The 239324-nt window shown below is 45.3% G+C and overlaps 3 protein-coding genes across 3 annotated transcripts; all 3 read left to right on the top strand.

The window, feature by feature from the left end:
- The first annotated feature begins 3115 nt into the window (after positions 1–3115).
- ACTG2 (actin gamma 2, smooth muscle) lies at positions 3116–28081 on the top strand. The gene is made up of 10 exons (XM_036752951.1): positions 3116–3138; positions 4030–4137; positions 13496–13658; positions 15782–15910; positions 17312–17422; positions 19552–19636; positions 21422–21583; positions 24420–24611; positions 26438–26619; positions 27845–28081. Exons 3-10 carry the CDS (start codon positions 13533–13535, stop codon positions 27986–27988), a joined length of 1131 nt encoding a protein of 376 aa, XP_036608846.1. The 5' UTR covers positions 3116–3138; positions 4030–4137; positions 13496–13532; the 3' UTR covers positions 27989–28081.
- Positions 28082–44299: 16218 nt separating this feature from the next.
- DGUOK (deoxyguanosine kinase) lies at positions 44300–86846 on the top strand. The gene is made up of 7 exons (XM_036751179.1): positions 44300–44469; positions 53430–53542; positions 65910–66097; positions 78557–78704; positions 81960–82075; positions 83860–83959; positions 85158–86846. Exons 1-7 carry the CDS (start codon positions 44331–44333, stop codon positions 85185–85187), a joined length of 834 nt encoding a protein of 277 aa, XP_036607074.1. The 5' UTR covers positions 44300–44330; the 3' UTR covers positions 85188–86846.
- An 18631-nt stretch (positions 86847–105477) lies between these two features.
- TET3 (tet methylcytosine dioxygenase 3) lies at positions 105478–238177 on the top strand. The gene is made up of 12 exons (XM_036751442.1): positions 105478–105789; positions 136264–136326; positions 187397–187991; positions 188376–189896; positions 209192–209282; positions 223173–223266; positions 227939–228147; positions 228994–229144; positions 230548–230637; positions 232701–232838; positions 235181–235503; positions 236338–238177. Exons 1-12 carry the CDS (start codon positions 105478–105480, stop codon positions 238175–238177), a joined length of 5427 nt encoding a protein of 1808 aa, XP_036607337.1.
- The last annotated feature ends 1147 nt before the right edge of the window (positions 238178–239324 follow it).

Raw genomic sequence — 239324 nt, 5'->3', positions numbered from 1 at the left:
CTTAAGATCTGACAGTATCTTGATTTACAGAATCTTAGGCATTTGTCCTAGATAGGATCATTCTTCTATAAGGGGAAGCAAGGATCAGATAGATAAGTGACTTGCCTAAGATTATTCAGATGTTCTGACACCAAATCCAGTGCCCTTTCTATATCACCACCCTAACCTTCTCCTAGAGATAACCTTCCCTTCCTGGGTTATATAACCTAGGAAACCAGGAGGCATCTTCCTACTACTGTTCCTGACCCTGTTCTATCCCTTCCCAAATTCCATGAAGTCACAGCTGATTCAATGCGACACACATTTATTAAGCACCTACTATGTGCTAGGTGATAGGAAAACAGAGACAAAAATTAAACAGCCCCTGAGTTTGAGATTGTATTATCTTCTCCCATTAGACTGTAAGTTTCTTGAGGGCAGGGGTCATAGTTCTTTTTAGTTTTTGTATGCATAATGCTTAGCACAATAGCTAGCACATAGTAGGTCCTTACCAAATGTTCATTGACTGAAGAGCTTACATACTACTGTGTCATACCACATACACCCGGATAAGTACAAAAATAAAATAATTGAGAGAATGGATTGGAATGGAAAGAGACTTGGGGCAGGGACACCAAGCAGGGGTGTATTTATGGCAATAACCCCAGGGGAAGGTGACACCAGGGTAGTTACAGTGTTGGATGGATGACAGTGTCATAGATTTAAGATGTTACAGAGGAAGAATCAACAGGACGAGGTGACAGATTGGATATGGATGGTGACAATGAGGAGTCAAAGGTGGTTCCTGGGTGGGGGGAGCCTGGGTGACTGGGAGCATGGTGGTACCTTCAACAGGGATAGGGAAGTTTAGAAGGGGAGAGGGTTTGAAAGGAAAGATAATTAGTCCAGTTTGGGGAACGTTGACTTTCAGATATCTACAGAATATCTAATTTGAGATGTCCAACGGTCTGTGGAGATGTATAACTGGAGGTTAGGGCTGGATAAGTAGATCTAAGAGTCATATGTGTAGAGACGAAAACTGAAATCATTAAGCTCATAATAAAAATAACATTGGTGTGGAAATAAAAGGCAGCTACGTGGTTCAGTGGATAGAGTGCAGGACCTGGAGTCAGAAAGACCTGAATTCAAATCCTGCCTCAGATATTTACTAGCTGTGTGACCCTAAGCAAGTCACTCAACCTCTGTTTGCCTTAATCTACTGCAGAAGGAAATGACAAGCCCTTCCAGCATCTTTGCCAAGAAAATCCCATGGGCAGTATGGTCCACAGGGTTATAAAGGGTAGGACATTACTGAACAACTGAACAACAACAAAAGAAATGAAAAATTGTAACTTGGGGTCATTGAAAGAGCTGCCCGAGCTCCCCAAAGCATCTGAGCCCCATTTCTTCCCCTTCTTCACTTCTTGGACCTACTTATTGACTCTCTGCTGTGCTTGTTTCAGACTGCACTGGTGGAGTAACTCGCTAGGCTGTCCTTCCAACTTCGTGTCATCATTGGAACAAATGGCATTCTTTATCCACTTGGGTTTTCCCATGTAAATAGTTAGGCTGAACTGATTTCAGTCCCATAAATCTCATGGAGGAGACTCATGGTATTCTGGAGCCTAATAGAATTGGTACAACAATACCTACAAACAGGAGCATCTAGTGAGCCTACCCAGCCAAAGAGAATCCACCATCCATCAGTACTCTGAACAGGACACAGCAGCTGTCTTCACTGAGTTGTTTCAATCATGTCAGACTCTTGTGGATCCAATTTGGGGTTTTCTTGACAAAGATACTGGAATGGTTTGCCATTTCCTTCTCCAGCTCATTTTTCAGGTGAGGAAACTGAGGCAAACAGGGTTGAGTGACTTGCCCAGGGTGACACAGCTGGTAAGCATCTGAGGCCAGATTTGAACCCACAAAGATGGGTCTTCCTGATTTCAGGCCTGACACTCTACCCACTGCGCCATGTAGCACAACTCATAATCCACTATAACATACCTGACAAGTGCTTCTCCTGCCTCTGTCTGACCTCCAGAAAGGGGGAACTGACCACTTTCCAACAAAGCCCATCCCAGTTTGGGATTGCTCTCATTGTCAGGAAATTTCTCCTAAAATTAAGCCTAAATCAGTGTTTATGCAACTTCTAACCATTGCTTCATTCTCAGAGATGAAACAGAACAAGTATAACCTCTCCCACGTGTGATAGTGCTTCAGATGCTTGACATCTATCATAACCCTCTGGGTTCAATGGGCTTAGTTCCTCCAACTGATCTTCATATGACAATAACTCAAGGTCCTTCACCCGCTGGTTGCCCTCTTACTGTAGCCTAAGATTCTACTCTCTTTTTTGACAGCTACATCCCACTGCTGCCTCATAGTGAGCGTAAAGTCCACTAAGACCCCCTGATTGTTTTCAGAATACTTGCAGCCTAAGCAAGCTTACCTCATCTTAAATCTGAGAACTGAAAATAAAATAAAATCAAATTTAAAATAAATAGATTCACTCACTGAAAAAATAAAAGAACAAATTTATTATTTTATCAAAATCACTAAATTTATTCTTTTGAAACTAGAAATAAAAATGAAAGTCCATCAAGTCAAATCCCCTCCTTCTGCATATGAGGAAACAGACTCAAGGAGATTGTAACTTGTCCAATCTCATGCAAGTGGTAAATTTGGCTCAAGTAATATAAAGGAAAATCAAAATCCTTCCCTCAAGGAGCTTTTATTCTAGTAGGAAGGTCAACCTTCCTCAGAATACGGGCAAGCCCAACCAGCTAAGGGGATAAGGGAAGGCTTCCTGTAGGAGGTGGCACTTTGGCTGAGCTCTGAAGGAAGTGAGCGCCTCGAACAGTGCAGAGCCAGAACTAGGATTTTTGTGTGTCTAGGACAAAGGGAGCTCCTCAGACTCCTTCGTTGGCATTCTCTATGTTCCATTACCTAAGAAGAAGTCCTGGCCTCCCTGTCTTAGTTATAAAGCTGGACCCAGATGCTACTGCTCTCAAAGACCTTACTATCTAATCTCACAATGAAGATTCCTCTTGTACAGCTAGGACTGGATGGCCACTGAGGTCCTTTCCAACCACCTCTCCAGTTCTGTGATTCTGTATTGGAGCAAAAGACAAGTCCACAGATAACTTTCATGCAATGGTAAGAGACATGGGGTTTGAATCTGGGCCGTGCCACTTGCTGCTAGTGTGACCTTAGACAACTCATTTCCTTTCTCTGGCTGTGGTTGGGCTGGATGATCCTTTCCTTGCCTCAAGACCTATGGATGAAGGGCACAGGAAGGCTCAGCATGGCACAGTCACTGACTCTCATATTTGCTACTTATATGTCCTTGAGCAAGTCTCTTAACTTCACTAGGTCTCAATTTCCTCAGCTGTAAAATGAGGGGTATGGCCCTGAAGCTCCCCTCCAGCGCTCCATCTGTGATCCTCTGGTCCCTTGTCTTAAGGCCACTGCCATTTACTAACACTAATGACTGACCGGAGGTCTGTATCAAGTGGGGAAGTATGGGTGAGGGCTCTGTGAATATCTCTCCCAGGGCTGCACTCCCCCTCCTCTGTGCTTGTAGCTGGCTGGTCCCTGGGGATCGTGTCAATGGAGGCCTGCATTCCTTCTCCTCCCTCTTTAGGGAAGCCTCTTTTCTTTCCCCATCCTCTAGCTCCAAGCTCCCACTGGGGCAGGCCCAGACTGGGGAGGGGGGTGCTACAGGTACTGAGCCCTGAGGGCTGTGGAATGGAGGCTCTAGCAGACTGCCATTCTTGGTAGCTTTTTCTTACAGTAACTTGGAGACACTTCTGGGTCCTTGCATAAGGCAGCTTATAAGGACTTGTGCTCTGCTTGTTTATGAAAGCAGGGCTGGAAAGGAACAAAGCTAGCAGCACCAGGGGCTTGCCCCACCCCCCAGTCCTTTTGCATACATTTTTAAAGGAATAATTCACTCAACTCCCCTGCGTCCCCTCCCCAGGTCAATATATTGAACTAAAACACCTTATATGGCAATCCTGCCAACGCACCCTACGTTATCCCTTTTAGGGGATCTGCTCGGAGAAGGTCCGCCTCTGAAGTTTTCTATTGCTCTGGTATTTATAGCAAAGACACACCAGACCCAGGGCCCTGAAGCCAGGAATTCCTGCAACCTCGGTGAGTAGCCTTCTCTGCGTCCGCCTGTCCAGTCCCCTCTGGGACTGAGGGAGGGAGGGAAAGAGGGAGGAGGAGGGTGTAGGAGTTTGTTGGGCTATTTGACTTGGTGACACTAAACCTTTAATGACAGGATCAGGACTCCAAAGTCAGAAGGGACCTCCAAGGCCAAGTGAGTCTAACTAACCCCAAGGGGTGGGGACTTGTCCAAGGTCCTGCAGCTGGTAACCAAGATTTGAATCCAGGTCCTTGGACTTCAAGTCCAGCACTTTTCCCCACTGCATTATGCATTTAGAATGGGGGAAGGGAAGAGAAAACTCGGAGGTCATCTAGGCCAGTCTCCTCACTTTATAGATGAGGAAACTGAGGCCCCAAGAAGTGAAGTGTTTTCCCCAAGGGACAGAGATGAGATTTGAACCCAGATAGCTCTTTCCCCAACACCAGTCCCTCCTCATGACTTGGGCTCAGTCATTCGGTCAATTATCATTATTAAGTGCCTGCATTCTGACAGGTACATTTAAGGGTGCTGTGGACAGCTACCTTTTTAAGGCCTTACTCACTTCTATAACTTCTGAGGTCTCAGTGCTGGCCACTCACACAGCAGCTCCAGGATGGAAACCTGCTGCTGGGAACAGTGTTAGACAAGTGAGACAGAGCCAGGCCATCCCAGAGGATGTGGGGTCCAGTCCTGGCTCTGCTCCCACCTGGCTGGGGAACCTTTGCCAGGTACTTCTCAGTGCCTATCACACAAGGGGTTGAACTCCTCCAAGGTCTCCCTTTGGGAGATGGTGGGCTCCCCCTCCCTAGGCATCATGAACTGAAGGCTTGCTGCCCTTTATTGGACAAGGAACTCTCCACCAATTCACCACCTAGCCTGAGATGGTGTGATTCTGTGATGCCCTCATGTCCCATCATTCTGGAGGAAAACATGATATGTACCAGATATAGGAAGAAGGGCTTGCCCATTTGGAAGATGCTAAAATCTTTTTTCTGTGGAAAAAACACTGGATTTAGTCATGGGACTTGGGTTCAAATCCTAGCTCTGAAATTGACATCTCTCTGTACTGCCATTTCTCCATCCATAAAATGAGAGTTGGGCTAGTTGAGGCACATTGGTATATTGACTAGAACTCTGGCCTTGGAGTCATTAAGACCTGAGTTTGAATCCCACCTTGGATACTTATTAGCTGTATAATCCCAGGCTAGTCACCACCACCCCCCACCCTGGTAAATGAGGAGGCTAGAGTCAATGACCTCTGGGGTCCCATGAGCTAACTATTTTGTACTGGACCTGTGACTTCCTTGGTGAAAGGAAGTCCTTGTGGGAAAGCTTCCCCCCACAGAGCACAGCTTTCAGTCTTAAAGAGTTGGTCCAGTGACTTGCCCAGAGGTCAGAGGTGACACTGGAGCTGAGATCTTAGAGCTGCTGAGCCAGCTCTCTCTTTACTGCTGCCTCTGACAGTGACAAGAACAAGGAGGCTAGAAGGAAATGCCAGCTGATGCTCACAGAGCATGTCAAGGTTGGCAAATCAATGGGCAGATGTGATTTCCCTTGAGCCTTGCAATGATCCTGTGAGATAGATGGTACTATATTCTCCATTTTGGAGATGAGGAAACTGAGGCTTGGGTGTTAAGGTCTCAGGGTCAGATGGCTAGCAAGAAACAGAGGCAGGATCCAAACGTAGGTCTGACTGATCCCATGGAGCAGAAGGTTTTCAGCTTCAAGACCACCATTCTCATTAGCTGAGGGATAGTAGAGAAAGCAAAGGGCCTGGGTCAGGAAGTCCTGAATTCAAACCTGGCCTCAGACGCTTGCTAGCTGTGTGACCCTGGGCAAGTTGCTTAACCCTGTTTGCCTCAGTTTCCTCATCTGTAAAATGAACTGGAGAAGGAAGTGGCAAACCAGTCCAGTATCTCTGCCAAGAAAACCCCAAAATGGGTCACTAAAAGTCAGACAGGACAACTAAACAACAAGAACAAAGCTCATTGGTGGGTGTGATGGCACGGGGAAGGCTAGTGCTGCCATGGGTCTTGCTGCCACTGGACGTTCCAAGGCCACCTCGTAGAGTGGGGCCACAGGGTGATGTGGAGAGCTCCCTTTTGTTCCTCCTGCCCATGGCTTGGCAGGCCTCTCGGCTTTCTGGGAATACGACGAAGGTCATAAGACACAGTAGAAAGAGCACTGTCTGGAATCAGCAGAGATGGGTTCAAATCCTGGCACATCTACTATGGGTGTGACCTTGAACAAGTCACTTCCCTTCTCTGGCCTCTCTGGGCCTGTTTCCTCTTCTGAAAAATGAAGAGGTCAGACTAGAATCAGGACTTCTTAATCAGGTCTGTGAACTTTCTAAAAAAATTATTTTGACAAATGGCTTTCAATGTAATTTATTTCCTTTTGTAATCCCATGAATTTTATTTTATACTTTTAAAGACATTCTTCTGAGAAGAGGTCCATAGTTTCAGCAGACTCTTGGCTTCAATAAACCCCATAGTTCATCTCTATGCATGTCTGACATGAAAGTTGTTCTGAATGAGTTCATAGCTGGTGGTATGTGGGACTTCAGAGGAAATGTCCTGTCTAGATAATCTCTTGGATGAGCAAGATTTCCATGTTTGGGAAAGACTGGGCTTCTGTTACCCTCCCAGAAGCTGGATTTCTGTTTGCCTCAGGCTTGGCTGCTGGACTGACAGACCCTCTGCCTTTGGATTTCCTCTTGGCTGAGGGTGAATAGATTAATATAACTGGTCCCCATGTATCTGAAGACCATCAGGGGGGCAGGGCAAGAGGAGAAAAGTCCAGATCCTTTCCTTTAATTGTAGTATTTTAGAACTAGGAGAGGCAACATAACATAGAGGACTGCCCAAATCTAGGTCTGTCCTCAAAGCTAGGAAGACCTGGCTGGGTTCAAGCCCCACCCCCAGCATATACTGACAGTGACTCTGATCAAGCTATTTCCCTTCTCAATAATCTAGGCAACTCTCTAAAATGGTATTTTGCAAAGAAAATGCCAACTTGCATTGGTGGGAGTTTCCTTGCCTGGGAATTCCTTATACCAATTAAATTAAAAATCCAGTCTCCCCACCCAACCTGTACTCCACCACCTAGATCTGCAGAGTACCCTTCAGACCTACAAAACTGGCAAGTTGTTTGGACTAGAAGGAACCTTGAGATAATAATGACAACCACCAACATTGCTAGGATAGCCGGGAAACTTAGAAAGCCCTTTGCATTCATTATCTCATTTGATGCCCACCATTACCCTGGGAAAAAGGGATTGTGGGGAGAACTGCCCCCTCTTTACACATGAGAAAACTAAGAATGAGAGGGGCTGAGAAACTTGCCCATTGTCACACAGCTGGTAAATACTAGTAATTGGATCTGAACCCAGGTTTCCCCAGCTCTAGGACTGGCAGTCTGGCCATTGTCCAGGACTCCCTTGGCTCTGAGCCTAGGGCTCTTTCCACCAAAGTACCATCAGGGCACTCCCTGGCTAGGAGAGCTTGAAAGGCATCTAACCTTGCAGTTTGTAGATGATGCAAGGTTCAGAAATGAAAAGACTTCTAGGATCACCAGCTCTTGAGCTGAACAGAGATGATGCAAGGTTCAGAAATGAAAAGACTTCTAGGATCACCAGCTCTTGAGCTGAACAGAGATTACTTGGTCCAACTCCTAAGGCCCAAAGAGAGTGTGTTGCGCAGCCAGATGGGGAGAGAGGTTACTTGGCTCTCAGTCACCAAGTCACAGAAACTTAGAATTGGAAGGAACCTCAGCAGCCAGGATCTAATGCAATCCATGCCTTTAAAAAAAATAAGTCATACACAGGCAGCCAGCAAACCATCACTCAGCCTTGGCCTGAAGGCTTCCACAAGAGGAGGAGTTCCTAACAGCCGAGGTAACCCAGGCCACTTTTGGACAGCTCCTGATCCTCCCTCTGCCTGTCTACAATATCTCTCCCTTGATCCTGGTGTTGCTCTCTGGAGCCAATCAAAACAAGACTATTCCATATTCCTCACTACAGCCCTTTATAAAAGAGCTTGTGTGACCCTGGGGAAGTCCTTTCCTTCAATTTCCCAACCAATGAGAAGAGGGGGTTGGCTAGATGGTCTCAGAGGTCCTTTCTAGGAACATAGGAGAGTCATTATTTCTGCAAAGTAATCATAGAGTCTGAGAGCTACAAGGGGCACAGAATATCTCAGGGTGACTACGAAGAAAGTACTTTGTAGTCCTACAGTATGGTGAGTAGAAGACAACCTGAAGTGTAGTTTGAGCCGATCTCAGATTCAGGGAGACCTAGATGGGTTCAAATCCTCCTTCAGACATGTACTGGCTGTGTGACATTGGGCAAGTCACTTAACATCTGTCTGCCTCAGTTTCCTCATATGTGAAATGCGGATAAGTAGCCCCTACCTCCCAGGACTGCTCATAAGGAAAAGGCAGTGGAAAGAGCATGGCTTAGAAACAGAAGACCTGGGTTCAGATTTTGCCTCTAATGCTCCCATGTGACATTACGCAAATTATGTGTCTCTATTTTCTCATCCATAAAATTGGTCTTCAACTCTAACTCAACGAACACATTTCAAAAGGCTGGAGAGTTAACCATGTAGCAATGCAAAAATGGCCCCTCGAGCTACATGAGGGTTTCTAGCACCCCTTTGGGTCCATCAGCTACTTAAAACCACTGCTTCTGAGCCCCCATTTCCTTTTGAATCTCTCCTCCACCTGCTCCCAGACAGCCCAATTTAAGCAGATAATATCACAATACAGGAACACAGACATTTACTTTAAAGGAGAAGTAAACAACAAAGGGTTAAATCAGACAAGGAATCATCCAGGCACCATGCCCCAAATCAGCTGCCAGCACCTGAGTGTCTCTTGGGAACATTAGTGAGCTCCAAGTTAAACACTGTGTTTCTCCAATGCAATGAATGGGAGGTTCATTGGTTTCATTCACTCATAGGTGTTTTGAAGAGGTTGGTATCTTGCCAGGATCTCCCTTGCCCTGCCTCCCCTTGGTCCACCACTTTTGGTCAGAATTACAGAACTTTTCAGGGAGAAGGAACCTCAGATTGTCATCTAGTCCAAATCTTTCCATTGGCTGGTTTATTTTAGTTTTTCTGTTCTAAATTGATTCACCATCAATAAAAACAAAACATTTTTTAAAAGAGCTTATGTAATAATAATAATAATAATAATAATAATAAACTAGCATTTGTATAACACTGTAATGTTTGCAAAGTGCTTTATAGGCATCATTTTATTTGATCTTCACAATAAGCCTGGGAGGTAGGTGCTGTTATTATCCACATTTTGCAGACAAGGAAACTGAGGCTGGGAGAGATTGTCACTTGCCCAGAATCAGAGAGTGAATAAGTATCTGAAGCAGGATTTGAACTCACATCTTGCTGACTCCAAGTCAACTGGGATAACACATACAACTCTTTGAAAACCTTAAAGCTCCGTATAAAATGCTTACTGTTGTTATCCACTGTGCTACCTAGCTGTGAATAAATTCCAAGTTATTTACAATTTATTAAATGAGTATTCAATTTTTAACAGAACAACAAAGCATCCTCTTCTCTTCCTCGTCCCTTTCTGATGACTCTTTCTGCTTTCATTTAAAAATATCATTATCATCATCACTGTTATTATCATAGCCCAGGTTAACCCTACCTGCCTATGTGCCTCTGAAAGGACCCCAAAATGGCTCTTAAGGAAGGAAAGTCAGGAAGGAAATTAACTCCAAGACTAGACAGTATATGACTAATTTCTCCAACTAAAAATATCTTTTCCCTGCTCACTTCTCAGAGTTATTTGGTCTGATTTCTTCTTGTATTCTTTACATTTTAACTTAACTCATAGGATTTAAAGGTGAAAGGGATCTTAAAGACCCTTCATTTTACAGAGGAGGAAACTGAGGAAGGGAAACTAAGTGATTTGCCCAAGGTCACAATCAAATAACCACAAAGATCACCATCAAACCCAAATCCTCCGACTTTAGGTTAGACAGTTCAATTAAATCCAACAAGCATTTAGTAAGCAACTACCGTACGAGAGGCACCAGAGATTACGACAACCCAGCAAAATATCGACTATGGGAAATATGTTTAATGTTCAAAGATGAACATAGAATCAAGAAGATAGCACATAAACCAATATTTGCCATGTCACAGCTAGCTCAAGAAAGTATGGAGTTGAATTGATGATATATGTGACAAAATTGAATTCAAGCTCAAAAGTATCAAGAGATGAAAAAGGAACTTATGTAATACTGAAAGTTACCATTGATAATGAGAAAACATAGCTATTGAGCTTTTACACACTCAGAAATGTAGCAACTATATTTATAAAGGCAAAGTTGAATAATTTACCAAAAAAAGAATTATAAAATCAATGAGAGTGAGAGATTCCAATAACCCACTAACGGAGTATGATAAATCAAATGACAAGAATGATAGAAAAGTTACTTAGCTCTTTTTGTTGCACTGTCCAATCTCCAATATGTACCTATCTTATCTCTGCTGTCACTTCCCTAATAGGCCCTATGCTTCTTGAGGGTAGGCATTGTTGTTGTTGTTTTTTTAATCTTTATCCTTACTCTCTAAAACAGGCCTGTCCAACCTTAGGTTTTTATTGAAACAGTAGGCAATATATTTTGATTTGCCATTTTAGTGAGAGCTCTGTGGTTGTAGCTTGGCTTCATTTACTAAAGCATTTATGTAAATTTCTATGCTTGTAGTGTAATACAGGGAAAATTAGGAACCCCTGAGAAACCCCTAGCTACTGACAAGCACCCCCAGAAAGAATGGACTCAGATATCTTCAGCATTTAGAAAACCCCCTGGGACTCCATGACTCCACCAAGGAATGTAAATGAGATTATCCCACTAGTACGATAACCTGACTGAATCTTTTGATCAGCCAGGACCTTTGTTCCTGTTCCACTGCCCTGTACCCCCACGTATCCTACATAAGCCAAGCTGTCACCCCAACACGGGGCCATTGATTTGTGGTTCCAGTACCCCAGTGGCCGCCAGCTAATAAATTCTCCACTTAAAACTTATACTCTGTGGTGTCTCGCTCGCTTCTGGTACAACAGTAAGCAGGCCTCAACATCGCACTGTGGGGCCACATGTGGCCCACGGACCACATTTTGGACAGCCCTTCTATAAAACAATGCCTCGTGCAAAGTAGATGTTTAGCAAATTGGAGTACTAATCTACGTCTTGTCACTGGAGCCAGATGGCTCTGGAGGAGAGTGAGGCTAGTGACTTTGAACAGCCCTGCCTCATTTAAATCCAATTCACTTGCAAGTCAAGACATCACCTCCCTGATGTCATTGGTCCTCCTTGAGGATGGAGGACAAACAACAACAAGAATCCAAACAAAATGTTCTTTGGTCCCTGATATAACAATAATGATAAACACAAATTTGCATTAACCACATAGCTTTTTTTTCCAAAGGAGGAAACAATGGCATTAACCTTTGCTCTTCAACCTGCACAAAACAGCTTTGTGCAGGAGTGAGTATTAGTATATCCATTTTACAGATGAGGAAACTGAGGCCCAGAGAGATAATAGGATCTGCTCTTACATCTAGTAAGAATCTAAAAGCAGACTTTGAATGTAAATCTCCCTGACTCCATTCCAGTGTGCTGTCCACTATGCTGCAATACTTTGCTAAATATGTCAGTCCTACTTCTCAAAAATGGGTCTCCTGTTTCTCACATGGTCCCTAAGGTGCGTTACAGCTCTAGACTCATGATGCTGTGATCTCCCATTGCCATGGCTTTGCATGAGCTGCCCCCATGCCTGGAATTTCTCCTCACCTCTGCCTCTTAGAACCCCAAGCTACTTTCAAGGTTCAATTCAAGAGACATTTTTTCCTTATCTGATTCCACTGGTTGTTTGTTACTGCCTCCCCCAGACCTAGCCCCAGCCCCAATCATGTGTATTTCTTTTGTGTATGTATTGGACTGTAAAAATATCATAGCTGCCTAGGAGAGTGTAAGCTTCTCAAAGACGGAATGTTTCCCTTTTGCATTTGTATCTCTACTGCCTTGCTAAATTCCTAGAACACAGTAGGTGCTTAATACCTGGCTTCTGAATTAAATTGACTTCAATAGACAGTGACAACTGAGGACCAGCCCAGCTTAGTTCAGACAACTCATCACCATCTCGAGGTTGTCTCCAAGATGAATTTGGGGTCCATGGGGTCCAAATCAACTGCTGAGTATTAGGGGGGAGGGGTGTAACTTTTATTAGTTGGAGAGATCATTAAGGTCAATTCCATTTAACAACTACTCATTACACAACTTCTCTATATAAGGCAGTGTGTATAGTTGGGAAGATGAAGATGACAGACCATGTCCTCGAGGGGTTTATATTCTTCTGGGGGAGGGGTTTGTTTCAGTCCACATACCTGGAGGAACATTGACACTCAGGAATAAGCTGGGAGGAGAGTGACTAGAATAGTGAGGAGGCTGGAGAACATGCCGTATGAAATTGGTTGAGATATCCTCTTTCTGTTCCACCCTCCTTCCCCCTCTCCTTTCTTTCCTGTACCTTATAATGGCCAGGATCCTGTCTTCAGTGGGCATTTGTTAAGCCCTTTCTATATGCCAGGCACTGTGCTAGACACTGGAGATTCAAAAACAGACAAAATTACAATGGCTACCATTTATATAGCACTTTAAGGTCTGCAAAGCACTTCACCTGTGTTGTCTTATTTGATACTCTAAACTCTTCCAGAGAAGTGCTATTATAATCCCCCATTTTATAGATGAGGAAACTGAGGCTGAGAGAAGTTATTTACCCAGAGTGGTACAACTGGTAAGTGTCTGAGGCAGGATTTGAACTCAGATCTTCCTGAGTTCAAGTCCAGCTCTCTGACAACTAACCACCCACCTGCCTCAAAAAAAAAAAAAAGAATGAATGAATGAAAAAGAAGGAAAGAAAGAAAGAAAGGGAGGGAGGGAGAAAGAATGAAAAGAGAGAAAGAAGAAAAGAAAGAAAGAAGGAAAGAAGGAAGGAAGGACAGAAGGAAGGAAGGAAGAAAACTATCCCTATTCCCAAAGAACTTACATTCTGTTGGGAGATAAGGTGGAATGGGTATAATATTTGTATCTTACCATGTTTTTGTGGAAGAGAAAAGTTGAATGCCCTAAGGTCTCAGAAACCTGACTCTGGGCCTATTCTCCTCTAGCATGGCCCTTTTCCTCTGAACACTAGACAGAGTTCCTGACCATAGGGAAACTGATCTTAGGGTGGGTGGGGACAAGAGGCCAAGACTTCTTGCTCTGTCTGAAACCCTGGGTTTGGATTTGAGGATTTCTGACCACAGATCTCCCTGGCGTTCTCCTAGGTGCTGCTGTCCTCTAACCTGCTCATCCAGTCCCATCATGTGTGAAGAGGAGACCACTGCGCTCGTGTGTGACAATGGCTCTGGCCTCTGCAAGGCGGGCTTTGCTGGGGACGATGCACCCCGGGCAGTTTTCCCTTCCATCGTGGGTCGCCCAAGACATCAGGTCAGTGTCCAAATATTTGTCTGTCACCGCTTTGGAGGGGTTGAATATTAAATGTGGAGGGATGAGGGAAGATCCTATAACTCCCTCCTCCCATTAACTAATACTAGGCAACTAGTTTGGAGTAGTGGATAGAGAGCCAGCCTTGGAGTCAGGAAAACCTGGGTTCAAATCCCACCTCTGCTCTATACAGGCTGTGGAACCCTTGGCAAATCACTCAACCTCTCCATGATCTGGGCAACTCAATGACTACTAAGCTGTAGAAGATGCCAGCCTGAATTGGTAGAGGGAGTTCCCTGTGCTATGGGCAGCTAGGGGCACAGACCAAGCCTGGGGTCAGGAAGACTCATCTGAGTTCAAATGTGGTCTCAGACACTCACTAGCTGTGTGACCCTGGGCAAGTCACTTAACCCTTCAGGGCTATGTGGTCCAACTCTTTCATTTTACTGAAGCTCAGAGATAAGTTACTTGCCCAAGATCAGAGCAATGTTCATGCCAAGCTGGGATTGGAGGCCTTGCTTCCGATTCTTGGTTGGGTAAAACACCATCAGGTTTGAGAAGACATGAATTAAACAGCATAAAGAACTGAAGAAATGTTGGGTTCTATTATGATGATTATATCTGTGACAGATGAGACTTCATGTCAAAATGAGCCAAGCATGGTAAGGAGGAGGAGGAGGAGGAGAGATCCCAATCATTGGACTCATATGGGATTAGGGGTTCTGAACCTTTTTTATTTGGTAGTTTGATAGGCAATGAAGAATAGCTAATGCTTTTTTTTTAAGTTGTATTGATGACCTTTATTCTTCTATCACAGTCATTGCTGGTTCTACCCCTCTCAATTAAATAAACCCAACCTACACAATGACTTCATCCAACAGCATATGCAGCACTCCACATCCATAGCCCCTCACCTCTCCAATGAAAAAGAAAAGGAGTGTTTCCTAATCTCTTCTCCAGGACTAAGATCGTCATTGCATAGATTGGGTTTGTTTTAACCATTGAAGCCTTCTTGGTTTTGAGCAGAGGATAGCCATGATCAAGGATGATGATGACGATGCTGCTGATGCTGATGATGACAGTAATGGCTGACATTTATATGCCAGGCACTGTGCTAAGCACTTTAGAATTATCTCATTTGATCTTTACAGCAACCCTGGGAGGTACAGCTATTATTATCCCCATTTTAAAGATAATGAAACAGAGAAAAACAGAGGTTAAGTGACTTGCCCAGGTTCACACAGCTAGTAAGAGTCTCAGGCCAACTTTGAACTCAGGTCTTCCTGACTCCAGGCATGGTGTTCGATAGAACATGCTGTGCTACCTAGCTGGAAGGAACTAGAGAACACAGAGCTGGAAGAGAACCTAGAACCTAGAATGTAAGAGGCATATATGAGTATAAAATTCAACTACCAGAGATTGCTTCAATTCTCTGGAACCAAATTACTGCCTAATTATTTTAGGAAGGATATTGACAAGCTGGACAACGTCCAGAGAAGGGCAGCTCAGATGGTGCCATAGAAAAATCAAATGAAAGAACTGGGGAGCTTTAACATCAAGAAGAGAAAACTAGAGGAGACAAGATAACTGTCTTCAAGTATTCTTGGGGCTGCCATGTGGAAGAGAGATCCAGTTTGTTCTTTTTGTCCCCAGGGAGCAGAGCCAGGAGCTCTGTGGGGAAGCTGCAGGGGGAGATTTCAGCTAATGCCTGAGGGACACAGCCAGAGACTGAGAACTGTTTGAAAACAGACTGGTCTGCTTTGGGTGGGGAGGGGATCCTAGAAGAGCCTGGATGACCCATCACTTGGCAGAGTGCAGAGAAGATCCTCCTTCCTCTCCCTTCCTCCTTGTATTAACCAATGAGCTGCCAAAGCTCCTTCAACTCAGAGATCTGGGATTCAGGGACTGTGGAAGCTCTCATGCCCTTGAGGAATTAATAGTGCTGCTAGTTGGATCTGAATAAAACAAATGAACAATTAGAGAAGAATGCAAAGCATGAAAGGGCTTGGTCTTAACTTCTAGACTGAGTGCTGCTGTAGGTCTGCTTGGAAGGAAGCCTATTGTCTTTATGAGGAGGCTTCATTTTCCATCTTTGTCTAACTCTTTCTCTCTTCTTTGGGTTACAGGGTGTGATGGTAGGAATGGGCCAAAAAGACAGCTACGTGGGGGATGAGGCCCAGAGCAAGAGGGGTATCCTGACCCTCAAGTACCCCATTGAGCACGGGATCATCACCAACTGGGATGACATGGAGAAGGTACTGGGGCCACTTCTCCTGAAGGCAGTGGTGGTTTTTTAAATAAGTTGATTTATTTACTTTTAATTTTCAACATTCATTTCCATAAATTTTAAATTTTCTTCCCCTCCCTCCCCTTCCCCCACCCCAAGAGGGCATGCAATCCGATATAGCCTCTCTATATACATTCCTACCAAGCATATTTTCACATTAGTTGTGAAGGCATGTTGTCCTGACCCTGTGTCTGCTTCTGAATAGTTCAGAGCTCTCTGGCCCCAGATCTCTTCATCAGGCTCCACTCTCCCCATTTTGTAGAAGAAGAAACTCGTACACAGAAAGAAGAGAGGATTTAGTTCAAGCCAAGGATCTATTTAACTATAAGAATAGACCCCAGAAATCATGGTCCCAGGTCACCTAATTTTTTAAATGTCAGAACTGGATGACACTTTGGAACCTAGAATGTTAGAATTGAGAGAACCTTGGACAGAGAACATAAAATGTCAGACCTGATAAGAATCTTAGAATATAGACTATCAGACCATGCAAGCACTTTAGAACATCAAATATAAAACATAATAGCTGGATGGGACCTTAGAACATAGAATAAGAATGGGAAGAAACAGAACACTAAATATAATGACAAACAACAACAATAATGTCTAACACTTATATGGAGCTTACTGTGTGCCAGACACTGTGCCAAGGGCTTCATAATTATTACCTCATTTGATTCTCACAGCCTTCAGAAATAGGTGCTATTATTATCCCCACTTTACAGACGGGGAAACTGAGGCAAACAAAGGCAAAGTGACTTGCCTAGGGTCAGTCAACTAGGAGGTGTCTTCAGCCAGATTTGAATTCAGGTATTCCTGACTCCAGGTCCAGATCTCTATGCACTGCGCTACCTGGATGAAAGGAACTAGGAAATAGAGACAAAGCTGGAAGAGAACTCACTATATAGAATGTGAGAGCTGGGAGGAATCTTAAACTATAGAACATCATTACTGAACTGTATCTTCGAGCGTGGAACACAGAATGGCAGAGCTGAAAGGAGCCTTAGAACTTAGAACAGAGAATATCAGGGCCGGAAGAGACCTTAAGACATAAAACATAAAATGTCAGAGGTGGTAGTGACCTTAGGACTTAAAACACAGAAACTCAGAGCTGACAGAGACCTTTGGACCTAGAACATAGAAGAGCAGAGTTCAAAATGACCATAAAACAAAGAATATCATAGATAGGAGGGTCTTAGAACATAGAACAGGGGATGTCAGAGCTGGGAGAAGCAGGTCCCAGGGTCTCAGCTCTGTTCTGGGCTTCATCTTTGCATGGACTGCAGCATTGTCACTGCATTTCTGCCCTGAATCCTCTGATTTAGTTGGAGCCTGCTTGCTTGTTGAAAGTGACTTCTGTCTCTCCTAGATCTGGCACCACTCTTTCTACAATGAACTGCGGGTAGCACCAGAGGAACACCCCACCCTGCTGACTGAGGCCCCTCTAAACCCTAAGGCAAACCGGGAGAAGATGACCCAAGTAAGAGGGGGAGGGAGAGCAAAAATGGGGAATGCTTAGGTGCCATCATGAATACTCATCTAAGTCATATCTGTCTCTGTGTCTCTGTGTCTCTGTCTGTCTCTGTCTCTCTCCCCTTCTCTCTCTCTGTCCCTCTTTCTCTCTCCTCCCTCTCTGACACAACACACACACACACACACACACACACACACACACACACACATTTACACATTTTTTTCAGAAGGCTTTATCAGTGGACTGTAAGGTGTGGCAGGTCCTGTTAAGGTGGGAATGGAGAAGACCTGAGCCCGGTGATACTGGGTGTCCATATTAGAGTTGGTCACCAACTGATGGCCAAAGAACTCATGAAACCACCTGCTAAGATGGGGGTTTGATCTTCATTGGTAATTGGAGAACCCACCCACATCCTTCATCTCTATGCAGATTACATTCAGATCCATACACCCATCTCTAAACTTTCTTCCTGGCTGCCAACATCTGTCATGAAATGTCTGCTTAACATCTGCTCCTGGATGTCCCATAAACATTTCAAACTCAGTATGACCCAAACAAAGCTCATTTGCTTTCCCCCTAAACCTGTCCCTCTTCCAACCTTCCCTACTTCGTTTGTGGGCACCCCCATCTGCCTGTCACCCAGATTCTCAACTTTGGAATCAGCCTCCATCTTCCCTCTCCCTCACTCCCCAGAGCCAATCAATCAGGTCTCGTCCATTCTAACTCCATGTGCCTCTTGCACTGCCCCCTTCTCTGCACTCCTATACTCATCACCCTCGGTAAGGCTTTCATCCCCTCTTACCTCAATGGTGACTCCTAACTGATCTTTCTTCTTCCATTCTATTCCTCTCCAATCCCACCCAATCTTCTGCACAACTTCCAGAATGATCTTTCTGAGGCATAAATGTGGCCAAATCCCTACCATTCTCAAAAACTGTTAGCAGTGAACAAGACAAAAGATAACCAAGGTTGTCATTTAAGGCTCTCTACTGTCTGGCTTCCACTTGCCTTATTTGATAGAAACTTCTCACACTCTCCACTTCAGCCAAACTGGTTTATTAGCTATGCTCCCCAGTCAGGGTTCCATCTCTAACCTCCATGCATTCATTCAAGCTTTCCCCCATACCTAGAAAGCCTTTCCTCCTCTCGAAGTCCTTGCCTTCCTTCAAGGCTCAGCTCAAGTGCCACATCTTAAAAGAAACCTCCCTTGGTCCCTTCTGTTATTATTGCCCCTTTCCCCTCTTTCTCCTTCTCCTTTTCTTCCTCCTCTTCTGCCCCTTCTCTTCCTCTTCTCCTTACCTCTCCTCTCCTTTTCCTCTCCTTCCCCTCCTCCTCTTCTTCCTTTCCTGCCCTTTCTCTTCCTCTTCTCCTCACCTCTCCTCTCCTCCTTTTCCTCTCCTTCCCCTCCTCCTCTTCTTCCTCGTCTTCCCTTTCTCTTCTTCTTCTCCTCACCTCTCCTCTCCTTCTTTTCCTTTCTTTCCCTTCCTCCTCTTCTTCCTCTTCTGCCCCTTCTCTTCCTCTTCCCCTTACCTCTCCTCTCCTTTCCCTCTCCTTCCCCTCCTCCTCTTCTTCCTCTTCTTCCCTTTCTCTTCTTCTTCTCCTCACCTCTCCTCTCCTTTCCCTCTCCTTCCCCTCCTCCTCTTCTTCCTCTTCTTCCCTTTCTCTTCTTCTTCTCCTCACCTCTCCTCTCCTTCTTTTCCTTTCTTTCCCTTCCTCCTCTTCTTCCTCTTCTGCCCCTTCTCTTCCTCTTCTCCTTACCTCTCCTCTCCTTTTCCTCTCCTTCCCCTCCTCCTCTTCTTCCTTTCCTGCCCTTTCTCTTCCTCTTCTCCTCACCTCTCCTCTCCTCCTTTTCCTCTCCTTCCTCTCCACCTCTTCTTCCTCTTCTGCCCCTTCTCTTCCTCTTCTCTTCTTCTCCTCTTTCCCCTCACCTCCTCTTCTTTGCTTCCTCTTCATTCTCCATCATCCTTGTGGTCTATCTCCATTTTGTATCTGCTCAGGACAACATAAGCTCTTAGACATCAGGGGCAGTTTGGGGCTTTGTCTTTATATCCCAAGAAGAGCACCAGGCACACAGTAGGTGTTTAAGAAATGTATATTGAATTAAATTGACTTTCTGCCTCCTGTCCACATTTCAGATCATGTTTGAAACCTTCAATGTCCCTGCCATGTATGTTGCTATCCAAGCTGTTCTGTCTCTCTATGCCTCTGGCCGTACCACTGGTAAGTTGCATTGACTTCCCTGCCCTTGTGGTGCCATGAACTTGGGGGGTGAGGGAAGAGGGGAAGGAGAAAGAAAAGACAGCAGATAGAGAGGGGAGAGGTAAATCTGAGCTCCTCGAGAGGAGATTCTCCTCACTTGGTTGGAAGACTAGACTTGACAACGAGACTCATGTTGAACTGTTTGCTCCTAATCTATGATGTAGGGACTGGTTTACAATCTAGTAGGAGAGCCAGGCTCTCTTGCTGGTGTTTCAGTTAACTCTGCAATAATAAGGATTAGAGAAAATTTGTGATCCATGTAAGGACACAGAGAAACCCAACCCTCCAAGTTTGACCAAGGCTTTCAGCTCTTCCTCACTCTTGCCTTTCAACAAATGACTGAGAAGGGTCAACCCCTGGGCCTCAGTTTCCTCCTTTGTCATATGCTTTCTAAGTTCCCTTCTAGTTCACTGATTCTCTGAATTCTAAGGAACATGTTTATTCTGGTCTCCTCCCCTTCCCTTAGACCAGCTCACCCTCTGGTGGACATCCTAATGAGCAAGAAGGTAGACACAGTAGAGGAAGTATGGAGGAGGGGGAGACATGTACCTACTGTGTGCCTTACACAAGAGAGATGAGAGACGATTGCAGTATTCCAGGAGCTGCTTCCTTCTCTCTGCAGATTTATACAAATTTGTACAAGGGATAACCAGCCAAAGGGGAAAACTCATCTTTTTACCTCCTGCTCCCCAGGACAGTGCTGAGGAAAGCCCTTTTGGAACCTCAGAGCAGAGCAGAAACGAGAGTTGTTATTATTGTCGTAATATTGGAGCCTCTGAGAATCCTGCTATGATTCTTAATATAAAGTGATGAGAACATTACAATGTGTCCATGGAGTTGTGCTTTGTGGGCACTGGCTCCCTCACTGCAGATGGTTACCCATCTCTTGGCTTCTCAGCCTGGATGATCCTCCTCTATGCTCTTCCTAGAATCTTTCCCAGAACATCAAACTGACATGCTGAAAGCCTTTTCCCATTTGAATCTTTTTACATCCTGGAAGACACCATGGAGCACATCAGCTGTCCATCTGTACAGTAACTATGTGGCATAATAGACAGAGTCCTGGGCTTGGTGTCTCAAATCCCAAGTTCAAATCTCGCCTCAGACGATTAATCAGCTGTGTGATCTTTGGCATGTCATTGAATTTCTCTTAGTCTCAATGTCCTTTTCTGGAAAACGGCTATAATAATTTCACCTACCTCCCAAGGTTGTTGCAGGGATTAAGGGAGTGGATATGTGAAAAGCCCTATACAAACTTTAAAGTGCCATATGTTAGCTGTTATTATTACCCCTCACTCTTATCACATGACTGACCCACCTCCCTTTCTGATCACTTGTCCTTTACACCACAACACGTGTGAGACAAGCAATACCTGTAGCCATAGTCAAAGGTGTAGTTGTCATAGTGTATGAGTGTTTGTGTGTACGTCCTGTGTGTGTGCATATGCTTATGTGAACTCATGAAGATCAGGCTACTTGGGTCATGGGGTGAGGCATCAAAGCTGCTGGAAGGAGAACCCATATCAACTGAATCACTGGTGTTAAAAGGATTCATGTGGACCACAGGTTAGAGCTGGGTGGGACTTCAGATATCATTTCATGTAACCCCTTCATTTTACAGCTGAGGGAACTGGAGATCAGGATGAGAGTCAGGAGTCCAGGAGTCATACAATGATTGATCACAGGGAGATAATTGGGGGAAAGTGCTAAAGAGAGTTTCATGGATCCCATTTCCCTTGTTCACAGGCATTGTCCTGGACTCAGGAGATGGGGTCACCCACAACGTGCCCATCTATGAAGGCTATGCCCTGCCTCACGCCATCATGCGTCTGGATCTGGCTGGCAGGGATCTCACTGACTACCTCATGAAGATCCTCACAGAAAGAGGCTACTCCTTTGTGACTACAGGTATGGGGGATGGGGAGAAGAGGGAGATTCAGTGAAGGCTTTAGGGAGATGATAAATAAGCAGGACTGCTTTTTAAAGTTTATTTTTGCATCATTGTCATTTTCTCTAACCCAACCACAAATTGACCTCTCTCATAACAAAAAAAGCAAATAAGAAAAAAACAACTGATAGTGTTATTATATGATGATGAATGTAACAGTCTTTATCCCAGTCACCTACCTCTTGGCTGAGAAGACAGATATGTCTTTCACTAGCTGATCTCCTGAACTAAGATTGTTCATTAAAATTACTCAGACTCTGGAATCCTTTTAATGTTGTTTTCACTCATGTTCTTAGGATCATTTTGTACATTTTTCTTCTGGCTCTGCTTCCTTGCCTCTGCATTGATTTATACAGGTTTTACAAGGGATAAATATAAAATATTTCACTTAGATATAAAAAACAACTTCACACATGTAAACTGCAAGAGGCATAGATAGACAGTAGTTATTCTGAAAAGGATCTAGGGGTCTTAGAGGACCACAAGCTCAATGGAACTCAGCAGTGGGATGTGGCCAGTACTAAAGCTAATCCAATCTTGGGCTTCACTAGGAGAGGCTGAGCTTCCAGGAATAGTCCTCTGCTCTCATCAGACCTTCTCTGAAGTACTGTATTCATTTATGGGCATCTGGATTTAAGAAAAGCATTGATAAAAGCATCCAGGGGAGGGCAACCAGGCTGCAGAAAGGCCTTGAGTCCATGCCATGTAAGAAATGATTGGAGAAAGTGGGCAGGTTTAGCCAAGAGAAAAGAAGACTAGGGTGGGGATAGGAAATACACCTTCAAGAGGACAAGAACCAAGAGTAAATATAGGGACATTCTGAAGGCACAGACTTTGGTTTGATGTCAGGGAAGACTTCCTAACAATGAGGGCTGTCCCAATGCAGAACGGTGTGCTTCCAGTGAGAGCAGACTCTCCCTCCTTGGAGCCTTCCAAGTAGAGGCTGATCAACCACTTGCTGTCTGTGTTATAGCGGGGATTCTTTCCTGACTACACTAACCTAGATAGATTACCACTAAGGTTCTTTCCACCTCTCAAATTCTATAATTCTTTAATGTCTAACCATGTTCTCTCAAATCTTTTTCATCATTTCTTTCTGAAAAATAACATTCTGATATCATAGTTGGTTCACCCATTCCCTAACTGATGGACACTTTCTTTGTTTCCAGTGAAGAGAAGGATTTTAATAGTCACAGATGGGGTACGTTAGGCCCAAAGGGTTTATAACTGGTGACCTGAGAATTTAAAGGCAATCAGTAAGTAAGAAGATCTTTCCCACCCATTTGAATAGGCTTCAAGTGGGGCTCCAGGTAGGGCCAAGGAAGGGAGGTCTGATTAGATCTTTGCTCCTAAGTAGGCCCCAAACCCCTAATTACTAGGTGCTAAACCAATATGGGAGTGAAGCACTCAGGGCCTTAAGGGGAGTTGCTAAGACCAGAACCAATGGTATGTGCTTAAGTTCTGGTTTATCAGATGACATTCTAGTCAATCAATGATGTCTAAGGACTGCATAAAAAAACAGTAAAAAAAGTCCCACCTGAATTACCAATGCACTGAGTCCTGCAGCCTTTGGGGATGCCTTTGAGGAAGTGGGGAAGGGAAGGAGATCAAAGAGAAATAGGGAAACATTTGGCTCTTAAGAGACCATATTGAAATAGGTGAAGTTCATGATCAGCACCTTGCTCCTCTTCTTCTCCACTTGCCCTGTGACTTCATTTTGTCTTCTCCCTGCCCTCAATGGGCAGTGTCTCATGATCTGGATCCCTTCCCTGTCCCACCCCATCCCCCCAAATTCAAGCTTGTGTTCCTGTGTTAGCTGCAAGGAGAAATCTGATAAACCAACTCACACCAAGATATTAATGCCAGATAAAGACTTAAAGAATCTCTTGAGAAGGGAAGGAGCCATAACCTACAGGTCAAAAACATTAAAGATGATGTTTTAGACATCAGTGCTAGAGATATTTTCCTGCCCTCAAAATTTATTTACTTTTTCATTATTATAAATATCACAAATGTCAACAAATATGAATGTATCCTGACAGGAAAAGTGGGTTTTTTATGATACTAGGAGTCTCTATCATGCACTGATTCATTTTTTTAAGTATATGTGAAATTTCCCATGGCAATACCAGTGATGCCCTACTTCTGTGTGCTCCCTGAGGAGCTTCCTTCTGCTCTTCTATAGAGCTTTTAATGTTTCACTGGTACCATTTTTTTCTCTCCTTTTTTTTGTTATCACTGTCACTGTCACTCCCCCAAATAAAAGCCCTCCCTTGAAAGAGATCGGGGTAGAAGAGCAAAAACAGTTCAGAGACATTGGCCACAGCTAAAATATAGGCCTCATTCTTAGGCAGGGGAGAGTTTTGAGAAGGGCCTTCCTGGCCTCTTTCAAATAATACCATCGAGGCAGCTAGCTACTCAGCATAAATGTAGATTTGACAATGGCTAGCACCCAAGCAGCTCCTACATACCACTAGTGAAAGGAGTCCATCCCCCCAGAGTTTTCTGAGGGAAATTAGGTGATAATTATGAGGGAGAAAGTCTTTGGAATTTTTTTTCTTGGGATCTCAACTTTAATCTTTTGGGATGGCAAAGACAAATGAGATTGGAAATCATTTTGTCCATGATTTCATGATTGACAACGATAATGACATTGACATATTACACAATTTCATTATGACTCTAATGTTAAGTAATTGATGGGATTCATAGTAAGTGTCCCACAGGTCCCAGAATGAACTTGAAGACTAGAAAAAGTGATCCCTCTGTCCCCTCTCATTTTGATTCTCCCATCAGCTGAACGTGAAATCGTAAGAGACATCAAGGAGAAACTGTGCTATGTGGCCCTGGACTTTGAGAATGAGATGGCCACAGCTGCCACCTCTTCCTCCCTGGAGAAGAGCTATGAGCTACCTGATGGTCAGGTCATCACCATTGGCAATGAGCGCTTCCGCTGCCCAGAAACCCTCTTCCAGCCTTCCTTCATTGGTGAGACCCTGCAAGATAGAGAAGTGTGGAAGGGACCACGCAGGGGGTGGGTTGCAGAGAGGAAGACTGAATTATTCACATATGAAAAGGGGAATCTAATCCTATAGCCTAGATAACTTCTACTCTGATAATTATAGGATTTAAAGCCAGAAAGGACCTTATAGGTCCTCTCATCCAACACTCATTTTACCCATGAAGAAATTGAGAACCAGCAAGAGGGAGTGACTTTTTCCACAGAGGTCACCCAGTTCAGTAATTGAAGAAGGTGGTTGTAGACACAAATTTCTCAACTCTTAGTCCAATGCTCCTTCAACTATACATTAACTACTGTGTGGAGAAGCAGATGGTGAACGAAAGAGGAAGAACTTGGAAGGCTAACTTCCTTTTGGGAGACCTTGGAATAAGCTACTTTCTAATATGGCTAAGCCCCAATTATCTTAGAATACTGAAACTATCTCTCAAAGAAGAGTGAGGATAATTCAGAAAACCAACCCCAGGAATAGGAAATGAATATCCAGGAGTTAAGTCAGTTGTATAATACAGAAAGTACTCAAAAATCCATCTCTTGGACTAGCAGCTCTCTGGGCCAATCAATTCATCAATTAACAGACACCAATTGAGTACCTACCATGAGCAAGGTAAAATGGTGAGCACATAAGAAGATAAGACAAAGTCCCTTCCCTCCTAAAGCTTACAATTCAAGGTAGGGAGATAAGATGGAGCTTTGTTAAGAATTAACTAACAATATTTGATTCCATTCAGCAGACATTTATTAAGCAACCGGTCTCTGCAGAGCATTCTGATAGGCCTGGTGGTATAAAAACAAACGGAGAAAGGATCCCTGCCTTCCAAGAACTTACATTTCTTGTGTGGAGTGAGGAAGGAGAGAGCATATGTAATGTCTAAACAGATAAACAAATACAAAATAATTTTAGGAGGGAGAAAACACTAGTGACTGAGGGTATCAGGGAAGGCTTTCTAAAGGCAGAGGAATCTGGGATTAGCCTTGAAGGCAACTCCAGATTCTAAGATAGAGAGATGAAGAGGTAGTGCATTCCAGGCATGGGACTTGGGGACAGGACAGAGGATGACAGAATGTGAAAAGCCATAGAGATGGAAGAAAGAGTGTGGAATTGGTAGAAAAGCGAGCGGGCCAGTGTGGCTAAAACAGAGTGCATAAAGTCAGTCAATAAACATTTATTAAATGCTTACTATGTGCCAGGTACTGTGCTAAGGTCTAGGGAAGCAAAGAAAGGAAAAAGATAGTCCCTGCCCTTGAGGAGCTAACAGTCTAATAATAAATACTAAAGGGAAATTATAAAACTGGAATATATAAACCTGGAAAATTGGCTGGAGTGAGATTGGAAAGGCCTTGAATGCGAAACAAAGGATTTTGTGTTTTATCCTAGAGGTCACTGAGAGCCACTGAAGATTCTTGAGCAGGAAGTGCCATAGGCAGACTTGAGTATTAAGATGATTTTGGTACCTTTGCAAAGGCTGAATTGGAAAGGAGGAAAGACTAGAGGGAGGGAGACTGACTAGGAGCTTGTTATGATCATCAAAAAGAGAAGTGACAACTCTCTGAACTGGACTAGAGAGCAATAGAGAAGAGGAGAAATGTAGGAGATTTTATAGAGATAGGGTTGACAAGACTTTGTAACTGAATGCATATGGGAATTGTGGTAAGATAGAGTCAAGAGTCAGGAAGGAGTCTGAGATTTCAAAACTAGGTGACAGAAAGGATGGGACTACCCTTAATAAAAATAGGAAAATCTTGGTGAATGATGTTATCCAAGGTGCTAACTAAAGGCTATTGTGTGCCATAGGTATGGAGTCTGCAGGCATTCATGAAACAACTTACAATTCCATCATGAAATGTGACATTGACATCCGGAAGGACTTGTATGCCAACAACGTCCTCTCTGGTGGGACCACCATGTACCCTGGAATTGCAGACAGGATGCAGAAGGAGATCACAGCCCTGGCCCCCAGCACCATGAAGATCAAGGTGGGTCTTTTCCCAGCTCCCTTGGTTCCAAGCCCTGAATAGAAAAACTCACTGTATTCTGGTCCCTGGACAGTCCTTCCTATGCCCTCCTCTCACTCCTCAGCTCTGATCCAAATCAATGCTTCAAGAGTGAAGGGTCTTCCCAGTTACTATGGCTACTCCATCAACATTTTGCCAATGCCTAGTGAGAGTGAGGAAGGAGATGTTTAGATTTAGGCAAATATTTGGGGAGGGAGGTTGCTTATTACAAGTAGTAGAGTGTGTTTTATGACGAAAAAGACTTTCTCGATTTCATATTTGTATCTTCAGCACCTTACACAATTCCTTGCACATGGTAAACACTGAATAAATTGCCTAGTGACTGACTGAAATGGTCAGTTGGGGTTCTGTTGTAAGCATGGCCATTGGCATTCTAGGAACATTTATTAACCTATCCAAAGGCCGTTGTGAGGTGCTGAGGGTTTTATGTTTTGGGTTTTGTTCTTTTTTTTTTCCAACAGGCAATGAATGCTCTTTGAATAAAGATTTTGTGAAGAGTATAAATAAGTGTGTGTGTGTGTGTGTGTGTGTGTGTGTGTGTAAAACTGTGGAGAGACAGAGAGAGACAGAAAGAGGAATTATGGCATCATGGCATGGTGGATGTGTAAAACTGTGGAGAGGACAGAGAGAGACAGAAAGAGGAATTATGGCATCATGGCATGGTGGATGGAGTACTGGATTTGGAATCCAGAAGGCATTAACAGAACAGTAAACAGAGTTGCCCAGAGGGTGAGACTGGCATGGCCTAAGCTCAGAAACTAAAGAATCTGGGCCTTGGATGTGCCATCCCATATCTTCAAACACCAGTAGGCAGCTCCTCCCAGTCAGAGCTGTCTACCTCTAAGAGGCCATGGGCTATTCTGGAAAGAACATTGTATTTGGAGCCATAGAACCTGAGTACAAAACCTGACTCTGACACTCACTAACTATGTGACCTTAGGCAAGTGACTTTACTTCCTGGATGCCAGTTCCCTCCTATGTAAAATGAAGGGAGTTTGAATAGATGACCTCTAAGAATCATAGGAAGATTCTTTCAGGCAAGGGCATTCCATGACACCTCTAAGGTTCAGTCTTGACTGTCTTAGCGTGGGATCTCACTCCTTAGGAAGAATTCTGGGAAGCCCAATGAGATATCAGCATATCCTTTCCCACCCCAACCATCACATTTCCCCTTTGTTCTTCACAGATCATTGCTCCCCCTGAGCGCAAGTATTCGGTTTGGATTGGGGGCTCCATCCTTGCCTCTCTCTCTACCTTCCAGCAGATGTGGATCAGCAAACCAGAGTATGATGAGGCTGGGCCTTCCATTGTCCACAGAAAATGTTTCTAAGGATTGGGTCCATTGGGCCTCCTTGGCGCTGCTCTTTCTCCTGCACCCTCTGCTCTGTTGCTGATCCCAATGCATTAAAGTTCGCAAGCCTTATCTCTCTGTATGGGCCTCTTCTTTCCCCGTGTAATGCCTTTGGCTTGAATGTCAGTGGCAATGAAGACCAATTTACTCTGCAGGACATAGAATCATTGGATTTAGAGCTGGAAGGGATCTCAGAGAACATCTGGTTCAACTCAAAGTGGTCCCCTTACTTTACTGAGTACCCGAGAAGAGAAGGGACCTACCTAAGAATACAGCTAGTCAGCCACAGAGCCAAGATTAGAAGACAGGTCTCCTACCTCACAGCTGAATCTAGTGTGTTAATTCAATAAATATTCATTCATTTCGATTCAATGTAATTCTTTGTGGCACACCCCCGCCCCACCCCTGAAGGCGTAACCATGTGAGAGGGATATACAAATCAAGGATAATACATGGATCAATTGGGAAAGGGAACCTCATTCTGACTTAGGGTTAGGAATTCCTGATGGCTCCCTACTTCATGTTTGTTTGCCAAACTCCACTTAACCAGCATCCGTTTATTTTTTTAATTCAATTTTGTTTTTCAGTTCCACATTCTCTGCCCCCCCACTCCTTCCCCTACCCACTGAGAAAGCAAGAATTATGATACGTACATGTACACACATACACATGGGAATATCCACATATAAACATATAACATATATACATATGTATATACATACATGTGAAGCTATGCAAAACATTTCCACATTAGTCATGTTTTGAAAGGAAAAGAAAAAGAAGGAAAAATATGCTTTAATCTGCACTCTGAATCTATCAGTTCTCTGTCTGGAGATGGATAGTATTTTTTTATCATGAGTCCTTCATGATTGTGGATTGTATTGATCAGCGTTAGTAAGTCTGTGAAAAGGTAATTACCTTTACAATATTGCTGTTTCTGTGTAAATTGTTCTCCTGGTTCTGCTTACTTTGCTTTGTACCACTTCATACAAATCTTCCCATCCCATTCATCATTTCTTACAGCAAAATTGTTTTCCATCACATTTATATACCACAATTTATTCAGCCATTCCCCAGCTGATGGGCAGCCCCTTGATTGCCAGTTCTTTACCACTACAAAAGAGCTACTATAAATATTTTTGTACAAATAGATCCTTTCCCTTTTTCTTTCCTCTCTTTGGGACATAGCCCTACTAGTGGTGTAGCTTTAGAGGCATAGCTCCAAATTGTTCTCCAGCATGGTTAGACTAGTTCTCAGCTTTGACAACAGTACGTTGGTGTACCTACTTTACCACATCTCCTACACCATTTGTCATTTTCCTTTTCTGTCATCTTAGCCAATCTGATGGGTATAAGATGGTACTTCAAAGTTGTTTTAACTGGCATTTCTGTAATTATTAGTAACTTAGAGAATTTATTTAACTATTGAAAGCTTTGATTTCTTTCTCTGAAAACTGACTGTTCATATCCCTTAATCATTTATCAAACAGGGAATGACTCCATATTTTTTTTTGTAAATTTGACTCAGTTTTTTTTCTGTATATTTGAGAAATGTGACCTATTCAGAGAAACTTGCTGCAGAATTTTCTCTCAGTTTTCTGCTTCTTTTTTCTAATTTTAGTGGCATTCTTCTTGTTGGCACAAACCTTTTTAATTCCATGTAAACAAAATTATCCATTTTACCTCCCATGAACCTCTCTGTGTCTTATTTGGTCATGAACTCTTCCCTTATCCATAGATCTGACAGGTAATTTCTTCCATGCTCACCTAGTTGTCTCTTGATATCACCTTTTTTGTATAAATTACATACCCACTTTGAACTTATCTTGGTATATGGTATAAGATGTTGATCTTTGCCTAGTTTCTGCCAGATTACTTTCTGATTTTCCCGGCAGTTTTTGTCAAACAGTAAGTTCTTGCTCCAGTGGCTGGGATCTTTGGGTTTATCAAACACTGTTACTGTGATCATTTGCTTCTGCATATTTTTTACCTAATCTATTCCATTGATCAATCACTCTGTTTCTTATCTAGTACTAAGCTGTTTTTAGTGATTATAGCTTTCTAGTATAGTTTGAGATCTAGTATTACTAAGTCTCCTTCCTTCACATTTTTAATTAGTTCCCTTGATTCTTGATCTTTTGATCCTCCAGATGAATTTTATTACTACTTTTTCTAGCTCTGTAAAGTAATTCTTTGGCAGTTTGATTGGCATGGCACTGAATAAGTAAGTTAATTTAGGTAGTATTGTTATTTTGTTATATCAGATCAGCCTACCAATGAGCAATAAATATTTCTCTAATATTTAGATCTGACTTTATTTGTATGAAGAGTGTTTTGCAATTGTGTGTATATAGTATCTTGGCAGGTAAATTCTGAAGATTTTATACTATCTGTGGTTATTTTAAATGGAGTTTCTCTTTCTATTTCTTCCAGCTGGATTTTTTTTGGTAATATATAAAAATGCTGTTGACTTCTGTGAGTTTGTTTTCTATCCTAAGACTCTGCTAAGTGGGTAACTGTTTCAACAAATTTTTTACTTGACTTTCTAGAGTTCTCTAAGTATACTATTTTATCATCTGCAAAAAATGATATTTTTGTTTCCTTATTGCCTATGTTCATTTCTTCAATTTCTTTTTCTTTTCTTATTGTTAGAGCTGGCATTTCTAGTATAATATGGAATAATAATGGTGTAAATATTGAATAACAATGTCAAAATCTTTGCTTTACTCCTGATCTTATTAGAAAGGCTTCTACTTTATCCCTTTATAGATAATGTTTGCTCTTGGTTTTAGATAGATATTGCTTATCACATTTTTATAAGCTCCATTTATTCCTGATTTCTAGTATTTTTTCTAGGAATGGGTGTTAATTTTGTCAAAAGCCTTTTCTCTATCTATTGAAGTATTTATGACTTTTGGTGTTTTGTTATTGATATGGTCAATTTTCCTAATATTGAACCAGTCCTACATTTCTAGTATAAATCCAGCCTGGTCATAGTGTATGACTTTTGTGATATACTGTTGTAATCTCCTTTTTAGTATTTATTTAAAATTTATGCATCAATATTCATTATGGAAATTGGTCTGTAGTTTCCTTTCTCTGTTTTTGCTCTCCTTGACTTCAGTATCAAAACCATATTTGTGTCATACAAGGAATTTGGCAGAGCTCCTTTACCTATTTTTTCAAACAACTTATATTAGAATTAATTATTAAATATTTGATAGAATTTGCTTGTAAACCCATATGGTCTTGGGTCTTTTTTTTCTTTAGGGAGTTTATTTATAGCTTGCTCAATTTCTTTTTCTAAGATAAGGTTATTTAAGTATTCTATTTCATTTTCTGTTAATCAGGACAATTGTTCATCCATTTCATTTGATTGTCAGTTTTATTGTCATAGAGTTAGTCAAAATAGCACCTAATATTGTTTTTATTCCATCTTTATTGATTTTACATTCGCCCTTTTAATTTTTTATACTGGTAATTTGGTTTTCTTTTTTTTTTTAAATCAACTTAGCCAATGATTTATCTATTTTATTGTTGTTGTTGCTTTATGAAACCAGCTCCATGTTTTATTTGTTTGATGATTTCTTTTTTACATTCAATTTTATTCATCTTTCCTTGATTTTCAGAATTTTTATTTTGGTATTTAATTGGTAAGGGATGTTAATTTCTTGTTTTTCTAGTATTTTTTTAATTGCATGTGCAATTAGTTGATCTGATCTTTCTCTCCTTTACTGATGTAAGCATTTAGAGATATAGATTTTCTTCTAAGTACTGCTTAGGCTGCATCCCAAAAATTTTGATATGTTGTTTCATTTTTGTAATTCTTTTTAATGAAATTATGGATTGTTTCTATGATTAGTTCTTTGGCCCATTCATTTTTTAAGTTCTTTAATGAATATAATTTTTATTGCATTATAATCAGAAAATAATGCCTTTAATATTTCTGCTGTTCTGCATTTGTTTGTGTGATTTCTACACCCTACTATATGGACAATTTTTGTGAAAGTGCTATGATATATAAATATACTCACTTTTAATTCCATTCAATATTTCCCAGAGCTCTATCAAATCTAACTTTTAAAAAATTGTATTCATCTCTTTTAACTCTTTCTTGATTATTTTATGATTAGAGTTATCCAGGTCTGAGTGGGGTAAACTGAAGTCCCCTACTAGTATATTTTTACTATTTCCTACTGCAACTCATTTAACTTTTCCTTCAAGAATTTGGATGCTATGCCATTTGGTGCATATATGTTCAATTATGGTATTAATACATTGTTTATAGTACCTTTTAGCAAAATATCATTTCTTTGATTCTCTCTTTTAATTGGGTCTATTTCTGCTTTTGCTTTGACTCAAGATGATTGCTACTCCTGTTTTGTTTTTTTACTTCAGCTGAAGCACAATAGATTGAGCTCCAGCTCTTTATTTTAATTCTGTGTGTATCTTTCTGTTTCAAGTATGTTTCCTGAAAAACAACACATACTATTGGGTTCTGACTTCTAATCCATTCTTCTATCTGCTTCCATTTTATAGATGAGTTCATCCCATTCACATTCACTGCTATATTGTTAACCAGGTATTTCCCTACAACCTACTCCCTTATATTTATCTTTTTTTATTCTATACCCTTTCTCAAGAATTTGTTTTGCTTCTGACCACTACCACCTTCCCTCTTATTGATCCCCCTTTCTCTTAGTCCTTTCCTCTCCTATTTTCCTGTTGGGTGAGATGAATATCTGTGCCCAATTCTGTCTATATGTATATTCTTCTCTCCCTGAACCTGATTAAGCATTGCATACTCCCCACTCCATTTTTCTCTTCATTGTATAAACTCTTCCTTACATACCTCATTTATGTGAGATAATTTTCCCATTCTTATTCTCCATTCTTCCATCTATCAGTGTATTCTTCTTTCATTCCCTCTTCCATTTTTCTTTCAGGATCATGCCAACATACTTGACTCACACCCATTCCCTCCAACTAAGTAGATTCCCACTACCAGTCCTAGTATTGATAATGTTCTTAGGGATTACATGTATCCATTCCCATATAGAAATGTAAACAGTTTAACCTTGTTAAGTTGATTTCTCACTCATGTCTGCCTTTTTAATTCTTTTCTTGAGTCTTGTGTTTGAATGAATGTCAAATTTTCTGTTCACCTCTTGTCTTTTCATCAAGAATGCTTGAAAGTCTCTATTTCGTTAAACATCCATTCCACCCACACACCCCCTGTAGTATTATACTGTTTTTCTGAGTAGCTTATTCTTAATTGTAATTCTAGCTCCTTTGCCTTCTACAAAATCATATTCCAAGCTCTCTTCTCCTTTATGTGGTAGCTGCTAAATCTTATGTGATCCTGAAAGTGGTTCCATGATATTTTAATGTCTTCCCTCTGGCTTCCTGCAGTATTTCTCCTTAATCTGGGAAATCTGGATTTTGGCCATTGTATTCCAGGGAGTTTTCATTTTGATATTTCTTTCAGGAGGTGATCAGTGCAATCTTTAAATTATCTACTCTGGTGATCTGCCCAATTTTCCCTTTGGTTCTAAGATATCCGGGCAGTCTTCCTTTATAATTTCTTGAATAATGATTCTTATATTATTTCTCCTTGATCTATTTTCCAGGTCAGTTGTTTTCCCAGTGAGATATTTCACATTTTCTTCTATTTTTTCATTCTTTTTGTTTTGTCTTTTCTTGAAGTCTCATGGAGTCATTAGCTTCCACTTTTCCAATTCTGATTTTTAAGGAAATACTTTTTTCAATGAGCTTCTGTACCTCTTTCTCCATTTGGCCAATTTTGCTTTTTAAGGAGTTATTTTCTTCAGTGTTTTTGTGCCCTTTTACCAAGCTGTTAATTCTCTTTTCATAATTTTTTTTGCATTGCTCTCATTTATTTTCACAATTTCCCCTCTACCCATCCTATTTGATTTTTGAAATCATTTTTCTTCTTTTTAAAATCTCTTTCCTTAGCTTTTCTAGAAGTTTTTGTTGGGCTTATGTCTAATCTGCATTTTTTTTCTTTGAGATTTTGCTTGTAGATGTTTTCACATTGTTGTCTTCCTCTGAGTTTTGCATTGAGTTTCTTGTTATCATAGTAACTTTTTATATGCTCATTTTTCCAGGCTATTTCTTGCCTTTGGACTTTATGTTAGAGTTGGGCTCTGCTCATTTTGGGGGGTAGGGGGAAGGACATTCTGGCCTGTCTTCTATCTTTTATGTCCTCCTGCAGTTTTCATAACTCAGTCAGAGGGCCTGTAAGTTTTTGGTGTTATGATTCGTGGAGAGGTCTTTTCATTGTCCTTCTGGTTTATGCTCTGGTCTTTACACAAATAGGGCCTCTGCTCCTTCATGACTGTGACCACTCCTCTACACCCTGGAACTGTGACCTAGAACTGTATAATGGGCAATAGAGCTGTAGATGGCACTTGTTCCTGCTTCTAATGCTAGTATGGGGTTCCTAGGATCTTTTTCCAACCAGGTGCTCAGTCACCTTATCATCCCTGGGTGCTGTACTACTTCCCATGGCTGCTGTCACTATCATGGTGCCATTCTTGCCATACTATGTTCATGGCCAGCCACCACTCCAATGTCTGCAGACCTCTCTTTCTGTCTTCCTATGCTGTCTTGAGCTAGAAAAAAATGACTATGTCTTTTTCTTGGTTTTTCTCTTTGGTACATCTTAGGCTGTTATATAAAGGGGATGTATTAAGAGAGTTTGGCAAAAATGTTGGCTTTACTTTACTTTAACTCTGCAAACCCTAGCATCAGTTTAGAAGTTAACCTTCCCAGCAGGAAAATTTATTGTCTTCACCCTCTCTGGCCTCATTTCTACCTTCATTATGTACTCATGGTTTGCAACAAGCTGCTTTATAACCACAAACATTTATAAAGTGCCTACTGTGTGCAAGGGACTGTACTCTCCCTGGAGACCCAATTTAATTTCAGGCAGAGACCATTAACAGTTGGGTGGGATCAGGAAAAGGTTCGTATAAGGTTTAAAGTTTGCACAGCACTTTGAAGGATTCTAGGCTGTGAGGGACAGCTGGCCAGTTCAAAGTACAAAAATGAGAACTGAGATATTGTGCATGGGGAACAGCAAGTGGGATGGTTTGGTAGGAACAAAGACTACATGAAAAAGAGTAATATGAAATAAAGCTAGCAAAGCAGGCTGCAATTAATTTGGGGAATGCTTTGAGAGCCAACTTGAGAAGCTTGTGTTTAATCCTAGAGGGAATCAGAGGATCCCCTGGAGTTTTTGGGAAAGAGCATGACATATTCAACCCTGTGATTTAGGAATACCACTCTGGCAGCTTTGCGGACAATGGTTTGGAGAAGAGAGAGCCTTGAAGCACAGAGACGAATTAGGAGGCTGTTTGCAATTAGGAGGCTGCCGGCAAGATGGGAGGGTCAGTGTGAGTGGAGAGGAGGAGGTGGATATAAGAGACCTCATAAAGATGAATCAACAAGATTTGGCAACTGATGTGATGGGGAGGAGATGAGAATAAAGCTTTTTAAAGCACCTGCTATGTGCCAGGAACTATGCTAAGCATTTTATAAATATCCATTTTGTAGTTGGGGAAACTGAGACTAGGAGAGGTTAAGTAACTTGCCTAGGGTTACAAAGCTAATAACTGTCTCAGGCTTGATTTGAACTCAGGATGAGGTGGGGGAGGGAAGAGTCAAGGATGACATGAAGCTTTCAGATCTGGATAACAGGGTATATGGTGCTGCCCTCAAGCAGAAACAGGAAAGCTCAGAAACTAAGGGTTGAGGAAAGATGATGAGTTCAGTTTTGGACATGTTGAGTCTGAGAAGCCTATAGTATATTGAGTTCAAAATCCCAGATAGGCAGGAGAGAGAACAAGACTGGATAGAGAAATCTGGGAGTCATGTGCATATGGTACCTACAAAGATCACCAAGAAAGAAGATCCATGGAGAGAAAAGAGCCCAGAATAACGACTTGGGGCTTGTCCACACATAGGGACCATGGCATGGGGGATAATTGTAAACTAGAAGAATGTATGAGATAGAGGATTAGACTGTATCTGGCTTCTTTCAAGTCCCAGCTAAAATCCAACATTGGACAGGAAGTCTTTCCCAACATCCCCACCTTAATTCTTGCACCTTCTCTCTGTTGGTTATTTCCAATTTATCCTCTATATAGCCTGTCTGTTCATAGTTGTTTCCACTTTGTCTCCCTCATTATACTGTGAGCTCCTTGAGAGCAGGAAATGTCTTTTACCTTTCTTTGCATCCCCAGTACTTTGCACAGTGCTTGGTATGTCACAGTCAATAAATGTTTTCTGATTGACTGACTGGGTTTTAATACTGTCTAATATATTTTCTAGCTGTGTGATCCTAAGCAACTTATTTAATTTCTCTGGACCTCAGTTTCCTCATCTCTAAAATAAGGGGGCTGGACTGGATGACATCTAAGGTTCCATTGTTAGCTGTAAATCTCTGACCCTGTGATCCAGCAAAGAAGACTGAGAAGAATCAGCCATATAAGTGGGAAGAGAATGAAGTGGAGACAGTATCACAAAAACAAAACAAACAAAAAATCCAGAGTCCTGGGAAGTCAACAGCGTCCAATGCTACAGAAAAATAAAGAAGGATGAGTCATCTCTCATTGGCAATTAAGAGACTGCCGGTAACTTTGTAGAGAACAGTTTCTGTCCAGGGATGAATAGGAATCCAGATTGCAAGGGTCAGAGGAACAGGAAAGGAAGAGAGGGCAACAAGAGCACTAGCTGTTTCTAGGAACGTGGCTTTGTGAGGGAGGAGATTTATAGGCTAGCTTGGGAGCTGAAATGAAAGCTGGCCACTCTTACAAGAATTCAGGGAGATATATCACTATGGACTGAGAATCCCTGACTTAACCCTTTGTCTCCATAGTATCAGAGGGATGTTTTCCCCCATATCAGGTGTGCCTCAGCTCAGCTCAGAAGAAGACAGACCCTACTAAACACCTAGGAATGTCCCCCAGGATGGGGAAGGCATCTTCTTTTTGCCACAACTTCCTCTCCTCAAGTTAATTCATTATTTTTGTTCATTTAAAACTTGTTAAATTCAACAAACTCCCAATAACATGGACATTTCCCTCTAGAAAGAAAAAAATCAGAAGAGGATTGTACATGAAACCATTCATCTCTATTATTGACACTATGGTTTTCTTGTAAATTTAACATGCATGTTCAAAACTTCCCTTCTTTTTTATGATTCTATCCTCTCTATTCTCATCTGTTCATTTTAAAAAATATATTCCTCAATGACCCTCTTTTCTTTCTATTCTTTTTTATTATGTTATGTGTGCTATCAAATGAGATAAAATATATGAAGTGCTTTGCAAAGCTTAAAACGCCATATAAATACAAGCTATTGTTCTTATCATCATTATAGCAGCTCAGGGGTGCAGTGGAGAGAGTGTTGGCCTTGGAGTCAGGAAGACCTGAGTTCAATTCTGGCCTCAAATACTTCCTAGCTGTGTGGCCCTGAGCAAGTCACTTAACCTCTCCTAGCCTCAGTTTCTTCATCTGTAAATTGTGAATAATAACAGCACCTATCTTGTGAGGATCAAATGAGATAATATTTGTAAAGTACTTTGCAAACCTCAGAGAATTCTATAAATGCCAGCTATTGTTATTGTCATGACAACCACTACTAATTTAACCCTTGTCTCCTGTCCCTCCCACTCTACCTCCAGTTAGGGAAAGAAGATTTAAAAGGAAACCCTTGAATCAAATATACATAGTGAAGCAAAATGAATTCCTACATTGGCTATGATTTAAAACATATATCTCATTCTATATCCTTGGTTTATCACCTCTCTATGAGGAGATGGTTATCATGCTTCCACTCTCTAGAATAATGGTCATTGAATTCATCATAGTTTGTGTGTTTTTTAGTCATCAGTTTAGTTCAATAAACTTATTAAGTGCCTACTTCTGTCAAGACACCATCTGTCTTTCTCACTTCTCCTCTTTTTCCCAAGCTTCTTCTACCCCTTCTTCCCCTTCCCCTCCCCACATATTTGTCTCCTTTTCAGTTAAATGAAGCCAATAGTTTATCAAATGTAACTTTAACCCTTGTACCACGGACAAGCAAGAAGTGGTGAGGCACAATGACTAGAAAACTGGCCTTAGGGTCAGGAATACCTGGGTTCAAGTCTTGTCTCTGATACATTCTGGCATAGTGACACTGGGCAATCTTTGGCTTATAATGCATGCTCAGTAAATGCTTGTTGACTCCTTGGTTGATTGATTTCATTCCGTCAATTTTCTTTCAACTTCTGGCTGGACTTAGGCACTTAGTAGAGAATATGAAGACTGAGAAGGAAGGAGAAATACACTAGCTCTGGAATTCAATCCAACTCAAAAAAAAATCTTTAAAGTACCTACTATGTGCAATACAGAGCAGAAGTGTGTAATAGTGAATAAAAAGCTGCCTTCAAGTCAGAAAGACAAGTTCAATTCCTGCCTCTGACACATACTAACTGTATAACCTAGTTATGTGATATACACTCTCAGTGCCCCCAGGAAATTGTTTTAAGCTCTAAAGTTGCTAGCAGAGTAGGCATTGACCTACATAGGTAGAGGGAATGCCTTCACTAAGAGTTCCCTGTACCAAAGAAATAAATCACAGGATTGGTTTTAAAATGCAAGACACTGTCCTAGGTACTGAGCATACAGAGGTGAAAATGAGCTGGTCTTTACTCTCAAGGATCACAGCTTGAGAACTGGAAAGGTCTTCAGAGGTCATCTAATCTAACCTCTCATTTTAAAGATGAGGAAGCAGAAGATTAGAGTAAGGGGAATGACTTGACCAACATCACACAATTAGTAAGTAGCCAAGCTGAGATTTTCTTTTGGGTCATCTGACTTCAAATCTGTTCAGCTAGTGGGGACCCAACACTTTTGTTTGTTGTTGTTCGGCTGTTTCAGTCATATCTGACTCTTTGTGACCCCATTTGGGGTTTTCTTGGCAGAGATATTGGAATCGTTTGCCATTTCTTTCTCTAGCTCATTTTACAAATGAGGAAACTGAGGTAAACAAGGTTAAGTGACTTATCCAGGGTGACACCACTAGTAAATGTCTGAGGCCAGATTGGAACTCAAGTCTTCCTGATTCTAATTCCAGTGCTCCACCTGTTGAGGGTTGAGGGAGACGAGGTCCAGGAACCCCAAGACTGGAGATCCCAGATGGGGTCGTTGAGAGGGAGTGCCCCTCAAAGACCTGAGTACTGGAGAGGGTCGGAGCCATCTGGAATGAATTCATGATCTCAAACATTCTTTAAGTCAAGGTGGCAAAGATTTATTATACTTTACAGTGAGCAAGAGTTCTTAGAGAACCTGCAACCTTACAAGGGCACAAGGAAAGTTAAAATATGAGATTTGAGGTGAAACATGTCAATTAGGTGTTTTGGGGTGGGATTAGGGAGTGGTTAAGGGGTGGTCAGTTCTTAAAGGAATGTGCACTTTTTGTATCTACTGTGCAGGTATCTTACCCAGAGTTCACTGGGAAATAGTCCAAGGGGTGGCTACCTGGGGGTGTGGTTTTGACCATGCAAAGGCACTAAGTCATCTATTGGTCAGGGCTGACTGGAAATATCCAGGTGGCTTCCATCAAATATCTTGTTAGACAAGATGAATGCAAAGGAGTATACATTTGACTACGTCTAGGATACATATCAGTAAGGTCAGTAAGTAGTGAATATCATTATGTCCCAGTGCATAGCCAATTAGCACATACACAAGGAATTCAAACTAATAAATTCTATAGGTAAAGCTGGCTGCAGTATCAGGAAGAGAGGTAAGTGTTTTGCTAAGGCATGCTGCCCTTGAACTGGAGAGAAACTGCTAGGGCCAATGCTTTGAAGCTAGGGAGAGATGTGATTTTAGAACTGGATGTGATTTTGGAGTTGGGGTCCAGGCACAGGCACCCAAGCAGAGACTAAGGAGAAATGTTAGAATTAGGGTCCAAGCACAAGTACTCTAGTACCCCATCATACCCACTGCACTATCTAGCTGCCCAAGAGTAGAACTTGAGAATATGAGAGGGGTAAGAAAGAGACTCAGTTAGTCAATAAACATTTATCAAGTGCCTAATATGTGCCAGGCACTATGCTAAGTGCTGGGGATATAGACAGAGGAAAGTTGGAGGAAAGTTTTCCCCTACTCACTGTGTTGCTCTCTCTTCTCCATGTCAGTCTCATTCAACTCAATTCAACTCAACAAATATTTATAAAATGCCTACCATGTACAAGGTCAGAGACATAGTGTGGCACTGTGGTACAGGCAGGAGAAGATGGCCTCTGGAGTCTTTCCTGACTCAGTGATTCTGTGCCTCTAAATTACTTTTCTTAGGAGGCCAGGGTGAGGGGCCAGCCATCCTCTTAAGCATTTCCATCCCTATTGTCCTGTGGTCTGGGAGCACCTAGATGGCTTTCTGTTCTTTTCCAATAGTTCCCTGGGACCCTGATGTAAAGGATGTGAAATCAATAACCCAGGGTCACATCTCTGTGGGATAGAGCCAGCCCTTTATTCTCCTGGCCTGGATCTGAAGCTCTATTCAGAGAACAGGAGGGAGGAAGGTGGGTGGCCAATCCAGATAAAATAGTTAAGGGGAAACAGTTGTATGCAGACCCAACTGCTTTGTGGCTTCACCCCCAGTATCCCAGCAGGGGGAGAACCTAGTTTAGCATCACAAAGGTGCCTTGTGGAAATCTTCTCCCCAGAATCATTCAGGCTGCTGGGGAGGTCTCCTTTGAGCAAGGAGTTAATTTCCATACTAAAAATTAGGGGCCTGACAATCCTGGGAACAGGGCTTAGAGGCAGGTAACATGAAGGGCAAAGCAGAGCAGGATTGAGCTTGTCTAGGACACTCTGAAAGTATTTCTTTTCAGTACCAGGTCCATCCCATATTAGTTGAGAGACTGGAAAGGCAATGGAGTCACATTGCAAAGAGCACTGTGCCAGGAGACTCAATAGACCTGGCTCTGAGTCTCACCTCTGCCCCAGAACAACTTTTCTGAGGCTAAGCATTGTCATGCACTCGTAGATTGAGAACAGGGAAATAATCTAGTCCAACCACTTTATTTACAGAGGAGGATTTGGACCATATGAAGTTCAATCCAAATCAATAAACAATGATTAAATATCTGCTATGTGCGAGGCACTGGAGATACAAAGACAGAAAAAAAGTCCCTGCCTTCAAGGAGCTTATGTTCTACTAGAAAGATACAGCACCTGTAGACATAAGAAAATAGAAAGTAATTTCAAAAACTGGAAGAAGGGAGGGAAGGAGGAAAAGAGAATGACAGAGAGAGGGAGAGAGAGAGAGAGAGAGAGAGAGAGAGAGCATTAACTGGGGAGATCAGACAAAGCCTTACAAAGGAGCTGGTACCTCAGCTGTGCTTTAAAGGAAGCCAAGGATTATAAAAGCTGGAAATGAGGAGAGTATGAATTCCAGAAATGGAGGCTAGCTTGTGCAAATGCACAGAGACAAGAGATGGACTTCCATCCAGCTTACAGTTAACCAATTGATTAGGATAGAGGGGGTGTGAAGGAAAGTCATGTGAAATAAGGCAGGAAATGTAAGTGGAGCCAAATTGTGGAGGGTTTCAAATGATTAAAGAGTATCCTAGAGGCAGAATGACAGAGTTTGAGGGCATTAGAAGGAAATTCAGCAACTATCCATAAAAGGAACGTCTAGACAAGTGGTCACATCATCTCTGATTGAAGAACTCCAATAAGGGCGATAGGGAGCCAGTGAAGTTTTCTGATGGGGAGTGACATGGTCAGATTTATGTTTTAGGATTATCGTTTTGGCCTGTGAGGATGAATTGGAGATGAGAGGGGAAAGGAAGCAAATTAAGAAATCATTGCAATAGTCCAGGTAAGAGGTGATTAACTGGAGAACACAAACCATCTTCATTTTTTGGTCTGTCTCCTCAGCACTTAGCACTAACAGAAAATTGTCAATACCACATGTAATATTAACTGATCTGTCTGTTAGTCATCCTAGTAACATCAGAATTTCAGTAGTACCTCTTGATTAGGTTGAGCTGAACCACAACCTAACTCCCCCCACCCAGAGATTTTACCTTGTTAAGGAGCCTAGCTTAAGCTGGATCTCAGCTTCTAACGGCCTTCCATTGGGATTCATGGTATGAAGGAAAAAACAACCAGAATGAAATGGTTTTCCTTGTTCACATTGCCAAGGGCCACTGGGGTCTCATAACCAGCTGGGCCTTGCTACCTCACACTGTTTCCTCCTGGGTCTTGGAGCTGGGAAATCTATTGTGCTCTGCACTCAAGGGACATCCCCCAGGATGGCAGGTTTACTACCCTATTATCTCAGTTAAAGACACTTTATTCCTCAACTCATGGCTTTGATTTATTTCAGGATTTGACAGCACAGAGTATGACAAATTGTGAGGGCTTAATAACTAAGTGCTTGTTGGCTGATTGATTCATCTGGGATAGATGCCGTGTGAGTGGAGAGAAGGCGACAGATGTGACAAATACGAAGATAGAATGGACAAGACTTGACAATTGAATACATATGAGAGGTGAAGGAGGAAAGTCAAGAATGCTTCCAAGTTATGAATCTGGTGACTTGAAGAGCCCTCAAAAGAAATAGGGATGTTTGTAGGAGAAATGTTTGGGGAAATTTGTGTTTTATTCTCTTGAATTTAATTCAACAAGTGGTACTTTTGCAAAATGTCATTATCTGTGGTGAGATGAGAGAGAAATCCCTTTCTCTCCCTACCCTTGTTGGACTCCAGAAGAGGCCCAAGGGGGAATGTGAAGAGCATATTCAAGAGCTGAATTCTTCCTCCATAGTTGCCTTTCTTCTTGACTGATGAAGAGAGATTCTGGAACAAAGCTAGCTTGCCCATTTTATATAGTCCACAAAGGGCATGACATACTCCCAACCAATCACTTGAAGTTTGTGAACCATTAGCTGCCTTCATCTGATGGCCAATTCCTCATAACTTCCTCTGACTGGTTGAAGTTCTCCCTACTTTGTTATGAAGTTATTTAGGTAGTTCCTTTTACTCTATTGTAGGCTGCTCAAACACCCCCCAATAACCCCTTTATGCAAGTAAACCTTCGCATAGGGTCTTTATAAGCTATCCCAACCCTGTACTTAACTAGCCTGGCCCTCCTACAAGAGAAATATAATCCATCACCAAATTCTTATTCAAAGATACTCCAGCTTAGTTTATGTGGGTACTATTGTTAACTTGTTCCCAATGAAGCAGAAAATGAATTTCCCAGCTCACCTTCCCAACCCTAGTTAAAGAAAAGTATTCTACCTTTGAGTGCCTAAGAGATACCATGCCACCCCTGCTGGATCTCATTTTATTTATCCAAACCCCTTACATTCTTCCTATTCTTTGTAGTCTTCTTAGGGTCGCCAGAGCTGACTGTAGACTTTACATCCAGTGGCTTTCCAGAATTTCATGCGATGACTATTGCAAATCTAGTTATATTTTCAAGAGGATTTTCAATCCTCTTACATTTGGCAAAGGGGGAAACTGAGGCTCAAGGCAAACCAAGGCAGGTAATCTAATTCATGCAAGGCCATACAGGTTTCAGTTCTACCAACTCAGTAATGGTGAGAATAGAAGGGTAGGGTGAAGGAATGAGACCGATTGCTCCTTGAAGTATTCAACCATAGCCAACACTTAGATTAGCTCTTTAAGGGTTCCAAAGGGCTTTACGATTATTATCTTATTTTTTCCTCACAACAACCCTATCAGATAGGTGCTATTTTTATCCCCATTTTACAAATGAAGAAACTGAGACAAACAAAAGTCAAATGAGTTGCCCAGTTTCACACATCTGGTGTCTGTAGGCATAATCTCGAATTTGTCCAGTTTCTATCTTATTCGTCCGGCTCCGTTAGACTGGGAGCTCCCTGAGAGCAGGGTCTGTCTTTGCCCTTTTTTTGTACAAACAGCACCTAAAGCATATAGTAGTAATAAAGACTCAATAAACTCTAGTTGACTGACTCACTGACGTCCCCGGGAAATCGTGGGTGGTTGGAGGCTTCCAAGCAAAGCCTCGATGCCCAAGTGGGGAAGGCTGGCGCCCGGGTCATTCTTGCTCGGATCCAGGGTGGGCTGGGCTGAAGCAGCTACCCCGAGGCCTAAGCCACCCAGCCACGCCTTGACCTCAGTTTTTTGGAGGGGGGCGGCGCAGGGCGGCAAGCCCCACCTCCACACCCCTGGAGCCGCACGTACTGAGGGCGGAGGGGGGGGGGGCGTCGGAGGCGGCGGAAGGGGGGCGGAGGAAGGAAAGGAAGAGAATGGCTCTGGGACGGCCGGCTCCGCAGCTGCGGCTCCTGCTCCGTGCCTCCCTCGGACCCATGGCTCTGAACCAGCGCGCCGTGTCGGGCCCGGATCCGAGGCGCAGACCCTGGCGCCTCTCGGTGGAAGGGAACATCGGTAAGGCTCCAGAACCGCGGGGCGTGCGCCCGGGCCGTGGGCGGGGCGGCAGAGGTGGGGGCGGAGGAGGCGGGGCCTGATTTTGCTTTGACAGCGGCCCGGAAGGCTTATCGCGATAGGCCCTTGGATGGGATGGGTGGGGTCGGCCGAGGGCCTGGTCCGATCCTGCGCAGTGAGAGGCGCCCAAGGACCTGCCCAGAGGAGAGAGTGCGGGGTACCGGAGGGTGAGGAAAGGCGGAGGGTATTTTGGGAGCCGCTATCCAGCTGCGGCCGTCCAATGACCCCTTAGGGCCGAGAGGGACATACTGGCTCAGGGGGCCAGGAGTCCAGACTGGATTTGACCCGATCTGCATACCCTCTGGAGGATGGAAGGCTTCCACTTGAAGCCCTCCAGTAACGGGGAGCTCACCACTGGTCTTAGGCCCTGGGGAGATCGCCTTCTCTGCACCGAAATCAATCAGGCAGCCTATTGTGTGCCTACTATATGTGCCTACTGTTCGCCAGTCAGTGTTCTAAATTCTGGGGATACGGCCCCCAAGGAGCTCACAATCTAATGGAGGAGACAAGCAAACAGATACAAATATACACAAAAATACTATATACCGGATGAATAGGAAATAATTAGAATCAAGAGGGTTTGGGAAAAATTTCCTGGAGAAGATGGGATTTTAGCAGGGACTTAAAAGAAGCCAGAGAAGCCATTGGGCGGAGATTGAGAGGGGAGAACATTCCAGGTGGGGGACTGAGGGACACCCAGAGACTATTGCTCCCAGTTTTGTGGGCCCACCGCCCCCAAACGAGACGGGTCTGATCCCCCCTCTGATCCTGGGCCCTTCGGAGTCTTAAAGCCAGTTATGATGTGTCTCTTCCCCTGCTGCCCCCGTGTGTTCTCCAGAATAGACACCCCCAGGTCATGCTTTTCTAGGCCCTTCCTACCTTCCCCTCCTCCCCACTTTACCTGTGCCCTTCCTAGAACGTGGAATCTAGACCTGGCCACAGGGCTCTCTGTTGTTCTGTCTCTCTCTCTCTCTCTCTCTCTCTCTCTCTCTCTCTCTCTCTCTCACAGAGAGAGGTGGTCTGAATGGGCTAGAAAACAGCAGACTCTTCTCTCCCTAGTCCTGGACCCTCAGTGGGCCCAAGATTGCATTAGCTTTTACCATTACCTTGTCCCACTTTTGTCTTCATCATACCCTCCAGAGCTCTTTCAGACAAGCTGCCTGTGGCCCTACCCTCCCATCCTGTGGTTGACTTGGTATTTGAATTTAACAAACATCTAGTTGTTTGGAAGGCTTGGTGCTACACCAGGGATACAGACAGAAAGGAAACAATGTCTGTGCTGAACTTTACATTTCTACCTACGGGAGACAGCCGTAGACACAAATGGTTTAATACAAAGTATACATAAGGTAATACAAACTTTTCCCCGGGAGAATGATTGTAATTACTAATTCGACCGCTGGCCGGGGAGGTAAAGCCTCATCTGGCTCCTGGGTGTGGGCTCTTTATAGCAGACCAAGGAAATCGAAGGTTACTAGCCAAGATGCTGATGGACTTTGCCCAGTTCTTCACCTGTTCTAATTATGGATATACTCTTCAGCTTTAGGGAAAAAGTGGACTGGTCTCTAGCCTCTCTACCTGCCCCAATGATTAATCACTGCCAGATCTAATCGCCTTTCCTCAGAACTTGCCCTTCCTGAGCTCTCTGTGACCTGTGACATTATATCCCTTTTCTACTGGATGTCCTGTCTTCTAGATTTTCTTGACATTGCTGTCTCCTACCTGTGTGACTACTCTTCAATCTGTTTGATAGCTCTTCATCTAGATATGCCCCTTCACCATGGGGATTCCCCAAGGCTCTGTCCTGGTTCCCTTCTCTTCTCCCTCTATACTATCTTGCTTGCTGATTTCATCAGCTCCCATGAGTTTAATTACCATCAGGAGGATGATTCCTAGATCAATGAATCCAGCCCTAACCAAGATCATGCCACCAACTGCCTTTTGGTCATCTTGAACTAGACGTCCCATAGACATCTAAAACTGAACATGTCCAAAGTAGATCTCATTATTTTCCCCAACCCAGTCCTCTCCTCTTCCAAACTTCCCAATTCTTTTAAGTTACTTTTTATTTTATTCAATCAGAAAAAACAAAATTCATCTTCTTTTGCTTTCGTAATCCACGAACCCCCTCCCCCAATTGAGGGCAAAAGAAAAGCAAATTCCCTGTTACTGCCATGTGTAGTCAAGCAAAACACATTTCCACATTGGTTGGGTCCAAGTTACACACACATAGACACGCCCCTCATTCTGTACTCTGAGTACATCACCTTTCTGTCAGGAGGTGAGTAGCTTGCTTCATCATTGGTCCTCTCCATTGGCGACTACACTGATCAGCTTTCCCAAGTCTTTCAAAGTTGTCTTGATTATATTGTTGTCATTGTATACATTTTTCTTCTGGTTCTGCTCACTTTACTCTGTGTTAGTTCAGATAAGTTTCCCAAGGTTTCTCCATAGCTGTCTCCATTATTTGTTACATCACAATGGTTTTCCATGACCTTTATATGTCATAATTTGTTCAGCCATTCCACTGTTTATGCCTCCCCTGAGATTCCCACTTTACCATCTTAAAAAGAGCCATAAATAGTTTTGTACATCCTAAGAGTTTGGTTTTCTTAGAACTAATCTTTCCCTTAATCTGTTGTTATTGTTATTCAGTTGTTTCAGTCATGCCTGACTCTTCATGACCGCATTTGGGGTTTTCTTGGCAAAGATACTGGAGTGGTTTGCCATTTCCTTCTCTAGATCATTTTACTGATGAGGAAGTGGAGGCAAACAGGGTTAAAGTGACTTGCCCAGGGTCACACAGCTAGTAAGTGTCTAAGACTGGATTTGAACGCATAAAGATGAGTCTTCCTGATGCCAGGCCCCATGTTCTGTCCACTGCACCACCTGGCTGCCCCTCTAATTTATCTACCTTCTCTCTAATTGCCTTCTCCCCTTTCCCTCCCATTTCCCCATTGAGTGAGATGTAGTTTTTTACTCTACTATTGTGTGTGTGTGTGTATGTGTATGTATGTATGTGTGTATTGTTCCATCCAGATGAGAATGAGATTACACTGTCAGCTGCTTCTTCCCACCCCCTTCTTCTTATTTGTAGAGACGTTTAGTTGCACACTCTGATTATGTGAGATAATTTTCTCTACCATTCCTTCTCCTTCCCCAGTGTATTCTTTCCATTTGTCTCTTAAGATCATTGAGGCATAAGAGAGCCACTCTCAACCCTTTCCTAGGGCAGCTAGCAGGCAGTGGATAGAGTGCTAGCCCTGGAATCAGGAGGACATGAGTTCAAATCCAGTCTCAGTTACTAGCTGTGTGACCCTGGGCAAGTCACTTAACCCTGTTTGCCTCTACTTCCTCATCTGTAAAACGAGCTAGAGAAGGAAATGGCAAACTACTCCAGTATCTTTGCCAAGAAAATCTCAAATAGGGTCATGAAGAGTCAGACATGACTGAAAATGCCTGAACAACAACAAAAAGTATCCTTAATGATGATAGGGTTCACACATGTAGCATCTCTCCATATTAGAATGTAAGCAGTTTATCCTTGTTTATCATTGTTCATGCGTGTGATACTGTGGGCCTCAGTGTCTTCATCTGGAAAAGAAGAAAACAGTAGTACCTACCTCACTGAGTTTGTGAGGATCAAACGAGATAACATATGTAATGTGCTTTGCAAACACTAAAGGGTTATAGAAATGTTAGCTATTTGCATTGACTATTACTGTTACCCAACTGCCCCTAAAATTCCTCTTTTGTAATAAAGTCAGGAAAACCTGCCCCAAAGAGCAATCACATCCACCTGTGTCTGCACCCAGTCAGCCTCCATAATTCCATTCTCTCCACCAAGAAAGAATGAAATCTCAGTCCACTTGGGAAGAAGCAATTTGTGAAAGGCAGCTTGTGTGGATCACATCACTGATTCTGGATGCCAGATGAACCCTGTCTAGGCTTGTTTCTCATTAGAGCATGAAATTAGTGCCAGATCTTGGGAAAAGCTGGGATTCCATATAAACTCATCTTTTTAATCATTGACTCTCTGATTGCCTGAAGTCTGAGACTTCAGCTCTTCCACTGAAGGCCAGAGTAAAGCTTTTTTCAAGCCCTCTTTATTGGGTACCCTATTGCAATTGACTCTGTCCTCAATGTTATGTGGCCATTATTACAATCCAGGGTCTCTTTGTTCCTGGACCTTCTTTGCCCACTTTTGATTCTTGGGAAACAGCTATTCTACTATGGGAGCTCTGGATTATAGAATCATAGCTTTAAAATTGGAAGAGACCTTGGAAGTTATCAAGTCCATATGCCCAAAGGACTATAAAAACTATGCATATCCTTTGACCCAGTAGTGCCACACTAGGTCTGTATCCCAAAGAGATTTTAAAAAGAAAAGGAAAAGGACTTATGTGTACAAAGATATTTATAGCAGCTCTTTTTGTAATGGCAAAGAATTGGAAATTGAGGGAATGCCCATCATTTGAGGAATGGCTGAAGAAGTTGTGGTATATGATTGTGATGGAATGCAGTTGTGCTATAGGTAATGATAGCAGGATGCTCTCAGAAAAACCTGGAAAGACTTACATGAACTGATGCAAAGTGAAGTGAGCAGAAGCAGGAGAACAACAGCAACACTGTATGATGATCAACTGTGAATGACTTAGCTAGTCTCAGCAATACAATGATCCAGAACAGTTCTGAAGGGCGTATGATGAAAAATGCTATCCGTCTCCAAAGACCTGATGGAACCTGAATGCAGATCGAAGCAAACTTTTTTCTTTATTTTGCTTGGGTTTGGGTTGTTTTTTCTGGAGAGGAGGGGTCGGATTTTTCCTTTACAACATGACCAATATAGAAATGTGTTTTGCATGACTGCACATGTATAATCTATATCAAATTGTTTGCCTTCTCAATAATGGGGGAGGGGAGGGAAAAAATTTGGAACTCAAAATTTTTAAAAACATGATAAAAATTGTTTTTAAATGTAATTGGAAAAATAAAATATAAAAATTTAAATTTAATAAAATTTTAAAAAGAATTTATCAAGTCAAACTGCCTCCATTTTATAAGTAAAGAAACTGAGGCCCAGAAGTTGTTTGACTTGCCTAAAGCCGCACAAGTAATAGGTATCAGAGGTGGGATTTGAACCCAGGTTTTATGACTGCAAAGCCACTGTACCAAGCAGATCCCAGAACTTGGCCTTTTTAGCACATATTCATATGTATATCATCCATTAGAGTTTGGCTACAGCTTCGTAAGCCTACTGGTAGGTGCCACTACTTGGCATATGATATATTCTCAACTGAAAAGTTCCCAAGTTGGAATTTCCGGTTTCCGTAAATCTCTTTTGTTTTTTCAGCTCCATGTAGACCCTTTGAGTTCTATATCTCTGCTCCTATAGCTTAGGCATAAGGAAAATATCTTGGGCCCTAGGTTTGGGGGAAGGACTAGGCCCCTATGAAGGGTTTTAAGGGAGAAGGAAACTGTAGAGGTGAGCAGTTGTTAATGACTCACATTTACAAAAGTTTACAAAATCTCATTTAAGTCATATAGCCATACAGTTTATTTGTTTTTTTTTTAAGCACTTCAGGTATTATTAGACTTAGAGAAAGGGAATCTAAAGTTCAGAAGAGTTAAGTGACTTGTCCATGGTCACACAGCTCTTGAGTGTCAGAGGCAGAATTTGAACCCAGGCCTTCCTGAGTCCAATACACTCTCCCTACTCTGCTTACCCCACACCACTCATTCACTCACCATGGCCTTACCTCAATCACTTTCAGCCTGCTTTTATAAAGATTTGCCTTCCCACTCAGTTTCAGGAGGAAACCACCCCACTTTGTATTGTCATCTCTACAGGAGCTTTCCAGTGGCCATTACCCACCAGGACCACAGGGGGTTGCTTTTGAACCTCCTGGACCCTAAGTTAGAAAAAGTCTGAGGTTATCCCCCTGTTAAGACAGTGAGAAGCCCCAACCCTGAAAACTGAAGCTGGGGGGACCAGTGAGCTGTGATAAGGGAAGTTAGAATTGTTTAAGGGTCAATATGTGAAAGCCACTTTCTCAGCTGGGACTCACCAAGTACGTCTGCTGCTTTCTGCACTTAATCTTGCCTCTACGGAAGGGATTATTAAGTTATATCAGGAGGGAGGCAGCTAGGTGGTGCTGCAATGGATAGAACTCTGGGCTGAGATTCACAACTGGCACATAATGCCTTCCTGGATCTGACTGGCTTTCAAGATGCCTCTACTTACCCATCCAGTACAGTCTGGGAGGAAGGGCATCTTCTCAAGTTAGAGGACCTGAATTCAAATCCCATCTAAGATGATTACTACTCATGCAAACTTATGCAAGTCAGTTAACTGTCCTGGGCCTCAATTTCTTCACCTGTACAATGAGGGCAGTGAACCTACCTTTTATAGCTCTAGATCTACAAGCCTATGATTTCTATTCCCCAAAGTTCCCTTTCATTTTGGCCTGACTCCCCATACTCTGGCATTTCCCACCCTGACTCCCCAAATACCAGGCTGTCTTAGAAATTTTCCTTGTGTCCTCTCATCAGTACTACACCCACTTTGTTCAGGTACAGGTTGGTTGACCCCACAGGTTCCTTCCAACTCTGCAATTCTGTAATTCCATGACATTCAATCAAGCAAGCATTTATTGAACACTTACTGTATGCTAGTAGGGGCAACTAGGTGGTGCAGTGGATAGAGTGCCAGGCCTGGAGTTAAGAAAACTCATCTTTCTAAGTTCAAATCTGGCCTCAGATACTCACTGACTGTGTGACCCTGAGCAAGTCACTTAACCCTGATTGCCTTAGTTTCCTAATCTATAAAATGAGCTGGAGAAGGAAATGGCAAACCACTCCAGTATCTTTGCCAAGAAAGCCCCAAATGAGGTCATGAAGACTTGAACATGACTGAAACGAATGAACAACAACTGTATACCAGACACTATGCTTAGCATTGAAGGTACAAAGTAAGAAATAAAATGACTCCCACCATCAAGAAGCTTACATTGTATCAGAACAGATACCATGTATGGGGCCTGAGTATATACTCAATGCTACAAAATACACACACAGTAATTGGAGAACGAGGGGCATCAGGAGAGGTTTCATGGAGAAAGTTGTGGAAATAAAGAACTCTTTTGATGATGGTGATGGTGATAATGATGAGGATGGTGACAATGATGGTGGTGATAATGATGGTGGTGATGATGATGCGACAATGATGATGATGAGATGAGATGATGATGAAATTCACCATCAGCAAACACAAACATTTCCATAGACAGAGAAGGGCAGAAAAAGAGAATTGTTCAGGAAACAGGGAATCTGCTACGTATAGCTTGTGTGTTTTTTAAAGAGCATATGTTAAATGTAACATGGTGATGCCAGCTCTGGCCTGCTTGCCTGTGTTTCCTCAGCTATCTTCTCTCTCATCAATGTTTCATTAATCTCTTTTTGGAACAAGGGATTCTAAAAAACAGTAGTGAGACATAACTGAGTTCCCGGAGCTGTGCAAAGGCAGACATGGGAGGGGGAATTTGGGAGATGTTGAGAAGCAAAAAGGCCAGTCTGGCTGGACCAGAGTGTGTGGGAACTAGTATAAGGAATAAAAAGATGGAAAAGGCAGTTGGGGCCAGACTGTGAAGGACTTGAAAGGTCACACTGAAGAGTTTAGATGTTATCCTAGAAGAAATAGGGAGCCATTGGAGTTTATTGAGTAGGGAAAATCAGCAAGTATCTACTGAACACCTACTGGATGCGAGGCATATGAGACATTAGAGATAGAAAACAAAAATGAAGGTGCCCAACTTACTCAAGCACAACCTTCTCCATGAAACCTCTCCTGAAGCCTCTGGCTCCCCAAATTACCATGCCTGTATTTTGTAGCATTCAGTATATATTCAGGCCTATACGTGGTGTCTCTTCTGATACAATGCAAGCTTCTTGATGGTGGGAGTTATTTTATTTCTTACTTGTACCTTCAGTGCTAAGCATCATGTCTGGTGTACGGTTGTTGTTCAGTCATTTCAGTCATGTCCAACTCTTCATGACCTCATTTGGGGTTTTCTTGGCAAAGATACTGGAGTGGTTTGCCATTTCCTTCTCCAGCTCATTTTATATTTTAGGAAACTAAGGCAATCAGCATTAAGTGACTTACCCAACTCCTTGAGAGTTTACAGCCTAATTGTGGAGTGGGGTATGGCATGTATACATATAAATATATCCACCCCCCCCAAAAAAAAGAAGGTAATTTTTGAGGAGATCCCTAGCAGTTGGGAGATTGGGAAAAGGAAGCAGCATTTGAACTGTTCCTTGAAGGAAGCTAGGAATTCTAAAAGGGGCCAGTAAGTGGGCTCTGCTGGTCAGGAGAAAGTCTGTGTGATATGTGAGAAACAGCAAGGTCAGTTTGGCTGGATTATAAAGTGGTGGGACAAGGAGAGTAATGTATAGTAATGCAAAAGTGTACAGTGGAGTCAGATTGTGGTTGTTGTTCAGTCATTTCAGTTGTGTCCAATTCTCAATAATCCCATTTGAGGTTTTCTTGAAAAAGATACTGGAGTGGTTTGCCATTTCCTTCTCCAGCTCATTTTACTGGTGATGAAACTGAGGCAAACAGGGTTAAGTAACTTGCCCAGGGTCACACCGCTAGGAAATATCTGAGGCCACATTTTAACTTGGGTCTTGGCCTGACTCCAGGCCTGGTTCTCTATCTACCGTGCCACCTAGCTGCCCACATATTTTTGAACATGACCAATGCAGGAATTTGTTTTGTTTAACCATGTATATTATAAAGGTTTTGGTTTTCCTTTTTTTACCCCTGGGTAGGGTGGAGTAGAAGGGAGAGAAATAAATTTTAAGAATGAAAAAAATAATTTTTAAAAGTATCATTTCTTTTGCAGCTGTGGGGAAATCTACCTTTGTAAAGTTACTCCTGAAAACCTTCCCAGAGTGGCACACAACTGCCGAACCAGTAACAACATGGCAGAATATCCAGGCTGTTGGCACACCAACAGTAAGTGCAAAGTGCTGGAGCCCTGACAGCAAAGGTGGTGGTGGTGGGGTAGTATACTGACCTGCTACTATGGTTGAGCTTTCTACAAGTGGGGCAAGAAATACCCTTTGTGTCCTTGGGTCAACCTCATGCCAACTTCACTGGTCCACCAGAGAGGAGGTGAAGCTTGACTGAGAAGCAGTTTGGCTGGTTCAAAGGACCATGGCCTTGGAGTCACAGAGTAACAGAATTTGAGACCTGGAAGGGACAACCTTGTCCACCTTCCAATCCATGCAGGAGAGGAATTTCTCTGAAAGCTTTTGTCTTGCCTCTGCATAGAAACTTCTGAAGAGGGTAAATCCACTGCCTCTCAGTGGAGGCCATTTTGCTTTTGGACAGCTCTCATCATGATCAAGTTTCTCCTAATATGAAACCTAAATTGACATCTTTGCAGCTTTCACTCACTGCTCCTGGTGTGGTTCAGTCCTCTGGAGCCAAATGGAGTAAGTCTAATGCCTCATCCATAAGGCTACTATCATTGCCCCTACCCCCTACCCCTGAGTCTTCTCTCCTTCAGGACAAACAGCCCAGTTCGTCTAACTTCATATGCCATGGAATCCAAGCCACTTACCTCTTCTGGATACTCTGTGGCTTATCAATGTCATTCTGTTTTTTTTTTTTTAATTTATTTATTTTTAGTTTTCAACATTCACTTCCATAAGATTTTGAGTTTTAAATTTTCTCCTCCCTCTCCTCTCATTTCCCCAAGATGGCATGCAATCTTATATAGGCTACATTTATACAGTCATATTAAATATATTTTCACATTAGTCATGATGTAAAGAAAAATTAGAACTAATGGAAGGAACCACAAGAAATAAGAAACAAAACAACGAAAGAAAAGGAGAGCAAATAGTCTACTGCATTCAGACTCCAAAATTCTTTCTCTGGATGTGGATAACATTTTCCATCATGAATCTTTTGGAGCTGCATTGCTGAGAAGACCTAAGTCTATCAAAGTCAGTCATTGAACAGTGTGGCTGTTGCTGTGTACAATGTTCTCCTGGTTCTACTCATTTCACTCAGCATCCGTTCGTAGAAGTCTTTCAGGTTTTTCTGATATCTGCTTATTCATCATTTCTTACAGCACAGCAGTATTCCATTACATTCATATACCATGACTTCTTCAGCCATTCCCCAATAATTGTAATGTTAAGACCTGAAAACAATATGCTAGATGGGGTTTGATGAGGGCAGAGTATAGTGCATATATCTCCCGAGTAAGGAGTATATCTCCTTATTTCTGAAAGCTATTAATTATTTTCAGACAAATAGTTAAATCTACCCCTACTTTTCCCATCCTGTACTTGCTTTTTAAGATTGGGTTGTTGCTTTTTTTTTTCTCATTTTGAACTTGACAAACACCAACGAACATGAACATTTCCAGATATAAAGAACAGAAAAAGAAAACAATTTATGAACCACGAATCTCTATTATATATGCATATGTATATTATATAAGGATATAATCAGCTCAATATATTGGCTTCAAGGCTGGCCAACCTGCCTTTGTCATCCTTTGAACTCTCCTCTGGGTTTTAAAAAAGTACTTTAATGACCCTATTCCCTCCCACCTTTTTTTGTATCATTATCACAACCCCATCCTATCATCCCCCTCTAAAACTGCAAAAAATGGCTGTGTTGTAACAAATAAGCCTAATCAAGCCAAACAAATCCACACATTGGCCATCTCAGGAAATATATGTCGATTGAGACTCTCCTGGTCCATCATTTCTCCCTTATGAGGCAGTTCATCATCCGTCCTATGCAGTTGTAGTTGCTCATTGCGTTGAGTTCTTAAGTCTTTCAAAGCTGTTTTTCTTTATAATTTTTTTGTTATTGTTCAGTCTTTTTAGTTGTATCCAACCCTTCATGACCCCATTTGCGATTTACCTGGCAAAGATACTGAAATAGTTTGCCATGAGGCAAACAGGGTGAAGTGACTTGACCAGAGTCACACAGCTAATAAGTGTCTGAGGCCAGATTTGAACTCAGAGAGAAGAGTCTTCCTGAGTCTAGGCCCAGTGTTCTATCCATTGGCCTACCTAGATACCCCTATAATGTTTTTAGTCATTATGTAAATCACTGTATGTATGAGTACATGTGGTTCTTCCTAGGTTCTCTAATCCATTCCTTTTGTCATTTCTTATGGCACAATAGCATCTAGTTACATTCAGATGCCATCACTGATTTAGCCAATCTATGATTAATGGCCATCCCTTTGGTTTTTAATTCTTTGCTCCAAAAAAAGTACTGCTATGAATATTTTTGTAGCTAGTTGGGTCCTTTCCCTCTATTTTAAATTCAACTTGATTTAACTTTTGATTCCAAATTCTCTCCCTCCCACCTCTACTGAGAAGCATGAAAAACAAAATTCATTACAAATATGTATGGTCAAGCAAAACAAATTCCCACATTGGTCATGTCTAAAAACAGAAGGAGGAGAGGGGAGGAGAGGGAGGGAAAGGAGGGGGGAAGGGGAGGAGGAGGAGGAGGAGAAGAAGAAGATATGCCTTAATCTTTACTCTGGGTCTATCAGTTTTATCTGAGGGTGGATAACGTGTTTTAGCTTGTGGCCTTTGGAATTGTGGTCAGTCATTATGTTAGAGTTCCTAAGTCTTTCAAAGTAGTTTATCTTTACAGTATTGTTCTTACTGTAAATTAATTCATTCAAGTATTACTAGGTTTTTCTGAAACCATCTCCTTCATCATTTCTTGTAGTACAGTAGTATTCCATCACTTTCATATACCATAATTGGTTTCCACTTCTTACAACATACATACACACACACACACACGTGTGCACACACACACATGCACGCACACACACATATGCACACGCAAAAAGCTAACATAAATATTTTTGTGTTTTGATATTTTGGGGGTATATACCCAATAGTACTGTCACTGGGTCAAAGGGTATGTTGTGGAGAGAGAAGAAAAAAAACAGAGAGAGAAAACTATGATAAATATCTCAAATGAAGTGACAAAAAAATTTAAAATGTTAAAAGTATATTAAGATTTGATACTATGACAGCTGGTGTTATACCAGGCTTTGGGGTTCACTAGGCAGGCCATCATATTGTACCTGCAGGAAGCAAGTTTCCTCTTTGCCTGTGTCTATTCCCTCAGTTTCTTTTTTCTTCTCTTATTGCTTTCACTAGCATTTCTAGTGATAACAGATATCCTTGCTTTACCCTTGACTTTATTGGAAAGCCTGTCTTTATTACATATAATACTGACTCATGTGTTTCAATAGATAATACTTCCTAAATTAAAGAAGGGACTATTTATTCCTATATTGCTTTATGTTTTTGTTGTTGTTGAAACAGAAATAGGAACTAGATTTTGTCAAAAAGCCTTCTCAGACTCTATCAACATAGTCATGCACTTTTTATTTTTGGTTTTAATATGGTCTGTTATGTTTAATTTTTCCTTATATTGAACCAACCCTGCATTCTTAGTATAAAACCAACCTGTTCATAGTGTAAAACCTTTTTTTATTATGCTGTTGAAGTCTCTTTATTAATATTTTATTTGATTTTTTGTGTTCATTAGGGATATTAATCTATAATTTTCTTTCTCTGTTTTTTCTCTCTATGACTTAGGTATCAGGATCATATTTGTTTGCAAGGATCTCTCCTTTTTCTATTTTAACCATCTATTGTTAATTGATCTTTGAACATTTGATAGAATTCACCTGTAAATCCATATGGCTGTAGGGATTTTTCTAGGGCTTATTCAGTTTGTCTTTCTGATATGAAATTATTTAAATAATCTATTTCTTATTCTGACAATTGAGGTAGTTTTTATTTTTGTAATCAAATAAGTTATCCACTTTGTTGGCATATAATTGAACAAGATAGTTTCTTTTAATTTCCTTCATTTTATCTTCATTTGTGAATTTTTTTAATTTTTGATACAATTTCATTTTCCTCTCATTTTTTAAATCAAACTTTAAAAAAGTCCGGTACTTGTTTTATTTATCAGTTCAGGTTTTTTTTTTTTGTTTGTTTGGGTTTTTTTTGCTTTTACTTTTGTTAAACTCTTCTTTGATTTTCAGAATTTATACCTGTTATTCAGTTAGGGTTTTTTGATTTGTTGATTTTTTTTTTGTATACCCAATACATTGATTTGTTCTTTTTCTCTTCTCCAAAGATGACTTTAGCTGCATCCCATAAGTTTAGGTATATTGTCTCATTTTTGTAGAAAAGTTAAGTGATGATAGATCTCTGACAATTACTGAACAGGAACAGAAAGGAATTTATCTATGCTAGGCATATCACCTTTACAAAAATTGATGGTGTATTAGGCATTCAAAACCATTAAAAAACAAACAAATAAACAAATGTGGAAAAGCAGAAGTATGGGACTTTCCAAACTGACCATAGTGCTACAAAATTATATTCAATGAAGGGCTTTTTCTTTAAGGTAACCACTTGCAGTTCTTCAATACATTTTATTTATTTATTAATTAATTAATTTTTTGTTTTCAACATTCACTTCTATAAGATTTTAAGTTCTAAATGTTCTCCCCCTCCCTTTGATCTGCATTCTGACTCCATAGTTCTTTTTCTGGATATGGACAGAATTTTCTATCATGCATCTTTTGGAATTATCTTAGATCCTTGCATTCCTGAGAAGAAATTAAGGGATTTTGAAGAAAGAATTAAAAATTAATTTGACTTTCATTTAATCCTAAAGGTGGGTCACCTACTCTGTGCCAGGTACTGTGCTAAATGCTAGGGATATAAGAAAGGCAAAAGACAGTCCTTGGTCTCACTGTCTAATGGGTAAGGGTAGCTAGCATGTCTATAGATGCTTTAAGGTTTGCAAAGCACTTTGCAGATGTTAATTCATCCTCACAACAAGGGAGGATGCTATTATTATACCCCACTTTATACATGAGGAAACTGAGGAAATTAAGTGACTTGCCCAGGCTCAGCCAGTAATAAGTGTCTGAGGTAAGATTTGAACTCAGATTTTTCTGACTCCAAGTCTAGTGGTCTGTCCACTGTGGAACCTAGTTGCCAGGGTGCTAAGAAGCAGTCTGAGTGCTTGTCTGGTTCTGTCTCCTCCTGGACTTTAAATGGAGATGCCTGGGTGCTGCTGCATTGTCTTGATGATGGTCTGTCTCTGGCTTCTGCTAGGCCAAGCACAAGGTTGCTTAGGCTTTTGGCTGACCTCTCTCCTTTTCTTGTCCTGGCTCCTTCCCCCCTGCCACACACACACTTTGTTTTGAGTGTTTGTAGGGGATCCAGGCTCTTCTTAGTGTGTCATAGTGCCATCTCTCCATGATTCTACTCTTACTTCATTTCTTCTGGCCATTCTTAAAGTCCTTGTGACCAGGCCACTTTTTCCCCTCTGGGGCTTTGCTTCAACTTGTTATGAAATTACTAATTATTCTTCTCTTTATTTTTCTCTTGGGCTTCTGACAATACATAGTATTTCTTCATTGTGTTTAGTGTTATGTTTATTCGTGTTTTCCTTGATGTGACCCCTCTTTCAAGGCTGGTAGACTTCAAGATTATTTACCTAGACTTCCCTGTTGTGATGCTTCTTCCCACCTCAATTGGTTTCTGAGTCTCTCTGTGCAACTCTGGACTGGACAAAGTAGCCTACCACTCTTTCTTTCTGGTTTCAGTGGGGGTGTGTGGAGAGCTGGGCATCTCTGCAATGCTGATTCATGGCGTATTAACCATCAGTATATATTCTTTGGTTACCATGGGGTGGTGCTATTGGGTCACCTGAGTGATTCTGTGACCTAGGTCAGGGTTTGGGCATGGGAGGGAGGGAGAAGCCTTATTTCCTCATGGGCTGGGTGGGAGGGGGATCCAGCAATGTCCTTGGCTTTTTCAAAGATTAAAGTATCACCAAGACAAGTCACAACATTACTAACAGCTCTATTTTTGCCGGAGTAAAAGCTCCAGCAGGTGTCTGAATCATTCAAATGCCCTCCTGGCTGCTAGATTAGCTTCTGGGTCAGGCTTGTGACCAGTTTCCCAAATTCCTCATCTCTTTCAGATGACTGTTTTCTGTATGTTAAAACAATGAATTTGTTTTTGTGTGATGTTATTTGGTGCTCTCCATGTTCATCGCCTTCTGATTCTTTTCTCGGAAAAATCTGAATGCCCAGCCTATCACATAGCTTCTCTTACCAGTTGGCCAGTAGGAGTGAGCACCTGCCTGCCTTCTATGAATGAATGAATTAATTAATGAATAAATGAATGACAAAGCATTTGTTGAGCATTTACCATGTGCCAAGCACTATGCTATATGGTGAGGATTCCAAAAAAGGTAAACAAAAAAGTCTCTGCTCTCAAGGAACTTATTATGTTCTAAGAAGAAAATGGACAGTGCTGTGTCCCTAAAAGATCATAAAAATGGAAAAAGGACACATATGTACAAAAATAATTATATAGCAGCTCTTTTTGTGGTGGCAAAGAATTAGAAGTTGAGGGGATGCCCATTAGTTGGGGCATGGCTGAACAAGTTGTGGTGTATGAATATGATAGAATACTCTTATTCCATCAGAAATAATGAGCAGGTGGACTTCAGAAAAACGTGGAAAGACTTAACATGGACTGATACTGAGTGAAGTGAGCAGAACCAAGAGAACATTGCACACAGTAATGGCAATAAAGTGTGATGACCAACTTTGATAGACTTAACTCTTCTCAACAATGGAAGGATCTAAGACAATTCCAAAAGACTCATGATGGAAAATACTATCCACCTCCAGAGAAAGAACTAGGGATTCTGAAAGCAGATTGAAGCAGACTTTTTTGTTTGTTTGTTTCTTCTTTCTTGTGGTTTCTCCTTTTGGTTCTAATCCTTCTTTACAATATGACTAATGTGAAATATGTTTAATAGTCTATATCAAACTGCATGCTGTCTTGGGGAGGGGAAAGCAGAGGGAAAGGGAGAAAATTTAGAACTCACAAGTTTAAAGAAGTGAATGTTGAAAACTAAAAACAAATAAATAAAATTTTAAAAAAAGAAAATGGACAGTGGCCTGAAAGGGCCATGGAGGTGTCTAATTCCAGGTAAGAGAAGGTGAAAAAGCTCACCATCCAAACCTCAGGGAACAGAGGCAGAATTTGAGTTCTAGTTGTGGGAGGTATAAGGCCAGAGTATGGACATATTTGGGATCTTCCTCTTCTACCACTAGATTCCTACAAGATCAACAAGAGGAGGCCTGACTTAATGCTGAATCTTCCTGTATGTGTTAGCCCCATTAAGATGTGAACTCCCTGAGAGTGGGTCCTAGCAACTTTTCTGTATGCGTAGGATCAGAGATTTAGAGGTGAGAGGGACCTTAGATGTCATCAGGCCCAGCTCCCTCATTGTACAGGTGAGGATACTGAGGCATGGAGACATTCAGTGACTTTCTCAGGGTCACACAGGTGAACCCAGACCTTCCTGACTGTAAGTCCCATGCCCTATCCACTCTCATCTGGCCTTTCTCAGCACATTGCTTCCTACATAGTAAGTACTTAGTAAATTCTTTTCTGTTCATTACATTCTCATGGGACCTTGGGGACTAGTCAATTCAGCAGGAGGCAGCCAAAGAGCAAAGCCAGCCCCAGGTAGCCAGAAGAGCCCTTGGAGACCAGAGGTGGAAGAGTGGACTGTAAGGAGTGCCCCAGAGCAGACAAATGGGCAGCTGGTGCCCAGGAAGGCTGAGCTCATCATAGATTTCAGAGAAGGTGTCTGACGATTGGCCAGCAGCCCTGAGCTAGTGGGCAGGGAGCTCAGTACTCCCACCTTAAGGAGTGACTAGAGTGAGCTTGTGGAGGGAGCACAGACTGGGCTGGCTCTGCCCTCTGAGCACCAGACAGTGAGCAGTGGGCATTGTGGGCTGGCAGCTATAGAACAGACAGCATGCATAGCTTGGTGGTGAGAAACGAAATAATGTGGGGTGGTAGTGGTGGTGGCAGCAACAGCAGCAGCAGCTCTGGGGAAGAACTGATACGGAGATAAGCACAACTGGAGGAAAGGATGGAAAGGGAAGAACATCAGATTCCCAGGAGACAAGGAGTCAGGGGAGTCAGGATAGAGGCCCCTGTGCCCTCCAGGCCTGGCATCTACAGCCATCGGGCTGTTATCTCAGTAGAGCAGAGCCAAAGGTCTCCGTAACCACTGAGCCTGGACCAAAACAGCTCTGGTGGCTGGATCATGCTGGGCCATGGACCTTAGCTACAGACTCCAGAGCCTCCCCTCCAAGACACAGCCGAGGACTCCCACAGTAGCTGCCACCTGCAGGAGCTCAGCTGTGTATAAAGAAGACCCCAGAGACCTGGCCAAATGGCTCTTCTTCCCTAGTGCATGAAAGATAACTCAGCCAAAAGGTACTCCATAGCTATCCTGTGGCTAGCTCATTCCCACTGCCTCTTAGAGTGGGAATGCAAAGCTGTGGGCTGCTGATGGGAAGGCTGCCTCTCTCTTGTGACCATTGCTGATCTCTCAAGTCTCCCCAAGGCCCCACCGGCACTACCTTCTTTGATCATTGGATCATTAGCAGTATTTCTCCCTTCTTAGACTGTTTCCTCCTTCACTCCTTCTGTGTTCTGATACTCCTGGAGAACTGGATTCATACCCAGAGGCCAGGTCATCCTCCCCCTCCCCTTCTCTCATCCCTAGTCCCTCTAAGAGAGAGAGAGAGAATCAACAACTCCACCAACCGTGCACTAGTGTCCCAGTTTCCCCAGATCTTCAACAAAATTTGTCATTTTGCTTTTCTGTTATATTAGCCAATCTGATAGGTGTGAGGTGGTGAGAGATGGCCCTTCTTGCCAGGGCTAACATCCTTACTTGGGCCCTCAAGCCTCCCTTCCCATCTCCTGGCAGCCTACCTTTATATTCCTCCTCCTCCAAGTTTTAACATCCCCCTATTAATGGTTCTCTGCCTGATCTTTACAATTATGCCCAAGTTTCTCCCATTCTTAAAAACACACAAACCTCTCACTTGGCCCTCAGGCTATTGTCCTATAACTCTCCTACCCTTTCAATTCCTAGAAAAAAAAATCAATCTATACTCATCTCCTCTACTTCTTTTATTTCTCAAACTGATGCAATCTGGATTCTGACCTCATCAAACTGACCACTCTAAGGTTACCAGTGTTCTAAATTGCCAAGATCACATGGTCTTTCTCTATCCTCCTCCTTCTTGACTTTTCCCACACATTTGACACATGGACCACCCTCCTTTCCTGGATTTTCGCTCTTCTTTGAGTTTTCTTGTCACTTGGTTCTTCTTCTCTGTCTAGACTCTCTTCAGGCTCTTTTTTTTGGTTCATCATCCAAATAGGGCCCCCTTAACCATAGGTATCCCCAAAGTCTCTGCCCTGGGCCCTTCTCTCTCTCTCTCTCTCTCTCTCTCTCTCTCTCTCTCTCTCTCTCTCTCTCTCTCTCTTTCTCTTCTTACTTGATGATCTCATCAGCTTCCATGGTTCAGTCATAACACCACCACAACCAACAACAACAATAACTTTATATAATGCTTTATGATTTGAAAGCTTTTTACATCTATTGCCTCCTTTGCAGAGTTATCATCTTTGCACAGATGGCCCTGAGAGCCATATTTCCAACCATAGTCTCTCTCATGAGCTCACACCACTAACTGCCTATTGGACATTTAGAACTAGATGCCTTATCTCAGACTTACCATCTAATACAGAATAACTTTTCGTTATCCACAGACCCTTTCCTCCTTCTTACTCAGCTGTTTTCATCCATTGAGTCTTGGTGCTCAACTTCAGGGTCATCCTTAATTCTTTGCTCTCCCTCAATGCTGTATCGAATTAGTTGTCCATTTTTTGTCCATTCTGCCTCCATGATATCTCTCCCATCTCTCCCTTTCCTTCTGCTCACATGGCCAACACACTACCATGTTCACACCATTCTCACCTGTCTTGAAGGAGGGGCCTCTTGGCTGGACTCTGTCTCTGCACTCTCACCTCTTCACATTCTACACAGATGCCAAATTACTCCTAAAATACAAAGCTGACTATGTAACTCTCAGTGCGTCTTGAGCACCCCTAAAAACCTATGGTTCCCTAACCTCATCACTGAGTTTAAATCTGGCAGACACATATTAGCACTGAGTCCTGCCAAATGAATTTGACTCAAGCCTTCTCAGCCAAAGAAAAACCAAGTTTATTAAAGATTCCCCATAATCATAATCGGTAGACTCTTAGGGAGCCTGAGCATTTGTGAGGCTAATGCCAGTGGGCCAGATTGAAACTTGAGTCTTTGTAAGCAGACTAGATACAATCTGAGAGCCTTCATGGAGGCACAGTGAGACATATACAGAAATATTGTCGGAGGGATTGAGGGGTGGTCAAGTAGTCTGGGGTGACTAGAGGAGGAGTTAAGGGAGGGTCTTGAGGAGGAGTCTAAAGAGGATCTTGATGGGTCTGGGGTGACTAGAGGTCAAGACTCCAGGAACCCAGATAATGGGATTTTGATGGGATCAAGGGTGGGAAGCAGTTGAACAGTTGAGGGCTAGGCTAGGTAGAGATTTGGGCCTAGAGATAAGGAAAGGCTTATGGCCTCAGGTGAAGGCCAGATCAAGTGGGAAGATTCCAGGGGAGTACAAAGGGGTTCCCAGAGACTGTAATGCCATCATCAGAAAGATGAGTCTTCCTGACTCCAAGCTGGGCACCTACCTAGTGCACCACCTGGCTGCCCCTCGGGCCAAACTGACCTCCTTACTATCTGCCTTGTATCTCCTTGTCTTTGCAGAAACTGTGCCCCATGCCCAGAATGCACTCCTTCCTCATCTCCACCTCACAGGGAAAGTGCTTCCTAAATCACATAGATGTGAATGAAAATTATTGTTAGATGGCTATCAGATCCTGGGAATGCAAAGATAAAAAGCAAAGCTAGGCCTGGCCCCCAAGAAGCTTACATTCTACTGGGGAGGATACAACATTTAAACTGAGGATTAAACACTAGGTAGTTGGAGAAGGGAGAAAAAAAAAACATCCACAAGCAGGAAGATCAGAAAAGAAGCATTTCAGCTCAGCCCCAGTTGCTTCATATGGGACATGGAAGTAATAGTGGTGCCCATCTCCCTGACTTTTGTGAGGGTGCAATGAGACAGTGCAGTCAAAGGGCTTTGCAGACCTTAAAGGAATATTGAAATGTACAGCAGCACCTTCCTCCCCATCTTCATCTTTATTACTGAGGAAAGCTAGGGATTCGAAAGAGGCTGAGAAGTAAGGAGGGAAAACATTGTGAACTAGGGAGGGGAAAGATGGCTAGCCTATGTAGAAGTTGAGGGAAGAGATGGAATTCAAAGGTTCAGCCAGAGAACTGATGTTGCTAAATTGCAGAGTCTGGAAGGGGAGTGCTAGCTCACACTTTACATTTATTGTCTCATTTGAGTCTCCCAATGACTCTATTCTTCTTCCCTATTTTAGATATGAGGAAACTAGCCTAGAAGTGTTAATCAACTTGCCCAGGCTAGATTGGAACTCAGGTCTTCCTGACTCCAAGGCCAGTGCTTTCTCCCAGGTCCCATGTGGTCTCTGGGCAAATCTGGAAAAACAGGTTGGAATCAGTCTGAGGGGATTTTAGTGCCAAAGTGAGCTCTATTCTGAAATTGTTGTGTTTGTCCTTCATTTTTGAAGAAGACTGTGGCATCAGGGGAAGGATAACATCACTTGCAGTTGACTTTGATTTGAGTGAGGGAGGGCTGTGCAAGGTCACCAGCCTCACTTTCTCCTCCAGGGCCATCTGAGTCCAGTGACCAGATATTCATCAGGATGACTGGAGATGGCCCAGGATGCAATGGGAGACCTTGGCCCTTTTAGGCTAAGGTCTTTTCATGTATTCTTTTCATGAGGTAAGGCCCATTCAGTGAATAGGCCTCTTTAAGAAGTGAGTTAAGGGGTGGCCCCTTTAATTAGAAAAAAAGAAGGAAAAAAATCTGGCTGGGAAGGGAAGACCCTCAGGGTTGCTGTTCCAAAGAGAAAGTTACCATTGACATTCACTCTAAACTAAAAGGGCCCAAAATACAGCTATTAAGTGGAACTTGGGCAGGGACCTATTGTGGTCCAATCTATGAGCTTCAGAGTGAATTGGGTTTAAGGTTTTGGGAAGGAAGGAGGGAGGAAGGGAAGGAAGGAAGGAAGGAAGGAAGGAAGGAAGGAAGGAAGGAAGGAAGGAAGGAAGGAAGGAAGGAAGGTTGCAGAATTCCAAGGAGGTGATTTTCTCCTCCTGGGCAAAAAGCTACAGGGTCTCGCCCTATACAAGGACAATTACTGTGATATCAATACATCATGTGATGTTAACTTCCTTCCCCATTTCATTTCTCCCCCAGGCTGGCCCTCCCCAGAGTGTGGGGAACTTGCTGGATATGATGTACCAGCAGCCTGCACGGTGGTCCTACACCTTCCAGACATTTTCCTTCCTGACTCGGCTTCAAACCCAGCTGGCCTCCTACCCAGAGAGCCTATTTCAAGGCCAAGAGCCCGTGCAGGTCTTTGAGCGGTCAGTGTACAGTGACAGGTAAGGTTCTTGAGCCAGCAACCTTGGTCGGCCCCATGCCTAGATGGCCTGCCTCCCTTCTCCTGAAGGGGTCTTCACTCCTCCCACCTTCAAAATACAATTGACTGGGAATAAATCCTTGTATTTGGAAGACACTTTAAGGTTTTCCAATCTGCCTCTCCGACAGAAGAGGAGTAGTATAATTATTATGGGGAAACTGAGGCTCTGCTGGGTTGTGACTTACCCATGCTCACATAGCCTCTGACTCAACAAAGGCAAAAACAACCCTGTATAGATTTGGGGATGGAGAGATGATTCAGCATTTTGAGAAAATCATAGATTTAAAGCTACCCACTCCAAGCCCTTTTACTTTACTGGTGAAGAAACTGAGACCCAGAGACTAACGTGACCTGCCGAAGGTGACAGAGGCTGGTGTTGAACCCTGGACCTCTGACTCTTGAGCAAGTACTAACTTACCCCTTTGTCCCACATTGCTCTATTTAACAAACTCAGATGACTCTTAGGTGACAAATCAGCAATACACTGGCCCTGCTTTTTCTTCTCTGAGCCTGTCTCCTAGGTAATGCCAGATAATCTCAAAAATAATTCCTAGCTAGAATTGTCTAAACAGTGCAGCATTGGTGACAGTTTCTTCTATTTCCCCTAGCCCTGGCCTAAGCCATCTCATTTTCTTTCTTGGCATTGATATAGCCAGGATCCAGGAGGAGGAAGCCTTTGTTTTAGTACTTTTAGTTGTGATCTTTTGTCACTAGAAGGCCAGAAGTTGCTCCCAGAATTCCCAGCCTGGCCCCAGGTGAACCCAGACCATCCCAGTCTGTGGCAATGATGGAGCAGCACCAGAATCAAACATTGTTTTCAACTAAAGACCAAGTTCCTTCTACATTGACTCCAATATTTCACCAACTTCTAGTTTCATCCATGCCAGTTCTCCCTCCACAGATGCAGATTGTAATTCCACTGGCCAAAGAAGTCATTGCCAGACACCAGCCTGGTCCTGGGAAGCTCCCCACACTAACAGAATCTTAGATCCGGGAGATTTGAAGTCAGTGAATCCAAACTCTTCCTTTTATACGTGAACAGACCAAGACCCAATGAATCAGCAAGCATATCTCTAAACCTGTGAACTTAAGTCTCCTTCACCTCTAAATTCTGTAGCAGAAGTAATGATAACTGACATTTATGAAGTTCTTTAAGGTTTGCAAAGCACTTTACATATATTATCTCTTTTAAGCTTTATACCAACCCAGTGAGATAGGTACTATAAGTATTCTCAGGTCCATTTTACAGGTGTGGAAAATCAAGGCTTAGAGACATGAAGCTACTAGCCCAAAGTCACACATCTAGTAAGTGTTAGAGACAGAATTTAAACCCAGGCCTTTCCAGTACCCCAATAGATCTAGTGGACTCTACTCACTGTCCCGTGCTGCCCCTAGCACCACAGCCTCATACATGGGAAGAATCCATGAAGTCAGCAGCCACGCCATGAGCTTCTCTCTCAAGGAAACAGCAAATCTGCTTTAATGACTTTTCAGGGTCTACTTGTAAACTGAGAAGGTTGGGCCCTGTCCCTGTTGGCGCAGCCTTCAGTGCAATGATCTTTTCAAGAGTCTGGCAGTTAGACTCCCTGGCCCATTTGGAGCCCTTTAAACATGATTAATGGTATGGCTGGCCCCCTGCAGGAGACCCCCTGGAAGGGGGAGCCATTGGGCTGAGTCTCCGGTAGCTGCCCTGTAGCCATGGCCTTGGCCTAGCTGGAGGGTGGAGGGAGTGCCCCTTCCTTCCCTGCTGTCCAAGGTTTACAAGAGGAAGTGCTTGCCTAACCATCAACCCAGAGGGAGGCAGGCCAAGGATGATTATCCATATTTGCCAGGCGAGGAAACTGAGGCCCAGAGAACTGATGTGACTTGCCTATCCATCAACAAGTATTTATTATTCAATACCCACTGTATACCAGACACTGTCCTGGATGCTTGCAATTCAAATACAGTGAGTAGTCTAATCCATACCCACAGTGAGCTCCCACTTGAATAGGGAGGGGGGCACAACAAGTACATGTATAAGGGAAGATGTAATAAATAGGATGAGAATAATTTGGAAAAATAGTGAGGTCATTGGGGGAGGGAACACTAGGAGGGGTCTACCCAAAGTCACATAGCTCATGTCATAGCCTGAATTTGAACCTGGGCCACCTGATGATAAACTCTTTCTACTGTGACTTTTTAAAAAATGATGATACTACAATAGAAATGAATTCCAGTTACCAGCAAAGTCATTTTTACTGACCCACAATGCTCTATTCAGGGGATCCCTCACATCGCATCTGAGTGTCAGAAAGGCCATATTATCATTACAGAAATGAGTAGTGGGCCTCAGCTCCCTCAGGGCTGCTAAGGAAACCAAACAAGGCAGTGATTGGAATCTTCTCACCTTCCTGAAGAGAAAGGCAGCCCCAGCTGGGCTCAGACTCCTTGGTTACTTCTCTCAGATTAGTGCTGTCTCCCCTCCCCCCAAACCCATATGCTTTGGAGGAAAGGTCTATAGAATCTGATGATTAGAGAGCTGAAAGGGACCAGATATCCCCTGTTACATATTCATTATGTAATAGAGGGTAGAGATGAAGAAAAAAATATTTTTAAAAATAGAATTTAGTTTCATGACAGGTGTGTAAGGTTTGTATCTTCTTTAGTTTATTATTGAGAGTCCCATTTCTGCCACTGACCACCTCAGTAAGTTATGTCACTTCCCCTGACCTCATTTACCACATCTGTAAAATTAATGGGCAGCTGGTGGTGCAGTGGGTAGAGTGCCAGGTCTGGTATCAGCCTAATTCCTGAGTTCAAATCTAGTCTGTGACCATCACTTAACCTTGTTTGCCTCAGTTTATTTATCTGTAAAAGGAGGTGGGGAAGGAAGACCTTCTTTGCCAAGAAAACACCTAAAGAGAAAAATAAAAAAGAAAGAAAGAAAATTGGGGCAGCTAGGTGGTACAGTGAGTAGAGCACTGGCCCTGGAGTCGGGAGAACCTGAGTTCAAATTCAGCCTCAGACACTTGACATACTTACTAGGTGTGTGACCTTGGGCAAGTCACTTAATCCCAATTGCCCTGCTTTCCCCCCTCAAAAAAAAAAATAAGAAAACACCTAAAGGGGTCATGAAAAGTCAGGCAAAACTGAAAATGACTGAACATCAACAACATTGGTGGGTCTGACTAGGTGGTACCTGAGGCACCTTTATTCCCAGTCTATGATCCTATGATAATAATTTGAGTCAGCTAGTAGAAAGAGTAGTGAAATCAAAGTCAGGTGGCCCAATTTATTTCCTATGTGACCTTGAGCAAGGCCCTTCCTCCTCCCCCCCCCCCACTTCAGGCTCCTCCACAGTAAAATGAGATTAGATTATACAATCTCTAAAGACCCTTTCAGATCTGAATGTATGATCTTCCCTGCCCCCCACCCCCACCCCAGGATTTTTTGCAGAGCTTCCAGGGATCTGCAGTCTGGAATGGCAAGTGAGAGAAAGGGCATGTGACCCTGCCCAAAGGAGAGGGACTTTAAAAAAGCATTTTTACTGCAGATTCACTGCCTGGGAAGTTAGCCCATCTGTTCCCACAGAGCTATTCCTCCCGGGCCCCTGAAGGAGAGCAGTGGAAGATTCATAGCCCTGGCACAGAGGCCAGACTCCAGGATGGTTCCAACATGTGGTTAAACAATTTGGAAAGCATGAGAGGAGAGGAGAGCAGGGGCCGATGTAGCCCATCCAGGGGATGTGCTGGCTGCTCTGATGGGAAACTTATTGGTCAGCCCCGGGCTTCTGTAAGTTATTAGAAAGGAAAATGTGGGGCCTGGCTTTGGCCAGCTCCTCTGTGCTGGTGCCTCATTTCCTCTCCTTCTGATGGTGAGTGCTTGCTCTTCTCTCCAGGCAAGACCCAGATCTCGGTTGTTCACTGCTAGGGCACAGGAAAATGCCTAGGAAAGCTTTGACTTTCTTGGCCTTTGAGGTGCTGCTTGCTTTTTGAAACCTTTCTTGAACTCCATGTACAGACACTGTTTTGTTCTTTTCAACTTTGTTCAGTCACTCCCCTTGCCTCACTGAGACCTACCGGCCAAAAGACAACTGTATAATCTAGGGGAACTAAAGAAAGTCTTCTGCACAGGGAAAGGATTCCCTGACAATCCTTGGAATGACCTAGATAGGAATCGTCACCCGTGCTGGGAGGGCGTTCCCCCCACAGTGGGCTCCTACCCTATTAGCCATACCCTAATGCTGTTGCGGCTATTCTGTTCACGAAGACCATTTGGATGTTGTCTCAGTGTAGATCCTTGGCTAGGAGAGATGCTCGGACACTGTCGCCAGTGTTTCTACTGTGATAGTGTTACTGTTTTAATCTTAGCAGATACAATGGTACAGATACTTTGATAGAGTGTAGCATAGATATCTATGGATACTTTGATGCTACAGCAGAGGATCAAGCCAAGGAGCCATCTGATACTATAGTAGCAACTTTGATAGCCTTGTCAGTGGGATGCCTTAGTATGGATACTTTGATGAAGAGTATCATTGTAGCCAGTAACGAGGATACTTTGCTAGGGAAGGGTAGATTGAGGAATTACCAAGGGCTTGACTGTAGGTTCTGATTGCGGTAGACAGTAGGGCTGGCCACATGTTTGGGGGGGGGGGGGGCAAGTGAGTCTCCCTTTTGGCTCCTCCCCTTTTAGGTTACCTTCTCCCTTCTAGTGTTTCGGTGCAAAAACCTGTGTGGGGAGGGACAACTTGAAAGGACTAAAGGAGAACCCAAAGCGCATTACAATGAGAAACCCCCAGCCCTGGCCACCCAGACTCTTTCAGCCTCCCTTGGCCCTTCCACTCACTGGCTGTCCCCAGCTCCTTTGGCCTTGGCCTGCTCTAAGCATTTGGCAGATTTTAAGCACTTTCTCCACTGGGCCATAATTCCGCCTACAGCCTTCCTCCAAGAAATAGAAAACTTTTCAGATATAAAATCATGGGACGTTAGCCTGGAAGGGATGTTTAGATGTCATCTAGTATCTCCTCTTCCTGGCCACCCCAAGGCTACTGGTCTGGAGAGCTAAATATTTCTGGTGGGGGTAGGGCAAGAGAAGGGCCAGTGGAGACATGGCTTCCTTACTGAATCTTGAATCCTTATAACATTCTGAGAGAAGGTTAGTATGACGCTCCATTCTGATAAGGTCAGGGAATCATATGTTGAGGTTAGGGATGCTCAAGACCCCAAAATACTAACACCCCAGGTCCTGCTCAGATGAATTTGACTCAAACCTTCTTTCAGCCAAAGAAAAACAAAGTTTATGAAAGATTCACCATATTGACTACAATCTTAAAAAATCTCACCTTTTGTGATGCTCATTTTTCATAAGTGGGCCAGATTCTATGAAAGCCACTACATGGAGGGAAGATGAGACTTATATACACAGAAAGATTGTAGGAGGGACCTAAGGGTGGTCCTGGGGTGATGGGAGGAGGGGTTTAGGGAGGGTCTTGAGGAGGAGTATTTTGATGGGACTGGGATGAGGTCAAACTCCAGGAACCCAGGGAATGGTATTAAGGGTGGGAAGTAGCTGAAGGCTACCTGGAGATAACAGACTGTGTAGGGCTAGGCTAGTTTAGGGGTAACAGGGTAACAGATTTGGGCATAAAAATTTTGATAGGATCAAGGGTAGGAAGTAGCCAGACAACGGAGGGCTCAGCTAGTTAAGAGTAACCTAGAGATTTGGACCTGAAAGGCTTAAGGCCTCAGGCAAAAGCCTCATCAACTGGGAAGATTCAAGGAGTTCAAGGGGGCTCCCAGATTCTGTACCCCATCATTTTGACTAATAGGGAAACTGAGGCAAGAATATACAGGCTTCCCACAAAGCACCCTGGGAGTCTTAGATAATTGAAGGCCTGACTGATCTGGGGTTAACCCGAGGTTGACAAATGCAATGGAGTGTTGCCTTAGGAACTAGAGTCTACAAACAAGCCTCATTGTTTAGAATTTGAATTGCATCTTGTGGCTTGGATGGAGGGGAGGAATTAAGCTTGTATGCAGGCCTGATGAGATAACCTGATCCATTCTGAAGCCCTGGTTTCTATTTGCCAAATGTTGTTTGTTTAGCTGGGTTGGGGAACTGGGGGAAAGGGGTGAGTTTTAAATTCAGCCCCAACTTCCTTCAGTTAGGTCTGAAGACTTCTGTAAAGTGTTTGGTGAGGAAGTAAGTACACTGGGAACACACATGGAGGGGGAGGCAGGGCAGAGTCAGTTCCTTGGGCACTGCAGAAACCTTGAGGGTGTGTTTCTCAGCTCCAAGGACAGTTGGGCCTGCACCTTTCCAGCTCCCAGGACTCGGAATGTTATTCAAGATGTGGCAGGTGGCAGTTAAGGAGGGTTCTTTTGCCCCTTGGGGGCTTGAATTTCCTAGAGAAAAAAAAGAGCCCTGAAAACTCCTAGGACAGCTTCTCCCCTCCCATTCTCACTACCCCTCCCCCATCCTCCCTGCTGACACCCAGTATCTGGTTTCCTGCAGACACCTGGGAGGGGCCGAGGGAGGTCTCCAGGATCCTCTTTTTCAGGCTGAGAAGCCCCTCCCACCCAAAGGTTATCTTCCATCTATTCCATAAACTAGGTGTCCCTGCCTATTTAGGTTTATATTAGCTCCCTCATTAGAAAGTAAGCTCCTTGCAAGTAGTAACTGGTTTCACTTTTTCTTTCCATCCCCATTGCTTAGTCTAGTCACTAGCACAAAGTAAGAAATGGAGACTAGACCTGTGATTTCATTAGAATAGAAAATTTCCTGATGAGGAAAATCTTTCTACCAATGCAAGTTGCCACCCTCCATATAACTTATAGTTATAAAGAATAGAGGAAGCCCTTAATGGATGATTGTTGATTGACCAGTCATAGTTGGAGACATTTGACTGGTATCCAGCTTCCAACCACAGTTCCACATGATGTTTTATAGGATCAGAGATTTAAAGCTAAATTGACCTGAAAAATCATTGAGGCAAATTCCCTTATTTTGCAGATTTGGGAACTGAGGTTTAGGGAGACTGAGTGATTTGTCCGGGAAAGTAGGTATCACAGTTAATACAGTGCCTTACCTGGAATCTGGAAGACTCTTTTTCCTGAGTTCAAATCTGGTCTCAGATACTTCCTAGCTGTGACTCTGGGCAAGTTACTTAATCCTGTTTGCCTCAGTTTCTTCATCTGTACAATGAGCTAGAGAAGGAAATAGCAAACCACTCCAGTATCTCTGCCAAGAAAACCCCAAAAAGGGTCACAAAGAGTCAGAAATGACTGAAAAACCACTAAACAACAACAAAAGCGATTTGTTTAGGGTCACACAACTGAGACAGGATGGGAACTCAGGTCTTCCTGACTCCACGTCCAGTGCTCTATCTACTACATCACTCTGATCTCATAGTGTCTCTTTCTCTCCTCTCTCTGTCACACACACACACACACACACACACACACAGTGAGTGGTCACAGCTCCTGAACTCACCATCCCTCCAACCCAATCCTCCTTTGAGATCCTAAATGCTGACGCTCCGCATCTCAATCTCCTTTCCATCCAACCCCGCTACTCCCTTCCTCTGTTGAACCTCTTCTTGCTTTCATAATTTGTTTAGGTCTTGTTTTCTCAACTGTGATTCTGCCTAAGTTTTGTCTCCATGTTGAACTTATGGTCCACCATTTCAATAATGTTTGCTTTTCTGTCCTGGACCCCCTTGCCCTGTGGATGAGCCTGGCTAACTCCCACCATCTCTCTAAATCAACAAGCACTTATTAAGCACCTACTATGTGCCAAACACTCTCTTAGGCAGTAGACATCTTGAAATAATGTCTGTCTTCAAGGAGTTCATCTCCTCTTGGAGGAAACATGGATGTATATGATATAGACAAAATAAAATAAATTCCGAATTTATTTATTTATTTTTACTTATTTATTTATTTATTTATTTATTTATTTATTTATTTATTTAATTTGGAGACAGGTGCAACTAACTACCAGCTGAGAGCATCAGCAAAGGCCTAATGGAGAACATGTCACTTGATCTGATTCCTGAAGGAAGCTAGAGATTCTAAGAGGTACCTGTGGGTAAGAAGGGAGTACGTTTTAGATTAGGAAGACTCCAGTGCAGCCAGATTGGATTTGTGGTTCCTCATCAGTGGAACTCCATCTCCTAACTGCAGGCCTTTGCATTGGTGGTCCCCCATGCCTGAAATTCACTCCCCCTGTGCTAAGGCAAGGAGTTGGGAGATGGAGTATAATGTGTGAAGAATACATTAGTAGACCACACCATATAGCTGGTGATAAGTTTGGAAAAGTAGATTGCAATCAGGTTGTAAAGACCTTTAAATGCCAACCAGGGGATTATATAAGAGGGAGCCATGGGTGCTGATTGAGATGGGGATGTCTGAAAGCCAAAGGAGATTCTGGTGACTAGGCCTATGACATGTTAGTGCTTTTTAACCCTTACTGAGCGTTCACTGATACGGGTTGACCATTTTCTTCATATCATACACAGACTACCAATTTCCCATAACACTGTGGGACAGGGAAAGGAGAGTTAGATTTGGAGGCTTAGAACTTGGGTTTACATCCCTGGGCTATTTGCTGTGGGTATGACCTTGGGCAAGTCACTCTGGGCCTCAGTTTCCTTAGTCATAAAATGAGGAAGTTGGGTTTCATCATGACCTCTAAGATGTCTTTCCCCTCTGGATATCTGAATTTTAAAAGATTTTTCCAAATCTTATCTTTTTCAAAAGCCTCTCCATTTTCACTATCAGTCGGTCTTGCCTCCAGCTCTGAATTGTCTACTATCCAAAACACCTTAAGTCTAGTCAGTAAGCATTTATTAAGCACCAACCATAACTAGGTTCCAGGCACTGAACTAAGCATTGGGGTTACAAATAAAGTTGTTTTTTTTTGTTTTTTTGTTTTTTTCAAAGAGGCCTGTTCTCTAGGCTTACAAAAAGGCTGCTCACAGAAGGTGGGACCTGAAGGAATCTATAGCATAATGTCAGGGAAACAGTGCTTACCTTGGAGCCAGGAAGAACTGGGTTTGAACCCTGTTTCAGACCCTAAGTCATTGTCACTTAGCCTTCCTCACCTCAGTTTCCAAATCTGTATTTAGCCTCCCTGACTTCTCTTTAGGATATGACCTCATAGATCCCATCCTCCTTCTGGATGCCCTCCCCTCCCCCCAAGCTTCCCTGACATTGCTCTGGCACAGTTCTCCCTGTGGGACTATTCTTTATCTGAATAGCTGACTCTTCATTCTGAAATTCAGAGGTCTTTTTCTTCAGCTATCTCTTATCTCTCTGCTCTTCACTTTATCTAGCCCATCCACCCCCATGGCTTCAGTTGTATACAGATGACTCCCAAGTCTGTATCTTCTATCTCAGACTCTGCTCAGAACTCTGGTCCTGTGTTGTTGTTTTTTTCTCTCTGCCTGCTGGATATAGCCATCTGGGCACCCCATTGGCACATCCCACTCAGCAGAGCAAGTACCTGGCTCCTCATCGGTTGCTCTATGGATCCTTTCACCACTAAGACTTCCTACAACAAAATGCTCCTTCCTGGCCACTGTGAAGGCCCTAGTCTTCACTATCCTCCCCCTCTAAAGTTGCCTTCTAGATACTCTCTATTTATCTTATGTCTATCTATTTACTTATGTGTTCTCTCTTCCATTAGAATGTGAGCTTCCTGAGAGCAGGGTCTGTTTTTGCCTTGCTTTCTATTCCTAACTTAGCAATGTGACTGGTATACACCAAGTGCTTAATAAATACTTTTTTTGTTTGTTTGTTTGTTTGTTTTTGCAGGGGTAGGGGAAGGCAGGGCAATTGGGGTTAAGTGACTTGCCCAAGGTCACACATCTAGTAAGTGTGTCAGGTGTCTGAGGCCGAATTTGAACTCAGGTCCTCCTGACTCCAGGGCTGGTGCCCTACTCACTGCGCCACCTAGCTGCCCCTTAATAAATACTTATTCACTGCTGTGTTGTCCTCCCCTGTTAGAATGGAGGTTCCGTGAAGGCAGGGGCTCTCTAGCTGTCTTATTTTTGTATTTGTATACCTCAATGCATAACACAAATACATGGAAAATATCAGGCACCTAATAATGCTTTTTCTTTCACACATATCCATCTCCCCCTCCTCCACACTGCAAACTTCTCTATTTCTGTTGATGGCCTCAGTATCTTCAAAGTCAACAAGGCTTAAAACTGTTCTCCCTTTTCCTCCCAGCGCTACCCCTACCCCTGCCCCCAGCTTCCAGCCATTTGCCACAGTCTGTCCATTGTTCCTTGTCAGAATCTCTTCATCTGACTCCTTGTCTCTGCTTCCTCTGCAGCCATCTTTGTTTAAGCCCTCACCTCTTTTATCCTATACTTCTGTAACAGGCTCTTAATTGGGCTCCTTGCTTCCAGACTGCCCCTCTGCCTTCCACCCTTCGCACCTGAGGCCCCTGCCTAATTAGGTCACTCCCCATGGCTTACCCAGTTCAGTCCACATGCCTGAGCCTGCCACTCAAGGTCCTCCACTAGCTCACTCCAGCTGACTTCTGTGCTTGCATAGAATCTGTGGTTCTGACCAACTGGACTCTCCTCTGCCTCCTGTCTTTGTCCTGTCTTCTGTGCTCTTCCTGTCTTGGCTGAGCAGTTCCCCAGAGCCCGGAATAGAATTCCCCTTCCTACCCCCACCTCCATTCATTGAAATTCTTCCCTTACTTCAAGGCTGAACATAGGGGCTGCCATGCCCAGGGAGTCTTTTTCTTCATGTATCTATGTGTTTATCATATGAAAATGTGGATCTATTATGTAGTGGGGTTTTTTAAAGTAAATTAAATTTAACATGGTTGTACCCGCCCTTCCCTGACCTGCTTGGGGTGGGGGGAGCAGGGAGAGGGGGGGGGCCCTTCTGACCTTCCTTGGACTGCTCTGAGCCGGGGGTGGGGGGGAGACAGGGCAGTTCATTGTTTCATTGATGCTGTGGACTCCCAGCTGTGAGTCCTCCTCCAGCTTCCCTAAGCACTTTGCCTGGCTCTCCCCTTTGCATTTTTCCTTTTTCCTTTCTATGTTCAGGCTTTTCCATAGTTTTTCGTGTGTCTTCCTCTTCCTATTACATGGTAAGCTCCTTGAAAGTAGGACTTGGACTCTTGTTCTCTTTTTCAGTATCTTATGCATTATTTTAAGTGAAATAACATTTCAATTTCAAGCATTCATTGAGCACTTATGTGCTAAGCACAGGCCATGTGGAGACAAAGGGGAAAAGGCTGCCCTCCATGAGCCTACATTCTCTTAGGTAAGCAGTACGTACATGTGTAGGCAAATGCAAATAAATACAAGTTTATTGGGGGGGGGGGGGGAATAGCAGCTTAGGGAAAACAGGAAAGGCTTCTTATAGGGTTCATACTGAGTCTTGAAATCCATCAGTCAGTCAATAAACATTTCTTAAGGTCTCTCTACTGTGTGATTGACAGTGCAGAGACACAATGGAAAAGGACAAGATGCCATCCACAGTGTGCAAATGAGCTGCTGACAGGATAAATGGGAAATAATCAGCAGAGGGAGGGTGCAAGCAGTAAGGGGAATGAGGAAAGGCTTCCTGGAGAATGTGAGACTTTAGCTGGGGCTCAAGGGAAGCCAGGAGGCAGAGGAGCATCCCAGTCATGGGGGACAGTCAGAGAATACCCAGTTGAGAGATAGAGGATCTGGGTTGAGGAACAGCAAGGGGGCTAGTGTCTCCGGCAAAGAGTATGTGGGGGGCATAAGGTGCCATACCATACAAATGCCATTTTTATTCTCCTTTTTGGGGCAGTTAAGTGGTGTAGCAGATAGAGCACAGGGCCTGGAGTCAGGCAGATCTGAGTTCAAATCCAGCCTCAGAAACTTACAAGCTCTGTGACTCTGAGCAAGTCACTTAAGCCCTATTTGCCTCACTTCCTAATCTGTAAAATGGGGGTGCACTGGAGGAAATAGCAAACCATTGCCAAGAAAAACACCACTTGGATGGTCACTTAGAGTCCTACTTGACTAAACAACTGCAACCTTCTCCTCCTTTTTGTATATCTCTAGCCCCTGGCCCAGAGCCTGGAATTCAATAGGTACTGATTGAGTGTTTGTACAACTGAATTGGCCTTTATTTGTTGACTGTTTTAGGAATTAGTTAATTTCTGACCTAGGGAAAGAACCGAGCGCACAGCACGAGGAATGGTGGATTCAGGTTCAAGACCTAATGATGATTAATAATGATAATAATAATAGCCTTTATGTGTGGTGCTTTGTCTCACGGGATCCTTATAAGAACCCTGGGAGGTGGGGGCTATAATTATCCCATCTTTGGCCTCTTGGTTGGTTTTTCTACCTGCTGTTCCATCTTTTTTCTCTTCCTACTTTGCCCCACCTCTAATTTCTCCCCTCCCCACCCCCACCCCTTGCCCCGGCCAGGTACATCTTTGCCAAGAATCTCTTTGAAAATCGCTCCTTAAATGATGTCGAGTGGACTGTGTATCAGAATTGGCATTCCTTCCTTCTCCAGGAGTTCAGCAGCCGAGTTCTCCTGGATGGCTTCATTTACCTTCGGGCTTCTCCCCAGGTACCACCAAACTCAGGCTTGGAGAATTCCAGAGACCTAAGGAAGGAAGGGGGTGGAGCGGGGGGGGGGGGGGGGGGGGGGGGGGGGGGGGGGAGGTTGGTCAGAGGGCCTTTGGGACCACGTCTGCTGAAAGAGGGAGGAAGGCCATCAAGGGTGCTGAATTTGGAGTCAGAAGCACCCCGAATTCAGATCTCTGCTATTGCTTGGTTGTGTGTCCTTTAAAACACCTCAGAATGAGATCTTGTTGGGCGGGCGGGCGGGCAGGCAACTCAGTCCTTACCTATAAAATGAGAGGATTTGACTAAATGACCTGGTGACCTTTCTGGCTACCTCTAAGACCAAGAGCTTACATGAAAACAAACACTGACCTTCCATATCTGATCCTCTGTTTTCTAGAAACCAAAGCCCCTCCCCAGCCAGACTCTGAGGAAGGGACCTTTGGGAGATGGAGGGGGGGGGAGGGGAGAACCCTAGTCTCCATCTGGAAAATTGTAGCCTGGATTTCCCTTTTTTGGCTCCTGGCACTGGGGCCTATGCCGCATTGCCTCAGCTTCCCTTGCAGCCCTAGGGCGTGAGTCTGGCCTGCTAGGAGGGAATGGGGGGGGGGGGGGCGGGGAGGGATGCTCTTTCCTGCCTCCATTAAATATTCTCTTCCTTGCCTTTGTGATGCTGCCCAAGGAAAGCTGCCCAGGAATAATTGTGATTCCCAGAAAGCCAGTAATGGATTAGCAAGTGAAAGCTAGTCAAATAGTAGAATTCCCATCATAATAGCCTATGTTTAGGCTAAATCTCTTAGTACTAGTTTTGTCATCCCCATTTTACAGATAAAGAAACTGAGATTCAGGCCACACATATAGTAATCATAAGATCTTAAAACCTAGGTCTTCTGAACTGACTAGACCACATTTCAGGAACCCAGAGTTCTGGTCCTGGATTTTCCACTAACTTGCTATATGACCAGTGGATGGTGATTTCAATTCTCTTGGACTAACTTTCCTTTATAAAATATGGAAGTGGGGAGCAGTCAGATGCTCCCAAGGTCCGTCCTTTTCTGTAAAATGAAAGGTTAGAAAGTCTTCAAGGCCCCTAGCCTTGTACCTGGTATGTAGACGGGGCTTAATAAATGCTGTTGATTGACTGACTGGTAAATTGTCTCTTTCTAGAAAGTAAACTCTTTGAGATTAGGGACATATTGTACCCTCAGAACCCAGCATAGCACCTGGTACACAGTAGGTACTTTGTAAAGCTTGCTGGCAGTGATCTTAAATGGATTCACTTCAAAAAGCTTGTGGAGGGAGCTGTGCTAAATGATGCCCTCAGAAGTCCTTTTCAGCCCCAGATCAGGGACCTCCTGAGCCATGGGGCAGATAAGCTTTAAGAAAACTAGGCCTTCTGCTTTCTTGGAGTTGAAAGCCTACCAGTGAAGGAGGATTATTCTCCCTAGCTAAATATTCAGTATTGCAGGCTCTTTGGAGAAATAATAGATATTAAATACCAACAAAACCACAATAATTAAGAGTGTTTGTATATGCTGATTTGTTTGATCCTTGCAACAGCCCTGTGAAGTAGATGCTATTATTATCCTCACTTTAAAGATGAAGATGTAGACAGAGGTTAAGAGACTTTTCCAGGGTGATCACATAGCTAGAAAGTGTCTGAAGCAAGATTTGATCTCAGCTTCCTGATTCCATTCACTATGCTACCTAGGAGTGATTAGGGAATGAGTGACCCATGAGATTGTTTAATTTAGAAATAGAATGGGCCTCATTTAGTTGTTATTGTTCAGTCATATCAGTTATTCCAGATCATTTTACAGATGAGGAAACTGAGGCAAACAGGGTTAAGTGACTTACCCAAGGTCACACTGCTAGTAAGCTTCTGAGACCAGGTTTGAACTCAGGAAGATGAGTCTTGTTGACTTGAGGCCCTGCACTCTGTGCACTGTGGCGCCACATTGCTACCCCCAATTTCAACAACAACTCGTTAACACAGAAGAAGAAACTGGGTCAGCTGGGTGGCACAGTGAGTAGAGCACTGACTCTGGAGTCAGGAGGACCTAAGTTCAAATCCAGCCTCAGACACTGACACACTTACTAGCTGTGTGACCTTGGGCAAGTCACTTAACCCCAATTGCCCCGCCTTCCCCCTTGCAAAAAAAAAAAAAAAAACAAGAAGAAGAAGAAACTGAGGCCCCCAGAAGTTAAGTGACTTGCCCAAAGGAATAGAGGTAATAAGTATCAGAGCCAGCATTTGGAGCCTGACCCTGAGTAGAATCAATGAACATTTGTTAAATGTCCAGTTGATGTGATTTTAGGGACAGCTAGGTGGCATAGTGCATAGTGCACTGAGTACCAGGCCTGGAGTCAGGAAGACTCATCTTCCTGAGTTCAAATCCTGGCTCATGCACCTACTAGCTGTGTGACCCTAGGCAAGTCACTTCACTCTATTTGCAAATAGTGACAAACCACTCCAGTAGCTTTGCCAAGAAAACCCCAACTAGGATCAAGGAGAGTTGGGCATGACTAAAACAACTAAGACAACAGCAGGTCTGATTTTTTCTAGGCTCTGGAGAAACTGAGATAAAAATCAAATGGTCAGTCAGTCAACAAGTATTTATTTAGTGAGGATTTACTAAGTGCTGTGGATACAGAGGAGAGCTAAAAGATTCCCTGCCCCCAAGGAGCCTACATTCAAATGGGAGAAATCAGAGATTCACATCTGAGTGAATGAGGACCAAGATGGCAGCTTCTTTTCTGGCTTCTCATATTTTCATAGACTCTAGAGCCAGAAGGGACCTCAGGGGCCATTTAGTTCAATATCCTCATTTTAAGATGAATTCACTGAAGCCTAGAGATCTGACCTGTCCAAGGTCACGTGGGTAGCTAGCATCCAAAGCAGAGTCTGAACCCAGGCCTTCTGACTCCAGAACCAAGTAATACAAGTTAATGGGAGGAAGATTTCATTTCACCCTGAGACAAAACCTTGTAACCATTCTATCTGTCCAAAAGTGGACTGGGATACTTCATAAGGTGATGGGTTCACCACCATTAAAGAGCATTTGTTGGGTGTTTTAAAAGGGATTGATTCCCCTTTCAGGGAGAGCTTAGACAGGACCCCCAAGGTTCCTTCCAACTCTTTGGTTCTCTGATCAGTTTGAAAGGTCTGTGATTCAATCCTGGTCTAAGAGCCCAGAAACCGGGGAGGGGGAGGAGCTTTGTCCTAGCCTCACTGACAGAGCCTGGGATTGTCCTTTAGATATGCCTGAAGAGACTCCGCCAAAGGGCCAGAGCTGAAGAGAAGGGCCTTGAGCTGGGCTATCTTGAACAGCTCCACGCTCAGCATGAAGATTGGTTCATCCATAAGGTGACTGAGTAAGTCAAATGCACAATTGTCCCATGGAGCACTGAGCAAGGACACTACTTCTGTCATGGCAGATGGGAGAGAGCACTGGCCTCAGAGTCAGCATGACAGCCATTCCAGAGATTAAGAGCTGGAAGAGCCCAAGACCATAGAGATAGATGGGTCTCATCTCTTCATTCTGCAGCTGAGGAAATTGAGAGATCAAGTGACTTACCTAGGGTCACATATCTAATAAATGCTGACTCCAGGGCCAACAATGCTCTCTACTGTGTGTCTTATTAGCTGCATGGCCCTGGACAAATCACTTTAATTTCCTCACTTTCCTCTAAGGTCCCTTCTAGATCTGTTGTTGTTTGTGCTTCCTTCTCAAAGGGCACCATGACATCAGGAAGGTGATGCCATGACTTTCAAATGAATTAGATTTAAGTGAGGGAGCGCTGTGCCAGGTCACCAGCCTCACTTTCTCCTCCAGAGCCATCTGGGTCTAGTGGCTAGATATAGATCAGAACGACTGGAGATGCCCCCCTCTCCCCTCCTCAATCGCGCGCGCGCGCGCGCACACACACACACACACACACATACACACACTTCCAGATCTAGACCTGTGACAAAGGGCAAGTAAATTCACCTCTCAGTGCCTCTATTTCCTTAGCTGTAAAATGGGCTAATAATAACACCTACCTCACAGAATTGTTACAAAGCTCAGGTGAGATATCATAGGACACATGTAAAGTCTTTTTTTTTCTTTTTTTTTGTTGTTTTACTATTATTTACTATTTTTTAGTTTTCAACATTGATTTCCACAAGAATTTGAGTTACAGATTTTCTCCCCATTTCTACCCTCCCCCCACCCCAAGATGGCATATTTTCTGATTGTCCTATTCCCCAGTTTGCCCTCTCTTCTGTCATGTAGTCTTTTACAGCCTTCAGGTGCCTTCAGATGGATGCTGACTCTTAGGATCCCCATTGGTTGGTTGTAGCCACCCCGAGATCCAGACTTAGAACTGTGCCAGCAGTTTCTGCCTGGTTTTTCTGAAATGAGTATATGGAGATACACAGCCACCCTTTTAGGGTGCACCCCAGTTGATTTTCTGCTAGCTTTTCTTGCATCACCTGAAGTTCTAATCTTGGGATTAGTTTTGTAAATTTGACCTCCCAAGATTTTCCTCAATTCTGGTACTCCTTGGGAGAGTGTCCACCCCTCCCCAATGACTTGGGATTTTAGCAGCAAGGTGTCAAAGTGGATAGAGCACCAGGCCTGGAGTCAGGAAGACTTATCTTTATGAGTTCAAATCCGGCCTCAAACATTTACTAGCTGTGTGACTCTGGGCAAGTCACTTAACCCTGTTTGCCTCAGTTTTCTCATCTGTAAAATGAGCTGGAGAAGGAAATGGCAAACCACTCCAGTATCTCTGCCAAGGAAACCCCAAATAGGGTCATGAAGAGTCTGACACAACTGAAAAATGACTGAATAATGGCAATGTCAGGAGACCAAAAGAGCAATCTCAACACATTAAAAAAAAAACTGTTTCCTCGTTGTTTGTGTGAGAAATTCTCCAAATGAAGACCCTAGGATCATACATGACAAGGGCATCCTATCCAACCTGTCCATTTTGACAGATGAGGAAACTGAAGCTCTGAGACCTGCAATGATTTGCTGAAGGCCTCACAGCTACGGGGGCAAAGTCTGACTCCAGGCCCTCTGACTCCAAGGCCAGATCGCTCCACCCCCAGCTCCCCTCCCCCTCATCCTGGAAATGCGTTTCAGCCTCACCCCTGTATCTGGTTCCTGCAGGCTCCACTTTGAGACCCTGAAGAAGACCCCTGTGCTGGTGCTGGACGTCAACGAGGATTTCTCGGAGAGGGCAGCCAAGCAAGAGGAGCTCATGACAAAGGTCAGCATGGCTCTACCTCTGACTTACAGTAGACACTTAACATTGACCTGAGTCCCCTGCTTTCCTCAGGGAAAGGATGGTATCTAAAAACAAATGCCTGGAGATACAGGCACTGTGTGATCTTAGATTAGTCACTTAAATAAGTGGGAGGATTAGACCAGATGACCTTTAAGCTTCCTTCTAGTTCTAAACCTATGACCTGATGGCTACTTGGGCTACTTGGACTTTCACCTAAGAAAAGAGAAGCCAAAAGACTTGTCACTTAGAGTCACTTAGGAGGGAGTGCTGGGTTTAGAAGCAAGATCTGTGTTCAGATCCCAACTTCGCACTTCTTGGCTGTGTGGGGCTCCCTTTTCTGATCTGCCAGTGAGGGGATTAGACTGACTTGCTGGCCCCCAAAGCCCCTTCCGGTACTAAATCTATAACACTTCTTTTCTATCTTGTGGGACCATGTGGCCCTTGCTATCTGGTCAAAGAAAGCAGGGAATGGGTTTCCTGCACCCTTCAATGCTGTCTTCTCAGAAGTGATTGATTAGTAGAGCTGTCATAATCCCCATTCATTTCGTTCATCAAAGCGTCATGGCTCTCTGGGCCTAGGCAGTATGGACTCAGGCTCTCTCTGCTCCACCCCTTCCACTACTTGCTTTACACTATGCCTCTAAACATATTATTTTCTCTTTCTTCTGTCAAACCCCTGGGCTATGCTAAGATGCCTCTGGCCTGACTAGTCCTGTCCTGCCAGGGCTTTGGGAGCCATGTGGGGTGCCTTAGGTCACAAATGCCTTTGTACCTGGTGAGTGTGAGGTCATATGGCTGGGAAATTCATCCACAGTAGCTGGTGATGGCGATGAGCCTCTGTGAACTCAGCTCAGCTGGTAGTCTGATGATGCATCCATGGTGGATCTTACTCAGAGCCTCTTGGCTTTATCAGGACCTGAGCTTCCACCTCTGGAAGGGCTTGACTTTCAATGACTCAGGGTCACTTACATGCCGCAATGAAACAACAGGCCCAATCAGTAAGCCTACTGCATGCCAGGCATTCTGCTAGATGCTGGGGCTACAAAGACAAAAAAAAATGAAGCTGACCCTGTCCTCAAGGAGCTTACACTCTATCTGGAAAGGACTTTGGTAGAGGTATGGTTTTCTCTGATCTACTACAATGTGAAATTTATTTTTGTTTGTCTCTTTTTTCCAACAGGTAGATGCCTTTGTAAAGAATCTAGGATGAAGCCATGGTCCTGCTAGGCAGATTCTGTGGGCCTGGGCCAGGATTCTGACCAGCTAGTGCCTTTCTGCAGCTTGGAGAATCATGGATTCCATTTCTCCAGGCCTCTTTGCTCCCTCAGCCTTACTTGGCACTCATGGACTTGTTCTTTACTGACCCTGAGCAGCTCCTCTGAGGCTTATCTGTCAAATAAGGGCATCAGACTTGATGGTCTCCAAGGCTCCTTCCAGCCCTACAGCTCTGACCTGCTATCTCATGGTCCAAGGACCTCCAAGGTTCTTGTTCAAGCTTTCCTTGGTTCTGAAAGATGTTTTCTTTTTTCTTCAATTTCATTTTATTTTCAGATCCAAATTCTCTCCCTCTCTACTTCCGCTCCCCCACTCATTTAGAAGATAAGAAATATATCACAAACATGTAGAGCTGTGCAGAACAAAGCCACCATGTCCAAAAAAGAAATGGGAAAGAGGCAGAGATAGACAGACCCATAGTGCATCCATCAGTCCCTCTCTAGAGGTAGATGGCATGTTTCATCACGAGTCCTTTGGAATCTTGGTTGGTCATTGTGTCGGTCAGAGTTGCTAAATCTTTGAAGACATTTTCCCCAAAGGAAAGCCTGGCTTTTATAAATTCCACTAGCTATCCATGTGCTGAGTGCAGGCACGGGCCTGAGGGTTCCCCACTAGATGACTGGTTTTCTCTGATCTCCCATGGGTCCCTCCCCACATCAGAGCCCCCAGTGACATGAGCTCTCAAGTGTGGGCATGGGCAGAATAAAGGAAGTGGTTGGGCAGAAAGGATCAAATTGACAAGGGTGAGACCACAGAGTGGGGAGATCATGCCAGGACTCAGGGCTTTGCTTCTCCACCCCTGCCCTCCACACGCTCCGATGAAACTGGGCATCTTGGGATGTTTTCATTCTTTCTTCCCCCCTTAGGTCTTGTGATTAATGACTTTTAGAATACAAATATACAGGAGCAGGTTATCCTATGTTATCCTATGAATACCAGGCAGGAGTTTTGCAATGGAAAGAACGCTGACTTTGTAGTCACAGAGTAGGGGACAATGAAGGCCTCTAGGGACATATGTTCTACCAATTACTTTCCAAGTAGCCTCAGACAGTTCACATCACTTCTCTGGCCTCAGTTTCCTTATCTGTAAAATAAGAGCATTGGACTAGATGACCTCTGACATCCCTTTCACTTCTAAATCTATGGCCACCCTATATTCCATTCTAATTTTTATTATTACAATTTTTATATGTACAAACACATATGTATTTAAATACATGGTTATAGCAAATGTGTCTAGCATACTCCTATTCCTGTTCTCTCTCTCCTATCATTTTATATGAAAGTTATGAATAGAGTGTTGGAGTTAGATCCAGTAAGACCTGGGTTCAAAGGCTGCCACCAATACTATCCTTAGGCCCAAAGGCAAGTCACTTAATCTGTCTGGGCCTCAATTCTCAAGGGCCAGAAATTTTACTTTTTTTCTTAGATTTTTTTTTCTCAATTACATATAAAAACAATTAATATTTTTTTTTAAGTTTTGCGTGCCAAATTCTCTCTTCCTCTCCCCTCCCCCTTCCTTGAGAAGGCAAGTGATTTGATATGGGTTACACATATGCAATCATGTAAGATATTTCCATATTAGCCATGTTGCAAAAGAAAAGAGAAAAAAAACAAGAAAAATAAAGTTTTAAAAAGCATGCTTTGATTTGCATTCAGACTTCATCAGTTCCTTCTCTGGAAGTAGCTAGCATTTTACATCATGAGTCCTTTGGAATTGTCTTGGATCATTGTGTTGATGAGAAGAGCTAAGCCATTCACAATTCATCAACATACAATATTGCTGTTACTGTGTACAATGTTTTCCTGGTTCTACTCACTTCACTTTGCATCTATTCATATAAGTCTTCCCAGGTAAAAGCATCCTGTTCATCATTTCTTATACCACAATAGTATTCCATCACAATCATATACCACAGCTTCTTCAGCCATTCCCCAAATGATGAGTATTCCTCAACTTCCAATTCTTTGCCACCACAAAAAGAGCTGCTATAAATATTTTTGGACATATAGGAAGAATCTAAAATTTTAGAAGGTAAAGAATATTACTGTACAAATTAAACCACAAGTAACTGACATATTGACAAATTAGTCTTCCATGGGTTTTGTCATATTTTGATGACTCCATGATTGCATAATAATCTTGGTAATCTTGATAACGTTTTAATCAATCATTTATTAAGCACCTACTATGCATTATGCTAAATGGTGGAGATACAAAAAGAAGCAAAGAATAGTACCTGCCCTCAAGGAGCTTGCAGTCTAATTGAATACCATATTTGGAATATCTTGACCTCCCAGTCCATCAATCTGAACTCCCATGAGTGACTTCCATCTCCATATTCCAAGATTCACAGGGTGATCACACTTTAGAGCTCACTATCTCACCCCCCTACTGAATTACCTCCATGATCCAGTGGATCACAACCCTCTGTCCTTTGGCCTGGACCACATCTTTACTCCTCCTAACCCTCTCCATTCTCACCTCATCTTCTGGTTCCTCAATCCCTCCCAGTCCATTGACCCTGTTCTCACCTTACTTAAACTAGATGATCTCCAAAGTCTTTTCCAGATTGAAGTCTATGAAAATAAGGCCAGACTTTCTTCTTTTCACAACCTTGAACTTAGAGAATACTTATCCTCCAATCTTGGCTCTTTGGCCACCTTGTCCTTCTGTTAATCATGTCTTACCAACCCTTGGCTCTGGGTCCCCCTTGCTATATACCGTCTCAATCCCTGTTCCCAAGTTCCCGAAAACTACTGACAAAAGTCAAGAAACAAGGCTGACTGGGACTACTCCAAATTCATGTTACCTAACATCAACTGGATCCTCATTATATGATATTTAATTATCACATACCACTCCTCCCTTTATGCCTACGAAGCCACCCCTTTCCGCGCGACTACTTCACCGAGAGAACTGTGACCATCCATCCATACCCTAACTCTACACTTCAAAACCTCTTTCTGTCTTCACCTAGTCTAGCCCAGTGCTTAGCACAGTGCCTGGTACGTAGAACATCTTTCATAAATGCTAGTTGGCTATCATTTCCAAAACTGTTTTCCTTGTGGCTTTGATCCCATCCCTTCCTGTCTCTGCTGGGAGCTTGCTCCATCATTCACTCATTCCTAGTAAATTGATGAAAAAGAATGCATTGAGCCTTCACTATGTGCCAGGAAGACAACAAAGAAAGGGGAGCTAGAAAGCGGAGAGGAAGTCCTCATTCTGGGCAAGCTAATGTGAAGGCTCACCTCTCAGAGCAGTGTCCTTGGGGCAGACCACACATTCCAGTGAGAGGGTTCTCCCTATCTATTGCCCAGGTCTGCTTCTCTAAAAGACAAATAAAAAAAAACATCCCCAGCAAGCTCTCATAGATCTCTCTTCCCTTTCACTATTAACTGCCTAAAAAATGGCCTATGTTGGCTGTCTCCTCGTCCTCACCACCTTAGTCTCTTGTAATCTGGCATCTCTGATTCCACCATTCAAATGAAACTACCCTCTTGATATGTTCATCACTTCATCTTATGGCCCCTTCTCAGTTGCTGCTTTTTTTTTCCAGCCCCCTCCTTCTGAGTACTCTATTGCCTTCTTTGATCCTGCCTTTTCCTGGGTGTCAGTGACTCTGTCCTGGGTCCAGTTTTCTCACTATCATTTGCTCCCCTCACTCCAGGCTTTTAATTATCATCTCTGTCCAGATGATTCTTGATCTATCTATCCAGCTCTCATCTCCCTCCTCAGCTCCAGTCCCACATCTCTACCTACTGGACATCTCCACCTATGAACCCCATCAGTCTCTTGTGGCAAACATGGCTAAAATTGAACTCATTATCTCCTCTCCTGAACCATTCAGCACCTCAGAAGATCTGTGGAGGACAACTATATTCTCCAAGGAATCTGAGCTCAAAGTCTTGTCATATTAAACAACAAGATTTGTTAAGGGCTTACTATGTGCCAAGCACTGTGTTAAACATTGGGGATACAAGGAAAAAGCAAAAATAATCTCCATCCTCAAGAAACATTTTATGGGGAGAGACCATCTGTACATAAACAGGAACATGCAGTATACATACTGAGTGGACCCCCAATAATCCTGGAGGAGAAGGCCAGAAAGACCAGGAAAGGTGTCCTGCAGAAGAGAGCATTTGATCTGAGTGTTGAAGGAAGCCTGGGAAAGGAAATGAAGGGGGCAGCTTTTTAGCCCTGATTTGGACTCTCTAGCCTTCACCACCGTGGTCTAGCTGCCTTCACACCCTGGAACTTCCCTCAATACCTCTGGCCTTTTCATCCAAGAACATCTTCTGCCTCAGGAGCCCCTTTCTCCCCTCAGAGAATTGCCCCTAGAAACTCCATTTTGAGAAAGGCAGTCCTTATATCCCTCCCTTCTCAATTCAATCTCCCTTTCTCCATAGGGACTCTTCCAAATCTTTTCATCCCCCCTCAAACCTCTTACCTCTCCTCCCCCTAACCTGCCAGCTGAGAACCTTGGCTCACATTTTACAGAAAAAATTGAGGCCATTCCCCAGAAGCCCCCTCTTCTCTCCTTTCACTGGAAGCCTTCTGCAAGGCCTTGGAATGCTAGTCGTCCGTCCCCCGCCCCCCCCCCCCCAGCCTCCCTTTTAATTCTTTCCTATCCATCCTGTAGATTTCTTGTTCGTGCTTGTCTCCACCATTAGACTGTGAGCTCTTTGAGGGTCAGGATTATTTCTGGCCTCTTTTTGTATCCCTAGCACTTAGCATAGTGAATGGCACACTGAACGTGCTTCATGAATGTTTATTGACTGACTGGCTGACAGGAAGGACCCCAGGACAGCCAGCCAGCCAGCCAGCCTTCACTCCTCTCTTGGCTCAGCTTCTGATGCTCCAGTCTTCAACACCTTGCCAGATGTGGGTATTCCCCCTCCCCCTTCAGCTCCCTTTTATGCTTTGTCTTCTCTCATTAAAATATAAGCTCCTTGAGGGCAATGGCTGTTTTTCTTCTGGCTTTTCTTTGCATTCCCAGCCCTTAGCACAGTGTCTGGCACATAGATAGAGCTTAATAAATATTTGTTGACTGACTGATTGAGAACATTCTTGGCTTGGGGAGAAAGCCTGAAACAGAAAGTAGGCCTGTATGGCTAGAAGGATGGAGAACCTGTGGAGTCTGGATTCTGTCAGAGTGCCACACTTGAGGACCTAGAGGGCCACATGTGGCCTTGAGGTCACAGGTTCCCCACCCCAGGCCTACTAGAGTTCGGAAAGGGGGGCAAAGTTAAGGAAGACTAAAAACAGTAAGTGAAGTCTAGGCTATGAAGAACTTTAAACATAGGTCTTTAGATGATATTGTAGAGATGATAAGGAGCCATAGGAGGTTATTATGAAGGGTGAAAACAATGTAGACAGATCTCTTTTGGAAAATCACTTTGATGCTGAATGGAGGATGGAATGGTGGGAGAACAACTGACCCCAGGGAGGCTGCTTAGTAGGGCATTGCCATAGGCCAGCTGAGAAGGGTTGAGGACCTGACTGGTGCCCAATGAGTGCTACTTGTAGAGAAAGAGTCATCTTTTACTCTTTATTCTCTCTTATCCCTCATCTCCCACTAATTGTCAAGCACCAAGGAGTCAACCTCTAGAGCTTCCCTGATATGCATCTCCTCTCTGCTCCCACGGACCCAGTCTGGTGTTGGTCTCCATTGCCCCAAGGCAAGTGTTTGGGTACTGTTCCAACAGCCTCTTAATAGGTTTTGTTGCTTCCAGTCTCCCCCATGTCCAATCGATATTCCATTCAGCTGCTCCAAGTAATCTTTCTAAAGAACTAGGCTGATGGACCACTGACCTATTCAAAAGCTTTCAGTGGTTCCCTATGGCCCCTAGAGTCTTAAAACAAATTTCCTCAGCATGGAGCTGAAGACTCTCAGCCACATCCTGGATGAAATGAACCTTCCCAGGCTTTTTTCCCATCACTCTCTGCCTTTGTGTCCCCAGCCTCTCAGCTGACAAGGAGTATGAGGTAGGCCTGTTTTTTATCTGGCTCTTTCCCCTGCCTGCATTGACCCAGGCTCTTCCCTATGGCTAGAATGCCCTGGGCCCATATCTTTCTCTGCTGAGATTTGCCTTTTCCTCCAAGGTTCTGTTCCAGGTCATGGCACAAAGTGCCACAAAGTCTGGAGTCTGAAGAGCTGGGTTTGAATCCTAACTCTGGTCCCTCATACTTTATCTGTTGAAATCATTCTTTTGCCTTAAGGTTTTGCTTCAGTACAAGGCGCAACACTGGATTAGGAGTAGAAGTAACTGGGTTTGAATCTGAGCACTGTCACTCAATGCCTGTGGAACCTTGGGCCTTAAGCTATGATCCTACTGCTTTATGTGTTTTGGGGTGAAAGTTTCATTCTTGTTTTGGGTAGGGGACTCCTTCTGGTCACTACTGAGCAATATGAAGTTTTCCAGAATGTCCCCACTAGAGGGCCCATTGGGGAAACTGGACTCCTGGATTCTAAGCTCTCTGGACAGATTTCCCCCCAACAGCTGTCTTCTTGGGTGGTCATGGAACCAAATTTAAATGTCCCAAGGTGGGAGAAGGGGGTGCCACTTGGCAGCTACACAGAAGCCTGGTCAGTCCCAACCAACTTGGTCCTGGTTTCCCATGGGCTGGCTGCCCTGAGGAGGGAGTGGTTAGCTTTGCGGTGGGTTTGCTGGATCCCAAGCCACCAGCCTGGGCTCCAAGCTCTTGTCTGGCTCAAGGGACAGCGTCTGCCTCTGCTTTGCTCATTAGTGAAACGGCGGCCTGCCTGGTTTGGCTCAGAGTTTTCATGGCACAGTGTGGATTTCTGCATCTCATGTTCTGGACAAACTGGAGGCCAAGAAATGGGACTATGGAGGGCCCTTGCTGAGATCTAGGATGGAGTACCACCTCCCCTGTCCTTTAGGCTGCCAATAGCACTCTGTTGGCCTCATCCTGAGGTCAGCCTTCGGTCAGCTCAGCAAGAAAGCCACAAACTTGGTCTGGGTTTGAATCCTGGCCTCAACACTCATCATCTGTGTGACCTGGGGAGGGGCATTGTACCCAGAGGGTGTGTGTGTGTGTGTGTGTGTGTGTCTGTCTGTCTGTCTGTCTGTCTGCCTGTCTGTCTCTGTGTCTGTGAGTATATGTGTGTTTATGAGTGTGTGTGTATATGTGAGTATGTCTGTGAGTATATATATATGTGTGTGTCTGTGAGCAAGTGTGTGTGTGTGTTTGTGTATGTGAGCAAGCATGTGTGTGTGTCTGTGAGTGTGTGTGTGTGTTTGTGAGTGTATGTATGTCTGAGGGAGTATGTGTAAGTATGTATGAGTATATGTATGTTTGTATGTCTGTGATTGTGTGTGTGTGTGATTGTGTGTGCATGTGTGTGTGTCCAGCTGGATTTGGATTCAATGTGATCTACATTGCAATCCTATGTCAAGTAGAATCGGGATTAAAGATTTCATGCCTAGAAGGGCTTGAAAGGGTTAAGTGAATTCTGCTCAGGATCACTCAGGCAGGAAGTCACAGAGCCAGGTTTCAATCCCAGATCCTAAAACTCCAAAGCCAATGCTCACCAAATGACCCTGGGAAAGTCACTTAATTCTAGTGAGTCTCAGTGTTCCTTATCTGTCAAACTGGGATTAATAATATTTAGAGCAAGAGTTCTTAACCTTTTTTGGGACATGGACTGACTTGGAAGTCAGTCTGGTGAAGCCCACCTATGGGCCCTTCTCAGAATAAGGCATCAAAATGCATAAAAAAAACACATGGAATTGCAAAGGAAGACAATTATATTGAAATCATTATCAGAATTTTTTTTAAAACACAAGTTCAGGCACTCCAGATTGAGAAGTCTTGGTATAGAATTTATCCCTCCTGGGAGACTGAGAATCGATGGAACTCTATCCAAAGCACTTTTTAAATCCCAAAGCCAGACCCATGTTAATTCTCATTGCTTTTATTTATTTTTATTACTTCATTGTCCTCTTTTTCAGGGGCATTCAGTTAGAAGTGGTCCTGGAATCAGTCATTATATTTCTATTATTCTTTGAGGGGACTGGACCAATGATTTCATTGGTGTGGGGAACTAATCAGTCAATTGACAAGCATTAATAAGTACCCAGTAGGTGCCTCAAAAGGCTTATCAGATGATTTGCTCATGGTTTCATAGCCAGTCATATATCTAAAAAGCCAGGTCTTTCTACTCCAAGGTCAGACACTTGGTATTCATTATGACACATTGTGGCCTGACAGCCAAGACAACCAAGAGAGTTGTCAATGAAAACCAATTTTTCATTGACAAGAAAATGAACATTTCATTTTGCAATGTCATGAAAACCCAGAGGGGAGACGAGGTTGATCATGAGTGTCAAATGCTAGAGAGTGGAAAGAGATCAAAGAAGGATGAGGAACCAGCAAAGGGCTGGACAGAATCTGAGAGTTGATAAGGATTCCCTTGGACATTTAGACTAATCTGGGGTGAGGAACCTACAGCCTCAAAGTCACATGTGGCCCTCCAAGTTGTAAGGGTCACACTTGAGGACCTAGAGGGCCACTCTTGCCATCCTTTTCCCAGCTTTCCCCTTCCCAGCCCCAGAGATTGGTTTTTGTTGGTTTTTTTTGTTTTTTGGTTTTTTTTTTTTTACTACAAGTAGGTAAGGATGGAGATGAGATAACATACACCTATCCCTGACTGTACCCTCAGTTTCTTCATTTATAAAATCATAGGGTAAATGGCACCCAAAGATCCCTTCCAATTCTATGAATACCAAAGAAAGCTTTAGTTTGATGATTCCAGCCACAGCACATCATAGGGGAGAGAGTTGAAATCCATCCTCCACATATCCCCACTGTGTGATATGGTATTAGTCAGTTTCTCACTTGGCACCCTGAGTGGGGCAACTTTGTGAGGCTAGAAATTCCTGTCTTGTAAGTATCCCTGGAGGGAGTTACTACACCAGGAAAATTCCACCAAGGAAGTGATAGACCCAAACAGCACATTGAGAAGGCAGTCTGGTATAATGCAGTGAGCCTTGGAGAGGAAGTCCAAAGATTTCCACTCACCATGGGAGCTTGGGTAAATCACTCACTTGCCCTGTCTGGGAGCAAGTTTCCTTCTCTATAAAATGAGGTGAACCAAATGATTTATTTCTGAGGATGTTTCCAGCTTAGAACACCCATTCCCTACCTCTGATTCTGGGTCTTCTATTTTAATATTCCTCAGATAGTTCTAGAATTCCTGTCCCTTTGCCTCCAAAGCTTCTCCTTTGGTTGCCCACATTTTATCAGAGAACTTCAGATCTAGAAAGACTCCAGAGATCATGTAATCTCACCCTTAATTGAAGACAATTCCTTATAGGCAGGTTTCATTGTCTACCTCAAGCTTTCATCAAAATATAGAGACCAAATATCCCATCCTCACCATCACTGTGGTCCCATGGCCAGGAAGGACTTAAGTACAACAGGGTTCTGGCCATCTTATTTTCTCATTTATCTCCAATCTCTCCTATCAGCTGCTTCTCTACCCCCTACAAATATGCCCAAATTTCTTCCATCCCAAAGAACAAAACAAAACAAACCCTTACTTGATCATTCCATTCCCCACTAACTACCCTTGCCTATCTCTCCTGCCATTTGGGCCTAGAAGGCCACTTACAATCGATATCTTAAATTCCTTTTTTCTTACTCTCTTCTTGACTCTCTACAGTCTGGCTTCCAACCACATCATTAGCCTGAAACTCCTCTCTCCAAAGTGGCCAAATGATCTCTTAATTCCTAAATCTAATGGCATTTTCTTAATCCTCCTCCCTCCTCTTCTTGGCCTCTTTGGAGCTTTTGACACTTGATCACCCCACTCCTCCTTGGTACTCTTTTCGCTCTAGGTTTCCATGGATTCTCCTCCCACCTGTCTAAACTTTCCTTCTCTGGCTCAGCCTCCTTTGCTAGGTCTTCTTCTAGATCCTGCCATCTAATGGAGGGTGTCCCCCCAGGCTGGGTCCTGGGCCCTCTTCTCTTCCTTCTCCATACTATTTGCTTGATGATTTCATCAGTTCCTTTGGATTCAATGATCATTTCTATGCTGATGATTCTCAGATCTATGTATCCAGCCCTAACTTCTCTTCTGACCTCAAACTTCACATGTCTAACTGCCTATTTAACATCTTGGACTGGAAAGCCCATGGGCATTTTAAACTCAGCATGTCCAAAACTGAACTCACTCTCTTTTCCCCAAACCCTTCCTTCTTCAAAAAAATTTTTTTGGTGCCCTGGAGAATACCACCATCCTCCCACTCACCCAGGCTCCCAACCCAGGTGTCATCCTTCACTTTTCACCCTTCTCATTCCCTGTGTCCAATCTGTTGCCTCATTCTGTCCATTTTGCCTCCATAACATTTCTTAGGTGTGCCCCCTTCTCTCCTCTGACACTGCCATCACTCTAGTGCTGGGCTTGGTCACCTCATGCCCAGGCTATTGCAATAAGTGCTGGTGGGCTTGCCTGCCTCAAGCCTCTCTCCCCACTCTAATCTTCTGTCAAACTGATCTTCCTAAAGCATAGTTCTGACCCTGACATCCCCATTACATAAACTCCAGTAAATCCCTATCACCTCTAGGATGAAATATAAAATCCTCAGTTTGGCCTTCAAAGATCCTCACAATCTATACCTCCCTCCACCTTTCCAGTCTTTCTATACCTTACACCCCACCACAAAGTCTTCAACCCAGGGACACTGACCTACTTGCTGCCCCCTGACAAGATCCTCCACCACCTGACTCAGAATTTTTCATTGGCTATCATCCCTCATGCTTTGAATACTCTTCCTCCTCATCTTCACCTCCTGGCTTCCTTTGAGTTTCACCTAAAATTCCACCTTCAGTGGGAAGCCTTTCTCAACCTCCCTTAACTCTGGGGCCTTCCTTCTGGTGATTAACTCTGTTGGGCTGGCCACATTGTTTGAATGCCAAGCATACACTTGACTAAAAGACTATTTTATGGAGAATTCATACAGGGCAAATGCTCACATGGTGGTCAGAAGTGATACAAGGACACTCTCAAGGTTTTTCTTAAGAATTTTGGAACGATTGTGTGACATGGGAGACAGTGACACAGGGCCACTCAGCATATGTGTTCTCATCAGAGGAGGTGCTGTGCTCTAAGAGCAAAGCAAAATTGAAGTAGTTTAAAAGAAAAGAGATACTCAAATTAGAGAACCCACCCCAAGTGTTTACATGGACTATTTGTGTGCAGCCTATGGTAGAGCATTCTGAGCTTGTATTCGTCTGATCAGCCATAGGCCAATGTATCAGCCATAGTTGGATACATTGTAACTTGACATAGTGATTCCATTTTGGTCCTCTTAGAGAATGAAGGACAACAATCAACCCATCAAATTTATCATGTATATGGAATGTTTGTATAAAGCTGTTTGCATTTTGTCTCCCCCGTTAGACTGAATTCCTTGGGAGCAGGAACTATCTTTTGTCCTTTTTGTATCTCCAGTGCCTGGAACACAGTAGTTGTTTATTGACTGACTAACTGTGGACTGGCTTTGGGTCACTTGATTAACTTTGAATGTTTCAAATTCCCCCAGGCTTAGGCATGTGGACACTTGTACATATCTACATACACTGAGACAACAGCACTTGGAGAGCTTTCTGTGAGGAGTAGGGCCTGTACTAAGGGCTTATAACTACTATCAGAATGGGACCTGGGTTTGTATGGAACCATCATTCCCAAGATGCTTGGCTTGGTGAATTATAGTCAGGTTTTCTGGCCAACTACATTAGGGCTGATCAGACTGGGTCCAGAAGAAAAGGATCTAAAAAAGGTGGGGTTTTCTCAGCAGTTCATCTCTAAGTTTAGTACACCAGAAACCTACCAAAGCTGGCTGTCCCAGGTTTGTGCAAACCCCTCCCTTCTAGGGCGAAGGGTGTTCATAATCTGGTCTTTTTATGTGATATCGCCACTCCAGAGTAAAAGTCAATCTTTCCTCAATTCACTTTTGGAGGAAACATTCCAAGAATTTGAAATATCATTAACATCCTGAGTCCTTATCTTTCTATCTAAGTGAAGTATGTAAATACCTTTATTTTGGGTTGAGTGGGACTGGGCTTTCCTTTCAAAAAAAAGTTCCAACAACTAAACTGAGGTGAGGTCTTAACATTCCCCCAAAGGATAGGACTTCGATTTTAGGAAACAGAATGGAAGAACAAATAACCATAGGTTGGGAGGAGGAAGGAAACATGAATCCAAAGCCCTCATTTTACAAGTGAGGAAACTTGAGGCTCACAGAGGGGTTAAGTGACTTGCTCAGAGCCCCTGGTATCTGAGACAGGCTTTGAACCTAGCTCTCACCTTGATGCCCTATCTACTACCACACATGACTTCATTCCAACATCATCCAAATGTATTCAAGCTGAGGAGAGGAACGTGGCATAGCTTCCATGCCTTATCGTGTCTTGGTTGTACTTTCTCCCTTTCCCCTTCCCCCCACTCCCCATTGTCAAGCATCAAGCAGGGGATATAGAGGAGGAGGATGCAGCCCCCAGATTTGAGCCTTGAAAGAAACTTGAAGGTTTACATACAGACCTCATCACCTCACCCATGGACTACCAGAGCTTGCTGGTTAGTTTCCTGGCCTCAAGACCCTCCCTATCACAGTACTCCATCCATCTGCCAAATTTATCTTCCTAAAGCCAGGGGCTGACTATGCCATCCAACTATTCACTAAACTCTGATGGCTCCCTAACACTTCCAGGATCAAATGTCAAATCTTCAGTTTTTCATTCAAACCCCTTTATAACGGGGCCCCCTCCTTCCTTTGCAGTCTCCTTACCCCCTAACTCCAGCCACCCCATAGTCTCTAAGTATGCTATGACCTCAGCCTCCTTGGTGTTTCTTCACTTAAGACGCTCCATCTCCCAGAACTGAGAATTCCCACTGGCTATTCCCAGGCTTAGAAGTTTCTCCTACATCATCTCCACCACCTGGCTTCCTTCAGTATCCAGTTAAAATTCCACTTTGCCCACCCCCTGCAATAGTAGTTCTTTCCCTCTAAGATTATCTCCACTTTCCCCTGTCTAGAACTTGTTTGTACATTTACTTTTTGCTCCCTCACTGCTTAGGTGGTGGGCTTCTGGAGACCAGAGACTTCTTTTTTTGTTTTTGTTTTTGTCTTTGACTTTCCAGAACTGCGCATTTAATAAACGCTTGATAATCAACCCAGAAAAAGGCATTTAAGTAGCTACTATAAGCTCTGCAGTGTTCAAATTCTCCTTCAAAGGATTGTTGTTTTTTAGTCATTTTGGTTGTAAAAATTTCCTTTACTCAACCAGAAATTATTGTGTTTGCTACCCATGCTGGGGACACAAAGAAAAAGAAAGGTCTTTGACCTTTGGGAACTTATATTCTCTTGGGAAGAAAAAAAACATGTATAAAGATGTCAATACAAATGGATTTGATTTTGATTTTGGGAGGATGCTATCCATGGGAGATCAAGGAGAGATGCCAATGAGATTAATCAGAAGAAAACCAATGTGGATGGAGAATTGAAGGATCTGTGTTTGAATTCAGGCAGTTGAATTACCACTTGCAGTGAATCTGGAGAAGCCATTTTCCCTCTCTTGTTTTCTCCTCTGTAAAATGGGAAAGGATAGGAGTTAGGTGGGGACCTTGGAAGCTTCTTCTAGCTCCAGATTTATGATCCCAAGAGTCTGAGACCTTTCCTGCCCATTTTTGGGTCTCAGGTTTCTCCTCTGAAAAATGAGGAGGCTCTCCTAGATGATCTCTAAGCACCCTTCCTACTCTCATGAGGTCTGTGAACCTGGGAATGGATTAAAGAGTTTGAAGGGCAACAGCATTCTCCCAACGTCAGGCTGTTGGAATACCATTGCCTTCCTAATACCTGACCCTTCTATAGTCCTTTAAGGTTGGCAAACTGCTTTCTAGCCTACTGAGCTCATACAAGCCTCCCAACTCTCCCGTGAGAGGCAGCCTAGTATGGTAGAGGCTGCTGGTCAGTCAGGAAGATGGAGGTTCAGATCCTACATCCTGATGGCCTTCTAGCTTCTCTGCCTCCCTTTAACACTCAGATCAAATGGTGCTACCTTTCCTAGGCAGTGCCCCAGTACCAGTGCCTTATCCTCTAAGGATATTGTGTAAGATGTATGCATCCCTCTACAGCTGGCATATGAGTTGTATGCATGCCTAACAGTTATTTGTGCTGTACTCCATTAGACTGAGCCCTCCTTGAGGGCAGGGTCCTGTTTTGCTTTTTCTTTGTAAGGTCAGTGCTTTGCACAGGACCTGGCACATAGTAGGCATCTTGTATCTACTTGTTGGCTGTTTCATTCTGAGATCCTGAGAAAATCCTTTAACCTCTCTTGAGCCCAAGCATCCTTCTTATTTACAGACCAGATGCGAATCTGCCTCAGGATGCCAAACTCTCTAGTGCCTTCCCATTAGGAGTTCCCAATACAACTGAAATCACAGATCTAAAACCCTCTGACCAAAAACACCCCCCCCCAAGATAGATCCTATGCATGTTATCATTCCCATTTCATAAATGAGAAAATGAATCTGTGATTGAGGCAGGATTAGAATCCATATCTTCCTGATTCCCAGGCTAGTCTCCATAGCACACTGTCCCACACTGCCAGGGTGGAAACAACATTCATCTGAACCTTGAAGGTTGGAGGTTCAGCTGAGACACTTTATCCTGGGCATGACTCATAGATGGTGAGCCTGGAGCAAACATCTACTTAGCAGGTTTTCGACTTTCTTTAGGTCCTCTTGGCTATGCAGTTCAGCAGTCTCTGGACCATGGTTGTTGACTATCTGCCCTCACTACCACCACAGTCCCTGACTCTACTTAATGTTTGTGGCTACAGGCCCAATTACTGGTATTGGGCCTGTATAGATGGCATTGGGCATTTTATCAGTCACTCTATATTAAAATTGGTTTTCTGGGGATCAGGGGTACCTGAGTCTTTCACATCTGACAAACTTAGTAAGTCCCATTTCCCTTCCCTCTTCCAGGAGACCCTCACATAAAATCTGCTAGGCCATTTGTCTGGGATATTATCATCTGGAGTCCCCTTCCAACTTTGGAGAGCTAACTTCAATCCTATAAATATATATTAAGCTCCTACTGTGTTCAAGGGACTGTGTTTGTCTCTGGGGACATAAATACAAGATTTGTTCTTTGATTTCCCACTAGGATTCTGTGAAGCTTTTTATTCAAGTGGAGAGGCTCTGTCTCTACATCCCCTAATCCTAACTCTTCATTATGTCTTCAGAGACTAAGCACAGCAACTAGTTGGGAGCTCAGTAGGCCATTTCACAAAGGGGGAAACTGAGGCAAGAAGCTTTCCCAGTGCACAGAATCAGAAAGAAATGCTCCTGGTGAGGAATACTCTCCCTGCCCCCCCCCCTTGTGAAAAGCTGACAGAGGTGCCAGAGGTAGTGAGAAACGAAGACGTGCTTGGGCCAAGGTCATATGCCAGTACATGTCTGAGGCTGGTGTTGAACCTAGGCCAGCTGGCTATCTGTGCCAGTGACAATGCCAGCAACAATGGCCACTATTTAGCAGGCTTAAAGTCAATCAGGTGCTTGGCCTTCAATTACTTAGTGCTGGTGTTATTAGGCCCAGTTTCCAGGTGAAGGGTGCTATTAGGCCACTCTCCAGATGAAGAGATGGAGCCAAGGAAAGGTGAGTGGCTTGGCGAAGGTCACACACACAGAGCTAGTAGGCATCCTCTGAGTCCTGGTCCCAGAGCTCCCCCCGACACATACATATAGCAGTGCCCTGGAAGCTAGCTTTGGCTGCTGAATGGAACTGAGGAGATTCATTCTGATCTGAGGTGTTCTCCCCACAAAAACAGTATATACCCAGGGGATACGCTCATTTTCCAGCTTCTGTGGCTAAGGATATGTGGGCTGGAGCAGAGGTTCTCTGGAGAGGGGAGGTTAGGATTTTTCTCAGGACAGGGACTGCAGGGCTCTTTTGCTTCAGTCGTGGGTAGAGTAGGTCTCTCTTGGTTCAGGGGATTGTGAAGGTCTCTCTCTTTCAGAGTTCAGGAGCTGGGAAGGTGTCTCTCTCTCAGCAGGGTCTAGACATAGGCTCTCCTTAAGGACCAACCCTATCAGTCAAGAGACTCTCAGCTCAGAGGCTGCCACAACTGTGTCTTTGCCTGGACTTGTTAATTCAGTCCTTCCTTATGTCTAAAATCTTTGCCTAACCAAGGCAAGGGAGAGTGGCGGAGAACGGCAGCTAGCAGCAGCAGGAAGGAAGACCAGCCTTTGCAGTGACAGGTCTAGAAGGCAAGCTATTGGACAGAATTGAACTAGTCTACCCTAGAACCTGGCCTTGAACCCAAGCTGCTCAGCAGGTGAAGGCAAGAGCCAGCCTAATATCTCTGGAGCCAGCTGGGTCCCCAGAACCTGGCCCAGTGCTTTTCCTGGTCTTCCTTTCTTATGATTGTCTGATGATAAGAACTACCATTCATTTTACATGGCGCGTAATTGTTGACATATTCATTTCTCCAACAAATTTATTTCCCTAATATGTGGCATACTGCAGGAGTTGGGATATAAGAACAGTTCCTGGCCTCTTGGATCTCAGTCAGCTCTTGCAGGAGGAAAAGATACATAATCAATTCCTGAGCATTGATCAGTTACCTACCACCAACTAAGCAATGAACTTGGTACTAGGGATCCCCAGAGATACAGTACCAAAACAATCCCTGCCCTCAAGGAGGTTACTTTGTATTAGGGAAGAATAACATATGTATAGATAAGTACCCACCAAATATATACAAAGTACCTTGTTTTGGGGGATGGACCGAATCCTTGTTACCTTTATATCTTCCTTCCCCTGTGCTTCGCTGGCAGAGGGCCCAGGCTCAGAAGAAGCTCTTATATTTGTTGCATACACGGCTTTTCAAAGCATAGAGGCAAGCAATGCTCAGGGGATGAACCATTTGTTTGAAATGACCGATCTCTGAGAATTAGGAGTGGTGAAGTGGATAGTGCTTTGGGATTGGTAGAGCAGAGTTCGAGTCCACCGTCAGAGGCTCACTAGCTGTGTTCTGGCCCTATGAGAATCTCTTTTTATCTTACAGCATGTTTTCCCGTCAAAAAAAAAAAAAAACAAACCCAACAAAAAGCCGATCTTAGTATTGCTGCACTCCCGTGCTTAAAGCAGAACACCCTGGAGGTGTCATTCCTGTGTTACAGATGAGAAAACCTCATGGTCAGAAGGCTATTAAGCGTCAAGGTTGGTTAGGATTCATACCTATGATTTCTAGACTTGACTCCAAATCTACTCTACGGTCCCCTGCCCCAGCTGTTGTCAGAGGAGACCCTGACTATAGACTTTTGAGTCCGGTCTTCCAAGACCAGGCAGCCCAGATCAGCCGGAGGAGGCTCATCAACCAGGTTTGCCCCCCACTGATTATTTTTTTCAGTCATAGCAGTCAAAGACCAGTTCACTAAAGTGTATGGGTCACTAAGCTCGATGGAGGTCCCGATCTCAATTTCCATGTCCACCTCCCTAATTGAAGACAAGGAGAGTTGTTCCTTCAAGGAAACAGGGAGGCCTTTTTGGACTTCTCTAGAGGGGAAACTGAGAAACAGAACAGCCTAACCGTTTGTCAGGGTGGGAGAACTGGTCCAAATGGCTCCAGACTAGGGTGCGGAATGCCCCTTACCCTTGCCTGGGAACTCTCTGCTTTGGGGCTTGACAGTGAGCAAGGCCAAGAGAGTGGGCTGGGGCCCGCAAGAATGAGGGCTGAGAAAGGACCTGTCCTTTCTTGGGGATGCACCTGCCAACAAACAGGCAGGACAGGGCAGCACCCGGCTGACCTCCCTCTTGGAGTGGCCGGCTGGCTGCCAGGCCAAAAGGTCACGGGCAGCTGTGTCCGAAAGAGAGATGAGGGCCAGGGTGGGAGAGGGAAGGTAGGGTGGGGGTCCTCCTTCACCTTAAGGGCCAAGGGGGTGTTGGGGTGAAAGGAAAGCAAGGCAGGTGCACTGCTTGGCCCAGCCCCCGTTTCCTCTCTTCCCCTTCCCCCCTTCTTCTTGCTCTTCCATCCCCCCTCCTCCAAGGAAGGGACCTCCCAACTACAGCTGGCAAAGGGGAGGAGAAAAGGGGGGCGAGGGGGAGGGGGGGCGCGCTGGCCACTGGGGCCCGGGAGGAGTCGCACGTGTGCGCCGTCCCGGGCGGGGGAGTCCCCGGGAGAGCACGTGCCGCGGCGCGCGGGGGGCGGGGAGTCCCGAAGAAGCTCGCGCCGCCGCCGCCGCCTCTGCCCCGCCGCTGCTCCTGCTTCCTCCTCCTCCTCCTCCTCCTCCTCCTCCTCCGCCACCTCCACCTTCACCACCACCAACCACCACCACCTCCGCGGTCCCCACCTCCTCCCGCTCCCGCTCCCGCTCCCGCTTCGGCTCCAGCTCACGGCCCTCGCTGGGGGGAGGCTCTAACCCGCGGCGCCGGGGACTCCGGGAGGCGCCAGTAGCGGCGGCAGTGGCTCTGCGGAAACTTTGCCCCGCGGCCGGCCGGCCGGCGCTCTGCCGCCCGCCCTGAGCCCAGCACCCAGCCTCGCCGCCGCCGCCGCCGCCTCCTCCTCCTCCTCCTCCACCACCCCCCTTTGTGTGCCCCGCCCCGGAGGCGGTGGCGGCGGGCAGGTCGGTGCAGTCGGTCCTCTTCCGGCTCCGGGCTGGGGGAGGGGGAGGCTCCGAGGCCCTGGAGGGGGGAAGGAAGGAGGGGGGCTGGGCCGAGCCGGGCCGGGGGCCGGGAGCTGGGGGAGCAGGCAGGCAAGCAGGCAAACCGGCTGCCGCGGGGGAGGGGGCCGGGGAATTGGCCCCAGTCGAGACTGGGCTCGGGGCACGACCCTGCCCCGGTGCCAGCGGGGTGAGCAGGCGGGCCGGACGAGCAGGGGCGGGGGAGGCGGCGGCTGCGGCGTCCTAGCCTAACCTAGCCCGGCTCGGGCAGCCGGGCCAGGCTTGGGGGGGTTGGAGGGGAGGTGGCGGCGGCCGCTACATTGTTGCACGGGGGCGCTGCGGGAGAGATACAGTGTAGCGGAGCCAGGGCGGGGAGGGGAGGGGAGGAAGAGAAGCAGGAGGGGTGGGGAGCGCCGGGCGGGGGGCGGGGGAAGCCGCCGGGAGCCCGAGCCGCCGCCGAGTTCCCAGAACAAAGGAGCCCGAGCGGCGGCTGTGGCAGCTGCAGCGCGCGGCGGCTGGCCCTTCCAGCCCTCTGCGCCCCGTGCACCGGGCCGCCGTCCCCGCACCCTTGTTCCCTGTGCTGCTTCTCGGGGCCAGGCAGAAGGCTCCAGGACTGGGGGGGGGCGGGTTGCACTCAGGCACTGGAGCCGGGGCCTTGGAAGGGGGGATCCCTACCCCCACAGTCGCCCGGGGGCGAGGGGCAGAAACCCCCTAGCCCTTCAGTGCCTTCCAGCTCTAGGAAAACTTTTAATTTTAACTACTGAGACCCCGTGGGGAAGGCCGGTAGACCTGGGCATCCCCACCCCCACCCCAAGGAGAATTTCGGGGTGGGGGGGAGAGCTGTTGAAGGCTCCTAGGGGCCCAACTTCCTCAGAAGTCTTCCACAAGGGGAGGAGCCTTCCCCACCTCCCCCCTCCACTTTTGAACTGAACCTTTGGTAAATATTGGTCCCTCCTCCTTCCTCCCTGCCCCCCCCCCCACCCGAGAGTACGAGTCTAGTCTAGGTTTGGTCATGTGCCCTTCCCCCGAATTAGGAAAAGGATTTGGTAAAGTCCCTAATCTCAAGGTGATGAGCCTCTCCCCCCACCACTTCTCTCTCTGTTCCTCTCCCAGGCTGTACCACCTTCGTTCTACTTCATCCTGGTTCCTGGAAGAGAAACCCCACCCCCATTGAGAAGCCCTCCCCTCCCTTTCCCACCTACCAGCCCCCTCTCCCCATCCAGCCTCCTCACCTGGTACCCTGGTACCCCTCAGGGAGGGTGAAGGACAGCACCTAGGGTCAGAATGATACCACCCCGGGAGGCTGCTGCTGGTATCCTTCCCCAGATCCCAGGCCCTGGCAAGTGGGAAAGTGGCCCCCAGCTGTGCCAGACCCTAGTGGGCCACAGAAGGTGAAGAGAAGCAGAGCTTGTAAGGAAGCCTGGTGGACAGCAGGCAGCTCGGGCAGCTTAACTCTCCTGACTTCAGGTGTGGGGGGCCCTTACCTGAAGTGTTGGCAGCAGGTCCTATGCCCCCTACCCTGACGGTGCTATGAGCCAGTTTCAGATGCCAGTGCGCGTCCAGCCGGAACCACCGGGACTTCCCAACTTCCCTCAGGGCAAGGTGATGCCAGGGAGCTTCAGAGGGCCTGGGCTCCCCACTGGGGTGGCAGGGAGCACAGAGCAGCAGCCTGGGGGGTGTGGAGATGGCCGGAAAAAGCGAAAAAGATGCGGGATGTGTGAGCCTTGTCGGAGACTGGAAAACTGCGGGGCATGTACCAGTTGCACCAATCGGAGGACCCACCAGATTTGCAAACTTCGAAAGTGTGAGCTGCTGAAGAAGAAAGCCAGCCTACTTAAGGAGGTAAGCTGCCTGGCAGTCTGAGAGGGAAGAGCCCCACTGGCATTGCGCTGGGGGGCATCGCCTTCCTTGGGATGAGCAGGTGCATTGAAAAGTCCCATCTGGCATGGCGGGAGTGTGGCACTGGAAAGGTCCTGCCTGGCATGGGACTCAGGGGGAAGGAAGGCTCCAAAAGGGATCCCTGGTACAGGCTGACTGGGCCAACTTTGGGTGGCCCTTTGGAGCGTGTCGGAAAAGTCATCTGGGGGGTTTCCAGCAGCCATGGCAGGGTTAACAATCTGGCAAAAAAGCCTGACACTCCCTGCCCAGCCACTTAATCTTGGACAGCTGTTAGCCATTAGCCTCTTCTTTGATGTTTGCCCTTAACTTAGTTGGGGGGAGAAAGCAATCAGCTTTCTTGGTTTCTCCCTTCTTGGTGAGAAAACCTGAGGTGGCCTGCTGCTGGTGACTTCAGGTGCTGGTGCCACTGGGAGGGGATGGGATGCCCAGTGACAATGCTGTTTTCATTTAATATTAGGGGTTGGGGGGGTCAAGACCTTCAATTGAACTTGAGTGGACATCTAATGCCAATTTCAGGGGAGGGAAAGCTGTAAAACCAGGGCACCTCATTTTCTGGGGTCTCCCACAAGGGGTGGGGCTTTTAATTGGGAACTGGGGAATATCAGTCACCCCCACCTTCCACCAAGGGTGTCAGTCTACTCTGGCTGTGTCAGTGATAGGCTTTTTGTCTTTATCCCATCCCTCTCTCCATCTCAGAAGTCCTAGACATGGGGCCTTAGCACATAGTAGGTACAGCACGAAAAAAGTGCTGAATTTGGAGGGCCTGGCTTGTTACCTGTGGGGGACTTGGCTAGAACGTTTAACTTGCCTGTAATTCATCTGCAAAATGGGGTTAGTCCCTCTCACTCCACCTCCATGGTCCTCCAAGCAGATGGGCTTTGAAGTCCTTTTGAGCCCTAAAACTACACTTGGGTTGGGGGGGGGGGTTGTGGGGGAGAGGATGGTTAAGGATAGGGAATAGAGAGGAGAATGAGAAGGACTTCAAACAATGGCAGGCCTTCCATCATCCTGCCCTGTCTCTTGTACCCAGTTCCCATCTGGAATGTACTTACTGTGACCGGCAGGAATCCTGACAGCGAAGGCTTGGCGGGAGCTACAGACAGAGTTGGTAGACCTTGAGAGGGAAGTACTAGAGCGGACAGCAGTAGAAGGGACTGTCCAATGAAGCCCTGGCCTGGGGATTCCATGGCTGGACTTCGAGAGCAGCTTAGCCATCTTAGGGGGGACTCCTGCCACTTGGGAGCTAAAATATACAGGGCTCTGCTAGGAGAAGAGCCCAGGAGGCACCTTCCTGCCAGAGAAATTGGACTAGGGGTGGTACTAGGGCAGCCCTGGCCCTCTTGCTAATCACTCCCTTCCTTTGGCAAGAGAAATCTAGAAAGAGGTATTTCCTGCTGGGATGGGCAATGCCCTTGGCATCTGAATTTTTTACTTGTCTGTTTAACTACATGGTGAGATTGTACCCCAGGCTTCCAATCTAGGTTTAAAGCAGATGCCCAGATCAATCTTAGCTCTCTCAAAACCTGGGGCTACCATTCAGTGCTGCCATCTAGAGCAGGTTTGCTTAAACTCAACTAGCATTTGTGAAAGCACCTACTATGTGCCAGCCCTTGGATCTGGAACATTCATAATAGATTAAGAGCTGGAGGAAACCCGAGGCCCTGCCTCAATTTACAGATGAGGACACTGAAGCCCAGGGAGGTCAAGTGACTTGTTCTGAGTCTCACAGCTGGCAGCAGTTCTAGAACTCGAAGGAACTTTAAGTCCTTAAATCCCCTCATTTTACATTTTAATAAACTGAGGCCCAAGGAGGTTGATTGACTTGTCCATGGAAGATCACATCCACCTAGTAAATTTCAGAACTGGGAATGAAACCCGGGTCTATTTTCTTTAAAATTATTTTTATTTCATTAAACATTTCCCAATTACATGTAAAAAAATCTCTTTGACAATCATTTTTAAAAATTTTGAGTTCTGAATTCTCTCCCTCCCTCTCAACCCTCCCCCCTTCCTTGAGAAGGCAAGCAATTTTATATCAATTATACATGTAAAGTCATGCAAAACATATTTCCATATTAGCCATGTTGCAAAAGAAAACACAATATTAAAAAATAAAGTGAGTTTAAAATAAGGTATGCTTCAATCTTCATTCAGAGTTAGCATTTTTCATCATGGGCCCTTTGGAATTGTCTTGGGTCATTGTCTTGATCAGAGTAGCTAAATCTTTCACAGTTGATCATTATACAATGTTGCCATACTGTGTACAATGTTCTCCTGGTTCTGCTCACTTCACTTTGTATCAGATCATCTAAGTCTTTCCAAATGTTTCTGAACCTCCTACTGTTCATTTCTTCTAGCACAATTGTACAATGCATTACAATGTGTTCAGCCATTCCGCAGTTGGGGACAACTCTTTTTGCGATTTCCTGTCACCACAAAAAGCTGCTATAGATATTTTTGTAGAAATAGATCCTTTTCCCTTTTCTTTTTGCTCTTTGGGATACAGACCGATCAGTAGTGTTGCTGGGACAAAGGGTAGGCACAGTTTTATAGCCGTTTGGGCATAGTTCCAAATTGTTCTCCAGAATGATTGGACTAGGGAAGCTGAGTCTTCTGATTAGAGCCTGTGTCCCTTCCTCTGGACCATGATCCTTCTCGGTCACTTTTCTTTGTTTGATCAATCCCCAAGGAGAGGACCATCCTTTCTTCACTCCTAGAAGCCTTGGGTAAATGACAGCCCTAGATCTGTCCTTTGAATCTCTGGAATTTGCTTCACCAGATTTAATTCCTCCTCCTTACCCTCTGCCCAGCCTAGCCCTCTCTACCACTATTGATTTCACTGCCATTTTTTAAGTAGATGCCTATTTCTGGGCTTTGGAGCAATACAAAGACAAAGACAATGAAATCAAGGGCCCAGACCTTGGGAAGGCTTTGCCCTAACCCGAGGCATATGATCCATATAGAAACAGGCCTCAAATTATATGTGTGGTGCAATAGTAAAGAATCAGGTTGGAAGGGACCTTCCTCAGAGGCTGCCAGTCCAACTGAATCTGAAAAAAGGTCTCTCCAGCCAACTTAACTGGGAAATGAGCATTCTTTCTTTGGTGGAAGGACTCCACTGAGGGGTATTCTCCCTCCCCCAGAGTAGCCCAACCCACTTTGGGGATTAGGGTTAGTAGACAGGGCCCGATTTCACTTTTGTCTTTGTATCCCCTATACCCACCACGGTGCCTGGAATACAACAGGTGTTGACTAAAGGCTTATTGCTCAACTTCCAAAAATGTCTTGCTCCAAAGTCAATGCTGTATGTATTGTAGAGGTATTCTGATTTGGGAAGAGCGCATTGGGACAGTTAGCCACTTCCCTTCACCCATCTGTGATAACATACATTCCTTTAAGAAAAACTGAAAGCCAGACTTAAGAGACCGAGAGCAAAGGACCCAGCCCTTGCCTGCATTCAAAGATCTTCTAGTCCCCTGCTTGTGGATCAGCACTATAGTCATCTTGGGTTTTCTCTCCTAGACTGACCCCTTACCCTCCAAATCCTTTAGAGATACTTCCATCCCCAGTCTGCTAACTGCCCTAATTGCCCTCCTAGCTGCTCTCCAGCTTTTCCCCACCTTTTCTATGCCCCTCCTAAAATGAGGCTCACAGAAATGACCACTGTTTTAAGGACTGATCAGACCAGAGCAGGGGACAGAGAGAATGTGGCTTCTTCCTTCCTAGAAAGCTGTACCTTTCTTTATGGCCACCTAAAATGTTTGTAGTCTTTTTGGCTTTGATATCACACGGTCCTGAGACACTTGGGTCTAAGATTCTTGTCAGACAAGCCTCTGTCTACACACTTCTTCTGGTTGGTATTGATTGAATCTTTGAACCCAAGTGTCCAAATTTACATTTATCCCTCTTGCATTTTATTTTATTACATTCAACCAGTCATGAGGTGTGTGTATTGGCTGTCTCCCCACCCTACCTGAGGTTATGTGGCCTGCAAATTTGATGAGAGTGCCCTGTCAAGTCCTGCTAGCAATGTTGAGCAGAATGAGTCAAAGGGCCCTGGACTCTTGACATCCCTTCAAATTGACACAGATGTATCAATGACTCTACCTTTGGGGTCTGGTCACAATACTAGATTGACAGCATCTAATGGTATTGTCTGCCAGGCCTATTAGGCACTATCCTCTAGGCCTTGTCTGCTCTTGCAGTCTAGTCTGGGAGTTGGTGACTGGATCTGGATTTCTTTCTGATGAAGAGCTTGGATGAAGAGATTCCCTCTACTGAGGTTTAGAGTCTCAGGAGTTGCCTGAAGCAGATGGGTCTCATGCACTGCCTGCTCAGCATCCGCAGCACTGTGGAGTGAGCCTGGAGCACATTAAGACATAATTGAGAACTATTAACAAAATAAAGTTATAATAAAGCAGATAATGGTATGTATTAAAGCTGAGCAATCCTGCAGCTCACAGGGGTCCTTATGCATGGATAAGTGGTCCTCTTTCTATTTGAATTGGATGCCGCTCATCTAGAGGTCTGACAGTGTCAGCATGAGTCTTTGGTGGTACTTGAACCCAGGTCTTCCTGGCTTCTAGGCTGTTCTAGCTATCCAATAAGCCACAGTGACTCTCTACCAAGGGCCCAAGCCATTTTTTTTTCTTTTTTTAACTAGATTTTTTATTTTGAGCTTACAACATTCAGTTCTACATGTTCTTGAGTTTCAAATTTTCTTCCCTTCCTTCCCCTCCCCCCTCCCACCAAGACAGCATGCAGTCTGATACAGATTCTATATAAACCGTCACATTAAGCTTATTTACGCAATAGTCAAGTTGTAAAGAAGAACTTTGACCAATGGAATGAATCATGAGAAAGAAGGAACAAAACCAAAAAAGAAGAGAAAAAAAGAGCAAAATAGTTTGCCTTAACCTGCATTCAGACTCCACAGTTCTTTCTTTGGATGTAGCTTGCTCTCTCCATCATGAGTCCTTTGGATCTGTCTTTGAGCCTTGTATTGCTGAGAAGAGCCAGGTCTATCAAGGTTAGTCATCACAGAATCAATATGTGTACAGTGTTCTCTTGGTTCTGCTCCCCTCACTCAGCATCAGATCATGTAGGTCTTTCCAGGTTATTATGAAGTCCGTATCTTCCCCATTTCCTATAGCACAATAGTATTCCATTACATTCATATACCACAACTTGTTCAGCCATTCCCCACTTGATGACCAAGTCATTATTTTGTGTGCCATGTATCACATTACAGAATTTTGCTAGTAATCAAGGTCCATCTCACTGACTTATAGTTTGTAGACCATATTCCATTTTTTCATGCATGTTCTTCTCCCATCCTGTGGCATCTCATTCCTTCTTCCTTTGTGGGGAGGCAATCAGGGTTAAGTGACTTACCCAGAGTCACACAACTGGTGAGTGTCTGAGGCCGGATTTGAACTCATGACTCCAGGGCCAGTGCTCTATCTGCCATACCACCTAGCTGCCCCCATTTCATTCCTTCTTTATCTTTCATTTACAACGTGGCTTCATGATCCAATCTGCAGACCTGAGGGTGGCCGATTAGCCCATATCTCCCTACTTGGCCTTCAACACTTAAGTCACAGCATATTTGTGCTATTTTTTCCACTCAAAAAGTCATTCTCATGGGCTGGGAAAAGAAGCAAACTAAGCGTTATCCATTTTTGTCTTTCCGCCATCACCAGTTATCACCATTCCTCCACCCTAAGCAATGGGCTTCTCTCTTCATTGATTATCTTTCCTCTATACGTGGACAAACAGGCGCCCCTTCTTGTTGTCTGTCCTTGTTTGCCTTGCCAGCCTTCACTCACTGATATTTGAGCAGGCCTGACGCCCAGTGTTCCTACCAGATCATCCTTACCATTTATATTCACCCTCTGTTACCACATTGGTCTATAGGCAATTCTCCTTCTTCCCCCTCCATGTCTGAATTGTTCTGGGTTTCTCCAAAATTCCATTTTTGGAGTGCTTCCTATTCCTCCTGGAGATTTCCCATGGAATCATAGGCCAGGCAATCTTACCTGTCCATAAACTGAAATCTTTGAAAACTGTGCACTCTGAAAGTCTGTTGCACATCAGAAGACAACCTGGGTCCTCCTCCTCATTCCCGTGTCCTAAGATGGAGTGGTCGCTTTAAAATGATTCTCACAGTTTCTCCTTCAGCAACCAGTAACTGCTCAAGGTTCAGAATCAGATCCAGAAGAGGAGTTGCACATTGTCTACCCATTAGAACGTAAACTTCTTGAGAGTCGGGACCATTTTCTCTCTTTCTTTGTATCCTTAGCATTCAGCACAGCATCTGACACACAGTAGGCCCCTAATAGATGCTATTGAACTAATTAGTTGCTCTCTGTTTGTTCATCTTTTATGCATTGAAAATAGACCCTAGGTTAAGAATTTCAGAACTAGAGAAAGGATAGAGGATATATGAGAATCAGCAAAATAGAAGGTATAAGAAACAACAGGTTGGGGCAAATAGATCTCAATGAAATGCTGTAGGAAAACTTGAGGTATGATCCTCAGATCCTTTTGCTGGCTGGTGGGGAAAGAGTCATGGAAGGAAAGGGGGCACCTGAGCTGGACATTGGCAGAAGAGGATTTTTTCACCTGTATTCCTGGCCCTGTAGATGTAGGCTTCAGGGGGAGTTAATTTAGGTGAAGAAAAAAGAGACAAGCCAAGTGTTATTGTAACAATAATAATGCAAACTCCATGACCAAGTTCAAGGCATAGATGGTTTTTTCCTACTACAGAACCACCGTGGTGGCAAGATAAGATGGTTCTGGGGCATTTGGCCAGTTTAGACATTTGCTGGAGGCAGGGGCATCTGATAAGTATTGTAAATGCTTTTTATCTCCCAGAAATGTAAAGAAAGTAATAAGAAGAACTTCCACTTGGGATTTAATTTCTGACTGGTGGGATAACTAGTAGATGAAGTGAAGGAGGAAATCAGAAAAGATTGTCAGCACCTGAATTTCTAATAATTGGGGGTGGATGGAACATTCTCAGTGGAGTCAGACACAAACTCTAGACTTCTGTGGGGCAGTTCATACAGGAAAGAGGAAGCATGCCAACAAGCCAGTGGCCAGAGACTTTAGAAGGGAAAATGGTGCAAGAGGAAAGGGGGGAAGGGAAGCTTCCAAAAATGAACCTTGTATCCCATGCACTTTGTGGAATCCCAATAAGGAAGATAGAATCCCTGTAACTACATGGCTCAGTTTTGGTTGAGCTCAGCTCCTACAAAGATAAGCCTACAGTGTCTTCTGTCCTCACCTTTGAATCTTCAAATTTCCGGCTTTCTTCAAAGCACAAATCTGAGGCTATCAAGTACATGGAGCCCTTCCATTCCCCCTCCTCCCCAGTCATCCCTCAGTGTCCTCTTCCCCTAGAAATCACTTCATGTTTCCTCTTTATTTTCTTGTTTGTGTGATGCATTCCCCTGAGAGAATGTAAGCTTCACTCTCTGGGAGAGTGCTTCTTTATCCTCAGCCTTAGAAAAGTGTTCACACATAGTATAGACTCAATCAATGTTTATTGAGTTTAAATGAATGAGGGAAAGAGGAAAAGTTGCCCAAGGCAACACACAAAGGGGTTGCCGATGTGTAAGGATAGCATCACAGAATGGTAGAGATGGAAATAGATCATCAACTCACCTCCCTTCCCTTACCCCTACCTTCCCCCCCACTCCCGCCCCCCACCTCATTCTATAGAGGAATCAGTTTGGGGCTTGGGGAAGGGAAGCAATTGACTGATTTTTTTTTTCTGACTCCTCTAGGTAGATCTTGGGGTGGGGTTGGGGGGCAGGGGCAGGGTAAGAGAAGAGGCAGCAGGACCAGGTTCCAGTATCAGAGTGACAGGGAGACCAGAAAAGACAGGCTTGGGAGGAAAATGTTGACAATAAAAAGCCCCATCTAAACCTGTGGAGCAAGAACACTAGGAGGGCCAGGCTCCTGACTTGGAGTGGAGAGAGCACAGGTTTTGTGGCAGGAAGCAGAAAGCCATGGTCTTGCTTTCTTTTTCTTCTTTTGCTCCTGGCATTTCTTAAGGGATTCTCATAGTGGAAAGTGTAGCAAAAACAGCAAGTGTTGGTAGGAGATTGAAGGACAGCTAGCTACTGTTCACTGGCCTAGACCTGGCTAGCCTCCTCCCCTTCATCGGTCCCATGTGCTCCCATTGAAGTGCTCTGGGGACATTCTCCCCTCCCCCAACCAAAGGTCTCCCAGAGAAGAAAAGTCAATCTTAGAGAAGCTAAGAGCGAACTGGGAATTTCAACTCTGTTTTCTTCATTTTCCAATCTTGACAACTCATTCTTTAGATGTTCCCTATGTCTAAAATGCCTTCCCCTAATTTCACAGACAGAGATCACCATACATGTGATTCAAGACCAAGCAGAAATTCTAAGTACCTTCTGTAGCCTCTTTAAACACATGCACAATACCCCTATACACACTTGGACTATAAGCAGTTTATGAATACCTTTTATCTTTAGTCATTTCAAGGTAGCTGGAGGCACAGTGGATAGAGCAGTGACCTGAGTCCCAAATGGGCTTCATACACTAACTAGATATGTGACCTACGTAAACTGCTTAATGGCTGTCTGGCTCAATTTCCTCAACTGTAAAATGGAAATTATAGCACATAGTAGGTGCTGTTTAAATGCTTACTCCCTTCTGCATTTCAACACCCCTCTAAATTGAACTGATTAAACAAAACATTCCATACAGTCATCAATTCTGACACTGTCTACAACATTCTGTAGAATAGTCCTCCACTTCTCTGCCTTGACCAGGGGAGGCCAGATATGTTTCATTAGCTCTTCCCTGGGTTTTCCAATTATTCTCTGTTCCACTTTCTTTTAAGGATCTTTTCATTCATATTGTTGTAAATATAGTGGGAAGAATTCATCTTGTTGGATTAATTGATGCCACATTAGCTAATATAAATCTTCCCGTATTTCCCGAAGTCCTCACTCATTTCCTATCCGTTACATTACCGTGCCATAGTTTTTTCATCCATTTCTGAATCCACAGGCATTGACACCAGGATGTTGACACAGTTGGTGTACCTTGCTTTTCACAGCCTTACGAACACTGAATCCTTCCCATCTTCAATCAGCTTTGCCAGTTTGCTAGATGTGATGGGAGTTGAAACTTCAAGTTGTTTCAGTTTTTAGTTTTTCATATTATTAGTAAATTAAAGCATATATTTGCTCTTTGTGGAACTTCTCTTGAAAATAATTATATCCTTTGAATACTTATCTGATGGAGAATGGCTTGCTATTTGTCTGTTGCCTAGGTATCTTTGGATATCAAACCTTTTTCAATGCCATTTTCATTTTTTAATTCAACTTTATTTTGTCTTCAGTTCCAGATCCTCTCCCATCCCCTCCCGCACTCATTGAGAAGGCAAGAAATACAAAACCCATTACAAATATGAAGTTATGCAAAACAAATGTCCACATTATTCTTGTTCCAGGAAAAAAAAGCAAGAAAAAGAAACAGAAAAAAAATGTTTTGGTCTCTACTCTGAGTCCATCAGTTCTCCATAGGGAGGTGAGGAGCATTTTTTATGAGTCCTTTGGAATTGTGGTGGGCCCTAATTTGTGCTGATCAGAGTTAGCAAGTCTTTCACAGTTGATTATCTTTACAGCTTTATTGTTACTATATAAATTGTTCTCCTGCTTCTACTCACTTCATTTCGTATCAGTTCATATAAGTCTTCCCAAGTTTTCTGAAGCTATCCCTGTCATCATTTCTTACAGCATAGATATGCCATTTCCCAACTGATGGGCATCCCCTCAGTATCTGATTCTTTGCCACCACAAAAAGAACTGCTATAATTATTTTTGTACGTATTTCCCTTTTTCTTTGATCTCTTTGACCTAGTAGCAGAATTGCTGGGTCACAGGGCATGCACAGTTTAATAGCTTTTGGGTCATGGTTCCAAAATGTTCTCCAGAATGGTTAGACCAGTTCACAACTCCACCAACAGTGCATTAATGTCCCAATTTTTCCACATCTCCTCTAGTGTTTGTCATTTTCCATTTCTGTCATCTTAGCTAATCTGATGAGTGTGAGATGGTACCTCACAGTTGTTTAAATTTGTATTTCTGTGACTTATCAATGCTATTTTTGCAAACATCTTTTCTCTCCTGATACTATGAAGCCTTCCTGATTCACCTAGCTGAAGATGCTTTCCCCTTTTTTTGAACACTCAGACAGGTCACTTGTTTCTCACATTGATTTCTTAGGGTCTCTTTGGCATTCTTGCAAGTGGATCTTTGCATTTAAGATTTTAGCAAGGTTGTGAGTGCTTTGAGTGCAAGACACTGCCTTATTTCTCTGTGTATGTCCCTCAGCACCTAGGACAGGGCCTTATATAGAGGGTATGAGGGCTTAGTCAATTTGTTAAATTCAGCTGAAAGTATCTGGTCTTATTAAATGTGTTCAGTGATCAAGGCTAGGGTAGACACAATCTTTAAGCCCTGAAGGAACATGCAGAAGTGAGAACAGACTTACTATATACATACATATACACATGCATACATGTGCACATACATAAGCACACACATATTATATATGTTCTATGCATTCACATATATAATGCATGTTTTATACACCTATTCATACAATGTATATACACACAGTATTATATACATGTATATACATACATGTCTGTGTGATTATGTGTATGCACATGATATATACACACATGCACACATGTAAATATGCATATGGATGAGACAAGGAAATCTAATCTATAGCTGTAGGTACACAAATAGATACAGGTGGACTGGTTTTTCCCTGTCCTGCCTAGCCTGGAGGTGTAGTGACCACTAACTGAGTGACAAGGGAACTTTGACCTACTCCATTTCCCACCCAGGTCAGGTCAACCCCCCTTAGGCAGCCTGATGACTTGCTGTTCCAGGGAGCTCCCCCCCTACTGCTTCCAGTCTTAGTGCTGACCCTTGTTTGGCTTGACTCTTTGTAGCAGCTTAGAAGTGAGATTACAGATGGGCACCACTATGCTTGGTTCCTATTCATCATTTTTAAGCAGTGGTGGTGAATGCCAACTTTTCCAGAAGGTTGAAGATGGGCAAATGTGGATCAAAAGGGAAGAGGTGGATTCTGGACACCTGCAAATGGGTGAGCTTCAGTGTCTCTACCTACCTAGACTATAGAAAAAAACCACAGTAGATTCAGTCAACATTTATGAAGTGCTCATTACATGCAAGCTTTGAAGAACAGTGTTGACACATAGTAGGTACTTTAATAAACACTGATTAATCAAAACACATTTCAAGGCCCTGGAGCAACTGAGGTGAAGGGAGGCTTGTCTTATGCCCCTAACCAGAAATCCAGAACCTGTGGGGGCCAGAGAATGAGAGCTGTTCTCAAAAAACTTGAAGAGACTCTTTTAGGAAAGCCAGGTTGGATAAGTTGTGTGGTCTTGGATGGAATGGGATGCTTGGGATGGAACTATGACTAATGTGGAGAAGATGCTGAGAACAAACTTTGGATGAAAAGCAAAGCTTCCAGTTAATCATTCTAGAGTGGACTGGGCTGCCCCAATTTGGGAAGTATTACCCTATCCCCCAACTTAATATTTTCAAGCCCAGGTTACATAGCTCCTGGTAGAAGGGATCCCTTTGCAGGTGGGGATTGTATGAAGTGGATGAGGTCTTTCCAACCCCAATTTCTCTCAGTTTATTGTTGTACCTTTGAGGAGGGAGAGTGCTGACAAGAAGGGAACCTGAAAGGCTCTTCCTGACAGGAGGTGGCACATGAACTGAGTTTTAAATCCAGTTTGTCTGGACCAGGGATGGGGTACCTGTGGGCTCAATGTCACATGTGGCCCTCTAGGTCCTAGAATGTGGCCTTTTGACTGAATCCAAACTTCACATGAAGTTCTCCACCCCTGGTTTGGACCTTTTGCAAGGGGAAAGAGTGAAAAGTCAAACTAGAAAGGTAAAGATTATTAAGAGAGTGCATCATTGAGGGTTTTAAAGGCCTGGTGAAGTTTACTTCATTGTTGTTGTTCAGTCGTGTCCAGTGAAGCATTGGAAAAAGGTTCTTGAATAAGGGAATAACACTGCCAGGGAGATTTTTAGCCACTGTATAGAAGAGACTGGAGAAGAGAGATGTAGGAGGTTAACTAGAGAGGGTGACAGGTACTAGTGAAGGCCTTTTAGGAATAGAAGAGGCCTGGGTATTTTGGTGGTCACCAAGGAAGGAGCCGGTAGAGGAAGCTAAAGATGGACATCAGGGCAGAGTGATCAAAGGGGTTATGTGCTTAAGGCCATAAGTCAAAACCTTGCCTTTGGTGAGAAGCCCTACCTCTTCATCAGAGACTGAGGCAAAGGAGATACCTGGTGATGTGGGGGCCTTTTAGGTCTGGGAGGGGGAAGGATACACTGAATTGATTGCAGGAGTTAAGAAGATGATTTGAGGGCTTATAGAAAAGGAAGTGGCATTTACTAGGAGCTGGAATGGGCTCATTAAAGAAAAATTCATGTCAAACTAACCTCAATTGTTTCTTTGGCATGGTTACTAGATTTATAGATTGGGGATATATACTACAGTCAGAGCCACACAATTGGATCTCAGTAGAGCATTGGAGGAAAGACTTTCATGACATCCTCAATTTTTTGTTCCATTATAAACATCTCTTTTTCCTCCTCACTACTCCCCATACTGGAAAACAGAAAAAAGAAAATTGCTGTATAAGCACAGTCAAGTAAAACCAGTTCCCATATTGGCCATGTCCAAAAATGTGTGCCTTATTCTGCGTGTTAGTTCATCATGTCTCAGTCACAAAATGAGGCAGAATTAACTCTTGAAAATCAAGTCTCCTGGGAGTCATGATTGATCAGAGGGCTTAAGGCTTTCAAAGCTGTTTGTTTTTGTAATGTTGATTTTGTAGCATAAAGTGTTCCTCTGGTTCTGCTCACTTCACTCTGTATCAGTCCATTCAAGCCTTCCCAGATTTCTCTGGAACTGGCATGACATCCTCAAAAACAAAGGCTCACTGAATCTCAGAATTAGGACATCAAGCATCCAACTCAACCCTTACCTAAAAAAAATAAACCCTCCAGGCCTACCTGACAAGTGGTCAGCCATTGAGCCTTTGCTTCAAGGCCTCCAGTGAGGAAGAACTCACTACCTCCTGAGGCATTCCATTTAACTTGTGGATACCTTTGACTGTTAGGAATGTTGTTTCAATTTTATTTTTATTTTGAATTTAAACACCAAATAAAAATGAACATTTCTATATATATTGTAGAACAGAAAAAAAGAACATTGTCCCTGAAACTGTCAACTACTATTATATACTGCTTGCTTTTCTCTTAAAGCCTATAAGAAGTTGAACTTTGAGTTTTCAAAGCTGGCCCACTTGGCTGTTTTCCTTCTCTGCATTACATTTGTTTGAAAAAAAAAAAAGCTAACTAAATAATTCTTTCCCTCTCTCCCTTCCTCCTTTGCTTCTTCTCTCCCTTCTTTCTTTCCTTCATCTTCAATCCACCCCCCCACCAAGAAAAAGAAAAACAAAGCCCTTAGAACAAACGTGTATAGTCAAGTGAAATGTTCCCATGATGATTGTACACAAAGAATATGTCTCATTCTGCATCTTAAGTTCACAATTTCTGGCAGGAGGAGGTGGGCAGTCTGCTTTCTCAACATTCCTCTGGAATTGGGGTTAATCATTGCATTGATCAGAGTTTTAAAGTTTTTTTCTTTGTAATTTTTTTTGTCAAAGTTTTTCTGGTTCTGCTCACTTCACTCTGCATCAGTTCATACAGGTCTTCTAGTCATCTCTGACACCATCCATTTCATCATTTCTCATAGTGTCTTATCATTACAGACAGCTAGCGGCATAGCTCTGAGCCTGGATTCTAGAAGCCAAGTTCAACTCTGATTTCAGATACTTTCTAGCTGGGTGACCCTGGACAAGTCACTTAACTTCTCTCTGCCTCAGTTTTTTTCAACTGTAAAATGAGGTAATAATAACATCTACATTCTCAGGGTCATTATGAGGATCAAATGAGATAATACTTATAAAGTGCTTAGCACTGAGCCTGACACATAGTAGGCACTATGTAAATGCTTATTACTGTCTCCTTCCCTTCCCTCATTTCCCCTTCCCCTCTCCCTCTTCCTCCCTTCTATCCATCCATCCATCCATCCATCCATCCATCCATCCATCCACCTCCCTCGAACATCCTAATGCCATACTCTTCACTGCTAGCTGGGCATGCCCTTACTATCTGGTTCTTTTCCACTTCAAAGAGCTACCATGACCATTTCTATATATATAAGACCTTCTCTTCTCTCTTTAATCTTTGGGGGTATAAATCTAATATTGATATTGCTGGGCCAAACAGCACGCATGCACACACACACACACACACACATGCATATATATAAAATACATATGTAGATACATGTATATACATATAGATATATAATATCTCTCTCTATATGTGTATATATGTAGAGAGAGAGGTTGATATGTATGCTGTTTAGTGGGAAAGTTTTTTTTCTTTTCAACAAGCCTAAAATCCACCTCTTTGCAGCTTGTTCTCATTGCTCCTGGTTCTTCTCTCTGGGGATAAATAGAATAGGTATAATCTCTCTCCCATGTGATAGTCCTTAAGTGGCTGACAGAACTGAGGGTAGAGGGTGGCAACCCCAGTCTCAATCTCATGTCCTGTTTCTCAGCTTTGTCCTTTTGTTAAGAAAAATTTGAAATCAAATCAAGTGTTGTGAATACAAGCTTTAGATCATCTCCTGAAAATAGATTTGTAATTTAAAAAAAAATTTAAGGCAATCTGAGTTGGAAACCCTTGGGCTAGCTGATGGTATAATGCAGTTTAGGGAATTCTTGGCTAAACAAGTGTGCCTAAAGAGCGTGAGTTAATGGATTACTACCACCCTGGAGGCAAGGCTTTCATGGCACGCTGCCAGGGCCTTGCCTTTGACCCTGCCCTGATCCACATTTGACTTGGATAGAGACTTCGGTGCCATCAGGAATATGTTTGCAGATCACACCAAGTGAGGAGCTGGGTGACAGAAGCAGGGTGCTGAGAGCCCAACAGGATGGAGGGAAGTCCCCAAAGTCAATGAAAAATTTGACAGTGAGGTTGTGCAATTAGAAGGGGTTTGTATTTTTTACATTGGAAGGGACCTTAAGGCTCATCCTCATTTTAAAGATGAGGAAATGGAAATCCTAGAAAGGGGACATGACCTTGCTTAAGGTCACACAGCTAGTAAATCAGAGGGCTGGGAGTCGAATCAGGGCCCATTAATTCATCTGCTTAGACAGGATGGAGTGATGTAACCAGCTTAGGTGAAGATGGGCTAGGAGTTCAATGGACTGCCCCCAAAGGACCTCTGTTAATTCCATGTGGTATCCAGGACAGGAGAAGTCATGCCTGATAACATTCAGACATCCACAATAATGTTATACTCAGCTCTGGCTTTCACACTGTGAGGGAGGTATGGGAGTGGGAGAGGAGTCCTCCCCCACCCTTCAACCTCTCTCTCCCCCCATGCACGATGGGTGGAGTACGTCCAGATCAAATGAAAGACTATTGAAGTGGTTCAGGAAAGCTGAAGAGAGTGAGGATATCCTCTTGGCAGGGATATCATCACCATCTCCTACTATTTAGAGGACGAAGTGTCTGCCTAGCTCCCAGGAGGTGGCAGTTACACAATGCAGACTCCTGCTTCAGCAATGCAAAGACCATCATCCTAACAATGGGAGCTGTCCAGCGTTAAAACAGTTGGACTTCAGATGTCTCTAGTCTCCCTGTCCTGGATATGGTCCAACAAGTTGGTGGTGATCCTGGAGTCTGAGTTGGAAGCTGCCTCATTTAGCCACTGTCATGGTGCAGGGGAAGGAGCTCTGGCTTTGGAGTCAAGATCAGAGTTTGAATCCTGGCTTTGCTGCTTAAATAATTGTTTAGCCTTGGGCAGTGGCTTAAGGCTTTTGTGTCTCGGATTACAGTGGTAAAAATCAAGAGTTGGATTAGGTGATCTTTGAGGGATACTTTATAGTTTTAAATATAGGGTACTATGAAGCTGATACCCCTAAAAGAACGTTGCCTACCACTCTCTGAGAAGGAATCATCCGGGCTTTGCTTGAAGACCTCCCATGAGAGGGAAGTCCACCCCCTCCAGAGGAAGCCCATTACACTTTGGGATGACTTTCATTGCTAAGATTTTTCTGATTTGTTTTTACATCAAATCGGCATCTTCAGATTTAGCAGCTTTCCTGCCAGTGCTCCTGGGTCTGCCCTCCTGGTCTGCGCTTGGGGCCAAAGAAAACAAATCTAATCTCTCTTCACGTGACAGTCCTTCTAATACTTGAAGGCATGTGCCACAGCCAGTGTTCTCTTCTCTGGGCTAAACATTCTCAGTTACTTCAATTGATCTTCCTGTGTGACCATACACTTAGCCTCTTTGAGCCTAAGTTTTAAGTCAGCTCCTCAAATACTCCTGGCTATCCTGAAAAGACCTCTGGGACAATTACATACTCAGCTCTTGAGTGATTGCTGGCTTTCCTTCTCTTTCTCTTTGTCTAAATTTTTCTACCCTCCAACTTATAGACATCGTTCAGGATTCTCCTTCTCTTCCTCTCAATCTTTTATTTTTCTTTGTTTTCACCTTGAAGCCTTTCCATTCCCTCTCCCCTCCTTCCCCAGAATGCTTCAGTATCCCAAATAACCTACAAAAGTAGAATGGCATTCTAATAGCCAGGAGTGGAGGTGGGGGGGTGGGGGAGATGTCTGGTAAATCTGGGTTTGGAATCCCCTACAGGAATGGTGAAGAGGGGAGTCCTGCCTTTGGTGAGAGGGTGATTTTGACATTGAAAGGCCTTCCCCTTGCTTCCAATTGGGATTCAAGGTAGGACAATCTTAATGATGGGTAGGACAGTCCGAATAACCAAATTGTAAACATAATCCTATTTTTGAATTCAACAAGTATTTATTAAGTTCCTACTACATGACTCACTAAACAAACAAAAAAATACCTTTGCAAAACAATTTGGTGAAATGATCCCTGTCCTCTGGGGACTGGAGAGAGTGAGAACCAGTCAAGTCAATAAGCATTTATTAAGCACCTACTGTGGGCCAGACTCTAAGCACTGGGGACATAAAGGCAAAAGAAAAAGTCCCTGTTCCCCAAGAGCTCACAGTCAGAGCCAACATGAAAATAGCCATGTACAAACAAGAGATGGGCTGTATAGATGAGAGACAGTCAACAGGAGGCTAGCTTAAGGTGAAATGGGCAAGACTTCTTGTACAATTGTAATTTTTAACTGGGATCTGCAGGAAGTCGGAGAAGCCAGGAAGCAGAGACTAGGAGAGGGAGCATTCCAGGCCTGGGGGACAGCCAGTGAAAATGCCTGGAGTCCAAACATGAAGTGTCTTCTTAGAGGCACAGCAAGGAGATTACCCCTGGGGGCAGGGAGTAAGGAGGAAAAAGACTAGAAGGGTAGGAAGGGGCCAGGTTGTAAAGAGGATTTTATATTTGCTCTTAGATGTAATAGGGAGCCTCTGGAGTTTCCTGATTTGGTGAGCTAGGCAGGGATGGGGTGGGGATTGACTACAAAGAGACCTGAGGCAGGGCGACTAGTCAGAAGGCATAGTCCAGTTCAAGGGGATGAGGGCCTGTACCAGAATTGTGGCACTATCAGAGGAGTTAGGGCGGTGTATATTAAAGATGTTGAGATGTACCAAGACTTGGCCACATGTTGGCTATGGGGTGGGAGAGAGAGAGTGGGGAGTCTCAAGTCTGGGTGACTTGGAGGATGATGGTGCCCTTGCCAGTAATGACCAAGTTAGGAAAAGGGAAGGCTTAGGAGGGGGGAAAGGTCATAAATTCAGTTTTGGACATGCTGAATTCCAAGTGTTCACTGGGCCATTGGAGATGTGAGACTGAGGGGTTAAGAGAGAGGTTAATCGCAGCCATAGATTGGTTATGGTATAGGGCATCCCTGTCACCATACTCACTCTTTGCGGTGAGATTCTTTTCTTTTTTTGCTAATTTTTCTAGCCTTTCTTCTCACCTTTAGACTTTTTAGGACTGGCCTTTGCATACTTCTGGAAGGGAATGTCTGGGCTGAGCTCAGACCCATTTGGTATTCTCTCAGGTCCTATTGCTGCTTTTTCCAGCTGTTGTCTTATTCCAGGATCTCAGGGACAACTCAGGGTTAGGGGAAGAGGGAGAGAGGAAGGGAAGAGAGTTAGCATTTATATAGTACCTACTATGTGCCAGGTACTGTGCTAAAGTCCTTTTACAAATATCTCATTTGACTTTCACAAGAACTCCATAAGGTAGGTGCTACTATTAACTCCATCTTACAGTTGAGGTTAAGTGACTTGCCCAGAGTCATATAACTAGTGAGTGTCTGAGGTGGAAATTGGACTCCGGTCTCCCTGCTATAGGCCCAATGTTATATATCCACTGTGCCACCAGCTGGTTCAGGGACCTGCAAGCTTTCACAAAGCAGCCTGATCTGGGGCAAATTGTTTGCTGTCCTCCTGCTCTGAGCTCTACAAGCTCTTGTCCTGGATTTGGGTTTGAGCATCACAACTGTGGACCGGCTCTTGGTTGGATCTCCAGTGGATTGCCACTGAACTTAGCCATCTTTACCCAGCTAGACAGCTCTGCAGGTTCTTCTTTGGTCAAGTTTCCAACTGTGCAGGCTTCAGATTAGGCTGTGAATACAAATACAGGGAAGCAAGACAGTCTTTGGCCTCAAGGAGCTGCCTCTAGTCTAATGAGCTAACACAGCACATACGGTAGCTAGAAACGGAGGGGAAGGGAATGGAAGGAAGGAAGATACAAAACCCTGGGTGGAAGGTGGCCCTGTTCACTACTCATTCCAATGGCTTTTTTTTTTCTGGACCCACCATGCTTTAGGTCCTCCTTGGCTGGCATAGAGAGCACAGGGCTGAGTCCTGATTGCAGCTTTGACATTGTAACCTTAGACAAACCACTTCAGTTCTTAGGGCTTCAGTTTGCTTGTCTTTAGGGTGGGGAGGACCAGATGATTATTAAGGCTCTGCTCCAACAATCTGTTCTAAGATCCCTCCTAGATCTGTCATTCTGTTCTAAGATCCCTCCTTGCTCTTACATTTTCTATTTGAAGATAAGTCTCTTTTCCACTCTGACTTTACATGTTCTATGTCCTAAGAGCCCTCCTTACATTTTATGCTGTGAAGTCCCTCCAAGACAATGTCCTGGTAAATGTTTAACAACTAGCTCTCAAAAAAAACATACTTTTAGGTTTAATCCAAATTAATTGATATTTTCTCCATCACTTTCTTAAGTGTAGAAACCAGCAAAATAGTAAATCAAGCCCTGATTTGTAGCATTTGCCAATTGCTGAGGTATATGCTCATACTGAAATTTAAGAATCGGCTTTCGTGTTAGCTAATTTACTATATCAGCACACCCCTGTGTCCCAGCCATTCAGTGTTCTAATTCACATCCCAGGGTTCTTTGTTCTTAGGCTCCTCTCAGCTGTCATATGTTAAAATCTGCCCCAACATAGAAACATCCAAAGGGCCTTCCTAGCTCTGACATTCTCTGCTTTAAGGATCCTCCAAACTCTGTCCATTTGTGGTGGCCGAAGTGAAAGGACAAGGGGTTGAAAGGTGGCGGAAGAGATGTGAACAATGATGTTTGAGGACAGGAATATTCATAATTTGTCTTTTATGAAAATTTTTAAAAAAATTACTAAATTTAAGGTCTCCTTTACTGTTTTAGGTGCCTACTAAGTGAAATCCCTTGTTTTTCATTACAACTCTAGCTTTGATTCAGGTGTTTGATTCAAGTGCAAAGAATCCGGCAGAGAGGTTTGTTAATGGAATTTAAACTCAAGCCCTCTGACTCTGGATTTGAATCCTGGCCCTGTCACTGGCAAGGTGACCTTGGGCAAGTCACTTTCTTTTTGTGGACCAGAGTGTTATCTCATTTGTGAAGTGAGGGAATTGAGCTAACTGGCTTCCAGTGTTCCTCCAGCTTTATGTCTATCATTCTGTGATGGCAGTTGGATGTTCACTGAAACTTCACGTTCTTCTCTGGTCAGATGTATGCCCGGCTCCTGTCCTCCATTATGTTGGAGGCAAAAACTCTTGACACTAAGGTATGAGGACAGTGTGGGTGGCGTGCTTTTTTGGAGTGTTGGTCCCTAGAGTGGGAGCCAAACTGTGCCCTTGGCTTTCTGTCTTAATGAATCACCATACATGCCTTGCCTTGTCCTCAGGGTGTGGCTGGGGTTCCTTTTGGAATCTTCAGATGATACAAAAGAGATGGCTAGGCTTTCAAATCATATCATTCAAGAGGCCAGACAACAGCTCTTGGTGGTTCTGACTTGATGCTCCTCTGGACCATTTGGAGATGTTTGGGGGGAAGAAAAGAGAAGAATACATAACTGGAATTGAGGATCTGCTGGGGATTCAGAATAGGATGAGGATTGAGCATTCTTGGAAGGTAGGGGACTTGCCTCCTTCTTCATTGCCCTTTGGCCCTTGACCCTCAGCTCAGCTGTCAGATGGACTGTCCTTGGTGCGAGTTGTCCACTTCCATCGTTCTTCTCAGGCCCCCCCTCACTTGAGCTCCTGGACAGTACAGCCTAGGTTTCCTTCAGGTTTGATATTGAGGGGCAGTGAATATTTTCCATATTGAAGAGCAGTAGTTACTAACAGGTAGTCAGGAGCTGGAGGTATAGGAAGAGGAAACTGGAGATCACTGAGTTTCAGTTTCTCCCCAAAAAGATGCAGAAAGAATTCAACAGGTATTTACTTCACCCCTACTGTGTGGTAGGTTATGAGACTAGGAAAGAGAAGTAAGACATAATTTACCCCAAGGTGAAATGGGATCTATGAGAATTTAGGGGGACGTGCTCCCTGCCTTGGTTTGGGGGTTGGTAATGACTTGTTCCCTTTAGGCCCAAAGAGAAGAACTCAAGCACTAGGTAGAAGTCAGGAGGAGGCAAATTAAGGCTTGATGTTGGGAGAGATTTGGGGACAATTGGAGCTCTCCCTGCCATGGGCTCCCCTGGGAGGCAGCATGTGTCCTGGCCCAGAGGTGGGCAGCTTTTCCTCTTCCCATTCTCTTTCCTCCTGTTCTAATGCATCCAAGCCATTCTCCTGTGGATAACGTTGCTTCCCTGGCCCTGGGAGCCCTGAATAAGTTGTGAGTTTTCATGTGCCCATGATCAGGACACCTCCGTGTCTGTGTGAAGGTCAGGAGTGGAGAATGGCCAGGGTTGGGGGGCCCCATGGGAGAGCAAACCAAGTTAAAAGGGCAGGCTGCAGGGTTCAGTCCTTGCCTTCGGGTTCTGGGCATTGGAACAACAGTAATAGCTCATGGCATTTTATGATTCGCGAGGTGCCTGCCTTGCAGAAACCCTGTTATAGTTAACTGCAAATGTGTCCATTTTACATTTACAAGTTGAGGAGACTGAGACACAGCCTCCTAAATGCTGGAGCTGTGAGGAGAACCCCCACGTTCCAGTGCCCGGTCTCAGAGGCTTTCTCCCAGCCTAGCCCAGTCCGTGGTGCCTACCCCTCTGGGGCATGAGAAGGCTGCCCAAGTGGCTGTCCCCAGCCTTACCTTCCCATCGCAGGGTTTAGTTGTGATCCCAGTCCCTCTGACTTGCCTGGTTCTATTGCCCAGGCACATTCTTCCTAGCTGCTCTCTGCCTCCTCCCTCCTCTGGCAGGATGGCATCCAAAGAAACATCTCCTTTTCCAGTGGTGAGCAGCCATCCCCACTGTGCATCCCATTCCATCCTTGCTCTCAGGAGAGGCCCAAGGGCATGCTAGATAGAGGACACCTTTATTCATGGACCAGCTCTCCTCTTTCCTAGCTTTATAAGCAAGAGGAGTCACTAAACCTTCGGAGCCTCTGTTTTCCTGTCTATAAAATGGAATAATGTGCTTGCTAGCACCAGGATCACAGATTGAGAGCTGGGAGACATGGAAGAGCTCATCCAATCTTACCACCTCATTTAACTGATGAGGAAACAGGGGGCGGCTTGGTCTGATCCCAGGGCTATTCCATGGAAAGTGCCTTATTTACCTTAAAGTGCTATGGAGGAGCAGCTAGGTGGCACAGTGGATAGAGCAGATGGCCCAGGAGTCAGAAGGACCTGAGTTCAAATCTGGTCGCACACACTTACTAGCTGTGTGACCCTGGGCAAGTCACTTAACCCTGATTGCTTCCAATTAAAAGAAAAACCTGCCAAAAAGTGCTATGGAAATGTGACTTACTATTTATGATTGCTATGTCTTATCTAGCTCTCCATCTCCTGGAGCATGAATAGAGAGTGTAGGCCTCTTTCTGATGGAGCCTGTGGCCTCTGTGAACTAGACACAGGTGACAGACACCTTACCAGTTCAGGTGTTAGTTTGTGGAGGGAAAAGAAGGTTGTTTCAGCTAGTGGAGCATTTTTTTTAATGTCCCATCTCTCTCTCATTCTGGGCAACCATGGCTGAGGTGAGCCAGAGGAGCTCCCACCTCTGAAATCAGTCCAGACACCCTAAGCAAGGTGTAACTGCTTTAACACTTTGACCCATAGGTTACTATTGCATGCTCCAAGAGGGAAATGGGAGGAGCAGGATGTGCTGGCAAACACAGACAGCTGGGTGAGATCTGTGCTGAAATATTTTTGGATATCTGGAGCTGGAAATAAAACCATCTTGTTGATTACTGAGGCAGAGATGGATCTCACAGATACAGTCTAATCCCTTGTTGGGGTGTTCTTTGGGTCTCTCATTGCCTGCGCGAGGGCCCTGTGGACTTTTGCAGAGGCAGAGTATCCATGTATAGAGAGGCGGTAGATAGCTTCTGTCTTCTCTCCTGCTGGAGCTAGGTCTGGAGTAATATGCTCAGATCAACCCAGAGGCAGTTAAGTGCCTTAGGGATAGAATGCTGGACTAGGATCTAGGAACCCAGCTTCAGATCCTTTCTCTGATACTAGCTTGGGACTCTGGGCAAGTCACTTAAGCTTTGTTCCAGTTTCTTCTTCTATAAGATGGAGGTGATAACAGCATCTACCTCCCAGGTCTGTTTTGAGGATTAAATGAGTGAGTTTATGTAAAATGCTTTGGAAACCTTAATGTGTAAAGACAAGCTATCATCATCATCTTTACGGACAGGGTTGCATTTCAAGAAGAACATTGATAAGCTGAAGGATGTCTGGAGGAGGGAACTAGCCTGGGAAAGCTCCCAGTCTAAGCCAACAGTGGCAGCTGAAGGAGCTGGATGAGAGAAGAGTTGGGGGCTTGTGATACAGCTTTTTTAAGTATTTGAAAGACTGTTCTGTGGGAGCAAGAATATGCTTGTTTTGCTTGGCCCCAGGGGGCAGAAGCAGGGGCACAGGTGGGGAGTGATAGAGGCAGATTTGACTTCTTAACAATTGAAACTGTTCCAAAGAGGACTGGGCTCTCCTTGCTTGAGGTCTTCTGGCACAAGCTGCATGACCACTCTCCATGGTTCTTGTAGAGGGGATTTCTATTGAATAATTGTAAGAAGAGCCAGCCTTCGCCTGGCACTTTAAGGTTTGCATAGTTCTCGGCCTATGTTTTCACTTTTGAGCCTTGCAATAGCCATGTGGAGTATATGGTGGTGATGATAGCGGTAGTAGTGTCAATACTAGTAGTAATACTAGTAGTAGTGTTGTTGTTCAATCATTTTCAGTCATGTATGACTCTTCGTGATCCTATTTGGGGTTTTCTTGGCAGAGATACTGGAGTGGTTTGCCATTTTTTTCTCTAGCTCATTTTACAGTTGAGAAAACTGAGGCAAGCAAGGTTCAGTGACTGGTCCAGGGTCACACAGCTAGTAAGTGTCAGAGGCCAGATTTATATTCAGGTCTTCTTCACTCCAGGCTTGGTGCTTTATCCACCCTGCCACCTAACTGCCTGTACCTATTATCTTCATTTTCCAGCTAGGAAACTGAGACTGAAAGAGGTTAAGATATGAGTTGTACTAGCTGGCTGCTGGAGTCTTTTCTAAGTCTGTGACTGTACAGTTCTGTGAATCTCAGCTTCACAGCCATGGCCAGTTTAGGGGTCCCAGAGTACCAGGTCAGTGGGCCTAATGCCAAGAGAGAGGGGTCATGAGCTCTGGACCTGGAAGCCTGCTGGGCAATCCTAGCCCAGCTAAGGTCAGTCTCTTACAGGCAGCCAGGAGAAGGAGGCTGGGAGGCCTTGGGTCCTGAAGGTGGGATGTGGGTGGGTTGACTGCTTTCTGACTGATGGAAAAGGACATATTTCCTTCACTGCCAATCCTTTGATCTTCCATTTGCCTCCCCCTCAGCTGCTAGTGCCTCCCCCTAAAAATTACCTGGAATCTATTTTGTATGTACCTATGGAAAGGACACGGGTCTCTCCAATTGGCTGTAAGGACCTTGAGGACAAAATCTGATTTTGGTTTTCTCTCCAGTGAATGATGCCTAGTAGGTGGTTAAATGCTTGTGGATTGTGGGATCATAGATTTAGGGAGGGGAGGGGTCCTTAGCCATGGCAGCATGGTGTATAAGAAGGAATGCTGGATTTGGAATTCGGTCAAAATCCTAGCTCCGCACCTGTGTGACCCAGGGCAGACCACTCCTTTTCTCTTACTGTCCTTTTTCTGACTTGTAAAATGAGAGAGCTTGTCTGAATGGTCTCTGGTCCCCAGACCTCTACCTCTATTTAAATATGATTGTCCACCTTGCTTTCCCTGGCCCTCAGTTTCATTATCTGTAAATTGAGGGGATTCAACTCGTGACTTAAGCAGGCTCCCTTGCAGCTCTAAACCTAATAATGCTAAGATCTAGTCCACTTCCTTTGTGACCTAGATGAAGACTCCTTAGGGCCTGAGTGGGGGTGGGGATGACTTGATGCTGGGCACCCAGCTAGTGCTTGAACCCAGGTCCCTGATTCCAAAGCAGACATTCTTTCTCTTCCCCTGTCCAGCCTCCCTGCAGAGGAGGAGGCTGGCCTAGCTTGTGGTGGAAAGGAAGGGGCTGGTCTTGTCCAGCTCTGGCCATGCCAGGCACTTGGCTTTCTCTCCCCTTTCCCATCTCCAAATTGGCCCCTCTTTGAGACTTATTACCTCCACCCTGCCACACTGTCTCCCCTCTCTGCCAGCCCTTGCTCTGGGTCCTCTCTTTGCCCTGTTTGCCCCCTCCCCCCACCCTGCTTGTCACTGACAGTGCCTCATCATTGCAGGGGCTAATTGCAAGCCCTGATCAGTGAGTGAAGGCGAAGGCAGTTCCCATGGCGACGACAAAGAGGTTTCAAATATAAAGGAAGATGTGATAGGCTGTAATTACTTAGGCAGAGATTGATGTGTGAACTCAGGAGAGTTGGAGTAAAGGGGAGAGAGAGGAAGAAGAGGTTCCCCCCACCCCATGTCCCCACAGGTGGGGTGGAAGATTGTGGCCATCTTTTTGCCAGAGAGATAAAAGCAAGTGGACTTAGCGTCACTGCCAACCCTCAGTCATTCATTCAGCAAACTTTTGTTTAATGCAGAGTACACTGCTCCGTGTTGGAGGGCATGAGGTTTTTTATCAATGACTTGGATAAAGGGATAAACGGGTAGCTTCTTGGCTTTGCAAGTGACATAGATCTGGAGGGGTTGCTAAGGCTGGGTGGGGGTCAGGATCCAAGAGATCTTCATGGCCTTGAAAATCAAGAGAGATGGCTTTTAATAAGGGCAAATGTCAGTGTTCACATTTAGAAGAAAAAAAGTTATCCTTCCAAGTATAAAATGAGTGAGGTCTGTCTTGACAACAGTTCATCTGAAGAAGACCTGGGGTTCTTAGTGAACTTCAAGGCTATTGGTTGAAGAAGCATTTTTAGGTGCTCACCACATGCTAAGCACTAAGTTAGGAACTCGAGGATACAGAGAAAAAAAATGAAACTTCCGGCCCTTGGACAGGTGCTATTGGGACTGCATTAAGATAGCTCCTAGATCCAGAGAGAGAGATGTGACAGTCTAGCTAGACTCTGCCCTGTTCAGAGCCCATCTAGAGTCTTACAGTTAGTTCTGTGCAGCACCTTTTGGAAGGTCATTAATAAACTACAGATTACCTTCAGGAGAGATTAGAATGTAGAGGGGCCTAGAGACCATCCATTAATTATGTATTAAGTACTACACCATGTGCCAGACACCATGCTAGATACCCCTTCCTTCAAGGAGCTTACATTCTAATGAGGGAGACAATATGCATATACAGGAAGATATAAATAAGTGCAAGGTGATTTTTTTTTTAGAGGGGAGACCCAATTGAGTGAGGGGATGAGGGTTATGAAAAGCCTCATATAAAAGACTGCACTGAAGAAGGGAAGGACCTGGGGACTTCTAGCTAGAGAAAAGGCTATCTAGTGGGGCCATGATGGCTGTCTGTCAGCAATGATCGGAAAGGCTGTTCTGGACCAGAGATTAGCCTTTGTGTGCTTGGCTCCTGAGGGCTGACCCTGACTCAGTGGGGGCAAGTAGCAGTGAATCAGATCTCAGCTCTGTACAAAGATAATCGTGCTATTGCAAAGTCTTGGGCAGCTGCCCGGGCTGCTTCTGGAGTTCCTTCTCTGGAGAGGTCTTCTGAGGACTGGATTCTCACCAGGGATGAATATGATGAGGTAGCTTCACAGAAGTGCAAAAGTCTCTGCCCAGAGTGAATGGATTCGAATGAATGCAAATAGTCCTCTACAGGCAATAAATACAGAAGAGATACAAAGTTTTCTCATTATTCCAAGGACTGAGAGGCTGCAGTCACTTCCCAGAGACACTCTGGTGCAGTGGCTGGAGGCTTTGTCTTGGAGTCAGGAAGATCTGCTTTTAAATTCTGCTCTTGACATTTACTCCTTTTAATCCGGCCAAGTCATTTAACCTGAGTCTTATTTCCTTACTCGCAAAAAGGAAAGAATGCTTGCTGTTCTGCTTGCAAACCTGTTGTAAGGCGTCAGTGTGATAATGACCAGAAAGAACTTTGCAAACTCTAAAGCAAGATTCCACAAATGCTACTTGTTATGAGGGAAAAAAGATTTTTTTTCCCCCTCTTGTGGGAGTTGATACAGGAAGGAGAAGGTATTTGAGCTGGTCTTTAAATGAAGGGCAAGGATTTTCCAGGTCCAGTGTCTGGGGGTGACGGAGGGAATGATATTGTGGGAAGGGTTGGTCATGTTTGGTGAAGCAGACATGTATATGAGGAAAACAAGATGAGAGCTGGGAACTCACAAGGAATTTCTGAGTCATCTAGTTTAAGGTCCTTACTTCCCATCGACTTGTCCAAAGTCACGTGGACAGGTCTTCTGACACCTAGACCAGTGTTCTTTCCATTGAATCTGAATCCCTAAGGTTAGCAAAGTCGATGGACCCCAGATTTCAGTTGGTCTTGGATGATGAACAGTCCGGAGCCATTGAGAACTTGTGAGCAGGGAACTAATAGTAACATAGTCCTGGTGTGTCTGATAGCTTAGCAGGGGCTTGGGTTAGGAATTTATTACAACATTTCAGATAAGAGCTGATGAATGCCTGAATGAAGGGGGTGGTAGGGAAAGGAAAGGATGAATTCAAGGGAGAACACAGAGGTGTGAGGAGATATGGGGATCAAGGGAAGAGGAGGACCCAAGGATTGCTGCGTGTTTGAGTTCTGGTGACTCAGGGCTGTTGGCCACAGTGCAGAACAGAAGGAGGGCCTGGTTTGTGGTGGAGGAAGATGATAAGGTCCTATCCAGTAGATAAGCATTGGGCTTCTAGTACCAGGTAGAAACACACTGTATGTAGTATTTGAACATCAGAGCCAGGAGCCTACAAGCAATATTTGGGATACATATCTATGTCATAATGGAAGTCATGGGAGTTGAGGAGATGGAAACCTTTTTTTTCTAGGAATGCCCAGTAGCTTGGTAGTGGGCACAGAGAAAACAGATGGAGGGGACCCAGAGTTGACTCTTATTAAGGCAGAGTGTAGTAGAAGGTTGGGAGTCAAATAATCCTAAGATATTTCCTAGATAAATATTGAAATGAATTCATCTTAACTGACTCTGTGGCTGGCTCCAGATGTCCACATCTCATCCAGCCTGTACACTGCCCTTGGACGGAGCATATTCCCCCTCCCCTTCCCTCTCCCTCCCCCATCCTCCCACTTTTGTCTTGGAATCTCTTAATTCCATCAGGAGTGGGAGCTCAGCGAGTGTTTTTTCATTCACTCATTTATAGGGAGGGGCTGGGAAGGGAAGCTCCTGAAACCAGAAGATAACGATGGCCTAGGAAGACTAGGAGGGCAAGAACTGAGGCTGATCCAAGGATCCCAGAACTGGCAAGAGCCTTGGATATCAGCTAGTTCAACTTTCTCATCTTCCAGATGAGGAAACTGAAGGATGATAGTGATTCTTGCCCTCCACGCCTCTATTCCTCTCACCTGGTGGGGTGATTGTGCATCCAGGGTCCCACAAGCAGTAAAGAGTGAAGACAGGATTTGAACCCAGGGCTTGGAACTTCAGGCCTAGGGCTTTTTCCATTGTAGCATGCTTTCTTTTTGAGATCAAGACTAAAGTAGTTTGGTCACCTGAGGGATGTGGGATGAACTCACTGTGTTCTGATCTGAGACGCAAAGAAATCTGAGTCACTGACCTTGTTTTCAGGAGGTTTGAAATCTTGTTGGAAATACAGGATGAATTTACCAAAAGACTGATGATGTGGTAGCCTGTTCCTAACCCCAACCCCCCATCCAGAACAGTTCTGCTCATTTCCACTACCAGTAAGAAGGGGTGCTGGCCCCTCTGGCTACAGGGTGGGGATGAATCCAGGTGGCAGCATCTTGGAATCATCAGCCCAACAGGAACTGAGGTTTCTGGAGCTGGAGAAGGATCAGGGGCCCCCTGGGAAGCCCTCGAGGGAAGGGGCTGTTGGCACAGCTTGGAACGGTCAGCAGAGAGGTCAGCTTGCCAGGTCTCCTCCAGGTTGGGAAATGCCTGGTTTGGCTGAGAAATGATGATGCAGAGGGACAGCTCAGCCAAGCTGAACTCAGTCACTGCTGTCCTGGGGTGGCATTGGGAATGAGATCAGTCACAGAGAACACTCCCCTCACCCCTTCTTGGCAAACATGAACCTGTAATAACCACCCAGCTCCTGTAGGTGATACTCTGAGGTTTAGAAAGCCCTTGAGTCAGAAAGTACATCAACCCCAAGTGACAGCTGAGGAAACCAAGGCTCAAAGCACTGAATTGAAGTGATTGGTCCATGCCGGCACAGCCCAGGGATCCATCAGAGCCGGAATCCATGCCTCTGCTTCAGGGTTGAAAGAATCTTGGTTCCAGTCATATGTCTTCCCTTGTTTTAGGTCCACCCAAGTAGCGTTTAAATCTTACAGAAACTGCGGGGGGATGGAGGTGCTCAGGGTCTGGGCCAGGCTTTGGGTCTGGTCTCAGCCCTGGTATTTTTGTTTGAAGGGTCTGGGTGGGTGGGCATCCTAGTGAGCCTCTGAAGGTTTGAGAGCCCTGGAGCCATCAGGACTGATGCTTTCTGCTCACCAGTGGCTTCCTGTCACAAAGTGTCCTTCATTAGGGAGGCTGGAGACCTGGAGTGCTGGGGAGGGGGCACGGGCTGCTTTTGGTTGGGGCATCTGGGTCCCCTGGCTTTAGGGGAATGAGGAGGCAGGACATGGCTGAGCAGGCAGCTCGCTCCTGGGTCCTACTACACATCCCTCTTATGACATGTGGCCTGGCAAGTCCAATTCTAAGCCGCTGAAAGCCTGGCTTGAAGGTGCCCTGCCCCCGCTTGGCAGAGCCTGCCTGGGATTGGCTCTGGCGCCTTCCCCCAGGGCCCCCCTTCCCCACACCCCCACTGTTGGGGAGGGGAACCGAGTGGAGTGGAGCAGAGCTTAGCTGGGCCTGGCATTCACATCTGCAGTGCCTCTTGAGGGGGGAGGGGCAGGGAGTTCCTGATGCCCTTATAATAACTGGAGAGTCTGGCAGAGGGCTTCGGCGAATGCACCAGTGTGTCTGCGGCGGCAGCAGCGGCGGTGGAGGTGGGGAGGGCGGCAAAGGTAGGCAGCTGGAAGGGCAAAGGGATTTGGGGGACAGCTGGAGTGGGGAAGGGACCTTCCTCTCTGAAGCCCCCAGGGGCCTGGGAATTAAAGAAGAAGGAAAAAAAGAGGAAGGAAAACAAGCTCCTTCAACAATGGCCATAGAGGCAGGAGAGTGGGAGAGTGGGGGGGGGCTGCTGCGGAAAACTGGCCCCCTTTCCCTTCCTTGAATCAGACTCCGCCCCCACAGAGCTGCCTGGGCCACCCTGCTGGTTCCCTTTCCCCAGCTCTGGTGGGAGCATCAACAATGCTTCTGTGGGGGAGATGTCTACTTGGCTCATTCCTCTGTTCTCCTGTACTCTCCTGCAGGTGGAGATAAAGCCGGGGGACGGAGCCGCTGCTGAACCTTGGGGACAAGCCACCGCCGTGGCAGTCAAGGTACTTTGGCGCCGGAGGTCACAGAGGAGTGGGGACTGGGGCATGGTGGGGTGGGTGCCTTGGGCTGGAGGGACTCTGGCTTGGCTGACAAGAAAGAAGCCAGTCTGTGGCCTGGTGAGGTGACCTGGCATCCCTGGCCCTCCCTAGTTCTGTGTTTGTGTGTTACCAAGGACCTCCAAGACCGGAGCTGTGTGCACGCACGCACCCGCCTGGGCGGGCTTTCATCTCATGGTTCCCTGGGTTGAGGGTGTTTCAGGTGGGAGTTGTGGTTTGATTTGTTGTAATGTTTTCAGAATGACACCCCTCCCCCTTCTCCCTCTGCACACCCTCCACCCCCTGCTGCTGTGGGCTTTCACCCAATCAGCAGAAATCCCCAGAGCGGGGAGGGGGTGGAAAGTGAAGTGGAGAGGAGGAGAGCCAGGCTCCCCGAGGGAGCCTAAAGAAGGAGGCATGATATCATTGCTCATGCTGTGGTCACCATGGTGATGGCTGTCATGCTGGGGCAGTGGGAGGGATGACGACGGGCTTTGGGTGGAGTAGTGACGTCATGCCAGGGCGTGTGTGCTACTGCCACCTTTGGGGTTTGGGACCCGTGGGCACCATGTGGGACTTGCCGGATATGGAGCGGAGGGAGGCCCCGAGGTGGGGAAAAAGAGGGACTTTCCTGGTCAGGCTGACTATAGTGCAGGTGAGACAGCAAAGTAGATCTTGGGGGGAGTTGAAAAGCCAAAGGTGATGTGGGTAGAGAGGAGCTGGCTGGCCACTCCTTCCCTGGAGGCTTCTTGGTGGGTGCTAATCCTGCCCCTCAGACTTCCCTCCCCCAGCCTTCAGGCTCCTATTACAACTTTCAAACAGGCCATTGAGGGAAAACAAACAAACTCCCCAAACTCCCGAGAGTAGCCCTGAGGGGCTGGCTAGCCGGGCTGAAGACCTGGGCTAGCATATTCGGGGAGAGGGAGGGAGGGAGGCAGAGCTGTGCCCAAATCGGGGAGTCTCTCCTTCAATTACAAAGGATGGGACCTTTTGCTTCTCTGTTTTGTAATCTGCAAAATGCGAATTATGCATTTTCTTCAAAGTGATTTAATATGCTGGATCTCTCCCCACCCCTCTCAAGTTCAGGGTCCTCACCGAAAGCCTGACATAGAACTGAAGCATTGGAGCTGGAGAGGATAGTGTAACTTGTCTGGTCCAGCCCCCTTCCCTCCACCCCTTTTGTACATGAGGAAACTTAATGGCCAGAGAAGGCAAAGAACTAGTCCAAGGTCACATAGTAAGTGTGCTTTGAAGGGGATGGAAGTGATCGTGAATCCTTCCGTGGAGCTTGAGATGCTCTTCACCACTCCCACCCCGATTCCTCCTGCCATAGCCCCTCCCTGGGAGGCTGGATTCTTTGAGGTGCTGAAACTGGAGGATAGTGGGGTGGGGGTGAGGCATGGCTTTTGGTTTTGTAAAAACTGAGGTTTGAAACAGGACCAGGTTCTCCATTGCTTGTCCTTGAGAGCAGGGGACTGTCTTACTTGCATTACACTGTCTAGTTGTCTCTAGAGCTTAGGACAGCGCTTTGCACATGGTAAGCACTAGGTAGATTTTTTAAAAACTCGTTCATTCATTCATTGATGTGAAATGTAGGACCTCTGCTTTGGGAACCCCAGGCTCCATCCCCATCAGGCCATGATGTTTTCTGTTCATCTGTACTCATGGGCAGGCTTGTCCCTGATTGGGTGAGCTGCCCTGCCTCATCCTGCCTTGGTCCATCCCATTGAGGGCATGCTACCAAGTGGGTGCCTGCATGCATGAGGGTGTGAGTTGATGAGGCAGTGATGGGAGTGTTAAGGAGGGATGCTGCTCCTGGGATTTCATCCTTGGGGAGCAGAGTTCTGCAGACTCCCTTTTTTACCCTCAACCCCAGCACCCAAAGATGCTCTGTCTCGGGAGTGGCAAGAACCCGGCAATAGCCACTGAAGTCCCTTAGCTGAGGAGGGTTGAGAGTAGAGCATGTAGCTTATGTTAACAGACTGGGGCAAGGGGGAAGGCCAGGAGTGAGGAGGCAGGCAGAGGAAGGTTTGTAATTCTGGGAAAGTTGCCTGGTGTGAACGAGAGCAGGTTGTGGGTCACAGCTGGCCCTGTTTATGTGTTGGGACCACATGTGTTTTACCTTTTCCAGAACTGAATTCCCTCATAAACACCTTGATGAAAGGCATTGACACCCTGGAGTGAACCCAGACTGGGACAACCACAAGGGGACATGAGTGTGTTGAGACAAGTTATGGGAGGGGGTGATGGTGGAAAATGGACATACTTAGGCTGAAGTAGAGAAGACTCAGGGCAGAAGGGGATGTCATCATTGGGTCAAGGCATTTGAAGGGCTGTCTTGTGGAGGAGGGGTTTGGACCAGGAGCAGTGGGAGGATACAGAGGCTGACTGAACTTGATGGAAGCCATTCTACCTGTCCCAAGGGAGCTGCTGGGCACCTCCAATGAGGGAGGCATGCTTGCTTGTCTGAGGTGTTGTGGTAGAAGGTCCATGTTGGATCAGCTAGCCTTTGTTGGGATTGTTCCCTAACACTCAGAGCCCCCATAGCTGTGGAGTATTTTACCCCCAACACACGGCCCTAATAGAATTAAAGCCAGAAATACTAACCCACTTCTCTCCAGAGATTTTACCCTTCTTCTTTCCACACCCCCCAGACCACAGGGAAAGGAAAGGAAAGCCATTTGGGGTATAAGCTTCCTCCCAAGCATGCCCTTGGCATGGTGGGAATCCTTCCTCAGTAGTTTCTCTGGAACTCACTTCTAGCCACTGACAGACACCTTTTCAGAACAGCTGCCTTTCCCAAGGGAACAGAGTAGTGTGCAAAGAGCCCTGGACTTAGAGCCTTGGCATCCGGTCCCACGGCTGCTACCCTACTTACTGTGTGACCTTGAACAAATCATTTCTTTTTACTGGGCTTATGTTTCCTTCTCTGGAAAGTGAGGGGGTAGATGACACAGTCTCCCAGCTTGGGACACAAAGTGTGTGTTTGAGGCAGCGGGGACGGGGGGGGGGGGGGGGGGGGGGGGGGGGGCTGGGTGTGGGTGGGTGTGTATCTGTGTGTGTGCCAGCATGTGTGTGTGTATATGTCTATGGGTGTATGTTTCTGTGTGTGTGCATGTGTGTATGTGAGTATATGTGTGTCCATGTCTGGGGGGGGGCATGATGGAGGACAGCTTTCTCTCCTAATTGCGTGGGACAGACCTTCAGATCTGCTGTTGGTGGTGGCCACAATGGTAGCCATGATGGCACACTGGCTTGGCCCTCCCCTAGGGGAGGGCACCTGCCAGCTGGGGCCTTCCCTCTGCTCAGCTCTCTTGCAGCAGAGGGGGAGGGGAAGCTCCTGGCACAGCAGGCATGTGCTCAGCTCAGGTTGGCCCCATTCCCTGGTGCAGCTTTCACCAATGAGCTAGGCTCTCCAGCAAGTCTTAAGATGCCTGTCGGGGAATGTGTCCATGTTCTGTGGCCCATGATCATGGTCCCCATCCATGTTGGACTGGGCTGACAGTTTGAAGGTGCTCTGGTAGACTCACTGGTCATCTCTGTAAACACATTTCAGGTAGAGATTGTCCCATTCTTAACACTTGTGTCCTGGTGCCCAGCACATAGTAGGTGCTTACTAAATCCTCAGTTGATTAGTTAATCCCTCAGTTCCAACCATTGGGCAAAACTGCATGCTGTCCACCCATGATAGGGTTAGGGCTGTTCCCTGATCAGGACAGATTAGGAAGGAGAGGCTCTGTTGGGATTCCTGGCTCTCAGTATGTGCTGGTCCTGGGAAGGATGTGAGAGTCTCTGTTTGCTTGGTGGGCTATGTCCATCTCTCATGCCTGCTGGGAATATGCCAGAGTTCATTGAAATCCCCTTCCTGGGAGGTGGTTGTCCTTGTCCTCTTGGCACTGTTTGGGAGTGGGGGAAGGGTGCCACCCCATTGGGAGAGCCCCAAGCAGTTACATGGTGCTCCCCATGTCTGTTGTCTCCATTCTTCCTCCTCCACACTGACCCTAGATTGGCTGAGAGCCGCCTGAGGCAATTTTGGGACCTTGCCCAGGATTCCTGCCCTGGCCAACTCTCCCCTCCCCATGCCTGAAAAAAATGCCCTCCTACTGCTGATCTTTGCTTTCCACCCACCCCCACCCCCACCAGTGTCTTCTTGCCTGCCTGCCTCCCTCCTTCCCTCTCTGACTTGGCAGCCGGCATCCATGTCTGTGTGATTCAAGCTCGACCAGGCTGCACGTGGCGGGGAGGTTTACAAACACTGCTGAGGCAGCTAGCAGTAGGGGGAGTGAGTCATCTCTCCCTCCCCCTCCCCTCCCCTTCTCCTCCCCTCAGCTCAGGGAGAGAGAGAAAGAGAGAGAGAGAGAGAGAGAAAGAATGAATGAGAAGCTGTAGAGTCATGGGAGACAGAAGCAGTTGGCCATCCCTGGGCAAGACACCTTGGACAAGTCACTACTTGGTAGTGGTCCTACTTCTTCTGTAAATAAGGGGATTGGAGTCTATGATTTTCCTTCCAACTTGGGACTGGAAGGGGGTGAGAGAAAGAGGGGGGGCGGGGAGGGGGAGAGTGTGTGTGTGTGTGAGTGTGTGTGTGTGTGTGTGTGTGTGTGTGTGTGTGTAGTGTGTGGGCCTTGAATCATCATCAGAAGCATCTTAGTAATTGCAGAGATTTCAAAAGCTTACTTAGAATGGAACTGTTGGAATGGGTTGATCCTACTTTCCCCAAGGCCCACACTAAAGAAAGGGAGGAAAGTTGGTACATAACTGGACTGGCTATACTGGGCACTGGACTCCTCCTGGCACTTGGGGTCTATTCAGAGTTCCGCCTCTCTGATAGGTCACTCTCTGACCTTGTTTGTGCTACTCCTTTCACACTTCTTGACCTCAACTTGTTCTTCTCTAGGATGAGGAGGTTGGACCAGATGAACTCTTTGGTCTATCTGGACCTAGAATTTCTGAGAATACCAGCATTCATGAATTGGAGGGGCTAGTGGGACGACAGTGGTATAGTGAGTGCTGGATTTCAACTCAGAGGGTCTCAGTTCAGATCTTAACTGTAACTTCCTACTGGTGTGAACTGAGGCAAATTACTAGAAGAGTGGTGGGAAACCTTTGGCCTCGAGGCCACATGTGGACCTCTAGGTCCTCAAGTTCAGTCCTTTGGCTAAATCCAAATTTCACAGAACAAATCCCCTTAATAAAAGGCCACACCCAAGGACCTAGAAGGCCACATGTGGCCTCAAGGATTCAGGTTCCCCATCCCTATACTAGACCTTTCTGAACCTGTTTCCTTATCTATGATGTGGGGCTATGCAGTGGTATCAAACTCAAATGAAAACATCCCGTGGCCTGCATGTTGACTTAAAAAAACACCAAATAAAATGATCTGCCATCTATATTTTATTGTATTTTTATTTTGTTAAACATTCCCCGGTTACATTTTAATCTGCTTGGTCCACACTCAGGAATAACACTGGATTTGGAGTTAGGAAGCCTTAGCTTCACATGCTTCTTTAGACCTTTGCTAGGTTGTGTGACAGTCATTTTATCTCTCTCAGCCTTGGCCTTCTCATCTGTAAAATAGGGAGGAGCGCATTACCTCCCAGGTTGTTAGGAAGATCAAACAAGTTCGGTAAAAAACACTTGGCAAACCTTAAGTCACTACATAAATGCTAGTCATTATTGGAGAAGGAAAGGTGGTGAGTGTAGTTCTGTTCATAGCCATAGTATCGAGTAGTCAGTAGAGTATGGAGTGGTTGTAGGAGGTGCTTTCTGAGTGTGGGGTCAGGGAGAATCCAGATAATTAAATCCACTGGATCAATTCTTGGGCCCAATGGTTATTACTCATACTGTTCAAATCTTTTTCTGTTAGCAAACCAAATAGACTGGTGTGAATTTCACCTCCTTGGATTTCTCTGGGTCCCGCCTCTGGGTGAGGTGATGAAATCTCTAACTAGCGTGTGGGTGGCTGGCTGGGGGAAAGGGGAAAGAGGAGAATCACTGCTGAACAATTAATAGCCAACTCTGCTGGTGGGTTAGGAAATGAGAGCTCCTTCCCTGGAGTCTTCACAGACTCAGATACAGTGAGAAGCAGTAAGCTGCTGTTAGACAGGTGGGATCACCTGATTTCCCAGAATCTTCCAATTGGAGGGACACCTGGCCAAGAATCCCCAATAGAATATTACCCAGAAATCAACATGTAGCCTTTGAAGGCCTCCGCTGAAAGGCAACTAACTCATGCCCAATTAAGGCAATCCCTTCCACTTGGAGACAGCTCTAATTGTTGGCACCTTTTAAATTGAAACCCCCCTGGGCCTGAGAAGAAATAGTTTGTTCCAGGTCATCTCCTGGTACTTGAAGACAGCTATCATGTCCTGGGTTCTTTCAGGTAATCCACAGGTGGACTGATTTGGAGGCCATTCCATTCTGGATACCCTCTTGGGTACATGCTAGCTTATAATTGTTGTTCCACAGAAGTGTGGAGTCCAGGAAGGGGTACAGTCTCCTAGATATGTCCCCTAGACCTGGGGCAGACTGAGTATGGAGGAATTAGCTGCCCCTGGGAGGCTACTCTTCTCCCTAAGGTCAGATGGGCTATTTGGGTACCGTGTCTCGCACTTGACACCTTGAGCTCAGCAGCCATTAACACCCCCAGACCATTACAAGGAGGGTGCCTTAGCCATACCTTAGCATGAACTTGAGAAGGGGGTCTGTTCACTCAAGGGCAAGACTTGCCCCGTATCTCACTCACATTTCATCTTCTAAGGTTGAGTCTCCTGTTCCACCTGTCGGGTTCTCTGGGGAGCTCCTTAAGCAGTTTTGCTGCAGTGAAAGGGAAGGCAGGAAATGGCAGCATTTCTTCTTGCTGACCTCCCCCCCACCCCTTAGTAGAACTTACCTTTTAAAATTTTTTTAGTTTAATTTAATTTTTTAATTTATGGAATAAAACAAGCATTTCCACAACAGGACAATAAAAAAGATTATTGCACATGAACCTGCAAATCTGCGCTACACAACTTGCTATTCCTTTCAAATATACAGCAAAATTATGGCATTCTCTTTTTCCTTTTTTTCTTCCCTTCCCCTCTTTCCCCCCTCGCCATGGCTATCACTAGATGCAAACAAGGTGTGTGTGTGTAAAATTATTCTATACATACTTTTATTTACCAGTTCTTTCTCTGGATGCAGATAATGTCTTCATAATTTGGGTATTTATAATAGACAAAATAACTTATTGCTCAAAGTCGTTCTTAAAACAATATTGCTTTTACTGGGTACGGTTCTCCTGGTTCTGCTCATTTCACTCTTCATTATTTCATGTGTCATTCCATGTTTTTTTACTCTCATTGAGCTCGTCATTTCTTATAGCACAATAGTATTCCGTCACAACCACATACCACAACTTGTTCAGCCATCCCCCAATTGATGGGCATCCCTGCAGTTTCCAGTTCTTTGCCATCACAAAGAGAGCCACTGTAAACATTTAGAGCTGTCCTTCCTTTGCCAGTGTCCATCACAGTGTTCTGCATGTAACAGACAATTTGAATGTGTTGAATTAAGGAGGATCTTGGAACCATTGTGCCCACTGTCCATGGATTGGCACACGTTCGCCTTGTTTCTTTCACAACCCTCCAACCCTGTGATTTGGCTTTAGCCTTTTGGAGGCCCTGGAAAGGTGTTGGTGGGTCTTGAGAGATTCCTTCACTCTGAAACAGATGGAGTATTCTGATTTCCAGCCTCCTGCCATCCCTTTCTTTGCCCCTCCCTCCCTTCTCTCACTGAATGGTTTTTACGGGAGGTGGAGACTTGACCAAGATCCAGCTGGAGAGCGATTCTTGGTTCCTTCCCACAAGGCACAGTCTCCTCCTGCCCCCTTTCCTATTCCAAGTTGGTATAAGGCTGTAGCCCACCGGGTGGGCAGAACTCAAGACTGAAAGGGGAAGGGGAGTGTCTCTTCATGCCCCAGTGTCTAGCAGGCCACTGAACTCTCAGAAGTTGGAACAGGGAACACAGCAGCAGAATGCTGGTTGCTATATGATATTAGAGGGTCAAGCTTAAGGACCTTCCAGGTGAATTGATGGCTGACCTAGAGGGAACCAAGAAGAACGTGTAGTCCAACCCCTTCACTTTATTTTTTAGTTTAATTTTTAAAAAAGCTACCTTAATTTCATTAATATCTTTTTTTAAAAAAACACCGATCATTTCTAAAAATCCCAACCCCACCCCCAGAATTAAGCCATCCATTGTAACAACAGCAAAGTTATTAATCAAAACCACATAATATAGTGACTGAATTTGACAGGGTATACACCGTTCTGCTCCAGTAGTTCTCCCCCACCCCCATCTTATTTGCCAAGTGGAAGGGGGAGACATGCTTCATTTCAGGGTTGTGAGGCTCAAATGAGGTAACATTTGTGTGGTACTTAGCATACTGCCTGGGAAACAGTAGGGGCTGAATAAATGCTTTCGCCCTTCCTATCTATTCTTCAGGACCATTACTGATTTTTTAGTTTCAGTTTATAAATTTTGGCTGTCACCATCTAGACTGTTTCTCTGACTTTGCTTCATTTCACTCTGTATCTGGCATGCAAATTTTCCCACATGTCTCTGAAGTCCAAATTCCTCGTTATTGCTTACAATACCTTAATACTCCAATAATCCCTTGCCCCACCCTGATAATATACTCAGTACCTATTTTCTCCCTGTTTTGTTTATACTTATTTACGCACATGCTGTCTCCCCTGCTAAAATGGAAACTTTTTGAGGGCAGGTACTGTTCCATTGTCTTTGTATTCCCAGGGTCTTGCACACTGCACAGTGCTGTGCTAAGCATTTAATGACTGCTTTTTGATTGGTCAGATTCATATACCAAACTTCCTTCTGCCACTCTCCAATCACTTCAACCCCTTAATTGGAAAGACATTGCAATGCTGAAGACACAGCATGCCAAATCATCAGTTGGGGCAGTGCCAGAATTAGAATTTGGGTCTAGTCAGAGGATATGATAGATGGCTGGCTGGATGGATCAGCGGATGGGTGGGTAGATGGATGGACAGACAGACAGAATGATAGAACTTTTAGTAATCACTTATCTTGTGCCAGGAACTGGGCTAAGTACTGAGGATTCAAATATAAGCAAAAACAAAGACAGTTCCTGTCCTTATGTGAGAATGAAGGGGAGTGTGTGGTTCCATGGTGTTAATTTTCTGCAAATGAGACAGAGACTTGGTTGGGACAAAATAAAGATGAAGGCTCACCTAGGAGAGTCAAGGGTGGTTCCTGGGAGCAGAGTCCAAGTTTTTGTTCCAACCCCCAAAGCTTGTTTGGGTCTTTGTTTGGGGGTTGGTGTTCTTCTCGCTTGAGCATCTTTCAATGTTAAGGCATTTGGAAGAAGCAATGTGGATTAGATATTGAGTGATAGAAGGAGAAGTGACTACACTTATGATCTCCAGGGAGGGAGGTTAGAAGAATGGTGGTGCAGCTGAGAGAAATGGACTGGCTGGGAGGGAAAGAAGCACATTTGAAGGGCAAGTTGATATGAGGTCAGCTTTGGACTTGGCAGATGTAAGGTGAGTCCATACGAGCTCTCTGCCAGTAGGGATTGGTCCATTCTTTGTAGTTGTAGCCTCATTGTCTGGCACACATTAGGTGCTTAATAAATACCTGTTAGAATTTACTGCTGGAAGGGACCTGAGATTTACTCATTTTATATATGAGGAAACTGAGGCCAAGAGAAGGAGGGACTCACCCAACATCATGCAATCAGAATGAGGCTTGGAAGCCAGGCCTTAGGATGAGTGTTTGTTCTCCTTAACAGCTTTGTCCAAGGTCTGACCGTATATTTCAAGGCAGGGCAGAACCAAAGGGCAGGCCAGCCCTGGAAGACTGCATTCCCCTTCTGGGCATGGGATTTTAGAAAGGACACATAGCAGCTGGAGGCAGCCTCAGATGGGGAGGGGTGTTAGAGAGCCCAGCAAAGGATGGTGGGCCCTAGAGTGGCCATTGGGTGGTCTTTGATCCTGTACTTCTGCTAACTGGCTGGCTTACTATAAGCTGCCAGGTTCTCTGATAACCTAGGAGAAATCTCATAAATATTCATGACGTGCTGCCGATGATGTGCAATCCTGAGTCAGTGTGCTGGGAGTCAGGACCTCCTGCAGTCAGCTCCCACCACTGAAGCTTTAGAGTTGGGTGACTCCAGCCACATCTCTTCATCTCTCTGGGCTTTGGACAAACTGATAAGGTGAAGACACATCTTAGAATGGGCTTCCACACTGTTGAAATGCCCTACCACCTCCTGCCTAGTACTGAGTACAGGTTTTCGGAGATTGGGGTGCAAAGCTTATCATATGATCACAGAATCATTGGTTTAGGTTTGGAAGGGTCCACAGAGGAAATCAATTCTGGTGCCCTTGTTTTACAAAATGGAGAAACTGGGGCACAAAGCAGTGAAGTGACTTACCCAAAGCCACACAGCTGGTAATTGACTATGGTGGGATCTGAATCCGTGTCTTCCTGACTCTAAATGCAGGGCCCTACCCACTGTGTCATTCTGCATTATCTATTATTTAAGGTTCTTACTGTGTTGGAGACCTTCAGGCAGTCTGTTGAGGCCTCTATGTGCCTTCTCAGAGGAATGTGTTTAAATACAACAAAAAGACCCCATAGAATTACAGAGGAAACAGTGGTGGAAATACAGTTGTCAAGATTTCTTTTTAAAAAGAAAACAAGTTCATGGACCTAGGTTAAGAACTCTTGATTCAGATAGTTTATAGTCCCTTCCTCCCTTGAACTCACAGTGTTTTGGGGGATAAAGCACAAGCAAAGATAATGATGGCTCACGTTGATATGGTGATTAAATATTTTCAAAATGCCTTCTGCATCTTTTTTCATTAGCTTCTCCCAACAACCTTGGCCAGTAGTTTGCTATTTATTGTTGAGTTGTTTTCAGTCACATTCCACTCTTCTTGACTGCTGGAGTGGTTTGCCATTTCCTTCTCCACCTCATTTTACAGATAAGGAAATTGAGGCAAACAGAGTTAAGTTACTTGCCTGGGGTCACACTGCTAGGAAGTGTCTGAGGCTGGATTTAAGCTCAGGTCTTCCTGACCCTAGGCCCTAGAGCTCTATCTACTTGGACTTGCTTCAGTTTGCTATAGCAGAATTACATGATGAGAAGCTCAGGGCTGAATTTATTAGCAGCACAGGTGATCAGGCAAGGTGGCTTCCTGGAAGAGGTAACCTTTGAACTGAGCATTGAAGAATGGGTACAAACTCATCAAATGAGAAAGAAGAGAGGATGAAATGGATGTTCCCTTGCCACTTTGCTTATGCTTTAGGTCCCAAAGTACTCTCTAAAGTGGGATGCTTGGGTGTTTTGGAGAAGGGCTTGAGAGGAGGGGACAAGATCCTGCTCTTGCATGGTGTCATACCCAGGCCAAGTATAGAGGCTCTGTTCACGAACTCCATTCCTGACCCTTGTTTGGTTGGGTTTTTCAGCATGCTCTCCTTCGGTTGGCGCAGATACCTGTACTGTAAACTTTGGCAAACAAGATTTCCTATGTCATCATGGCCAAAAAACTTCATCCACCTCACTATTATCATCTTCTGGTCTCTTTCCATTAAGTTAGGTTAGGTCTTGAAATGTGGTCTATCATGGCCTAGCTTGGATAGGATCTTTCAGAGCATCTGCTCCCCTGGTACAACCTTGGAGGATGTATCATGAAGTGTGGGGACTAGGCGGGGCTTCAGGTGGAAATCTGGAATCCCCCATGCCTGCTGCTTCAGAGAAGCTGCCCCGTGATTTCATTATTGAGCCCAATTCGATGTTGGTACTTCCCTGCCCCTCTCCCCAATTTGGCTTAGGCACTCAAATGGTTAAGTTTCACCTCAGCTACAACACCTGAGATAATTGAAAACCTGTCTCCTTGTTTTAGGCCCCTTCTCCAGGTCAGTGTTACCAGATCCTTTGTAATTTTGGGCACTGAGTAACCCCTCCCTTTCCCTCCATTTGTGGGGGAAACAGGAGTGAGATGCTTCCTTTTCTGGTTCTGCCGGCTTCGGAGAACTCTTTGGATTCCTGCTTCCCCTTCTTTGGAGGTTCTTGCTTTCCCTCCCTGGGAGGGGGTGGGGATGGTGGAGAAGTTTGGTCCTTGGCTCTGAGAGCAGATGGAGCTTAGGTGGAAGGCGCACAATTGGTTCTGTGTTAGTTCCCTGTCCCTATATCACCTGGCGCCTCCGCTCTTCCAGTCTCCCTGCTTCCCACCTCACTCTCAAACTGATTTTTTCCCACCTCCCTGCTGATCTCATTGCTGAAGGAGAGGAAGTGGGGGAACTGGGAGACAAATCTGTTCCTGTTGGGGACTTTGGACTCTAGCCAGAAGAGCAGCGAGAGCCAAGCTAGGCTGAGCAGCTCTGAGGGAGAATCTCGTCTGGCTCCTCTGCCCACTTTCCTTCCTCACCTTCCCCTCCCCCCTGTGATCTTTCTCCCTGTGGGAGCCTGAGCCAGCTGAGAGGGTGCCCTCAGCAGTCTCCCAGGCTGTGCCTTCTCTCGGCTAGACAGACAGATGGAAGGAGCTTGTCTCACATAATAATGTGCTTTGTTGTCCTGTAACCAAAGCTTAGGACTGAGCCTTGAAGAGGAGCGAGAAGGGAGGGTGAATTGGGCAATGGGGCTGGGGGCTGGGCAGCCTGCTGGCATATGCCTTCATTGAACTGGTGGCAGCCTGGCATTGTGACCTTGGGTCTTATCCAGGATTCCCAGGGCTTCTCATTTCTGTCTGTCTCTCCTCTTCCCCCTCCCCATGTCACACCACTAGGAGCTCTGACTCAGACATGAGCCTGAACTCACCAAAGGCCCCCACCCTGAGTCCGCCCAGCAAAGAGCTTCTGCAATTGCTCCACAAAGCACCACAGGGAACCTGAAACCAGCCCTTCCCCCAGTCTCCCATTCCATATCTCTAGTCACACCCAGCTGTATAACTGGAGGTGTGGCTGTTTACTGTGGGTCTGGAGATCTTGGGAGCAAGAAAGGCAGGGGTCCATATAGAGGAGAGAAGAGGGGAAGCAGAGATCCTAGCATATTTTGTATGAGTGTCAGGCCAGGGGTGGAGAAGCTAAAGGGATATCCTTTGGCAGGGAGGAATCCATGGACTTTGCTGGGGGAAAAAAAAGTATATCTGTACCAAAGGAAAACCTTTGGTTTCCTTTATCATCTTGTGTATTTTATCTTATGCCTTTAAAAATCTTCTGACAAGGGGTAGGCAGCATTCTGCAGACTGCCAGGGTGGAGTCCAAGGTTCAGAACTCCTGCTTCAGGTGATCTTAGGGAAGGTGAGCTAACTTTGGAGCCACTCTTGGTCTTGTGCTGCTGCGGGTCCTGGGAGCTCCATCCAGACCACTCTGCCCTTGTCCAGGGTCCTGGCCCAGCAGGCACTGCTGCTTCTCTGCTAACCTGCTTGCCCCACATTACCCTTGATGCTAGTCGGACTTCAGGTTTTCAGGCAGGTGTGGCCAGTGAGTGACGTATTCTTCCTGCAAAGTCTGAGGGAAGGACGAGGTGGAAGGAGTAGCACCCCGACGAGGGGCATCTCCCTAGCAAACCCACATTCCTCCTTGGGACGCTGTCTCTACTGCGCAGGCCAGGGACCTCTGACGCTCTATTTTTGCCCTAGGTCTGCTTTTCAGGCCAAAGTGTGAATTCTGGCAGTGCTTAGGTAGGCATTGTACATGACATTCTTGTTCCAATCTGTGCCTCCAGTTTGCAGCTCAGTGGGGAGCTGATGGTCCTGAGCCTGGGTCCTGGCTGAGGGACATCGACCTGAAAGTCAGTGGGAAGGAGGTGATAAAACAGATTATGTAGGAGGGGCTGGGTTTGATTGTTTGGACAGTTCAAAGCCCCCAGGTAGTGTATTGTAGAGGCAGCAAACACAGGGCTGGCCACACTCCCAAGCATGGCCTGAACCAGATTAAAATGGAATTGGCAAATATTTAACAAAACAAAAATATAATAGAACATAGATAATGTTAAAATGTAGTGTTGTCAATTTGTGGCACATGGGGATCCATATAGAATTTAGTGGCTCCATTTCTATATGTGTTTGACCCCACTGGTATAGTGGCTGCCATGGTAGAATTGGAGTCTGGAAGACCTAGGTTCAAATACTTCTTGTATTAGCAAGTTACTTAACCTTTCCAAGCCTCAGTGTTCTTATCTGTAAATTGAGCATAATGATAATTCCCACTTCACTGCATTGTTGTGAGGGTCAAATGAGAGCATTTGCAAAGTGCTTTGCATACTTTAGGGCAGCTGAACAGTTGCCTGTTTACCTCAGTTTCCTCATCTCTCAAGGGAGATGGAGAAGGGAATGACAAACCACTCCTGTACCTTTGCTGAGAAAACCCCAAATGGGGTCATGGAGTGTCTGAAAGGACTGAAGAAAATTGCATACTGAAAGATTCTCTATAAAGGTCATGTGTCTCTATTATAGGGACCAAAGAGTGATCCTGACAATATAGATTGTTTTCTTAGATGTAAGGGAAGGAGGGTGGTCAGACTCGGACCACCTGGGAAGATTTTTTTTGTGGTGCTTGAGGTGAGCCCTGTAGGAAGAGGCTTTGAAGAAAGCATCGTGAGCTCCTCACTGCTGCAACCGGTCAGGGGCCAGGGTAGCAGTGGTCAGCCAGGATGGACTGACCGCCCTGGGCGATAACGCAGGTCTGTTTAAGACAATCTTGCCTCAGTCCACTATTATCCCTCCTCTGGCCATTCCAGATCTGGGCTCCCCTAAGGGAAGGAGGTAGCTGAACTGAGGCCAAGCTGGTATTTTGTGCCATCAATGCATTTTCTTCCCTGACCCCAGAAGCATCCAGGTGAGCACTCTGAGTTTCACTAGCATTTGTTAAGTACCTGCTCTATGCAAGACTTTGTGCTAGGTGTCTTGCTTGGAGCTTAAAGGGTGTCTGTGTGGGTGGGTGGAGGGAAAGCCAAGTAATCTGGAAAGAAATAACCCTATGGTAATTTGAAAAGGGAGAACTTTAAAAAGTGGATTGGCCCAGCCCTTTGAGTTCTAGCGCTCACTTCTTCACTTTTCCCGAATGCCTCTTGTTATGGTAAACATTTCCATCGATTCCCTGGCCTTTGACTTCCTAGTGCTGAACCCTCTTCCCTCGCCCCCATTTCCTCTTTAAGTTTTCTATCCCCATATTAGAATTCAAGCTCCTCGAGGGCTTTTTCCATTTGTAGCCTCAGCTTTTAGCCCAGTCCTAGTAAGTGCATTTTCATGAGGGGCACATGCCTACATACCCTGGGAGAGGGAGTTCTTTGGGCCAGAACTTTGAACTGAGATGTGTGAATGCCTTGAAGACTCATGGTGGTTTTTTTTTTTCCTTTCGTATCAGCCTACCTTTTCAAACTTTGGTTGGTGTTGGTATAGTCATGTGATTTCCTTGATGGAAGCTTCCTCCACCCCAACACAGCTACAGCTTGGTCAGAGAGAGAACCTGGAATCTCTTCTCTTAGGTCTGATCTGGAGAGTTGCTAGGACCTCTTGTTCAAGGTCACAGGGCTAGTTAGTGCTTAGACTAACTTTGACTAATAATTGGAGGCATAAGGCCCTAAGGGACTTCAGCTTTGAGGCTGTAGAGTCTAACTTTTACCTGGGCGGAGACCTTAAGCCACCTCTTCCCTGTCCCAGGGCTAGGCTGTGCTTGAGCTGAAGTTGAGGCTGGAGGCCTGGGGCTTTGAAGCTTTGCATTTGAGAGAGCTTTGCATTTGGCTTCCCTAGGATCCAGTGAAAGTAGAAAGGGAGGGAAAGACCAGTTGATGATGGTGATGATGATGGTGATGATGGTGATGACAGCCAGCATTCATGTAATATTTTAATGTTTGCAAAACACTTCACCTATACGATCTCTTTTTTTCCCCACTTAGTAGTATTTTATTTTTTCCAATTATGTGTAAAGAGTTTTCAACATTCCCTTTTATAAGGTTTTGAGTTCCAAATTTTTCTCCCTCCTTCTCCCCAAGATGTCAAGCAGTCTGATTACCTATACTATCTCATTTGATTTTTACAACAATCCCTGGGAGATTGGTGCTATTATAATTCCCCATTTTAAGATAAAGAAACTGAGGCCAACTGGTGAAATGACTTGGGTCAGAGTCACACAGCTAACTGCTATACCCCTCTGTGAAGGGTTTGACCTGATCCTCCAGTGAAAACTTCCCACCATTCCATTCTGTAGTCTGCCATCTACCCAAATCTTATTTGATGTCTTTGGGTCACTCAGAAACTTCTCGTCTTTAGTTTGTTATTTCTTCTGTGTTGGGTACTCCCTGTGAGAAATCTTCCTCTGCCAGGTCAGCAAATGCAGTTCAAGTTAGAAATCTCAGAGTTGCCCAGGAAACTAAAAAGGAAAGTGAGTTGCCCAGGGTCACCTTCTGCAGCTGGCAGAATTTCTACCCACTATGACCGGCTGCCTCTTCATTGAATTTTAAGAAAAAGGGGCTCCCCCTCTAAGTTCATCTGTTTGGTTGTATAGTGATTTTGTATAAATCTTTTTTACTTTATATAACCCTTTATATAGGTTTTCCTTTCAAAGAGGGGCAGGCCATCTATGTACCAACTGATTCCCATAGCACTCCCCCTACTTATTCTCCTCATAGATTTAGGCTGACCCACCCCTCTTGGGCCTGCCTATGAATACTGTCACACTGCATGCATTCCCTTAAGAGAAGGAAGGAGGGAGGGAGGAAGGGAAGGAGAGAGAGAGAAGAGAGAGGAGAGAAACAGAATGAACACGAAAATGATGGCTGCTATCACCTGTGACTTTCCCCTGGTTCTGCACCTTGAATCGTGCACAGGTGAGCACACACACACACACACACACACACACACACACACACACACACACATCCCTTTCTTTTGCAGCATCACAAAAGAAAGGATCCTTGGCCTTGGGGTTAAGAAGGCCTGCCTGCCCTCTGGTGAAGGGTCTTGTACTTAGTAGGTAGAAACTCTCTAGCATCTTTGTCAAGAAAACCCCAACTGGGGACAGGCAGTGTTGGATGTGACTGAAATGATTGAACAAAAGAAGATCTTGGGGGGAGACACTTGATTGCCTAGAGCTTCTGTTTCCTCTCATAAAGTGAAGGTTTTTAAGGTCCTTCCCAGCCCTGATATTGTCAGTTCTAAGATCTCTCCTGTTTTGCCAGTCAATAGTCAGAGGTCCCTCCCAGCTCTGTCATTCTGTGTTTCAAGACCCACTTTAGATCAGACCTTCTATATTTTTCATTTGAATGTTTTGTTTTGTTTTTTTCAGATCAGACTTTCTACTCTTCCTTTTAAGATCCCTCTGTGGTCTGACATGCTGGTCTGTGTTTTCTGGTTGTGAGATGTTGCTCAGTCATTTCAGTCCTGTCTGATTCTTTATGATGCCATTTTGGGGGTTTTCTTGGCAAAGATACTGGAGAGATTTGCCATTTCTTTCTCCAGCTTACTTTACAGATGAGAAAACTGAAGCAAATAGGGTCACACTGCTAGTAAGTGTCTGAAGCTAGATTTGAACTCAAGTATTTCTGACCTCAGGCTCAGCACTCTGTCTACTGCTCCTTGTAAATGTAATTTATTGTGTTGTAATGGCCCTGCGGATCTGTGATGGTCCATTCTGGCTCAGGCAGAGTTTAGCAGGAGGTAGCTTAAGTGAAATCAGGGGAGCAAGGGGGCAGCATGTAGACAAATGGTTTGGGTCAGAAACTGATGAATTTCATGTGAAAGGTTCAAGAGTAACATGCTTTATTTTGGAGGCAGGATGGTAGGATGAGGAGGCCTGGGAGAGCTTTGTCAAGGTTACAGTCAGTCTTGGCTTGTAAAGAAAGGAATGAGTTCAATGAGGGACATAGGCTGGAATCCAGATTTGCTATTTACCATTCACAGAAACGGACATGTCCTATCACCTGGTGGGAACTTAGTTTCCTTGTGTAGAAAATGTGGGAGGACTTGGATGAGATGTCTTTGGCAGTCCCTTCCAGTTTTGGGTCTGTGACCCTATGATGCTAAGCCACTGAGAGGCAGAATGATTTGGGGACACCTTTCTATCCAAAGGTGGAAGGAGCTGCCCTTAGGGGAAGGGTCTCCCCTTCCCTATAGCTCTCCCCCAGGAGTAGGATGGCCACCTGTGGGGTATGGAAGGCATTGTAACCCACTGGGAAATGATTCGAGTGGTGGAGATAGGAGAGGGAGAGACAGGACCAAAGGAGTGAACAGCTCCCCATCCAGTAAGACTCCGGAGAAAGGGAACAGGGCAAAGGTCTGCTGGCAACTTGTATGGGCCCCATGCAGAGGTCCTGGAGTGGCTGAGCAGAGTCTGTGGGAAGCTCCAGAGAGGTTCAGAGGAGGTGGCCTGGTCCATGGGCAGATGAATTTGGCTGATGTGTAAAGGATGAACTGGGAGCGGGGAAGAGACAGGAGGCAGGGAGTCTTGGTAAGGAGCATCTAAGAAATGGGAATGAGAGCCACCAGCATCTGAGGAGGGGAGTGACAACAGAGTTCATGGAAAGCATAAACAATCATTTCGGAATCGTTTTATTATAATGAATGATAAATGTGAACATTGACATTTACAAGAACAGAAAAAGAGGCTTGGCATTGGGAACCACCACCGACCATTTGGTTGTTCTTTTTAAGAAACTTCTCATTTGTTCCCAACTCTTCACTCTGCCTTCTCCCTTGGAGCCAATTGTTTGGGTTGCTATTTCCCCTGAGGATATGGCCATCAGCCTAATTTAGACCCTTGTCTATACTATCATGACAGCCTCTTAATCAGTCTGCCTGCCTTAAACCTTTGAATCATCCAGTAGTTATCAAAAGGGATGTTCCTAAAGCATTGGTCTAGCTCTGTCACTCCTCTGCTCAAAAAGCTGCCTTGGCTCCTTATTGCCTCTAGGAACAAATACAGGTTTAGACTTCTGAACCCACCTACCTTTCCAGGATCATTCATTACATGTTGTCTTTCCTTTTCTCAATCTGTGTTCCAGCCAAACTGGTCTGCTTTCATTTCTTCACTTAAAACATGCCATCCCCTGCCTCTGAGTCTTAGAACAAGCTTTCCTGAAATATTTCATTGCTCTCCCTCCTTCTCTGCCCCCTTCAAAGCTAAGGCTGAAATGCTATCTCCTTCTTTAGGTCTTTCCTGATCCTTCCTCCCCCTAGCTGCTAACCACCCTCCCAGTTTAGGTATTTATTTTGTCTTTATTAGTGTATGCATGTTGTTTGCACTGCTAGAGTATGATCTCCTTGTGGGCAGGGAGCTGTTTTCCTCTTCTCAGGTTCCGGTTGAGTGCCTGTCATACACTCACTGATTGAGCTGTAGGAGGGAGCACAACATTCCACAGGAGAAAGGGGCCAACCAGACCCCATCTAGATGCAGGCAAAGCTCCCAGCCCTTTGGGAGGCCATTGAGTAGAGGCTGTGGACTTGGAGTTGGGGACACCTGGGTTGGCTTCTCCCTTCAGACCCTGATTAGCAGAGGGACTCTCAACATATCATCATACCTCTCCCTGACTCAGTTTCCTCATCTTTCAAGTAATTTCTTTCAAAGGGTTGTTGGACTTGATGTTTAAGGCCCCTTCAGCTCTCTGTCTCTGAGCATGTAATGTAAGCTTATGAGCTGCCAGGTGCCCAACAGGCCCAGGTCTGGGACTAGAGATGGACATTGAGACCCTGTGGTGCTGAAGGGTGGGGAGATGCTCAGGGACACTGTGCTGGGTAGTTTGAGGCCTAGTGCCTTGATACTCCAGGCCCAGAAGAGCCAAGCTCTTACCTCCTGAACTTTTAGACCAGAATGGGCTAGATATAAAAAAAGCCTTCTCACTCACAACTTCCATTGGATACCAGGTGGAATGACCCAAGCTTTTCTGCAGCCCAGGTCTCCTGTCCTTCATGTGGTCCCTTTGCCTCTTTTCGGCTCAGGTTTCTTGGCTTCTTCTTAGGGCTACTCATCTTGCTTTGTGAGATAGACCACCAAGAGCCCCACCATCCTCCCTGTGAAGGCCCCCTCCAAGGCTCCAGACCTTGGTGCCATCTTTGACCCTTCACTTGATTTTAAACCCATGGACAATCTGTTGTCACATCTTGTCTTCTCTCTTCAGAACCTGTCATATTATAGGTCCCTTTCTTTCCATGGACAGAGCTGCCAAAGGGATTTTCCTGAAAGTGCAGGTCTGAACATATCCCTTCCTATCCCCTCTTCAGCTCCCTATTACCTCAGGATCAAATATAAAAACCTCTCTTTGCCATTTAAAACTATTCTGATCTTTCTAGTCTTTTTATACTTCATTGCCGTCCACAAACTCTTACTCCCCATCCACAGGGGCCTGCTTGCTATTCATGGAACAGAGACCTTCCCTCCCAAGCCCTCTGTGGAAGGCTCTAGGATTTAGCTCTAATTCCTCTTTTGCAGGAGGTCTTCTCCAGATCCCTTCATTCCCTTATCCTTCCCCCACGGCCTTTCCTCTGAGATGATCTCCCACCTACCCTGTCTATACCTTGTATGTGCCTGATTGTTAACATGGTATCTCGCCTATTAGGCTGAGAGCTCCCAGAGGGCACAGACCACGTTTTACAAGCATAGGCCAGCCGATAGTGCTGCTATTTCCTGCAGCCGAGAGGCTAACTGGACAAGGAGCCTCTGTGTGTCACACCTTCCATCACTAATTGTGCTTGGCATATAGTAGGCACTGAATGAATCTTGGACAGCTGACCTGTCATTGACAAGACTGCTTTCTGGGCACTGGCTGACCCTAGCACCCTAGGGCAACCAAGCCACAGTCTGATGAACCCAAGGTTCCCCCGTCCCCCAGGACGAGAGCATGGAAGCCAGTTGTTGGATCTAGAAGGGAATAATAGAACACCTATTGTGGGTCAGCACTGGGCTAAGGGTTTTACAAATCTTATCTCATGTGATCCTTACAACAACCCTGGTGGGGGTTATTATTGCCTTTTAGAGATGAGGAAACTGAGGCACAGAGAGGTTTATTGATTTGCCCAAGGTCCAATGTGTAGTAAGTGGCAGAAACAGAATGTAGACTTGGGTTTTCTAGCTCCAAATACATTGCTTTTGCCACTATGGCATCACAAAGGCTGTTGGTTTCCAACAATTTAAAGTTATGGGAAATATTATCTTCTCCCAACCCCCCAGAGGCTCAGGGGTACATGTACATAAAGCTGGGGAGAAGATGCTCAAATGTCCATATGTTTGGTTTTTAATCACCTGCAGTATGTTCTCCCTGTACCACATGCACACGTTGACAACACATGGTCCAGGAGTAGTTCTGGGGGCTTGGAGCTGGGAGCCCTTGTCCTCATTCTCTGCTTCCTGGCTCTTCCCTGTAGTGTAAGCTCCTAGCTCCTTCTCCCCTCCCTCCAAGCCCCCGCTGCCAAGCTGGGGAATCCAGGAATCCACACTGGGCTTTGGCATCCCTCCATGTCCCTGATGCCCTCAGCCCTGTGCCAGCCAGCCTGGTGGCTCAGGAAATTGGAGGTTTCTGGCAATGTGTAGCTAGCTCCCTCCTTGCTGCCGTTGCCTTCCCAACCTTCTCAACTTGTTCCCAGCAGGGAACCCCCAAGAGACCCGTTGGGTTTTCAAAGGGAGGGGCATTGAATGCCACTTTTCCAGTGGGGAGGACAGAAACTGCCAAAGACCCCTCCTTAGTGGGACTGGTTCCCCCAGAGCACAATTTAAAGTTGTTCTCCCATTCTTCCTAATAGAGTTGAGCTCTGAGGGTGTCCTTTCATAGGATTAGCCCCCTAATGATGAGGAAACTGAGGCCCAAAGAAAGGAAATGACATGTGCCAAGTCACGAAGTGAAGGAGCGGGAGAGCAGAGCTCATCCCCTGCTTTTCTCACTCAGCCGTCATCTCTTGCAGAGGCACAGTGGAGAGAATGCTGGCCCAGGAATTGGGAAGAGCTCAAATCCTGCCTCAGATGTGACCCTGTGCAACTGACTTCACCTCTGCCTCCATTATCCCATCTGTAAAATAGAGATAATAATAATAGTACCTACTTCCCAGGGCAGCCAGTGGCACAGTGGAGAGAGCTAAGAAGACCCAAGTTCAAATCCAGCCTCAGACTCATACTAGCTGTGTGACCCTGGGCAAGTCACTTAACCCTATTTGCCTTGGTTTTCTCATCTGTAAAATGAGCTGGAGAAGGGAATACAAACTGCTCACTCAGTCTCTTTGCCAAGAAAACCCAAAATGGGGTTGCAAAGAGTGAGATGTGACTGAAAATGCCTGAACAACATTTCCCGGAATTATTATGAGGGAATCAAATGAGATATTTATGAAGTGCTTAGCAGAGGGCCTGGCACATAGTAGGTGATTAAGAAATCCTTCCCTCCTTCCTTGCTTCTCTTCTTCCTTCCTTCCTTTCTTTTCTCCTTTCCCTCCTTCCTTCCTCTCCTCCCTCCCTCACTCCCTTCTTAGTTTACAATTTAGTTGGTGGGATGAGCGCACGTGGGCAAAGGTAACTAACCTCACTTTCTAAGGCTCTGTCCTGAAATAACAGCTGCTGCTAAATTAAGAATGTTTGAGAATCGGAGGACGGGGGCTGGGAGAGGCTGAGGTGAGGTGCTTAGAGAAGGCTTTTCTTAGATGCCATCTGAGCTATAGCTTAAAAAACAGGTGGGTAGGACTCCCAAAACCTCTGCGTTGTCAGGGAGGGGTCTCAAATTCCATTTGGCCAAATGACTCATGAATGTATCCCCTTCTCCTGTTATCCTGGGCCAATGCAGGGGCCTCAAACTGCCTGGGCAGCCCGTTACAGGGTGAACCAGTTCTCATTGCCTGACATCATTGGTCTCTCAGTACCTGCCATGCTTTGCTGCCCACTCTGATATGTCCAGTTTGTCCTGACCATGACTTGGAGCTCCCCCGACAATGTCCTCCTTGCCTTTGTGGGAGGGGGTGGAGCAGAAAGAAGCCCTCCCTCCACTACACCCCCCCCCTCCCCAGGCCTTTCTAGTCTGGCTTATGGCTGCAGGGATCTTTGTGCCTTCCCTGGCAGCCGCTGCTCATCCTCTGCCAGGCCTGGAAAAGCCTGGAGCTTCTGAGACTGCTGGAGGCAGCTCTGCCAGACAGAGCCAGCCGTGCCCAGAGTACTCATGAACCCTCCACAGGCCCTTTCAAACACTTTGCCCTGTGACCCTGACTGGGCTCCATGGGAGTGGGGGGAGTTGGTGTGCCCTGGAGAATGCTGCTGAGGCCTTTAATTTATTCTTTTCATGGGGAGCCAGCCTCAGAGCTGATTAAACAGAAGGCCCTCTCCCTTTCCTGCCCCCACCTGTTTCCACTTGCTGGGTTCCCCTTTGAATGAGACTGAGATCCCTGAACCTCTTTGGTGGAGGAGTGGGTGGGGGCAGGGAGGCTCTAAAGCTTCACAGCTTCTTTCCTTTCTGAACCCAGTGGAGTCTCTGCCCTATTCCTGGAGCCATCTTGGCCTTGTTTGGGTGACAAGATTACCCAAATACTCCATTGGGATCACCCCAATGTAGGGATTCCCTCCATCACTAGGCTTTGAATGCCATTCCAGTCTTGCTACTCTCCTCTGCATATACTCCCTTGACCTCCCACCCCTCCCTTTGACTTTATGTGCCTGCAAGATCCCTCCCTTGATATTCCAGGATACCCTCGGAGTATGTGGGTTGTCCATCACCCATCTCTCATTCTCAATAACATTAATAATAGATAGAATTTACATAGCCCTGTAAGATTTGCCAAGTGCTTTACAAAAAGTAAGTCATTTTCTCCTCACAACCTTCCAGGGAAGTAGGTGCTATTATCATCCCCATTTTACTGATGTGGAACCTGAGGGCCACAGAAGTTAAGTGACATGCTCTGGGTGATAGCTAATAAATAAACGTCTAAGGCTAGATTTGAACCCTGGTCTTGGTGACTCTTACGTCCCACACTGTATCCAAGAAATCACCTCAACTGCCCCATGGTGAAGTAGTGGATAGAATGTTGGATCTGGAGATAGAAACACTAGGGTTGGAATACAACCTCCCAGACTTACTGGACAAATATTCAAACTGGAACAGGTTTTAAGCTCTTACAACCTCCATTTCCTCATCTGTAAATTGGGGTTGTTGGACTCGAAGGCCCTCTGAGGTCCCTTCCAAGTATAGGCTCTGCTCCTGTGCTCATTTTTAATAATCCTCATCTTTTCCTCTCAGTCTTCATAGTTCATCACTTATTGTGTTAATAGTCTGCTCCCACCCGCTTTTGTACCACTCCCTTTCCCTCTGAGTAGTACTCATTTTTAATTCTTTTTTTTGTAAATTTTTTAATTTTAAATTTAAATACAAAGTGAGAAAAGAAAAAAAAAACATTGCCATGTACATGTCATAAAAGAGAATTCAATATAAAACAATAAATTTCTATTTCAAGAAAATCTATATGATAAATACTACACATTGTTTTCAAAGCTGCACAGATTTTCTTTGCTTCCTTGTTGGTTTTCTTTTGTTCTTTGCTGGGTACTTTTTATTTTTTTTTCCCTTCCCCCCACCTTAAAGACTGCTACAGTTAAGCATGGACATATATACATAGATATCTATAAACTTAGATGTGTATATACATATATACTCACACACACATACATGCATGTGTAAGACTGTACTGTGCTTATTTCCTCCCATCGTCTCTTTCTCTGAAGGTGGAGAGCATCTTCCTTCAAAAGTCCAAGTCTTTCCATGTTTTTCTAAATCAACCAGTTCATTATTTCCTACACTACAGAAATATTTGGTCAGTCAACAAGCTTTAATTAACATCTTACTATGTTCAAGGTACTGGGGTTACAAAAAGGGGCAAAACCCTTTCACATCCTATCTTAGAGATTGTCTATGAAAGTTTTCCCTCAATTTTCTGTATTCCTTCTGTTGTTGACTACACAGGTTTTATTTATACAAGAAAATCTTAATTTAAAATGATGAAAATTATCCTTTTTATTCAACAATGTTCTCACCTCATAATATAGTTTAAGGTCTGATGCTGCTCAGTCTACTTCCTTTACATCTTTTTTCCCTGGTTTCTTTGAAGTTCCTGTCCTTTTGTTTTTCCAAATACACTTTGTTATTATTTTTTTCCTAACTTAGTAAAATAAGTTTTAAATAATTAAATTGGGATGACATTGAATGGATTAGTTAGGTAAAATTATGATTTTAAAAATCATATTGGCTTTACCTACCCATGAACAATAAATATTACTTCAATTATTTAGATCTGAGTTTATTTGTATAAAAAGTGTTTTATATTTATATAGTTCCTCTATCTGTTTTGACAAGTATAAGCTTAGGTACTTTATACTGTCTGCTATTTTAAATGGTCTAAAACAATATCGAATAATATTGCTGACACACAGGGTAGTTTCTCTATTAGTCTCTTTTGATTAAATCTGTCTTTAACTTTGAGATCATGATTACTATTCCTGCTTTTGTTTACATAATAAATTCCATTCCTGTCCTTTATTTTATCTTTGTATATATCTCTCATTTTTATGTTTCCTGAAAGCAACATATTGTTGAATTCAAACTTTTAATCTGGTATTTCTGTTTTATGGGTCAGTTCATCCCATTCCCATTCTAAGTTACAATTATTGTATATTTTCCTCCTTCCTGTTTTTCCTCACTATCCTTTTCACCCTATTTGCCCTGTCCCTCCTCACTCCTCTGCTTTACTTCTACCTGCTACCTTGCCCTCCTATTCCTTAACCTACTAAGAGTCCTCCCTTTATCCTCTCCCCTCACCCTATCCCTTTGCCCTCTTATTTCTTTCTGAATTTAGAAGACTTTCCTATCCTTCTACATATATATGTTGTTTCCTCTTTAACCCATTGTCAATAAGAGTAAAGGTTTTAGCACTACATACCCTCTGCTACTAGCTTCTTCTGTGTTAATTTTTCCTTTTATGCGTCATTTATATGAGATAATTACTCCTTTTTATCTCTCCCTACACAGTTTTTTATTTTTTTAGAATCACCCCATCATACTCAGCTCAGCCCAAGCATTTTTTTCAAACCACCCGAAGAATGATGACAATCATAAGAGTACTGATATTATTTTCACATATATGAAATAAACATTTTGACCTTATTGAGTCCCTTATAGTTGGTCTTTACCTTATATTTCTCCTGGTATTATATGTGAAATTTTCCCTTAAGTTCTGGGTTTTTGTCACAAAAACCTGAAAATCTTTCAGTTCATTAAATGTCCATTTTTTTTTCATTCAGATTTATACTTAACTTTGCTGGGTAAGTTACCCTTGATCATAACCCCAGCCCTTTTGCTCTTTGGAATATTGTATCCCAAGACTTATGATCCTTTAGTGTAGTAGCTGCTAGGTCTCATATAATCCTTATTGGAGCTCTACGATATTTTTTTTTAAATTTTTTCTTGTTGCTTCCAGTATTTCTTTCTTAACCTGGGAGTTTTGAAACTTGGCTATGATATTCCTATAAGTTTTTCTCCTGAGAGCTCTTTCAGGTGGTGATTGGTGGATTTTTTCTATTTCTACTTTGCCTTCTTCTACAACTTCAGGGCAATTTTCCTTGATAATTTCTTGTAATCTTTTATTGGGCTTCTTTTTTTAAATCATAATTTCCCAGTAGTCTGACTATTTTTATATTATTTCTCCTCAATCTGTTCTCAAGATCAGTTATTTTTCTGATGTGAAGTTTCACTTTCTCTTCCATTTTTTCATTCTCTTGAATTTGTTTTATGATTTCTTGGTGTCTTAGAATGTCATTAGCTTCCCCTCACCCAATTCTAGTTTTCAAGGAATTATTTTCTTTATTCTCTATTTCCAGTTGGTTGACTTTCTTTTCATAATTTTCTTGATTTTCTTGGATTGCTCTTATTTTTTTTTCTAATTTTTCCTTGATCACTCTTATTTGATTTTTAAAGTCCTCTTAAAATTCTTCCAAGAACTTTTTTTGTGCATAGGACCATTTGACAATTTTCATTGAAAAAGGATTGGCTTTTTTAGCTCCATTATCTTCCTCTGAATATGAACCCAGATCTTCCCTATCCCCTTAGTAACTATCTATGGTTGCATTCTTTCTCCTTTGCTTACTATTCATTTATTCATTCATTCATTCATTCATTCATTTGTTTTATTTTGTTTTTAGCAGCTATAATCAGACATCAAGTTGTAGTCCTAAGGTATGGGGAATGATGCCCCAAGCCTCAGGTCCTTCTTACTGTTATTTTCTGAGGTCTGCCCCAGGGCCCAACATTGGGTTCACCTCCCCACCTTAGGGCCCCCAGCCACACTCTCCTGCAAATGATCTTGCTCCCTATGGTCCCTCCAGTGGCTGCAAACTACAGCTGTCCTCTCTGCCCTAGCACTGAAACCAGGGACCCTGCTCTCCTGCAAGTGCCCACCACCAACAGGCTCCTTGACCCTCCCTATGGCACTCACTAGGTGTGTACTATCTCCTTCTCCCTGCAGCCACAGCCTGCAATTTGTTTGGTCAGCACAACTGTGCTTCGCTTCCCTCAACCTCAGAAGGTCCTTCCATCTTTTCCTACTCTGTCACACTTCTTCCCATACTGTCCATGAGATGAAAGCTTCTAAGGCTGGGGCTGCCTCTCTATGCAGCTGCCCCCAGGGCTTGTTTGCTGTTTGTTGATTCTCCAAAGTCAGTCTGGAAGTGTTTGCACTTCACTTAGAAGGTTCAGGTCTTTTCATTTCAACCATAATCTTATACTAGAGTATTTCATGACTTACCACCATACAAGATGCTAGAAGAATCCTTGTAGTGAAACCATAGAGGTAAGATGGATGGGTTCACAAAATAACAGACATTAATGTGGCATGTTGAGTTGGCAGTACCTCTCGTGGACATTAACTCTTGATCATCACAACCCTGAGTCAGGCATTGAGAGTTATCTTTACTTTACAGATAGGGAAACTAAGGATTAAGAAAGGTATATGGACCTGCTGACTATACTCTGTATACAGCTAGGAAGTGTTTGGGGCAGAATTTGAACACAGATTTTCCTTACTTTGAGGTCAGTTTGCTCCACTACTAACAGGACCATACCTTAGAAATGATACATGTATGTGAAATCAATGAGGGGAGAGGGGATAGTGGACAGGAAAGGCAGTCTCCTAGTTGAGGTGACTTCCTCAAGAGCATGGGTCATTCGGTTTTTTATTGTCTTTGTATCTTCACTGTTTACCACACTGACTAGCATGGTGTAGGGATAAATAGCTGTTGGATTGCGCAATTTGTAAGAAGTGGCCATGCCACAGACCCTTAAGGAAACATGGGATTCTGCAAGGCAGAGGTAAAGATGTTGCATTCCAGGCATAGAGCAACTAGCCATCTGTAAAGGCATAGAAGATGATTTTGGAAACTCATGTACAAAGAACCAGAAGTGGGCCAGCTTGAGTGGAATGTGGATTGCCTAAGGAGCATCTGCAGTGTGTGGGATGGGCTAAGTCTGGGTAGGCAGTAGAGAGCCAGATTGTGGAAGTCTTTGGATGGATAGTCTTCTCCTCTGGTCCTGGTGTGCAGTCTGGTCAGCAGTTTCCAGTGCTTTTCACATGAATGTGGGGATTGAAGACGTGAATAAGAGAAGGAAGGAATTAGTCCATCCAAGGCCAGGAAGCTAATTGGTATATAAAACTCCAAATTCCAGGAAGTCCATGGAATTCACAGATCTGAATCAATATCCAGGAGACAACCAGAAGAAATGCTTACCTCCTTTTCACTTTCTTTTCATTTTTAAATTATCTTTTGTTTTCATATAACCCAGATGTCCCAATATACCTACCTGCTGTCTCCTTAAAGAACCATTCTATTTAACAAATAAGAAAGAGAGAGAGAAAGAAGATCAGCTCAGTAAAGCTCACCAATACATCAAGCAAGGCAGACTTTATATACGGTGTTCCACATCTGTATTCCTCCTTGTCCCCAACCCCACAATGGGGAACGAAGGTACATGTGTCATACCTCTTCTTTGGGACTGATCTTAACCGAAGTGCATATCTTTCAGACATAGTTACTCCATCCTGGAAGTTTCTGAATGCATACTAACAAAGGCAGCTATTTAAAACTTAATTTTATTGATTTTCAGTCTTTTTTTTCCAGTTATATCTGACTCTTCATCACCACATTTGGCATCTTTTTGGTAAAGACACTAAAGTAGTTTGCCATTTGCTTCTCCAACTCATTTTACTGATGAGAAAACTGAGGCAAACAGGGTGAAGTGACTTGCCCAGGGTGAGTCTTCCTGACTCCAGACCCAGGACTTTATCCCCTGCGCCACCTAGCTGCCCATTTTTTGATATCTTTTGTTTTATAAGACTTAAATTTTCCCCAATATCTTTCTCCCTCCCCATTCCCAGAAAATCATCCTTTATTACAAAGATTTTTTTAAAGGAAAGAAAAAGGGGGAAAAGAGGAAAAATTTTAATAAAAACAATCAACACATTGAAAACTTTATGATAGATACAACTATTTTCAATCTACACTTTTTAGACCTCATGCCTAACCAGTCACATTGTGATTTGCAGCTTTCTAATCCCGCCCCCTCCCCATTCAGGTTGCATAGACCTGACTGTGTCCTGTACACAAGCTGATTGCATTTTGTCCAGCCATTGTCTTCCAGCCTTCCAGACCTCAGAGGCAAAGATTGAATTCATAATCTGCTTTTCACTCTCCGAATTTCCGGTCTTCCTATTTGTTCTTGGCCCTGACCCAGACAGGGTCCTATCCCCAACCCATCTTCATTTCTGAATTTCAGTCAATATTTTTATATGGAAAATTTTCAGTGTATTTCCCTTTCAAAGAGAATTCATCTTGGGGGGTGGAAGTCTATATTAGAAGCAAGATGCTAATTGCTCCAAAGTCTTCGAATGATTGGTTCCTTTCTCAGGGGCTGCTGGTCTTTCTGTTTGGATCTAGTCCATTTTGAACAAGTCTGATCTTTTCTTGATTCTCCTTTGGCTGTTTGTGACAACCTTCCTGTGGCCTATTTCACTAGGAGTCCGCTTCTTTTTTTTCAGATGGGATCTTTGCTTTAATATTCATTTGGTTTTTCAAACTATTTTATCACTGACACTTCAAAATAAGTTCCTGTCCCTCTGCCAGTGGAACTCTGCCTTATAGCTAAAAAGTGCACTGGAGCAAAACAAATGGACACATTGACTAAGTCTGATAGCCTCATTCTCCACCCATAGTTCACCAAGTTTCTGCATGAGAGGGTGGTTCATTTCTTTTTAAGTCCCCTGGAGTTGAGCTTGGTCATTGTGTCTGTAAGTGTGACTTGTGGTAGGTAGCCTAGAAAATGAGTGGGAAACATCACTGACATAGCGACTTGTGCTAAGATGTGTGTGTGGGGGAAATGATTGTCAAGATAACCAGATTAAAGGAGAGAGAGGCCCAAGTAACAGGGCTCCCTGTTAGCCAAGCAGCAGCCCAAGTTTATATTCCAGTATATACTCACATGGCAAAGTGTCTGGCACACAGTAAGTGCTCAATAAATGCATTATCCATCCATCTATCTATCCTAGACTGCTGGAACTATTTTGCAAAGGGAGTCTTCTCCAAAGATTAGAAGTGAAGTAGTCCAAGTGGGAAGGGAACAAGCCTCAGAATGAGAAAAATATGAATTTTGATATCTTAACATTAGATTGATTTCTTGTTTTCATATCTCCCAGTATACCTTCCTTTTTCCTTGTCCCAGAGAGCTATCTCTTCTAACATGGGGGATGCGAGTGGGTAGAGAGGCAGTTCAGTAAAACTAACCATTAGGTTGTAAGGTTCTTGAAGACAGGGACAGTCTTCTACCTCTTTTTTGTATCCTTGGTATTTATCACAGTTCCTGGAACATAGTAGGTACTTAAGAAATGTTTATTTCTACTACTGTGAACCTAGTCAACAGCATGGGCAGTATTCCTTACACCTGTGCAAGGAATGCAAGAGGTATATTCTCATTTGTTCTGTGCCAAGCTTGGTCATTATTATTATACAGTGGGGGAGGGGGGAAAAGGAGGTTCTTTCCATTTACCTACTTGAAGTCATTGTATACATTGTTTTCCTGGTTCTGCTTACTTCATTTTGCATCAGTTCCACATAAGTCTTCCCTATGCTTTTCTGAATTCTCCCTATTCATTGCTGCATGCAGGGATGGTATTCTATTATAGTCATTCACATCCTGAAGTTTCTTTAGCCATTCTCAATTTAAGTAGACCCCATTTCTTTCTGGTCCTTTATTTCTGTAGAAGTGTGGTTCCGTTACTGTCTGCAGGACCGTCTCCCCTCCTGGTCATGTGATCGCTGTGTTCTTTGTGTTCCTTAGGTGTTCCTCAGCCTCCTCCTTCTGGGTCTATACTTCCACATAAGTTCAGTCCTAATGATTTTGATATAGATTGGACCCTTCCTGGGTCTTTGCCCTCCTTGGCTTCTATGGTTAGTTATGGGATCTTTGGCCAAAGAAAGGGTATGAACCATCACCTTTCTCACTTGGTCCCAAACTGTCTTTTTAATTTAAATTTTCTTTCACTTTTAAAATTTTATTAAAAATGATTATCAACCAACATGAACATTTCAGCACACAGGGTAAAAAAAAAAAAACTTTTATAAAGTGAGAATTCCACTTAGGTTCAGATTTTTTTCAAGTGTATATTGAATTTAAATGGAAGTAACAGAATTGTCCTGTTTTGTGTCCCCTTCTGAAAATTTAATTTTCTTGTTCTTGTTTAAAAGGTTTTATTAGTGATCTTTTCTTTTTCAAAGAAGTTTTACAGGATTCTCCTCCCCATCTCCCTTCCCTTTCCCCTTCCAGAGAGCCCTCCCATAAAACAATTTTTAAAAGAAAAAAAAAATAAAATCAGCCAAACGAGCCAACACTTTGAAAAAAAAAGCCTAAATATTTATACAATGTTCCACATTTCATACCCCACCACCACTATCACTACCCCCCACACACACTCTTCTGTAAAGTTGCTGGGAGGCAGGGAATCTTCTCATCTCTCTTCTTTGGGTTTGGGCTTGTTTTTTGTAATTTCACAACATTCATTTTCAACTGTTTGGCATTTACTCTTCCCAGTTACATTGCAGTTATCCTGGTGTATACTGTGGTCTTGGTTCAGCTTCCTCAACTCTATATCAGTTTGTGGTAGTCTTTCTAAGCTTTTTGTTTTCTTCATCAAATTCATTTCTTATTGCACAGCAATGTTCTAAAGCATTTATGTGCTTTAAATTTATTTAGTCATTTCCCAATCATGGGTAATCAGTACTCTTCTCTCTCCTCTTTTCCCCCCTATATCTCTAACTCTACCTAATAACTCACAAGATCCCTTCTCCCCCAAGCTCACCGAATTAATATAGTCAAGTGAAACAGTTGAACATGTTGGTCATGTTTTAAACTGTATCCTGACCTTCCAGTCATTCTGTACCACCTCCTCAAAAGGTAGGTGTCGTGCTTGGTCACTGCCTTCTAGAATGTTTTGGTGACTCCACAGCTCTAAGAAACAGTGCCCCTGTCTTCCCACAGTCCTTCCTACAGGTATTGGTTCACTTTTGATCATCTTTTTTCTCAACAGTTTCTGGCAATCTGGGCTGGAAGCTTAGGCTGCTTTGTGGGCGTCAGGAAGGGAGCCTGGTTGCTTGGGTATCTCTCTCCTCTGGCTGGGCTGCTCGTCTTGGAGCATTCCCCCCCACCCCCGCCACGTTTTTTCACAGCCCAGAATGGAGGTGGGCACGACCCACTCATAAGTTAGAGCACTATTAATCATGGTGAGGAGAAATCATTCCAGGACCTTGTCCCTAATGTACCGGGGAAAGATTTCACAGAATCACTGAGTTATAGAGCTGGGAGGAACCTTGGAGACTGTTGAAGCCTCTCACTTTGCAGATGAGGAACGAATGTAATTAACAGTTAGGAAAAGGCAGGGTGAAATCACTGTGACTCTGGAAAAGTCACTCACCATCTCTGGGTCTCACTTTCCTCACCATGAAAGTGAACCTAATAATACCTTCAGTAGCTCCCTCACACGGGTGTAATGAGACTCAAATGAGATGTTGTCTGTAAAGCATTTTGCATTATTTAAAGCCCTATGGCTGTGACCTGCCGCTGTTCAAATTATTGCTGTTATTATTCATGGGGACTTAGGTTTAGAGGTGGAAGGGACCCCAAGCCATCTAGTCACCCCCTTTCTGGATGAGGAAATTGAGGTTCAGAGTGGTCATGGGGTCATGGGGCCTCTGGGGCCATCCAGTCAAACACCCATGTTTCATTTAAAAAACAATTTTTTTTATTGTGTCCTTGACAAACATCATTAAACATGGGCATTTCTACATACCCAGAAGTAGAGAAAAAGCAAGTCATACCTGGAACCACAGATCTATCTCCATCGATGATGATTTGTTCAGGTAATATGGGCTGAGCTTGAATTGGAAGCCAGATCCTTTGACTCCAGATCCAGCACTCTTTCTTCTGAGCCAGCCTGTAGTGGATGATGGCAATGATGATGGTGATTCATCTGCTACCTAAAGCCCAAGGAGAAGAAGTGTGTGGCCACCTTTCACCCCATCAACAGCTGAGCAATGATGGAAGCCCAAGCCTTTTGTGGGGGGACCACTACCAGTGCTCTGTCTCTTCTCAAATGATGGAGGTAGCCCCCTCCTGGGTGAGTGGCAGAGAGATGGCCACTGTCTCCCATGGCCACAGATCAAGCATCAGAACTCACATTCCCTATTCCTTTTATCTGGCTTGTTAACTGGTTCTAAAGGGAATTCCAAACTAGGAATTAGTTCTTTTCTTGAAATAGCTTTGAGGGAGTTCTCTGGCATCTGCCCCCTTGCTCCAGAAGCTCCAGGATTCCCTCCAGCTCATCATTTGTGCCTCTTCTTGTCTCCCGACTGTGGCAGTATCCCAGGAGAGGAGAGCAGAGCTGGGCTGCCCTGAGCTGAATCCAGCCCAGCTCAGGCTTGTAGGGACCTGCTGCGGGAGGCATGGGAGCCCAGGCTTGTGTCCAGGCAGAGGAGCCCCAGAGGCTGCCCTGCAGTCCCGTGGACAAGAGATGTGATTTGTGTAACAAATACGTAACAGTTCACACCCACGTGAGTATTGTTCTTGTAGTACGATCAGTCGCCTTGGAGAACCACCGGCTAGAAACAGGTCATGTTCTTTGTCCTCCATTGAGAATAGATTGGCTATTAGGAAATGGCCCCTGTGGCCTAAAGTGGGTGGATGGTCAAGCTGGAATAGCATCTGAGATGATGAAGTGATGAGAAGAGCATTCTCATTTGGGTTTTCTCTCCTTCTAAGGAATGTAGCATAAGAGGAGACAGCTTCAAAGTATGTTTTACTCTGTGGCCCTGTTAGAGGAAGAAGCATAAATCCTCTAAGGGGACTACTTGATAGCATGCAGCATTGCATTTGGATTTAAGTTCTGGTGTGCTTGTTGCCCAGTCAGGCCTTTTGCATGGTGGTCACACCTGGTACTTGTATGTGCATGCAGGATGTGGGTGTATCTGGCTATGTGGCTTTCTCTTCAGAGAGTCTGCATGTGTGTACAGGTTTAAGCTGTGTGTGGGTGTGCATTCGTGTTTGCACTCTGGGTCTACCTTTCTGCATCCACACCCTACATCAGTGAGAGAGAGAAATTACTGCTTAATTCTGCTCTTGGTTAGGGTAACATTACTGACTTCTTTGTGTGAGAGAAAGATAGACAGATAGAGACACACATAGAGAGACAGAGAGAGACAGAGACAGGGAGTAGTAGGTAAATGACTGAAGCCTGTGCAAAGAGAGGTTACAGCCTGCCTCTTAGGGTGTATATGACTGCCGTGTGTGTGTGTGTGTAAGAGACACAGACTGGGAGACAGGCACGGACACACACACACACACTCACACACACACACTCACACTCACACACACACACACACAGAGCAGGGAGTAAGTGACTACAGCCTATGCAAAGAGAGATTGCAGCCCACAGCCTCCTGGACAGGCTCCTAGGAAGAGGAAGCGATCACAAACAAGGGAAGAAGAGGAAGCCAGCCCCAGAGCTCTTGCTACATTTTCCTCAGTGCTCAGTGTCCATGCCAGCTATCCACCACTTAAGAGACCATTTCCTCCTTGGAGCCTCCTTTCAGCTTACTGACCCACAGAGGAATGGAGCTGGTTAGTACATAAAAGACAGGGTCAAGGAAACCTGACCCCATTTCCTCACGTGGAGAAGAATAGTAATACCCGTGGGCTCTTCCTTGGGTCACTGGGAGGATCAGCTGGGCTGATGTATATAAAACTGGTATACAAATGGCAATGGCCAGCTGTGGCAGGCAGAGTACTGAGTCTGGAGCCTGCTTCAAACATGACCTTGGGAAAATCACTTTTTGAGTATCAGTTTCCCCATCTGTAAAGTCAAGATAACGAAAGCACTTATCTCAGGGTTGTATAGAAAGCTGATTAAATAGTAGAGGTAAAGGGCTTTGTGTGTGCTAAATAAAGTGGATTGCTGATATGGTAGAAAATAATGCAAGATTTGGAACCAGACAACCTGGTTTGGAATCCCAGGCATACCACTCACCCCCTATGTGAGCTTGGGCAAGTCAGTTTATATTTGGGGGTTTCCTCAGCTGTAAAATGAAGGGCTTGGCCTAGCACTCCAGTCTATGGTTCTGTGATCCTCTGGGGTGGGGCACCCTAAGACTGGAGTGCTTTCCTGAGGCTTACTATCTAGGATTTCAAGCTCCCAGAATTCAATCGATATGGAAGGAATCACAGTGACCATCTAGTACAAGCACCTCCATTTACGGATGAGGAAACTAAGACATAGAGAAAGGACATTGGGCTTCGAAAGCCCTTTCTGACCTGTCTCCTTCTCATCCTTCCAATTTACTTATAACTTACATCCCCTACCTACTCCAAGATCTGTTGATATGTTGGTCATGTTTGCTGTCCCTCAAACTTAACGCTCCACTTCCTGACTCTGGGCCTTTTCTTCATGCCCCTCATGGCTGGAACTCTCTCCCTGTCTCTCATCTCTATTTCCCAGCTCTACCTTCTGCAATAAGCCATTCCCAGGCCTTAATCATAGGGCCTTTCTTCTGAGATTATCTCCATTTATCCTGTCTACATCTTGTTTATACACACTTGTTTGCAAACTGTCTCCCCTATTAGATGATGAAGACTTTAATAGATGGGACTGTTTTTGTTTGTGTCTACCAGGTTCTTAATAAATACTTGTTGACTTGACCTGAAGGGACTCGCCCAAAGTCACACAGACAGTGGCAGAGACAGCTGTCCCATGTCCAAACCTGATTCTACAAATGAGGAAACTGATTTAGCTGAGGCAGGGGAACCCACTATCTCATTCGTGAATACTGAGCTCTCCATGCCAGGAGTCCCCTTGGGCAGAGTGTGGGCTTCAGGCAGGTGCTGGAGCATCCTAGTTCTAAAGCCAATGTATCCAGGAGATACTCCTCTCTGCCCTTTTTCTACCTTTCTGTTTCCAAAAGCCATAGCTGTCATTCTGTGCTAGCACCTTTCTTCTGAGGGGATTCCAGGCTGGCTTCTTGTCTGCTTAGCACCAAAACAATCACATGGGGGAAGGAGAGGACAAGGGTTCCCCAAACCGGTCTGACCACTGGCTCTCCCTTGGGAGTAACCTGGTTGGAGAATTGCCCAGATGACTCTCTTAGGTGGGGCCCAGATGCTGCTCTGTGGAGTGGCTATCCTGCTGGAGACTGTATGGCTTGGGTGGGGGCTTGGAAAAGTGGGGGGCAAGAGTATCCAAAGGAAGTGTTTGTTCTTTAGATGTGATCTATGTAGAACATCAGAGCTAGAAAGTGGCTGAGTTTGATGGTCTAATCCAACAACTAACCCCTTTTTCATAGAAGGAAACAGGGACCACAAATGTAAGTGTCTCACCTGAAGTCGCATGTCCAATTATTTTGCACCAGAGCCTGGATTTGAATCTGGGCATCTTCACTCCCTGTCAACTCCCAATGAAGGGCTGAGCAGGGCTGAGGCAGTGTGTCTGCCACCTCTGAAGACAAGTGTCCCATCTTGTTCAGGCCTGGGAAAATGTTTGGTGGTTGTTTTGGAAAGAGATTGATCTGGAATCAGAAGAGCTCAGATAGAGTCCTGCCTCAGCCCCTTCAACTCTGTGTGATCTTTGGTATTATCCTTGTTCTCTGTGGACCTCAGTTTCCTTAGTTATAAAATGGGAGTGTTGGCTAGATGAGATCAAAGGACACTTTTAGCTCTAAATCTAGGACCCTGTGACCTCTGTTGGGAGAGGAGAAGGGAGAGGTTTCACCAGCTTGGTTGGGCTTAGAGCAGTGGTGTCAAACTCAAATAGAAACAGATCCCTGTTGGATGCCCGTTGACTTAGACAACTTCAAATTAACATTATCTGTGTTGCATTTTTGTTTTGTTAAACATTTCCTGGTTACTTTTTAATCTGGTGTGAACTGTACTACTGATACACTGGAGACTGTTTATTCCTCTGGCTGTGCTTGTGGAGGGGAACAGTGCACAGGCAGCAGGCAATGGAAGTGTGATAACTAAGGCACAGGAAAATAGTGCAATTCAGAGTTGTGGGGTGGGGATTGGGCAGCGTGTCTGCTAATGATGGAGGGGGATGATGAGGTAGAGTCTGGGAGTGCAGGCACTTCCTCTTACTACCTCATCAGGAACATAACCTGGGGAAAAGGAGAAAGACTTAGAATCCAGAAACCACATTGTCGTGTGAATGGAGAGCAGCCTCACCATTCCGGGGGGCCTTTGTTCAAGCACACATTTGGAAGTGCTCATATCAATTGGGAGGTCACAAGGTGTTACTCTTTGGTCCTGATGACCCACAACACATGGCTTCTAGGGCTCTACCAGGCCCAGGGGGCAGAACCCAGGGGAGATTCCAAGGAGGGAGATTTGTGAAGGCTGGATCAGGAGATCACAGATTCTAAGTTAGAGTAAAGGGAAAGGACATTGTGTCTGAGGCAGGATCTGAACCCAGGTTTTCTGACAACAAGTCTAGTGCTCTATCCATGCCCTAAACCCCCCTACCTAGGTTTCTAGTGCAACTGAGGAAACTGAAGGCCAGGGTGGAGCCTTGGTGCCTGGTACAGAGAGAACATGGCATGTTCTAGAGAGCCACCAGGTCACATAGCCAGTATACGTCAGTGGCGGAACTTGAACCCATGTCTTCTGGCTCTGAGGCTTGCTCTCAAGCCACTATGCCTCCTTTTCGTTCTTTTCTACTGACCCCCCCACCCCCACCCCCCAAATAATGCTCTTCTAAATAGTTCAGTCCATCTGGGAATTTTTCTTCTCTCTATCTTTGGCCTCTTGGAGAAGATGCATATGGGTGGGATGAAGGAAGGACCCAATCAAAGGGTCTGATATTCTTTCTGCCCAGCTAGGCCTTCAAAGTCTGGGCATTGGGGCAGGGGAGACTAGAAAGGCTACTTGGGGCCGAGGAGTCATCTTTGAAAACACAGTTGGCCTATCAGCCATCTTGGGCTGCTAGGTACACAGGTAGAGGAAGAAGAGGACCATCTGGACAGCAGGCAGGACTCAGCCAGTTGTCTTCCCCACGCACGGAGAATCCCTTGCTGCACCTTGCTCTTTGGGGGGAGTGGGTTGTGTCTGAGCAGAATACTTATGGGAAATGTGCTAGCTTTAGAGTCAGAGTCAGATAACCTGGCTTTGAATTTGTGTGGCCTTGGACGAATTACTTTTTCTCTGCCTCTGTTTCCCCATCTGTAAAACAAAGAGTTTGGACTAGGAGACATATAAGATTTCATCTAGGATTTTAAAATAATTATTAATAATCATTTGAAAAATTGTATTAATAATAATTATGACTAAATATTATTAGAGAGTTCTTGCTTTATTTAAGTGGACCGTTCTGCGGACCTCTACATAAAGTGATTTTTTATGTAATGAATTTGCTCACAGACATGGGGAAAGGAATAAAGGAGGGAGTCAGGAAGGGGACCAGCAAGAGGAAGAAGGCTGGCACAGGGTTTAAGGACACATGGGACCAGGGACAGAGAAGCAAGAGCCAGAGGAACACCTGGGGCCAGGGACAGCCACTGGGGGCCTTGTTGGAACCAAGCGCATGGGGAGCAGACACATGAGGGCCAGAAACACATACGCATAGATAGAGGACAGGTGAAACATGGGGGCCAGGGACAGACACGTGGTACCTAAGCATGGGACTGATGGAAGATGGACACATTGAGTGTTGTTCTGCTTTCACTTGGAGGGTTTTTATTTTTAGGGTCTTTTGGGAGGGGAGGAGGCTGTGGTGAGCTGAAGGGCAGGAGTGGAGAAAGAGAACACTACTATATAGTAAAGTTAACAAGGTTTTTGAAATGCAGTTTATTTTTTTTAGAATTTTGGATTTGTGTAATGAGAACTTCAGTAAATAATAATGATAAATTATTAATAAATGATAATGTGGCATGATCTTAATAATGTAGGCATATGTTATGGTGGCCAGTAGCTTAGACTTCAGAAAGATTTTCTTACTGATGCTTTAAAAATAAAATAAAGTCCTCTCGAATGAATGAAAGAAAAAGTATCCATGAATCACATTGTATACAAAGCACTCACGCTAAGTGCTGGGGATAGAGATACAAAAATGTGACAATTCTTGCTGTCCAGAAGCTTGAATTCTAATAGGCCAGTTCAATGAAGGAGGGTTCTGAAGCAGGGCAGATGGGCCTTAACAAAGAATTATTCTGAAGGAAAACAAAGTCCTATACTTTGTGTGCAGAGGTGTAGGACACATTATCTCTCCCCATTTCAGACCTCTGGAATCTGGTGATGGCATTGATCAGGAAGGTTTCTCGTGCCTTTTTTTCTCTTGCCTTTTCTAAGGTCTTTCCATGTTGTTTTTCTTTTACATCATGGGGTCATGGTGTAAATTGCTTCTCCTGGCCCTGCTTACTTCCCTCTGCATCAGTCCAATGCAAGTCTTCCCAAGTTTTCCTGGATTTTTTAGATGGGGCCTTTTGATTGGTACAGTAACATTCCCTATATTACAATATGTCCAGCCATTTTCCAGGCAACAGGTGCGTATGGAAACCCCTCAGATGTGGCACTGTCTATTTAAACACCAACTTTGTGCCCTTCCCTTGCTGGCTAAATCTGGGTTTGGGGGAGAGGTGCTAGCAGCAAGATGAGGTCAGTTTCAGTCTCATCACAGACTGCCTCTTTTTGGTGGTTTTCCCCATAAAAGAATCCAAATGTGAGGCTATGCATGTATTAATATGGTAAGGACAAAACACTTTTCTTCAGGCTATTAACTCCCATTTGACTAAAAACTTCTTTGAGTTCTGGAGGGAAGGGACTCAAACTGAGATAACATCATCAGGTTTCACTGCTTTGGAAGCCACATCGAACCCAGGCTGATCCCCAAATGAGGGAGGCCCTGAGAAATGGGATGACACTCTCACCAAGTGCAAGAAAGCCACCTGTAAGCAGCCTGAACCACAGCAAGCCAAAGCTCCCTGAGAACACACCTCACAAGGACCCTGGGAAGTGGCTACAGTGCTTGTTCTACTGTCTGATTTATAGGTGAGGAACCTGAGGAAGGGAATCCCTGGGACTCACACAGCTGGGACGTGTCAGAGTTGGGAGATTCTGCCCCAGGGTTCTTCCAACACTGAAGCTCACGCTCACTTTCTGCCATGGCCTCAATGCTGCTGGTGGGATTCTGGCTTGATTGGGGAGTAAGTCTGGGGGGAATCTGGTGGAGAGGTTGATTCAGTGGCACTGAGAATGGGGACGTGTCCTGTGGCACAAGCAGCCCCCTCTGGATGCACCACAGACATAGTATAGGGGTGTGAGGTGACTGAACAGGACCAGTTTGCCAGGAAGGTACTGCACTTTGTGTTGTTCAGTATGATCCCATCCTAGAGTGGCTTGCCATTTCCTTCTCCAGCTCATTTTGCAGATGAAGAAACTGAGGCAAACAGGGTGAAGTGACTTGCCCAGGATCCCACAGCTAATGAGTGTCTGAGGCCAGATTTGAGCTGGAGAAGATGAGTCTTCCTGACTCCAGGCCTGATACTCTGTGTGCCATGGCACCCCCTAACTGCTCCAACTGCTGCCCTTATGCCTATAGGAAAGAGCAATAAGGAATCACACTGTCCAAGAATATTTCCCCTTGTGACCTGGGTGCTGTTGCTTGAGAGTGCCACCCCTTAGTGTCAGATTTAGAGCTGGAAGTGAATAGTAGATGCCATCAAATCCAGCTCTCTTCTAACAGAGAAGGAAACTAAGTCTGAGAGAGGTTAAGTGACTTGCTCAGGGTCACACAGCCAGTAACTGTGTAAGGCAGGATTGGAACCTGGTTCTTCTTGGTTCCCAGTCCAGCAGTGTCTTCACTGTACCATCTAGGTGTTTGGTATAGGGGTGGGCAGAGCATGTGATTTGGAGTCAGGAAGCTGGAGTTCCAGACTTGCATCAGACCCTGAAAGCCTTTCCTGATCCTCTTTGTATTGACCTTGTTTGTACAGTTATTTGCCTGTTGCCTTCCTCATTAGACTGAGCTCCTATAGGGCAGGGATTGTCTTTTGCCTCTCTTTGTATCCCCAGTGCTTATAAATATTTCCTGACTGACAGACTCTGGGCAAGTCTTTTGTTCTCTGAGCCTCAGTTTCCCCACTTGTAATATGAGGATAAAAGCACTTGCCTTTACAGGGGTTATGTGAAGAGCCAAAAAGAAAAAATGATATAGGCAAGGTGCTTTTTAAACTTCTGTCTAAATAAGAAGGCTGGATAGAGCAGAAGAGCTCAGGGAGGGAGATCAGTTCAGTGCCTTTGAAGCTATTAACACCTCCGTGTGGAATGAATGACAGCTGGCCCAGAGCTGGAGCCTGACAAACACTTGGTTTGGGTGGAGAAAAGTCAGGGTCAAGGGCCCTTTCAGAGGCAACAAATCTGGGTAGATTTTTCTGGGATTTTGCCTAAGAAAAGGGAGGAGAGATACAAGATACATCTGGAAAGGGACTGTTTAAAGATAGGGAAGACTTTCACATGTTTCTGGGCAGCAGGGAAGGAGTCAGCTAGGTGGAGATGGAAGAAAAGAGACAAAAATAAGTGCTATTGGCATCGTGGCCAATCTGCTGGAGAAGACAGAAGGAGATGGGGTCCAGGGTGCGTGGTAGAGGCAATAGCCTTACTTACTTAGTACACAGCTGCTTCTGCATACATATGTACATATTTGTACATATATGTAGATGTTTTCTCCCCTCTAGGGATTGCTTCACTTTTTGATGTATGCATCTCCTGGGCCTAGCGGAGTCTGGCATGTAGTAGGCACTTAATAAATGCATGTTGACGAATTGCTATTAAAGGGTTGGGAGTTGTAGAGAAGGAGGAGAACACCTAGAAAATGGTTTTGATGATTCCATTAATGCCATTGTCCTTGCCTGAAAAGTGGAGAGAAGGGAAGGTTTGGAACAACCACTGGGGGGTGGGTTCAAGAATCAATTAGGGAGGAGTCAAGGAATCACTTCACTGCCACTCAGGCCCAGTTGAGATTCTCCAATTTAAATTTGAAGTAGACAGCTCACATAAACGACCTCCTCCACTCCCATTCAGCAGCATGGGAGGAGGCGTTGAGGTCTTAGTGATAGTAATAATGCCACATCAAGGTTTCCCAAGGTGTGAGAGAAAGAGATCTGAGTCTGCAAAAGAGTGTAGGGATTAATTGGATCACTGACGGCTTGGGATTGGGAAACAGAGGAGAGACTCTGAGAAGGAGCAATGTTCAGGGAAGCATGGAGCTGAAAAGGAAGGAGTGTGAGCCTGTGCTACCATCATTGGGAGAGAGCCCATGACGTCCATCAGTCTTCTCTTAAGGAAGCAGTTTGATACGGTGGAGGGCAGGCTGAAAATGGAACCACAAAACCTGGATTTGAATTCAGGCCTTGACAACTAGCTGCGTGACTCTGGGCCAAACAATAATATTATAATGGTGCTAATTGACCTCACAGGCTGCTGTGAGGAAAACATTTTGTAAACCTTCAGGTGCTTAAATATGTGACAATGATCATTGGTCTAGGTTCTACTGCTGGGCTAGAAACCCTTAGGTATTCTCAGAGGCCCAGGAAGTGGCCTGAACGATAATGATGATCAGGATTTGGCAGATGTAACAAAAAGCCTTCTGCTTGTGGATGGGGTCGACAAAAACGCAAGGATCTAGGAGCGGAATCAAGACATCCATTATGGGTGCTATCCACATGAACTCAGCTCACAAGTTAGTAAGGAAATCTCAGCTGAGTTGTATGGATTTGTTTATGCAAATGGAGGGGTTTATACTGATTGTTTAGGACCAAGACATTGCCAGCAGAAATGTCAGAAGAGTTATAAAGAGGCTGTACTTAGTGATCCGTGTAAATTCTGCAAGGAAAAGGTAGAAAGTAGGTAATACATCCCTTCAGGTGGCAAAAATTTAGCACCTAACTTGGCCTCAGCCTTGGATCACTCCCACCATCCACTGCTTTTGCCCCTACACACATGTCAATGAATGAAGGAGAAAAGCACACAACTGCTCTGGGTCTACTATAAATTAATTTATACTCCTATTAATTTTTCTATTAAAAAACCTCACCTGGGCCCTCACTGCTGCTAGGCAATCCTCCTTCATCAACTTACTCTCCCAGTCTCCCAAGTGGCTCTTCCAAACCTTTTCATCCCTTCTCATATCATCTCTGGTTCCCCTCCTCTCCACCTTCTCAGCTACAGGAAAAAAAAAATTGAGGCTGTTTGCACCGAGCTCCCACCTCTCCCCTCTTCCTCATCTTCTATCACTTAAGTACCTTCTGCCCCTCTCTCCTCCTTTACTCTTGTCTCACACAAAGAAGTGGCCTTATTCCTTTCCAAAGCTAGCCCCTTTGCCTGCATGGGCAATCCCATTCCATCCCATCTTCATCAGCAGATTGCCCCTTCTCTCACTTATCTACAGTCTCTCCCTGTCTCCTGGCTAAGCATTCTCATGTTCCTCTCCCCCTTCAACAAAAACCCCTCACTTGATTCTCCCATCCCTGCTGTCATCTTATATATCTCTTTGTGGATAAACTCCTTGAGGTCATCTACAATACAACTAAGTACAGAATGAGATTTGCTAGTCATTGGCTTTGCTTGGATGTTGTTAGCATTTGGAATTGTGTGGAGAGCTTGTAATCAGTGCTTCTTGGACGGGATAGGGAATCCTATGTCTCACACCAAGACCAGCGTGAGGGAGACCTTTTTGGGGGCAGGGAAGGGTACCTAGCACAGGGGTCTGTCTGGCTAGTGAAGCAAATACATTGTCTAGATGACCGATCTGATTTCTTCTTGTAAAATGTTTTAGATAACCTCCCCCGCCCTCCCCCTCCCCCAACTCTAGAATCTTGTGAAAGAAATGTAGTCTCTAGATTTCCCGAGTATTGTTCCATTCTGGCTGGGGAAGGGGGTGAGTGGCACATTTTTGAGCATGTAGCTGTCAGGTAGCAGCTGAGGCCGGGTGCCTTCGGGGTGATAGGATGTCACAGCTAATCAACAAAGAACTAAAATGTATTTTGTGCCCACCTGGCATAACACCGACCAGGTGACCAGGTCCCAGATTTTATTTGGGATTGGGGAGCCTGGAGGGAGGGAGACAAAGTGAGCAGTGCACATGGGTGACTTAGCTCGATCTAAAGAGTTCGTTTACCTGAAAGTAGGCTGGGACCTTTTCCAGGCTAGGCAGAGTGTTCTATATTGTCACTCAGTGCTCAGGGGGGGAAAGTCATGGAGGACAGATGTGGCTGCAGAGCTCGGGAGAGGAGTTGGGGGCAGGGAGGAGGGGCTGCTCGTTGGAGTTTTGGTGGTTTCCTATCTTCTCTGCTCTTTATTCTCTTAGCCGAATTTAGAGGGTTGGGGAGGGGGCAGGGAAGCTAGCAAGGAGCGGGGGAGGGAGAGAGGGAGGGACTGGGCAGGGCGGGGCTGGGCTGGGCTGGGGCCATGCTGGGGTTGTGGGTGCTGGCTATGTGAGCCTGCCTCTCCCCAGCCCCCAGTCAGGACCCTTGAGCCAGGCCAACCTCCCCCGAGGACGCCACCACCACTGCAGGGGGACCTGCTGGTACGTGTTGGTACGTGTGCGGGGTGCCTGGGGTAATGGCCCCTTCAGCCGAGTCTGAGGCAGGGGCCGGGGGCGGGACTGCTGCTGCTGCTGCTTAAGTGCCTCTGGTCGCTTGCTGCAGCCGCTTCCTGCTTAGCCCTGCTGGGAGAGAGCTGGGGTTTGTCACGTTCTTCTGGCCCCGGGGGAAGGGGAGGGGGGCGGGATTCCTCCAGCCCCAGGTTTCAGGGATCTTCCCCACCCCCAACCCAAGGGAGTGACAGAGGAAAGGAAAGACTGGATATGGACTATCTCCCTCCCCTAGACCCTGGCTCTGTTGGAGTGGTCTGAGTGGGGGCTGCACTCATCTCGGGGTGGCCTTGTGGGGCGGGGTGGAGGAAGGCTGAGCCTAGGAAGCCGGTGCATTCTGGAGTGGCGGGTGGCTGTGGGGAGAGTCAGAGGTCTAGAGGGGAACTGAGGGCAGGGGCTGCGAGTGATAGCCCAAATTTGGGCTAGGACAAGCTTTTTGGTGTGTTTGAACACTCTTGGTTTGTATACACAGCTGCAGAGACTTCACCAGTGGGAGGGCCTCCACCGCCTTCCCGCCCCCATCCCTGTGTGCTCCCCTCCCCCAGGCAGGCAGTGTTGCCCTGAGAGAAGAGGGGGAGCTGAGGCTGAGCCCAGGCTGGGCTGAGGCCTGAAACTTCAGTGAAAGTGTATGTGCTGGGAGGGTGTGTGTGTGTGTGTGTGTGTGTGTGTGTGTGTGTGTGTGTGTGTGCAGAGTCTGGCCTGTGATCAAGGTGGGTCCCAGGGTGCTGCAAAAGGGATGTGGAGGTGGGGACAGAGGAAAGGCAGGGATGCAGAGGCCAGTGAGGCAGGTTCTATAACCTGGATCTTGTTGCATGAATGGGGGTGGGGGAGAATTTATTTTCATTTATTTATTTATTTTTTGCCGTATTGACATAGGAGGAAGGCACTGGTTTAATCTAAAGGCTTTTAACCTTTTTTCAGCTTTGTACTCCTTGACTTTAAGCAAATTTTCCTTTCCTCCCTATGCAATATGAAAGGAAATAAATCCTAGAGGGATTACTTTCTGTAGATGATAGCTATTTAGCAAATATTCCCTTGTCCAGGTGAGAAGCTGCTCAGGGTGGGACATACCTAGAGGACACTAGAGGACAGTAATTGCTCAAACACAATAAACAGGATATAATGTAACCAAGAAAATGTAGCAATTGGCTGGAGCGCAGACACAATGCCATAGTAGATACAATGTAGCAGATGCAGTGTTGAGAGATACAATGTGGCAGATGTAGCATATTGGGGACCCTCCAAGTAGCACACAGGTTGATGTGCTCTGAATTCCCCCTGGGCCGCAGCCCTACAGAGACCCTCACACCCAGGTAGACAGACTATTTCTCTGTAGGGCAAGGAGTTTTTCCTAAAGGTGATTTTCCACTCTGAGAGATTTATTTCATCAGCAATTCCCAGGAGAGGAGTATTCTCCAACAGATGAATAATTGAGCTGCCCTTAGGAATCTGCCCTAATAAAACACAGGGAACAAGTGAGCTGCAGATCCCATTCAGTGGGGGCTCAGGGTATGGAAGGGGTTTCTCTTCCCTTTTGAGGGGCTGGATGGGGAGCCAGATGTTTGGAAACATGGATGGGGGTTGGGGGCTGCTGAGCCAAAGGACCTCTGATAGCTGTCTCCTTGCTTTCTCTGCCAGAGGAACAAAGAACAGAGCACTGGCTTGTGTCTGTGAATTGACTCTGCTAAGGGAAAAACCTCCCTTATCATAAAGCAGAGAAATGGTCCCTTGTGAATTAACCCTTAGAGATCTCAGAGGCCAGAGGAGGAGGAGCCAGTGTTGGTATTCTTTGCAGGGACTCTTCTCCCTCTGTCCCCTGCCCCTACCACACACTAAATCAATCATCTTTAGCTGCCTTGAGAGGGGCTGAGTGTGCTGATGGGGGCCAGGGGTCAGGAGGAGATCATGGGCTTCTCTTCTGAGCAGGCCACTCTGGTGGATACCCTTTGGTTCCAGGAGCCACAGAAGCACATGGATGAGATTGGGAGAGGGCAGCTTGGATGGGGCAGGACAATAGGAGAATCTAATGATGCTTTGGCCGGGACCTTTGGGGAGGAGAGGAAGGGGGAGTTGTTGTCAATTATTTGAAGGACTATCAACTCAACTTGTCTCAGGGATCAGATCTGGAAACAATGAGGGAAAGCTGCTGAGGCAGATTTAGGACTGAGCTAAGGAGGACTTCCTTTAAAAAAAATAGAGCTAAGCAAACAAGGAAAGGGCTGCCTGAGGATTACTGGGCTCCCCCCCTCCCCCAAGGTCTTCAAGTAGAGACTGGATGACCCCATCCTTGTCAGGGATGTGGCAGATAAGAGGAAATCTCATTCAGTTGTCAGTTTGATGGAGGGATTTCAAAGCCCTTCCAAATCTGACCTGTTCCCCAAGACTGTGATTAAATTGTCTCTGGCCGAACAGGAGTGGTAATAAATAATAATAAACACTAACACTGATGTAGCAAGTTAAGGTTTGCAAAGCACTCAATGTCTGTAATCTCATTTGATCCTGACAACAACTCTGGGAGGTAGATGCTACTATCATCCTCATTTCATGGGTGAGGAAGCCAAAGCAGAGAGATGTTAGCTGAGTTGCCTGGAGTCCCACATCTGAGGCAAAATTCAAACTCAGGTCTTCCTAATCTCCAGTCCCATGCTCTATTTCCTCTGCCACCCAGTCACCTGAGATGGGCTGATAGCCTTCTCGGCAGGCATCCTGAATGACTGTGGACAAGTCCTTCTGTCTGAGGAGTTAGGGCAGAGATGGGCCTTGGTGGTCTTGGAGGCTGACTCTTTCATTCTGCAGTGAGGCCTAAAATGCCAAGCACTCTGCCCACTGAAGCCCATGATGGCATGCCAGCTTGTTCTACTCTTAGACAATTCTCGTGGTTAGGAATTTTTTTTCCTTACTGAGCCAAACACTACTCGCCTCTCTGTAGCACAGAATGATAGATTTGGAGCCAGAAAGAACCTTAGAGGTAATCTGGGTTAGTGCCCTCATTTTACAGAAGAGGAAACTGGGTCCCAGAGGCCTTTTTTTGGGAGGGGGGAAGGCAGAGCAATTGCGATTAAGTGACTTGCCCAAGGTCACACAGCTAGTAACTATGTCAAGTATCTGAACCGGATTTGCGCTCAGGTCCTCCTGACTCCCGGACCAGTGCTCTACTCACTGTGCCACCTAGCTGCCCCCTACCCCCAGTCCTTTTTACAAATTTTACAAATGCAGAGTTATTACTTCAAACAATGGATGTATCTTTCAAAGGTAAAGACCCTAGACTCTTGGTAACTGTGATGGGCCCCAAATTAGAACTGGATGCCCCAGGAGCTCCCTTATGTTGAAAGACAGAAGGCTGAGTGACCACTTATTATCAAAGAAATTCTTATTCTGAAATGGGTTGGGCTAGATAACCTCTGAGGTCCCTTCCAACTCAGAGCCTGGCTCTGACCCTTCCCCCTGCTGCTGCAGAAATTATCTACTAAGTACACATCCCTGGTCTTGATCCCTTAGTAAACATGCTTCTAGCATCATGATCAAGGCTAGAAGGAACTTGGGTGAATCTTGTAGCCCTTCCTCAGTCCTGCTTCCCCTTGCAGACCAGTCAGCAGGCTCTTCAAGGAGAAGCCCCAGCTTCCCCAGAGTGCAAAGGGCAGCCAGAGATGGGACTTCACCTACAATCCAGGACTCTTTGCACAAACACATGCTTCTTCCATGTGCTGAGATCTCAGCTCCTGTTGCTGGGGTCGGTCAGGAAAAGTCCAGGACAATTATATCTATGACCTCCTGATAGAGATTGGTTCTTCTCTTGTGGTGATGACTCTTTTGTTGGTATTAGGGCTGCCCTCATTGATCCAGAGGCTTGAAGATGCCACAACCAATATTGATTGCCTGGCTACCGGATCCTTGTTATATTGAGGGATCCCTGCCCTTCTCTCAAGTGCTTCTTAATATTCCTAATATATTTCATCCCTTGACTCCCTAACTTTGTACATGGAAAGAGGAAGTGCTTCATTCTGTCTTCCTCTCCTCGTGTTCTTCCTAATTTCCCTTTGAAATGTGCTTTATTTAAAAAAAATCAGACAAAACCAATGAAAATTTAATGGTGTATGCAACTTTCATTTCCATAAGCTCCCCCCAACTTTATACTGAGAGGCAGGTGTTTCACCCTAGACCAAGATTAATCTGATTTCAACTGACTTTTAAAACAGTGTTTTATCAATGTTTAATTATCATTTTTTTTGTTTTTACATCACCTTTGTTCCCAAATACTTCCCTCCTCCCATGAACCATCCCTTAGAAGTTTTTTTTTTTTTAAAGAAGAGGAACAAATGAGCAAAATGAACCAGTACCTCAATCAAGCTTGCCAGTGTTTGTGATGTTTCCCACTACTGCAGGCCCCCAGCTACCCACCTACCCACTCCCCCACTGCTGTGAAGAACCAGCTGCTGAGTCTTTTTGGCCCCAAGCTCAGATCATTTCAATGGCAAAGCATTCCATTTAGTGTAGTCACTGTGTTTTTTATTTTGAGGTTCTTCCCATTTCGCTTTGTATCAGTTGATCAGTCTTCCCATGGTTCTCTTTTTCATCGGGGCTGGAAATAGATTGGATTGGATGCCTTTTATTCCTTCTCTTTTTGGGAAGGATATTGAGAAACTGGAGAGTGAGCGAAATGAGTAGGCAACTGAAACCGTGGCCATATTATGAAGAGCTGAAAGACTGTGACTGTTAAAACCCTAATTGCTTGGAAGGCTCTCCTGTGGAACTGGCATTTGGATCCTGAGGTGTGATGGAGAAGACTGATAGTCAGGCCTGGGTTCAGATCCCTCCTCCACCACTTTGTGTCTCTGGGCAAGTAATGTTACTCTTTGAGCCTCAGTCGCCTCACCTATGAAATGAGGGGGGAGGGGTCTGACTGTAACCTCAAAGGCCTCTTGTAGTTCTAGCCCCATGGTCCTGTGTGTGACCTTAGGAATCTCACTTCACTTCCTTCACTTGTAGAATGAAAGGGGTTGGACTCTGGTCTTCTAAAGCTTCTTCTAGCTGCTTGTACCCATTGACAATCAACTCCAGATTTTCCTGACTCTATTCTCTTTGCTGTCTTGTGGCATCAAGTCAGCAAGAATCCTCCTCTCTTCTCTCCCTTCCCCCATACTTGGATTCAGGATCTATCACACTGCTCTAGTGGGCAGCGGATTAGCTTTCTTTTTCTCTGTCCAACATCAGAACTTAGGGCCAGAGTCTCTTTGGGAAGGTGGCCTTTTTACTCTCCCCCAGAGCTTTTTTTTTTTTATCAGCCAATCTTTGGAGTTTCAAAGGTTTATATCGGTCTACTTAGACTTCATGAATTTAAGAAGCAAAAATCCAAGTATTACAACTTGGTGTTTTGAACATTCATATCCTCTCTTGACCATTGAGTTGGTGGTGAGATTCAGAAGATCAGGGGTTCAATAAACTAGGAGTAGGGGAGGCACAGAGCCAACTCTGTGTAATGAACGGGGAAGGTCCATTCAAATTCTCCTCGGATACTTAGCAGCTGCGTGACCTTTGGTCAGTCATTGTATCTCTGATCCTCATCTGTAAAGTGGGGGATGGGATTCATTCTTGTACTTTCTGCCTTTGCAGGACTTATAAGGGTCTAATCACATCATTTTTGTGAAGCACATTGAAAACTTTGCAAGGTGTATATGTGGTCTATTCTTACTCATCCCACAGGGGAAAGGGTTGGAAATAATTACAGGGGGTAGGGTGTGCAGTGGCAGGACTCTGACCTGTAACACGCTAACAGGCTTGGCGTCTGGCTCACCTACTTCTCTTGTTCTTCCTCTCCTCCCCACCCCCTTCCCCAGACAGGCTTGGAGGGAAGCCCAGTTGATGGACCCGTCCCAGGCCGGATGGACCCAGGGCCGGTGTACCATGGGGAGGAACGGCGGCTGAACACTCCTAGGGCCCCGGTCAATGGGGCCGGAGAACCGGCTGGGCCAGGACTGCTGGGGGTTGGAGGAGTATGGCAGGTCGACCAGAAGCCTGATTGGGAACCTTCCCCCAGCCCTGCTCATGCTGCCCACCCAGAAGATGCCCATGACCTTGTGGCCTTCTCAGCAGTGGCTGAAGCTGTTTCCTCCTATGGGGCCCTTAGTACTCGCCTCTATGAGACCTTCAATCGGGAGATGAGCCGAGAGGGTGGCGGCAACCTCAATGGCCCTCGACCTGGCCCTGAGAGCTATTCTGCAGGGGGAGAAGACCTGGATACCCTTCAGACAGCCCTGGCACTGGCCCGCCATGGTATGAAGCCACCCAACTGCAACTGTGATGGGCCTGAGTGTCCTGACTACCTCGAGTGGCTGGAGGGAAAGATCAAATCTGTGGCTGTTGGGGGAGGGGAGGACCGGCCTCGACCACCAGAGTCTTTGCCTCCAAGTGAAGTGGGCCTCCCTGCTCCAGGTCCCCTCCATCCTGGTGATGTGGGCCTCCCTGCTCCTGGGCCCCTCCATCCTGGTGATGTGGGCCTCCCTGCTCCTGGGCCCCTCCATCCTGGTGAAGTTGGCCTCCCTGCTCCTGGGCCCCTCCATCCTGGTGAAGTTGGCCTCCCTGCACCTGGACCCCTCCATCCTGGTGATGTGGGCCTCCCTGCTCCTGGGCCCCTCCATTCTGGTGATGTGGGCCTCCCTGCACCTGGGCCCCTCCATCCTGGTGAAGTGGGCCTCCCTGCTCCTGGGCCCCTCCATCCTGGTGAAGTGGGCCTCCCTGCACCTGGACCCCTCCATCCTGGTGATGTGGGCCTCCCTGCTCCTGGGCCCCTCCATTCTGGTGAAGTGGGCCTCCCAGCCCTGGGCCCTGGGCCCCTTCTCAGCCCTGACGCTCCCCAGCTGCACTCACCCAATGGTCTGCCACTTTCAGAGAGTGCCCTAAACATCGCCAAGGAGAAAAACATCAGCCTGCAGACAGCCATCGCCATAGAAGCCCTCACCCAGCTCTCCTCCACCCTGCCTCAGCCATCCCCCTGCCCACAGTCCAAGGCCTTATCCCCAAATCCTCCGTTTCGACCTCCTCAGTCTTACATTCGGACCTCCCCATGGCCTGTGGGCCCACCTGAAGAGCCTCAGTCCTGTGCTCCTGAGAGTTCAGCCTTCCCTCCAGTAGCCCCTCGCACTGAGTATCCTGAGGTCTGGGGCCCAGACACGTCACCTGTGACACCTTGCACCTCCTGGCCAGTCCCCCGATCTGGCCCTGACCCAATGGCCGAGTTGGAACAACTTCTGGGCAGCTCCAATGACTACATCCCATCATCTTTCAAACGGCCTGAGGCCCTGCCTGCGAAGCCCAAGATCAAGGTTGAACCCCGATCCCCCCCTGCCCCTGCTCCCAGTCCCCGGAAAGAGGCACCGACTCCACCTTCAGATCCTGACACCCACCGAAAGGTCCAGTCAACCCTCCAACAGCACCTGCATCACAAGCGCAGCCTTTTCCTTGAGCAGAACCAGGGCAGTGCCTGCCCCAGGGCCTCCTCGGTGCCCCCCACCCGGAGCTGGTGGGCCCCTCCAATTCCTGGGAACCCTCGGCCCTCTGACAAACCAGTCAAGGAAAAGAAGAAGAAACAGCTGCCTGCAGTTGGTGGCCTGGTGGGGGGTGAGAAACGTGCCCTAGGGCTCAAGACGGTCACTCGGAAGATAGTGCAAATCAAGAAGCCTAAGGTCCGGGACTCCCACCCTCGATTCATGCCTCTACGCCAGATCAATCTGGAAGTGTTGAGGAGCCCTGCTCCTGGGGCCCCAAAGGCAGGTGCCACTCCCCCTCTGCCTCCCTGCAGGGGCACCCCCTCCATGCCCGTAGTCCCAGCCCCTTCCCATGCATTATTTGCACCAGGTCCCTCTGGGGGTAGCCTTTTGCCCCCTACTCAGGAAATGGCTTGTCCCAGCCTTGCCGCTGCCCTACAGTCTAGCCCCGCTGTCCCTCTGGTCCCTGCTGATGACAAGCTGGAGGAGCTCTTCCAGCAGTTTGAAGCCGAGTTTGGGGACAACTTTGGCCTTGCAGCTGCACCCCCTGCCCCTGCCTGCTCCCCTGAGCACCTAGCATCCTGTGTCCTACGCCCTGAGAGCCCCTTTTCTGGACGCTCCCGAAAACAAATGAAGATTGAGGCATCAGGTTCTGTTGCTGTGATTTCTACCACCTGCCTCGAGGCAGAGGAAGGGGGCCTGGAGACACCCACCAAGCAGGAGCAGACAGCCACTCCCAACCTCCGGGGCTTCCTAGAGTCTCCACTCAAGTACCTGGACACCCCCACCAAGAACCTGCTGGACACCCCCTCCAAGAGAGCTCAGGCTGAGTTCCCCGTCTGTGAGTGTGTTGGTGAGTCTTGCTCTGCTGTGTTCCAACTCGAGACTGCTAGAGACAGCAATACTGTGAGATCAGAGCTTTTGAGTAGAAAGGGGTTTGGGATTTGTCCCACTGATCGTCACATTTGGCAGATGAGGAAACTGAGGCACAGACAAGTGAGGTGATTTGCTCAAGGTCATGACTCTTGGAGGGAGGAGATGGGAACGTTGGGCCTTTGGGGATCCAGGCTGGCCCGGGTGTGCTATTATCTTTCCTCGGCGCAAGGGAACCTGCAGAAAACATATAGCTATGCCACATTATGTGCTGGGAAAGGTCAAGGGAGAGAGGCATCTTCCTAGCCCCTGACTCCTTCAGGACCTGAGTTCTTCCCCTTAGCTTTAGTTTTGGTCTTGGAGTTTGGGCTGTCCTCCCTCCTCTCCAGCAATGTGCTTCATGTCCCCAACAGGCTAAAGGATTATATAGAGGGCAGAAAGGCCTGAGTTCAAATCCTGCCTCAGACATTTAATTGTTATGCAACCCTGAGTAACTTGATTAACCTTTGCCTGCCTCAGTTTCCTCATCTGTAAAATAGAGATAATAAGAAGTATCTACCTCCCAGGGGGTGTGAGGATAAAATGAGAGGATGATTGCACTTTGCAAACCTAAAGTATAATTGCTTTATTATTATTATTGTCATCATCATCACCATCGTCACTGTTGTTATCACAGCTATCCTTTGAAGGGCCTCCAGTGAGCTTCTAGGAGAACCCTAGGAGGAAAAGTTTGGTCCCAGACTGATTTTCTTCCACTGCTCTGGTGCCAGGCAGCATTGGAGTTCAGCTGCATTTCTGGTCCCTCACTCCACACTGCTGCTTTATCAAAGGTCCCTGTGCCCTCCCAGGTCTCAGGTTAAGACCACAGCAGACTGTAAGGATGGAACAGGAGACTGTCTTTGATAAGGACAAGTTAGGGCTTCATGGTGGGTAGGTCATAAGAACAGCCCAGAGAGATCAGAAAATCTCTGATTCCCTTGTAGAAAACACCCCAAGGTCCCAAGGATGTTAAGGTCGACTTCTCATAGGTGAGGTTTCAGCTAGGTCTTGAAGCTATAAAAGCCAGGAGAGGAAAATGAGTTGGGAGAGAATTTCTGGCAGGTGAGAAAAAAAATGGCCAGAACTGGAGGAAGGCCAGGTCAGGACAGGGCTTTAAATGTTTAAATGTGCACGTGCACACACACATACCCTCTCCCCTGAAAGTCAGCAGGTGTGGCCTGGAGGAAAATCTAGCCAACAAAAATGCAGACAGGTAGAAGAAGAACCAGGGGTGAGTGGGATCATGAAGACCTAGAAAGAAGAAAGTGTTAAGGAGAATTGGGGTGCAGGGGGAGTGGTGACAATGTCACCATCTACAGAGAGGTCAGCAACATTGAGGACCAAGAGAAGTCCATTGTACAGGATGGGGGAGTCCTGGTTTAAGAGATGTTCATGTGAATCACATACACTGGGAAGGGTCTTAGTCTGTCCAGGAGCCAATAGAGGATATGCCCTCCATGCCATATGCCTCTGTGGCATCCAGTGTGACCTTAGCCTCCATTTCTGGCTAGCACAGCAGCATCCATTTCCCGGGAGGTGATAATCCTTCCGTTCTCTTCCTTGGTCAGGCCACTGGCTTATTTCTTCACCTCTGGGTGTGAGATTTGGAGATGGGATGGATAAGTCTGGAGAAAAGCATTAAGCATGGTGAAGGTCTATTACTATTACCACATCATATGCCAGGTTTTTTGAATGTCTGCTCTGCTAGCTGCCAGCTATACAGAGATAAAACTGAAAATGGTCCCCTTCTTCAAAGACCTAACCCATTGGGTTAAACAAGTAAATACATGATCAGATAAAAGTAAGTACTCAAATGTGGACAAACACATGGGTGTGACAAAGTCAATAGAATGATGTAGGCAAAGTAAATACACAACTGTATCCTAAGTAAATACAGTGTAATTGAACAAGAGGTATCCAGGGTTCTTCTGTGTGTTACAGTGACAGAAAAGGGAGGTAGGCAGGAGGATGCCATTTGTAGGGGCATCATCCAAGGACTGGGCACCTCTCCATCCCTAGAAACCACAAGTGCTTTTGGGGGGGGGGCAGTGTCTGTGATTTGATTTATAAAAAACATATTTTGATAACCACATTTCGGCATAATTGGATTCTTTGTATTCCTATGTGCTTTTTATTATGTCCATTTAAAAACGTGATTTGAGATAGACCGCCCAGAGCTATCACAGGAACCAAAGATAGAAAAAAGGTTAGTTAGCCCTGCTCTAGAATATCCCCTAGTAACTTCCCCTATCCTGGTCTTTTATATATTTGAAGGTTCCTACTTGCTTCAGTGTCTCCTAAGATAGCTATTCCCAAGGAGGATAGGCCCAAGGTGGCATTGGTGCCAGGGGAGGGAGGGGCCCCTCAGCTGGAATCCTCAAAGATGGGTTATCACCTAGCAGGCGTGTTGTCAAGGGAGAGGCTTCATGTTCCCATCATGCTTAGCCCAGGTGAAGTCGTTCCATGCTTTGGGGCATTTTTGAGGTTGTCTTCTCAGAGATACTCTGAATCATAAGGTTTTATAGACTGGAAGAAGCTTCTGGGGTCATCTCATTCTGCAAATGAGGAAACATGGAGGGAGTCAGGTCATGATTGGTGGAGCCAGGATTTGAACTCACTTCCCCAGACTACCACATTCATGTTCTTTTATTTGTGACATCACAGCCTCCCTCCAAGGATAAGGCTGGAAGGCACTCCATCTCTCAAATTTGTGCCTTTCCCATACTGTTTAGGAGAGCTATGTGTACCCCCTGAGGATAAAGGATGTATGAGAGGGGCCATGTCTTCCTGGCCCCTGGGTAGGTGATTTCTCTAGATGCCCTAGACTTGTGCCATGTACAGAGTGCAGATCCTGCCTCTCCTGGGCAGGGGCGGGGGGTGGGGGGGAGGTGAGGAGGGGAATGCCAGAATCTCAGGTTGGAAGGGACCTAGGCCATGGTTGTCCTATCCATTGGGTAAAAATCACCTCCATAGCAATAGAATAGCTCGTATTGATCTGGGGTTGCAAAGTATTTTCCATTGTCTCCTTCAGCCCTCATAACAACCCTGTGAAATAAATGCCACAGGGATAATTGTCCCCATTTTACAGATGTGCAGATTGAGTGACATTTCTTAGGACACGATTAATGTCACAGGTAGGATTTGAACCTATGGCTTTCTTGATTCCGTCCTCTGGGCTCCTGCTTCCCATCATGTTGCTTCCATTTGAATATCTCATGGGAGTGGAGGCAGCTCAAAGTGTTAGGAAGTTTCTCTCTTACACCAGGTCCATGTTGATTTCTCCACAACTTCCATTCCTTGCTCCTAATTCTACACAGCGTCAGATTTGGAAGGGACCTCAAGGGCTATGGAGCCCAACTTGTTCCTCTTCCTAAAGAAGTCCCATTAGGACCCATCTAATATTGGCAAACATATTGCTTTGGAACAGTTCTTAGTAGGAGAGTTGTCCAGCCATCCAGCAGGAATGGGCCTCTCTGCATCTCTTCCCTCTGGGGTCATACCAACCAAGCCAGACTCCTGCTGTAGGTGCTTGCCCATCAAATGACTCCCCTGAATCTTCTCATGTCTGGTTCCTCCACCAGGACAGTCTGCTCTGGTGTCCTTTGATGACATCTTTGTGACCTCTGCCCTGTAGGAGCTAGCAGGAGAGCCTTCTACCTGACAGCCCTTCAGAGAGAAGCTTGTGGTCACCTATTGGGTCATTCCCCAAGTCTTCTTCAGGCTAAACATTTCCAGTGCCGTGTAGATGCTGCTGCTGGGGATCCAAGGGCCACTTCAGCTTTTTGCTGACTTTTGCTCCTCTCTCCTTTCATCCATCCATTCACCCCTATCACCACCTCCCTCCCCCCACTCATGAAGTTGATGAGTAGGTCATGGAGGTGAAGTAACACCTGACTCATCCCTTCCAGTTCCAAGTCCTTAGGGCCCTGCCGTTGGGTGGCTAGCTTGAGATCCCTCTCCCCAAGAGATGGAGGACCCTCTCAGGAGGCCCAGAAGCCTCCTTCAGAAGAGCACATATTTCAACTCTCCTCACCAGAGTTCCTTGAGATCATTCTCGTCATTTTGCAGATGAAGAAACTGAGGCTCAGAGAGATGAGATAGTCTGGCTATATTCATAGCAGTGGGGTCAGAGTCAGGATTTACCCTGGGGCTGCTGACCTCAAATCCTTTTCCTTCTTGCCCTTGGTTTGCTGTTAATTAGCACTGCCCGAAATGGCAGATGTACCACCAACATAATATGGTGGAAAGAGGTGGTGTGACTTGGAGGAATCATGTTCCTGGCTCCGGACTGAGGAGATCTGGGTTCAGATCCTGCCTCAGTCACTTTCCTACGTGGATGATACTAAACGAGTCACTTTACTTCAGAGCTTCAGTTTCTTCATACGAAACATGAGGGGCTTGAACTACTCAGCCTTTGAGGTCACTTCCAGCCATTTAGCTTCTCTGGGCCTCAGTTTCTTCTTCTGCCAAATAAGAGGAATTAGACTAGACAGCTTCCTCAGTCTGTCACATTCTCCATCTCTCCATCCTGTGGGATGAATGCTACCAACTCCTGTGGATGTAGGTATTGAACTTACCATTCACTGAAAGTCACCAGACATATGTCCAGCACCTTCTGAGTGCCATAAGCTGGGATACAAAATTGGGGGGGGGGCGGAGCTTTGCCTTCAGGGAGCTTGCATTCCACTGGGGGATTCACCAGTAAGTAATAGAAAATATATAAAATATAATAATAACCCAGGAAGATGTCAAGTGGGGGAAAGAGGTGGCACTTGATCCAAGCCTTGAAGGAAGCCCTAAGCTTTCTAAGAGGCAGAGGGGTGTGTGTGTGTGTGTGTGTGTGTGTGTGTGTGTGAGAGAGAGAGAGAGAGAGAGAGAGAGGCAGAGACAGAGAAAGAAAGAAAATAAATGAATTCCTGGAATTGACCATTTGGTTGCTGTATGAAAAGGATAGGAGAGGGAAACCAATTCAGAGTCTCTCTCATTAGAATGTAAGCTTCTTTTGAATAGGAAGTATTAAATTCTGAATAATAATATGCCCAATACCTAGCACAATGCTGGGCATCGAGTAGGTGCTTAATAAATGCTTGCTGATTGACTACTAGATTACAGAAATTCAAGAGAGAAGGAAAGAAGTCTGAACTGTGGGGTTGCCATGTAAAGTTTTTTTTTAATTAATATTTTATTTTTTTCCAATTACTTGTAAAAACAATTTTTAACTTTTGTTTTTTATGATTTTGAATTCCAAATTCTCTTCCTCCTTCCTTCCTCTCCTTCCTCCCAGAGCCTGTAAGGAATTTGATAAAGGTTATACATGTGTAGTCATGCAGAGCATATTTCCATATTAGTCATGTTGTCAAAGAAAACACAGACCAAAAAAAACCCCAAGAAAAATAAAGTTAAAAAAAAAGGTTGCTTTGATCTATATTTAGATTCCATCAGTTCTTTTCCTGGAGGTAGATAGCATTTTTTATCATAAGTCCTTCAGAAGTGTCTTGGATCTTTGTATTGCTGAGAATAGCTGTCATTCACAGTTCATTGTACAATGTTGCTGTTACTGTGTACAGTCTTCTCCTGGTTCTGCTCACTTCACCTTGTATCAGTTCATGTAAGTCTTTCAGGTTTTTCTGAAATCCTCCTGCTCATCATTTCTTACAGCACAATGGTATTCCATCACAATCATATACCACAACTTGTCCAGCAGTTCCCCAATTGATGGGCATCCCATCAATTTCCAATTCTTTGCCACCTTAAAAAGAGCTGTTATAAATCTTTTTGTATATATAAGTCCTTTTTCTTTAAAAAAAAATGTCTTTGGGATACAGAGCTAGGAGTGGTATTGCTGGGTCAAAGTCTATACACAGTTCAGTGGCCCTTTGGGTTGCCATGTAAATTGAAGGAGAAGGTTGTGATGAAAAAGTTCTTGGTCTGAGGCAAAAGGAAGAGGAGAAAAGGGAGTGAGTGAAAATCAGGAACAAGAATAAGAGGAAAGAGCTGTATGGGGTAGTGGATGATTAGGTGCCACCGAAGCCTTCACACAAGGCACCCACCCTTCCTAATGGGGCTGTAGGTTGTGTGCCACCACCACTCCCTTCCTCCAAGGTCATGGAAGGCTCACTCCCTGCGATGGGCAGGCTGTCTGTCTTGACCCTGGCACTCTGGTCAGCAAAGGGCACTTTTATTCAGTTCCCCACTTTTTCCTGCTGTTGCCTGGAACCCCATTGCTAATGGCTGCTTTCCAGGTCCCTGGCGCCAGAGAACTGAGATGAGAGGAATTACCCTGCAGGGGAGGAGCATACTTTAACGCACAGTGATAATTACATTGAGTCGGCCTTTCTTATCCAAGCATGGTACAGACTGGTTGGGGCAAATGATGGCTCTGACTGTTCTTGCCCATAGGCAGCTGCTTTCTGGAGTTAAGGTGTCCATTGGCCACATCTAATTACATCCTATTCCTCACTCTCAAACTTAAAGCTGGCAAGACAGGTCTTATCACCTCCTTGTCTTATAGCTGAGATTCTCAAGTCTACATCTGAAGGCATGTCTCCAGTAGAGGGCCATAGGGTTCTGATCTTCATGTATTGTTTAATATTTAATCAGTGACTTGGGTATAGGACTAGAGAGCTTGCTTATGACATTTACAAATCATGAAAGCTGGTGTGTAACTTACTTGTTGGATGACAGTTTGGATGATGGGTCAATGCTGATAGACATTTCATGGGCATAAATTTAACTCATAAAAACAAAAGTCTGTTCTTGGGTTTAGGAAGGTACAGGTGATGGGGAAAGCATCTTTTGCCTTTTGGTGGCCCTCAAACCTATGAGCATGTGGCAGATGAGCACCAGAATTGCCAATAGGGAAGAGTGGAGCCCAAGCTCTGTCAGGACTCACCCTAGGCAGATGATGTCTGAAGTGCTGCATTCAGCTCTGGTCACCATATTTGATGGAGGATGTGAATCAATTGGAGAGCATCCAAAGAAAGACAAGGAAGAAGTTTGAGGGAGGGCCGTGGGAGCTGTCTTCAAGAATCTGAAAGGCTGACATGTGCTAGAGGGATTCTTCTGCTTCTGTTAGGTCCTGAGGGCAGAGCAAAGCAATGGGGGCAAGTTTCTGAGAGTTCATTGATCTCCATTTAAAGAACAACCCTCTATCAGTCAGCTCTTGGCTGCCTCTGGAGGGTTTCTACCTCATTGATTGGAGGTCCTCCTTCACATAAAATCTGGCTGGCCCTTTGCTGGTGATGGGGGAGCAGATGCTCATTTAAATATGCATCTAGAGGTGACAGGAAGGAGGAAATTGAGGGCCAAGGAGGTAATGTGATTTGCCCAAGGTCAGACAAGTAATATGTACCAGAAATGGGATTTGAACCCATATCCTTAGGTTCTACATGTTGTCTCTCCAACAGCAGTGAAACTAGTTATCCAAGAGAGATTGATTGAGAGCTACAAGTAGCCTTAAAGGCTCTTGATTCCAACACCCTCCTTTTACAGCAGGAGGAACTGAGGCTACAAAAGTTAAGTGACTTGCCTTGTCAATAAAAAACTTTAAAGAATTCAAACTTGGGCTTCCTCAATAAAGGCAGGGCAAATAATCCTGTCACACTTGTCCCTGGTCAGAGCACATCCACATTTTAGGAATGATATTTAATCCCAGGAGCTTGTGAACTGAAATCACTCTCTCCCCCATTACAGGAAAAGAATCCCTACTGACAGCACACCCAACGACTAGCCATACCCACCCCCATGAAGATGTCCAGCTTGGGGGACCCAAACCTCTCAATGCACTTCCACTTTCAGAGGGCTCTCACTGGGAGGAAGGGTCTCCAGTTATCCAGCCTAGAGTGGCCTCTTTGGTGGGACTCTCCATTTCTAGAAGCCTGCTGGAATCCCCCACCCCCCACTCCCCCCAGAACAATAGGCTCCCTCCTCCATGATAGCCTTTGGAGCATTCAGGAAAGCCATCCTGGCCTTTTTGAATCCTCTCTCCTCCAGGCTAAACAGCCCCAGTTCCTTCCAATGATCTTCTATGATGAGGAATCAAGATTTATCATCATCTGACTTCTTAGCCCTCATTTAACTTGACCAAGTCATAGCATCTGATACTGTTGATCACCCTCTCCTGGATATTCTCTTTTCTGATGTCATCCTAGCTTTAGGGTTCCTCTCTCAGCTTTGCTTAACAGTCACCTATTTCCCACTTCCTCTGAGACACTTCCCCAAAAAATGATCCCTCCCGCCACCCCCCATACCCCATAGCAACACACCCTGAGGCCAGCTAAACAAAACTTCTCTCTAGCAGAGTTTTGACATAGTAGAATTTTCCTTTCATGTTGGTAGTATACAAGTTATCTTCTTCACTTTAATTTTTAAAAAAATATTTACATCACCTATGTTTTCCTGTGAAACACCCTTTTCACAATCACTTCTCTTCTGATTTAATCATCATTGATTTTATAAAGAATTTTTTTACGTATTGTCCAGATTGTCTTTTACCTTTTAGGATCTCCTGTTTGTAATTCAGTTAAAAATTTTCTCCCAGCCTGCGCGCGCGCGCACACACACACACACACACACACACGCTGATGGTCTAACCTAGAACATCTTCCTAATTACTTTCCCATTTTCCAAGACCACATCTTTCAAGTCATGAAATTGACTGAACCATCCAAAGAATCCAAGAAATACTTGTGTTTGGTGACTTAAAAATGCATTTCATTTGATAGGGCCAAATGCAGCCTTAATTGAAGGCTCTGCTCCATAGGGTCATGATCTAGAGCTGGAATGGCCCTTAGATGCCATCAAGTCCAACTCTCCTTGTTTTACAGAGAAGGAGACTGAGTCCATGAGAGATTAATTTACCCAAGGTCACAGAGCTATTACATGTTTGAGAAAAGGTGAACTCATGTCTTCCGGATTCCACTCCAGTGCTCTTATCCATTATACCACGCTTCTCATATGCTGAAATTATGCAGTATTTCTTTTTTTTAAATAATATTTTTTCCAATTACATGTAAAGACAATTTTAACATTTTTTTAATTTCAAGTTTAAAATTTCTCCCTCCGTCACCTCCCCTCTTCCTAAGACAGTAAGTAATTTGATATAGATTGATATGTGCAATCATGTAAAACATATTTATGTATTAGTCATGTTGTAGAAGAAGAAACAGGTCAAAAGGAAAAAAAAACAAAAAATAAAGTGAAAAATAGTGTATTTCTATCTTGCAGGATTTCTTAAACAATAGGGGTTATTTTGTTAGCTTTCCAATTGTTATCTTAGAATGTAGGCTCTTTGAGAATAGGATTGTTTCCATGTGTTTGTATTGCAGATTTTAATAAATGTTTGTTGATCGATTGATTTGAATTAAGACATGGAGGACATGGAAGTCCTCCCCCTGTTCCCCTTTCTGCTGTGTCCACCCCTCCCTCCCCTCCTCCCTCTTCCTCTCCCCGTAGAACTTGAAGAGTTCTCTTGCCCTCTGTGGTACTTTCCTCCTTGGAGCCCCCACTAGAGACAGAGTCAGGGCTGCCTTCAGAACTCCAGGCCTTGGTTCCACCACTTGTCCCTGCCATCCAGGCTCCTGATGCTCCTGCAAACTCATTCCTGCACTGGCTTCCTGCACAGAAGCTCCTGGCTCTTTCCCCCTGCAGTTGCTCCCTCTTCCACCCCCCCCTCACCCCCCACCACAGCATTGCTGTCCCTCTCCTTGCTGTCCTCAGTTTGGCCTGGGGATTGGTGGCTGCATGAGTAGCTGAAGTGAATCCCAGCTTATGGTGCTGACTGAGGGGAGCAAGTGCTGGCCTCTGGGTCAGGGAAATTGGAGTTCAAGTCCTTCCTGTGAGCTACTGGTGGTATGACCTTAGGCAAGTCACTTAACCTCTTCCTGTTCTAGGCAACTCTCTAAGTGGTTGAGGAGGAGCCAACTTGCACTGGAAGGGGCCTCCCCATACCAATGAAATCACAGTGTCTGTTCCCAGGCCCTCTGGAATATTGATTGATGCTTTGTCTTTCATATCCCTTTTTCTTGATGTGCCCTCTTCTTCTCCACCACCTCCCACCCCCTACAAAGCCTATACATAAACATCTTGTTGCTTGCATTCTCTGCTTCATGCCTCCCACCCGTGGGAGCTGCTTGGGCCATTGCTGCCAAATCCCAGGCTCTTGTATCACTTGGTCATTGTTCCCTCCCAGCTCCCAGGCCCAGTCTTCTCTTTGCCACAGAAAGGCATTCCTTTCCTCTTTGCTTGGAATCTTCCACATGGGTGAGGCCAGGCAGATTAACCCAGGCCTCTCTGAAAGGGAGGGTGGAAGGGCAGATCTAGTGGCTTCTCCCAGCCCCTTCCTGCTAGAGCTGAGAAGGGCTGCAAGGAGAAAGCTTCATGTCCCCTAGTGCATGTGGACAATCCCCAAGGTCCTCAGCTTGTCTTGCTCTACACCTTCTCTGATGAGGATTCACAACCCTTATCTTGGCTCCCCCACCTCTCTGTAGTTGAGTCTCAAATCTATCCATATGTTAGTCTTGAGTTTTCTTCTAAGCACCATGCCTACATAGCCTGGAAATGCTATGGGGAAGGGGGGAGGCCTGTGGGGCAAGGGGTGGAGGGCAAGGGGAAAGGCAATTCATAATAGGTCTTCTCATATAAAAACAATTAGGATGGCCCAAGCAGCCCCAGAAATATCAGGTGTACAGCACAGATGATGGTACTTCCAGTCCCCAGTGAACATCTAGGTAATCTATATTAAGGTAGCCAAAAGGCCCCAGGGCTCTTTCAGTCAACCTCCACTGAAACCTTTGAAGATACCAAATTGTGGCCTGTACCAAAGGCCACCCCCTTGTTCTATGGAGTTTGGATGAAGACCCCAACTCACCTTCATCCGGGGCCTCAAAATGATGAAATCACCCAAAGGTGCCCCAGGTGAATGCCCATTCCCATTTCCTACTAGTACCTCAAGGTAAACATTCATAATTCAGTTTATTAACCCTCTTCTCCCAGCCTACTCCTTTCCATATTCAACAATCAAGCTATAAGCATTTCTTATTGACCTTTTCTGTGTTAGTCCTAGCCTCCTGTATGTGGCACCCAATCTCAGATGTTTATATCTTTGACCTCCTTTTTCACACCCCCAACCCCACTAGGCCCTGTTGTTTCCAGCTGTGCTGCATCCCTTTTTAGCCATCTCTTCCTACTCTTTCAGGGACTCCCCAACCATGAGTGGTCTGGATTGTTTCAAAGCCTCCTAACATAGCTCCCATCTCTATAAACTCCTCCTCCAATCCATTGACTACTGCCAGGATAATCTCCTGATTATTACTGATCATATTTTAAAAAATGGTCAATGGCTCCTTATCCACAGGATGCCTTTGCTTATCGATCAATGCCCTTCTCCTTCCATTTCCACCCTGCTTCTCTAACCTTATCTTTTCTGCATCTTCAAAACAGATGACTGTTCCCTGAATGCTCTCCTTGACTGTGCCTTTGCTTCCAGTTTGCCCTGGAATGCCCTCTCACCTCTTATTTGCTGTCCTTTAAAGCCTGCATCAGATGCCACCTTCTCTGGGGGACTCCTTCTTCCTCCTCCCTTCCCTGAATTACCCCCAACAATACCTTTCTCCCTCATATCCCATAGAGCCTGGCATTTGAACCATGTTTAGATCCCAAGTTTGTCATGTAACCCTCCCAGGTTTGTGTCATGGGCAGGTTTCAGAAACATGTCACTAAGGACTTCCTTCAGTTAATTGATAAAAATGGTTCTTAACAGAATTGGGTTCTAGACAGTAATAGTTTCCCAGGGGCCTTCCTGCAGGTTGACAGCACTGTATTAATCACCTTTCCTAGAGTCAGGTTATGCAAGCAGCTATGAATCAGCTTTAATATCATCCGGCCCACACCTCTCCTTCTTACTCATCAGAATAGCTGGTGAGCTTTAGTCATGCACTTTTCTAAAACACCTCCTGTCTCTGGCATTGCCCCAATGTAGAAACCGAGCAGTTGCTCAATATATCTGGCTATCAATCCACCTACCTTCCTACCTACCTACAGAGAAGCAGCAGGAGCTAGAGGGCTGGCCTTTGAATCAAGTTGATCTGAGTCCAGGTCCTGTTTCTTGATAATATTTGTAGAACTCTAAGCATAGTGCCTGACGTATCAAAGGTACTTAAGTAAATCTTCCTTCCTTCCTTCCTTCCTTCCTTCCTTCCTTCCTTCCTTCCTTCCTTCCTTCCTTCCTTCCTTCCTTCCTTCCCTCCCTCCCTCCCTCCCACCATGGGTAAGTTACTGATCTGCAAGGGTGGAGAGAGTGGAAATCATAGTCCAGAATGAATGAAGAGGCATTTATTGAGTAGTGACTATGTATCAAGCACTGGAGATACTAGTAAAAGCAAGAAAAGATAGTCCCTACCCTCAAAGAGCTTAGATTCTAACAGGGAAGACCAAACACAGGAGGGAAGGGGTGGCACAGGAGGAGGATTTTGGTCAGCAAAGTCAAAGTCATTGCCATCTCCTTTCCTTGGGTGGCTGTGTTGATTTGGATGCTATTCTGAGAGCCACAATTAGAAACGGCTGGGGAGGGGCAGGCACGGTGGTCTGTTGGGGCTGGGGAGGGAAGCATGGCATGACAATAGCTGGAGAGCACTCACACATGGTCACCACTGCAAAGCCCAGGGTCCCAGAATGGGAGCTTGCAGATGTGGGAAGGAGGTGGAGGCTGATTCATAGAAGATGGTCAGGAAGTAGCCAAAAGTGGAGAAACAATTGCTAAATTTATCCCCACACACATTTGTACCAAGGACCCAAATGGATTTGTCAGGGACAATTTCAACTTAAAGAATCCATGTTCTGTTTTCTCTCCTTGTTTATACCTGTTCTGGGCCTTGGGAGCACTACCATTTCTTTCTTTCTTTTTACTGTTTTTTTTTTCTAATTTATTTATTTATTTTTAGTTTACCACACATGGTTCTACATAATTTTGAGTTCCAGATTTTCTCCTCTCCCTCTCCCCTCCCTTCCCAAGATGGCATGGAATCTCATATAACTACCATGTATAACTTTGCATTGAATTAATTTATACACTAGTCAAGTTGTGGAGAAGAATTATAACCAATGGAATGAATCATGAGAAAGAAGAAACAGAACCAAAAAAAAAACCCTAAAAACAAAAACAAAAGAGAAGCAAAAAAGGCGAGCATGTAAGCACTACCATTTCTGCTCAAGTTTTAACTTATTATGAGGAGGGACCAAGACTTTATTATTCTCATGTGCCTAGACGGTGTGAGAAAGGCTCACTTTCTTCCTGGATGTGGGGCTTCCCCTCTTTCTGGGTCCACTTGCCATTCACAGCCTACATAAGATTTGGTAAATGAAAGAGACACAATGAGTCAAGTGTTGCATGGGTTCTGATGCATTAAGGAATTGAAAATCACTGCAGCGCAGATTCAGAGTGGTCGCTTTGGAGCCACAGGACCTGGGCTGGGATTCCATCTTAGCCACTTACCAAGTGTCTTAGTAATCTTGCAAAAGACAGCTCCTGACCCCAAGAAACTCACAATCCAATGGGTCTCTTCTCCAAGGATGTTACTAAAAAGCCTCAGATATACAAGTGTGTTCATCTAGTAGCATTACTTGGATTTATTTTTGAAAAGCTGGAAGCCAAAAAATATGTCCAGCAATTGGAAACTCTTTTGTCAGGTGATCCTATGGTCTGAACCAGAGAGCTAGCCCCACTGCGCTCATCTGAGATGCCACTGAGCCCTAGTTGCTGGGAGACTGAGAGTTCCAGCAATGGAAGCTCCATAAAAGCAGGGACTGGGTTGTTTTTCGCCATTGCCCCCTCAGGCCTGAGCATAGTCCTTTGTCACATCAATGTTTAAATGTCAGTCGAATTAAATTATCTGTCACTCACTTTATGTTCTTTCTTTCTTTCTTTCTTTTGCCAACGCACCTTGTTTTGGAAAGATACTTCCAAAAAACATCCATTGTACATTACTGGGGGAAGAAAGATTATCCATTTCATGGAAAAAAGGGAGTATTTTTTAATTTTGCAAGTATGGTGCCCATATTGACCATCAAAATTGGCCAGCTCTTCCGCTCTCTCTGTGGATTTTATTTATGTTGTTATATTTGTCGCATCTCCCGTTTTTGGCTTCATTTTCTTTGCCTCATGTCCTAGAAGTCTTTCCAGCTTTCTCTGAATTCTCCGTCTTTGTCTTTCCTTATGATAAAGTAACATTCCATTATATTCCCATGCAAAACTAAGAAGTCTGCGGCACACTTTGGGGTTTATAGTTTATTTTTAAATGTAAGAAATGCTATGGTATGAACATGTTTGTCTGGTTGAGTCTTTTATGTAACAGAGAATAGAACCATTAGACTATTAGCTTCTTGTGGGCAGAAGTGTCTTTTGCCCTCCTATCCCCACATTGCCTGACACATTGTGAGTGCTTGGTAAATGTTTGTTGACTGAATGTATAGGTCCAGTTGCAGTAGTGGGGGAAAGGACAAACAGCTTTGTTTTTAACGCAATTTTACAATTATCCTCCAGAAAGGATGAACCAATGCATACTTTTGCCTGTGGGGAATTAGCTGCATATCATCTACTTTAGCCCTTCATTATGGTATTTTGTAAAGGAGGGTCAGGAACATTGGGTTTCTCTTATCTGAGCCTGACCCGTGGTATTTTCAGTCCAGGGTTTAGGCTCTGACACCAGTTCCAATTTTAATTTGGAGGAGATAATTGACTTCAGAAACTTAAAAATGTACTCTGAGCATTTCAATCTGTATATAAATGACAGTACTTATTAAACATTTGCTGTATGCCAGGAAACACCTGGCATTTAATCCCCATCACAGCCTGGCCCTACCCTGCCTTCCCAAACTTCAGACCTGGCCCTCCCTTCCCTATGCTGGTACTCTGTGGGTAGCAGCACCCTAGCCTTCTTGCTGTTCTTCCCACAGGCTATTCCATGCCCTGGCCAGACCCACGTTGGCAGTGTCCCCTTCCTCCTCACCCCTTCCTCTCAGAATCTTTGATTTCTTTCAAGACTCAGCTCAAGAACCTCCTTTTACATGCTTGCCCTAGCTGCTAATTGCTAATGCCCACCCTTTTCTTCCCCAATTAGATTGTTACATATTCTCTATCTGTATAAATATTTGTAGGCTCATATGCACACATATTTGTTGTGTCCGCTCTTAAAATGTAGCTCCTTGGTGGAAGGAAATGCTCCATTTTTTTCCCCTTCATATCCTCAGCTCCTAAGACAAGTGCCTAGCACATAGTAGGCATTTACAAAATGTTTGTTGATTGGCTAACTGACTTAAATTTCTTCTGCTTGGCTCCTGAAAACTGAACTGGTCCCCTCTGAGGGTGAAATTGGTGCATGCTGCAAAGAAAATTTTGCCTTGACATCAGAAAAAGCTCCCTTACTATTGGGAGCCAGTCCAGGAAAGGAACTGAGGGCCCTCAGGAGGCATCACTAGATGCTAATGATCATGGTGGTGATGGTGCTGCTGCTAGCTCCCATTTATTTATTGCCTACCATGTGTCAGGCACTGTGCTAAGTACTCTGCAAATGTTATCTCAAATGAGCCTCGTAACAACATGGGAGGGAGAGGCTAGTATCCCCATTTTACAGATGAGGAAACTGAATCAAACAGAGGTTAAATTCCTTGCCCAGTGTCACACAGCTATTGAGTATCTGTGGTTGGATTTGAGCTCAGGTCTTCTCACTCCAAGCCCACTGCTCTATGCATTGTACCACTTCTTTGCCTTCTCATGCAAAGGCTGACCTTTGCCAGGGGTGAAATAAAAGGACTTCTTAATTCCAGGTTGGATTTGGATGGCATGGCATCCTTCCAGGGTCTCTCAGCTCTGGCATTCAAGGATGCTGGGCTCTTCTTACTGCACTCGGAAAACTTGGAATGATCTCTCTCAATTGCTCCCCCATCCCAGGCCTAAACACCTAGACTGTACTACTCCCTCTTTCCTTTGACTTATCAGAACAAAGTAAAATACCTCCAAAACCAGTGAATGGCCTCCTGCCTCACTTTACCCCCTCCCTTTGCTAAGTCCATTCTCCCTTCTCAAGAGACCATCTCTGCTCTTCCAGTTTTCTAAGAGCTGACACAGGCCTTTTCCTTGGTAAGAATAGACCCAGTCCTTTGCAAAGCTGTTACATTAGAAGGACCATTACCTGCTTCCCTTCTCAAGGACCTATTTCCAACTGCCTTGTCAAGCTCTTGTTCCTGTTTGGACCCCATCATTTGGTTTATTTCTTACCCCCCCCCACCCGCCCCCCAGGCCAATCCTGCTAGTGAAACCCGTCTGTTACGGTGTTTCTTTCTCTCATTTCTCGATCCCATGCAAACACAAGATAATGGACAACAGGAAGAGAGCTTTGGGTCACGTTTTGCCTGTGTCCTAGTAATGACACATAAGTAAACATGTCAGAATGCAAAGCACTTGATACACAAGCCCATTTGGTCTCCCTGGTGAGGGAGGGGCTATTTCTTCCATTTCACTAATGCAATAGCCAAGGCCCAGAGAGATGGGGTAGCCTGCTTGAGGTCACACAGCTAATTAGGGTCCAAGGCAGGAGTCAAACTTGGAGCTTCCTAGCTCTAATTCCAGTACTCTCTTCACTGCACCATCCAGTCCTTCTGGACTTCAGCTTCCTCAGCTGAAAGTTGGAAAAGTTGAACTTGACCAGTTGCAAAGTCTCTCTCCCAGCTCTTACTATGTCCATCATCTCTCTTGAGGGTCAGTTTCCTCAACTTTTTAAAATGAGGATAATAGTACCTTTGATACCAACCTCACAGGATTGCTGCATGTAGTAAATGAAATTGTGTTCCTGGGACTGGGCTGCCAAAAGCTTTGAGGGTGGCACAGTGAAGGAACAAAGGCTTTTTGAATTGGCTCTCTTTTTTTTCCAATAGCTACTACCTGGGTGATTTTGGGCAAGGTGGTTTCTCAGTTTCCCCATCTGGAAAATTAGGTCCAGGTCCAATAGTTTGGACTTGGCAGCATCTGAGATGCCTCCTGGCTATCAGTCCATGACCCTGTGAATGTTAGATTTGAAGGCTTTCTGTGTGTGTGTGTGTGTGTGTGTGTGTGTGTGTGTGTGTGTGTGTGTCTCTCTCGCTGTGTCTCTGTCTCTCTGTCTCTGTCTATCTCTGTCTCTCTCTGTGTGTCTGCATTTGTGTGTGTGTCTCTCTCTCTGTCTCTGTCTTTCTCTCTCTCTGTCCCTGTCTCTCTCTGTCTCTTTCTGTGTCTGTATCTCTCTGTCTCTGTCTATCTTTCTCTGTCTCTCTGTGTCTGTCTCTCTATCTCTCTGTCTCTCTGTCTTTCTATCTCTTTCTCTCTGTGTGTGTGTCTGCATCTGTCTCTGTCTGTCTCTCTGTGTCTGTATCTCTCTCTCTCTCTCTCTCTCTCTCTCTCTCTCTCTCTCTCTCTCTCTCTCTCTCGCTCTGTGTGTGTGTGTGTGTGTGTGTCTGCATCTGTGTCTCTATCTCTCTCTGTCTCTCTGTGTGCCCTGTAACCAACAAGTGAGTTACATCGTTCTTTCTTGACTGCCATGCGCGTCTGGGTTCTAGCATCGATCCCTCTAGCTGTGTTCTTGGACCGCACAGCTGGGTATTCCTTGTTTCTCACATATAGTTCTTGCTTCTGGGCTTCTTATGAGGCTCAAATGAAATGATAGCAGTGAAAGGCTTGACTGACTTTAAATTGTGGTAGAAATTTCCACTTCAGCCTTCTTGAAGAATGGGACGTAGAATTAGGATTGTGGCATCCTAACTTTGCTTTGGTTTTCTGTCTCCCTCACTCTTTTACCTTCCACCTTAGAAACCAGAGTTTCTGGCTAGAGTTGAGGGTTTTCCACAAGGAAGTGGGAAGTCGGGATCTGGTATGCTCTGAGCTTGGCCGTGTGTGAGACCTTGTGAATGCCAGACTAAGTAATCCAGTAGAAAATTGGGAGGCAATAAAATGGGAATACACCTCAGGTTTTCCGATGAAAGGAGTAAGGCTAATCAAGCCCAGAACCCCATATTTTCTGAAGACACAGAGCAAATTTGGGGAGGCTCATTCAGTTTTATGCAGAGTACAAAGTATACCAGAGTTTCTAAGGTAGAAAGTAATATTTTTCAAATTCTACTTTACTTTATTTTCAGTTCTGAGTTCTTTCCTTCTCCCCTCCCCCTCCTCACCCACTGAGAAAGCAAGAAAAAGAAAATTTGTTACAAATACGTTTAATCAAGCAAACCAAATTCTCCATTGGCCATGCTCCTCGGAATGTTTCAATCTGCACTTAAAACAATGCACCTTTAGATGAGTCCCCCAAATTTGTCCTGCATCTTCAGCAAACACGGGATTCTGGTTTGGGTCATCCTTAATTCTTTCACTGGAAAAACTGAGAAGTATTCCCATTTCATTGCCTTCCCTTTTCCTACTGGATTACTTAGTCTGGCATTCAAGGCTGTTTAATTTACATTGTGGTTCCCACTTCCCTATGAACTCTAGCCAGATCACTGAGGGGATGGAGAGCTCTGACATTCAATGATTCTGTGAGTCGGTGGCCTGGGTCGTTGTCATCCATCCCTCTGTCTTTGCTGTTCTTAAACATTTTTTGTTGCTGGGTGGCATTGTTATCTTTGCTAGGAGAGTTGCCAGACATGGGACACGAAGTGTGCAAGAGCCCAGAGACCTGATCGCAACTCGGTATCCACTCAGTAGGGGCATTTCTTTTTGTTGAATTCTTTGGGAAGTTAGGGTCTGGTATGCTCTGAGCTTGGCTATGTGTGCAACCCAAGTTTTGTTTATTTGGGGAATGCTGTTGAGTGAGTAAAATGTATGTGAACTAAAACTCCAAAATTGGGGCAGCACCCTTAGAACCACTGCTTTACCTGTCCTTCCCACCTTCAGAAAATAGCCCGCATCAAAGCTTTTCCATGAAGTCTTTGTCCCTAATCACTATCAATTATAAGATCATTGAATGTCAGAGCTGGAAGGAACTTTAGTCATCATCTGCCCCAATGGCCTGATTTTGCACATGAGGAGGAGAGGCCCAGAGACATCAAGATAGTTGTGTGAAGTCATTCAGTGGCAGAACCAGGATCTGAATCCAGACCCTTTCACTCTTGTGTTATGTCATCCCTCTCTCCCTCCCATGTGTTGTACATACCAGGCACTCAGTAAACATTTGACAACTGCTGAAATAATTTTATTTTTTTCTTTCCCTCTCAACCCAGAGCAAATAGTGGAGAAAGATGAAGGTCCATATTACACCCACCTGGGGGCTGGGCCCTCTGTGGCAGCCATCCGAGAGCTGATGGAGGATCGGTAAGTGGGACTTGGCTTCGATGGGCCTGGGAGCAACTTGGCATCCAGGTTCAGGAAAGTTAGAGATTTACCCTAACTGTCCCATGTGGATTATAGAGGGAATATGGGCCTAGGACCTATCAATTGGCCCCGTGGCCACAGGACTCTGAAGTTGCTTTCTGCCCCCTCTCCTGACCCGGCCCTCAATCAGACCTCTCTTAAACCAGGGAGCCATATATTGGTCCCATTGTTGGTCAGTACAGTAAAAAGCTTAGAGCAGGAGGGGTTATAGGGTAGTTCTAAGGCAGTAAGTAGGAGCTCATTACAAAGAACTTCCCAACAGTGGAAACCATCTACAAATAGAATCATGAGCCAGGTCGAGTGATGATAGTAACTCATCTTAGTACCATTGTATGGTTGGTAGATCAGAAGAACCTCTACCCCCCAACATGATTCTCTCTCCCTCCCAACCAAGGGAGCCTTTCTTAACAGGGACCTGTTGGGGTGGAGCTGGATTAAGTAAAACCAGCTCACCTGTGGGCCACTTCTGAAAAGGTTGAAGACATTTCGTGTCCATAGTCCTCCACAGAAAAGCGGGAAGTATAGTTCCTCCTGGCCAAGACTGGTTATTACACTCGATTGGGTTCTCTCCGTGCCCTTGTCCTTCTCTGTGCCATCTTCATCATTGCGTTGACTCTTTATTACATTCCATTGGGTTCTCTTCATGCTGTTGTCCTTCTCTGTGCCATCTTCATCACTGGGTTGACTCTTTATTACACTCCATTGGGTTCTCTTAGTGCCTTTGTCCTTCTCTGTGCCATCTTCATCATTGGGTTGACTCTTTATTACACTCTGTTGTGTTCTCTCCATGCCCATGTCCTTCTCTGTGCCATCTTCATCACTGGGTTGACTCTTTATTACATTCTGTTGGGTTCTCTTCCTGCCCTTGTCCTTCTCTGTGCCATCTTCATCATTGGGTTGACTACTACATTCCATTGGGTTCTCTTCCTGCCCTTGTCCTTCTCTGTGCCATCTTCATCACTGGGTTGACTATTACATTCCATTGGGTTCTCTTCCTGCCCTTGTCCTTCTCTGTGCCATCTTCATCACTGGGTTGACTCTTTATTACATTCCATTGGGTTCTCTCCATGCTCTTGTCCTTCTCTGTGCCATCTTCATCACTGGGTTGATTCTTTCCCTGGTTCTTCCTCCTTCCATTTGGCCACAGTCCATGAACGTCTTTCTCTGTTTCTCTGACCTCTTTGTTTTCATGGCATGGTGACATTCCCTTAATGATGTGCCACATTTTGTCCAACTACCCTGCAGTGGAGGGCATGGCACACACAAGGATTTTTTGCTATCACCAAAACAAAATGCTGTTGTGAATATTTTGGTGACATGGGACTTTTTTTTTTTGTCTTCGATCTTGACATTCCATGTTTAGTGAGACAACTCAGTCTATGATTATGGACATTTTAGATAGTTAAGTGGCACCATGGATACAGTACTGGGACCATATTAAAATCCAATCCCAGATACTTAATAGTTGTATGACCCTGGGCAAGTCACTTAATCTATTTTGCCTCAGTTTCTTTAACTGTAAAATGAAGATAATAATATTTCCTGTTTCCCAAAGTGGTTGTGAGGATGAAATCAGATATTTGTAAAGTGCCTAACACAGTGCCTGACACATAGTAGGCACTATATAAATAAACTGTTTCTATTACTGAGTGAAGGGCCTTTGGGCAAATGCTCTATGGCCACTTGTCTGGTGTGATATAGAAGCAATTGTTGGTCAAATGTCCCAAAAGGACAAGATATCGTCTGTGGTCCCTTCTCCCTTCAGATTCTATGAGGGCACCATGACCTTTTCATTGTCTTTAAATTAGAATTCTGATTTATTAAGTATTCAGTATAAGCCATAGGCTTGGGAAGTTATTAACTGTGTCTCCGACGGATACTAAGTAATTGCCTTTTTCCATTATGCTACTTAAAAATACAAAGAAAGAGTTGTAGCCTGTAGTGGATTCATTCAAGATTAGAGTAAGTAGTCCCCAGTGTCCAGGGACATGTTGACCAATGCCTCATTCTGTAGTAGGATGTGTCTAGAGAGGGGTGGCACACAGACAGGGAGCTAACTGCTTTGCCCTGTAGTCTGCCTAGGTCAGAATACATCTGGATTATGGAGGTAACTCATCTGAGGAAGGCCATTGGTAATTGGAGAGTATGCAGGGGAGGACAGCTAGTACGATGAATGTCCTTGGGTCATCCGAGGATTGATGGGAGAAAAGTCAGCAGCTTCAGCCTAGAGCAGAAGATTTGGGTTGTTGGGGTAGAGCAGTGTGCTATGCAAACTGGTTCATATATTTGAAAGGCTTTCATGTGGAAAAGGAATTTGTTCTGTTCTGCTTGGCCCCAGGGAAGAGAAGAAGCTGAGCATTGGGTACAGGCTACAGAGAGACAGATTGGAGGGAAAGCTCTCCTTTATACTTGGAATAATTCCACACTTGGGAGATGCAGTGGGTTCCCCTTGCTGGACATCTTTGAGCAGAGGCTGGATGCTCACTTGTCGGGGGTTGGAGAGGATAAGTGACCTTGTTTCAGTGTAGGTTGGACTAAAGGACCTCTGAAAGGCCCTTCCTACTCTTAGCATTCTGGGATTCAATTCCGTAGGGCTCTTAACACCAAGGTAATTGTATCAGGATCATTGATCTGGTGCTGGAAGAGACCTTACGGATCATATTGCAGAAGCCTTTCCTTTAACAAATTAACTCAGGCCCAGAAAAGTGATATGACTTGTTCAAGGTAACCCACATTGTAAGTGGCAGTGGCAGGATTCGGAATCTCAAGTTGGATGCTCTTCCCACTGGACAGCGTCAGCTCCAGTTTACTTTCTGTGGTTCTGCTCATTTCACTTGGCATCTAGTCACAGATAAGGAAACTGAGCCCTAGACCCTAGCTAGTGCTCTCCTTGGAGCTGATCCACAGTAATATAATAAGTGATCCATAAGGCTTTCATGGAAAGAGGTGGAGTTGAATAAATAGACATTGGTGCCTCCCCCATTGCTGGCATGGTTGTTGGGAAGCTCACTCTAAAAGTCAGACTTGCAATACTTTCTTTGCATTTTGAAGGATTTCCAACCCAGTGATGCCATGCCCCTTCCTCAAAGGTGATTGAAAGGTCTTCTATCCCATTCTTGCAGCCTCTTCCAAACTTCTGATATTTACAAAAGCACTTGTTGGTCATCCATCTTTGTGGTCATCACTTCACCTCTTAGTACCTCAGTCTCCTTCCCTATAAAGTGGGACTAAAAATAGTACCTCCCTCCCAGAGTCTTTGTGAGAATGAATTGCTATGGTGTATATTCAGAGTACTTTGCAATCTTTGAAACCTGCTCTCCAAATGGAAGCTACCGTTGTCTGTGCCCTGTTGGACCATGCCCAGGATTGTGCCCCTTGAGGTTAAAGGTGCTTTTTTTCAGACTTTGGGTCTCTAGGGAGGAGAGTAAGGATTTGCCAAACTCCCCAGTGCTTGAGGTCCCATGTATGGGGCTCATTCCCTCCAAACCATCTTATGATCAAATCAATCATGATCATCAATTGTCAATCATGATCATCAATTGTCAATCATGATCAAACCCTGATAACACTAGAAGGACTGGTAATGGAAATGGACAGACTAGCAGGCAGGCTCAGCTCTTTGAATGCAAACAGCAAGAAGATGGTTTTGTTTTCAGCCATGTGGACTTTAGAAGAGACTTTGCTCTGTCTGTCTGACTGTCTTCTGTCTGGCTGTTTCTCCTCTCTGACTCCAGCAAGTCCTTCTATGCTAATACCTCTTCCTCTAGCATGTGCTTGCATGTATGCGCGCATGCGCGCGCGTGCGCGCACACACACACACATGCAGGTACACAAATGCTCACACATATACATGCACACACAAACACACATGCATGCACACATGCATGCATAAACACAATATTTCTCTTCTCTCTCCTTCCTATCCCTTTGTGCATTTAACATTATTTTTCTTGGTGGCCCTCTTTTTTTTTGTGGCATTGCTATTGCTAACCCACCTCCCTGACAAGAGACAGAAAGAGAAACACTGATGGGGGGAAAGGGAGGGAAGGAGGTAAAGAGGGGAGAGGGGAGAGAGAGTGAGCAGCTTAGCCAAGCCAAATGCATCCATCCAGTGGCCCTACCCCCACCGTGTATGTCTTTCTTATCCCTTTGGACCCTTGTATCCATCACCTGTGACAGGAGGTGGGCAGGCTGCTTCAACACTGATGTTCTGGAGATTCAGTCCAAGTGCTGCTCAGAGGTTGTAAGTCTTTCAAAACTGCTTTTCTTTTCACTTGCTTTCTGTTTGTAAATCATCTTCTTGTTTCACTCCCATTATTTTCCATTGGTTCCTTCAGTCCAGTATTCTCTGAATTCATTTGTTTGTCATGTTTTATGATGAAATAACGCTCTATTGCACTCATATATAGAACTTGTTAAACCATTCCCCAATGGTCTAAGACATAATCTAAGAAAATACCGTAAACTCCAGTTCTTGGTTTTTCTTTTTGCCCTTTCTTATAACCTTCTTTGAGATCAGCGAGTTTGTTTTGCTTGTGATTACTCTTTCTCTGGTATTATCCTCCCTCAACCCACCCTCCTCCCCACTTGTTTTCCTCTCAGGTTTGATTTCTATAATAAACAGAAGAGTGGATGGGGAGAGTAAAGGAGGGAGGGAACAGCTGTGATTAGGTTTTGCAGTAGTTGGCATAGTGGATAGAGCACTGGATTTAGAATCAGGAAGACTCTTTATGAGTTCCAATCCGGTCTTAGATACTTACTAGCTGTGTAACCCTGGACAAGTCACTTGACCCTGCTTGGCTGAAATTTGCTGAAGAAGGAAATGACAAAACAGTCCATTAGCTTTGCCCAGTAAACCCCAAAATAGGGTTATGAGGAGTTGGACACAGCTGAACAAGTATTTTTAAGACATTACAGATGAAGGATACTACTTCCGTTTGGCACCAGTGGGTAGAGCCAGCGACCATTTCCCTTTGGGGTAGAGATGGTTTTCTTATTTGTTTCTAGCACGGTGCCTAGCACATAGCAAGGGCTTAATAGCTTGGTAGTTCTAAGTAGTAGTAACAAGAGTGGTTAATAGTTCTAAAGAGGCAAAGAAAAGAACTCACCAACAACATGTGTAGTCCCAGAACTGACCATGTGCCTTGAACAGTAATGGCTCCTCCCTCATTATAGGTCTTCACACAGAAACTAGATGAGCACACATGGTGCCAGGTAAGCATGGTAATTCCTTTGGGCTTCAGGTTGGTCAGGATGGCTAATGAGATTCCTTCCAGCTCTTGAGACCCTGCTCATGTATATTTGTGCCTGAGCAACCATTGAGGTTGCTTCCAGCTCTACGTCTGTGATCTTCCAGTGCAATTTGAGTATGAGCAGTATTGTTCCCTTTACAGGTGAAGAAACTGAAACACAGAGGTTGACTTGTCCCAGGTCACATAGCCTGGAACAGAGCATGAATATGAATCCAAATACAGATAGGGTAACTGAGGTTCAGATAAGTTAGGTTGCGGAGCTAAAACTCATAGCTGGGTCTTTAGGTTCCCAAGGTCAGTCCCCTTTCAGCTCTCCCCTGCTGCTTCTGGATGCATGGTGGGCATTTGGGCCAGCCTGCAGGTGGTCATAGATCCCTAAAAACTGAGCTCACTCTTGCTGCAGGTTGTTTTTTTCTTAAGATGCAGAATAAGTTTATTTTAAGAACTTCAAATGCCACTTGGTGGGTGGCAATAATACTAGCCCCTCTGCTGATGCCAATTTTCCTGGTGGCAGCACAGCCAGGCAGCTAGAGCAGGAATGGGTTCTGAGTTAGCCCTGGGCATCCCAGGAGTGGGAGAGCTGTCTTTTAGTGCCAATTCTGCCTCTGCCTACCAACATAAATGTACTCAACTATTAACCTTGAAGAGGTGTGAAGATTTGTAAGGATAGAATAAGCAGCTAACAGTTTCAGATCTAAGGTCCCTCCCAGTTTGGACAGTCTGGGTTCTAAGGACCCTTCCAACTCTGACTCTGATAGAGTTGTGAGCTTGTTCTAAAACATGATTAGATTGTGAGCATGAGTGTATATTACCTTAGAGAGAGAGAGACTAGTGTGTGTGTGTGTGTGTGTGTGTTTGTGTAAGTAACATTTATATATTTGTAGCTCAAAGTCTATGTGTTGGACACATGGGCACAGTATCACTCCATAAAGCCAGAGACTTTCCAGAGCCTCATGACTGCATGGAGATGTCCTTGTCTCCTTAAAGGCTTCCTTAATGGATCCAAAGTTTGTGTACATCCTACAGAGCTGGAAAGTGGAGTCCCCATGCAGACAGTTGAATTGTCTCAAGACCCCCGTGGCTGAGATCAGAATCTTTTCAGCTTGTTCCTGGGGTGATGATTTATTTTTGGTCGTAGCAACACAAAAAGTATGCCTTGAAAGGTATCTCAAGTGTCTTTCTAGGTGCCTGGAGAGCTGGCTGCAGTCGCCAGACCCAATCCCATCTCTGAGCAGCAGCAGCATTAGCATTTGTTTTGTGTGCTGCTGGGCTGTGAGGGTGTGGATCTAGCTGTGTATGTGCCCATGTGCTTGCCTGCATGTGCCTCTGTGTGTGTGTTTGCGCCTTTATTCATCCGTGATCGGTATGCAGGCCCTGGGAACTCCGCTGGCTTGGAGCCCTGATGACATAACTCCCCCTGCCAGGGGATCTGTTCCCTTTTCTCATGCCCGAGCAGCTGCCTGAGGCCAGCTATGCAGGGAATGTCGCCTGACTGCAAAGCCGGAAAGTGGCCAAGACTCTGCAAGCCGGCAGCTCTCTCCTCATTCCCCTCCTGATGGGCGGGCGTTGGGCCCTCTGTCGAGCCCTCCCCTCTGAGCACCTACAAGAAAAGTCATTCCTTCTTCCTTACATTCCTTGGGACTCCCGTTCTAGTTTGAGTCACAGAGTCCTGGAGGAAGATCAAACCAGACGTTGGGCGCCTTTCTTGGAAAAATGTTTGATATTTGGCAGAAATCGAGGGCCAGAAATTGGTGGGAGCTTGGGTACAATTTTCACTGACTGTAGGTTGTCCTTGTTACCAAGCCTGTTAGCTGGCAAGAGGATTCTGGGTATGTGACTCCAGCAGCTGGCTTTTTTACTCTGGATTTTACCATAGTGGCCAGAAGCAGTTTTGGAGTCAGGATGCCTGGATCTGAGTCTTGTTTCTGACACACATGTACTGTGTGACCCTCCCAGCCTGGCCCCTTCCTACCTGACATTTTATTCCCCCAATGTCCTGGTGTCTCCTGTTCCTGGAATCTGTCCCCACACCACCCCCCCCCACACACACACACACTTCCTTTTCTCCACTTACTGGCTCTCTCCTCTGACATTAGCCCCCACTTATCCTGTCTGTAGCTTAATTGTATAGAGCAATCTGCCTGTTGTCTCTCCCATTAGACTGAGAGCCCTTTGAAAGCAGGGCTTGTTTTTGCTTCACTTTGTATCCCAGCACTTAGCACAGTGCCTAGCACGTAGTAGGTGCTTAATAAATACTTATTGACTAACAGAATTTCTCAGTGCCCCAAGCAGATCTCTGTAATGTTGTTACAGATGATGCTGCATGGATATCCTTGGAGAGGATTTCCACACAGAAGGAGTGGCACACATCAAGGAAATCAGAAGGCCAGACCTCCCCCTGCCACTGCCCCCCCCCAAAAAAAAAAACCACCCTCATGTATCCTTTGACTAACTTTATCTATAGTCAGCACTTACTGGTATTCTCTGGTGGACCTGTGGTTGGGTTCGTGTGAGTAGCTCTCTAACAGGCCTCCTTCATCCTGCGTGGGTGACTCTTATTCTTGCTCTTCAATAAGCCAGCACCCACCCCAAGTGCTCTGGGAGTTATGATCTTCTGCGTGCACCAGCTCTGCCCGGGCATGACCAGCCTACCTCCTATTTCTGTCCTACACATCCTCTATGACATTCTTTATATGCTGTCTTACCCATGAGTCATTGTTGGTAATCTCCTGTGTCCCACAAATGCCCAAAGCTTTGAGAGTCACCCACCCTTTCACTTTAGTGGGGATTGTTATTTCATGATTCACCAATAAAGAACGTCATTAAGAGAGAGCTTCTCTCTCTCTCCCTCTCTCGCCCTCTCCCTTCCCACCCCCTTCTCTCCTCTTTGGATTTCATTAGTATAGGGATATAACAAGCACCTGGTCAGAAAACTCTGCCAATGCAGGATCCAAGAGTCTCAGTGAGTTGTTCAGGCTCCTGACTGGATAAGGAACATACCCAACTTTTCCTGGCTTCAAGACTAGTTCTTAATCTGTTTAGCCTCACTGCCTAGCTTCATCTAAAGATGGGTCACCTGGGAATAAGTGGCTCTACTAGGGTCACACAGCAGGTCTGTGCCAGAGGGAAGGCACGAATCTAGATCTTCCTTACCCTGAGACTTAGGCTAAGTGACTCTACCAGGGTCACACAGCTAGTCTGTGCCAGAGGGAGGGCATGAATCTGGATCTTCCTTACCCTGAGACCAGCCTTCTAGTCACTGAACTTTTTTGCTTCTTATTGAAAGAATATTCACATTAAAGATGGGTTTGGGGTCAGAACAATCAGAAGCGCATTGTAATTACACAAATACAATCCATTTCCCTTGTTCCTTCCTACTCAGTTCTGGGTTTAGCTCATCTTATTTTTGCCCTGTCAGTCCAGGACACACACATGCAGCTGGGAGCACTCCATCCAGCTTCAGGTCACGGACACCAGATCACAAAACATCCCAGTTACAAGGGACCTCAGAGACCATTTGTCCAACCCATCCCTGAAAAAAGATTCCCTCTACAACATTCCAGACTCTAAGCTCTGATCAAAGAGGCAGCTCATGGTACAGTGCGTAGAGTGCTGGACCTGGAGCCCCAAAGCCCTGGGTTCCACTCCCACCTCAGGTGCTTCCTAGCTGTGTGACCCTGAGCTCTTAATTTAACCTCTCTGGGCCTCACTTTTCTCTAAAACAAGGGGTCACTAAAGTCCCTTCAATCTCTATAAGCCAATGACCCACACTGAGGGGAAGAACACCACCTTTGAGACAAACCATTCCACTCTTGGATAGCTCTCATTGTCTGGTCAGTAGGCATTCTTCATCCACTTGACTTTTCTCCCCATGTAGATTGTTGGGCCAATCTCTTGAGTTCTCATAGGCTTCACTGATGAGGCCCTGTGGTATTCTGGGGCTGGAGTCCATTGGCACAGTGCCATTGGCATCAAGAGCATCTGAAGGACCCCAGGCTTTCATTCGTGATCCATTTTCACAGCATTTTGGCCAGGACCCCTTTTCACATTTTGTTGGTTGGTGTTGCATGGCCTGAGGGCATGTGCCCTGCAAAGTGCATGTGCTTTGTGTTCAGAACCAAGGCTACAGTGAGGCTGTGCAGTTCTGTAATGCCGAGCAGGGTGGGACTTTTTGCTGTGTTTTGTTGGAGTGCCTCTCAGCACTAAGGTGATTGAGTGCCTTTGACTGAGTCTTGCCTTTGTTTCAATCAAGAGTCTTTGATCGAATCAGGAGTCTTTGATGACCTGCTTAAGTCACAACAAAGCCTAAGTTGAATGAGTTTCAGGCACACGGTAGTGATGCCCTCTGACCCTGAAAAAAGGGTGTATATATATATATATATATATATATATACCCTGAGGTTAGCATTTTGCTTGGGGTTTCACTCATTGGAAGGGTGGTCACACAGTTTGGCCAGATGAGACTTTGGGTAGCCATTAAGAGGCCCCTCCCACCCCTGCTTTTAAAACCATGTATTGCGATTTGGTGAGACAGATAGAAGCCTGTCTGTTGGTTTCTGTTATTCTCTCTGCTCGTAATTCTTGTTTGTATTTTCTATGAAAGTTCAGGGTGCTGAGTTTTTCCCCTGAACTAAGTGAATGATCTATGTATATTTAATTCAAGTAAGAGTGTTAACCCCTTAAAGTTGCTTTCTTTAGAAAAGCAGATCAGAGAACCTATGCTAGCAGCCCTCCTGTGTGCTGGTGTTATTGGCCTTACACAGCCACAGTAGCAGCAAGCAGCATTGTTGTTACAAGTGCACAGCAAGCGCTGCCCTCAGATTCATTATGTGTTTGATTTTGAATTCATTTTTTGGTCATTGCACATTCAGAAACCTTGTACCTTTGCCAAATTTTTCATGATATGGGGTTGCGACTAGCAGTTTCGGAAGTGCTGCTCTTGGGAATCCTTTTCCATTTGGATATCCCCCATGACAGCTGCAAAGACTTTTACTGAGCATCTGTCCCTGTTTTCTGCTTCTCTTGGTGATAAAGTCCCTGAACAGTTATCTCTGGTCATTCTACCAAGGATTCTTGTGTGACAGTGTAGGTTAGTGGGTAGAGTGCTAGACATAAAATCAAGAAGGCTTGGGTCTGAATCCTGGCTGTAACATTAACTAGCTGAGGGATCATGGGCAAGTCACTCAGCTCCCATAGGATCAGTTTCATCATATGTAAATTCCTATTGTATGTAGCTTCTGAAGTGGTTGTGAGGCCCAAATGAGCTCATGCATGTAAAACATTATAGAAATGTCAGCTATTATTTTTAATAAGAATGTGTATGTAGAGCCTATATCAGATTACATACTATTTTGGGGAGGGGGATGGGAGATAGGCAGAGGAAATTTAAAACTTATGGAAGTGAATGTTGCAAACTAAAAATAAATAAATTTATTTATCTAAAATAAATAAAAGAAATGCCAGCTATTCTTTATTGTCCATCTGGGAGGCATATTCTTGGAGGGCAGAGCTTTTATGGATACATTTTATTCTCCTGAGTCAAGCAATTTTTGGTAGTAGTGGTGGGATCCTTGGAGTCCCTAAACCACTCAGGTGTGAGGTTGTGAGGTGTGAGATATCTCATGGAACATGGTTGGCAAAACAGACAAGGCCACCCTTGTTATGTGTATGGATCTTTTTTTTGTAAAGACAAGGGATCACTTTCCCCTGGGTCTTTTTTGTATTTTTGGATAATGTTTTTTGTCATTGTTTTTTTCAGGAGTATTGGGTACTAGGATGTTAAAGTTTAAAGGAAGTATGTTTGCTGTCATCAGTAATGACAAGGGATTGTTACCAAAATACTTCAAGACCTGTTTCATTTTCCCCTTCCAGTGTGCTTTGGGGATGCCCTCACTAAATAGGTCAAAGCCTAGCTCTAACCCCATTAGACCCCACATCTGCAATGGCTCCAGCAGACTTGTCAGGCTTGGACCAAACTAGGAGCTAGCCAAAGCTACAAGTTCCAGCTTAATTTGAAGAAGGACTTCTTTACCACCTGAATATCTAAAAGGAGGATGGGCATCTTTTGGGAAGTAGTGGTTTCCCAACACTGGAGGCCTGCATGTTTCCCAGTTACATGTAAAAAAATTTTAACTTTTTTTTTAAATTCAAAATTTTCTCCCTCCTGTCTCTCCTCCACCCCTTGAGAAGGCAACCATTACAACAATTATATGTGTGAAGTTGTGCAAAACATTTCTATATTAGCCATGTTGCAAAAGAACACACACACACACACACACGCACACACACATGTGTGCGTACACGCGAAAAAAATTTTAAAAGTTTGAAACATACGCTTCAATCTACACTCAGCTTTCATTAGTTCTCTGTCTGGAGACGGACAATGGATAGCATTTTTCACCATGGTCTTTCACAGTGGATCATCCTCACAAGATTGCTGTCACCGTGTACATGGTTCTCGTGGTTCTGCTTACTTCATTTTGCATGCATCCATGTACATCTTCCCAGGTTTTTCTGAAACCATCGCCTCATCATCTTCTATAGCACAGTAGTCTTCCATAACGATCATGTGCCATGACTTGTTCAGTCATTCCCCACTTGATGGACATCCCATCTTTTGCCAATTCTTTGGCACCACAAAAAAGGGCTGCTATAAACATTGTGGTACAAGTAAGTCCTTTTCTCTTTCCTTTGGTCTCTTTGGGATACAGACCTAGTAGTGGTATTTCTGGGTCAAAGAGTAGGCGCTGTTTGGTTGCCCCTTGGGCATTGTTCCAAATGGTTCACAGGAATGGTTGGGCCAGTTCACAACTCCACCGATGGTGCATTAGCATTCCTGTCTTTCTATATTCCCTCCAGCATTTATCATTTTCCTTTTCTGTCATGTTAGCCAATCTGATAGATGAGGTGGGACCTCAAGGTTTCTTTAACTTGCATTTCTCTAATCGATGCAGTAGTCCTTTAAATGAGAATTTTGCTTGAGATTCAAGTCACCTTGAGAGGGCCCTTTGACCTCTGAGGTGCCATGTTTGGTATCATTGTAGAGAGGCAGGCAGTGTGACATAGTCAAGAGGGAGTTGTGCCTGGAATCAGGAAGACCTGGCATCTCGTCTTCCCTCTGATATTTAGTAGCTATAGGAATGTAGACCCTGTTAATCTGACCCTTAGTTTCCTAATCTGTAGAGTGGATCATTGGATCATATACTAGAGAGGCCATTGAGTCTAACCCTCTTATTTTATATAAGAGGAAACTGAGTTGTCCCAGAGCTGGTGTGTGTGAGAGGCAGGATTATGCTACCAAACTGGTTTGTTGGGAGAATCAAATAAGATGATATCCCTTAAAGCTCTCTCTAAATGAGTGTGCTAATTATCACAAGACCACTACATGGTGCAGTGGACAGAGAGCTAAATGTAGGGTCAACACCTGAGTTCACATCTCACCTCAGAAATTTCCTGGCTGTGTGACTTTGGGCAACTCACTTAACCTTGCTCAGCCTCAGTTCCTGCATTTGTTAAGTGGGAATAATGATAGTACCTACTTTAATGGGTTATTGTGAAAACCAAAAGAGAATCTATGTGAAGTGCTCTGTGACCCATAAAGCACCATAGAAATGGGAGCAAGTCTTCTCATTATCATCATTTCTGTTATTTGGGGGGTTAATGATGAGTTAGGTAGCAGGTTGAGCCAGGTTGAACCACAGTGCCTTTCTTTCCCCATTCTGGTGGAAAATGTGGCCGAAAGGATTGTATCAACTGAAAATAAGCAGAGGGCCTCTGTATGGAAAAACCATCCATGGATGCCACCTGAATTCAGTAAGCAGTTATTAAGCACCACCTCTATACATGAGAGGGATGGAAGGCTGGCCTAAATTCAAGCCTCTCAGGCTGGCAACTGGTTTAACTTTTCAGTGTCCAGGGCAGTTCTGTGCGTTGATAAATGCTTGAGAAGGTTCCTGTCTATGAGTAGAGGGAAGGTCCTCATTAACTCCTTAGACTGTTGAAATCATAGATCCAGTCCCTGAACTTTCTCTGCTGGGTATTTGGGGTCCATTTAGGGCTATTTTCCTTTTTTTTGTTGTTTTTTGTTTTTCAAAGATATCTTGTTTCCATTTATATTTGGTATTATTTTTCATATCCATCTATATGCTTCCCCCATCTCCCTTTTAAGAGCTTTTATTTAGAGGTATCATCTGGAATCAGGGGTGACCTAGAGTCCAACTAGAGAGAGAATTCCAGGGGTGACTGGTTTTTCTTTTGGTCATTCTGAGTTACCTAAAAACTTTCTTAGAGAGGAGGAAACATACCTCTCCCCTTTCCTTGGGGGGTAGGGCAGTGAGGGGACTGTAGGTACAAAGTGTCACAAACATGGCCAGGTAAAGTTACTGTATAACTACATTTCTTTGTTAAGATCAGATAACAAAAGCCCTACCTTTCTGCTCCTATGGGAATGTGTCCCTGCTCCCAGACCACTGTGTTGTAGCACTGATTCGTCCTTCCACCCCCACCCGTGATACATCCCCTGGCACTGCTCACCAAAGGCCCCCTGCACTGGACTAATGGAGTATCTTTCTGTCCCTAGCTATGGAGAGAAGGGGAAAGCGATCCGAATTGAAAAGGTTGTTTACACCGGCAAGGAAGGGAAGAGCTCCCGAGGCTGTCCCATCGCCAAGTGGGTAAGTGTTTCTGCTGCACCAGCTGGGCTGGGCCAGCCTACAGCTCAGCCTGCTTGGCCTTGGCTCACCCCTGCAAATGCAGCCTGTGTCCTGAGATGGCCCCAGGCTCAGGTTTCTCATTCGTTCCCTTGTTTCCATGCGGACAAGGGCTGGAGATGCTCTCATTTCTCAGCTCTAGCCTGGGTTTGTTGACTGACTCATTAAATGATGCTTGAATAAAAAGCTGTTCTTAGCAGATACTGGAGACAGGGATTGATCCACTGACTGTTATTTATTGGACATCAAATATAAGTAGGCAACTCTAAGACTGATGATTGGAGATGGTTTGCCTTAGTGAAAAGGAAGAATCCCCTACATCAGTCACACTTGATCCCCCCTTTGCAATCACCCAAGGGCCCAGCTTTGTATTAGATATGATAGGTTACAGAAAAGAGTCAAAGTACTGTCCATGATGCAATGAGGGAGAAGTGACCTGGGGGCAGTGGTGCCAGGGCTGAAGTTTAGGGTGGCCAGGGGAGGGGATATCAGGACAGTGAACTACAAAATAATCTCCGGCCTCTCTAGGAGCTTGCAGCAGGCTAGGGATCAATGAGGTGACTGAGCAAATACACAGAAAATAAGTTAGGATGTGGGGGCTGACCTTAGGTTTAGGAAGACTTCTGTTCAGATTCTACCTTAGACATCAGCTGTGTGACCCTGGACAGGTCACTTAGCCCTAGGCCTCAGTTTCCTCATGTGTTAAGGTCCTTTGCACCTCTAGAGGTATCATCCTATGATAAATGTTCCCGAAAGAAAGAGAGAAGGATAACTTTGAGTTGGAAAGTTTCCTGGAGATGGTCCCTGTCCTTGAAGCATAAACAATTCTAGAGTACTTCCAGGCATGTGCTAAGCACTTTTTACAAATACTATTTCATTTATTCCTGATGACAACTCTGGAAGGGAAGTGCTATTATTTTCCTATTTTACAATGCAGGAAACTGAGGCAAAAGTGGTTATGTGACTTGCTCAGAGTCACACAGTAAGTTTCTCACATGACTGCAGGCCTAGTGCTCTAACCACTGCACCATCAGCTGCCTTTGGAGAAGGATTTCTGTTGGTGGCAAGGTGGTGGGTGGTCAGAACCAAGAGAGACCTGTGTTGTGGAAGCTCAGAGAGGGAGATGATGGTTGGCATCATAAAAGGCTGCAGTCAGAGAAGATGAGGGCTAAGATCAGACCATCAGATTTGGCCATGACCAAAATCTCTGGTAACTTTGTGAGAGCAGTTTCAGTTGAGTGATGGGCTCACAAGTAAATGATAGGAAAGAAAGTGAAAGCCTTTTTGAGGAATTTGGCTGAGAAATGAAGGAGAGGTATTGAGGATGAGAGGGTGAGGGGAATTGGGGCCTGTTTAAAGGCAGCAAAGGTGGAACCAGTGACAAGGTGAGAACAAAGATTGGAGAGGGGCTGAGTGAGGTTGCAGCATGCTGGGGAAGATGGGAGCAGAGAGGATCATGGGCATGCATGGAGGAATTAGCTACCCCATCACTGCCAAAATCTACCACAGTGACTACAGTAATAGATGTAAATGAAGAAAATGGGGAAATTACACCAAATGTGTTGTCATGGTGTTAACTGAACTAATGATGGTCAGGAACGGCTGTAGGTACAAAGTGTCACAAACACGGTCAAATGTAGCTACTGTGTCAGTTGGTTTTGTTTTTGTTTTTCTTCGTTACAAGGGAAGGCTCAGTGGAGGCAGAGAGTGCTGAGAGCTTTGGGGGAAGGTAGATTTATCACTGGAAATACTGCAATGTAAAGCCATTACAGTATGTAATATAAAAGCCATTGCTTTTGCCAAAAAAAGAAATAAAAGAAATTTGAAATAGGGAGAGGGAGGTACATTTCAGGCCCAGAAGAGGAGCTGCCTAAATGCCTGGAGGCAGCAGGGGAGACAGAACCAATGGGGAGTCTTTCTGGGAGGTCGAGTTCCTGCAGGCCCCCTGGAGCAGAATGAAGTAAGATGGCAGAGGGAGGTCAGTGGGCCTCTCTGGGGAGGACCTCAGCTGGGAGAACATGGTTTGGGCATTTCATTTGGTAGATAATGAGGTGCCACGTAAGGTTTCATGAGTGGAGGTGTGAGATCATGGTCTTAGATACCACACAATTCCCATAAAACCAAAGTCTTGCCTTCTCTAGAACAGAGCTCTGGCTACCTCTAGGAAGGCCATTGCTAAGCTGGGCATCATCCAGAGGATTAAGTCCCATCTGGTGAAGCATCTTCACAGTATGTGTCTCATTAGGATCATTGGAAGAGAGGAGAAGAGGCAGCTAACCATGCCAGCTGTGCTTGGGTATTTGCAGAGAGGTGAGGCTTGGCTCAGCTTGGCCCCAGAGGGCAGAGCTCTGAGCAGTCAAGGGAGACTCACAGAGATGTGCAGTTTGGTTTTATGGAAGAAAAGCTTGTAGATTGCAGCTGTCCCAAAGGCAGTAAGGTTCTTGTTCCTGGAGATCAGACCACTCCTTGTTTGCAATGATATGGAGGGGATTCCTGACCACATGCAGATTGGTCTAGATGGTATCTGAGGCCCCTTCCATCTCTGAGAGTATAGGAGGTAGAGAGAATCTGTGATATTCTGTGTCCTGGGGTTTGGCCCTTCTCTTGGAGAAGGGATGAAGGAAGGAAGCAAGCAAGGGAGGGTGGAAAGAAGGAAGACAAGGAAGGGAGAGACAAAGAAAGGAAAGGAAGTGAGGGAGGAAGGAAAAGGAGGAAGGGAAGAGAGGGAGGGAGGAAGAAAAGGAAGGGAGGGGAAAGAGGAAGGAAGGAAGAAGGAAGGAACAAATGAATTCACACTGTAGGGCAGGCTTGCTTGGTTTATATTTGGTTCATTTTCCATACACACCTGTGGTGGGGCACCACAGACATGTAGGCCCTCCTGGGATCTATTTCTACCTGCTCCCATTAGGCCTTTCTCTGCTTTCTAACATGTGGATCTGGAGCCATGTCGGCAGACACCTGTGCCCTGGTTCCTGGGAGCATTGATGTGTTTCTGTACACAGGCATTTTCAGGCAGCTGTAGGGAGCACTGGGTTATAGGTCTGAAAGACAGCTCTTTGGTATGCCCCCAGATACTTCCTGCTGGCTCAAGGGAAGAAGAAGGCTGTTCCCAGCATTTTATCCTGGGACAAGCCCAGGTCCCACACAGATGAAGGCTCTAGTCAATGATAGCTACTGCCCCTGAACTGTGAAAGCTGTACCGTGTGGAAAATCAATTCTTGCATCTCCTGGTTTCCCAGCTCTTTTATAGTTTAGTAGAGTTCCCAAAACAAGGGAGAAAGTACTGGATTTCATGTCAGAGTATTGTGGCCTTTGGCAAGGCACTTAGCCTCCATGGGACTCAGTTTCCTTATTTGTAAAATGGAGTAGACAATCTTGAGGGTCTCTTTCAGTTCTAAATCTATAATGTTATGACCTAAATGAGGGGAATAATGACACCTCATCTGCATGTTCAGGTCTTTCACCTCTACCCCTTCCTTCCTCTTGTCCCCATTTTGCTGATGTATAAATCAAGACACAGTGTATAATTGATTGGTCCAAAATCATGTAGCCTCTGAGTCAAACCTTGGTCAGTCAACCTGATTCAGAAAAAAAGCCAGAAGACCTGGGTTTGAATCCTGGCTCTGAATTCTGACTTAGTCACTTGTGTGACTTTGGGCAAGTTACTGTACTCTGTTCCTTTGTTCATTTGTAAATTCAAGTGGTTGGATTTGATGACCTCTGATCCCTTCTAGCTCTAAATGTGGCATTTCATCATTTTCTGACAGTTGAAGTTGTCCATGTGGAATGGCCCCTTCAGAGGGGACTGAGTTTGCTTTTCCTAGAGAGGTTAGGCAGCCATTTGTCAGGGCTGGTGTGGAGGACAGGTCTTTGTGGAGGTGCGCACTGGCCCCGGAGGTGCAGGCTAGGCCTGAAGGTGCAGGCTAGACCTGGTAGTGTGGACTATACCCAGAGGGGCAGGCTAGACTTGGAGGTGTGGGCTAGACCAGGTCCCCTCAGAGGAGGCAAGGATTAAAGATCTAGGCCTGGTGAGAACCTCAGAGACCATCTTGTTTCAATTCCCTTATTTTCCATTTGAGGAAATTAGAGCCCAGGGAGGTCATGACTTAATACTCGGTACTCCTGGGGCAGTACCTCTGAAGCCATCTAGTCTGCCTTCACATTTTACAGATGAGAAAACTGAGGCCTGGGGAAATTAAGTGATTTGCCCAGGGTCCCAGGGCCACTGATCATCTGAAGTGAGATCTGAGCCTATGCCCTCTGCCACAAGAGCCAGTGCCCTTTCCACTGTGTCCTGGAGTCCCTTCCATTTCAGCATCTGTGGTTCTTGGATGAATGTTGTTGAAGGGCTCTTCTGGCTAGAAGATTAATGAGAGCATGTAACCTTGAGCAGGTGTGCTCCCTTCCCTTGGCCTCAGTTCTTCGTTTGTAGAACGATGGCCTTGGAGCCACTTCCCACTTTAAATCATGTGCTGCTGCTGTATCTCTGGCCCCCTGGTGAGGACAGGAGCCTCATGGATTCAGGAGCTTTTACATTCCCCTGACCTGGAGGAAGCAGGTGCTGCCTACAGGGCTGGTTGTTGCCTCTGGCTAGACAGATCTCTATGACACTGTGGTCCCTCTGTCCATACTGTAGGTATACCGACGATACACTGAGGAAGAGAAGCTGCTTTGCTTGGTTCGCCATCGCTCTGGGCACCGCTGTGAACAGGCTGTCATCATCATTCTCATCATGGTCTGGGAGGGCATTGGCCCAGAACTGGGCGACACCCTGTACCGGGAGCTGACAGAGACACTTCGCTGCTATGGGAATCCCACCACCCGGAGATGTGGCCTCAATGATGAGTGAGTATGCACAGACCCACTGAGGAGTGATGGGGTTGGAGAGGGAGAGCAGACTAATCCCTGAGCTGGCAGGAGCTGCTAGGGTAGACCTGGGCTTGGAACCACAGCTTCTCTTCTGCCTTCTGATTAAGCCAGGAAAATCAGTTCAGGGGCACAAACCTGGGCTGCTGTGGCAAAGATCCTTGAAAAGGAGTCACACTTGGAGGTCTGCCTTCTGCTAGCCATGTAGTACTAGAAAAGTCACCTAACTACTTCTCAGGGTCTCCAGCCGAAAAATGCTGATGGTAATGCTTTCCTCTAGAGAAGATGTAAGGGTCTGGGAGTCAGTTTCCTCTTCAGTAAGATGATTGCAGGGGTTTGGGGAGAGGGGCACAGAATCAGTGGCCACTGAGGTCCAGCTCTGCCCTGGCTTGGTCTAGGGAGGACGTTGAGAGAGCTAGGAAAGCTGCCTCAGGGGATAAAGGTAGGACATACCCTGGGACTTGTGTAGGATTGGTGGTGGAACTGGTCTTCCACAAATTCGATTCAACAAGCGTTTACCAGCACTATGTGCCAGCTGCTGCCCTCAGGGAGTTTACATTCTAATGGCCCGAGGGACCAGGGAATGGCATGTATGCAGATGAATCTCTACAAAATGAATGCAGGCTAAATATAAAGTAATCTAAGGGGCCAGGGGAGTTCCCTACCATGCCTAGGGGCACAAGGCTAGGCATCAAGTAGAAGGTGGTGCCTTGGGCTGGGCTTGGGGGGAGTCCTGTGGGTCACAGTAGAAGACATGGGTGGGGGGAGCCGAGATTTTCAAGGTGGCAGCTTTCAGAGCTATAACGTACATGGCTTGTGTTGCAGCCGAACCTGCGCGTGCCAGGGGAAAGACCCGTCTACCTGTGGTGCCTCCTTCTCCTTTGGGTGCTCTTGGAGTATGTATTTCAATGGCTGCAAATATGCCCGAAGCAAATATCCTCGAAAGTTTCGCCTCGCAGGGGACAATCCTGAAGAGGTGGGCAGCTCTCCATTTGTCTCTCGCTTGCATGGTACTAGGCCCATCCAGGCATGAACCATTGAGGAATAGTTAGTCTATTATGGGAGTGACTCCAGCCACTGCTGGCTTGATCTGGATGGGTCCTCAAGAGGTCCTCAGCTCTCCCTGTACCACTCACTGTGCCAGGAATAGGTGACCATTGCTGGAGCCCCTTACTGCTACCCATCCTCTCCGCCCCTCACATTCCCTTTCTTCCATGCTCTTCTCCACATCACGAACTTACTAACCACCCCGGGGGTAGAAGGGACCCAGGGATGATGAGAATGTTGCCCCCTGCTGCTCTGTACCCCATGAATCTGGGTGGGGTAATCTGTCCCACCTACCTGGATTCCATGAACAGCTCTGTCCCAGATTGGCTGACACAGCTCCCCAAACCACGATCCTCCATTTCACTGTCTGTGACACGAGGATAATCATCACATCAAGTGTTCAGATAGTGCAAAGGGCTCTAAGTCTCATCTGATCCTCACAATTCTATGAGTCATGTGCAAGAATTATCTCCATTTTTCAGATGAGGAAACTGAAGCCTCAGGCAGGTTGGGATTCAATCATGGTCACACAACAAGTACATGTCAGAGGCAGTACTTGGGTCTTTCAGATCCCAAGCCCATGGCTCTATGTGCTATGTCACCTGCCACCATTACTGGGTGTCCCAAAATTCAGCCTCTAGGTTCAAGGACACAACTGCACTAAGACTTTTGGGACATGCTGTATGTTTATCATGTTGGGTGTTCTCTTCCCACCTTTCCCTCAGCCCCAGCTGCCTACATTTCACACATGAGAGCTATGGACATATAGAGCCTGGAAAATATAGGATATGTTGTATATTCTAAGCTCAACTGAGAGGAGTCCTGAAGAATGAGATGTAATCTTGTGATCTAGTAAAAGGGGGCTTAGGAATCAAAATATCTCTTTTCTAGAGCTGTGAGAAATTTGACCAATTGCTTACCTTTTTGTGCTTCAGTTTCCCCCATCTGTGAAATGGGAATCTTAAAATCCCACCCTTCCTTCCATCTTCTGTAGAATAATTTGAAGACCATTGGTTTGATGGATCCATGAGTCCATTATGATGGATCCCACCCCTCCCTCCATGTAGGTGGCATCTGTACCATGCCCACAGAGCATCAGGCCCACATTCTTGAGACCATATGGTAGATGGCCAGACCAGCAACCCACCTGTTGTCATCCCCTCCTCCCCCATTCTCTAGGTGGTCTGCCTACCCTGCTTTCCAGTTCTACACAATCCTCAATGATGTCATTAAAGATCAAGGTCTACGCAACCCCAGGGTAGCGCCTTCAGTATTGTTTCCCTAGTGGCTTCTTCCTGCCTGGGTATAATCTCTTCATTCTTCACTTCACAGGAAGAGAATCTTCGGAAACACTTTCAGAATCTGGCCACTCAAGTCGCCCCCCTGTACAAGAAGCTCGCTCCCCAGGCCTATCAAAATCAGGTAAGAGCCCCATCTGCTCCTCCCACCCTCTTAGCAATCTCTGAGGGCATTGACAACAGCCTGAATGGTGTTGGACCATCCAGGTCCAGCTTCAGCCTCTGCCCCATCTATCTCCCTGGGCCTCTTTGGACCAATCACTTAATCTCTCTAGGTTAAAGCATCTCCAAACCAGTTGGGAGACAGCAGTTAATTAGAAGAATGGAGGCTTGTAGATTCCAGGCTGGAAGGATGCTGAGTTATTGAGTCCAGCCTCTTTGTTTTGTAACTGAGATGGCTGAGCTTCAGAGAGGCAATGGTGGTGACAGGGCTGAAACTTGGTCCAAAGCCCTCTGATCCCGGTTCCCAAGCCATTTCCACTGGACCAAGTCTCTTCACTTTTGTTTGCCTTTCACCCAAGTGGCTATACTTTGATACATTGAGGAGACCAACCCTTACCTGGAAAAGAATGCACCTAGCCCCATCCCAGAGAGGGGGCCAGGCCACTTGGGGCAGCTCTCCTTCTTAAGCTGTTTTCCCATTTGTCAAGCCTAAGCTGCCTGCTCTCCCCCTGTCCACCCCCAGCTTCCACACTCTCCTTTCACATCTGCTCCTGGTTTTAAAGACCTAGCTCTTCCACATGTTGTGCTTATGGAATGAGACTTGGACTCAGGGTCAGAAGACCCAAGTTCAGATCCCAGTCTCTCCACTGTCCCCTTAGATGACTTTGAGAAAGTTACATCTCTGCTTTGGCTGTGGTTTTTCATCTGTAAAGTGAAAGTTGGACTAGATGATTTCATGAATTCTCTTCTGGCTGTGAGTTCTATGATCCTTCAGAGATTTGAAGATGGCTCTTCTGTCTCCTCTGTCCCCACCCTGAGCCTTCTCTATTCCAGTCTAAAGATCTCAAGTACCTTAAGTACCTCCAAGCAATCCCTAGGACATGCTCTCCATTCCTTTATCTTATTTAGATGCCTGTCTTCCTTTGGACAAACACCAGCTGGGTGAAGTCCACCCAGAGCCAATTCTGTTATATGTGATCTGACTAGTGTATAATAAAATCTGACCAAAGAGTAATGAAAGGGAGAGACATCATGGTATAATGAATCAGGAGCTTATCTCTAAGTCAGGATGACCTAGGTTCAAATCCTTCCTCTGGCACATGTATCAGCAGCATGACTCTGAGTGGGTCACTGAATCTCCTGATATCCCCAGGCATTTCTCATGTGCTGATTTGGTAGAGGGAGTTTCCATACTAGGAGGCCCCTACTCCAAAAAATCAATGCACTTTTGGAAGGGTGTGCAATGTAAATTTTTTTCTTTTTATTATTATTAACTTGACAAAGGTCAATAAACATTTCCTTATACTAGAAAGAATAAAATAAGAGAATTCTATGTATAGGAAATGGGGTGTGGAGTCAGGAATTCAAATTCAGCCTCAGATGCCTACTAGCTCCATGACTGTAGGCAAGTCACTTAAGTCCTGCCTCAGTTTCGTCAGCTGCAAAATGGGGCTAATAATAGCAACTGCTCAGTAAGGCTATTGGATCAAATTTGTATATTTTTTCCAGCACTTAACAGAGGGTCTGGCACACAGTAGGCACTTAATAAGCATTTACTGATTGGTAAACAGCTTATGAAAAGCACAGTAACTTAATAGCTAGCATTTAATTTAGATTTTTAAGATTTGCAAAACATTTTACGTGTTTTTTCATTTGATGTTCACAACCACCCTATAAGATAGGCACTCTTGTTACCCCCTTTTACAGATGAAAAAATGAAGGTTGAGAGAGGTCAAGTGACCTGTCCAAGGTCACACAGTTATGAAGGGTCTGGTGCAAAATTGGAATTTCAATCTTCCTGACCCCAAGTTCTTTGTTCTATTTATCACTGCCACCTAGTGGCAAACAGGAGTTTCAAACAGTTTGAAAGTTAACTGGATTTGTGGGACTTCTAAGATCCCTTTTTCTGTCTCCCAAAGGTTTCTCTGGAGTCCAAGGGTCTCTCCTTTCTCTTCCTCTCTAGTACCTGTCCCTGGGTTCCATGTTACTGGGTCACTTGAGCTAACTCTTGGTCCCTTCTCCCAGGTGAACAATGAAGAAGAAGCAATAGACTGTCGCTTGGGCCTGAAGCCAGGCCGGCCTTTCTCGGGGGTCACAGCCTGCATGGACTTCTGTGCTCATGCCCACAAGGATCAGCACAACCTGTACAATGGCTGCACTGTGGTAAGGAGGCCTGCCCCCATCTGCTTATACTCCCCATGAGGGCCAATCTTGTCCAGACCTTCTGCAGATGTGGCTGCCCAAGCTGTCCAGCTCTTTCTTTGGTGGGCTGGCAGATGCTGCCTGGCTTCCCTCTTTCTGGTCCTCCTGGCATGCATAAGCTTCTCCCCATCCCCAAATTAGAGGAAATAAGCATCCTGCTTTTGAGCAAAATATCTCGAATATGATTTGATGCCTGTAATGGTCAATATATAGGCCACACTTTTCTTTCTGAATCTACCTTCTCTAAAACCTGAATGGGGCAAAGGAAAGGGAGAGTGGTAAAGGAGAGGGAACAGTGAAGACCTAAATAAATGAATGAATGAAATGCCTTGGTTTGAATTGGAGCTGCTCAAAAAAATTTAAAAAAAAAGCCATTTCCCTAGACTGGTCTTTTTATATACAACTTTGGAATAATTGTTGTTGAGGGCAACCATGTTTCTCTGAAAGGTTATGGGAGTTAGGAGATGTGGAGCTGGTCTGGTAATCTGGAAGATCTGGGTTCAAGTCCTCTGTGTAACCTTGGGCAAGTCATGTAACTGCTCCATCCGCAGACTGCAGAGTCCTCTCTGAGAGTTCCTGAACCTCAGGAAATGACAGAGCCAGTTAAATATGGCTGTCTGTCTAACTAATAATAGCTTCTGAGTTCCCATTTCCATAGAAGCTGAAAGTCTGCAAAGTGCCTTGTAAACATTATCTCATTTTGTCTTCACGAGTGAGGAAACTGAGGTTACAAGTGGTTATGTGGCTTGTCCAGGGCAAGTCATGCCGCTGATAATTGTCTGCAGCCCTCTCTTATCTATATGTCTTTCCATCCATTTCCCTCTGTCCGTCCATCCATTTAGCCTTCTGTTTTGATAAACACATACATTTCTTAATATACACACGAATAGGCATGAAAACACATGTATGTGATCATATGTGTATCAATGTGCATGTGTATCACACATATATGTATATATGGTGTGCCAGTGTGTATCACTGTACATATGTGCATATATATCAGTACATATAGTTGTGTGTTTGTTTATACATAGACATGGGCATGTGTGGATCTATGTGAATATGTATTGATGTATATAGCTGTATAGATAATTGGTGTGGAAGAAGAACTTTTCTGTAGTATGGTAGGACCTAGCAGAGTTTACTGGCAGCTATCAGAAGTTTTGGGAAGCCTAGCTGCCCTCTGTGCCTAATGAGACATCTGGGGAGGGAGGGAGTAAGCATGATAAAACTCTCATTCCCCCAGATTATTGGGAGAAGAATTTTGTTATCAAATACTTGCTGTAGGAGGAGGGTTCAAAATGGACTGGGAGCCCAGGAACCAGAAAAAGGGGACAGCCAGAGATCAAGGCAAGATGCAAGCAGGGTTGGAGGTACAGGCAGGTGGGCAGGATAAAAAGAGCTAGAGAAAAGCCAAGAGGACCTAGATCCAGAGGCCAGCTCCCAGAGCAGTCCAGCATTTTGATGCCTTTCCTATTGGGGTAACACAATTTTCCAGACATGACCTTCCTCCTTTCACCCTACTAGGGGTACTGTGAGGATAGGAGATAGGGATGATGATGGTGATGATAGTGGTGATGATGATGGTGCTGATGGTGATGATGGTGATGATGATGATGATGATGATGATGGTGCTGATGGTGGTGATGGTGATGGTGGTGATGATGGTGATGATGATGGTGATGATGGTGATGGTGATGATGGTGGTGATGATGATGATGATGGTGCTGATGGCGGTGATGGTGATGATGGTGCTGATGGTGATGATGGTGATGGTGGTGATGATGGTGCTGATGGTGGTGATGGTGATGATGGTGATGGTGGTGGTGATGATGATGGTGGTGTTGATGGTGATGATGGTGCTGATGGTGGTGATGGTGATGATAGTGATGGTGGTGGTGATGATGATGGTGGTGATGACGATGATGGTGATGGTGGTGGTGGTGGTGATGATGATGATGATGACAACTGACATTCTTATGGATCTTTAAAGCTTGCCAAAGTCCTTTTACATACATTGTCTCATTTGATACTTACAACCCTTTGAGGCAGGGGCTGCTATAAGCCCCATCTTGCAGATAAGAAAAATTTGGCTGAGATAGGTTAAGGGGCTTACCCAAGGTCACACAGCTAGGACGTGTCAAGGGTGGGATTTGAACCCAGGTATTGAGTGCTCTAGCCTTTGAACACAGACTATATCTTTGTGGCGGGCAAGAAGGCATTGCCTGAGTGTGGCTATGGTGTCAGAATGCCCCTCAGTGACAGTACTGCCCTGTCCTGACTTCCTGCCCTGGCCCCTGCAGGTATGCACACTGACCAAGGAGGACAACCGCTGTGTGGGTCAGATCCCGGAGGATGAGCAGCTGCATGTCCTCCCTCTCTACAAGATCGCTAACACAGATGAGTTTGGCAGTGAAGAGAACCAGAAGGCAAAGATGGCAAGTGGAGCCATCCAGGTGCTAACTGCTTTCCCCCGTGAGGTCCGCCGGCTACCTGAGCCTGCCAAGTCCTGCCGCCAGCGACAGCTGGAAGCTCGGAAGGCAGCGGCTGAGAAGAAGAAGCTCCAGAAGGAGAAGCTGCTCACTCCAGAGAAGATCAAGCAAGAAGCTCTAGACATTCCTGAGCTTCTCCAGCCTGATTCAGGTGAGTACCTGTTCGGGGCAATGAAGGCCTCTTGCCAGTAGCTCCAACACCCCATGGCCTGGAACTAGTCCCTCAGTCACCAGGGACTTGTGGATGGAGTCCTCTGATGACATCAGCCTGGTATTAGTGAGAAGGAATAGTCAGATAGATTTGGAAATAAAGGTTCTAGAGTGGGGAGGACCTGGGTGTGAGATCTGCCTTTGACATAGACCAGCTGTGTGACTTGAACTGCAGAGAAGGTAGCAACCTGCATTGGTAGAGAGAGTTTCCTCACCCAGGAGTTCTCTATGCCAGTTATAACATAGTTTTAGTCCCTGTACCTAAACAAAAGCTCCCAACAAATACTTTTTTAAAAGAAAGAAACATCAGTGACATGTTTTGTCCTGTCTCTGTCCTTGCAAAGCCCTGACTCCTGTTTCATTACCTGCCATTATGCTCTGTGGGCAGCAGATGGTTGGCCAGTGCCTCTGGCAGGGAGGGGAGGGGAATAGGATGGGCAGTGGGCCTCAGGACCCACAGGGGAGAGGGGCTGGTCTGGGCAGTGGGTCTCAGTGCCTCTGGGCTCAAAGATTTCTGAGCCAGCCCAGGAGGGGCCCAGAAGTAGGCCTGGACTGTTCTGGGTATGAGCTCTTTCTCATCCTCTCACAGAGACTTCAGCTTCCCCTTCTTTCTCACTTCAGTGGACTCTGTTGGGGACTTGCCTGGGGGGCAGGCAGGATTTCTTCTGATCAGGAGGCTGGTGGGTGGGTGGCAAGGCAGACTCTGGCTCTTCTGGGCCCTCGGGCAGTCCCCAGAGCCCCGGGTTTCTCACCTACCACACTTCATTTCCAGGTCTCTCTTTAAAGAATGGGTTGTCCCAGCAGGCTCTGAAGCCTTCCATCAAGGTGGAGCCCCCAAATCACTACAACTCCTTCAAGTACAGTGGTAATGCGGTAGTGGAGAGCTACTCGGTGCTGGGCAGCTGCCGGCCCTCAGACCCCTACAGCGTGAACAGCGTCTACTCCTGCCACTCCTACTATGCACAGCCCAACCTGAGCCCCATCAACGGCTTCCACTCCAAGTTTGCCATTCCTTCCTTCAGCTATTACGGCTTCTCTCCCAGCAGCTCTGTCTTCCCCTCACAGTTCCTCAACTACGGTGCCAATGGCCGAGGCCCCGGCAGCTGGGGAGGCCCCATTGGGGTTTTCGATAAGAAGCCGGATCTCCAGGCCCTGCAGAGCAGCCTGACCCAGGCATACGGTGGCCCTGAGTTTGCTGAGCTGCCAGGCCAGGCTGTCAGCAGTGACAGCCACCATACGCCTCACCACCAGCCTGCCTATCCAGGCCCCAAGGAGTACCTGCTCCCCAAGGGCCACCGGACTCGCCCCACAGCCACAGACCCCTCCCCCTTTGCACAGAGCGGCCCCTGCTTTGGTCAAGTCATCAAGCAGGAGCCATGTGATCGCCTGCCCCAGGCTGAGCCCCTCCCTGGGGTCCCTGGGAACATGGGCAAGCCCCCTGTTCCTGAGGCCTCCCAGAATGGGACCAAGGAGCACCTGTGGGGGGGTGCCCACCCAGGCAGCCAGAGTGCTTCTCCAAAGAGGACTAATGGTGTGAGTGGAACCTGGGGCATGTTCGCTCCTGGAGAAAGTTCTGTCCTCCCTGACAAACTGGGCTCCTTCGGTGCTAGCTGTCTGCCAGCGGCCCGTCTCCCAGACAGCCAATGGGGCCTGTTCCCCTCCGAAGGGGGTCAGCCACCCCAGCAGCCACCACTGGGGCCTCCCAATGGAGCCGGCCTGCTGAGCAAGGCTTGGAGCCCTTGCAAGTTTCGAGATAGTACTCCCACCTTAAATGGGCCCAGCCTGGCAGAAAAGCCATGGGGTGTAGGACCAGACTATAGCCCTGGTCTCAAAGGAGGTCCAAGCTATCCAGAAAAGCTCTGGGGGCCTGTGAAAGGGGACGAGGGAAGGACTCCAACCTCCTCAGGGCCCAGCCTACTGGATAAAGCCTGGCCCTCTTTTGGCATGACCCTAGGTTCTGGGACCCTGAAGCCTGAGGAAAAGCTGTGGGACTCCTTGAACCTTGGGGAGGTGCCTGCAGAGGGGCCCTCGGACAAGGGGGCAGTGAAGGAAGAGGAGGTAGGTGGCGGTGGGGGTGGCGGTGGTGGCAACATCAGCAACAACGTGGAGGAGGAAGATGAGGAATTGTGGTCTGACAGTGAACACAATTTCTTAGATGAAAACATCGGCGGTGTGGCTGTGGCCCCCACCCATGGGTCCATCCTGATCGAGTGTGCCCGGCGTGAACTGCATGCCACCACCCCCCTTAAGAAACCCAACCGATATCACCCCACCCGGATTTCACTGGTGTTCTACCAGCACAAGAATCTCAACCAGCCTAACCATGGCCTGGCCCTCTGGGAGGCGAAGATGAAGCAGCTGGCTGAGAGGGCCCGCGCCAGGGAGGAGGCAGCACGGCTGGGCCTGAGCCATCCAGAAGTCAAGCCCTATGGGAAGAAGCGCAAGTGGGGGGGGACGGCTGCCCCAGAACCCCAGCAGGAGGAAAAAAAGAACCCAATCCCCACCCGCCACGTGCCAGCCATCACCACCGACTCGGTGGTCACCGTCTCCTCTTACGCCTATACGAAGGTGACCGGGCCCTACAGCCGCTGGATCTAAAGCATGGGGGAGCCCTCTTACCTCAGCGTCCATGGCACCAAAGCCCAGGGCCATCGTTGTGGTGCTTTTCCCCCGCCCCCTGGGCTGGAGAGCCAGGCTGGGCAGAAATACTTCTATATGTATATGGAGCTACCACCCCCACATATATGTATAAAGAATTCTGCTCCAGCACACACCTCACCAGAGCTCCCCCTTCTTTCCTCTCCTCCCCTGGCACTTTGAGGAAGAGCCTGTGGCTGGTGGATGTTTTTCAGTAAGCTTAGTATTTATATCTCCACATGGGGTTTTTTCCCTTGGTCGGGGACTTGGGTTTTATTTTTAAGAATCTGTCCTTGTATATGACAAGAATGGAAGAAGAGTTTATAGCATCCTTTCACAAAGGAGTGGTTTTTAATTGCCATTTAAAATGTGTATTTATTGGATTTAAAAAAAAAAAAAGGAACAATGATGACAGTCACCTAGCCGGCAAGAAAAGCCAGAATTCCAGACAGCTTCTGTTCCCATCAGGAGGTCTTTGCTGGGAGAGGAGCGTTCACACCACGTGCTCCGCCACCCCCACCCCCCCACCCCTCCAGAGCTGACCGACCACTTGTCTGTGTCTCTCAAAGCAAGCAAGCACCACATCCTTTCCTTCTGGCAGAGTCACACTTATCACTTTGATCGGGGCAGGATGGGGTGTTCCATCAGGGTGTGGTTGGGCAATCTGCCAGGAGCCCTCCATGGGCTTCTCCATGCCCTGCCCTCAACTCGGCAGTGAACTCGCCATACACCTGAGCCACCTGAGAGATGCTGGGGTCGGCTTCTTCAGAAACCAGGCTGGAAGCAGACACCTTTCAGGCCTGCTAGTCTCCACACTGAATATTCTTTGTCCGTTATTTAGCAAATCACGTTTTGTCCTTGGTCACCAGGTAGCACTCAATGCCGGAGTTGCGGTTGCCGTGGAGAAAGGATGCTTTCTTAAAACAGCCACTTCAGCTGCTGTGTGCAGCTGTTTGACACGATACTTGGGGGCTGAAGGAATCTGTCTAAATCTTAACAGCAGTTTTAAAACATCCAACCAATAAGAACCCCTCCCCTCATGATCTATGCTAATATGGAAAAAGGGCTACTGTATCTTTAAAAAAAGGCGAACAAACTGTGAATAGTT

This window comes from Trichosurus vulpecula, chromosome 3 (genome assembly GCF_011100635.1).
Source record: "Trichosurus vulpecula isolate mTriVul1 chromosome 3, mTriVul1.pri, whole genome shotgun sequence".
Lineage (NCBI taxonomy): Eukaryota > Metazoa > Chordata > Mammalia > Diprotodontia > Phalangeridae > Trichosurus > Trichosurus vulpecula.
This window is presented reverse-complemented; position numbering and strand designations above follow the sequence as displayed.

What these genes read in the sequence shown, in the direction of transcription:
- ACTG2 (XM_036752951.1), top strand. Translation starts at nt 13,533, where the DNA reads ATGTGTGAAGAGGAGACCACTGCGCTCGTGTGTGACAATGGCTCTGGC. An exon ending in ACTGGGATGACATGGAGAAG is followed by an intron (nt 15,911 to 17,311) that starts GTACTGGGGCCA and finishes TGTCTCTCCTAG; the next exon opens with ATCTGGCACCACTCTTTCTA. An exon ending in CTTCCAGCCTTCCTTCATTG is followed by an intron (nt 24,612 to 26,437) that starts GTGAGACCCTGC and finishes TGTGTGCCATAG; the next exon opens with GTATGGAGTCTGCAGGCATT.
- DGUOK (XM_036751179.1), top strand. Translation starts at nt 44,331, where the DNA reads ATGGCTCTGGGACGGCCGGCTCCGCAGCTGCGGCTCCTGCTCCGTGCC. An exon ending in ACCTTCGGGCTTCTCCCCAG is followed by an intron (nt 78,705 to 81,959) that starts GTACCACCAAAC and finishes ATTGTCCTTTAG; the next exon opens with ATATGCCTGAAGAGACTCCG. An exon ending in AAGAGGAGCTCATGACAAAG is followed by an intron (nt 83,960 to 85,157) that starts GTCAGCATGGCT and finishes TTTTTCCAACAG; the next exon opens with GTAGATGCCTTTGTAAAGAA.
- TET3 (XM_036751442.1), top strand. Translation starts at nt 105,478, where the DNA reads ATGAGCCAGTTTCAGATGCCAGTGCGCGTCCAGCCGGAACCACCGGGA. An exon ending in CGAGAGCTGATGGAGGATCG is followed by an intron (nt 209,283 to 223,172) that starts GTAAGTGGGACT and finishes TTCTGTCCCTAG; the next exon opens with CTATGGAGAGAAGGGGAAAG. An exon ending in GCTGTCCCATCGCCAAGTGG is followed by an intron (nt 223,267 to 227,938) that starts GTAAGTGTTTCT and finishes TCCATACTGTAG; the next exon opens with GTATACCGACGATACACTGA.